Consider the following 252,848-nt stretch of genomic DNA (forward strand, 5'->3'; position numbering starts at 1 on the left):
ATATTGGAACTATTTGTTTGTATTTCACAAAATGTGCTTTATACTATAGTGTGGGATTGCCTTCTAAATTTTTCATGAGCTTTATGGCTTTCATTTCCTGCTAGTGTTTCTGGTTATTTTTATTCCATCAAGATTACCGTCAGTGTTTTTCTGATTCTTTCTCTATTATGCTTGCTTAGAATTACATATCAGTCATTTTATAATGTTTTACAGTAATGATTCGAAGAACGTCTACCATTTGTACCATCACAGTTAATGGAACATAATCTACGTAATGGAGCTAGGGTTCCTCCCTTCCTTTCTAAAGGCAGCCTCCTGAGATTTCAATTGAACAATTCAACCGGCAATCATCACATGGTTTAAAATATCTCTGCATATGACACAATTTCTCCGTGTTCAATAATAGTTTTTGAATTCCTGAACAGAGTATAAGTAGCTCTCCTGAGAGATTTCTGAATGTACAAACTGAAAAGTCAGACTAAGTGATGCAGTAACTGATAATTATACCTTTTACGAGACCTGAAATCTCAAAACAGAAGAAAAATTAGATAAATAAATAAACAAGTTACTTTGTCTACTTTTGATGTAGCTCAGCTTTTTGGTAGTTTTTATTTTTAATTGTTAATAAATATGATTTTAAGTATGAATTCATCGTTTTAACTTGTTGTAAGCCACCAACTGTTGCTTATTCTGTGAGATGGGTGGCTATATACTGTAAATTAGATAAATAAATACATAATTATGGCACTGCAATCTCTCTTTTATGGTTAGCAAGAACGGCTTAACTGGGGTAGAATACAAAAGTAAATTCCTTTTTGCACAAAAGATGTATATATTGTCTATGTTTGCATATGATTATTTTATGCAAATTGTTCAATTTATGCAAAACTGTTCATTTTACGCAAATCTATTTTTTAAAATTTCTTCTTCTTTGATAATGTGCAATGGCCATTGAGAGAAGTCTGAGGTTCGAAGTTTCTCCCTGAGTTTCTACTTGATATTCCTGAACAAAAAGTAGCTTTTTAATTTCCAGTAATCTCTTCAATATAAATATTTATATTAACTGAATGTTTTGATATGCATCTGAAAATTTTCCATTTGCTAAGTTAATTATTTTTAAGAGGAGAAGAGTTTTGATGTGTATCATGTTTTTCAGCTCTCTTTATAGTTTCTTTTTAAAATCAAGATCATGTTCACTTTCCTTTAGCATCCTTTAGAAGGTTCCATGTGGAGTTTAAACACTTTAATTTTCTTTTTTTAACCATTAATCTGCTCCATCTCATCCTCTCCCTCCACTCTACAATCTTTGTTGAAATGCCATTGCCCCCCTTGTTGTTAGGCAATCTGTTGTTTTGTGTGAAACTTCTCACCTTGATAGATATTTATAATTTTCTTTTCAACTGTATAATTTTAATTAAATTCTTTATATGGAATCCTTTGTTTTTTTCTTGAGAAAATGTTTCTTTGATTGCAATCAACCTTCCTTGTTTCGTTTGTAGTTCTAGTCTGGTGTAAAATAAACATTACTCTGTGTATGAAGGCCACCATGTCTGATTTGAATGCATACCTCAACTGATGGTTTTGAGGCATTGTGAATTTCCTGAATATTGTGGTAGACTGTATCACTATACTGTAAAGGTTAGTGGACTTTTCTTTGCTTGCACCCTAACCACAGCATGAGGGTGCCACAGCAACATTTTTTCCTGTTTGTGACAATGCCGTCATCTCATCCTCAGTGGCTCCTTGAAGTTCTCCTTGCTGTTCTAGTGTTACAGAAGTCTTTCCCCTCTTAATCAAGCAACAAGTCAGAATAATCTTGCTTTTGGTGTGGACTGACATGCCTCTCTGCAATATGGTCTAAGAACTTGTTAGGTGAATCTTGGGAAGGTGTGGAATCAACCCAGAACTTTTAGGCGACACATCCTTCAGTGCCTGGGCATAGTCATTTTTCAAGGTCAGACATTTTAGACATTTTTTGAGGTCAGTCAGATAGTCCAGTTCTTTCAACCCAGGCTCCCCCTTGGACCAACCAGTCCTATGAGCTGATCTCTGGCTCAGAAACCTGGATCATCTCCAACAGCTACCAAAGTGGGTGGGTGGGAAATGAGGTAAAATGAGAGAGAGCACAAAGGCTATCTTCCTGTCACTGCATGGATGCATCCACTATGCCTGATAAGTGTTGTTGAGTTGATTTTGAACACAGATTTACCATTCCTCCAGAAATACCCAGCCACTATTTTAAACATAGATTGATTTAACTGCTGACAGATGAGCAGGTGGAATTGGTTGCAAGGTAAGCTGTAAAGAAGCCTCCCCCCCCTCTTGCTTGTCAGACTATTTTTAAATGTGGGCTCTAGTATTCTTCTGTAAAAGTCTAAACTTGTGTTTAAAAACAGCCCGATCATGATATGAGCCATCTTTCAAACGAATGGTAAAGTCATTGGGGTAATGACTTTACCATTCGGTATCCCACCTGGCCTCTGTCAGTTTTTCTCAGGTTGGCTGAAAAAGCACCTGGGACAAAGAATGGACATCTCCATTTCTGTTACTCCTCCTAGCCTTGTCAGTGTAGAGATCAGCTGGCACAGCTAGCAGAAATAGAAAGAGAACCCTCTTGATCTACCAGATCTTTGATCCCAAGGAGTTGACCCTTGGGACTGGAGACCTGGCAGGTAAAGAATTGTTCTAGTCTTCTTCTGACACCCTTCCAGCTTTGGCAGCTGATTTAGGTTGGGAGGAGGAGCAGAAGAAAAAAGTGTGTGCCTCCTCCAGCTCTGGGGTCAGCAGCTAGGAGCTCCGCCCCCACTCTAGCCATCCATCAAAACTTGTCTGCCTTGCTTTCTTCATTACCATTAAAAAGATACATGAGAGTTGTGGTTTTGCAGAGAAATGAATTGAATCTATGATTTTGCTTCTCTGCCAGTTTAAGGGGCTATCCCATCACCTTTTGACTGTTTCATTGGTAAATAGAAAACTCCCTTTGCTCTTCTTCATTTAAATTATTGCTCTGTGGGAATATGTATTGAATAATCTCCTTAATCAATTTTTAGAAACTTTTAGAAATTTTTAGAACAGCAAGAGCTGAATTCATTCTTGAACCACATGATAAAGCAGCAAAGAAAACAAGTCAGAAATTAATTTTCACAAAGTTACATGTCACTTCTTATTTCTTTTTCATGTCTTACACTCAGTTAGAAAGATTGAATTCATGTAGATTAGAAACCATGATGGATGAGATGAAGCAGAACTTTATAGAAATGAGGCACAAACTTTATTCTTTAGATCAGAAAAATGGTAGATGTATTGCTTATGTATTTGGTATATTTATATTATTCCATACTTTTTACTATTGTCAGTTAACAACAACGTGTATTTTTATTGTAAAAGATTTAAAATGAACTCAAATGTAGAAGGTTGTAGAACTTTTCATGTATGAGAGCTCTTAATTAGAACAGTAGATTTAAAAGTCGATTACAGTCTCCAGGCATAAATGAAAATTATAAATAAAGTTAAGGCAATTTTGAGTACATAGTAAAAAAAAATAATTCTACAATCTACACTGGAATTACATAAAGCATTTCTATTTTCTAAACTGGAATTTAATTACGAATGAAGGCAAATATATGTGGCCCAGGATAATGTTGCAGGATCCAATCTGGGTCAGTCCCCAGGACCAGAGATTTAGTCTTCCGAGCTTTCAGACTCATGCTTAAGCCCATCCTCAGGGAACTTCTCTCTAAAATAATGTGTGCTTTGAGCTATTATGTGTGTGGCATTTATATGGTGCCTGTTGTGGGTGGCTTTTTAAATGTTGATTGGGGTGTTGATGACTGGCTATTAAGTTGCTGGCTGTTGTTTCCTTGTACTGCCATACAAAAAAGGAATTTAATTCCTCCTACAAAATTGATATAGAATATAAAGCTAAACTCTTGGGAGCAAATGGTAAATGGCCTAGTAAATAATTGGTCTCTAGTGTGAAACAGCAACCCCAAAGCAATTTTTCTATTATTAAGGGTATTCAGAGCAAATAATATAATGACTCTGATTCAAGAAATCAGCCATTTTTAAACGTTAGTATTTGACTTCATAATCCTAAATCAAAAGTTCTAAGGAAAAAAATAATTGTATATTACATACTTCAAAGATTGTTTAAATAGGGTTGTCTACCAGTTTCATTATGCTGAAGGTGTAAAATGATGGAAAAGGCATCTAAATTTATGAGATGGACCTGCTCCACTAGCACTCTCTTTTGATTTAATATCCATCAATTTATTAATATGATTTTGGAAAGAATAATACAGTTTAAGGAAATGACGCTTTTTTCAAAACTGAAACCAAAAAGGAGGTGCTAATATATTAAGACGTCTGGAGCATACCAAGCAGATTACACTTTTAAAAGACTGCGTCCTTCCTGTATTCAGTTTCTGCTTATGAACTGGCTTTCATAATGGGAAGACTGATAAGTCTTTCATGTGAGTAAGATTTAATGCTTTGTTTAAAAACTGGTTCCTCCATAAAGTTGTTTCCTGCCAGCTATAGACTGGTGGATAAAGCCACTTTAAGCCATGAGGAAAGCCTACTTCGCCAGGAGCTATTTCTCGCTTAACACTGGCACGCAGGAGAACAGATTGCAGATCTAATAATTTTATTTGTAAATTCATCGTACAGGGACTTGCAGCCCATCTAGATTATACCAAAACAGCATCATGTTGCCATCATGATACAAATGTAATTTGTACATATTTGCCTCAAGTGATAAGTTATTCTTTTAACATTATGATATTATGATTTAAGTTTACCAGCTTGCCTCTCTGTGGATGTCTGAGATTCAGCACTTTTGTAGAGTGAATTGGCAGAATTAATACCATTAAAGATAATAATATTTTGCAGTGTGGAGTCCTTGAGTAAGACATGCGAAGGAAATCCATGTGCTTCATTCACTATACCTATGCTTGCATATCAATTTTGTATCAAGGTGTCATGCCTGAGGATTTGAAATACTACAAATCTGCCATAAAAAAGTGAAAGCAGGAAATACCAAAGGAAAGCTGAGCTTTATTCAAATGGAAATTCAATATTCAGATCCTGGTTTGTTATTACTCCTTATGTTATAAATAACTCTGTAGGTGCCCACTAGCTTTCTAATGCTCTGTGGATATTTGATTGATGGATTGTTTCCTAATACTTAATAGTATATGGAAAAATACTGCTGGAAGCAATCTCATGCGACTTCTGCCCAAAGAGAATTTCTGCAGTGACTATGAATTTTATTATGGAGGAAACTTTTCTGGTCTATCAAGATTCATAAATCAAGGAATTGGTGTCTAAGGATAGAACTGATCAATATGATAAAGGAGGACTGGAATACTTTGAATTAAACTCTTAAATATATTTTTGAATATTTCATAATCATCATGGGATCGGCTGTGTTGATTGGGAATTATGGAAGCTGTGATATGAACATCTTGAGAGGGCTTAATGAAGGAAGTCTCTATTATGGAATTGTGGAAGCTGTCTTATATAATCTAATTTGTAGAACTATCCCAATATTTTTTGTTTGACAACAACTCTCTAATGTTATAAACGGGACTTGTTTTCTGACCTATTCAATTAGGAGAAGCCTGTGCAATTCTTCTCCAGCCTACTGCTGTAATCTGTAGGATATGAATCAAAGATCGCCACTTCTTATCTTTTATCTCAGATTTAATTAGCATGAACCCTCGTGTTTCTGCTTACTTTGGCACACTGCTGCAGATGTTGTTTTTGAAAAAGCGAGAGAAGAGACAACGGGAGCAAATTGAATACGTGCTTACCCACAAGGGGTTTTGCAGTTTAGGATGAAAAATTTAAAGTGCTGCATTATAATACTTGGAATCCTGGAATGAAGATTCTTCTGAAATATCCAGAGCTGCTAGGAGTTGGTTGAATGTAGTTAGAATGCTAGAGTGTTTGAAATTGAGGTTAGTTCATTTGACTTAGTGTATAAATGGTGTGCAGGGGGTGTATTTGAAGCTTAAGCCTAGTATGTGTTGCTCTTCAAATATGGACCATTTGGCAATTCTCTGTCCTGCATTCAAAGGTGGTTTCAGCAGTGGTAGTGATGGTGGTGAAAGAAGCTTGTATTGCTATTAATTTTAATCCCCCCCCCACATTTTTGAACAGCCCATCTTCCTCAAATCCCATATCATAATTAGATCTCTCTTTGATTATTTTTCAGCTCAACCAGTATTATAGTCTCTGCCCAACCTTCCACTCCCTGGCAGAAAGATAAGAGTTTTTTTTTTTTTTTTTTTAATTTGATTTATATGCCGCCCTTCTCCGGAGACTCAGGGCGGCTTACAGTGCGTTAAGCAATAGCCTTCATACTTTTGTATATTTATACAAAGTCAGCTTATTGCCCCCACAAACTGGGTCCTCATTTAACCTACCTTAGAAAGGATGGAAGGCTGAGTCAACCTTGAGCCTTGGAGAGATTCGAACCAGCAGTAAATTGCAGGCAGCTGTGTTAATAACAGGGTGCTTTAAACCACTGTAGTACCAAGGCTCATCTAGAGTTATTTGTTAAGGCTGGGATCTTTCCCTAAGATTGGGTCCAGATGAATGGAGTCTCAATTGTTGTGTAGTAGCACATCTTAGTATGTTGCCATTCTATGGTATTCATTTTTAAAGTATTGTTTTTGTAGTTGTAATTGACATTTGTACATTACCAAGAAACCTTTTTGAATTGGGTGACCATATAAATGAAATAAGACCTTGGATGAGATTGTTTTGATGTAGTGTAGAAAGTATAGAAGATAATCTTGACAGAGAAAGGCCAAATCCCTTACTAAAGCAATGAGGAGAAAAATGTAGCTTAAGTCCAAACCAAGCAGAAAGTATTTGTAAGCAGCTCAGACAAATATCTCTCTAATTCACATGGGTATAAAAGGGGGAGAAGGCATGGCAAAATCAACCTTGCAAGATTCTGTTATTATAGCCACATTTAATAAAAACAGTTTTAGCCATGTGTTGAGTTGACACTTGGTCTGGCCTCTCACAATTCCAAGGGGCTCCTTGGTTCTTCAGTAAATAAAATTGCTCATTATTTGGAGTTGGACTCTGATGGGGTAAGTCATGTTGAGATGATGGAAAGATGGGTTGTCTGGATAGGTGAGGTGAGTTTGAACTTGCAAGTACTGAGGAAGTGGACTAGAAGCTTGAGTTGATAAACCCACTCATCTCTACATTAGATCAATGGTTCTTTCGGCTGGAGAATGCTCAAGAGAAAGTTCAAGCAAAGTTCTCACTGATGGGGGATGTTTCAAGGATTATCGTCTTATCCCCCTGATTAACAACTATATGAGACCAATGATTAAGGTCATCCATCAATTTGGGAACTGTTTTTTCTCCTGAATTTTCTTTTTCAGGTTATGCCTATTTATGCTTATTATTATCTTATTTTGTAAATCGCATAAAATTGTGATAGATTGGGGCTGCCTATAAATCAGTCAATCCTAATATAGTTCATTTTTTCTTTTCCCTCCCTAAAATTTGAACCCCTAAATTTAAATTTAGGATGAGAAGTTAAGATGAAGGGTAATATTGGTTTCTTAGAATTAGAGAGAATAAATGATATGAGAAAAAATATATATAAAATTGTGTTAAAGATGAAGAAAAATCTGTATAAATCTAAAACCGGGCCAATATTCTGTTCAGAAAAGATGCATTGTATGTATGTTTGTGTGTTTAAAAAATAAAAAAAACTCCTTTCAAAAAAAAATCAGTCAATCCCAGTTTAAGCCTACTTTTGATCAAACTTTCACTGAATGGAACTCAGTCAATCACTCTCAGAATAATTTATTGTACTACCAGAATGTTTTTGTAAAAGAAAAAAAAAATAGAGGAAATGTTCTAAACTGTCTTGAACTCCTAGAGCTGGGATGGCGAACCTATGGCACACGGAGCATATCTATGGGCACGCAAGCGTCTCCCTAGCTCAGCTCCAGCATGCATGCGTGCGCTGGCCAGCTGATTTTCGGGTCATCTGGGCCCACCGGAAGTCAGGAAACGGTCTGTTTCCGGTCTCCGGAGCACCTCCAGAGGGGTGGGGAAGGCTGTTTTCGCCCTCTCCAGGCTCTAAGAAAGCCTCTAGAGCCAGGGGAGGGCAAAAAACGGGCCTACCAAGCCCACCATGCCATCACATGCCAAAAGAGGGGGTTGGATGAGGGGGTCTGTGTGCATGCACAGCAGGTGGGGTGCATTGCATTATGGGTGTGGGCACGCACGTGCACGACCCGTGCTTTTGGCACACAACGGCCAAAAGGTTAGCCATCACTGTCCTAGAGGGAAGGTGGGATATGAATTTAATCAGATCTCTAATTTCTATAGAATATTGTAAGTAACACTCAGAGGCATTTTTGTTTCAAATGCAGTTTTGGCCATGCTGGCAGAAGATAATGGAATTTGGAGGGCATCAGATCAGGAAGAATCTGCTAGTAGTTGTACAATCTTGATCAAGATGTTTTGGCACATAGTAAGGAAATAGTGAATGAATTGACACTATAGGTGAATTATAATTATGCTTGCTCTGTTAGACAATGATATTGTTACACTAAAATTAAAAAGGTTGCTACATGTTCTACTCCTTTGATCAATTACCTTTTATGTATATTCTTTCTTTGTTAACAGAGTGATAAAAATATTTCCCACCAGACTCTAAAAATGGCTATGTCATGTAGTGTATCAGCTTCCTATTTAATGTACTCATCCATAAGAGAATCAAATATAAACATCAAATTTATTGTCAACTGTCAAATATACCAAAAAAACCAAAAAACCCCAAACATATGATACATACATGTGCGCACATATATCACATCCTTTTACACAGCTATACAGGAGGAAGGGAGAAAGAGAAGAAGGTGATGGTTAGAGAACTTATTCTTTCCCACAGGCTTGGGATATTATGATCACAGTGTTTACAATCTGAACAGGATTACTTCTATTCCTATGCTCACTCCTTCCTCTGAATAGTTTGGTCCTCATAGGCAATGAGACAATTTGAGGTTAACCTTTTTAGTGGCACACATTAAAGATTGGCCTGTTGGAGTGATGATTCTTATAATTCATAGAGATGGTTTACACTTTTGTATCATTACACATATGCCGTGGAGAACTAGAGACAACCTGTCTGCATATAATATGCTTCTGCAGTGTACACATGGTAAAAACAATGCTTATCTCCATTTCCTATGTAATAATGTATAAGTGGTTACGCACTATGTCAATCTTCCCAGTCTGGTGTTCCTTAAATGTGCAAGGCTACTTGCACAGTTAAGGAATGTGTGTCATAATTCCCACATGTGCATCACATTATCCAACATATCAGGAGGACACCTAATTGGAGAAGGCTATATTAGTTTTTCATCCATTAAAAGAGAATCCTCACTTATAACTGTCTCCTTAATGGTTGCCCGTATAATCTGAACAAAGCTTTTCTACCTTGCCTTCACTCACTCCATCTGATCAGAGAGAAACCAAAAGGGAAAGGACAAATATACATATTTTGTATTGTCGGTAGAAAGGTTTACGGTAGGGGAGGGAACATAATACAAAAAAGGGCCAATGCACTAGATTCAGAATTTCTAGAACAATTGTGTCATCTGGCACTCAAAGGTATACAAGTAAGCACTGCTGACTGTGTTCCACCATATGAGGAGATTCTATAGTTCTCCAGTGCCTCCTTCCACTTTTCTGGTTCCATTTTTAAAAAAACCTGGAATGCTGAAGACATTTTAAGGTGTCTTCTTATTTTTGTCCCAGGAGAGGCACAATACGAAGTAAAACCAGACTGGAATAAGAATAGGAACACAGCTACCGTAGTTCTCTGCTGGAAAGTGTGGAGAGCTGAATATTTTTAGGTGACTTTGCAGATTTTAGTGCAGCATCCTGGACTGTCTTACTCATTTGGCTTTATCTAGAATTTAATATTATTTGTTAGTAACTTAGCCAAGATCACATGACACATTTGTGAAAATATATTTTGAATAGATTCATGTGATCTAATTAAAAAAAATCTTGGCTTTTCATGTGAGAAAATCAGTGTGGGGATAGTTGTGTCTTGTAGCGGTAATGGAGGGCTTTCTTTACATCCAAGAAAACATTACTAACAACATTATTTATATTACTAATATACTAGACTAGTGTTCTACAGCCTTTCCAGACATTGGGCTAGCTGGGAGTTTGGGGAGCATCAGATTGGAGAAGACTGAAATTTATCATTGTTTTTGAAACCACAAAAGCCCATAAGGGTCTTGACTCTTGATTAAGATTAAGACCCAAAAGAACATTGAGTTCTAATATGTAAGTGTTGCACTGAGATGGATTCATTTATCATACTAGTAGCAAGAGATGCTTTACTGAGCAAAGAAATTAAATCAGTACTTATCAAGAGAGAAAGGGAGCCTTTCTTGTTCAGGACAAATGACTTGGGAAATATGTCTACGTCTGCAAATGTGTGACAATAATAAAGAAACTGTCCAATGCATTTTCTTTACTGACTGCAAGGAAAATGAAGAATTTGCAGAGAATCAAATGCTTTTATCTCATTCAATCAGCCTACCTAGTAAACAAACATACAAGCAATCCAAAGATCTGATGTCTAAATTCTAGCCACTTGTTTTATATTTCACTTAGGCCAGAACACTCTGCCTGGTGTTCACAAGTGGTCTAAGAATCTGTTCTGCACAACCTTGCACACATCTGACTGTGATGGCCATGAATAAATAGCCAGTATGGTCTACTGGTTAAGGCACCAGTCTAGAAACCAGGAAGCTGTGAGTTCTAATGCTGCCTGAGACATGAATGGCAACTAGGTGACTTTGGGCCAGTCACTCTCTCTCTCAGCCCGACTCATCTCACAGGGTTGTTGTGGAGAAAATAGAAGGAGGAAGCAGTATTAGGTACATCCGCCTCTTTAATTATTTATATAAAATAATAATGATGGAATAGATAAACAAACAAACAAACAAACAAATAAATAAACACATAAATAAATAAACAAATAAGGCAGGAGAATCCAAACACTGTAGTCGAAGCCCTGTCATAGTTTTCATACATCTTTAAAAGGAAGGATTAAAACAAAACCCTAAAGTCTCACTTGTCAGTCAAAGAAAAATCAGAAAATCTTATTCCCTTAGTATGAAACAATAGTTCTCCCCTCTATAGCCTTTGCATCCCAACCACATGATAAGTGCATTCCTTGGCTGCCAAAATATAACCCACCCCTAATTGATTTTCAAAAGCTCCTTTAACTAAGGGCTGTCTGTCAAGTAACACACAAACCATATTTTCAGTGACACACTTATAAGTTTAGCCATAAATATGTGAGCTAATAATGCAGCGGAATAGGATGCATACTGTTAAGATCCAGTATGCATCAGGGATAAGACAAATAACAATGGTACCACTGCAGCAGAACCTCTCAGTAAAATGTAGAGAATCTCTCTTGGGCTGATATGTAAATTATAGTAAATGAATTCATCTCATTGACCAACAAGCTCCCTTTCCCAATTGCACTGCCTTGCCTATTGTGTTCCTCTGCAGTTTACAGAGTTTTGCAGGATGTGATATATTTATTGAAAGATGTGCAGTGAAGTAAAACTTTTTGTGGTGACATTTTTGGATGGCAGGATCAGATTGCTAGACCCTAATCACTATATTGGCTTGTGTGTGGTCCCAAATGTTATTTCCTGACAAGTTTCTATTTGTCATGAATCAACAATTCATCCAGTTAAATAGTTTGACCAACTTCCTTCAACTAATGGGCATCATTCAGGTACATAGATTTCAACTGTCAGAATCCTACAGTAAGCATGACTTTTACGGATAAATCTTTGAGTTGATATTCATAGAGGAGGAGGAGAATGCATGGATAAAAAAGCTATCATAGAGCATAACAAAAGTTTTCATATCATACCACATCACATATCACATCACTTCAGACACAATGCTTTTTAATGAACACAATTCACACACAATCAGCTCCAAGTCACTGTGATGATGATCAACAAAATGAGCCAAGCTTGTGAGAGTCAGCCCTTAGGAGGGAAAGGCAGCAATGAAAGGGAAAACTGGGGTAGAAAAAGGCTTGACCAAGACTGCTCATATTCCTTGCCTACCACTTAGAACTTGCCCTTCTTAAAATCTGTCATTATGGCTTATAAGAAAGGTTTAAAAAAGAGTTTGAAAATATATAATCTAGAGAAACAAAAAAAGATTGGCAGGGCAACACAGGAATTCAAGTAACCAATTAGGGAAATGATACCTCTGGTGTAAAAAAAAAAAAATGAACATCAAACATAGGCCTTTGTGAAGTTAAGGAAACCGCTGGCACTTTTTGCTTAATGACAATGCTTTACCTTACAAGGAAGACTACGAGCTAAAGCTAGAAGAAAAATAAAACAGCTGAACATCCTGGCGAGGACATGCAGATACTAGAAGAATATTGGGTTATGTATTCTAGACGGTCAGTGGCTTATAGTGGGGAAATGTCAACACAGTGCTTTAATGCTTTCACAATCCCCAATCAACAGAGTTCAAGTTTCATCACTGAAACTATCAGCCATGGGACAAACTGGAAGTGTTGGAGATGCTAGTTCTACCAACAATTTCCTACTCACTGATACAGTTTTTATCCTTTCTCATACTGCTCTTCAGAGATTGGCTACTTTCCAACCTCTTTAGCTTCCTTAGTGGAATGTCTAGTCACTCACAGAATGAATTTAAAAATATTTTACTGAAACAATGAAAAATAGTGTCAGAATTTCATTTTTAAGTTTAGAAGGCTTCCTTGCGTACATGTGCTCTCTTTCTCAAACACACACACACACACACACACACACAACTTCCTCCTCTCCAGGCCGAATGTAAGAAGTTGCTGGATGGGAGAAAGGAACTGTTGTTCTTTCTTTCCCAAAACTGATTGAAAGAAGGAAATGTGGCTTGCATGCTCCTTTCTTGTGGCAGGAACGAAAGACCTTCATGCCTTCATTTTTGCCTTGCAGACCTCAAAACTTAATTTGGCTGCCCCTCCATGGACTTCAACCGACTTCTCATCCCACTGGGCTACGTTGCCTTGCAGGTGGCTGGTGCAGTTGGCCAGACCTACGATCTCTGCTGGCATCAGGACGTGATCCCACATGTTGAACTGAGAAATTTCCCCAACGAAGGCCTGAGTTGCATCAAATCTCCCTCCCAGTGTATCCTGTGGCATCAAAATGGAGAATTGGGAAAACAAACAAAGTAAATGGGAAGGAATGAAACAACAATGGGTTAATCAGAGTAGATTAAAAAGTTGAAGAAAAACTGGAAAATAGTGGGATGGAAAAATATTGGTACTGAAGATAACTATTACTGTTAGTATAGAGGTTGCCAATTCTTCAGTTTCAAAGGCTGCATTTCATATTTAGTAGGAATAGGACAGTTAATGAATGATAACGAATAGGAAAACCATATAGGATAGGAACAGCCATTTCATGCTCGTGGTCCTTGGGTTTCAAGGACCAAAAATCTTTCAATTTTCTAGATTTTAAGACTGATGGGTTTGGCACAGTCAAGAGAAGACTAATAGGGGATCTCTTAGGCTCAAATTAAGCTCCTTTAGTTCAACTGCTAGTGAAATTGCTTGAATCTTGTTTTGGTCATTAATTTTCAAGATCATGTGGAGAAATGAGACGTACCTGTTCCTGGCCCAAGATCATCACCCCATGAGGTTTGATTGAATGCCAAGATGCTAGGTTGTCACTGGCGCCACGCTCTACTCCATCTTGGTACACGGACCATATGCCATCCCGAGTGATCCATGTAATGCAAATATGATGCCATGTCCCATCCTTTAAAGTCATGGGCAGATGAGCCACCTTTCCAACAGAATAGAACAGAGAGTGCCTTAACAGCCTAGTACAAATAGATGTTTTTGTAGATGCCTTTTTGTCCTTTCCTAAAATTCCCATACCCTTCACTGTCACAGTTGGTTTCCCAATCATTTTATAGTCTAGACTGACTTGTCTGAGTGCAGCCAGTATGGCAACATATCAAACAGATAAAACTGAATGGAATAGAACAGGGGTGTCAAACTCAATTTCATTGAGGACCTCATCAGGGTTGTGTTTGATCTCGGGGGGCTGGGGGGGCGTGGTCAGAGTGGGCATGACCAGCTTGATGTTGCTCATTGAGGCTCCATTTTCAGCCCTCTGCCAGTGAAAACAGAGCCTGGGAGGGCTGCGTGTGGCCCTCCCGAGGTCTGTTTTCATTGGCAGAGGGCTGCAGGAGGCCGTCACAGTTGAAAATGGAGCCTGGGAGGGTTCTTGAGCTCTGTTTTCACTGGCAGAGGCAGTGTGGGCTGTTAGATCCGGCGCAGGGAAAAGAAGACTGGACCAGCTCGATACATTGATAACTTTATTAGGTACAAAGTAACGAGTCAAGACTGCTGGCGCGCTGCCGGAGCTCTCCTTATATTCGCTCCCGGCAGACGCACCGCCCCTTGACAGGGATTCAAATCTCCCGCCCGATGGCTGGCAGCCAATCAGGGCGGATGTCCTTATAAGGACATAACACTCCTCCCCCCTTAGTCCGAAATGTCAATCTCATTCACGAACGTTACGTAGTCGCGCAGGTACGCCGGACGCCTCGGCACCCTAGCTGACCTGCGCAGTCTCACTTCTCCTCCGTCTCCGGCCTGGAAGGACGGGGCTCTTTCGTCTCCTGGTTCCCTCTCCGGAACCGGGCTCGGTTCGGCTGTCGAGTGAGCGGGGCCACCCCCAGCGCCTCCGGCCGGACCGCAGACCTTGGATCGCTGGTCCTGGTGGTCTTCCTCCTGTCCTGTGGATCTCTCGCCTCGCTGCTCGGTTCCGACCCGGGAAGAGCGTCTGAGTCTCGGTAAGTCCATTTCTTGCTCCTCCCTGGTCTCCCGGGCGCTGTGGTTCGGTCTCGGTCCGGCTTGCTGCCGCTCGGGTGGCGGTTCCGCTCGGTTCGGGTGGTGCTGGCTCTCGTTGTTGTCGTTGTGCCGTCCGACCTCGCAGGGGTGGCGTTGGTCCCCTCGGTTGGGCTGGCGTCGGTCTACCTTGTCTGGCTGGCGGTGGTCGACCTGGTCGGGGTGTTGTTGCGGCGCTACCTCCGTGGGGCGGCGGAGGTCTCCCCTGCCGGGGTGGTGCAGGTCTCCCTGGCCGGGTTGTTGTCGGCTTCCCCTTCCCCCTAGTCCCTGGTCTACCGTTGGTTGGTGCCTGGGGCCATCCTGGTCGGGGTGTCGTTTCTTGGCTGTCTCTTGTGATGGGCGGGGGTCCCCCACGTCGGTGAGTAGTGTGCCACCCTTGCCCGTGGGTCGTGGGTTGCCCGTCTTGGCTGGGTCCCGGTCTACTCGCCTTGAACTGCAGTCTCCCTGGCCGGGCTGGCATGGGCTGCTGTAACTGGTGGGGTGCGTTGCTCCTCCTCTGGGCAGGTCCCGGTCTACCTGCGGGCTGGGTTGGTGGTCCCTGGCCTTGCTGTGCCCGGTGCCCACCTGGCTGGGTTGTTGTTGCCATCCTCCGTGCGGTTGGCCCCGGTCTACTACGCTGGGCTGCCGGCGTGACAGCATCTGGTAGTGGGCTGGGCCGACCTTGACGGGGTGGTGCTGCTCTGCCTCGCAGGGGTGTGGTAGGCCTACCTCGTCGGGGTGTCGTAGGCCTACCTCGCCGGGTTGTTGTAGGCCTACCGGGTCTGGGTGTGGTAGGCCTACCTCGCTGGGGTGTTGGAGGTCTACCTCATCGGGGTGTTGTAGGCCTCCCTCGTCAGGCTGGTTTTCATGCGCTCCCCCCCCACCTTTTTCGGAGTTGGTCGATGTGACGTCTCGCGAACTGTCCATCTTCCAACTCGACGATGTATGATTTGGGGCCGGTTGTGCTGGCAATCTTCCCCTTCAGCCACTTAGGAGAGCCGCTGAAATTCAGCGCGAAAATTGAATCTCCGTTGCTGAAGGCGCGAAGCGGGCGGCTGGCGGTTGCGGTCACTTCCGGGCTGTATTGGGGGTGCAGCCGGTCCAAGGGTGACCTCAACCTTCTGCCCATCAACAGTTCGGCCGGGCTCTTGTGGGTGGTGGCATGTGGCGTGATGTGCTGGGTGAGGAGGAAATTGTCTATGCGCTCTTGCCAGTCCCCCGGGCCCATCTTGGTGAGGGCCTCTTTGGTCAGTCGGACCATGCGTTCCGCTTGTCCATTTCCGGCCGGCCTGTAAGGGGCGGACAGGGCGTGGCGGATGCCCAGTCCCGCCAGGAAGGACTCCATGGCCAAGGATGTGAGCTGGGGGCCGTTGTCTGAGACCAGCACATCCGGTAGACCATGAGTGGCGAAGAGACGGCGCAGGGCTCGGATCGTCGCGTCCGTTGTGGTAGATGCCATGGGCACCACCTCGAGCCATTTGGAGAAGGCATCTACCACGATGAGGAGGTGTCGCCCCTGCATCGGACCCGCGAAGTCAATGTGGACCCTCGACCAGGGGTTGCTGGGGGTCTCCCACTTCGCGACCTCGGATTGCGGTGGCGCTGGGCGAACTTCTTGGCACGGGTCACATCTGGAGACCCATTGTTCAATGTCTTTGTCCATGGAGGGCCACCAGACATAACTCCGTGCCAGTGCCTTCATGCGGACGATGCCCGGGTGCCCCTTGTGCAAGGTCTCCAACGTTCGCCGTTGCAGAGTGCTTGGAATCAGCACCCTGTCTCCCCATAGCAGACAGCTCTTCATGGTGGACAGCTCCTCCTGTTTCCTGGCGAACGGGCTGAACCTTTCCTCTGGCTTTCCCGATGGCCACCCTCTGAGGATCCAGGATTTCACTTTGCGGAGTGTGGGGTCCTTTTGGGTGTGGACGGCCACATCTGCGGATGACACCGGGCAGCTGGCGTCGTCATCAATGTGCAGTAGGTGGAGTGTGGGGGCTGGGTCTTCGACCGGCTTCTTCGACGGGCATCTGCTGAGGGCATCAGCGTTTCCTATGGCTGTGCCTGGCTGGTGCACGAGCCTATAGGAGTAGCCAGCTAGGAAGATTGCCCATCTCGTCATTCTTGGGGACATGAAGGTCGGGGTTGGTTGGTCGCCTGCGAGGAGTCCCAGGAGAGGCTTGTGGTCTGTGACTATGGTGAAGCTTCTTCCGTAGAGGTATTCGTGGAAGCGCTTCACTCCAGCCACGATGGCCAGGGCTTCTTTGTCCAGCTGGCTATAGTTCCGTTCTGCGCCGGACATAGTCTTTGAGAAGTACGCGATTGGGGCTTCCGAGCCATTGGGCAGTTCGTGGCTGAGGACTGCCCCCACCCCGTAAGGCGACGCGTCGCAGGTCAGTCTGATGGGGAGCGTCTCGCTGTACTGAATGAGGACGCTTTTGGACGTCAATAGTCCTTTGATGGCCCGGAATGCCGCTTCCTCTTCCTGGCCCCACTTCCAGGAAGCCGATTTTCCCAGCAGGCGGTGGAGTGGCTCAGCAACTGTGGCTTTCTGTTTTAAGAAAATGGCGTAAAAGTTGAGCAACCCAAGGAAAGCCTGAAGCTCCGTTTTGTTTTTTGGGCTTGGAGCTTCATGGATTGCTTCCACTTTTGATTTGGTGGGGTGGATGCCTGTGCTATCAATGAGGAAGCCCAGGAACTCGACTTCCTGTACCCCTATGATGCACTTGTCCCGCCTGACCCTCAAACCCTTAGCCTTGAACCGCTGCAGGACAAGCCTGAGCCTTTCAAGGAGTTGGGTTCTTGAGTCGCCGGAGATGAGCACATCATCGAAGTAAGGCACCACCCCTGGAACGCCTTGGAGAAGGCGTTCCATCATGGATTGGAAGATGCCAGGGGCAGCGCTGACTCCAAATTGGAGGCGGTTGCATTTAAATGCCCCTCTGTGCGTGACAATTGTTTGAGCCTCCGCCGTTTTGTCATCCACTGGCAGTTGCTGGTAAGCCTGGGCCAGGTCCAGTTTCGCGAAAATTGATCCAGATCCCAGGGAATGCAGCAGATGTTGCACCACTGGGACTGGGTATGCGCTCTGTGCCAACGCCTTGTTGATGGTACAACGGTAGTCAGCACAGATGCGCACAGACCCATCATGCTTCAGTGGGGTCACAATGGGGGTCTCCCATGAGGCATGATCGATCGGTTCCAGGACGCCCTGGGCGATCAGCTTATCCAGCTGTTCATCTACTTTAGGCCGCAGGGCAAATGGAACTCGGCGGGGCTTGAGCCTGATTGGGGTGATTCCCTTGTCCAGATTAAAGGAGATTGGCCTCCCCACAAATTTCCCCAGCTTACCATCGAAGACTTCTTTGAACTCTTCGATGATGGAGTCGAGTTCGTCCCTGCGGATCTCGTGGATGCCCTGCAGTGAAAGTCCCAGCGGCTTGAACCACTCCACACCCAACAGGTTCGGTCGGCTGTGTTGCACAATGGTGATGGGTAGCTTTCCGTTGAAGTCGTTGTACTTCACCCGGATTGTGGCTCTGCCTAGGATTTCAATGGGGTTCCCGTTGAAGTCCACAAGTCTCGCCTTCGGGGTTTTCAGCTGGGTCCTTTTGTATGCCGGGTTCAGCTGCTGTAGGTGCTGCCAGTCCATGATGGAGTAGGCGGATCCAGAGTCTACCTCCATCTTGCATGGTGACCCCTCTGCTAGCAGCGTCACGTGGAACTTCGTGGTTCCCTCGTCGCTTGTGTGCGCAATGGTGGTGGTCTGGTGCACCGTTCTGTTGCGGGGATATTCCTCCTCCCCGCGCCGGGACTGGTTTGAGGACCGTTTGGATGTCCTCTGGTTATCTTTGCGATTTTCCCGGAATCGTGGTCTGGGTGGTTCCGGGGCTGGATCTGTGGCTCTGCAGGCCTCTGCGATGTGGCCCCTCTTCAGGCATCGGCGGCAGGTCGCGTCCCTCCATCTGCAGTTTGCCCTGGGGTGGTCGCCTCTGCAGCTGCCGCATCGCTCTCCCCGGTCGCCATGCTGTGGGTTTTCCCGCCTGGGGGGGCGGGACACCTTGTGGACGGCCATTTCCTCATCAGACTCGGATTGAGTGGTTGCCTCGTCTGATGAGGTCGGGCCCGACTTGTGGATCTTATAGATCCCCCTTGCTTTTACCATCGCGGCGGCTGCTTGCTCAGACGTTTCAGCCGCCGTTGCCTCGTCGAGGACGTCTTTGAGCGGAATCCTCTTCCGGCTGAGGAACTTCTTCTGCAGCCCCACATCTCGCATTCCAAACACAATGCGGTCCCGGATGGCATTGTCCACATTGTCGAACTCGCAGTTGGCAGCGATTTGGCGAAGCGCTGCCACGAATTCCTTGATGGATTCACCTTCCCGCTGGTTTCTTTGCTGGAAGGTGAACCTGTTTGCGATGGGGGTGCCTGTAGGTGCATAGTGCTCCTGTAGGACTTCTTGCAGGTCGTTCCAGGACATCTCCTCGATGTCCCTGGGTGCCACGAGGTCAATCGCCATCTCCAGAACGTCCGATCCGCAATGAGCCAGGAAGAGGGCTCTTTTTCTCTCCTCATCGAGGTTCTGGTATCCGTTGCCTCTCAGGAACTGCCGGAATCGGACCATGTATGACCTCCACTTCTCCCGGGATGGGTCGAACGGGTTCAGCGCGGTCATCGGGGCTTGCGGGGTAGCCATTCTGTAAGATCGCTGTGGTGTGGTGATTTTGTTCGGTGGGCGATCGTGCCAAGAGTCTTGTGAAGGTTCTTCTCTCTAGTCCTTCGTCGCCAGTGTTAGATCCGGCGCAGGGAAAAGAAGACTGGACCAGCTCGATACATTGATAACTTTATTAGGTACAAAGTAACGAGTCAAGACTGCTGGCGCGCTGCCGGAGCTCTCCTTATATTCGCTCCCGGCAGACGCACCGCCCCTTGACAGGGATTCAAATCTCCCGCCCGATGGCTGGCAGCCAATCAGGGCGGATGTCCTTATAAGGACATAACATGGGCCAGTCCTTCACTGTTTCCAGGATGGGCCCGTTAGCCAGATTTAAGCACTCGGCAGGCCGGATCCAGCCCCCGGCCCTTGAGTTTGACACCCCTGGAATAGAATAATCTTTGTGGTCTTTTTTCCAAAGAAGATTGCAAAGGAGTTCCACAGCTAGATTGTCACTACCCTAAGAAGCCCATCAAGAATACTTGGCAGCATGGTATCTCTACATGGTGGGTCATATAACAGATCTCTCAATTAGAATTGTAAAATTTGGATAGACTCACAGGAAAAGGTAGCTCCCATTCGAATAGCCTGAACGCAAACAATTTTATTTTGTAGATTAAAATCACCAGTCTGAATTGTCTATAGTAGTAGATTGGAAGTCAGGAAAATATATCCAAGAGAGGTCTACAAAAATGGACCACAACAAAAATCTGTTGCTTTTGATTCTATCTGTAGTTTCTGAACATTTTTCAAGGGCTGTTCCATGCAGACAGCATTATAGGCATCTAAAGGAAAAGCAACCAAACCAGGCCAAAGCCATTCCTGCTACTTCATCCCTGTGGCCCTTGATTTTCTGGGACCAAAGCACAGTCACTTTCATACCCCTTGAATCAGGGGGCTGAGCTGGCTTTTTGTGGATGGGATTGTTAAATAACATTTGACAGCCCTCTAAGGGCATCAGAGGTATATTGCTGGCATGCAGACATCACTGGAGGGATGGGGAATCAATTTTTTCCCCTCCCTTTCTTTTGGAGGTGATGTAAGTAGGTAAAACAGGTACATTAAACCTATTTGTTTTTCATATTGTTTATAGAAAAATAAGTAAAACAATGAAACCGCTGAAAATCAACTGTTTCCACTGACATTGGGAGGTGCCATCTTATTGGTAGTTGCAGTTCATGTTTTAGCAATTCATAAATAGTAAATTTGTGTCACATATGTCTGCATGGGGAGGTCATAAACGTCAAGATGACTTTTGCAGTGCAGCCTTTCCATGCTACCGTGGTACTCCAGCCTAGGGAAATCGTGCATTGTTACTACAGCTAATGCCACTTTTAGAGCAGGGCAGTGCCTGTGCCATTCAATTCATTCTATGCTGGAAGCTCCCTTTACCTTACCTTGTCATTAATTATAAGTTCCATAGGATTGTTTCCCCATACTATCAGTACAAGCTCATTGGCTTGTCCAGGAGCAGAGTAGGAGAAAGGGGTGCCCACTTCTGCTGAATTCTTAGCTTTTAGCCACATGCTGACAGTGAAGGCATATAGTTCAGGCAAGCTTTTCTTCATCCGAGCATACATGTAGTTGTTTCGTACAGGGATGGAGACTTTAAAGGCTTCTGGAGGGTTGAAGACAGTTGTTTCTATGTGCACAGGAGATAAAGAGTCAAAAGAGTTATGAAATGCTAGCAGAAATAGAGAAATAATCCTGACATATGATCAGACCATCGTTATGCTGAAATGGGTGTCGGATTTTATAAATAATCAATACATTAGTCACATTCTATCAGAATTTGAGATCATTTCACAAGGTTAATTAATCATAGATTCAAGAAATACCACCTAGCACATAACTAATTTGTGGGATCCACAGCCACAAATAAGGAGGGGATTGTCATTAGCATAGCTGGCTGTAAGAGAGGAGTCATCCAAGTTACAAAAGCTAGTTGTGTCAATCAATGGTTGCTAGTTATTTTACACTGGCTGTATGGAGCTTTTCACTGGGGCATACACTATCAGATAATATTTGCTGAGGAACAAGAGCAGAAGAGACTCACTGTGTAACAAATGAGTAGCACTACAAATGAGTAGTACTTCAAGATAAACATTTCAATAGCACAGCATTTTGATGCATTCTTTTCTAATTTTTAAACCTTTGTTTAAAGAAATAAATATGACCCATACCCAGAGTTATATAAATATGTATTAAAAATGAATGTATGAAAGTTCTGGATTTAACCCCATATTCTGGGCTCCTCATGGTCACACTAACCATGCTCCAGGTCAATGACCCGATTATGGAGAGCATCCAGCTCCTTTTCGACATTTTGTTGCTGTTGGTTGTGGCTGCTGGTGATGGAGGTGCGTTCTTTCTCCAGGGCCAAAAGCTTAGAGAGGATTTGTCCTTCCAGTTCCTCCATCTTGGTGTGGATGGTCTCTTGGGCTGGCACAGGGGCAGAAGTAGAAGAAGCATTCGTTCGAGTGGGAATATCCTGCTGCACTCAGAGAAGAGATAAAAGAGGAGATAAGAACAGATTAAAAATAACAGGAAAATAATTTCACACACAAAGAATTCAAAGATGCCTTTATTGATGTATTTATATTTCTACAGTACCCCAATATGGCTAGTATTGGTCTTTGGGAGAAAATATCATGATCCTGCAGCCATTAGGGTCCCAAGTGTTTTCCAAAGGATCAGTGCAGGTGAGCAGTAACCCTACTAGGATTGATACCATAGCATTAAAAAATACACACACATATGCACATACATATACTTGTATCAACCAATGGATGGTTGAACATATACAATGACATATGATCATTTTTGTTAGTTTTAATTAAAAATATGCCTTTTGGGGAAATAAAATGGGCCTGATAAAATGGAGCAATATCTAAAGTTCCTCTTTCTGACAAGTTTAGGATCTAAAGTTACATGAGTCCAAAGTTATTCCACCCAGATAGTTAATATAGACTCAGCATAAAAATCTGAGAGCCATGGTATTATGAATAGGTTAAAACTGTTGAATTGACCTAAAACAATTTAGAGAATCTTTGTGTACCTACCAATGTCTTCTGCCCTGGGCCCCAGAGTCACAAAAGAGATAGGAGAGGGATTGGAGATTAGCAATAAAACCCAGGTCTGATGTGAAAAAGACTGTTCCTTGCCAATTCCATTGGAAAGATTTATATAGCAGATGAGGGGAATGGTTAGAGTAGTGTTTTTTTTAAATCTTGGCAAGTTTAAGATGTGTGGACTTCAACTTCCAGAATTCTCCAGCCAGCAGGCTAACCAGGAAATTCGGGAAATTGAAGCCCATGCATCTTAAAGTTGCCAAGGTTGAGAAACACTGGATTAAATTTACAATTGAGCTGCAAAAATCTGGACAAAGCTACAGCAGAGGGTGGCATTTTCTGTATCCATTTACTGCCATCTATTGGCCATCTGGATTTGTATAGCCCAGGTACAATAAGAAAGAAAACTTTCCTGTTTGAAACACAGGGGAGAGTTCCCATCAATCAGAGGGAAAAGGCTGGACACTCTCTCTCTCTCTCTCTCTCTCTCTCTCTCTCTCTCTCTCTCTCTCTCTCTCTCTCTCTCTCTCCCTCCCTCCCTCCCTCCCTCCCTCCCTTTCTCTCTCACTCACTCACTCACTCACTCTCACTCTCTTTCTCTGGAATATTTTGGATTGAGTGTATAAATCAAATTATGCTTAAAGGTGACCACTTGATATGAAAGGGACAGCTAAGTCATGTTTAATATGACCCAAAATTACTCTCGGTGGCCAAGGAATTGAAGGAAGTGTTGCAAAATATTGCCCATCTCTTTGCACTGATGAGCTGCTTTGACCAATTAGAAAAGATGAGAGATGGGCAAAGAAAATGTGTTTAAACTCTGTCCTATATCTGTGTTGTATATTGTGTGTGATGAAGTGACAAAGTAAGCTTCCTATTTATCTGTATTTCTTCAAGATGTATTTTTGATAGAAGTGAAACTTTTCTGTCCTATGCATTTCTTAATAAGTCCAAATATCAGTTCAAATATAATGCATCTTTATCACACTAAGGATGTTGTACCAGTTGATCATATCCGCAGTCGGTAAAAACTTTTTGGACATGAGATTTTAACATTAGTGGCAAGAAAGAAAGGAACAAGAGGCGGAATATCCTCCCACACACAATAATACATCGGTCCCTTCAGATCTTTTCGGGCTTTTGGACCAGATATAGGTCTTTGGCTAATTGTTTTATATTTTGTGCTTTTATACCTGTACATTAGTGGTTGAGAAATTTTACTTTAAATTGGAAAATGGCTGCCAATATTTCAAACAAGCATAGTGTCTATATTTTTAAGCATTTTCAATTAATGTGCTTGTTTCTGCTTTTCCACACCCAAAAGCCTTGAAAAGAATGGCTGAAAGATCCTAAATTGCCAAGGATGAAGAATGAAGAGTAAATGGACTTTTTCTTGCCCCTTTGACCAGCCAGTATCGTTGACACCATATAATTATTTTAATTTTACAGTTCTGTAAAATGCTCTGTAACTTCAGAGGTCACAGCTGGTATTAAGATAGAGAAGATCCATAACTAGAGCATGTCCTTATTACTGTTTGCCAGAACGGATAATCCTGCTGGGAAAAATGTTCCCATATAGAGAAACCTATTTTTCCTTCCTCTACTCTGATTACAGAAGAGATCAGATACATATTTTCAGCCACAGAACCCTATTTCACTTAGTTGTGCTAAAACGCCCCTGATGTTATGCTACCTTAGTACAAATGCAGTTAAAATTAAAGGAAGCAGCACATCTACTCTGTTATGTACCTACCACAAATATTGCATCCAGTTCCAGCCTGGATTCAGGTTGAGGATTCAAATTGTGTGCAGTGAGCCTGAGTGGCGTAGGAGGCTAATGCCTCCCACTAAGGCAGCATTTAACATCCAGCTGCCTGCAATTACTGCGAGTTCAATTCTCACCAGGCTCAAGGTCGACTCAGCCTTCCATCCTTTCTACGGTGGGTAAATTGAGGACCCAGTTTGTGGGAGCAATAAGCTGACTTTGTATAAATATACAAAAGTATGAAGGCTATTGCTTAACGCATTGTAAGCCGCCCTGAGTCTCCGGAGAAGGGCGGCATATAAATCAAATTAAAAAAAAAAAATTAACTGGAAAGAGTTTGAAGAACAATGAGGATGACAGGAAACTCAAAACAAATACTCTTTTAAGGGACATTTTGCTTTGATAAAGATGTAAGCTAAGTATCCCTTTGAATTGCCTAAGGGAAGGGCCATAGTACCAGGCTTCCAACTTCTGGAACAAAGCAGCCCTAAGTTTCAATACATTTCTCAAATAAACTTCTGTGTATGTATAGAAACCATTTTGTTGAAGTAAAGGAAGTTACGAAGGCAGAGTGGTCTCTCATCTTTAAACAGTTTGCTCCCTGAGTGCTTTTGGTACCTCTGGGAGGTAAAGTACCATTGAAGCAGATGGTATACAATCCTCAGAGGCTTAACTATTAAATTCCTTGAAGAAAGATTAAGGAAGTCAATTGCAGGACAATATAGCAACACTCTTCAAGTACATACAGGAATGTCTCCCAGAAGAAAACTGTGACTCAAGACATGGAATAATGAGCTTCAGTCCAGGAAAACACATCCTGCTTGAATGTTAGAAAACATTCCTTATGGAGAAGAACAATTTGACAGTAGAATTAATTATGGAAGGAAATAATAGCTTGCACTGAACATTCAAGAGGCTGGATAAGACATTTGTAATGAGCAGCATCTGTGGTTTTGATTTTAGAATCTGTTTTATAATAAATCATGTTGGGGTTAACAATGATAGAACATGTAGTTCAGCAATCTTGTCTGCTTTTATTTTTTCCTGGTCGTGATTCTTAATTTTTGTGAAAGAACATCAGTAAAAGCAAAATGTTCTAGAAGAGAAACGGAAAAGAAAACACTAAAGGAGGTGTGAAGGAGACAAATCTGGAGAATTTTGTTTAGATTGGATGCCAAATTAAACCAACATTTTGCATATTTCCAAGACTGAAATGCAATTATCTTTCAGATTTAAATAAATATTTTAGGGCCAAATACTTTTAGAAAGTTTTGAGAGGAAATCTATCTATAACGAAATTAAAGATCTGCTCTATAAAAGAAAGTAGGATATTGCTATGATGGGGTTTATTAAACCCCAATTAAATAAAAATTTAGTGTTTGAATGTTTAGGAAGAAGTCAGTCACCTACTCTTCAGATTTTCCTAAAGATTTGGCCACACAAAGTAGCAAATTCCTACAGTACCTTAGGGTACTGTAGGAATTTGCTGCCTTGTACAGCCAAATCTTTAGAAAAATCTGAAGAATGGGTAAAATGTCAAGTGCCTTAAGGGTGTTCTTATTTTCAATTGCAGAATAGGGAATTATAGACCAATCTTTCTGACATCGATTCCTGGAAAAAAGTCCAGTTCATAAAGCAATCAGTCTTTAAGGATTGAAAGCAGTACGTTACCAGAAGTTACATAAACCTGTCAAGAATCAGTCCTGCCATATTAACCTTATCACATTTTGTGATCTGATAAGATAGATTGTGGGAATGTTATAGATAGAATATTTCTTGATTTCAGCAAAGCATTTGACTAAGTGCCCCAAGGCATTCTAATTAACGCAGCTAGTTAAGAGTGGGTTAGATGGTTTAACAGTTGTATAAATATGTAGCTGGCTTGAAAATTGTACTCAGGAAGAGCTTACCAGTGGAGTGCCACAAGATTCAGCAGTCCAAGGTCCTATATTCTTCAGGTTTTTTTTATTAATGACTTGGGTGAGGAGGGAAATAAAATATTTATCAAAATGGCAAGTGACAAAATTGGATAGGATAATTAATATAACATCTGAAACAAACGTTATCACCTAGAGAAATAGGATGAAAATTCCACCAAGAAATGTAATAGAAACAAATGCAAAGCTCATTACTTATAAACACAGAAATCAAATCCACAGTTGTTGAACATGTAGCGTGGCAATAGTAATTGAAAACGACATTGAAATATTAGCTGATTACAAACTGTATATATATATATATATATATATATGTTACCTAGATGATGTGGACCAAAAAGAAAAAGAAATGCAACTTTGTTTCAACAGATGTAAATTGTCCAAATCACAGGAAGCAATAATTCTGTTTGATTTTTTTCTTGGTCAGACCTCAGCTCAAGGACTAAGTAAACTTTAAGAAAGATTCAGACAAACTGTTCAGTAATGCAATAAGAATGATTAGATTAAATGTTACAAAAAAACTCTTAAAAGTAAGTGAATTTCAAGTAGTGGTTGATTTATCTTCACCAGTTTTAGTCAAACAGAGCTTCAATACTAGTTTGTTGTGGATGCTTTACTATGGATTCCCGCATTGAACAGGGATTAGATTTAATAACCTAAATGACCCATTCCAAAACTTTGAGCCTCTCTGTGGCTCTTTAAAAATATCTATTTTAGAACCATATGTTAAAAAAAATATTTTTAAATGGACCTATACATTTAAACAAATATTCTATTTTATACTAGGATGAAGAAATGGAAGAGAATGGATTTATAAATGTAAATATGAGAAAATAACATGACTCTGAGATAGACTACATTAGTATTCCCCAACTTGATGTTCTTCAAATATGATAAGCCTCCAAACAGATCTGGAGACCATCATGCCTGGATCACTGCCTATCCTTCATTAGCATGGGTTAAATTAAAGGAAAAATAAGAAAGTCAAAGGTGGAATGAAAGGCAAAGATAGGCAAGAACAATTCTTTTTTTTGAAAGATTAAAGTAATTTTTCACCCTCTTCTACTAGTGTTATTTCTCCGTCTATCCACTATTAGCCACTTACATCAGATATTAATACAAATGAAGAACTCCCTGCTGTCCACAGCTTCCTGCCGCGCTCATTCATTATTGCAAAAGCTGATCTAGAGAAATGCATCTATTATTTAAACCCCTTTCTTTGTTTTGATGAACTACTCCTAGGTGTTCCTAATTAAAGTTGTAGCTTTTCTTCTCATAATTAATCAGCACATTCTCTCTTCTTGGTGGAAGATAAGGTTGTGGATTATTATTATTTTTTTTGCCAAGGGAAATTATTGGTCCATGTATGTATATTAATCAAGCACATCTATCCAAAAAGAGTCTTTTGTTTATTACTAAAGCTGTGCTTTGTAGAAAAATCAGGTTGTGAAAGCAAGGGGAAAAGGTTTACTGGTTTTGCTTTCTGTTCTTTCCATTCCTTGGATGTATAATAGCTGACAATTTAAGAGCAATGGCAGGATAGAAATGATGAATGGACTTCTTAAAAGAACAGGTTATTAATATCATAAACTTTATCTTCTCTATAAGCCAACAGGTGTAGAAGCCCTCCTCTGGGTTCCAATTACACCCGTGGGGGAAGGAAGTCGGCCTTTTTTGATGATTATTCTCAGAGGACAGCCACATCACAATTTGCCATCAGTGTGACAATTTAAAGTTTGTCAATAAAAATTATTTATCACCATAGCAATGGCTGGAACATGCAGTAAGTTGCCAATGTGAAAATGTTTCCAAATAATGAAATTCCTTGTTCAGGAAGTTTATATCAAATTTCTTTTCGTGTGTGTGCATGCGTGCGTGTGTACGCCGTTATTGAAATATCTTTGGTTGCTGAGAATTAATGTTTCCACTTACTTGTTATTTATTTTTAGTATTTTTAATATATTTATTCCATTATTTATATATGTATCTCTTGAAAAATATTTGTAAATTTAAAATGATCTGATCTGATCTATTTTTTACAGCATTTCTTTACCTATCACAGATTGGCTTACAATAAAGTTAATGAACAAATGTGATTTTTTTCATTATATCATATTTAGCAGAAGAACATCAGAAGCAGTACAGTAGTATGAAATAAATTTAATACAACTGGAATATTTTAATATACTCATTTGGATAGCAATTTTTTTCTACCTATTTTCTATCTCTTTTTCTAAACAAGATAGAAAATCTTTTCAGCATATTCATATCTTGTTCTACCTTTCCTCTTTTCAATACATCTGCAATTTAAATCTGAAAGAAACATTTCCTTCCTTAGCTAATTTATCTGGGTAAATGAATATTCTCTCCAGCAGAACTGATCCCAAATATCAGTCATGGCTCTGATTCTGACACAGAGTGGTTGTCCAAATCTACCAGTCTCTGAATTAGCCTCCCACAAATAAGATCACCAGAACGTGCAAAGGTCCCCATGCGGGGTTCTGAAGACGGGCAAAATACACCCAAAAGACCTGATGGAATTTGGAAGAATAGAGAAGTAGGCTGCGGTTCTTCCTTTTTTAGACCTTCTATTCAGTGGTGGGATTCAAATAATTTAACAACCAGTTCTCTGTCCTAATGATTTCTTCCAACAACAGTTCACCAAACTGCTCAGAAAGTTAACAACTGGTTCTCCCGAAGTGGTGCGAACTGGCTGAATCCCATCACTGTTTCTATTTCTCAAGAAAGGAACAGAGACTTGGAGCAAAAAAGAATGTTGCATTTCAGCATTTTTTTTAAAAAACCAATGTTAATCCAAGAACTCAAAAGAAAAACATATTTTATTCTGGATTTCTAATGTTCCTTTTTTAAGAACCTTAATCTCAAATAATGTGAGAAACATTCTAAAGGCAAAACACTGTGTGTGAGAAACACATGGATCTGCTCCATGATAGCTTAAAGCAGGAGTTCCTCATTTTTTTCTCATCACTTCTCCCTTCAGTTTAATCTTAATGCACACGCCTATTCTAAAAAACCAAAATACCAAAATAAACACAAGTGAACAATAGAAAAAATAAAATGAAAATTTGGAAAAACTAGATTTCACACCTCCGTTCGACTACATCTGCACCCTTTCGAGGGAAGTTTGCCTTGCAGTTTGGGAAACCCTGGCTTAAAGCAAAGTCATTACAATGAAGTACTCATAGTTTAATTCATTTCCCATGCACATCATAATATCATAATGGAAGCTTGTCCCTTTGGTCACTTGGCTCTATCTCTCCCTCTGCAGAATGCCCGTGTAAACTTTCTTTTCCCTACCTTCTCTTCTTTAACCTGGTGCTTGTGACATAATTACTTCAGTCACCTGATGGGTTTGCTTTACATAAATAAACTATCACTTATGCAATGCTTGTCACTTATGCACTGCTTGTCACCTACGTTACCAAATTATTTTTATGCCAGCCTAGATTCCAAGCTAAACTTTCTATAACCATTCCTAGACCATTTATAGTTAAGAGCTTACCATTATTGATTCTTTTTTATTTGTTGTCTTTCTTCTTGTCAAGGGTTAAGACAAGTTACAAATTTAGTAGAAACAATTCAACCATTAGAGTGGGGGGTAGACTTTATTACTGAGGTGGTGGCACATTTTGAATTTTAGATGTGCCACAGGAGACTTGCCTATTTAAAGAACGGCTGTATTGATGGACATCAGCAGTCCCAAGCATGCACTTCCTCGAAGGGGAAAAAGCAACCCAGATGGCTGTCTCTATTGTGTCAGAGGAAACTTTGTGGGTCTCAAAGCACCATAAATGCACTGCTGATGTCTGCTACTTGGTTTTGCTGGATATCGACTTCCCATTTGGTCTTTATATTAAGAGATTACTTTTTAAAATTTAAGTAGGGCAGGCATCCTGTTGAGCATCCATGGCACATTTTGCATGGTGATATCTATGGACATGATTTTAGTTAGCCATCTTTGCATTAAGTAAATAAATTAATAACAAAATTTCCATCTGTCAATTACTGCTTGGGTCCGGACTTATACTATACTGGTATATTTCACAGGTTCTCACTCCTTGGGAATAACTTGATGCATATGAAGGTCAACACCAGCTAAAGAATTGACAACTATGATTTTACATTGTTGTGTATATAATAATAATCCAATCTAAACATGTGGCAGACTATGCAACCAACAACAAAAACTACCACAATAACAACAATAATAAATAAACCAATTGTGATAGATAACCTTGGGTACAATCCAGGGATGGGTTCTACTTACCTTTACTACCAGTTCGCAATGGGGACGTGCATGCATGCTTGCTTCACTCGCATGTGTGCGCGCTCTTCTGCGCATACCCAGAAGCTTCTGCGCATGCGCAGAATCATTCTGATGATGTCAGAGTTGGTGGGCGGAGCCTCCCACCGGTTTTACTGCTGATTCTATAGAACCAGTGCGAACCGGGGCAACCCACCACTGGCACAATCCCAAAACAGCTGTAGCATCACTTGAACACTATCAGCATTGACAAAATTGCTATCAGACAATTGCAAAAGGCAGCTTTACTTGGCATAGCTTACATCTTGAGACAATGCCTTTAACACTATCAAACAACAACATCTGCCTATCCCAGGTCTTTGGGAAGGACACGATAGCTGGATAATAATGCCAAATCCAATCTAAATTTCTGGCAAACTGTGCAGCCAACCATAATAATAACAAACAAATGGCACAACAAAGTAGCCACCATTATGCACTGGAATATCTGCAAGAAATACCATTTGCCTGCAAGCAAGAACTGTTGGAAAGAGAAAATAATAGAAAATTAAGATGTTAATGTGCTCTGCGACTTTAGAATTCAAACAGACAAGCACCTGTCACATAACACCTCACATTTAACAATTGTCAGTAAGAAAGACAAAAATATCTGGATAGTGCAGTGTTTTTCAACCTTGGAAGCTTGAAGATGGGTGAACTTCAACTCCCAGAATCCCCCAGCCAGTGCTGCTGGCTGAGGGATTCTGGGAGTTGAAGTCCACCCATCTTCAAGCTACCAAGGTTGAGAAACACTGGGATAGTGGATGTTGTGGTACCTGGAGATAGGAGAAGAGAAGAGAAAGAACTGGGGAAAAAGAATCACAAAATACTACTATTTCAAACAGAAATAGAATGAATGTGACAAAAGAAAGCAAAGATAGTACCAATAGTAAAAGACACTTTTGGCGCAATGCCAAAACAACTAGAACACCCCTTGAACTCCATTGGCATTGAAAGATTCACCACCCATCAATTGCAAAAGTTTTACTCGGAGCAATTTACATCCTTTGATGACACCTTTACTGTTATTAAACAATAACATCTGGCTATCCTGGGTTCTTCGGAAAGACTCAGTGGTAGATAAAAATGCCAGATCCAGTCTAAACTCTTAAATGACTGTGCAACCAACTATAAAATAAGAATAGAAAAAGCAAAACTATTCTAGTTCAGCAAAATCTTTTTCACATATCTCCAAGCACTTTTTGTAGCCCAAATAACTTCGTGTTATTTAGAAAAAATTCCTCAAATCAAGTCATAATAGCTCAGAAAGGAATGAGCTCCACCAGTGTGGTAGAATCACAGAAAGGCCTTCATCCCTCATAGCCATAAACTGAATTTCCAAAGAAGGTGATTCATAAGCCTACAATATTCTTTCACCAGCATCCTCATAGTGTCCTCTTAGTCTCAGGCCAGAATATCTACCCTGGTTTTCCCCCATCATAAACCCTTTAAATGACTGGAAATTCTAGGATTCAACCCCCAACCCACTAGGTTGGGGAAGACTTCATAATCAAAACTGTACAACATAAGGGAATTGTTTTGGTTTCAAGAGAAATCCATTTATAGTTGGCACATCAGAGAACCCATTGAGAGAAAGAGTGACTGGCCCAAGATCACCCAGCTGGCTTTCATGGCTAAGGTGGGACTAGAATTCACAGTCTCCTGGTTTCTAGGCCAGCATGTGGGAAGCGTATTTATTCACTATACTTCTATTCAGGAAAACTTACATGAAATTCCCAGAAAATTGTATTCAGACACTGATGAGGAGCAGATCTGATGCTTACTATACAGCACTATACAACCTCAGACTGTGTGCTACATCTGGGTTGAAGAAGAGCATACTAAAGCACATGTGATGGGACTTCATGGCTCTGAGGATTCTGAGGAAACCAGAGCCCCTTTTTCAGACTTGAGCTCCTAAATGGCTATGTAGATAGATTCTTGGGAACAGATATTGGTGTTGATAGTATTAAAACAATCCGCTCTCCTTCCATTTCAATAAAGTAAGAGCTTTGGAAAAAGTCAGTTTTCCCAGAGATGAGCTTTTGTCCCGGTGCTGTATTTGTAGGCATGACATTTTATGAATAATAACAGTCTGTTCTTACAAAATTTGTCCTTCTCCCCATTTCATTTTGCTGTCATGAGAACAGTGTTGCGCCAGAACAATAATAGTATCAGGGTTATCTTTGCCCCCAATTCAACGAACATTTGCCATTATGTTAGTAATAATAGGTTTCCCCTCACAAATGATTCAAGTACTATTCCTACCAAGGGAACAGAATCATTGCCTCTGTGGGCAAACCAAGGCACGGAGCACATTGTGCTTGGAGGGTGCCCTTTACAAGAAAAGATAATTGATAGGAAAATGCTGGATGAGAGGAAGACAATTGTATTTTCTCTGCAGCGGACAAAGAGAAGGGGGAAAAAAACTGAAGCAGCTTCAGTTTTGTCATGATCATTGATTAAAAGATGGTACGAAGGGGAGGCAGCATATAAAATCATCTACCTCCTCTCACCAGGATTGCATTTAGGATGGTTAATATTGGTTAATGTCACCAGGCTGGATTCCATTTTCATTTTCTTAACACAAAGGTTCCAGCTGAGCCCTTGAGAGGCTGTTCCAGATTGTATGAAATAAATTAATAGCCATTAGGGGTCTGCTCCCAGGTCTTCAACTACATCCTCCATTTGCTTTTCCTTTACCTTCCTCCCAATTAGACTCATGCATATGTCCTTCAGGTTATGTGCAGCAGAACATGTGGGCTGCTCAAAAAGCCAAAATGTTACAGAATACAGGCAGCGGGAATTAAAAGAGGGAATAAGAAGAATGAACTGCTGATAAGGAAGGGACAATGTTTCTGATAAAAAGCATTGTCTGTATTTCATAATGGCGTTTGGCGCTCCACTGTTTCTTTCATTCTTTTTTCCCCTTTATGTTGCCAAACAGCTAGGTAGAGTTCTGAATCATCCTGGTTTTGGCAAAGGCATAATGATATTGTTTGTGACCCCTCTTAGATCTAGTTCTCAATTTAAATGTCACATTTGTATCTTCACATAGAACTCTATTTGTTAATATCAAAGACTTCTAGGTTTAGCTTTTGAGTTTAGCTCCATGGTTAGCCTGAAGACAGTTTCTCCTATAGTGAATAATGAAGTTTTTATTACCCTGTCTCTTTCCATCATCGATGGTGTTTATTTTTTCCTTTTCTTTTGAATAGCTGAAATGTAACCCATTAAAACTGCCTTTATGTCTCCCTCCTTTCCTCCTGCTCTCTCTCAGAATTTATGTTAGAGAATTATCAACTTGCCACCAATATTGCTAAGGAATGACCGAGATTTTTGTCAACATATTACAAGTGCTTCTGTTATGCCATCAGATTTTACTTCACTTTATCAATAATTTAATATAACTTATCTTTATTCTTAGGTTATTAAATTATTATTAAGTTTTCTTTTTTCCCCTCATTATAGCCAGCTCTCTCTGTCTCTATAATAAATGAACATCTATTTATTATAATTTACTCAAAATATATGCATCGCTGTTTAATGGCATTTATTGCCATTTCAGTTAGATATTTAATTGCATTTATTGCCATTTCAATTAGATATGTAATTGCATTTATTGCCATTTCAGATATTTCATTGCATGTATTGCTACTTCAATTAGACATTTTGAGTCTGTCTAGTCTGCCTTTTATTTTGTATTGGAACCATCCACAGGTAGAGATGGGATGGCATAATACGTACAGATCACATGTACACATACACACAGAGCAAGCCTAGAAAGGAAGATACAATTCTACTACATCCCGTACCCAGCCTTTTCCCAATGTAGTAACCTCAACATTTATTAAATTACAGTTTCATCTCCTACCAAAATGACTGGACCTCTGGAGAGGAGTAGGATAAGAAACTCCTGTAGCCCAACTAGTACATCTGACTGCATTAGTACTATCTAGATCAGGGCTGTCAAACTCCTGGCCTATGGGCCGCGTGATGCATTGGCCACGCCCATGCCTGATTTAGCAAAAGGGAAAAAAAGTTCCAATACAAAATGTGATGCTGCTGTGACAACGTGAGTTTGATACCCCTGATCTAGATTAAAGAGTGTAGAAGCTCAGCCTGGAACCAATCAATTAATTACCTAAAATCCTGAATATATTTCTTTGCTGCACCCTGAAGCTGATAAAAATAAAAGAATGCTAGGAAAGGCTAGAAGGGTGATATTGTGGTGGTGGTGAATGCTTGATATCCAAAACATACACAAAATATGGGTAGGAAGAAATTATGCTTCTTATTAAGGCACCATTTTGATCTAGATAATGTGAATTTTACTAATCACAGATTTGTTTAATACTTCTTCTTACAGGGGAATCACCTGTTTATTCCAATTGATTACATAGAATCATAGAGTGTGAACTTGGAAGGGATCACAATTTAATTTAATTAATTCAATTTAATTAATTCAATTTATATGCCGTCCCTCTCTGAAGACTCAGGGCGACAAGGATCATCTAATCCAACTTCCTGCAGAAAAACCCATTAGACCATCTTTGAGAGGCCCAGTCTCTTCTTGAAAATCTTCAGAGATGGAGAAGCCACAATCTCCACAGGCAGACTTTTCACTGTTGTGCAGATCTTAACCATTATTATTTCCCCCCTAAATAAAACCTAAGTAGCTACAAGTTATGCTCATTATTTCTAGAATAACACAAGCAAAAGCTTCCCTTATTTCCCATGTTATATTGTCTCTCAAAGACCCAGAGTTTTAAAGTTAGAAGTGTACCAATATTTATACTTTTAGCTGAACCAATGCAAAACAATAAGATTCCAGCTATATATCAGAAAGCTGTGCAGAAGAAATGATCTTGTAATTTTATCTTGTAAATGAGCTTGTAATTATGTCATTCAATGAAAGAAAAAATTATTTTGAAATGTATTTCAAAGAAGAGCATTTTAATAACATTCTCATGAATGGAATGAAGTCTTATTTCATTTATTTCCCTAAAAAGTAGCTACAGTGAATGTGGAAAACACACAACTCTAACAGAAAATGAGAAATATCAGTCAAAAGACATTGTTACACATCACATCATTTTCTTCTACAAAAAACTGGCTTCATCTTTTAGCGAAGCTACCTGGAAGCCCATGGTCTCCTTATAAGTAACAAAAAAGAGATTGGAAGATACCAATGTATCTTCACTAGCTTCCATTGTATTTCTAGTAGGCAGGCATATTCTTTGATAAATACCACCCACTGCATCATGAGTTCAGGAAGATAATTGGGAACAGAAGACTGAATGGGACAAATGGAAGGATGGGACAAATGGGAGCTAATTGAACTGTTTTGCAAATATAGTCCAGGGAATGAGTTGTGTTTAGTGGCTGAATTATTTGGGCAAATAATCTTGCCGAAGAATGTGCATGTCTGATATTTCATACTTGGCTTGGATGGCTCTGTAAATTGCCAGAGAATTGTAAACTTTCCAGAACTTATAACCTGAAGCTTTTCTGTCTCTTGTACCCAATTAACTTCCTGAACTCATGATGCAGTGGGTGGTATTTTTCAAAGAATTTTTGGAAGGAAGAAAAAAAATGTTCAGAATGCATATTTAAAAGCTGTTGGGTGAGCTCATAACTTCCCATCTGTTGAAGCAAGAGTGGGGGTGCAGAGTGTGCTTCTTGATTTCTGAGCCCTCCAAAAGTTTGTAACATGCCAAACAATATTAGTCATGCAAGATGTCAATATCTGAAGTGAAAAAAGTGAGAGGAAAGTGGATGGAGAAACACTCCATCATTTTACAATATATGATGCAACTTTTGGATTTTGATGAATTTAGCCCATTGTCAGATATTCAGATATATTTCTGTAAGCAAAAGAAAAACCATTGGTAGCTAGAGCATAAGAAATCCCCTCACATTAATTTGGATTTTAGCAAATTTCTTTTTACTGGCTATGATAAAGACATCTGTCTACATCAAGTTGATTTACTGTGAATAACTTTAGAACTTATGAAATGTATCCCATACTTAAATTCAAAGATTCCTTGGTATCTGAAATAATTAGTATGTATTTGAAATGTTGATACTATGGCTTTCTTGTATAAAACCTCAGTTTATCCACAAGACTAGCCTGACTCAAAGAATATTCAAATGTGTTAATAGTAATCTTGATCATTATGATTAATACAGAACTCAAAACTCCTTGAAAAAAAGTCACTGAAAGAAAATTCAGACTACAACACTAAAAACCATTCTTTTTAAACTTCAGTGGGTATAGAAAATAATTTATATAAAATTGGAAGATGCCAAGAAATTATACCTACCTATCCAGAGATAGTTACAGGTACAACCACAATTTAATCCCAAATTTCTGTTGACAAGTGAGACATTTGTTAAGTGAGTTTTGCCTCATTTTATGACCTTTCTTCCCACAGTTGTTAAGTGAATCACTGCAGTTGATAAATTAGTAACCTGGTTATTAAGTGAATCTGGCTTCCTCATTGATTTTGCTTATCAAAAGGTGGCAAAATTTGATTACATGACCACCATAAATATGAGACAGTTGCCAAGGTCTGGATTTTGACCACGTGACCATGGGGATGCCATGGGGATGCCACAACATTCATAAGTGTGAAAAATGGTCATAAGTCACTTTTTTTAGTGCTGTTGTTACTTTGAATGGTCACTAAATGAACTGTGGCAAGTCAAGGACTACCTACACCTACTTAGTATCTCAAGCGTGGGAATAGGTGCAACACATCAAAGGCTTCTTGCTCATTCAAGCTAGTCAAAGATATTTTATAGAATGTGTGTGTGCGCACGCACGTACGTGCAAGATACCATGGAAATTGACAGAATGAGCATTAGTGTTATTTCCTCCATGAAGGCTCTTACGTGACAGAACTTGATGAAAGGGATGAACCGTTAGTCCTTCTTTTTGGCAACATGTATTACTAATCAGTGCAGTTCAACTAATAATTATTTTTTGGCCTTGAAGTTCTTAAAGCACTGCTGTAAAATTAATAAGAAAGGTTTATACATGTCTAATATAGGCAAGATGATGAGTAATAATTGACAGTTGTAGCAATATTACTATATTGAATTTTTAACAATCCATTTAGATAACATAATTTGCAGCCTGGCAAGATGCCGGATCCAAGAAAGAACCGTGCTATTTAATGTTTGCTATTAGAGGCTGTCTAGTCCGTTTCCATTTTTGGAAGGAACGGAGTCTCTATAAGTCTGGATTCAGCCAAATCCTGCTAAAACAGCTAGAAAGAAATGTCTTTACTTATCTCATGTATTTATATAGCATACCTTTTCATGTGGGAAAAAAATTACAGGGCAGCTTGTAGAAATTAAACTGAAATTAATATAGAAAAATAAAAATAACAGGTTAGTTTGTAGAAATTAAGCTAAAATTAATACATAAAATGGAGAAAACAACTTTTCAATAATTAAAAAAGTGGGGGAAAAGGAATTAAATCAACATCTTTGGAAAATGCAACAGTCTTTATCTAACTCTAGAAAGCAAAGTTTGCACCTGGTAAGTCTGAATAGATTTCTCAGTGGTCATCTTCCAAACCAAGAGATTTCAAAGAGTATATAAAAGCAGTATCATTACAACTACATCAGAATAATTATAACAAGTTCAAGACTTCACAAATCCTCAAAAGAATTTATGCTTCATTTTTATTATTTAATCCTTAAACTTGTAATGATATATTATGGGAGTATGTGGTCCACATAGTACTAAATCTTCTGAAATGATTTTTGAAACAATCACAAGCGATGGGGTACAACATTTGCAGAGATATCAATCAATTACCTGTCTTGAAACTGGCACCAAGTTCCTGCCAAAAGAGAAACCTTGATGACAGTGATTAGACATACATCAAATTAGAGCAATTTAAGAAATATAGTAGTGCCGATAGACACTCTATTGTTATTTTATGTCTGCATCTATATACTGAGATCACAAATTAAATGTTTACATATATGTTTGATAGTGGGCTGCACTATCTGGAAAAGTGGGATTGGCTTCTGCAACCTTTCAAATACACATTTGGTTGCAAACTGTATTATGGAAAATGGAAAATGGCACTCAATAGTTAAAACTCCAATCTCAGTGGATTTCTCATCTTCTAAAAACCATTGACAAGGAAAATGCAAACTACTTACTCTTTTCCCCCCTCCCTCTCTCTCTCACACACAAATACATTTCAAGAGGAATATCACTCACAGTTGCCTTAAGTGAGGTGTACCCTTATTCACTTTAATCAAAGAAAAGATTTGGAGAAGAATTTTTAAAATATTGTCAAAGAAAGAGTAACATGTTTTTAGATCGACTTCTTGAATAGATGTGCAATTATCTCTTGCTGTATGAAACTTCTTTTTAAAATAGTCTCTTGCCAATAGGCCTTGCAATGAATCAGTGTACAATCTGACAAAATTCCGAGAAGGAAGAATTAATTACTTGACTTCCAAAAATATTCGTATTTATTTTGAAGTAGCTAATGGCAGTGTTGACAGAAGGTGCCCAATATAATATGACACGAAGTGTCCAGTATACCAACCGATTGGTCCTCCTCCCTCCATATGCATACAACTATTCTTCATTTCCACAACATGGCCCTTGACACTTTCCTCTTGCCCAGTGAAGGCCAGAAGAAGGTAGCTTTAATTCAATCACATATTATCTGAATGTCTAAACTGCAATTTGGGAAAACGGTGGACAGAAAAAAAAAAAAAGGAGAAGCAATCAAGAGAAGCAAAGAGAAGTTTTTGCGGGACCCTTGCCAAAAAAACCCTAAACAAACAACAACAGAAGAAAAAGAAAAGAAAAGGGAGAAGGAGTGGGAGAAGCAGCAGGATGTTTTCCCTTATTTTACCTCGATTTTGTCAATCCTGTCTTTCAGCGTCCTAACAGCTTCCTCCAGTTCCTGGATCATAGCCGGCGAATCCCAGGACAGGTCATCCATGGGCATGGCGTCTTGCCTGGGGACCCCCCAGACGGAGGGACTATCCTGGAAACTGAGTTCCAGCCCATTCTCGCACTGGCTCAGCTTGGTGGTCAGCTCCCGGATAGTCTCCTGATCAGTGCGGATCTGCTCCTTCTGCTGCTGCGCCGTCTGCCTTAGCTGCTCGGCTGTGCTTTGGAGGAAGAAGAGCTCCTCGCTCGCCGCCGCCGCCGCCGCCGCCGCCGGACTGTCCCCTTGCGGGCTCCCTTCCGCGGGGCACTCGACCGTCAGCGGGGTGCACAGGAAGCGGCTGAAGAGTTGCTGATGCTGCTGCGGGCGGGCGCTGGCCAGGAGGTCTAGCACCGAGTCCTGGGAGCCTGTCGAGAAGCCCCCGTAGTTGCTTTCGCCAGCCCCGTGGAGGGCTCCCAGCGTCTTGTCGGAACCGGAGGCGGGCAAGAGGGCAGAGGCCGCGGCGTTGGAGCCGTTATCAGCACCTTGGAGGGCTCCGGCATGGCTGGCCGCAGGGTAGACGCTCGCGATGATGCAAATGATTGCACCAAGGAAAGCGAGCATCCCTGCGGCCAGCAGCACCACCAGAAACTTCAGGGTGGCAGTTTCCAGGGGGGCAAAAGCCAAGAGAAATGAATGCCCCAAGAGGTGGGGAGTGAAGGGAGAAAGGGGAGGGAGGGGAGAGAGAGAGCGAGAGAAAGCGCCCGAAGTGACAGCGGAGCGGGCGAGCAGAGTGGCAGGACCGCTGAAGAAGCCCTTCCTTGCTTCCTTCTGCTTCTTGAACCGTGGCTGTTGATTATATCCTGATTGGAGAAAAGGAACGGAGACGTCACCGACTCTTCCCCTCTGGGCTCTTTCCAACTCCTTCCCTGTAACCCTTTCCAGGCTGGTGAGAGAGAAACTTTGGCTCTTGCTTTCCTGGGTGAGGTAGGCAGAAGTTAGGAGTCTGGGAACATCAACACCAAATGGGTTAGACTAAAAAGGTACTATCAGGCTCCGTCTTATTTTTGGCTGCAACAGGCTAATAGGGCTCTCTTCACATGTGTGAGATGCACACTTCTCATAAGAGCGGGGAAGAGAAGGAGGGAGGGAGGGAGGGAGGGAGGGAGGGAGGAAAGGAAGGAAGGAAGGAAGGAAGGAAGGAAGGAAGGAAGGAAGGAAGGAAGGAAGGAAGGAAATCTTTTCTTTGGTGAAGCAGAGTGAAACTTCCCATGCTGTCTGCAATTTATTTCCAGTTGAATTCACTGGCACCCATAGGACAGTGTTAGCCAATAAACTGTTGAGTGTTCCAAAGTGGTGCATCCATTTTGTTACAGCATCAAAAAAATTTTTTAATGGAGCAGTATTTATGTTAACAGATGAATAATTTTCCCGGTTTTCCCTTTCCCGTTTTAAAAAAAGTGTTATATTCAATAATGTACCTTCCATTTTCAGCTAAAGAGGCTATTTCCCAACAGTACTTTAAATATTTATGATAAGGAACAGACCAAAAATTCAAAAATAAAACTCATTCTTGGAGGCATACCAATTTAGATCACTCTGCTAATGTAGTCTTTAAAAAAAAGTAACCACTTTAAAATAAATGTTTGCTGCCTCTATTGAGAATAATCTTCAGGTATACAAACAAAAGAAAAAAAATTGGTCCAATTGTGATACAGATGGAGGGATTCCTTCAGTTTGTGCATGAAATAAAGAATAAAAAAGTGTCTCAGTTTTTTGCCCCTTGTTCTTTTACATTAATGTGCCAGTTATTTCTCAGGCTAGCATTCCCTTTTTGGTGTATTTAAGTGCCTATTTTCATTTCTAATAAACCAGTCTTCACAAGTAGTCATGGCTGAAATTGCTAAAAATGTAATTGTACTGCCAATGACATGGTAATTCAACCATAGTCAGATCCCCACTCTCCCATCCTTTCTTCTTACAGTCTTGCCTTCTTAAATGTAAGTTTCAGTAATCTATTTTCTATTAACTACCCAGTATGAAACTTTATGAGGTATTTTTTAGGAACCTTAAATCAATATTTATGAAATCTAACTATATTACGTGAAATAATTCCTTAATGTACTTTTAAAAACTTTTTTTAAAGGTATAATTATTATACAGTAAAAAGAGGAGATATTAATATTTTGACAATTTTTTTGAATGCAATACAATTTAATGATAATGCTGATAACAATTCTAATTATGACCTCTCTTCAGCAGATCTCTGGATTTAAATTTTTTTTTTTTTTGTTTTGTGCAAAAAACATGCTTTACTCTGATTAGGTTTTACTTCAAAATTCCATTCCATAATTAGCACTTTATTGTAGTAAACCAATTTATCTTTTCCAAATCTTTTAATGACAGATTGTTTCAAGACTGAACTGATGAAGAAACTAATTGGTCTGAGCAGATTTTATTTCATTATACTTTATTTTAAAGACAAATAACTAGCCTGGGAAGAGGTAATTGGAAAGTACATAGGATTGAATTCATTGAGCACTGAATGCTGAAATGTTGTGATTTCTGCATATGATATGTTCACTTGCTTTGTAAAGGGGTTTAATTATATCTTTATTCTGCTTCCATGACTTGCTTTTGCTGTAGCTTATGTTTCTTAACTGCACTGTTGTCTTGTATTTTCTCTTTCCTATTCTTTCTTACATAAATTTAGATAATTTGGTCCTAAAAATTTAGATAATTAGGTCCTAAAAAAGATAAAATCGTGCATTTCATGTACTGTTTTACAAACCAGAAAATATTATCCTATGCAGTCTGCTTTTTGTTTTTGTTTTGGTGTGCCCACCATTATCCTCGAAGGAATGGTTTTTTTAAAAAACCCCATAAATCATGTAAATATATTATCTTTCACTATATAAACAGACATACCTTAAACAATACTGTTAATTCTGTACTGTTCAAACAAAGAAAATGAAAGGTTTAGATAGAAACCAGAGAATTCCTTAATTAAGTCAATAAGGATCTCTTTAAATTGCCTAAATTTTTAGCTGCTAAAAGGTACTAATCATTAATAGCACAATTTTGTGCCTCTCAGGAAGTGCCTTTCTCACTGCAACATTAAGTCTATAACATGAATTCTTTAATTTCTTATTTTGGGAAACTGAAAGCCTCCAATCTGATGTCAAAGTTCATGACTTGGAGCAACATGGAGGAAAACAGTAGTAGCAAAAATCAGCATGTGACAAAAACAACAACAAAAAAATACAGGGTATTAGAAAAATAAGTTACCTTAAGTATTCCTAAGAGGAAAACAGTGAAAGTTTTTGTGTGGGAAATAAATTCTCTTTTTCCTCCAAGAGATGAAACTGACTTGGAGAACAGCTAGTTGGGTTTGACTAAAGAAGTCTAGAAAATGAAGAAGTAGCCAACTGGCTTTGCCTGTGTGAAACACTGCCACTTGTAACTAACAACCAAAACACTTCATTTTTCAGAAACCAGCCAGCAGTGTTAAGAATGAAATACTGAAGCAGTAGATGAAGGAACAGGAAAGATACCAGGAAAATAATATGCAGAAATTGAAGAAACAGGAGAAATTTGTAATAATCAGCAGAGATAGAAAGAACCATTTTGAGACATAGGCAAGGAAAAACATCATCAAGGCAGCAAGCAGAATCAGACTCTTACAGTGATATAGCCTATTACTGAGTCCCTTTATTGTGAAAAATGAATATCCTACAAATTAAAGAGGCAAAACAGAAAAATCTGTTTGCTCAAGCTTAAAATCTGCCATTTTAAGTGGGTTGACTCAGAGAAAAGGAATCACTGGCATGACTTTGATTTCAGACTAACCAGGCCTTTGAATATTTAAATGCCTCAGAATATAAGAGTTCTGATTCAGTTGATCTAGGTTAGTAACATTTTTGGCATGTTTAACTTTGAGCTCTCTCTAGAATGCATGCCATTGCTTCATTATAGGACAAGTTCCAAGTTTCTCAAGAAACATCTCCTAGATCAAAACTTCTTAATTAGTCTATGAGAATTCTATATTTATTTATTTAGTAAATAGATTTAGAGGTAGTTCTCAACTTATGACCATAGTTGGGACCAGAATTTCCATTGCTAAGCATGGTGGTTGTATATGTGTCATGCTTGATTTTGGTTTTAAAGTGAATCACTGTAGTTGTTAAATGAATCATGTTGTTAAGCCAACACAGCTTTCTCTATTGATCTTACCTGTTGAAAGCCTACTAGGAAGGTTTCAGATGGTGATCACATGATCCCAGAATGCTGTGACCAGCATAAATACATGCCAGTTGCCAAGAGTCCAAATTTTGATTAGATGACCATTGGGATACTGTGATGATTATAAGTATGAGGACCATTTTATAAGTCACTTTTTTCAGTTGTAACTCTGAACAGTCACTAAATGAATGGCTATAGATTGGGAACTACCTATACCTGGCCTCCCAACTCACCCATAGTGAAATCTATGAAGTTACTCTTCTCTTCTGATTATAGTTTGTGAGAGAACATGAGAAGGGAAATTTTTAATGTTAATTTAATCCTTAAAATGGGGGGGGGGGAACCACACAAAAATCCCCAAGGCAAATACTTAAAAGCAAAACATTTTGCAATTCTGCTACAGGTGGTCTTTGAGTTACAACCTCAAATGGGACTAGAATTTATGTTGTTAAGTGACTCATGTCCAATTTTACATTTTTTGCCATGAATCAGTATAATTGTTAAATCACTCACAGTCATTAAGTGAATCCAGCTTCCCCCATTAAATTTGCTTGTCAGAAACTGGGAAGGTGACAAATGGTGATCATGTGACTTCTGGAAGTCCACAATCATCATATATAAATGCCAGGTGCCAAGTTGTGATCATGTGACCATGGGGAAGCTGCAACAGTCATAAATGCGAGGACTAGTCATAAGTCACTTTTTTCAGTACCACTGAAACTTCGAACAGTTGCTAAACAAATGGTTGCAAGTTAAGGACTACCTGTTCTATTTGTTCCACAAAAGTAGCTGTAGCATCTTATTTGACCAAAAGTTTCCATCTAGCAACTTTACCTATTTTCTTAAGGCCCATTTTTTCCCCTTCAGCAGGGAAAGCCTCGTGCAGCTGCCTTAGCACAAAAAGAACCAGGATCTCCATGCCGGTGCTGGCTCAGCTTCTCAATCGACTCAATCTCAGACAGGGTTTTATTCTATTGATTTTGTCCTGCTGTAATAGATTGTGCTCTGTCTTTTAATTTTATAGTTTGAAAGCCAATTGAGCAGAAAAACTGAAATAAGGAGAATATACATTGCTTAATTTCTCCATGGATTGAGGAGGGAAATAAATATATCTTCATAAAACACTTTAATTCACAAAATCATAATTGTTTTATCAGTCTTCAGACTCTTTTCTTGTAATGGAGCAACAAATCCATTTTGAGTAATTTCCATGATAGAAGCAAATGTTGCATTCTGGAAGTTTGGGGTTCTTGAGTTTTTGTCAATGTTTGATACTTTTGATACAGAGAAAGGCACTATGATTCATATGGGACAGATGGTATTCCTATTCAAACACGTTTTCAGGCTATATTTAATTCAGTGAGAACTGGCTGCTGCTAACCTATTCTCTCTTGATATTCAACACATCCTGAATTACTCAAGCTGTACAAAGTCATTGGCATGACAATTAGTTTAGGAGAAATTAGCGTCATTTCCTATTAATGTAGGTGTACCAGATACTTACACTCTGTGTCATTACTTACCATTCAGCTATCCTTTAAAATGGAAGGAAGGCATCTCTCAGGGAAACATGTTCAGGAACATTAGCCATCAGTAGGTATACCACACACTTAGCCTTAATGTTATATGAACTTTATTTCAGAGTCTTTGTAACTCCCCAATATTCCCATCTTGGACATGTACAAGAGAATAACTATCAAGAATTTTTAAAAACCTCAGCTAAAATACCCTGCATGGCCACTTGAATCCTTAAATTTGGATTAAAAGCATGACAAAAAAATGGCATATTATCAGTTTGACAAAATGCCAGGAAGGAATAGGGAAAAACTTGTTGGAACCACTGCCATAATGATAAAGATTCTTGAGACTGTTATTTTGGCTTATTTATTACCTATGCTAGACTCTGTTTAACATTTCTCAACTTAGATTTTTGTCCCAGTTACTTCAATAAGGAAGTTGCAACAGTAGATATTTTAGTGACATGCACTGCAAAACAGCATCATTTTAACATGCACCAAACAAGAGAATAAGGAATTTCTTTCAAGATCTCCATAATTAATACTGCCTGAGTGTCCTAGGTTCTAGGAGGGTGCAGACTCAAGCAGGATCCAGGGTACTCTGTTGGAAAATGACCTTATGAAAGTATATGAAATGTTTTTTTTTTTTTTGCTTTTTATCAAAAAGTATCTTACTTACTCAGTCTATAAATTGAAGCAAATAAGACATGATACCACTAGGTCTCTGTAAGAATTTTGATAAGTATAGAAAATTCAGATACTGTTGTTTGAATTTTGATTTTTTTTTTACTCAATCTAGGAATAAAAAATTCAAGAAAGCCCACTCAGTTGGTAAATCTGTACTACCTTTGACTTGCTGATCAAAGTATTTTTTCTCATATTAGGGGTAAGATCAATGTGTAATTTAAATGAGTTAATTTATAAGATATTAACTTTGGTAAGGTTTTCATTGTGTAAACTAAATTACTTTTTGGGAAAGGGAGATACAATTTGCCACATGTTCAGCTTTATTGGTTAGCCTTTGTTTTAGCTCATTACTGGTTCGAAGATTTTCAGAATTCAATCCTAAATGTTCAATTTGAAAGTTATTGACTTTACATATATCTTGGAAAATACTGAATTATTTGTTCTGTCATCTATTTTAATGCAACATATATAGTGTATGGGAAATACTGGGTTGCAGGCTATTTTACCACTGGAAAAGCTTACAACACAAGTTTACTCTAAAATAACAGGTTAATGTGAGATTTTTAAGGTAAATTTGATCTTCAGAACATTATGAATTTATAAAAATTAATTGTAACATGTTTTCATAAATGAACATAACCTTTTCTTATCTGGCCTATTTTAATCCTGATGCTTTTAAGTACCATAGCTGCTATTGGCTTTGGAAAAACAGTTTCATTCTAAAATGGTAATCCACTTTTACAAAAAACTAATGAAAACTAAAATTTATATTAACTACTTTTGTCTACAGTGGATTGCTGTATATCATCTATGTGTAACTGAATTCATCATTTTCTGACAAAGGGAGAACGGAAAGGGTTTTTAGCAGCAATTCAGTTATGTTTTCCTTTATAGTTGCTTTGTACATGAGATGTGTCTATGCCTTTTTAAAAAATACATTTCAACCACACATTATTTTCTAATGAATATAACGAAGAAATACAGTATTTTTTTTAAAAAATCTAATTAGTTTGATGCAACCCTCCCCTCACAAATGCAACATAAGTGAAGTAAAACAGAAGTTCCCACTAAAACCATTGTCAGAGAAATTATTAATACTAATTTTTGAAAATGAAGTTGATGTGTCATTTGGGAAAGATGGGATAAAGTATCATAATAATAATTAGCTTGATATAGTCTGCAATTCAGATCCATTTAACAAAAACAGAACATAGATTTCCATTTGCAATCAAATAGGGTGTTCAGGAGAATAAGCTTTTGAAGAGAAACAAGTAAAATTTGAGATGAATTTTCCTTTTTCTATACACAGCTGTATTTTTATGACACATAATAATCAATACAGGAAGGAAATCCTTGGTTGAAATATCTTACTTCTTCAGTATTGTTATATTTAGAATTTTATAATCCATCCAAATCAATGTGATTAAAAAGGTAGGGGATACTTCTGAAAGTGTTCTGAAAATAATAAAATTTGCAAACAAAGCCAAATGGAAATCAATTACTGTTTCAAAAGACAGAGAAAGAGGAGGGGAAAAGAATTGCCACTAATTTTAATGAAGTGGCTGTAGGCAAAATAATTATATGTATATTGAAGTACAGTGCCTATAGGGTATTGGCTGTAGCACAGACTGATTTTGCTAGAAGATAATCAGTGAAATCAAGAGATCAGTTCTGTCTTCAGTGTAGCAATACAAGATGGTTGAACATAAAATTGAGACAGATAGTTTGGAATGTAACAATTTATTGGGGTTTCACATAATTCCCCAGTTCTGGCATTGATACAATATTCAAGAGCAACAGAAAGAACAAATGTACAAAGATACAAGAATAATTAGCATAACTTCCCCCCACCGCAAACTCGAAGCAACCCCCTTCTCTAATAAAAATGTCAATGGGTGATTAAATCACCCACTGTGTAATGCTTCCCAGCCATCCACTCTAGACAGTTTAGCCAGTTGAACACTGGATTTTAAAAAGCAACCAAGCAAATGCAAACACTATATTTAAAAAGTAATTAAGACAACATAGTATTAGATAACATTTAATTCGTGTACAACTGTTTCATTAAATGCATTTTTCTCATAATACAAAATAGTCACCAGATATATAGCTCTTGTTTTTAAAGCCTATTTGTATGCCAAGAGGTAAGAACTTAATAAATTTAAACTTTAGCTTACTCTTCACCATAAGGTCTCAATTTTGTAAAAACTAAATGCCCAAGCTTATGCAGATTCACTCAAATATCTGAACATTTGTAAGGCCCACATTAATATTCCAAAAAAGTTACAAAACTCTTTGTGTTATTAAGGACCACAAATACAATAATTCTCTTCACCCTACACAAGCATCAGTTTTGGCAAGATTGAGACCTGGTCTTGGGAAGCCTAACAATGTATGCAGTAAAGGAATAAGCACCGATTCTATGCCTCCCTGTAATTGTTCATGTGAAAGTAGGAGATTTTCCTTGAATAGAACCAATAGGACATATTGTGAGATATATTTCAAGCGGTTTGCATATAACATTCGAAAATTTAGGAGGAATAAAACATCAGGAACTTCACTAGAGCTGTTAGCTATATTAATCTCTATGTGATAGCACTAAGAACATGAAGCAAATCTGATGTACTTAGTTGTTCCCTTGAAAATATTTACATATTTTCCCATCATTTTATTCCTGCATTCTTTTTTGCATTTCAGGTCCTGTAAATTCTTGGATTTAAAATTATTAGGGCTTGCAGTATTCAGATTCATTTTCAAAAAAGTATTTTGGAGAACATGAGAGTGAAAACATAATCTTTCTCTCTCTCTACAGATCTTTAAAGCACTAGTACATCACTGAGATGATATGGCTGCTTTAAAGAAATGCAGACAAGTGCTACATTCCTGCTCTTATATGCTCCAAAGTGCCTTTTTGGAATTGAACTAGTGATGCAGCTACAAAAACTTCTGTTTTCAAATTATAGAGTATCTACCTTATTGCTGATAAGATCCTATAAACACCACAGGACTGTCTCCCATTACTAACTGCAGCCGGCAAGGACAGATACAGATAATTGTAATATTTACCTGGCTTGATAGAACAGTAATAATGCAGCAGAAACAGGGAGTGCTTTCCTGACAATCAAATATGAAACATGGAAAATTTCCTATTTGTTGAAGTGCCTCAAACTATAACAAAACAAGTAAATATATATAACTATCTCCAAATGCTGCAAAATTAAAGAATCTTAACAGGCTCTCTGTTGTCTTCTGAATAATAAATATTCGCTGCTACAAGTCATTCCTATAAATAGGAATAATTCATTATTTGACAGACACAATCTGGGGATGTGGGAAGCATTTTTAGATAAAGGGGGGATCCTTTAACATGGCACAAAAAGTTTGCCAATATGATAATGCAGAGTTTAAATTATGTGCTTACAATATTTTTAAGTGCTATATAAACCAGGAACCAGGTTTTTCATGGTTCTAAATGATCTGAATGAATTTAATCAAAGGAAACATTTACAATAATCTCCCAAGCAGCTTCACCTCTAACAATAATTTACTGTCCACTGCAAAGATAAAATTCATTTTAAAAACTCTATACTCCTTGGTTTTCTCCTACTTCTCTTTCTTGCCTATTCATATAATACTAGATGTGGTCTCTTTCTCCTAAAGTACTCTTTCTGGTAAGTACTGTAAGTAAAACTGCACTGCAGCTGTCTTCCATCTTCACAAGCAAAGAATGTGATGCCTGTTCAGATGTTCTCTGCAGCCCTTATGAGGCAAGTGCCAGATAAGGGCCACTCATTAGGAAATTACGAGATTCAGGAACCAGACATCTCTGGGGCATGCTTCTTCCTTGTCAACATTTTAACTGTGATATTTAGAAAAATTCACATATAGGGAAAAAATTATCTACTCTACTGAATAAAAAAGAATGCAACCAGGTAAACCCCAAAGGATTTATCTGAGCACTGTAGAATTTTTGTACTCATATGAACAATTGCTATTACCAACTGTAGGAAAAAATAGTTTTTCAGATGTTGTTGGACTACAACTCTCTGCAGGACTGATAGTGAAGATGCTGTAAATTACATCTGTCAATCCCTAGAGGAATTTAGTTTTCCTAATACCATAACTATTACATTTTCATAATATACAGTAACTGAGATTGCATTGGTTTTGTTCAGCAATTTTTTCCTTAACTAAGCCTTATGCATTTCAATGATCTTATGTGCGTGCATGTGTACATATGCATCCATAGAACACTTATAGGTATGTATGCAAATGAAATTTCACAAAAAAGTAATCTAGAGTTTGCAGGATTCTAATTTATACAAATTAAAAACAATTGCACATATTTATAATGAACAGGGGCTTGAAACACTCAATTCACAACAGTTGTTTTAAGTTTAAAATGGATTACCTGAACTATTCCAGAAACTATTTCAAATTCAAGGAATAAAACTTGAGTATCAAAGAGCTCACACTGATTTCAAAATACGTCTGGAATGGTCAGAATTGTTTCATACTTAAAATATTTCGAATCTGAAACCTTGTGCACCCTCTTTAAACATAATACATGACACTGAAAATATGCTATCATTACTCAGAATTCTGCTAATTAGCTAATTCTGCAAATTTTGCAGGAGCAAAATTAGCTAATTCTGTAATTTTGACATTTTTTCCATCAAGTTTTGCTTAGTTAGCAATCATTTAAAAAGGATTTTAAATAATCCAAATTTTTTAGATATTGAGTATCAATTGCACAATTAACCAATTGCAGAATTCCAAACTTGGGGAAGGTTCTGATTCTATGTGAATGTCAAGTCTAGATACATAGATGCAGGATAACTTCATCTGCCCTTGAGTTTTAGAAGTTCCCTCAAAGTATATACTGTGTTTCCCCCAAAATAAGACCCTGTCTTATATTTTTTTGAATCCTGAAATAAGTGCTTGGCCTTATTGCCATGTGCTCAAAAGCCCAATTGGGCTTATTATCAGGGGATGTCTTACTTTGGGGGAAACAGGGTAGTAAAAAAAATATTCAGGACTTGGTATAAGCAAGGGGATATAAAAATTATATTGGGAAACATGTAGCTTAATAGCAACATATTTTGCTGGAATGGAAGCTTGAGTTCAATCTCAGGAATCACCTATTGAAATCTCTCTGTCTCACAGAGGTCATGCCCATAAGTATAATCAGTACTCAGCCAGACTGAATAAACAGCTAACAATACAGTGTAAGGCAGTTTCATGTTTTTCACGTCATTTAATCATTCAGAAGTAACACTGATAAATAATCTTTAAGCCAATAAAAAACAGATCATGCATAGGTCAGATTACAGCAGGGGTGAAATGCTACCGGTTCAGGCCGGTTCACCGAACCGGTAGTAAAAAAAATGTAAAAAAAAAAAAGTTCCGACGATCAACTGAGCGACACGCATCATCAGAACTTTTTAAAAAACTTTTAAACCATTTTTTACTTTTTAAGCATTTTTTTACTACCGGTTCTCCAGGACCGGTAGTTAAAAATGCTTAAAAAGTAAAAAAAACAAAAACAAAACAAAAAAACAAAACAAAAAAACCACAACCTGACGATCGCGCGTTGCTCAACTGATCGTCGGAACTTTTTTTATATATTTTTTTTTACTTTTTAAGCATTTTTTTAATACCGGTTTGGGCAAATAATAGTAAAAAATGCTATAAAAATTTTTAAAAAAGGCTCGGACTTCCAACAATCGCGCAGCTCCAGCTGTGATCATCTGAGCCTTTTTTTTTAACTTTTATAAAGCATTTTTTTACTACCTATTCACCGAAACCGGTAGTTAAAAAATGTTTTTAAAAGGTAAAAAAAAAAAAAAGGTTCCCAAGATCACAGCTGGAGCTGCGCGATTGTTGGAATCTTTTTTTTTACTTTTTAAACGCATTTTTTTACTACCGGTTCGGGCGAATAGGTAGTAAAAAATGCTTTTAAAAAGTTAATAAAATGGTTCCCAAGATTGTGCACCACAGCTGATTCCCCCCCAGCTGTTCTACTTACCTTCCCAAGCCTCCTTTTGGTGTATATTGTGCATGCGAACTGCACATGCACGCGTGTAGTGCATGCTTTGCGTGCAGCACGCATGCACGGCCAGTGAACCGGTAGCAAACAAGTTCGGATTTCACGACTGGATTAGAGGTTGTATAAAGCTGAAAAAAAGTCATGTGGGGAAGGAGAATTTTCCAATCCCAAACTTCATCTCTTTAGGATTCTCAATGTGTAAGTTAAGTGAAAGCTAATATTTAATTAGGGAAATATTAAAGGGAAGTATAAATATTCAGCAGTGTTTATAAGCACTGAGAACAGCAAGTTTCTCCTCTTCCTCTTAGAACCAATTTCAGCTAGAGAAAAAGGAGATCTCGAAAATAAAACTAAACAGCTTATAAATCACAGCATTCTTTTAGACCACAACTAGGTATTCCTAGTTCTCAAAATTATGGTCATACTACTGGCCCAAGCTGTCTTTGTTATCACAAAGCATGGTGGTGGGTTAAATGGAGGATTATTTATTTATATATACATAGTACATATACTTATACTGAAAATATCCCAGCTTTGCACTATCAGCAGACAGTCACAAAAACAGCAAAGCAAGCAACACTGGAACATGAATGCACCAGGCAAAACAGTGCAAGGCCTTGGGGCAAGAAGCAAGGAGTGCGAACAGAGACACAATGGTAGTGGAACCTGACCAACTAGAAATACATTCCAAATCTATTACATTACTTTACCCATGACCCAACAGGAATCCTACAAATGTTGGATCCCAACATTTTCCCATTTACTTCATAAACTTAATTCCCCAACAGGGGCAATTTGTGAATTCTCTTCACTATCTTGTTTTTCCCTCCATATCAATTACCCAAATCTAGGCTTTATAGAAGATGGACAGCAGGAAATGCAGCAAAGAAATCAAATTTATTCTAAACAGAAAAAGAAACACAAATGTTACACTGACACTCAACTCAGTACTCCATCCCTGTTAAATAGAAATTAAAATAAAGGGATTATTCTTCTGTAATTTATCTCAGATAATTTATATAGCCACCCATCTCATAAGCAGCAGCTCTGGGCAGGTAACATTATTTTAAAAATCAATTAAAAACAACCAATCACAATAATATACACAGAGAGATAATCTTCAAATGGGCAGAACTGAGTTATTGAGTAATAAAAGAAATTATCCCCTTGAGAAGGGTCCACAGAACCTGAAGAGTGGCTTATTGTTGCCATACTTTAATCTTTCACAGTTCATTTTATGTATCAAGTCAACCAACAACCTAAGGCTGTGGTTGGATTAATGTCTGGAAGGTATCTGGGAACACTCAGGAGTATGAATACAATATCTGTCTGCAACATCTTACAGTAGTTGTGTCTTTTCCCAAGATCATGGGAGCTGCCACATGATACTGAGAAAGAATACAGCTACTTTAAGGAGACACAGAAAGTTTTATGTGCTGCATAGCTGTTAGAAGCATTCCCTTCTCTACTCTTAAGGTCTCCAAATAGGTTGAATTACAAGCCTTCTCAGTGTTAAGAGTGTAGTCTTATCAGTCCAGAGGGTATAAGAAAGTTTGATTAGTATGGAGTGAAATAGTAATCTCAGTGAGCAAAGATATCATAGTTCAACTAATAAAAAATAGCTGAGAAAGCTTTTCTAAGAGTGAATAGATGAAAAATAGTTATCTGTAAAATACAGGCACAAATCTGGATACATTAGGGAGCAGTAGTATGTTTCCTTAGGAATACATCTAATGTTTCTTCTTAAGTAGATTTCAATTTTCCATTAACCCTTGTTGCAGGTTATGAGACATTAAAAATTAAGAGTCAAAACAAAAATGCAAATTTCCATGCAAGCAAAAACATCAAAATTATAACGAATACTATAGCACTACACTAGAATAGCTATCTTTCCCCATTCTTGTCCAATGCCTGCCCTATAATTTCCACATCAATGATCTGATCTGTATTTGCCCATATGACTAACATGGTATTCACACATTTAGATTACAAGGACTGTAATAGGAAATCTAATATAGGCGTTACTGTTACACTGTCATTGGGTTGTGTGAATTCTTTCTTAGCATTTGTTCACACTCAGCTTATACAATCAGCACTTCATAGGTGATTTTTATGGATAAAATAAATACACAATTACCACCTTGGGCAATTGTGAATTACGTGCATCATATTGCCCTTTCATTATATATCTTCCTTAAATATTTTAACAGTATATTTGATTTGCAAGGCTATCCTTGCTTTTTTTCATCTCATTTTCCTTATGTCTCAGGATGAAAATAATCACCATGGGCCAAGCCATCAGAATTAGTTTAGTGCAGTTTTTCCCATGTTGTGGTTCTCCAACTTTCTTACACACTGTAACTACTGAATGACGGGGAATTTTGGGAGTTGCAATTCTAACGCATTTGGACTGTGCCAATGTGGGGAAAATTGCTTTAGTTTTTGCTTTCTTCAAGAAGGCCCTGATCATATCTCTTAATGTAGGAAAGCTATTACCCACTTGTAAAAATATTGGTTATACAAGTACGAAAGATGTAACGTGGATTTGATTAGAAAAAGAATTTCTGGTATACCAACTTCAGTATCAATGAACTGACTTTATCACTGAACGTTTTGCCAGATTATAAGGGTATGTTTCCTTCACAGCTACCAAACACACATACGTCTTGCTTGTCAGAGATCCCAGATCTTACTGAAAACCACAAAGCAGCAACATGTCCCATTCAATTCAGCAGATCATCATGAAGTACAACTGATAACTTGCACGAACAAGTTAATAATAAAATGCCACATAGTCCCGCCTGACAAACAGAACAAGGCTAAATTCTGGCTTCATAACTATGGAAGGAGGCACTCTCCCTACTCCTTCAAGTTAAGGGTAACAGAAGGAAGATTTTTTTTTAAGATAAGGATTTGCTCCCTCAGTTTGGAAGCTGCATCTCTTCTTACATTCTTTGCTCTTCCTTTCCAATTTAAATTATCTGAATGCCATCCTCTACCACTCATAATTGTAAAAATACTCTTTTCTTTAAGGACCAGCTAATATCACTACATTTGTGCAATTACTGCATTTAATATTTTTAAATCTCTATCCTCTTCTGTCTGTAAAAATCTTCTCTTTTTTTAAAAAAAAGAACTTTTCCTTTTTTCTTTTTTTCCTTTTATTTGCAAAACTAGTCTTCTTTCTCAACCCCCACCCCATCAAACTCTCCTAATAACAAAAGTGGCCACAAGCATGGCACAGATACAAAGAAAACTCATACATACAACTCACACGGCATCTTTGCACAGACTGTATGTATAGAAGGGCTTTTATGCTTTATCATATAAAGAGAAATTAAGATTCAAGGTAATAAACAAAGCTCAAATCATTAAAACACAATAGCTCTATATTACCCTCTAGTGGTTTGACTGCATCATGGAATAAGGTTTCCTTTTAACAGAAAAAAATCAACACAATTTGCTTTTATAGAGCATGTGCCAAATTAGGAAGGGAAAAATAATCTAAGGCAAGAACAACCTTGCATTCCAGTATTACGCATAACTGGCCTCCCCCTGTCCTTAAAGGAGATGATTCTTTCTGATGTGAAGAAATTTTCTAGCTCCTGGAGACAGGCAAGAGCAACTAGGTTGGTATGTTACAGAACGCCCCAGATTAATTAGAAGCTGCTAGGAGGCTATTTTATAGTCCAAACAGCAGGCATTTCTTTGCATCAAACTGGTTCAAATCCCTTACACCTCTGTGAATCAATTACTCTAGTTCACAACCTTAGCCCATTCTTAAAATAGTCTGCTGGTTGTAATGAGATAGAAGAGATAATAGCAATACAACCAACAATTAGCACCATATTCTGTTTTACCAGACTGGCTCAATAGCAACCTGCCAGAGATTTCTTACTCAAACACCACTTGTTTAAATATTTTTGGCTAAATCTCCAGTGATCAGCACAAGCAAGGCAAAACTAGACAAATCTACTAACTGCAAATGCTACTACTCCAAATGGATTTAAGGAATAATAATTGCAGTGAAGGAGCATACAACTTCCATTAACTCAGGAGCTACATCAGATGTAACGTGACATACAGAAATGGGAAAGGCCAGGCTCCATTTGAGAGGAGGGATTCAGGAGTACAGTAGGTGCTACATTAGTATGTTGAATTTTAAAACAATCATTGCATTCCTTAAAACACCTAAAACGAAGAAAAAGGCCCAAATTTTTAGCCCCACAAGAGATGCTGGAGGGCCACATGCAGCTTTTGGACTATAATTTTTCCACCCCTAATTTACTGCTTTTCATTTTTAAACAGTTGCTACAGTGGCAATGATAGCAGTCGAGGAATTGCTATTCCAGCAGCTTGTGATAAGTCCTAAAGTTTCAGCCTTTGACTTTTCCTCAAGCAGTTTTCATGTTATGAAAACAAACAAACAAAAAAATTCCTTATTTGTTTTTCATGTATGATAGTTACGAACAAAAGTGTGCGGAGGAAATTTTATGCCTTAAGAGGCAGTAAACATGTACATGTTAGTTTTAAGCAGATATACCTCCTGAGCAAGTTTTTAGTGCATAAAATGTGTACCCAATATCTTCATGTTAAAATGGTCATAAAAGAGGAAGGAGAAATTAGTTCATCTCCTTCTTTCATTTTCTCCAGGCACACACTCCACTATTTCTAGTAGTTGATCTCTTTTTGGATTGAATAAAATCAAACAAAACCTGTTTGATGCATTTAGAGGAGCTTTACGTTGAAATCAGCCAGTTTGTTAATGACTATTTTTTCATAATACCTCTAAGAAAGGTAAAAACCATATTCTATGGAAACTCACAGAAACTAAAGTGACAAGAGACTCCAGGGAACAAGGGGAAATGGGCCAAGAGATTTTGTGCTAAAGTATCTGAAGAGTTTCCTGTTGAAATTCCTTTTTACAATGGCTATCTAATTTGTTTCTAACAAAATGCCACAAAAATAAACAATTGTAGAACATGATTCAACCACCCTTATATTTCCTCTTGAAGTTTCATAAAATAATTCTATTTTTTCTCTTAAAGTCTTTTTTTAATACAAGTCTCCCTGTTCTCTCCCTATTATATATCTCTATTCTCAGCCCAGCCCAGCCCACCCACCTTTGAAGCCATTAAAATAAACTCTCATGATAATGCCTCCTATTCTTCTGAGGCAATGCAATGATACAACTTGTCTTACTGATTTCCCAAAAAAATTACAAACAGTGAATTCCAAAGCATGCATCTGTGGAATAACAGAAAGCCTTGGAGTTATATATCAGTGGGAGGAGCATGGAGGTAATAACCCTGCACACCTTGTAGAATTCATTCATTAAAAAAAAAAACACTAAAAAGAATGCATGACTGGATAACTGTAAAACTTGAATATTTCTTCAATATTCACTGCACTCAAACTGTCACAAACAACACAATGATTAACATCATAAACTTTGCTTTTGGTAGGCATCTATGTATAGACACTGATATTTAGGACTCTTAACACATATCAGCTCTCAATCTTTTTTCTAACAAAGTTCTGATTTTTTCTTAAGCATGTATATAAACAAGTGGAATTCTGCAAAGTCCTTGAAGGAAAGAGAGGAATGTTAAAAAGAAAACACAGGAGAAGGAAAAGTGTGAAGAAATCCTTTCTAAAGGAGAATGAAATTAAATCACTACTTTTTAAAACCTTATCAATCAAGCAATAAATGCCACAGTATTTGCAGCACCAGGCTTCACATATATTAATAAACTTTAAAAGAACAGAACAAAATAAAACAAAAAAAATCCCTAAGCAGAATCTTAAAAGATAATTGTTCAGACTAGAACATAGAGAAGAGACATGCCATTAAGAACAAGAGTTAATTATTTCAGTGACAGCATAGCATGCAGTTGAGCCCTTAAGAATTACCTCAAACACATCCTTCCCATCCTAATGTAACAATGTATAAATAGTTTGCTGGACAACACTACATACATACCCACATGTGCCACTACTAACAAATTGGAGACATAGTATAGGGGAGGAGAAGTTTGCATCAAAGCTGGAACATGTGACAAAAGAACTATGAAGTGGAAATTTGAAGAAATACTTCAGTGAATGTTAGTCATCAATACATGGAGTCATTGTTCCTAACATTTGTAGGTGGTGGAGGTGGAGGCAATAAAGCAAAAGCAACTACATTATTTGCTTACAAAGCACTCAGGTTTCAGTAAGAATGAATTAAATGAAAGGAAGGTATGGCAGGCGGGTGGATGGGAGGAAGAGGCAAGCATACACTAAACATACACACTGTCTCCCAACAAACATACCAAGATCCAAGAGACATATAATAAATGTTTACAATATGTTCTTAGCACCTTTGGTTGGCAACTGTACAGGCAACTTGAAGTCTTGGGAACTGCAGAAATGAATGTTCTTCCATCTCTTTTACAGAGAGAAAAATAGAAAGAAGGAAAAGCACAAGCAAGCACCTTTTTCCTACTTTGCTGGCATATATCTAAATATACCAATGTAAATAAGAATAGTGGGTTGCAGCTCAATGCACTTTTTTAAAGGAGTATTAGGCCCCACTTTTTCTGAAATAAGGTTTCAGAAAAAATAAAACTCATGCATCTGATATGTAAAGAAGAACAAATGATGCAAGATAAGATTAACAGCTTCATAAGACTGAAGCAGCTTTAGCTTAACAGTAAAAAAAATACAAAATGTATTACAATCAGGAACTATTAGAGATATAGTTCAAGGCTAATGAAAAAGGGAAAGTGGGCCTAAGCCATCTACAAATGTTAGAGAACTACCTTATTTGCACTTCTAATACATGCACAATGGAACAACATTCAGAAATGCACTGCAGGATTAGGCACACCCAATCCCTATGAAGTTCTGTAACGGTTTCTAAGTTCTGTAGCAGTTTCCCATATATACAAATACACAGGAAAGGTGACAGGAATAAAGTGGCAATTCACGGAAAATAAACTCCCTACTTTGAGTTTGGCCAAAGGGTTACTTTTGTTGTTGTTTTTTTAACATGAGGGGAAAATATATCATTCACTTAATATACCCACCATTCTCCCAAGCTCTTATTTACCAGGTTCCTGTCAAAAAGATGCAATTTTTGAAGACCTCCAAATATGCACAAAAGGAAAATTTATTTCCCAGCATGAGTCCTAACAACTGTGACATTGGAGAATTTCAAACACATCTATTTCCATTCCTCTATCAACTTAATTTCCAAGCAAAACGAGAAAGAACAGATGAGAAGGAAGAGAGAAGAAAGCAAGCATTCATATCATGCATGGTCTTGCAGTATAGCCTCCTTGTCCCCTCCCCCGCCCCCAACATTTGTGAAAGAGGAATACACCTCTTTATTTGCTGCCTCCTCCTCCTCCACCACCTCCGGCTGCTGCCACTTTTTCAAAATCTTCAGCATTGCAGAATTCCTTGATTGTGACCGTTAATAGATTGCTGGTGACATCAGTAACTACCACATTAGAGCATGGAGACATTTCAGGTCGCCAATCACCAGCCTCCTGTTCTGGGTCAGAAGACAGTGGAGATGATGGGATCTGACCTACTCCATTCCCTCTGGAAGGTGACTGCTTACTGGTCACTGCTGACTCAGGTGGAATTGACAGATCGAGGACCTCAGATTCACGCCAGTCAGGAATGGCAGGATTTAGAATCTCGGGAAGCAGCTTTGGTGGGGAATCATCTGGATCAGATGAGGAGTGTGGAGCTGGTGAGGGGCAGTCAGAGGAGCTGGAACTGCGGGCATCATAGGCAGAAGAGCCCATGAGTCCACAAGAAGCATCTTGAGAACCTCCTGCCTCTGTCTTCCCCTCTAATGATGGGGTTGGAACAGATGGCTTGTTATACAGAGGGAAGCTTCCGAATTTCATGTGGCGGATCTGATTACGAAGCATGCTCTCACTAAACTTCTTGCTCTTACCAATTACACGATTTCGGGAAGGGATCTTAGAACGTGCCAAGTTTCCTCCCCCACTTGCTCCTTTGCCACTTTTATCAATGACTTTCAGATTGAGAATAATACGGCTACGCTTGGGCTCACGAGGTTTCACTTTGCGGTTGATGATGCGTACGGTCTCTGAGAAAGGAGAGACAGGGGGGCGTATGCCAGTGCTCCCACCCACTCCACTGTTCTGTGGATCCGGGCGGGGCAATGGACGCCGGGACATACGGTGGCATCTTCGGATGTCCTTCTTGAGCCGGTGCACTGCAGCACTGGAGTGCAGTTTTGGTGAGGATGTGCTAGAACTGGGCTTGACAGAAAAATGTACATCCCCAATGTGTAGGGCCTCTGCTTGGGCCCGAGCCTGCAGTAGATGGGATAAAATGAAAAACATAGAGTTAGATTGGAATAAAATATAATCTATGTGCTAAAGTCCAGGATCCTTAGAATTGGGAACATAATTCTAAACACAAAGCCAAAAAAGATGAAGTGAAGAATGAGTTCTGGATTTCTAATACAGCTTCCTTGTAGTTCAAATTAACAAGGCAGTTTTTCCTAAACTTAGTCTAACCTAAACATGATATGGTTACACACAGGGAAATCCCAACAGGACTGTATGAAATATATTTTGATTTTTTAGCATACTAGGATGTTAAGGAACACAAAGAATCAAGGGTTTATGTTTACTAATTAAAAATGACAATAGATTAGTTAACTTTGATGCATACATTTGAACCCAGCAATACAGTACAAATTAGTTTGCCTAAATGAAAAAAAAAACACAAAGGCTTACAAAATTAACAGTTCATAGGACAAGTAGTTTCTGTGAATACACTGTTAGCTAAAATATCCTGACATCACTAGTTTTCGTGTAGACCCTTTTTCAGACCATCCAAAGAAATCAGTGATCTTAACTACTCACTAGAGAAGTGAGACATAATATATATATAATTTTATTTATTTATTATTTGTACATTTATTTATTTATAAATTTATTTGCCATCTATCTCTCCGTGGGGTTACTCTAGGCAGCCATACTAATATCTGTTGGAAACAATGTCAAATTTGGATAAAGTCACTATTAAACAAGAAACAGAGTTTCAAGTAGAAATATTTAACCATTAAAATGTAATTTATTAAAAGAGCCTGTAGTACAGTGGATTAAAGCACTGTTATTAACATCTGCTGCTTGCAATTGCTGCAAGTTCAAATCTCACCAGGCTCAAGGTTGACTCAGCCTTCCATCCTTTCAAAGGTAGGTGAAATGAGGACCCAGATTGTGTGGGCAATAAGCTGACTTTGTATAAATATACAAAAGTATGAAGGCTATTGCTTAATGCATTGTAAACTGCCCTGAGTCTCTGAGAAGGGTGGCATATAAATTAAAGCGAAAAAAAAAATTATGTCATACAAAATTGTTAGGAATATACTGTAGGCAATTTGCTACAAATGTAAGATCTGGAAACTGTTTTGATTTTAATCAACAAAAATCTATTTGGACTCTTTGATCCATGGATGACTAGCAACAGGCCATAGACAGATTAAATATGATCTTCTAGATAGTGTCAATCATTATGATGTCTAGTCACTTGAAAATGAATAGACTCCTGCAAAAACAAGCAATGTAATGAAATGCACTTTTCCAGGATTTGCAAAAATATTATTTCTGATCCTAAAACATTGTAATCTACTTAGCAGCAATCATTAATCTTTTAGACAGATCTTCTCTACTTAATACTATGCTAGAAAAGCCACAGATTAGCATATAGAATTAAGACTGTAATGGCATCCAGTTAATGTTCAGGTTAAGTCAATTATAGATACTCCTCACTTACTGTTCAAAGTTATGATGGATCCCACAAGCTAGAAAGCTAGAAAATCCCCGCCACAGAAAACCGGTTTTGGAGTTCTTATGGTGCTATAAACCCTTCCCCTCCCATGGTCACATAGCCACATTTCAGGCACTTGGCAACAGGTTCACCTTTATGGCTAGTTGCAGTGTACCCTGGTCACATGACTGCAATTTATGGTTTTGGCAGTTTCTGGCTTTTTCAGCCAGTTTCTTGCATAAAAATGCCCATAGGAATAAATGGATTTGCTTAACAATTGTAGCATTTGCTTAAGGATGCCATGTTCACTTAACGACCGCTACAAAAAAATATATAAAATCAGGTTGGCCACATGGGTGTCTCGACTTTACAACTCTCATGATTAAGCATGGAAATTCTAAGCTCAATTACAGTTGTAAATTAGAGAGGGCAAGTCTGTCAAGATCCTTTTGCAAAGCTTGTCTTCTGAGGTTTTGTCTATTCCTGCCAGCTTAGTGTCTATTATTCCTCCATCTAAATCATTTATGAAGATATTGAAGAATACTGGGTCCAAGTCAAAACCTTGTGATACCCCATTGCTTACTTCCCTCCATGCAGTGGGATAACTTGTGAATGTTCAAATAAGTAGTAAAGACTTTAATTTATGCTGATCTATGACCATAATAAACCATTGGTTTTTTATTTAAATGATTTATAAAGTTGCCCATCTCACAGTAGTGCCTAAAGTAGCACACAATGTCCTTGTAATTTTCTTGACAACAAATAAAAATTATTTACTACTTCTGGCATTTTAAAAAATCTGTGGTTTTCTGGTGATCTCTCTTCCAATGATAATTAGGAGTAACTTCTTCACTTTTTTGAAATCAAACAGCTATCAATTCAAAATAAGGTCAATTTTTAAAAGGATGGCAAATTAAAAAGGATGGCTTATAGCCATTGGTCAGTGCCAGTTCAATGACACTGAAATGTAGGATTCAGTGAAACAAACTTCTGTTTTGTCATCACACCGATCACAACATTTAACACATGACAGTTTGTCAGATTTATCAGTTAGAGACTGTATTCAACCATAATGAAGAAGACCAAAGAGCATTTGATTTTTATCTATTCCTTTCCAATTCCACTTTTTAATATTTACACAACAGAACCCAAAAACCTTAATCAACCATCAAGTTATTAAACAGAAGTTACCTTTAGCAGAAAAGTTTTAGGTTTAGGTCCTCTCTTCTTAGGTCCATAAAGCTCACGCTCACGTTCCCTTGTTGAAGTGGGAAAAAGAAATGAAACTTTCTTTATATAAAAAAAGAGCCCAAACACAAACAATTAAAAAGCAAAGGTTTAAAAAAGAGAAGGTTCTTCTAAAATAAACATTTTAACTTCTTCGGGAGAAGGGCGGTATAAAAATTAAATAAATAAATAAATAAAACTTCCTGACTACAGGAAATAAAGCCACAGCAATCCCTCCTCTGATTTTCAAGACTTCCAACTCACTTTTGCTCAAAGGCTGCAATCAAGCGAGAATCTAGGATATTTTCCTCGGGTTCCCAAGTGCTGTACCTGCAGAGATTCAGACGAACAGAGCGGGTGACACGGTGCTCGTGTGCACCGAGGAGTTTGCGGGGCGGGGGTGGTGGTGGTGGTGGTGGAAGGGGGACGGGAGAAGAGACAGGCAGCCAACCGCCCACTGGCCCCGTGGCTCTGATCTCCAAGAGAGGAGGAAGGCAGAGTGCCAGTCCGGCCAGGCCCCAAGAGGCGGGAACGGGGCTTCGAGGCTGGAAGGTAGCAACTCACTTGATGGCCCAGCCTTTCCATTTCACCAGGTATTCGATGCGTCCCTGCAAAATACGTGGGCGGAAAGGTAGGTAGGTGGGTGGGTGGAAGGGAGGGAGAGCGGAAAAAGGGGGAAAGGAGAAGAAAAAAGGGAGCGCGTTAGAGAGGGTGGCAACGGCAGCGATCCCAAGACGAGCCCCGCCGGCCCGCAACTCACCTTTCGGATCCGCCGCTTGATGATGGATTCGGCCGCAAAGACCCGCTCGCCCACTGCAGAGAGCTCCATCTTTGCTCAGCCTCAGCAACAGCAGCACCCACAGCCCATAATAATCCCGCCCGCTCCCTCGCCTTCCCTTTCTCCCTCTCAGGGCTGGCTGGCTGAGTGACTGACTGAGGCGGGTGGTTGGCGGCGGCGGCGGCGTTCCCGCGACAGCGGCTACTAGAGCGATTGAATCGCGCACACGCACGAGGGACGAGAATGCGCCGGCGCACGCGTGCAGGCCATCTTCGCCTCCGCGCGCGCCCGCCCGCCGAACGCACGCGACCAGGGACGCGGCGGGAGGAAAGGGTACGTGACGAGAGCCAAAAAAAAAAAAAAAAAAAAAAAGCGTCTCTCCCCCCCCCCACTCCGTTTCACGTTCGCTGCCGCTTTGGAGAGTCCGTGCCTCCTTTCGCCCCCACCCACCCCGGGAAAATGCCGGCAGGGCGCAAGCGCGGGCTCTTAAAGGGTCCGCGCTGTTGACTTCCTAGCACAAAAAAAAAAAAAAAGAAGAAGAAGAAGGGGGACGTGGACGTGCGAAGAGCGAGAATAGGAAAGTACAGCGTGGACTCGCTCGCAGGGGTAGTGCCCCCTCCTCTCCCCCCCTCCCCTCTCCCCCAGTAGGTTTCCTGCTAGTCTTTCCATTTTCTCAGCGAGCGCCTGTCATTATTCATAGCTGTCATTTCCTGCTCCCTCCTCCTCCCCTGTGCAGTGGTGATCTTTCTCCTGTAGCAATTAAAAAACAACTTACGTTATTCATATAAAATACAAATGGGTGTTAATAGAAAGTATTAACTACCAGATGGGTCTCTGCTTTAGAGGCATGTAAACTTGTTCAACCCAGTTAGCCTGAGATTCAAACCATGTTTTCGATTCTCAGCTTGTCTTTGCCGTTCAGAGAGTCCCTGCCGGGAGACGAGGAGGTTGTAGTCCAAAACATTTACAAAATCGAAAGAAGTGGCTTCAGCAAAATTTATAACGAGCTTCAAGGATGGGATTTGTCATGTTGCCTACAGGTTTTATTTGATCTTGAAATTCACGTAACAAGCAAAACAAAGACCTCTTAGAAACCTGTATCACAGATATCGGTAAAAACAGAATAGCCTTGCTCTTACCACGTTGCTATAATACATTCTCTCTCCCTCCTAAATAGTAATCCCCCCCCCCTCCAATCCTACTTCTGGGCATTTATTTGCTGTATCTTTATTTGTTGGGCATTTATTTGCCTTATAGGCTGCATTGTGGGAAAACAGGAGAGAGAACAAAAACAACAAAAACAACAAAACAAATGAAGATTTCAGCTATTCATAATACTTTCCCTTTAGCCATCAATCCATAGTGAGTAAACCAGCCAACCATTTGTTGTTAAATAGCAAATTCTGTGCTTGGACACATTAGGGAAAAATGGAAAATAAAGCAGTGTAAATAATATCATTATATAAAAGTGCAATGAGCCTTTATCTTGAATACTGTGTTTAGTTTTGAGTACTGCATCTGAAAAAGATCTTGGAAAGCTAAAAAAAAAAGGAGTGATCAACATTTTAGGATGCTCCCTTGTTCCTTGTATACTTTTATTTTTTTTTTAATCTTACTGTTTGTACTGTATGTGGGTATGTCATTTAGGATTTCTGAATTGGAACAAAAACCATGTAAATAACAAGTACAACCTTTAACAGGAAGAAAAATAAGTAAGAGGAAATCTTGTATTTCCTTTTTCTTCTTTCTTTCCTGTTAAAAGCTGGATCTCTACACATTTGAATGGATGCCTTCAACCTCTACTTTGTTAAGGAAAAGAACTTATGTTTGTATAGAAGTATACAAAATTAAATGTCAGATATTCATCATTGATAAAAGGTACAACTTATTTACATAATATATAATTTGGAATGTGCCACCATCAAATATAGTGATAAATGCCAATTTAGACTATTTTAAGGGGGAACTGAACAAATTTCAAAGATATGATTAATGTTTTAGTACTGTTAGCTATTTGTGACTCCCAAAATTGTTGACAGCCTGGTTTGTGTTTGTGAGCTTCTTGACCTAATTGTCTATAGATATTTTGATCTATTAGGGCTACTCATAAGTCTTTAATTCACAACTGCCTTTTTAAGGTGTGTTTGGGAGTAATCTGTAGTAATAAAAATTCAAACAGTTTCTGATAGAATAGAATAGATTTTTTTATTGACCAAGTGTGATTGGACACACAAGGAATTTGTCTTTGGTGCATATGCTCAGTGTACATAAAAAGACAAGATACACTCATCAAGAATCACAAGGCACAACACCCAGTATGATCTATCATATTTGATTAATGCATGCACGTGATCAGATCCAGCATGTAATTGTAACCATATGCATCAAACTGGACACATCACATGGTGGATAAAGCTCTTTAAAATCCAGTAGTGATCTGGTTACATAAACTACAATTTGTAATTCAGAAAGTGTCACCTAATGCTTAAAAACAGTACACACTTCTTTATGTATAATGAAGTGGTTACTGTCATGACTTGCCCAATTTCTTGACACCTTGTACAGCAATTAAGTGCACTGATATGCTTCAAAGATATTTGACTACATTGCCAAAGCAATCAGCACTCTGGAGAGCGCTTGGCACCTTGTTTTGTTTACAATCTGTAAATGCTCTAAAAAGAAAGCACAAAAGGACATTAAATTTGCAATCACTGTAGTATGAAGTTGATGAAAGAATTAATGGATAAAGGTTAAAGGAGCTATTTAGGGCTTTGTACAGCCTAGAATAATCTGGAGGCCCTCAAATTCTTCACCTGAGGAAGAATCCATATACAATACATGGATTAAAAAAAACACCTTAAACGAATATGAAAAAAGAAAAGAAAAGACTCAATAGGTCTCAGCAGGTACCCTAAGCCTAACAGCGCCAGGTTTAAGGGTCCTCCAGGTCTCTTGCAGCTATGCATAACTCCAGGGGGATGCTGTTCTAGAGGACAGGAGCTGTAATAGGATTACTGCAAGATTATTATATGTGCAGAGGTGGAAAGATCTGACACTACCCACTATGGTTGGTGAAATTTACAGATCTTGTTGAAAAGGATAGACTTCTTCGATTAGAGAAGATATTATCTACATTTATTGGTGACTGGAAGTCTCTTACGCACTTTTCACATAAAAACGAATACAATGAAGTGGTGATTTATGGCTTTGATGATCAGACAGGCTAAATTATAGAAAAAAGAATATTTTGTAATTTTAGAGAGATTAAAAAATACTTCTACTTAATAACCGCTATGCAGAATATTGGAAGCCACTTCATATTTTTTTCTTTTCTTCTACTTTTCTTCTACTTTTCTCTTTTCTTGTAGTTTTTTTCTTTTTCTTTCTTACTTTATATTGGTTTGTAATAGTTTTTATTTATTTATTTAAATTTACTATTTCCTAACCACCCATCTTTTATGGGGACTTTTATTTTCTTGTTTAAGTCTTAATAAAAAATTATTTTAATTTTTAATAAAAATCATTTTCCATAGTGCTTCCCACTTCAAAAAAGTTGATAGCATTTCATCCTTTCCCTCAAAGTAATAGAACTTCCTTTCATAGCTTTCCAATTTTGTTTAATTCTACAGAATAAACAAAATTGTTGTAATAGAGCCGTAATGGCGAACCTATGGTACGTGTGCCCGAAATGGCACATGGAGCCATGTAGCCTGGCACGGATGGCATCGCCCGTTCCTCTTCCAGGTTTCTGGCATACATGAGCGTGTGATGATCAGCTGGCCTTTTTGCATGCATCAATGCCGGAAACTTGGAAGAGCTGGTCTTCCTTTTTCCTATGTGAGCATGCACGCTGGCCAGCTGATCGTCACGTACACATGTGCTCCAGAAACCCGGAAGAGTAGCTGGCTGAAACTGGAAGTTCAGTAGCTGAAACCGGAAGTTCATTTTTTGGGTGTGTGCAGCTCCTCTTCTGGGTTGCGGCCCAGGCACATTCGCGCTCCCTTTTCAGCACTCGGTGCCGAAAAGATTCGCCATCATTGTAATAAACCAATAGCACATTCAAATTATTTTGATTAGATTTGATAGCTGTCTTAAATAAGTCATGGCTTAATAGAGCCCTTGGTGGCGCAGTGGTTAGAATGCAGTACTGCAGGTTAACTCACTATTTACTCCAAGAGTTTGAGTCTCACTGGCTCAAGGTTGACTCAGCCTTCCATCCTTCTGAGGTTGGTAAAATGAGGACCCAAATATGCCGACTCTGTAAACTACTTAGAGGGCTGTAAAGCACTGTGAAGCAGTATATAAGTCTAAGTGCTAAATGATCAATAACATCCTGAATTCTGATGTAGAAGATCAGTGATAGTTTTGTCTACCCATGCCAAAATACATTTTCATTTGTCAGTTTGTTCTAGTTCAGCAGGATTAACAAAATACTACAAGGGAAAAAATGTAAGTTTTTTATTGAAAAAAGAAATTGGACAAAATCTTTTCAGAAAAATATCTAAGAGAAAGATGGGTCAGGTAGTTACAATACAATTAATTGGAGATTAACCCATACTTACAGTCCTAACTTTTGTGACTGGGAGTAAAGTAACATGTTTTCCTAATCAGAAGATTTCTCCCCACCCCCCAAAGGAATAAAAAAACTTTGCCATATATGAAACTATTCATGTTTTAATTAATTGGTAGCTAGTTTGAAATATATGTGCAAGTACTGTGTTGCCTTAATTCCCCCCCACCAATTTAAAAAAAAATATTTAGGCTGCTGTGTTAATCTGTTCATATCTCATGAAATTTATAATTATTTTGAAACAAACATCTACAAAGCATTTTCCCCCTTCTGTTCAGTCATGTTCAATTATCAGAGACTGCCTGGACAAGTCTGCAGAAAATGTGATAGCTCCAAGCTAAAGCATATCTCATGTCCCAGGTTTAATTTTTGCTACTGCCATATTTGTTTGGAGAAATTCCTGCCTGCATGTACTTCACATTTTACAGACATCATTGACAAAATGTAAAGAGGATAAAGAAAATGATGGGAAGATCTTTCAACTGGGTGAATTTAGCTTGAAGAACAGATTAAAGGAAGATACTGTTGATTTCAAATACATGAAAAATTGTTAATATACAAAAAATGAGCCAGGAAGCAGATTCCAGCTAAAATTTAGTGAAAACTTCCAGAGCATTAAGAATTGCTTGACAAAAGAGTTGATGATTTTGGCATTTAAGTAGAGGCTGGAAAGCTCTAGTGAAGATGTAATTGCTAGAACTACAACCAGGTTGCTACCAGTAGGTTTGAGAGACTTGAGATGATTTCTCAAGTTTCTTCCAGTTCTGCAGTTCTATTGTAAAGATGCTCAGCTGCTTACCGAACTGTAATTTGCTGGCAACTGCTATTCAAAATTGTCATAAGGGTAATGAGACTTAACTGCTTCCACTTCTGCTTGGCATAATATTATCCATTCTGTTATATTATCCTATTGTCTCTTCTTGTAAACATTTAAAGGCAGCCTATTTATTTTTATGTGATCAGTAAGTCAGATCATCATACCCAAGTTTAAGGTATCCAATCAATGCTTAATCATGAAGTAGATCTAAGGATCATCTGTTTAGTCATATGAGGTAGTCAAGTAATTTCAGACCAAGTTGTATGAGTAAGAGATCCCCATATATTCATAAAATGTTATGCTCTTTTCCAGAAGAGGGACAAAAGCCACATTAGATACAAAACTCTGGTACACTATTTAATATTACTGCACCAACTAGTAATGTAGGTTTTCTTGGCTAGAATAGCCAAATTTGAATAGTCATCTGACAGAAATGCCCACAAGAGATGAACTAAATGACATTCCGTGTCATTCACTGATAATTGGATGACCTGATCTGAACTACAGTACTTGCTAAATTAGGCTACAGTAAAGCAGAGTATAACATCTTAAACCAGAGCAGGCCTTAAATTGTAATGGAACATATTAATCAAACTTTGTCTTCATGATTACATCTCACATAGATTGGACAGAAAAGAATCTAGGATTAATTTCTCATTCTAATGTTTAAACATAGAAATGGAAAATAAGGGAGACCACAAAATGGCAATAGTTCAGTATTTTCCTTCCCCTTGGCCATTTTCTACTACCATGCTGAGGTTAGATATGATCACCAACAGTGTCTTTATTTGAAATAGAAGACAAAACAGCAGAAAATGTCCAATCAAGGCAGAGAATTATTATTAAGCTGCAGCTGAGTATGGTTTTGTTTTGTTAATTAATATATTGTAAAACCAGATTTGTCGAGCATACTAGATTGAAGAACTACGGTAGTTCAGTGTAGTGTTAAGAAGCTGGAGTAGAAATGCAGCCCGAGTTCTTGTCTTCCATTAGGATTAAAGTCTGGTGGGTGCCTTTGGGCCATCAGCCCATCCATCTCACAGAGCTATTGTAGTAGTAAAATAGGTGAAGGAAGGGTTATGTATGCCACTTTGAGTTGTAAAGAATAAATGTGAAATATAAATCTTAGAACTCTCGATTTTGTGGACCTAGTGTCTTCCTTTAATTTTGCCTCTTTCTCCAGCATGGACATCAGCTTTCACACAGATACCCTTGTTCTTTGTTTTGTCTTGATTGTCCTCCATCACTACACATCATTTCACTTATTCTAAAACCTGGCCAAATCTGGCAATTGCAGAAAGTATACATCTGAAATCAATGCTCTACAGCAATTGTTGGCAAAGATAATTGTATTTTTCTCTTGAGGTGGGATGTAGCTTCCATTTGGCACATGTCTAAATATCAAGGTAGTGGCTTCGCCATGTGATGGGAATGTTGGAAGAAGTGTTCTGTGCATGTATTTTTCAGTGGTGGTGCCGGTTTGCACCGGTTCCCGCGAGCCGGTAGCGGTGACGATATCATGTCACCGAACTGGTTCTCCCCCCGCCCCTCCACACACACCCCCGCGTTATTCTTACCTTTTATTTGGCCCCACCCTCAATCTATTGCTGCCTCCTGAGTCCCAGCTGATGGCTAGAGGGAAAAAAACTGTTTAAACTCTTGCCACAGGGCTGCAAAGGGCCGCCCTACAGCTGATCAGTGTTAAAAGAAAACAAAGAAGTAGCTATGCTAGGGAAAAAATGAAACTGAAAGTAAAGCAGGCTCTGCTGCAACGTGACAAAATGAGGCAGGGAGAGATTTCTTTTTCTTTTTGCTCACCAAAAAAGGTAGGTGCAAACAATGGGAAATTTAGGGCAAAAAAGGAGAGTTCAAGATTTTAAAACGCAAAAGAAAAAAAAGCTCTATTTAACTAGGGAATTGTAATAATTGAGATACTATTAATTGTATATTGTGTTGAAAGCAGAAATGGTTAAGTTGTGGTTTGGAGGAATATATGGGGGAAATTATTTGGTTTATTATTATTGGTAAATATAATTGATTTGTAAGAAATTGGATTGCATGGAAATAATTGGAATATTCATGTTCATATTGATTAATATACAAAAAAGATAGTTATATAACTAATTGATTTATATTAAAATGTTGAATTTGTATTAAACAACTGTAATATTACATAATTAACCAATGTGAAGATGGATATAAAAATAGATGACAATGGGCAGGGGTATAATATAGAATAGAAGGGAAAAATTGAATTTGATTTTTTTTTTTTTAATTTGATTTATATGCCGCCCTTCTCCGAAGACTCAGGGCGGCTTACAGTGCGTTAAGCAATAGCCTTCATACTTTTGTATATTTATACAAAGTCAGCTTATTGCCCCCACAAACTGGGTCCTCATTTAACCTACCTTAGAAAGGATGGAAGGCTGAGTCAACCTTGAGCCTTGGAGAGATTCGAACCAGCAGTAAATTGCAGGCAGCTGTGTTAATAACAGGGTGCTTTAAACCACTGTAGTACCAAGGCTCTTTTGGTTAAGATTAGAGATGAGGATGAAGGGTAATATTGGTTTTTTTAAAAAAATAGATGAGGAATAAATATGGCAAAAAAGAAATATAGAAATTGTAAATTTAATTGAAATGACTAAACACTCTTTAAATTTGTGAGCCGGCCAAATACTCTGTTCAAAGAAAATACATTGTATTTTTGTATGTGTGTTTCTAATTATTGCTATTTATTCATATTTGTTCTTTTTATTCTTTAAAGTTTAACAATTCATTCTTTATCTTAATATCTTTATATTTGTTTGGGGTTGCCTTTCTTCCCTTTCATCTTTTTTATTGTACAGCAATCTTTCTCCTCAAACCTACCACCTCTCTCTTTTCTTTCCTTCTTACTTTCTCTTCCCCCCTTTTCTTCTTCTCCCTACTTCCTCTTCCTTTCTCCTTCTCCTCCTCTCTTCCTCCCTCTCTTACCCTCACTCCTATTCTAATTTCCCTTCCCTTCCTCCCTTCTCTTCCTTCCCTCTCTTCTCCTCCTTCATCCCTCTCTATTGCTGTATCCTTTTGTGCATATGGATTACTCAGAGGGCTGAAAAAGTTATTTTTGACTGGTCCTTGCACTTTTGACCAGTCCTCGAACTTACGACTGTCTTCACATTTTACGTTTTTCACCCTATCTTGTCACCATGAAGAGAAGCAGTTGTGAAATGAGTGACACGGTTGTTAAGAATGCTACAATGGGCATAAATGATGACCAGTCATAAGTGCGAGGACTGGTCAAAAGTGTGAAGACCTGTCAGAAATCACTTTTTTCAGCCCTCTGGGTAGTCCTTTTGTGCATATGGACTACTCAGAGGGCTGAAAAAATTATTTTTGACTGGTCCTCGCACTTTTGACCAGTCCTTGAACTTACGACTGTCCTCACATTTTACATTTTTTGACCTATCTTGTCACCATGGTGAAGAGGTGCACGGGCATAAATGTGAGGATGGTCATAAGTGTGAGGACCAGTCAAAAGTGCGAGGACCTGTCAGAAATGACTTTTTTCAGCCCTCTGAGTAGTCCCTATACACATAGCCATGACCAGCTAGCCACGCCCACCCAGTCACATGACCCCCCCAAGCCACACCCACAAAATAAGCCACACCCACAGAACCGGTAGTAAAAAAATTTAGAACCACCCCTGGTATTATTGTTCTCAATAATAAGAACTTCAATTGAACAATAATGAGTGAAACATAACTATAACATAAAAGGAAATTATTTGCAGGAAACATTGGAGTAGGCAAAATCTAGCACCTATCTAGTTACATGCTACCAGGAGGAAAGCTGAAGAGCATGTACTCTGCATTTGTGTGTAGGGGAAGAAAGGCAAAAGGAAACAATCTCCAATAAACTATCTCTTTACACAAAGAGTAGGCAGAAGAGAAAAACACTTAACTCTTTATCTGTGCCCTACTGCCCCCTTGTGGTCATGAGATGCTGAAGAGTCAGTTCCCACCCACCTTTTCCCCTGAATCTGGAGTAAAGTAAAAGTCCCAGAATTCTAAGATACTTGTTCATCCTAGAAATTAATGCCAACCTAAATAGATATCACTTGATTGGGAGATTGATATACAGAGGCTCAGTATACAACTATTCACAGTGTCGAGGGAAATGTTTGGAAATCCATGTTAAAGTAATCCCCTTTCCTTGGTTTTACTCAAAGACTGACATGATATATTTAGCATTTTCAACTCCTCCTCCTAAACCTCAAGTGATTTGCAAGTCCATGGCAGTTACCTTTTGCAATTATCATGCCAACCTACCACTTTGGATTTTTTCCAATTTCCACAGGACTTGAAACAGTATGTATACAAATATTTCATACAAATACACTATAGAGCAGATTGGATGGCAAACAACTGTAAATGCCATAGCTTTGCACAGGAATTAAGTGTATGCTGCCTCACCTCAAAATCTAATACCCTCTAAATACGTTATATTGTCCTGGCACTATTCTACAGTATGAAGAGAAGACTGGCAGTGAATGGCAGTGAGAGGAAATAAGTATTATATACATCCACAATCCAAGTCACAGATGTTTCCAGAAAATTGGCCTAGCATAGAACTGTAGACAATGGAGATCAAAGGAAGACACAGAAACAGGGTGTTAGCTAAATGTCAGTTCTCATTTAATGCTCTTAGATAGCCTTATTTGCAACATTTACCACATAAATCATCTAAATAAATAGATGTTGTACAGTCTTTTAACCATCATCGGTACAAAAATAAAGCCACACATTGCATCAATTAAAATTCGCTCTGTCCTCCTTGTTTGTATTACAATCTCTGTTTCGCAGCAAACACTCACAAAAAGGCATTAAATCTGCAATTTCTACATTTTTAAATTTTTGTTTGGAATTTGTTCCCTGAACCCTTCCCTTTCCAATACATTCAATTAGTCTGTACAAAAATCCCAAGAAGCTCATTCTGTGCAAAGGAAGCTTTTGTGTGCAAAGGTAACTTGGGCACTGGGGTCAGGAAAATATCAACTCAAGTACCATGCCATTAATGAGGGATTAACCTCCCCTCCCAAAATAATACACAGAAAAATAAAACAACACACCTGGCCTGTTTTTCTTCCATCCATCAAATACATTGCCATATCTATCCCAAAGAAAACAAGACTATAGGAATAAGCAATTAATTCAAGGCAGTCACTCTGACACATCAAGCAGTGCAAACAACAAGAACACAGCTCAAACCCTCTTAAATGGGATGTTCTTGGCACTAACATGTTTTCTAAGTTCAGTAGATAATAATAATGCCCTCTTTTGATATTTTAAATTTTTTCGATTTTGTGGTATTTCTGACCACACTTAAAAAAAAGGTTACCAATGAAAGACTGTAACAGCCATTAAGAAAAAGCTGCTGTTTATATCCCATAAAATAGCTGGATGCAGCCCCACATCTCTAATAAGTTATTAAAGTGCAATTTGTTAGGGAAAGGTGAACTTTGAAAAATATGCATTAAAATATACATCATATATACAGACATAAATGGAAGAGTGTCACAAGGCTGCGTTTGACTAGTGCGCACAAAGCTGGAGGAATCTATCAGAAAAAACTTATTGCTGGTATCTGGAAAGTTTTTTTGAGTTCAAGGGAAACTTGGAATTGTTCTAAAGAACAGTCATTCTCTTTTTTCTGAAATGAGGAACCTACTGTGCAGTTAGGTCTGAAAGGCTAATCACAATTTATAAAAGGACAGCAGTCGGGGGTCTACAATGGCTAATTTTTTGTCTTAATAATGCCATTCCTAAATATATCGAAATAAGCATTTACAGTGCAATCCTACATTCAGAAGGAAGCATCAATGTGCTCACTAGTATTTACTCCCAGTAAGATGCATAGGGACTGCACCCTTCGTATCAACTTTTGTGTATTTTAGATTGGTTTTGCCATAATACAAACCTGCAAATTGGTTGTCAGATGTACAGACACACTACATTACAGCCAAATAGAATCATTAGTGCAAATATATTTTGTATCTCTTCCCACTGAGGGTATGTGTGAAGTTTAGTTGTGCCAATTAAAATCTGTATTTTTGATATATTAAAATTTCCCTTCCTCCAATAAATTCTGTTCACTGTTAAGCTTTAGACTAGGGCTGAAGCCCAATATCTATATGGGTCTGAAATTATAAATTTTTCAGGATTCTTCAAATCTACTTTAAACTTGTATATGATTAATGTTTAGCTCCAGTAGGTGATGAAAATTTGCCTTTTTATATTAGATTTTTCATACTAAGGGGCTGTCTCTTTAAAGAAAGTTTCCTATTAATGGAAAGGAAAACCTAGTACATGTCAACGTTTTTAATAAGTTCATATTTCCTAACATTTCTTAAAGAATGCCATACGGTCTTGTGCAACTGACAACCCAAGCTCATCATACAAAAATGATTGTATAGTCATATTACAGCTGCTTCTATTTCATCATCAATCTGCACATCAAGAAACATCAACATAATTATACAATAACTTGTGGTAGTCTTCAAAACTATTGCAATTTTTTTCTTTAATCCTTCAGTGGCTTAAGGAAAAGAATCTTTCTCGCAAGGAACAGCATCTATTAAGGTACTATATTATTGGAGGATATCAAATTATACACTTATGTTAGATTTCCTTAATACAGAACTTCATCTCTCTCTCTCTCTTTTACATTTACTCATATCTCTGTTGTTATCTATCTTAAGAGGTTACTTTTCCAAATCATGCTGAAAATACAAACATGAAACATCAAATGATCTTACCTTCTCTTTGGCACAAGGCATTAAAGCATATGCACAAATAGCATATATACATTTTAGCTGCAGCAAATTAAATGGCCCTTTCTCTACATACTCGTTCTCACATAAAATACATGCACACCAAAAATATGAACAGCTCAACTATCTATGCATATAGGAATTATTAAACAGGAAAAAATATACAGTAATAGGATTAGATTTCAAACTAGACTTGGACTAACTTTGTGACCACTGAACAACTTTAAAAATGTTGGTACTATACTAATCACTTTGGCATATTTTTAAATGGGAGAAACTAAAGGATCAAAAAATCTACAGCCATAATAATGCTACATTTTGCTGAAGCAATGCATCTAATCCTGAATAGTATAGCAAAATGTTACTAGAAACTGAGAAGCTACAAATTTTCTACGTGTCTTAGAAACCAAAGAAAACATTACCAATGTAATGTACAATATAATGATATAATATGAAATGTATATTCATTAATCATACACATACATATGACAATGCTCTTCTTGAAGATCATCTTAAACTCAACTTATACTCAACTTTTCTTATTGGAGGAAATGGTGCATTTTAAGCAATGTAACATGAATTAAACTGCATCTTCTGCTCTCTTGAACTAACACCATTCCTTTAGCAACTGCATATTTACCAAAATTACTGTTATTTATTCCCTTAAATCATTAAATCTATAATAAATTTATGCCATCATCACATGATAAGTTTGAGTTGAAGGTGATCGGGTTTTATTAATTTCAGTTTCCAGCTTCACTCACATAACATACAAATGGAGTTTGTTTATCATGCTAAGCCATGATTCATTGCCTAAACTCTTTGGGGAAAGCATAGCTTTCATATTTTCTCTGGGACTCATATTAAGAGCTCAGAAGAATTGGGCTCTTATTATGTTAATGCTGCCTGCAATCTAATGTAGAATAAAGGAGGCTAAAATAGTTCAGAAAGGTGGGAGCTGAATATATTCCTTCCCCACTTTCAAGAAATCAATCTTCCTTTGTCAGTGTGAAATAATGTGAAACTATCCCAATTTACACCTTCTGACCCATAATGACACCTCTTCCTTTAAAACTTCTGAGAAAGAAAAAAACCAGCAGCTGTTGCACTGAGTATCAACAAATAGCTTCTTTGAATTGGCAAGTAACAACTTTGTCCAAATTACCCTTCCAGAATTTGACATCAGGTTGGTAGTAAAAGCCTTGATGGAAGACTAGTTGTAGAAGCCTCACATGATTTTAACATTTCTATTTTTATAAATCTCTGAATTAATAAAGAATTTGAATCAATCAAAGGGAAAAAGCATTTTTGTGGGATAAAAGTGGAGAGCAGTAAACAAATCAGAAGTGATTAAAAGATGCATTAGAACATGCTATACACATTGGTTTTTTGCTTTTAATCCTTACTCTCTCTCTCTTTTTTTTTTTTAGTAAAGCAAGACATCTTCATTTCAGATGACTTAAATTCTTCAAAAACTAGGGTTTGGACTGCAGTTCTGCCTTCTACCATTCCACTGTCACTTTCCATAGGAAAATTATTTTCTAGAGTTCATCTGTTCAAGCAAACTTAAAAGAAGCACGTATTCACAAGAACATATGCTAAAGCTATACAATTTATAGGTACAACAGTTTCTGTAAAACAAAACAAAGCATTCACAAAGAAGTCCAGCACAAATTTCAAGGTACTAAAGTGCAAGACAGAGTCCTATATAACTGCAAGCAGCTTCTCCTGGCAGAGATCTTCATAAAATATTTGTACAGAAAAATATACAGAAGTACCAACATGAGGAAAAAATCAAATAGTGTAATTTGGAGAACAAATTAATAAAATTTTTGTCTCATACTTATCTTTCAATCCATTTCTCTGCTCTAGTATTTCTGATCCTGTATTGGATCAGTTAGCACAAAAAAATCAGTGTCAATATGCCACTATTGATTAAATTTCTAAACAAAACTGGTAATTGTTTTGACTCTACTAAAAAATTCTTCACTCCATCAACTACTTCCACTTTTAACTCATGCAACATTTCCATATTGTAGATGCATGAAGTTCCCCATCCACTTGAGTAAGAACAGAATGTTAATGCAGTGCTCCTCAAACCATTTCAAGCCTAGCAAAATATTGTTTCATACACACAGTTACACACAGTCCAAATGTCCTTGTAAGTGTACATATCTTAATAGTATCAAACTGACAACCAGATGTCCAGTGAGGCTTGCCTAAAACAGAATCTGGTTTCAAAAAAAGTCTCCCAATTATTTACCTATTTAAAGAGTTAAATACACTGGACAGTCCTTGTGTGCATGTGCCAGGTAATTAACTGCATAGGGAACAAGAAACATATATAAAGCTAATTAAAGGAGCCAAGTTCTTGGGCTCAATTTTTTATTTTAGAATGGTTGTATCTTTTCCTCTTGGGGTATGTTTGGTGTACCAAATCAACAATGCATGTATGCTAAAGCATGTCCACTCTCTACATCCATCTACAAACCTGTAAATGGATATAAGCTTGAGTTTCCAATAAGCAATCCAAATTTCATATATCAAGAACTCACTATATATCTAATTAGATATTAAGCCCTCCTATTTCATATTACAAAGGCATCTGAAGTAAGACAAAATTTTTGGGATCTGCAACAATTCCACCCAAGCTGTCTTCATACTCAAGGACACATGGAAACAAGTTTATGACTACATACTGTAGGGTTGCCAGTGATAATTATTGAGGAATTCCTATTCTGAAAAGATGCAGGCTTCCTAGGAAAAGACCATAAAAACTACTGGGCTTACCTCATCAGAGAAGTAACAAGCTAGGCTTCTCTTATACCTGTATGCCTGATTATAGCAATACCTTTTTCTTGTGCTCCTGTTACTAATAAACCACAAGCAAGGAAAAACCCAGCACAATTCTTTGGAAGCCCAGTATACCAGCTGTAGTTGCTTCTCTAAATTGTAGCATCTCTGGAAGCGCTGTGGATGGCAGCAAGCCCCATCATTAACAGTACTAGTAAATGAAAAAGCATTAAGAACTGAAAGGCAGACACCCAAAAGAAAAAGGGGAGTAATGTTTTTATATATGCACCTGGAGGGAAGCAGATCAGGGAAGCAGTCTGACCTAGAGAAGTTCACATAACTTGGAAGAGGTCAGGGATATTTATATTTGGCCTCTTTCCTATTTCAGACACTGAGCCCTTAACTTTTGAGTGCAGAAGGTATATGCCATAACTAAGAAAATGACATTATTCCACAATGCACCATGAAAAAGAATCTTTGCCAGTGAAAAAAGCTTCAGTTTCCCAGACAGACGAAGCAACAACAAACAAGTAATATATATATACACTCTTTTTCTATCTATAGTAACAAATGAAGGGGGGAAAGCACAGGTAATCCTCACACTGCTTTGTGTATTTGAAAGGTGAATATAACCGAAAAGAATATCAGTATGACCATTTGTCCAAAAAATTAAAATGCTTTGTAAACATTTGAAAAGGGATTTTTTCCCCCCCGCACTCTCTTTTTCTAAATAGTATCATTGAAATTGTAATGAAACCTGATTGGGAATGCAGGAATAACTCAAACTCAAAAATTCCCTTAATGAGGAAAGACCAAGAGAGAGAAAGAAAAGTTAACAAACACCAGATTTAGAACTGGATGCTCCGGTCTCGGAAGAAGCCTTCTGCCATCTGAGCTTCTCTGAAAGTCACGGTAATGGAGTTTGCGGTGATATCTGTAACTGTCACTTCATTTGGGGGCAATGCAGGGCTCCAGGAAAAAGGGCCTTCTGTTGCCTCTGGGCCCACTGTGGAAAAGGGAGAGGGCAGAAAAACAAATACTGTGATGAGGAGGAACAAATTGAAGGAGAAAAAAAAAAAGGTCATGCCTGCTCATGAAACAGATCAACTCTTGTAGAATAGATACACATAACTCTAGGAAGGAAAAGGTAGCAGGATCACAATCACATGCCTGCACAAATACAACAAATACGTAATTGTGCAAATACTGCTATAATTCCAGCAATTCCAATCAAGGCAGTGCAATGCAATCAATTACATTAGCATTTATCTATCCCCAGAGAATTTCCAAGACTTTAAAAGGGAATATTGTACAACTGAATTCAGATCCCACATACCTTCTCCCCAATCCAGTGATGCACTAGCAAAGTACTTTCACTCCAATTGTATTTATACTGTGAAACTAAATACCACAGGGATGTTTTCCAGTGTCTTCCATTAATACTTAATACAAGAAAACAGCAATTGCATATGAAGATCTAAAAGGACTGTTTATTACTCTTTTAAAATGCTTTCTTTTTGAGGGTTAATTGCAAAGGCATAGGAATTAAACAAATTCCTCTTCACAGCCACAGCAAACTGAATTTACAATATGTTCTCTAGCCTTCTCTTGTTGGTCTTTATACAATGAAAACAAGAAAAGAGGAAATTTCTCATTTTCTGTTCTTTATCCATATTGCACCATTCAATTTTACTTGGGGATAGAATAAGAATATGCACCTTTTAAAATGATATTTCTGGCTTTTCAATGGATATTTGACTGGGGTCTATAACTATATTTCTATAACTACCCCGAATTTTTTGGGCCCATTCCATCCAAGTGGCATCCAATGGCATTCCTTATGTCATCCCATCCAAACAGAGGTCAATTAAAAAATATAGTTACATATCTCTGATCATCAACTATACTGGAGATGCATTTCCTACTGATTTTTTGTGATTTTTTAAAAAAAGCAAAAGCAGCACAGATAGGATTTATGCACTTGTACGTCCACTGCCCTCAAACCAAATCCCAGCTCTGCCCACCTATACATAGTATAAAACATTAAGCTCTTGAGTTAAAATAGTTGACAATACATAGCAGAACTTGATTGATCTTAGAGGCACTTGAATGAGACCTTAAGAAACAGAACTGTAGATCAGGTTGGAAATTGAATAAATGCCCAAGAAGAAAATAACGCCAAACCATTCTCACAAAGATGCCAAGAAAAAGCATGCTCAAAGGAGACTTTGCCTTTTAGTAAATTCTAAAATTAGTACAATTTCAGAAATAGTTCCTATGGATATGAATGCAGACTTTGCAATTTGTGGATGATACCTGGTGAAGTAATTTAAGCATTCATATCCATATGTGCTTTTAAGCATAACCAATCAAATGACAATATCCAGAAAGCAACCCTGCTTCACTCATAATATAGCACGTTATCTTTGCAAAGAGTCCAGGTCCTGATGTGAATATTCCATTTGAAATCAAAGTTATATGCATATAATAGCTTCACTGGGAGTTAATATACATCAGTCACTCAGTTGTTTCATACTTTGCATAGAATAATAGGCAATGTAAACATAAACACAAAACTGCCCAAATATAAAATGTCTTATTAACGAAAAGTAAAATTCATATATACCTACACTAAAAACTTTGAATGAACCATTTATAACATTCTTGATTCCTCACAAGCATAAACCTATAGTTTTGCAGAACTGCTGATCCAATTATTTCAACCTGGAACTGTTCAGATGTGCTGGACATGCTGGCTGGGATATGGGAATTACTGTCCAAAGTTTTTGAGGGCATTTGGTCGGCAGCGTAAATACCTCAATGTTTACTTCTAGTTTTCTTTGACCATGACTTACAAATCTTTTAAGTTTTATGAGAAAAGGGAATAACTTTCGTAGGGTACATTAAAGAAGAGCTAGCAAAGAAGATCAGTGTATTTTGTCTGTCATATTAGAAATATTTTAGATAGAATATGCAAAATGGTGTTAAGAGCTCTTACCAAAAGTGCAGCTTGAATCATCCGTAGGAAAAAGCATTTGCACCTGTGGTATCTGTTGGCAGCAGCTGCAAGGCTACTCTACAAATGTCACCTGACCTAGCAAGCAACTGGCTTTCCATTAGTCCAACCAACCTTGTTGACCTGATGCTTGGATTTAAAGGGTTTACGGCTCAACAATATAGACAATCCTTGACATACAATGGCAAATGGGACCAGACTTTCTGTCGCAAAGCGAAGCAGTTGTAAAGTACAACTGCATCACTTAGTGACAACAATCCCTGCAATCCTGGTTTCCATTGTTAACCGAATCCTGCTGGCTTCTCACAACCAAAGTCAGTGGGGAAGTCAGCAAGAAATTGCAAATCCGAAGCCAGCAGGTAAGTAAGTGGTTACTGCCAGGTGGGAGAGGGAGCAAGGGGTTCATAAGAATGGAATGGCGTGGGTGCCCAAGAAGTATGGTGAGGGTTGGAGAGGGTGCATGGGGCTGCAAGGGTGTATGAGTAGCAGCACAAAGACAGAGGGGCTGAGGAAGAATGCACAGGTGGGGAAGATGTACCCCAGCAACTTGCAACCTTCCCTGCCAGCTTCCCTATTGACTTTCTAGGGGTGGCGTTACTGCAACAATCAGAACTCTTGAGGACCATTCATAGCTACCATTTCTTCAGTTCTGTCATAACTCTGAACAATTGCTGACTGAATTTGGTTTGGAATGACTCTTTTAACTCAGGCTGCCAAAGAACAATGGCTTAGGACCTGGTTATCTACGGGACCACCTACTACCACCAATAGCCTCCCACCGGCCAGTACGCTCTCATAGAGAGGGACTCCTCCGGGTGCTGTCAGCCGAACAGTGTCGACTGGCGGCCCCTAGGGGGAGAGCCTTCTCTGTGGGGGCACCTACCATCTGGAATGAGCTCCCCCGGAGATACGGAGGATCCCGGATCTGCGCACCTTCCACCTTCACCTTCTGTGAAGACTTTTTATTCCATCAGGTGGGCTTGGCCTAATCTCTTCCCTTTTTTAAATATGTAAATTTTAATCTGTTTTTAAATTATTGGGGTGTTTTAATCTGTATGGGCCAAAATGATTTAATTTGATTTTATCTCGTTTTTTTAAATTTTTTTGTATCTATGTATTTTATTGTTGGCTGTTCACCGCCCTGAGTCCTTCGGGAGTAGGGCGGTATACAAATCAAATAAACTAAACTAAACTAAACTAACTGTGTGTGCCTAAGAGGTATGAATGGCAAATTAAAGATTCCGTCCCCATTTATATACACAGAATGTCTCAGGTTAAGAGAAAAATCACAGGCCACCCAGCAAGATGAAGTTGGCATGGCAAAGCTGGGGATAGTTCCAGGCTTACCTTCCTTGCTAGCAGGTTGCGTTGCATCATCCCAATCATTGGGTGGCTGCCTGTCCTCAAGGACCACAGGCTCCTTCAAGAAGAACTCTCGACGACGATTCCGATTCTCCAGGCTTGACATGCGGGTGAACTTCTTCCGTGAAAGGCGAAGGTACTTCTGGTTCTTGCTCTGTTTCCGAAGAGGAAAGGGCAGGACCGCTCCCCCACTCTTCTCAGACAGTTCTGTCTGCCCTCCCTTGGCCCCTGCCAAGTTGTTTCCTCCTCCCCCAAACCTCCGGGACAGAGAAAAGCAGAGTTTCTCTTTCCCTTTGTGGGCACTCCTCAGGTCCATGCTATATAGTCTCTGAAAATGAAGAAAAGAACGCTCAGCTCAAGAGGTCTGTGATGCAGCTTGGTTCACACAAGCCACAACTTGCAAAAATTCTAGGTTCTTCCAAGGCCCTGGGCTTCCAGCTCCCCAAATTCTACTCAGCCAAATGGTCAATAATTCAGTGTGTACATTTCATGAGCTCTACTTGAGCTTATTTCATGAGTAAAAGCATTAAGGTTTATCTGCACAAGAGCAAAAGCTTCCATTGGACAATGACTGTCACCAATGGAACATATAAAATTGCTCTGAGCTATGGGCACAGTATTTTTTTTAGTTAAGATGTAATTAAAATTAATTTTCCTTTCACAATGTATATGATTAAAATATAAGGTGAGAGAGAAAAGGAAGGTTAGCTATCCCTAGAAATTGCTGGACTACAGCTCCTATCTTCCCTGTATATGTTAGTTAAAATTGAAAGAAGTTAAGAATCTAGTAATATCTGCCAAGAAGAATCTTGTGATGTCCTATGTTTTCAGGACCCACAATCTATTTACATCAGATCCCAGAAGATTCTATTGCTTTTGCTGCAATAAGACTAGCAGAGCTTTCTCTCCAGCTCATGGTGTCTGGGAATTCAAAACTGGGAGAGGCTGAACTACAGCATCAATACTGGGATTTAGGAATAGGCATCAACATTTAGTAAATCTGAAATATTACCTGCAGCAACAGGCGCTTAGGTTTGGGGCCTCTCTTTCTGTAACCTGAGGCACGTTCTCTTTCTTCCCTAAAGAGACAGAAAATGCCTAGCAGTTTTGTTTGTTGAAACAGCACAAATCCACAAAGCGTTTTGTACACAGATATTCCTTCACATTATTGACACATACCGTATTTTTTGGAGTATAAGACGCACCTTTTTCCCCCTTAAAAGGGGGTGAAAATTTAGGTGTGTCTTATATACCAAATGTAGCCCTGCCCACACACTGGCCCTTACTCTTTGGCCTCTGCCTCCCAGCAGTTTACCTCCTTGCAGCAAACAGCAAGAAGAAACAGCTTGCTTCAGCTTCAGCACAGCCTAATTAGCACAAGTTATTGGGCCTCTGCTGCTTGCTGTAAGGAGGTAAATTGCTGGGAGCAGATTTTTTTTTCTTGTGCTAATCAAGCTGTGCTGAAAACAAAAATGAAAGTAAAGCAGGCTATTTGCTGTTTGCTACAATGAGGCAAAATTGCTGGGAGTCAGAGGCAGATTTCTTTTTCTTGTTTTCCTCACCAAAAAAGGTATGTACGTCTTATAATCCAGAGCGTTTTATACTCCGAAAAATACGGTACTTCCAAGGAAATGCTGATTCAAGTGTAGATCAAATTAAGAAGGAGTTCATGTGAATTGGGTTGGTAATTATAGCGTCTAATTTTCTCCAGAGTTAATACAATTGTTCATTATAAACTAAAAAGTGTTACTCAAACATGCACACAAAATGATCCTCCCTTGTCAACAATTTAAATAAATCTAAAAGTGCTTTCAACAAAAAGGTTGACTAGTACATTAGCCTTCTTCAATCCAGTGCCCTTCAGATGTGTTGTACTACAGATTCCAGAATTTCCAGGCAACACGGCCAAAACATAGCAAATTGACGTTCTAAGCCACACCAGGAAGTTCATATTTTAGCTAAGGGTGTGACCTTACCTTGCCTAGATGAACTGAGAGAAACGGTTTTAGTCTATACATTGGCTGGGAAATTCTGAGAGTTGAAGTCCAGACATCTTAAAGTTGCTCAAAATTGGGAAACACTGGTATAGCCATGCTGCAACCCCTTTCCCAGAAAAGCCAGAGGTTTTGGTTTAATTTTTCCAAAATGAGGGGTGGGGGAAGAAATGTTCTTACTTTTCTTCATAAGCCATCACCAGACGAGGGTCAAGAATGTGTTCCTCAGGTTCCCATGTGCTGTACCTAAGAGAAAAGTTAGAGAAATCAATCAAAACACTTTGGGTAAATTTGGGGCTTTTGTTCAAATGATCTACATTCTAGTATCTCCTTATTCATTACATGGAGTCCTGAGATAAATAAGTATTTAAAGCTTTACTGTATACTTCTAAAATGTTTTTCTTTTACAACATGGAATGGATCAAGTAAGACTGATCTCTTGAAACAAAAAAATAAAATAATATTCCTATTCATGGCCTACATTAAATAACTTAATTCACTTGTAGGTAAGAATTCCCTTTGATTGAAATTAATCTCTGGTACCTACATGGATACGGATTGATTACCTGGATTTTTTTTTCCCAATGCACTCAATCTAGGCCAAAGCCTTGGGATTTTTAAGCAGGCCGAATTTAACTTCTTCTACAGAAGCCAAGGTCAGTTAGGTTCTCCTACATAAAGTAACCAGGAAAAAACAGTGTTTCCACTCAGACAACCTTTCTTTACAGTGATAGTAAGCAGGAAGAAGTTTATCTTTTATAAACAGTTTTTCTTGCCTGCATTAACCAGTATGAAATATAAACTCATTGCTATTTTTAATTATACAAAGTGTAAAACTCTGAACATAATGCTCTGAGGACTTTAGCATACTTTTTGATTCCCTATAGATTCACAGTGGGACAGTTAAAACATTGAACATAATAAAGCCACTTTAAAAAGAATACATTTTACAGGTAGTCCACAATTTATAACCATAATTGAGCCCAAAATTTATGTTGCTAAACAAAACGTTTGTTAAGTGAGTTTTGCCTCTTTTTACAACCTTTCTTGCCACAGTTGTTAAGTGAATCACTGCAGTTGTTAAGTTAGAATCAAGCTGTTAAGTGAATCTGCCTTCTTCCCTGTTGACTTTGCTTGTCAGAAGGTTGTAAAAGGGGATTATATGACCCCGGGATACTACAATCATCAGAAATAAGAGTCAGTTGCCAATCATCTGAATTTTGATAATAAGATCGTGGGGATACTGCAACGATTGTGTGAAAAATGGTCATTTGGTCATTTTTTTCAGTGCTGTTGTAACTTCGAATGGTCACTAAATGAACTGTTGTAAGTCAAGGACTAATTATATACTGCTCAAAAAAATAAAGGGAACACAAGCAGAAGACCTCTGAGATCTGAATGAATGAAATAGCCTTATTAAATACTTCGTTCTTTACATACAGTAGTTTATACACTGCTCAAACAACTAAAGGGAACACAAAACTACTGTATGTAACGAACAAAGTATTTAATAAGGCTATTTCATTCATTCAGATCTCGGAGGTCTTCTGCTTGTGTTCCCTTTGTTTTTTTGAGCAGTGTAGTAAGACTACAGGTAGTCCTCAGGTTATGATCATTTATTCAGTGATCAAAGTTACAATAGCACTGACTTATGACAGGTCCTTGGAGTTCCAGCTGTTGCAGAATCTCTGCAGGAGTATGATCGCAATCTGAGCAATTTACACCCACTTCACGATTACAAAATTCAGTAAGATATGGTTACATGATCGTAATTTCCAACTTTCCCTGTCAGCAGCTCACAAGTGAAGTCAATGGGGAAGCTGGCAGGAAGTCGGAAGTTTCAATCACATGAAGTTTCCATTTAACAATGGCAACTGGGTCTGCTGGAATTGCCATCGCTAAGCAACCAGGCCATGTGAAGCTTTGTAACAGAATTCCTGTTCCTAATTGCCTTCATAGCCCGAAGATACATTTTGGAGTTTGATAGTGTCACATAACATGGGTTCTATAGGCAATGCATTGGCTTTTGGCTTCTGAAGTCATTCAAAGTGTTAGTTTTAACCTATTAAGCATTTGAAGCAGTGGTGGGTTGCCCCCAGTTCGGACCAGTTCACAAGAACCGGTAGTAAAACCGGTGGGAGGCTCCGCCCACTGACCCGGACGTCATCATAGCTGATCTGCGCATGCGCAGAGGAGTGTGCGTGGGCGCGATGCAAACCAGTAATAAAGGTAAGTAGAACCCACCCGATTTGAAGGTTTAACACGTACATTTTTATAGGAATTCCTACTTCAGGGAAAAATTAACACTAAAATTGTCTATTTTGGTGTTTCTCAAACTCAGCAAATTTAAGCTATGTGGATTTCAACTCTTAAAATTCCCCAGCCATATGGAGTTGCAGTCTACAAAGCTTAAACTTGCTGAAGTTGAGAAACATTTGTCCAGCTTATTTAACTTTAATAGGGAACCTGAGAGTGCCTTGCGTGTGAGATCAAAGGAGAGGATAGTGTTTTTCAAGGCCTTAATTGTACTTCAATAAGTAGAAACATGCTGAAATCAGAAGCATTCCCTATATTTAAGGGTCTTAATCCATTCCATACTTGGACCAAACAAAGGTAATGTTAAAAATGACTATTTAATTTATGCAGCTTCTCCTAACTCAGAATGTCCAAATTGCCAAGAAACAGTACTAGGAATAAAAATTAATTACTAAGATGTCCTTTCAGTTTGCCATAAAATGTACTTTACATGCTATCTAAAGAAAGTTATTCCATTGGATAAAAGATGGTTCTTCTAAAAATCAACACCTTAGAACCAAGGTATTTGGCTCTACTCATCTGGACATGAATAAGATACTGGTTTCTTCTCTGCTTACAGAAGGAATTCTAGGAAGATAGCGTTTCTATATTACTATTCCAAGCCATTATGTAAATAAGTATTCAGACTATACTTATTGCATTTCATTGGCATCTGAAGCTGGAAGATCATATTAGATTGTGCTAAGGAACACAAATTTCTTCCCAGCCTGCCATATTTGCTCGGAAAAACACTACAGAGCACATGTGGGAGGAAAACAGGAGAAAAGCAATTCTACTGCATATTAGATGAAAACCGATGTTTACAGATCTCCATGTCTATAGCCATGGGAATGGTATATTGTATGTGTACACATCTAATGTGTCATCCGATTGTCATCCTTAAAAATACAACATATACCCTGCTGATAATTATATTCTATTCTCTAGCAATCTCCAGAGGAGAGTAGATAAATCTTTGTGTGGTTGGAACTACAATGTCACTTTGGCTCAAAGTATAGCAATAGCAATAGCACTTAGACTTATATACTGCTTCACAGTCTTTACAACCCTCTCTCTGTAAGCAGTTTACAAAGTCAGCCTATCATTTTACCGACCTTGAAAGGATGGACGGCTCAGTCAACATTGAGCCGGTGAGAATCGAACTGCTTGGTAGTCCGTAGAATTAGTCTGCAATACTGCATTCTAACCACTGCGCCACTCTGGCTCTTACTGTGCTACCACAGCTCTCATATATCCATCTCTAAACCTTTTTCTCTTCATAATTTTAGAAAGCATGTTTTTAATTCTAGGATTAAGATATAGACTGATACAGTCTATAATCAATTTACTGAATGTGTTTGACATTTCATCTGCAATCATAAACCTAGTAAGAAATACATCCATGACTAACTAAGAATTTATTTCTTCTAGATTGCATTTCTAATAAGGTGAGTGGAAAAAAGGCAAAATTATATTGTGATACACATTCTGGGCCTGTGTATTAATAATTCAATAGCAATAGATGAAATGGGCCATGATCTAGGAAAATTTCAATTTGCAACTCAATTATTTGATATGATCACGAACATACAATATCAAAATAAAAATCACAGTCTAGGTTGACTGAGAAAATTGATATATTCTACCAATAAAAAAATTAAAAATTGATTTAGAAGAAAGAAATTGAATTTATTTGTACAATGCCTACATAATGTCCATGGATGGATATTAGCATTGCAAAAGAACAACATATTCTACTTTCTCAGCAATATGCATAATTTTACCACCAAGTGTCATCATTGTAAACTGCCCAAAGTCACTTTAGATAGCAAGATGGGTTGCATATAAATTTAATTAATAAATAAAATTATTTTACAGAGGAGGAGAACATAGTGAAATAATAAGAATCTACTTGAGGATTTTAAACAAGGATTCCAATTCCCATATTCATGAGTTTAATAACAATCTAAAATGACTCCTTCAATCACCAAATAAGATTATTGAAATGAGGAAGTTAAGGAGTAAGCAAAGGTTGATTTGAGGGGAAAAATGTGTGTTCTATTCAATTTTGGTTTTCAAATAACTTTCCGGCTTAATTAAGCTTAATTTAATACCTGTTGGGATGTCTAATGAAAGAACAATTCTATAATTCTAAAAATTTCTATAATTTCTTTCAGTACAATTGTAAAAAAGTACAATTCTATAATTTCTTTAATTCTGTCTACTCATTTTATCTGTTGTTTTTCTCTTCTATTTACCCTGCCTTTATTTGTATAAATAATTCAAGGTGATGAAAATATCTAAGGTTCTTCTCTTCTCCTATTTTCTCCACAACAACTTGAGGCGAGTTGGACTGAGAGTGAGTGAGTGACCCAACATTATTCTAGATCATCTGCAGATGTCATATTTGCAGAGTATGAAAATTTCTCCCTACTGAACATAATCTCAGTCTTCAACTGACCCAAAATTGACTGGTTCTTCTTGTTATGATAACAGTATCCTGGTCCATAATTCAAAGACATCTATTTTCTTTGTCTCACTATTCAGTGTCCAGTCGACAAAGCCATACATTACCAATATAAAGTTTTATTATTTTGAACTTTTTTTGTCATAAAAAGCATTCCCATTATTCATAGCCTTATTAAAGTTTTTTGCTGTACATTTTTTTTTCATCTTTATTCATTATTAAGCCTAAGGAAAGTAACCATCATTTATCACTATCATTTCTTTATATCAACTGTAAGTTTACTTGTTGGCATTATAGTAAATTCTCGTTTTGCTTTAGAAGGACAGACTAATTTTTACTCCAAATACCTCCATGAAATAATGGGCAAAATCTACTGTATCTGAAATAATCTGGATGACTAATATAAATTATGTGATTTGTGTCCATGATGTCATTTGCATAATAACTTAATTACTCAAGTGACAATTTATACAATTTAATCCAAACATAAATTAATGCCAGTGATGTAAATTCAGATTTAATGACATTTAGATTTAACATAATGCCTTTTCCACTGAAATGGCTCATTAAACTCAAGATTTACTGTACTTTTAATATTTAACTCAAATTTCATATTTTTTAACTTTTACTTTCATAGTAAGCTCTTCCATGTATATATTAGTTTTCAGTTAACGAAGTGGTGTTATCTGCATGACTCAAATTGTTACTATTTTGGCCTAATATTTTGATTCCGTCCATTCTCTCTTACAATGCCTAAAGAAACAATATGCATCTTTGTTTCATTCCCTTTCCTATCCTGAAGTAGCCTTTTTCAAGTCCAGTTTTTACAATAGCTTCTTGTTCATTGAAAAAGTTTCACAGAATAATAATCATGTACTCCATCAAATCAGTTAGCCTTTATAATATCCACAGTGTAACATGAGCTATAGAATTGTTTTTCAGTATCTTTTTCTCAGATTTTCTTTTAGATAAATACACTGAATCCTGTTCATTTTTCTTCTTCTACTCAATCATGTCAGATTCTTGGAAACTGGCTAAGTCCTGCAGGTTTTTTAGCAAGGTTTTTCAGAAGTAGTCTGCCATTGCCTCCTTCCTAGAGCTGAGAGAAAATGACTGGCTCAAGGTCATGACTGGCTTTGGGCTGGCAGGATTAGAACTGTCTCCCAGTTTCTAGTCTGATGTCTTAACCCCTGCACTAAGGACATACAGGCTGAAAAACAGCTATCGCAGAGCAGTAACTATATTGAATTCTACTGTATAGTGTAATATTAATGCAGTATCAAGGGTTTTCAATTCAATTGTATAGAATGTGAAAGATGTGTGTTGTTTTATTTTTATAGTTTTCTTATGTATGATATACACTGAAGATAGCATTTAATTTCGTACAAGGTACAATGACAATAAAGTAAATTAAACTAATCTAGCTCTCATACTCATTTTACAGTCTAGCTCTATATCATTCAGGTCCAATATTGTTGGCATAGTTGTGCTCTTTTTCTAGGCTTGTCCTATATATTTGATACCAATTATTCCTAGTTTCCATAATCTGTACCTGAAAGTGTCTTGGCTGCCTGAACTGCACTTCTCCATCTTCTGTTTCTTATTATATAGTTGATTTGACTCTGATGTTGCGTATTTACTGATGTCCCGTTATAAAGCCTATGTTTATGTTGCTTTGGTATTAGTACCTCTAATCTCTTTTGAAACATACTGTACTTTATTTACCCAATCTAACTCTTCCTGTGATTTCAGATTTCTACCATTGCATCTATAATACTTACATATTTTATGGAACATTGGTATTTATTGTACAGCCACTAATTGTAATAGATGTAATTTTTCTAATTGGGCTTTGTTCCAGCATGTATGGACCAATAGTCTATTTTAGAATCTTTGCTACATGTCCTGAAATTATACCGTGTTATCAGGACCACCTGAATTCATTTAGATCCGAAACATTCTGTTTAGTATGCTTCATTTCAGTTTTGACAATTTTCCTTTTCCCCGGTTCATGCATCTCACATTCTGCGTTACAACTGTGTGTCTTTGAAAATAATGATTCTTTCAGCACTGGTTTCATCATCACAAGACACAACTGTGTGTCTTTGAAAATAATGATTCTTTCAGCACTGGTTTTGAGTGTTTAACATTTTTTTCCCTAATAGTTAAGAGTATTTTTGATTGGAATGCAAAGGTGATGAGACCTATACTTAAATATTTCAACCAATGTCACATTGTTTTCTTGGCACCAATGCAGAACTACTTTGCCTTTTTCCATATTTGATTTTTTCTCTCCTAAGTGGTTGTTTTTGTCATATTGTTTTCTAGCGTCTGCAGAATATCCCTTGGGGGATTTTTCTTAGGTTTCCCTCTCCAGTTTTGACCTACCAGCAAAGGTAACTCCATCAGGAGCTCCAGCTCCTATGGGTGTCAATCTCAAGGCTATTGAAGCTACGGAGTCCTTCATAACATTGGAAAGGTAATCTCCAGGGAATATAATCCTTTGTTATTCAGCTACTTGGATCTCCAATTCCTGTTAATCCTAGCCAGCCTGGCCAATGGCAAGGAGCTCCTGGATTTAGGAAATAAATTTCAGGGCTTTAGATTGTCTATCGTCTGGTGTCAGTTCAAATTCCAATCTTGGAGAATATTAAGCAGGTTCTTTCTTTTATTTGTCAATGTTTCCCTAAACGCGATGGTGGAAAATCATGTTATGAAATAAAATATTCCAGCTCATTGCCTATGATATGAAATAGAAAAATAACAAGTTTTACACATGTCTGACTAGAAGATAAATGCAGCAAGAAAACTGTTTTACCTGCCTTGAGACTGAGGGAAAGAGATATGATATAAGTCAATACGTTTACTTTAAAAGATGCCTTTCAGATTCTGCTCATAGGAGAAAGACAAGGTTTAAAAATAGTTAACTTCTTCAGCTTCATTTTCATTCCTCTATATTCTGTTCCCCTTTTTAATCCAGCCTTTTAAAATCCCTTCCCCCTCTCCCCATCTCTCTTTTGTGCCAATGTCCACAATGAAAAGTGATTAAACCCAAAAATGCCATTTGAACAAATGGTAATTTTGTTTCCTTCCTTTCTGCTGGGGGAGATTTTGGCAGCACTTTTAATCGGCAAATAAAGAGCAAGCTAAGAATTCCTGGGAGGAAAAGGGAGGTAGCACTGGGCGGTGGGGGGGAATCTTAGATCAGAATTTTTAATAAATATCCTATGGGTGTTGCCCATTCCTCTGCAGTTCAGTTTCTTGCTTGACTGCGGTAAGAAAACACTGCATATAGAAACACAGTGCACTTCGCCACACAAGACAAACGCATACACCACCACCACACAAACAGAAAGGACCAGACTGCAGCAGAACTGCAGACCACGCATTCTGGAAAATACAAGTCATATGATCACTTCTCTCCTTCCCCCTCCCTTCTTCTAACTCAAGTTGTAAACAAGCTTGCAGCTGACTCAGAGCTATAACCAAATTCTTGGCTTCTGGCTCTGATGGGTGGGGCATGAAGGCAACTTTTAGAGAGGCACACAAATTAATTTGGGGGGGGGGAGAGGAAAGAGTCACACACACACACACACAAAAAACCCAGCCAAAAATTCTTGATCTGCAGCCATTTGCCTCCTATCTCACAGAATGAAATACCGTAGCCATTTATAGGTGCCATCAGAAATTAATTCCTTTATACAATTAATCTAGAATAGAGCCCAGAACAATGCATTTTTAATGTTCAAAGACCTGTATCAAAAAAGGGCAATCAAAGGGAAAACAAACAGTGATCTGCAAGAGAGTTTCTAACAAAAATCAATGGTTAGTTTTAAGGCTAATTTCCAATTGATTCTGGCAGTACTAATAGTCTTTTAGGGATCCCCCCCCCAGCAGAATAACTAAAAGATCCTAATTTATTTGGGATTTATTTTATTAAAGTGAATAGGAATGAAAAGGGAATACAGCAAATGATACTATGAGGTGGATTTTTGCTGCTTCCTGAAACTGTAAAATTCAGAAATATTTCTGATATAGTGGAAGAATATTATGAATTAAGAAATAATAGAGTGAACTTCTCTTCAAAGTAGTCTCTATAATGCACAAAATTAAACCAAATTTTAGTCTGATATTTAAAGGGAGGCTAAAAATCCAAAGAGACATAATCCCAACACATGTGATGAGAACCTATTTAATACCTCCATGATTACACTAAGAAACACTATTAGTACTGATAAGAGAGAGTATAGTTTGGATATCTTCCTTTCTGTTCAAAAACTGATGCCCATTCAGAATCTAACTCCAGGATTAGCAGGAAACCAGTAATATCCTGGCAGATGATTTGTCTACAGCTGTGTTCAGTGGTGATGTGAGAACAAGATTAAGGAACCAAAATCCAGGGCCTTGAGCAGCGAAATTTCTAAACAAAATTAATCTTCAAAATTACTAGCACATGCTTCATCAATAAAGCTGTGCCATCTAGAATCTAAAATCAATTGTGCCATTTGGCCCATTTTAACTTCCATTGAAATATGTAAATTATATTTACAATATAATTTGTTTTGGTAGAATAACGAAGATGTCCCTATGGCTTGGATTAACAGGAATATTTTTTTTTACATACATGATTTTATTGCTTCACACTACAGCATATTGCATAACAGATTACTACTCTGCCTGTTGAAATGTAATTAACTTTTGGAAAGCACAACACTGCTAGAAACACCAAGCAACTATCTTGTAGATGCTTAAGCAATACAATGTTATCTGAATGGAAGTTATATACTTTACATTCTAGGAAGAAATAATGTGGCTGATTCTATGCTATTTGAATTAGGAAGACAAAGGCATGTTGCCAGATATCTAAGGCTAAAATAAAATTGGGCACTGACCAATTTGCCATCTTGTCAAGGATACATATACACACAAGCTTCTGGTGAACAACACCGAGAACCCAGCTCATTTCTACAGCAGTTTTCGATCAGTTAAATAGAAACTTTTCTAAACTGTACAAAAGAGACCTCTGCTATTCTCCATATCATACACAATAAGTGGATCTGCTTCTCTTTTCTTCGTCACTCTCTGCCAATGTCCACTTATTACAACCACCTCAAATAATGGACGGGTGGCAAGCAAATTTTTATTTATTGTTCAACTAGCAAAATCACAATCTGCTCCTTACTCATTCCATTTGGCCCCGTATTATCTCCAAGAACAATAACTCTTTTTATAACCTTTTATTTTTAAAATATATGTTTCATTTGGGAACGTGTACTTCTATTCTTGAACTATTTTCCACAATACCACAAGAAAATGTATTTTTTTTTAAAAAAAAAACATATCAGTTGAACTCAGTTCAAAAGAATCAACTAGGGAAACCTAAGTAGATCCTTTTCTTGAAGCTGAGGCCAACAGGGGGAAAAAAAATAAAACACAAGACAGATAATGGTTACAAAACCTTTCAAATATAATCCAAACTTACTTGGGGGGCCATCCTTTCCATTTCACCAGATATTCCACCTTACCCTATAGAAAAAGAGAAAGGAAAGGAAGTAAAATCAACAGTGCCATCAAGCCCCACAAAAACAGTTAGATCTATAAAATATTCTAACAAACAGCACCCTTCAATTTGCCCATTTCTCTGCATTTATAATTAAACCTCTCCACACTCTGAGCTGCAATTCCTGGGCTTGCCCTGGAGGCATATCCAAAGGCTTCGCAGGGCACATAAACTGCAAAGCACCACAAGGGCAAGAAAACAACCCATCTATACATGATTAAGAAGGAATGTTGAGAAATTGGGAAGAAAAAAAATCCTGCCTGCTAGATAGGATGACTGATTTGAGCACCTTGCTACTTTCATCCCTTTGCCTGCAAGGGCTTCTGGTACATCACACAGGAGCTCTGCTTATAGCAGATTACAGTATAATTAATTAGGGGTCTTATGCAATAGTCTGAACACTGGGCTACAGGAATGTTTCTCAGATTATCTAAGGTAGTGCAGATAATTGCTGGAATTGCTGCACAAGATCCTCAGCCTCCTCCCCATCTATAAACCCGCACTCATTGGTTCACAGTACAGAATGCCAGCCTACTCCTTACTTCCATCAACTGAACACAAGAAATCATGGAGAAAAAGGCACACATGATTGCTTGTGTTTAGTTGATGGGAAGTAATGAGGGAAGTGATGGTTTCATCTCCCACCACAATGGAAGGCCATCACCATAGATTTTTTTAAAGCAAATAAGTATGAGGCAATAAAAGCGTTGAGCTGATATACTATTTTCCAGTTTATTAGGAAGCACTTGATAAACTGTTGAGTGAATTCTCTCCTAAAATTACTGATATTGTGCTTCAAATTATTAAAAAAAATCCATACATTGTTTTTTTTTAAAAAAAGGATACAGTCTTGCAATCCTCAACTCATACAATAATCTGACATTCTTCACATCAAAGAAACCCATTGATTAGCACAAATTATCTCTGAAAGGCAGCTAAATCATGCAGGCAATGATGAATATTTATGGCCTAAACAACTTGATAAAAATGAAACAAAACCCCAAATAATCATATTCACTTCATCTTAGAACAATCTCAAATTTCACTAAAGCTGCTGAAAATAGCTAACCTTCTTCCAAGACATGCAATTCCAATTTCTCTGTTCATCAGGATACTTTTATGTCTATAGAGCAAAAACGTGGGCAGCAAGAAAAATGATCCAATCCGAGAGGCAGAGTATTTAAAAAATATGACGTCCACCCATTTTGACATATTTATTCTTCCTCTAGCAGAAACGTCTACCCTACTCTTAACACTCCCAACTCTGCAGCAATCCTAAATTTGCAATCCCAAGACGCATTAGTTACTTGTCTGGAGGTGAGGTCTATTCAACTCAAGGTATTTTTTTGCACACGAGTAAATCAGACCTAACCCCGCACGGGGGAACGCTGCAGCAACCCTTGTGCACATTCCAACGGGGGTATCACCACGTGACAAACGTGCAACCACCATCATTTCTCTGCACTCTTGCGAGTCAGCCCTCTCTTGGGCTTCCCTGGCGCCCCCTGCCGGCGGGAAAACGAGAAGTTCCGCCACGCCCCCCTACTCGCACTACGGCGTGTGTACAAACTGGGGGGCGAGAGGATGATGTACTCTACTTCGCTCTCGCTGTACCGCGCAGGTGTTGTTGGGTTTTTTTTTTGGCGTTGGGAGCAGAGCAAGAGCAGCTACCGCTAGAATCACGGTTTGTAATTAAAGGTCCCAAGAGGAGGCTTAGCAATGGAAGAAATCCCGCCTTCCCTATCCTTCCTCCCTAAAACGCCGTTTACAGCCCTGCAGAATAAATGCGAAGTCGGCGCAGGGAAGCGGCACCCACCTTTCTTACGCGCTTCTTCCTGATGCTCTCCACAGCAAACACCTGCTCCCCAATAGCGGAAAGCTCCATACAGGGAGGAAGAAGGAGGTGGCGGAGGCAGCGGCTGCTCGCAGATTGAGGGAAGTATCCAACTGCGCGCCGGCTATCGCTGTTTGTTCTCGTTCTTACTTACTCCGGGCGCCCCCACCCCCTCCACTCCAGAGCTCAATCACGCCGCCGCTAACGTTCCATTTTAGAACCTGCGTAACATTTTCCCCAGCGCGCGCGAGAGAGAAGAGCGAGCGAGCGAGCGAGCCCCCGCCCTCCCCTTCTGGCCAGCGCTAGTTTGTCAAGAGGAGCCGGGCGCACGGAAACCGCTCCTGCTTTAGACCTGCTCGAGCGGCGTGCTCCACCCCCAAGGAACCTGCGCGAGCGTGAGATAAAAGTCCCGATTCGCACCGCAGGCCTAACAGAAATGGCCAGCCTTTGGATTTGGCGCGCGCGGGGGGGGGGTGGGAGACGCCAGGCTTTTTATTATTATTATGATTATGATTATGATTTCCTTCAGGGAACGGGAAGCAGGAGTGAAATGGCAATTGGAAATAGCTTCCCTCAACCTGCGAGGGGAAATGGGCGAAAAAGACCGCCTCCTTTTTCACGGCTGGTGTTTTTACCCACTGATGTTCGGTGTTGGCGCAGTACAGAGATCAGCCCTGGAGCGATGGCCTCACAAATTCTCACAAAAAGAGCGAAACGGCTGCAGGTTTTGTGCACATATTGGACCTGCGAAGTATTCCTTATTGCACCGAGTTGTCCTTATTTTTGAGGAAGGTGCGCAGGAGGCGCCCTGCATGCAAAAACACTTGCATCAGCGACACCTTATTCACGAAATCCCACGGCTCTACTTAAGTGAATGCGCTCATTCTGGCTCAAAACGCAAGGTTGTCATGTTACAACAGTGTTTTGCTCTGCAGAGGATAGCGAGTCGCCCATTCTTTAAACCAAACCTTATTCCGGTGTCTGTAATTGGCATCCGCAAGGTGGTAGTCGTGGGAAGTTTCTAGAACAGTATTCAAAATTGAACCCAAAGGGAACGGCGTCTTGTCAAGTTGGAGCTGCAAAAAAAAAAAAAAAAGGCACCCTCCCTGCAGTGCACCAACTCCGTTAACTCCAGTCAGAAATCACACACATTTCTACCCCTTATTTTCCTCCTCTCGTCGCGCGTTTTTGCACGACTTTTTCAGCAGCTAAAGACAGGCAGAATTTCCCGGTCTCCCGAGTTATCGCATTGTTGGGAAAATCTGAACAGCGCCGTTTTATGTGGGTTTATTTGGAAGTAAATTCGATTAAATAAAAAGAACGTAGACATGAAAAGGATCGGTCCTAAATGTGTATCGGTGCCTGCAATTTTGCCTGTCCCTATCAGCATTTTTCACATTCGTCATAATCCTAGGTGAATAACGTAGGTGAAAAACAAAATGCAGTTTCTGCAGCGGGCGATTGTTTTCATGTGACCGCCCCATTATATACCTTTTTCAAAAGACACCGTAATTGTTTTTTTTTAAAATAAAAGGCTTGAGATAAAGGCTGAAAGGCATCATCCTGCGATGTTTACAAAGTCGGAACTTTCGTTTTCAATATATCCTTTTACGTGCCCTTATTGGCCCTCATTTACCCGGAGGCCTGCCTTCCTAAGCCTTCATTGGCCTGGAGCTCCGTTTGTTTCCTTCCTTTGCACTCTAATTGGTCACGGACTAATTATTTTGGTTTTAATTGAAAAATCCTCGACAGATGAACTCGGGATGAAAGTCAGGTCTGGCGCCACGCCCAAGGGAGATGACGAATGTCTCCTGGCTGGAGAGAGCTTGTCCTCTGCGAAAAAGGGGCAATAATGAGGTATTTACTGAAGAGAGCCTCCTCGACCAGAGACTGTGCACAGTTACAGTCGAGGCTGATATGTTTTGCTACTCTGAAATCTGTAGTTTATATTACAATGATTGAGTTTATATGCGTCATATTAAAAAACTACCAAGCAAACTCATTATAGCTTAATGTGATGTGTGATTCCAAAGACAGGACTGTGTGCCACTGGGATTAGAATGTTTATTGTTCAAGGATGAACAAAATGTTCCTCAGTTTTTCTTCTCAGCACAGACTCGGACAAAAGACTTGCCTCTAAAAGTGAGATTCTCACTTTTAATCATAATACTCTATCTTCAACCAATTTGAAACCATTCTGTTTCTTCTAACCAATTTCTCTTGCTTCTTTCTGGCTTCAGTAAGTGTACTTACTAAAAATCCCATTTGTTTGGCTTTGATTCCACTGCATCTGATGAAGTGTATCTGGATTAATTTTATGTGAAAATAAATGTTTTGGTTTGACACATACCAGGAATCATGTGCTTGTTTCTTGTGAAAAACCAATATGGCAGCCTCCTTTGGGAATTTACTTTTTGGAGAAGGGAGAATGCAGATAATTATTTGTTGCTTGTTTGAATTTTCACAGACATCCTAAAAAAACCACCCATGCAGGATTGATATTGACTAATCAATTGTATATAGAAAGCCACAAGCAAGACATGAATGCCATAGTTTAATGTGCTATCTATGAGAGGATATGGGTAAATTGGGAGGATTATCAATAATTCAAAATGTTGCATCCACATGCATTTCCGGTATGGAATCAGCACCAAGCATCCTGGGGGAGTTGATAGAGCTCAAGCATCATATCAAGGCCTACTGCTGATGTCTGTTCTACAGTAATCCATTCAACCCAGCACTTTTAAAAGAGCCAACAACTGGATTTTATTTTTCTCAAATTCCCCTAAACCTTATTTTACATAAAACATTTAGACTACATGATTGATTATGTGCCATCAAGGCATTGATTCCTAGCAACCACATAGATAGATTTTCTCTATGAAAATCTATCCCTAAACTGGTCTTTCAGGTCTCCCAACAATGCACTAATAGCCACTGAAACTGAGTTTGTCCACTTTGCTTCTTTTTGTCCTCTTCTATTTCCTTTCACCTTTCCCAGCTTTTCCAGAGAGCTAGGTCTTTGCACAATGTATCCAAAGCAATATAATTTGAGCTTGGTTATTTGTCCTGATATGTTCGATGATCCATTGTTTTAATTGATTGGTTGTCCATAATATTCTCACGAGTCTTCTCCAACACCAAAGTTCAAAAGGGCCAATACTCTTTGTAGCCTGCTTCTTTAAAGTCCAATTTTCACTTTCATATAATGTTACAGGAATATCATGGCTTGCAGAATTCTGATCTTTGTAGATATAGACACATCACAGCATTTGAATATCTTTTTCCAAGTCTCCTTCATGGCTGCTATGATTGTGTTACTTGTTAAAGGCTCCATTGTTTATTTAATAGCCCAATTTTCTGGGTTCATATAATACAGCTGGCAAAAATGTTTCTGACAAGTTTGAGGCTCTCTGTTGTGCAAGTACACCTTACAGAAAGGATTTTACAAAATTAATCGTTTGATCTTTTTTTCTTTTTTCTTTTTTTATTTGATTTATATGCCGCCCTTCTCCGGAGACTCAGGGCGGCTTACAATGCGTTAAGCAATAGCCTTCATACTTTTGTATATTTATACAAAGTCAGCTTATTGCCCCCACAAACTGGGTCCTCATTTCACCTACCTTAGAAAGGATGGAAGGCTGAGTTAACCTTGAGCCTTGGAGAGATTCGAACCAGCAGTAATTGCAGGCAGCTGTGTTAATAACAGGGTGCTTAGACCACTGTACTATCAAGGCTCTATGTGGCTAGTGCTACTGGAACGTGCCCTTTATAGTTGGAGTGTCTCACTAAAGGGTGTGATGGAATGCAAACTTGCTAGTTTCAGAACTACCAACTATTATATATCTCTAGATTGCCTGGTAAGATTGAGCATTGAAGACAATGTTTTGCATTGATTCCAGTTCTTCCTATTGTGCCATGTACAGAAAATAAAGCTGAGAGAAGATAGCTGCTGACTTATGGTGCCCTTCTGTGTTTTCATCATGTTTGTCATTCTGTTCAACCTTTTGATCGAACCATTTGGGGAGGTCAACCAGACTTGTGGGGTGTTACCACCCATATCTAAGGAAGTAGACGGAAACTCTGAAAGTTGCCTAAGTTTGAGAGCAGGCTGGATGAAAAAGCTAACATTAAATCAAGAACGAGGTGCTAATCAGTCAAGGTTGTGTTCCCTTTGAAAGTTCCTTCGTTATTACTGGATTCCAGATGATGGCTGTGCCAAGGAAGCTTGGACGAATTATTCCTGGTTTGCCAGTTGGAAGCCCTCCTGAGCTTCTCAGATTTGTTGATGTGTTGGTTTATCTCATCTTCTGCAACATGGGGACACTAAAGTAAGTGTCTGAAAGCTGCAGTTGGTACAAAATAGTTCAGCTAACTTTATAACTGGCCTCATATGATGCAAAAATTTGTCCTGATTGCCCAGAGCACTTAATTGCTTATGTGTTACAATTGAAGGTGTTGATTCTGATCATGAGGGGTCTTTAACTTACTGACATTTCAAGCCCTAAATAGTGTAGAATCTGACCGAAGGATTTTTAACTTCCCTCCTTTGTTAATAGCCCATCTTTCTGGCAGACCAGAAAGGCTTTGCCATGAGTTGCTCCCATGCCATGGAACACATCAGCTTTTACCTTCCATTCTCTCAGCATTTTGGAAATGTACAAGACATAATCTCTTTTGCTAGATTTTGAATGGTTAGGCTATTTTAAATCAAAGTATTAGTGCTTTTGTTTGGTTTTTAAAAGGTTGGTAGTCTCCTTGAGAACTTGCCAGAATAGAAGGGTGGGGTATAAATAAATAAACAGTTCTGGCATATTCAGTAGAACATGCAACTTTTCCAAGTTTATTGGTAAGACAATTTTTATGAAGGAGGTCTCCAGCATATACACAAGGAGCTCTCTAGCTTCTTGTCCTACATCTTTTAGGCTTTTATTTCTGTGCAATGATTTCTACATGCTGGAAGAGGGATGGGTTGAACAGTAAATGATTGTTTGGTTTAATATAAGGCAGCAGAAAGTTTACATCCCATTTATTAGGGCTGTGCAAGCTTCGAAACTCACTTGGAAGTTCTTGATCTACAAGCACAGTACTTTTTACTTATTCCTTACAACAGTTATCTTTTCTTTTTTTGCACAAGGCTGAAAAAAATGCTACTTGATAGATGTCCTGTCTTAATAACTTGATTCATTAAAGCAGGGGCTTCTTTTTTAGGCTCCTGCAGAAGCCTAAAAAAAAAGAAGAGGGCTACTTTAAGGAACAGCAGAGAAGGCATGTCCTTGTAAATGTGTGAGGTCTGAAGTATTTTTTCCAAACCATTGTGAAACCCTGCATAACTAAGATTTATTATGCTGTACTTAGGTTGAGAGTAATAAGATTTGTAACTAAATTAATAAGGTTTCCAAGTCATAATTATGGCTTGACATGGTATGTGGATCCGTCCAGTTATGGTATATTCAATAAGTCAGGGTTAATCAACCTATGACTTAGTGTGATTAGTCAAGTCATAAGATTATTTATCCATTCATTCCTTGTTTTGATTGACTGCTCAGTTCCTAAGGACTCTTGGTGATTGGTGAGATACAGTTCCTGAAAAATCATGATTGAGTAATGTATTGCGTTGCCCACTAGATGGTACTTTGTCCCTTTGTGTGGCAGGCAGGCAGCAGCTCTCTTCCTTATGTTTGTTCTGGTAGTGGCTGCTTTGCTTTGTGCAGAAGCTTCCAGCGATGGCGCCATTTGCTCACATCCAAATGGCATCCATCCATAATAGTGCACATCATCAGGAGGGAGAGGAGAAAAAGGAAAAGTGGTTGTCATTTTGACTTTTCATATTAGGTGCAGAAAACTCTGTAAAACAGAACACAGCCAGAGTTCCAAAGAGAAGAACTATGTGTTCCCCGCAGAAAACATTTCAGGCTTATTCAAAGACATTGTGAATTTATGCTGCAATTTCAGGGTACTTTTTGCATGACTATTCCTGCAGTTCCCTTACAAAGATTACAGAACACCAACAGAGTTTTTTTAGCCTTATCTAGCCTAACTATTGTTTTGAACTCTTAAAATAAATAATGATTCCTTCAAGTCATGATCGACGCCTGGTGATTTCATGAATGCACAGAGTATTTTTAGCAACAAAAGGGAGATGGTTTGTCTGTGCCCTGTTTGGGGATGTTTTTCAACTGTCTCTTGCAAATCTTGGAGGTCGCCCAGCTCTATCTTAACTTCCAAGCCCAGATGTAGTCACATGGGTGCTAGCACTTTTTAGAGAATAGCAAAAACAGCCTTAGAGAAGAAGAGCAGTACAGCTTTCAAAGTATGAAAGAAAAAAGAGTGCAGATACATTCATAAAATGGCTTGGGATTTCTGTGACTATTAATATGATCAGACTCCAGCTGGGTTTAAAAGCTGGGAACAGGATGATCAGAGCCTGATCATATCAGGAAAACTTGAGAAAAATACAAACGAAGTGAGAGGTCCTTGGTGCTCTCTGAGCTTGTTTGTTTTCTTGCAAACATTTCATTGCCCAAACTAGGTAACATCATCAGTGCTGGCAAGAAAGCAACCAAGTGTCTGCAAGAAAACAACCAGGCTGAGAGAGCACTAAGGACCCCCCTCATTTCAACTCTAAGCTACAAATATTCTCCTTTATTGGTACAAATGAAGGTGCTAACAAGTTGAGGCTTATGACAGTTGCACAAAGACATTCCTTGCAGTGAGCTATATCCAAAGTTGAGTGAATAGATTCTTGGGAACATAGCAGGAATTCCTTTGTGCTCCCTGTCCTTGGACCTGCTCAAGCCTAAATATGCTCTATTTCTATAAGGACTGTAACTACTGCAGACTCAGAGGATATTTGAAGCATGCCCTTTCATGAATGCATCAACTGGGGTTAAAAATCTGATCTGCAGGCAGAACATCATTCATCAATATGAATGACAAATTGAATATAACAAAATAAAATAAAAATGGATACAAAACTATTGACATTAATTACACACACACACACACACATGCACATACAAACACAAATTAATCGGGTGTAATTTGTTTGGTGTGAACCTGGTGATTTAACGATACTACATGTGTAGATTCAGTCTCTGTGGCTTGCAAAACAGGTCTGAAAGAAAAATCAGTGCAATATATGAGTCCAGTATACAGTTTTGAGAAAAGGCAACACTGCTAAACACAGAACTCCATTATATATGAAGATGTTTGGGGTGCCTGAGACACAAAAATAATACAGGTAGTCCTCAATGTATGACCAATTGTTTAGCAAATATTCAACGTTACAAAAAATCCCTCCACAAGCTACTTATCACCCAGTTTCAAAGTTACTGCTGTTGCAGCACCAACAGTCATTCACCCTTATAACTGACCGCAGAGACACTGCAGTGGGGCCCTCCCACCTACCTGCCCCTCATCCTGCTCCACCAGGTCCCTACAGAACTTGGGCCTGCTTTCCCCTATGGGTCCCTGTGGGGCTTGGGCCTGTTCCCTACCCACCATCAGCCATAGTTTATTCTGCAAAGGAAATTCCCATCTCTTATCATGAGACAGACCTTTGCAACCAGTGTCTCTGATTACAACATAATTTTGCAAATTTTATTTGCCAAGTTCCCCTTTAGTGGTTTATTTGTTGCTATTTATTTACCATACTACGGTAGTTAATCACTCTTCAAGCAACCCCAGAGCATTCTCCCAAGTGATGCTCAGAGGACATGGATTGAACTTAAATAGAATCATTGTTTTCTTTGAATTTCTAACACATAGATATGTCTGGGGGGCAGGGGGGAAGGTATAGGATGTCCAGTTATTTGCATAATTATTAAACATTGGATATTTATTCCATTTCTATCTCCACAAAATCCAGAGAGTCTCAGTGGCAATAACGACTCCAGTAGCATTATTGTGGCTTCTACCAGGATCTAACATCCATCTTTTTTCCAAATTAGAAAATACTCTGTTTTATCAGCCAGAACATCTGCACCTTCCTTCCATTCCATTATGCTGGATATAGATTTTCAGCCACATTGAGCATATTCTTTATTTAATGCATGTTTATATTGCTTCCTATGCAAATACATCTCAAAGTGGTTTACCAACTATAGAATGCAACCGTAAAAACAATCGATTGAAGGAATATATCCAGTAAAATGTATTCAACAAGAAGAAAGAGAATTCAAAGACACATTCGTGTTGGCCTCTGATCCATGTGGGGAAAATCCCCATGAAGATACAAGTCTTTAGTTGCGTCTAAATAATAAAGAATCACAAGTTTCAGAGGGAATTTATATTCCAGAATATAAGTGCCTCAATCAATTAGACCCACAAGTACCAGTTAGTTCTCTGTGTCTGTTGTAGAAGATACATGAAACAAGGGCAGGGCTTCAATTGTGCATTTGCCATTAAGTTTTTGATATTTCCTTTGCCTTCTGATGTCTCTGGTCCAGTTGACAGCCTGAGAGGAAGCTTTCCCATATAGTCCTTTCATCTGTCCCTGATCTACAGTCTCAAAACCGGAGTTTAGACATGTCTGATATACACATGACTCTTTAGACACTACAGGTAGTCCTTGACCTAGAACAACCACACAAGACAGTTAAATGAGTTGCACCCCATTTTATGATCTTTTTGCTACAGTGGCTCAGCGAATCACTGCAGTTGTTAAGTAAATCATGCCGTTGTTAAGCAAATCTAACTTCTTCCATAGACTTTGCTGGTAGGAAGCCAGCTGGGAAGGTTACAAATGGTGACAGTGTAATTATCATAAATACCGTACATGCTAGTTGCCAAATGCCCAAATTTTGTCATGTGACCATGGAGGATGCTGCAACAGTCATAAGTGTGAAAACTGGTCATAAGCTATTTTTCCCTGCCATCATGACTTCGAAAAGTCACTAAACAAATGGTGGTAAATCAAGGATTACCCGTATATCCATTTCCTGCTTTGGGGCAGTCCTATCTGCTTATTTTTTTTCGATTCTGTTCCATTCTTCTTCAGTTAGCCCCATCCTGAGTCTCTTAACCTCTAGTCCAACAAATGTATGGGTGGGTGGCAGGGTAAGGAAAAGGAATATTTGAATGGTGCATTGTAATAGGTTGGGACATGAAAATATTTCATCTGCATGTGTGGAAAAGCTTTTTGTTTGGTTTAGGAAGCAATTAGGACTAAAAACGTTACCATATTCTGAGACATGTGTGTCTTTCTTTCTCTGCGTCTATAAATATAAAACCAGATTTTTTTAACATCATATTTTGTCACAATCAATAGTTCATGTTGTTTCCCTCCATGTGCTGACATGTCTCAAAGAGGATATTTGATTGTATCCTTTAACTTTTAAGCAAAAATTCAGTCATTTGTGAAAGACAGAAGTGGGAAGAAAAGGAAATCAGCTTTTCTTAATGAGAAAAGTGGAGTTGGGTGCCAAATGGATTTATTCATAAACATTGTTAGGCAGGAGAATAGAAATTGTTACGTTTTCTAAATGGGAAAACATGGCTATCTACATGGTTCTTTATAAATGGGTAATGCTATAGCATTATAGCTATTAAGGGGATGGGTCTTTGGAGGAAAAAAAAAGCCCAAAACAAAATATGGAATTAGCATTTTATTAAGTCCAACAAACATACAAAAATTGTGCAAGCTTTTGAGGTTCAAAAATCTCTCCCCCCCCCCAAAAAAAAGAGGTGAAAGAAAATAAATCTATGGTTTTAAAGCCCAGGGAGCTTTTATGTGTACATTCTGAGTCTTAATCAAGTAGTATTAGATTGTGATAAAAAAAATTCTAGGAAGAAACAACAAAGAAATGAAATTGAAATAATGTTTTAAGAATACCTAACACTATAACAGATAGATTACAGCCTGTAAATTTTTAATCACAATCTTGACAAAGCAATTTGTAAAGTAAAGAACAGTAAAACTGTTACCATCACTGACAATAGGGGATGAGATCTTGCTCCCCACAGAGAGGGCCTGCAACTTGGGTGTACTCCTGGATTCACGGTTATCTTTAGAAGATCATTTGACGGCCGTGGCCAGGGGTGCCTTCTATCAGGTTCGCCTGATCTGCCAGTTGCGTCCCTTTCTGGATCGGGATGCCTTGCGCACGGTCACTCATGCCCTAGTTACCTCCCGTATGGACTACTGTAATGCTCTCTAGATGGGGCTCCCCTTGAAAAGCACCCGGAGGCTCCAACTGGTCCAGAATGTAGCCGCGCGGGTGATTATGGGTGCAGCTCGTTACGCCCATGTAACACCTCTCCTACGTGAGCTGCACTGGCTCCCGGTGGTCTTCCGGGTGCGATTCAAGGTGTTAGTTATCACCTTTAAAGCACTCCATGGCTTAGGACCTGGGTATCTATGAGACCATCTTTTGCCACCAATAGCCTCCCACCGACCAGTTCGTTCTCACAGGGAGGGACTACTCAGGGTACTGTCAGTCAAATTATGTCGACTAGTGACTCCCAGGGGGAGGGCCTTCTCTGTGGGGGCTCCAACCCTTTGGAATGAACTGCCCCCGGAGATACGGAATATCCCTGATCTCTGTGCTTTCCGCCGTGCCCTCAAGACCCTGATGTTCCAACAGGCGGGGCTAAACATACGAACATGTGAATGATTTATTAAATGTTATCTAATTCTGGGTTTTATTTAATTGACTAAACTAAGTAATAATTTTAATTAGCAATTTTATGATGTTTGTGTGTCTATATTTTTCTTGACTGTACACCACCTTGAGTCCTACGGGAGAAAGGCGGTATAGAAATATAATAAATAAATAAAATAAATAAATAAAACTGCATTAATCAAAAGTAGACTTTCAAGGTTCTAACAGGCTCTACTTCATTAATATAACTGATGAAGCCCACTGTTGTACTGCAATATGTTCCTTTACTTTGCATCTTTAATCATTTTCCTAGTTTAGTGTACTGGTTAAGGTGTTTATCTTTGATTGGGGCGTTTCAAGTTCAAATCTAAAAGCAGCCATGGAAAATGCCTTCCAGGATTATTATTATTATTTACTTTATTCATTAAACATGAAACTCAGTCAACCGAACATTCAAAATGCATCACAAATACCATTGACTGGTGCTAATGGTTGATTCAGGTTGTTGCCAGTGTCCTAGGTATGATGATGATGATGATGATGATGATGATGATGATGATGATGATGATTGGTTAATCTTTAGCGAGATTCACAGCCTTTGAGGCTGGTTAATAGCTCAGCAGCTCGAGTCCTAACCAAGGACCTAGGAACTGTTAAGGTATTGTCGGAGGATGTAAGCTGTTCCGAGTAAGGTGGTTTTTTGTAGAGTCAAAATGTTCAAGTCCGGCAAATTTAGAATTTCTAAATAGCGGGGTAGCCCTTTGGGGATTGCTCCAAAGGCTCCAATTACAATCGGGACAACACACGATTTCTTTTTCTGCAGTCGCTCAACTTCAATTTGCAAATCCCGGTACTTTGTGATTTTTTCTTGCTGCTTATCTTCAATCCGTGCATCACCAGGTATTGCAATGTCAATGAACCATACTTTTTTCTTTTCAACTATTGTTATGTCAGGTGTGTTGTGGACCAAGTGCCTGTCAGTCTGAATCCTAAAGTCCCACAAGATCTTGAGTTTCTCATTCTCTAAAACTTTCTCAACCTGATGTTCCCAGTGGTTTTTGCTGTATTCAAATCCAAACTTCTGGCACAATTTCCAGTGAATGATCTTAGCAACATGATCATGGCGTTGTAGGTAGTCAGTTTGTGAAATTTTGCTGCACCCACTGATCAGGTGGTCGACTGTCTCATCTTTCTCATTGCAGAGGTGTCATTTGCTGTTGGTGGTAACATGTTGAATTTTTGCCTTCATGCAGTTTGTGGCTAGGGCTTGTTCTTGAGCTGCCAAAATAAAGCTTTCTGTTTCTTTTTTCAGTACTCCTGATCTTAACCAGTTCCAAGTTAGTTTCTGGTCAGCTTTGCCTTCAATACTTTTCAAGTATTGGCCATGCAGAGCTTTGTGTTTCCAATTTTCAGCTCACTGCTCAATTACTTCTTTCTTATATTCTGCTTTTGTTTTAGTTGTCTTTAAAAGGCCTCCTTTATTTACTTCCTTAATCATTGGTTCTTCACTTTTCTGGGTGTAATCATTCAAGCTGCATTTTTCTTCTTCCACAGTCTGCTTTACTTGTAGGAGTCCTCGACCACCCTCTGCTCTTGGTAAATATAATCGGTCAACATCACTTTTAGGGTGCAAGGCATGATTCATTGTCATAAGCTTCCTTGTTTTTCTGTCCAAATTGTCTAACTCCATCTGGGTCCAGTCAATTATTCCTGCAGAGTATCTAATTACAGGTATAGCCCAGGTATTTATGGCTTTTATGATGTTTCCTCCACTCAATTTGGACATTAATATCTTACGAATTCGCCGAATGTACTTGGCTGAAGTTAATTCCTTGACTTTATTATGCATTAAGTCAGAGGCTTCTAAAATCCCCAAGTACTTGTAGCCTTCTTTTGATTTTACTGCCTTTATCATTTCTTCATTCTCTAGTTCTATTCCATTCTCTTCTATGATCTTGCCTGCTTTGGTTGCTATTGTTGCACATTTGTCAATTCCAAACTGCATACCAATGTCTTGGCTGAATTCTTTTGTGTTTTCAATTAATAAATTCAGTTCAGCTTTTGTTTTACCAAACAGCTTCAAATCATCCATGTACATCAAGTGCGAGATTTTTAGTCCTTTCTTTGCAAGTTCGTATCCACAGTTCATCTTCTTCAAAATGATTGTCAGTGGTAGCATTGAGAGTATAAAAAGTAGGGGTGAAAGGGAATCGCCCTGGAAAATGCCTCGTTTAATTTCAACTTCACCCAGTTCTTCTTCATTAGCCATAAGTTTCGTTTTCCAGAGGTTCATTGAAGATTCCATGAATTTTTGTATGTTGCTGCTGATGCCTAATATTTCCAGGCATTTCTTGATCCAGTTATGGGGAATTAAATCAAACACTTTCTTATAGTCTATCCAAGCCATGAACAGGTTGGTTCGTCTTTTCTTTGAGTTCTTTAGGATTAGCTTGTTGATCAGCAATTGATCCTTTGTTCCTCTTGAGTTTTTGCAGCATCCTTTCTGTTCTACAGGAAGCAAGTTATTTCTTTCCAGGTATCCATAGATTTGGTTTGCAATGATACCAGTAAGAAGCTTGTATGTTGTTGGCAAACAGGTGATTGGCCTATAGTTTCCAGGGTCCTTTCCTTTTTCTTTATCTTTTTGGATCAAAAATGTCCTTCCAGTTGTCATCCATTCATCATTTTCAGGTGTTTTTAGGATCTGGTTCATCTGGGTTGCCAATCTTTTGTGCAGACTTGTAAGTGCCTTTAACCAGAAGCCATGCAGCTCATCTGGTCCAGGTGCACTCCAGTTCTTCACTTTTCTTGACTGTCTTTGCACCATTATTATTATTATTATTATTATTATTGTTGTTGTTGTTGTTGTTGTTATTGTTATTGTTATTGTTATTGTTATTATTTATTCAATAAACATGAAATTCAGTCACCTGAACATTTAAAAATGTATCACAAATATCATTGACCGGCTCTGATGGTTGATACGGGTTGCTGCCATCATCCTAGGTATCAACCAAGTACCTTCTTAAGATGTACAATGTTCTGAGTTTTTTGCAGTTCCGCTGGTGTTATTGCAGGAAGCTGCAATTTATTGATGTATTTTGTAAAATTCTTGGACATGATATCGATGACAATGGGTATCACTGTTACATGTTTCATCCATAATTGCATAGTTTCGATGGCCAGGTCGTGATATTTTGTGATTATTTTCCAGTTCTTTTTCTTTGACTCTGGCGTCTCCTGGTACAGCGATATCAATAAATTGTACGCATCAGTTTTCGACAACTGTGATATCTGGCATGTCGTGTTCCAAATGACAATCTGTCTGTATTTGAAAGTCCCACATAATCTTCACCTTCTCATTTTCGACAACTTTTTTCACTTTGTGTTCTCCTGTCAGGGTGGTCACGGCAGTCAGGATGGGTGGCGACACGGGTGTGAGCTGTTTAGGACCGAGTCTGCAGAGGAAACGAAGCCCCGCCTCCCTGCTCCAGGAGTCAGTTTTTTCGACTCGGTGGAGTAGGACAGGCGTGTCTTCAACTTTCTCCTCTCAGACCCGGTTCTATCTGCTAAAATTCCAGCGTGAACTACATCGGAATCCGCTGAAGACCGCTAGACGGTGGGGCAGCCGGCTGGCTGAGCCCTCGGCGCGCACGAGCCTGCTCTTCCGCGCTACAGCAATTTTCGCCGATTTACGCTGAGGCTGCAACTCGGGCTCTGCCCTGCAGCCGGGAGACGCGTCGGCCATTCCGCGCCGCTTTCAGCGCGCCTAAAGGAATTTGGCCTTCGCGACTGCGAAGCTTCCCTCTCCATCGGAAAACGCTGAGCACTCTGTTCGCTCGGATCGGCCAGCGTGGGGCTGCATCGGGAGGCGCAGTGAGTTCTACTAAGTTTTCCCTCAGTTTGAGTTTGCCGCCTTTTAGGTCCAATTTAAAATGGCGGACGCCAATTTAACGGCTCATTCCCGCTCTAAGAAGAGCAGGGATAAAAGGGCCCGAGAGCCCGATCCTGAGGAGGGTTGCTCTGGCACCCAGGCTTCCAAGAGGGCCAAGAGCCTGGAGGACCCTAGACCATCAGGGATTCGCTCCTCGTCAACTTCCAGACACACCAGGGACAAGGAGCGTCGTCATAAGGCCATGGAGAGAGCCTTTAATAAGGCCTCTGCTTCAGCTTCTGTTCGTGGGAAAGCCCGGGCCTCTACTTCTACTTCTAAGGAAAGCTGCCCAACGGGCCAGGCCTCTATCCCTCCTGAGGCTCCTTCACTCTCTCCTGACCGTTCACCTCTTGAGGATAGTGTCTCACTATCTGACGCTGCAGCTGTATTTCAAGGGGTTCAAGATGCTACTGTGGGGGTTCCCGAGCCAAGACAGACCCCTCAAATCACTGCGCCCCTGAACCAAGGTCAGACTGCTCCTCTGCCCTCAACAATTGTTAATCAGGGCCAAGCTATTTCTCCAGATTTAGCTAATTTAATAGCACAGTCCATAAGGCAAGGCATTGCCCAAGGCCTGCAGGAGAGGGCATCTTCTCGGGTTTCTGAATATCTAGATGACCAGGCCCTCTCCCTTCGTTCGGATCCCATTGAGGCTCCTCATCAACCTCAAGTTCGAGCTATATCTCCCTCCAGGGTCAGTCAGGGTTCCATTTCGGCTGAAGAAGAGGAAGGTGAAATTCTGATTGATCAGGATTTGTCGGAGGATGAGGGATTGCAGCCTGACCAACCCTCATTTGTGGGCCTTTTTCGGCCACAGTTGTTCCGGTCACTCTTGTTTAAGGCCCAAACTACCACCCGCTTGGGCATTCCTGGGTCTAAGTCTTCAGATCAGGCTTCTACATCTGACCCTACTGCAGCCTTGTTCGAGGAGCCGGCGGTTATGACCGAGACTATTCCCGCACCCAAGCTATTCTCGGATGTCTTACAGAGACAGTGGAAGTTTCCAAGCTCAGGGCCTGTACCCAACTCCTTGGATCGGCGGTTTTACCACTTAGCGACGGAATATGCCGATCTCTTACAAGTACCCAAAGTAGACGCCCCTATAGTGGCTCTCTCTTCTCCAACCCCTATGTCGGGTCCTTCCGAGGAGTCGTTACGTCCTGAGGATCGGAAGGCTGAAAGGTCCCTAATTAAAGCTCACCAATCGTCCGCATGGTCGGCCCAGGCCTCCTCGGCGGCCTCATTCTTCAATAGAGCCTCGATCCTCTGGCTAAAACAATTACAAAAACGCATTCCTGCATCGGATGTTCGTTCGCACCAAGATTTGACAAAAATTCTAGCGGCGGTGGAATTTTCGGCCGACGCCACCTTGAACGCGGCTCGGTTTTCGGCCAAGGCCATTGGTTCTACGGTCACATCGCGGAGATTGCTCTGGTTGAAGAATTGGCAAGCTGACATCCGCCACAAGTGGCGCCTTGCTTCTTCCCCTTACGCAGGAGCCAACCTATTTGGAGCTTCGCTGGATCCGCTGCTTATTGAAACCCGCGACCACCGCAAGATCTTGCCATCCATGTCTCGTAGGTCGGAATACCGCCAGTCTGGTTCCTTTCGCCCCTCTTCCTTTCGTGCCTCAGAATCACCAGCCTTTCAACAGCGCTATCACCGTTCCTTCCAGACCAGAGGAGCTTCCGCCCAGGATCATCAGGTCAGACAAGGGCCCCGATTCCCCTCCAGGAGGAACCAGCGGGGGGGACGTAGTAGACCATTTCGCAGATCTCGTTAATGTTCCCCAGTCATCTGCGATTGGTGGGCGTTTGGCCCTTTTTGCCTCCAAATGGGAGGCTACTGTTTCGGATAATTGGGTTATGAATGTTGTTAGATTTGGCCTTCCTCTTGAGTTCAGATCCACACCCCCTGAGTTATTTTTACGTTGCCCGGTTTCCCTGGTTAGGTCTAAGAGGGCCAGGGTGGAGGCCTCCATTAGACATCTGTTGGCCTCCAGAGCTATTCAACCAGTCCCTACCTCGGAGTTTGGGAAGGGTTTCTATTCCCGTTTATTTCTCGTCCAAAAGTCCTCTGGAGATTGGCGCCCCATCCTCGACCTTAAATCCTTGAACCGGCACATAACTTATCGCCGGTTCAAGATGCAATCCCTTCAAACCATTTTGCTTTCCCTGCAGGTGGGGGATTTCATGTCCTCTATTGACCTAACTGAGGCCTACCTCCACGTTCCTATACTTCTGGAACACCGTAAATACCTTCGCTTTTGTTATAATGGGAAACACTATCAATACCGGGCCCTCCCCTTTGGCCTTTCATCTGCGCCCAGGGTTTTCACCAAAATTATGGCATCCCTTATGGCTTATATCAGTAATCTCCCCATAAGAGTCCTATTTTACCTGGACGATATTTTAATTTTGTCTCGTTCCCCTACTCAGGCTCACCGGGATTTAGGCTTGACCCTTAGTATCTTGCAGGAACACGGTTTTTCCGTTAATTGGCGGAAAAGCCACTTAACCCCTTCCACTAGGCTACTACACCTAGGGACCATTATAGATACAGTCTCCTCGGAGGTTTGCCTGTCTCCGGACCGTATCTTGAGTTTAAAGTCTCTAGCAGCGCGAGTACAAGCACAGCGCTCAACTTCCCTCCTCACCTTGTCTTGTCTGCTCGGCAAAATGGTGTCTTCGTTCGGAATCGTCCCGTGGTCCAGGCTGCACAGCAGGGACCTTCAGTGGTTCCTCCTGCCCTTTCAACAATCCCGACGGGGCTCATCTACCGTGAGGGTGATCATTCCCTCGCACGTGAGACAGTCTCTGACGTGGTGGACATCGGACAAGATCTCCCGGGGCAGCCTTTACCGCGAGCCCCAACGACTAATCTTGACAACGGATGCCAGCCTGTCAGGTTGGGGCGCACATCTAGAGAACCATCTTGCGCAAGGGCTTTGGACCTCCCAGGAGTCGCAGCTGAGCATCAATGTCTTGGAGCTTCGGGCCATTTTCCTCGCCCTGCAACAGTTTCAACCTTGGTTGTACGGCCGGGACGTCCTCGTCCTAACGGACAATGTATCAGCCAAGGCCCATATCAACAGGTTGGGGGGGACGAGGTCCCGGCTTCTCATGCGAGAGGCTCGCAAGCTAGGCACCTGGGCAGAAAACAACCTGACCTCCATCAAGGCAGCGCACATTTCGGGGATCGAGAATCGGACAGCAGACGCCCTCAGCCGGTCCACTATAGACCCAGCAGAGTGGAGCCTCCACCCGGATCTCTTCCAGGACCTGGTGAGGCGATTCGGTCGCCCAGCCATAGATCTATTCGCCTCGGAGTCCAACCACCAGACACCTCGGTTCTTCTCCAGATTTCCGACGCCGGGGGCGGAGGCGATAGACGCCCTACGCATCAGCTGGCCATCGAACCTTCTCTTGTACGCTTTTCCCCCTATTCCTCTGATCCCTCTAGTCATCAGGAAACTCCTTCAAGATCGGGCGGAGCTCATCCTACTGGCTCCCTTCTGGAGCCGCCGTCCTTGGTTCGCGGATCTGAGGGCTCTTTCCGTTCAGCCGCCCTGGCGGATCCCGGAGGATCGGATCGTGCTGCGACAGGGGCCCCTGTTCCACCCAGATCCACAATGGCTATGCTTAACCGCGTGGTGACTGAGCGGCTCATATTGACGGACATTCCTCTCTCTCAAGGGGTAATTACCCTCATCCAGGCCTCCAGGAGGGACTCCACGACCAGGATTTATGAGGCTACCTGGCGGTCCTTCTCCGCGTGGTGTCGGAAACTTCATCGGTCACCAACCTCCGCTTCCCTGGAACAAGTTTTAGAGTTTCTGCACGAGGGGTTTGTTTCGGGCCTTTCGCCTAACACCCTGCGACGCCAAGTGGCAGCCCTCTCTACCGTCCTCTCCTGTGGTTCGAGAGATCCCATCTCTCGTCACCCCCTGGTGCGACAGTTCCTAAGGGGCGCCTCTAACGTACGCCCTCCTCCAGTTCGTCGTTTCCCGACTTGGGATCTCCCGAAGGTCCTTTCGGCTCTTACTAAATCTCCATTTGAACCCTTGCGGGAGGTATCTCTCCGGTTTCTTTCTCTGAAAGTGGCCCTCTTAGTGGCTGTAACTTCCGCTCGAAGAATCTCAGAGATGAACTCACTATCAGTCCGCAAAGAGCTATGCATCTTTTTTCCGGACAGGGTTGTCCTCAGGCTGGACCCTTCCTTCGTCCCGAAGGTAAATTCGTTATTCCACAGATCCCAGGAAGTGGTTTTACCGAACTTCTGTCCCCAACCACGTCACCGTTTGGAACATGACTGGCACACGTTAGATGTGCGACGGGCGGTCAAGATTTATCTAGCTCGTACTTCGGCCATTAGACGGACGGATGCCTTCTTTGTGTCCTTTCTGCCATCTTCCTTGGGGCTCAAGATTTCTTCCGCAACCTTAGGCAGATGGCTTCGGGCCTGCATCTCAGCGGCTTACGTCTCTCTGTCTCTACCGGTCCCTCGGGGCATCACTGCTCACTCCACGAGAAGCGCTTCGACTTCAGCTGCCTGGTCGACCAGAGCTCCAGTGGAGGAAATCTGTCGAGCGGCCACATGGGCCTCTGCTAACTCCTTCATCAGGCACTATCGTCTGGACTCTTATGCCTCTGCGGACGCAGCGTTTGGCAGGAGGGTTCTCCAGCAGGTCCATCTGGCTTCCTAATTCCGGGGACGGCACGGTCCCTCCCGACAGGACACAGAGCTTGGGTATGTCCCATCCTGACTGCCGTGACCACCCTGACAGGAGAATGAGCGTTGGTGCCTACCTGATATGCTCCTTCTCTGGCTGGTGGGCACGGCAGTCAGCCCCACCCTTTCAGGCCGTCCCCGGTCTGGTGAATTACTTGGGGAGGGGTGGGTTGCACTTACCTCTATTTCTCCATTTGTTTCCTCTAGACACGCCAGTCTGCATGGAATTCCTCGTCTCAAAACTGACTCCTGGAGCAGGGAGGCGGGGCTTCGTTTCCTCTGCAGACTCGGTCCTAAACAGCTCACACCCGTGTCGCCACCCATCCTGACTGCCGTGCCCACCAGCCAGAGAAGGAGCGTATCAGGTAGGCACCAACGCTCATTCCCATGACTTGCTGCTGCTGCTGCTGCTGCTGCTGCTGCTGCTGCTGCTGTTGTTGTTGTTGTTGTTGTTGTTGTTGTTGTTGTTGTTGTTATTATTATTATTATTATTATTATTATTATTATTATTATTATTGGTGGGTGAGGAAATGAAAGAAGATCCCCTGTATGCCACTTTGAGCATGTGGAGGAAAGAAAAAATGTAAACCTAACAAATAAACGAATGATGCATGCATTCATACATGCAGGTAGTACAGATGAAACATTCATAGTTGGCTGTAGAGGTATTGCAGATTTCCAATAAGCCTCGCTAGATTCCAGTAGAACAGAACTTGATTTTAATGTAGTCCATAAGAAATAGGTGAATATGTTATATTCCTTAAGTAAAATCCTGACATTTATAAGTCAGTTCTGCTTGGGCTCACCTACACTCTCCTAATTGCTCCTGCATGTAAGTGGCTTTTAGTATAAAATTTCAGTGTTAACACAACTTTTTATTTTAAGACCTAACATCTTTCCCTTGTTTCTTTGCCACAATTTTTAAATAGTAGACATAATGCGTCTTTCCTTTTCATCTACTTAATGTATTAAAATAGCTGATACAGAACGGTTTTGGCTAGCTGTCTGGATCCTGCAAGTCTAAATGACCTCCAAATTTTTATTAAAGTCTAGGTTCTGCAACAGATGCTCACCTTTCTCTCTCCCTGTTTTAGTTAGTATGTCAGGTATTTCACCTAGCCAAGCCATAGGTTACGAATCAAATACAGACACTCCAAAATCCAGACAGAGTCTGGTTTAAAACAGATTATAAGACATATTGCAAAGACTTACAGCAAGGCTGTTCAGTGGCATCTTCAGATAATTTGCTTCTTAACTGATCCTTGACTCAGATTGACTCAGAACCTTATAAATAGAGCAAGGCATAAATGGCCTTCCAAAATTCTCCACCAAACTTTCAAAGAAATTGGGTGGATGATTTCTTAGAATTTCTCCAACAATTTCTCAAGGGGGAGGAATGTCATTTATTGCAGTAAAATTCTGAAATCACCATTCCTAACATTCCTTGCTATTAACTATAATGGATAGGATGACTGTTGTAAGATGTAACAATACCTAAAGGGTCACAGACTTTATAACCAGTTTTCTATCTTAAAAGTCTTCTTTGTTGTATCTAGTCAAATAGTTACTTTCAGGATTCAGGTTACAATGCTATGTCTCCATGCACAGATGCATTGTGTAGTAGTCTACTAAGGCTACATACTAGAACATTTCCACTGATGATAAACTAGTCTTACTACATTTTGCTGATTAAGTCTAATTTCAGACCTACTGCCATCCCTCATTTGGGCAAGACATTGGCCAATGTGTGGGTCTCCAGAAGTTGTTCAATTCCAAGATTCACTAGTTCTAGCCACCATGGCCAACAATAAGGGATATGGAAAGTGAGCTGAATTTTTGAAAGGCCACATGTTGCTCATCCTGAGAAAAATATGACTGATTATAGACAGCAGAAAACAGGGAACATGTATAATGCCTTGACTTTGGCATGGATGCAACATTATAGAATAGAGGTTTGCCAACTAGACTGGTATAGACTATTCTAATGTATATAACTCCTTAGTTTCTCTATGGCTCCCCAAAATACCTGTGAAATTGACTTCATATCTTCCGTTTAATCTCATATAAATAGAGACAGAATTGGTAGAAACCACCTTTCAGTTTCACTGTTTTGATCCAGGATATCATACATTTTCACTTATTCCCCCCTTTCCTTCTATAAAACTGAATGCAAGTATTCAAGGAGAAAGGAAGAAGAGGAGGCAGCAGTCTATGGATAAACATCTAAACAAAACTCCTAGAATAAAGATGTACACAAAATGGAAAGTGTGTTTTGTTCCAGACGTTTTGCCAAAATTTTCTGGATTATATATGGTTTACCAGGAACAAAATCTGCAACATTTTTATGTTTGGGATTTTGACCATAATAAAACCTACAGGAGTCTTATAGTGATTTTATGAAGAAGGTAGGATAAGGTAGGTGTGCATTGCCTACCCTACCCACCCCCCAGTCCTGCTCAGGAGCTTTCAGTACTGTAATACCATACCCACAGGTCATTTGCCCCTCAGCCTGCTGTTTCCCTTACTATCCCTCTTTTGAGGTAGACTCTGCAGCGAATCCAGAATCTTGTATTACAGAATCTTGAAAGCCTGCCTCAAAACTTCACTGCCTGTTTTTAAGGAGACCAATTTTAAGGCAGAACTGTTCAAACTGTTCATGCATTTTCACAGTGCATCAAGAGGTAAATGTCTTTTTATACTGCCATTTAGTATCCATGATTGAAGTAGTCCACAAGCTTAAATAATAAACAAAATGATAAGCAACAGGACTAAGTAATAACCAAACAATAGCAATAAACAACCAAACAATTAACAAAGTTAGCCACAAGGATTTTCTTGGCTTTCTATTTAGGCAGAATGCAAGAGAATAAGAATTTGCCATTAAAGTTTTATCATTAACAAAAAAACCCTGCACTGCTATTAGAAACACTGTTTGCAAACAATCTCTGTCTTTGATATCAAAGAACATCTGCGATGGAGTAATAAGCACAGTTGTAAAAATAACAGGCTTTGATTTCACTCCCCAGTTACGTAAACATAACCACCTCCTATAGCCTTGAATACAGTATATCACACTTTCTGGTGCCTTCTAGCCAGTAAAACACACACACACACACACACACACACACACACTCACACTTTTCCTCCCTCCCTCTCTCTCTTATATTTCATTAATTTTATGTATGTTTTACTATGTGGTGTCTGAGATTTGAGGTGCATTTGTTGCTCCACTCTGTATATGAGATCCCATTTATTGAATAGGATTTGTTCAATGTGAACAAATTAACTGCTTGGGTTCACATAATATATAAAGGGAAACTCAAATTTCCCTTTTTGGCTTGTCTGTCTATCTGGCTGTCTATCTCTCTTTCTCTGCCTATCTCGCTACCTTACTTGGTTGCTTACTTTACAGACAGTATTTGTAATCTTCCCCAGTTATACTGACTCCTAAGAAATGTCTACTATGAAAATAGAGTGTAATGAAATAATAACAGAGGCAGTCACCCCCAACCACCTAAAACTAAACGCATGTTTGAACAGTTCAGCTTTCAAGTGTTTACAAAAAATGTTAGGAGGGGTCAAGGCCAAATGTACCTTTTAAGAAGGCAATCTGCCCATTCTGTGCCAGCTGCAGTTTTCCACTCACCTTCAAAAGAAGGCCTACATAACCATCTGTAGCAGTGGTTTAGCTACATGGTAATCAGCCATAAATTACCACTGCAAATGAATCCTAGTCTAGGTAAGGCACCCTGGTTGGAGCAACAGGTCTTACCTTCCACTTCCTGCTCCAGTAGGAACCATAAACCCTGGGGAGGGGGGGGTGTCCCCAAGTCTCATTAAGAGACTTACAACCTTCTTCACACTATAATATTTTTAGTATAGTGTTTTTTTTATTAACAGTGCATTTTCATCTGAATTCAGTAGAAGCAAAATAAAAACATAACGGACCAAAATCAACAATAAAATAATGTATAACATTTCCAAATCCTTGTACACTTAATTTAAAATCACCAATACATACTTGCCACTGCAAAGAAAGGCTATTACCGCTTCATAAAAATCCGGTAGAAGGAATGTTTTAGAACCCCTTTTGACCTCAGAATGCAAACATAGTTCAAGTAGGAGTTGATTTTGAAGGACAGCAGCTAGATGAGAGAAAGATCTAATATATAAAGTGGCCATTCTGTTGGAAGGAAAAACTAACCAAACCTGATTTTATGAGTGAGACAAGCTCAAAAGAACATTAACAGTAATCAAGTTATTCAAATAACTGGGTGTTCCTGTACAAATGGCTCAAAGGTTAGCATCAAAATTTTAAATTGGTTACAGGTAATTATCAAGACCAATGTTAGTAGATTACTGAAAGGTTTATGGGTATACAGCAGCTTTGTCTTGGTAGGATTTAATCTGTTTCTCCCATACAATTCCTAACCGCCCTCAATAACTACTACAGAACATCTACATCTTGGGCTTGGTCTGAGATGGAAAAAGTCACCCAACTGATAGCTGACCTTCCCTAGTGATTTCCTGCAGAAGTTGCATAGATTGTGAACTTGAAAGCAGGAAACTTTTTATTGATCTATAAGCCAGATTTAGACTTTTCCAGGTGAATGGCAGAATATAAATATTTTAAATAAAGTAATGAGAATAAAGTTCAGATTTTGATTCTGCCCACAGTCTCCATGGTCTACCTATGTCTTACCATGTTTTATCCTTGCTCTCTTTTTCCTTTTGGGTCAGAAATCTAAAAAGAATATCAAAAGAATACAAACAATAAAAAGAATCCACCCCTCAATGGAACTTGGTCTAAACAGGAAATTGGCCTACAGGACTTCTATGAAGTACTGCACTTAAAATCAGGAGAGAGAGCAATATAATATATGTTATATATTATCATCAATTCTTTTTCTCTGCATTTGCATTGTAGTTTTAATGATGTCACATAAGCTTTGTCCATAAGCAATAAGTATCTAGTTTATCTTTTGAATGTATGTGTGTGAGGATGTGTGCACGCCTTTGAGGTAATGTTGACTTCTGGTGACTGCCTTGACTAGTCCCTGCAGTTTTCTAGGCAAGGTTTTTCAAACTGGTTTGCCATTGCCTCCTTCCTAGGGCTGAGACAGAATGACTGGCCCAAAGTCACGAAACTGACTTTGTATTTAAGGTGCTATTTAGCCTCCTGGTTTCTGTGCTGGCACCTTAATCAGTACAATATGGCTAACTGGCTCTCTTGTCATAGTAGGGCGCTTCTTACTGTGTTTCCCTGAAAATAAGACCCTGTCTTATATTTTTTTGAACCCTGAAATAAGCGCTTGGCCTTATTGCCATGTACTCAAAAGCCAGATTGGGTTTATTATCAGGGGATGTCTTATTTTGGGGGAAACAGGGTAATAATACTAATAGTAATTCTTTAGGAACTCAGTTTTCCATTTTTTCAGGGTGCAGTCAAAAGAGTCAAGTAAGTGACTGTGATTATGTACTTGAGGCTGCCATCTTGACTCTTTTGACCGGTTCTCCTTTGATGCCCTTCCTATTGCGTTCTTCAGTTCAGTTCAGGCCAGGGACTGGTAATTTGAAATAGCTATTGAGTGCTAAATAGCACTGTTAAGGCCTCAAGGATAGGTGTGCATCAGGGCTTCTAGGCAGGAGAAGAAAACAGGGAGAGTGGAGGGTGTGGATTGTGCTAAAGGGAAGAGTTCACTGCTAATACCGGTATAGCAGTGATAACAGGAGCAATAATCCAACCCTTCGGTGCCTTTAATATAAGCAAAAGCCAGTAAACACTTCTGATAATAACCTTGAGAAATTAAGAACAGGTTGGTGCAGACAGAAGGATTCTTTCTAGCAACAGAGGGCAGGGAGCCTATGAAATACCCCCCTGCTTTCTGGTTGGCAGGAAATCTTTAATATGTATTGTTCTGAGAAACAAAACAGAAGGTCCTTGGCCTTTATCCCGTTATTTGGCCTTTTTTTTCCCCTTTTGTTTTCTCTAATTGTTTTTGTAAGTCTGTATGTTTGTGCTTGAAAGACCTGACAATGCCCATGGCAATTTCTCAACACACTTCCTGTGTTTTGGCATGTAAAAAACCTGGTCCTTAGGCCTCACTTCCCGTTGCAGAGACAATTTCTGGAACAACAGAAGAAGATGGCTGTCTGGGTTAGGAGCAGAGAATAGGTTACATCACCACAATGGCAGGAGACTCTTGTTTGGTCTTGATTGTCTTCAGGAGAAGAGGGGGAAGAAAGAGAAAGCTGGTGTCAGGAGCAGTAGAATTGGAGTGACTCAATACCAAAAAGCAGCACATTTTTGAAAGCTGACTCATTAGCTATTAGGAAAAAATTCCAATCACATATTTTCCCAGAGAGGTAAACAAGGTCATCACAGTTAGCAAGATCCTGTTTACCTGAGAATGGACATGTTTTTCATAGAGATAAGAATACTCATAAAACCTGGTATGAGTCAGTAAAGTAGAGGTGTTGTATTTTACCTGGGGAACTGAAAGTTTAATTCTTTGTCAGATATATTTCATAAAGAGCCAATGACACTTGTTTCAGCCAAATTCAGAAAGTACTATGAACATAAATACGATATGGACCACAGGTTTTTTGTTTTATTTTTTGCATTACTCTCATCTTATTCTCTTGCATGAACAAGGAAAGGGAATAAATATAGTTTATGTGTAGTAAATTAAGTCTTATATTAAAATATGATCTGAGTTTTGCAGATTCTATTGTTGGGGCCTAACTAGACACAAGAGAGTTGGGATAATGTTTCTCCTGCTTTTTAAAATATAAAATAAAAAAACCTCTCACACACAATTTTATACGAGGACAGCCTTATTACTACTGTCATCCTACATCTGACTGAAGTTAGTAATGGACAACAGGGAGTAAAATATTACATGATACTCTCCTCTCTCATATTCCACTTGACATTGATGATAAGTTTTGCCATAAAAATATAATAAAAGTTTTGCAAATGAAAAATGGGCACCTTGACATATGAATAAGGATTTACATGGAATTACATGAGAATTTACCTGCTACACAAAATAACTGAAGATTTTTCCTTTTAAACGCCCTTAAATTAAATTATTTCAAAGATGCCTTATAATGTGGAATGCTTCAGTAAAGCAGCTTTCCCAAATCTTTGTTCTCTTTTGTATACTGAAAAGAAATTCTGAAACTGTAGTTAATTACATTAGTAGGACATAAGATTGGAGAAAATTTCTTTACTGAAATATTCCTCTGCACAAAACCTGCATTCAAATAGGTTAGCTATATTCTCACATAACATTTAGTAAGGATTTATTAAACTATGATTGAACATTGGGCTCTTCCAAATGATGGTCTCTCTGTCTATCCTTCTAAAACAGGACTGTCAAACTCCCGGCCCGTGGGCCAGATGTGTCACATGCTGGCCACGCCTACAACCAGTTTAGCTAAAGGGAGAAAAAGTCCCAATATGTCACATGATGCCGCCGTGACGACGTGAGTTGTCTGTTCTAAAAGGTCAGCAAACTAAAGGTTCAAATTATAATTAATTATCAAAAATAAATCTTACCTCCTTTTACTGAATGTTTATATTAGACTAAGGCTAAGCCAAAACTCAAAATAACAGTTTACATAGATTAGTGTTAGTCACCAGTCAGGCCACAATGTCTTCTTATTTCAATGTGACTGATGCTTTTGTTTGGATAGCAACATGTTTTGTTCTCTTTGCATTTATACATAGAGATTATCTATGAGTTATGAATAATCTGGATAAACATTAGATGGCAGCAAAGAGAAAAAAACAACTCTTGGCTGCCATCTCATGGTTGTCCAGATTTTTGCAGTCCATGTATAGTAGCACATCTTATATTCCTCTTTTATGGCAGCTAACAGTTGCTGAGCCCTGGCCAAATACTTTTACCAAGATAATATGTCCAGAGTTTTAATGATCAAACTGATTGCCACATGATTCATCAACATCTAGACGCTGACTGGGTGTTTTTTCCTGATAACAAGACTTGCCTCTTCTATGGCTCTGGCCCCCCTTGTTGGTGTATATCCTGTCCTTGTCCTCAGTTCTAGCTGGAGCGGGAAATTGTAGAGTGACTTCACATTCCTGGAATTTTTGGCAGACAGTCAAGGACCTAACTATAGCTAAGTGGCTTTGCGGGGGACAGTGTGGCACACCACAGCACTAACTAGATGTACCTGGAAAAACAACTTGCCCTTGAGTGACCAGTGACAACTGTATGAGCCATTATTGCCCCTCTCAAAATGAGAATCCAGCTGGAAGGCTATAGAGTTGTCAGTGCTGCAAGCAAGTTGTATAAATTGTTCAAAAGAATACTTTTCATATGGAACCAGTCCACAGTGTGTACCTGATATTTGTTTGCTTTTCAATTGAGGAAATATGTTATTTTCACTTCGAAGTATGAAATTAAGTGCTGAAGAACAATTAACTATGGCTAGTCTTAGTGAGATTTTGATGTTCAAACCCAGCAAGAGTCATTGCTTTTGCGCTGCCTGATTCTGCATAATGCTAAGAAGAATTACTGTAACTTCAGATGTTTAACATCTGCATTTATTCATTTATATAGATTCAACAATTATAGAACCATTTTATCTTTTTTTTTATTTTTTTTATTTTTTAGACAAATAAACATTTAATACATCAGTTTTCTCTTCCCTGTGATATCTTGGTGTTATCTTCCAAAGTTCTTCCTTTTTCTGTATAGTTGTCATTACTTCTATCTTGATCCTTATCCAGTCCACTATATCAATTCATCACTATCAATTTTCAATTATCAATTTTTGAGAACAGGTTTGTAAACTAGACCTTATACTAAGAAGCTGGATCTACCTATACTTAAGTGAGAGAGATTTCTTACTAGCAGTATGAAAAACTGATAGATCTTAAGCGGCTTCTGTAAGACTGAATTCGCAAAGGAACAGGGTTAAATTGACTTTGTATACAATCCACATCATGGTCCCTGGCACCAATGACATCAACATTGATAACACTTTACAAATGTAAAAAGTATCCCCCAAAAATGCCTATTCACTTAAGGAGAGTCAATTCTCTATTTCAATCTTGGAAGAAACACCAAAAAGCTTGAACTGAGAATTAAAGGGTGAATTTATAGTTAACTCTTAAGTTATTTGGTTTGGTTGTAGGCTCTTTGAACCTAGCCAACTGTGATTTTATTCAGTAAACTCTGCTTAAACAAACTATCGTTTAACACAACATAGAAACCCACATTAAAGATAACATTGTTCATTAATCAGAGGCTGAACATGATGTGTGTATAGGCACAGTTTAGATGCTGACCATGAGGACAAGTAGAATGCTTGATTACAATTTCTTTTATTAACAGTTTCATTCAATAAAACATTTTTAGCTATACCAGTAACAATGGAAAATATAAAAACAGAGTAAAATTTGGAAAGTTAGCAATAATTTTCTTAAAACAGGAATGGAGAGCCACTGAACCTTCAAATATTAAATGCCAAATGGCATGGCCACTTCTCAGAATTGCAAAGACAGTGAAATGTGAAAAATCAAAGGTCTACTCATATATGATTCATAATGCAAACCATCCCTCAATCTTAATAATTTTTGCTCATTTCTAAGGGGAAGGTCACAGCATACTGAGACCACCTCCATGCCAGAGAAGAAATACCTAGTTATAAAGTTCTTTCTTTCTGGTGAAAGAGGGTTACTAAGAGCCTGCCTGGATGGATTTTAGAAATATTCTATATAGAAACATCCATCAGGGGTTGTCTAACAGTATTAACTAGCTAGCATAACAAAGTTGGTATGGGAATTCTAAAAGTAATACTCTGTGGGATTCTAATGTGCATGCATTCCATTGTATACTTTCTTAAAACTCTCTTTGGATATGGAAAGAAAAGTAATTGTCTCAATAATTTGACATTGAGGATACAAGTAAAGTGTATATTGATTCCTTTCAGTTTTGAGAATTCAGAGAGGGTTATTTCTATCAAACATTAATTAAATATTAATGATTACATGGATTTGGCTTTTTGATCTATTTAGAATTGCACTGATGCCTGTATCATTACTTATGAGGGTTTTAAACAATATCATTACCAATAAAATACATAATGCTGATATTTTTCACTTCAAAATAGCTATAGTGAAGAAATGTATTTATAGCAATGCTGATGCATGACTATATATTTATCTGTTACTGTGTTCCTATTTAGCATGCCAAAACCACAGCAAAAATTCTATTTCTTTTCCAGTTTTGTTCCAAACTGGTGTTTTATGCCTAGATTATAATGTACCTAATACCCTTAGATAATGATTAAAGAAACCTGCAATTTTGGGGGATAACATTTTTGTAATACTGCATTGCGACATAAAATAAACTGGTGTCAAGGGACTTGGATGGTTTAAAGCTGCTGGTAGTTGCTAGGCAACAGCATTCTGTTCACAGGCTGATGGATTGATCAATTTCCTTAGTGATAGTGTTGCAGAGCTAAGAACGTGTTTGATGGAATAGGTGATCATTTATTAGCAGTTAGAGCCTTGTTTGTAAATAAACAATTTCAAATATCAGTACTTTGCTTTAGAGAGCATTTCTCTTAAATAGGCTGGTATTCCTTGAGAAAGCTGCCTCAAACCTGACTAAAGAATTCTGGGAATTGAGGTCCATGCATCTTCAAGTAGCCCAGGTTGAGAAATAGAATAGGCAACATGGCGGTCCCACCTCCGGTACCCCCCATACATGCGACCAAGAATGCTTCATCCTAGTCTGAATTACAGTTTGAACAGGTCAGGAAGATTGACCACAGAGATTTATATTTGGCTCCCCACAATTCTGCTGGGCCATATTAATAAGAACAGTTTCAGCCCTGTTAAATATGTGGATGTAAAGGTGTTACACAGCTATAGAAAATGAAGCTGCTTTTCACCATAAACCAAAAGCAAACAATAATAACCCCTCCTGAGAAATCCTTTTGGAATGGACAAATTAAATAATTTAAAAACAGAAGTGATATTTTCTGTGGCTTATTCTGCATCTTCCTCTTTTAGACAAATCTTGCTTCCTTGCTCTCCTTATGTAATTTTAGTAACTTTTGGAATGAAAGGCAGTTTCCTGAACTCTTGCTATTTTTAAAATATGTAGAGAACTAGAAAGTGAAAAAGAACTAAATTGTGTATTCACCAGTTGCAGGTCTTTGTATTTGCAGAGAAGAGGATATGTAACAAAAAGAAAAAGAAGGATTTTAAATAGTCATGCAGGAAACAGGATTTATAATGAATTGAAAATATGATTTTAGAAATCTCCACTCAGAAAATGTTCATGATGTTTTAAGAGCACTTCTTAATGGCATACGGCTTTGATGCTGAATAATTGCTAAATCTCTTTATCCTCAAAATGCAATCCAAGATGATGCTGAAAATATACATATTTAAAAAATCAAAAGTCCTGAATTGCAGTAGGGCCCATCAATTCTAAAAAGTGTGGTTATCCTAGATTTTCTCGTATTCTTCTCCTGTATTAGTTATTTTGGGAAGAAGAAATTTTGTAGTAGTGTTTTTTAACTTTGGCAAATTTAAGATATGTGAACATCAACTCCCAGAATTCTCCAGCCAACTTGTGTATTGAATTCTGGAAATTGAAATTTATATATCTTGAAATTGCTAAGGATGAGACACATTCTGGTCTGTATAGGATGGCATAGGTGAGGGTTCCAGACTGCCTTTCTCTCAGGAGAATGAAGCAGATCTAAAGATGGTTCCAGCATTTACCCAGGTTTTTTTTGTGTGTGTTTGTGTGTGCAGGTATGGAAATTGGAGTTGGGTCCTTTGTCCAAGATGCCAAAAGGTGTGACTTTTCATTGTTTCTTTTGCATTTTATAATTGAATTGTAAGTCTTCATTGTTTGCTCTACTTTCATAGGCTCTTTTTAACCTTCTATATCTGAGAAATAAGAACACTTTTCCAACTCCAGATTAAATGAATAATGCTTAGGATCACTGCAGACATTTTGTGTCTCAATCGGTGGTATTCTGCCAATTCTAACTGGTTCGGGCGAATCGGTAGCAGCGGTGGTGGGAGGCCCCGCCTACCCACCTGGATGTCATCACTCTCACTCTGTGCATGCACAGAAGGTCTTGCGCATGCACTCACATTTGCGAATCGGTAGCGAAGTAAGTGAATACCATCACTGGTCTCAATGTATATTTGCAATGCTTGCAATACTTGGTATGGGTTCTATGAAACTGTTTTTCTTGGATGTAGATAATTATCCTATCTCTTTTTTCAAGACTTTCCTTTTCTGTGTGTTTTTCCTACCTATGTTATTAGTTTGGTTTTTGGAGAGCTGGGCAGGGGGAATAATGCTGAAATATGCATTTTTTCATTTGCGTAATCTTACACAATTTTTTGATCACTTTATTCAACCATAATTCTGAAAGAAAATGTCAGAAGGTACTCAGGTACATAACTTAGCTGATTTTATCATGCTACTAGAATTGAGGAAGGAAAGAAAAAGGATTCCATGTATAGAAATGGATGAGACTCATGACTGAATTTTAGTTTATCATCTTCAAACATATATAACAGAAAAACAGAGTTGGAAGAGGCCTTGGAAGTCGTCTAGTCCAACCCGCTGCTCAAGTGGGAAACCTACAGTATATCATTTCAGACAAATGGTTGTCCAATCTCTTCTTAAAAGCCTCCAGTGTTGGAGCACCCACAACCTCTGGAGGCAAGTCATTCCAATGATTAATGGAGCCTAGCACTAGTTGACTTGCCTACAAAGCCTGATTTTTAAACAGAAAGGGACATGGTAGAAGTCAAGAAAAAAAACTGACAGTCCCCCTTTTTCCTGTATACTATCTTCAAAGGCCTCTGAAAAATATGAACCCAATCTGAGCAGTCAAAATAAATGGGACTTAGTTTTGGTTTCCTCAAAAACCTATTCAATGCAACCCCATTTATATCAAGGGCAAGGCAGAATTAAGAAAATTAAAATGTGTCTTTATAATTCCATCAAGACTCATTTCCTGGATTTAAGGTCTAAATATATTCTGATTTGCTAGCCACACCCAGGACTTCATAGATGGAACATTGTTTTTCTATGGCTGGTCTCCCTAAACAGGTTGATTTTCATTATGTCACCCAATCACATCCACATTTCATAAAACTGGGAGTAAATGCTGAGAGAAGAGGCAAAAGAAAAGAAGGAACATCACCGATATTTTACTTATGAAAAGTAACAGGAGGCCCAGATGATCTTTCTCAATCAATCTATCACTGCCCTGAATACGGATGTGATAGCTGGGCTACAAAAATCTGAACATCCATTAGATTAGATACTGAAAACTCCAACTCTGCCAATTAGTGGTTCACCAGACATTTGCAACTCAGCTATGAAAATGTTCTGAAATGTATTCAAGGAAATTACAACTAACTTAGCTAGGATGCTTGTACTGACTTTACTTCGAATTCTGTGCATTTTTATTGCTTTCCCTTATTTTCCAGTGAACCCGCTGAACAAGATGCCTGCCAGGGATATTTTAAATTATCTTCCCTTCTGATTTGTAATAAGGTGCTCCAGCAGCTGCCATTTAAGGTAACTGCATCACTCTGCTTAATAGTATAACCAGCCTTTTATTAGGGAGATCCTCCTTTTTCCTCTTCTGTGTTTTTATGTAAACATTTCCTGAAAAAGGAACAACAAGAACAACAACAACAACAACAACCCACCAAGCCCAGATCCTTATTTGGGGTCTGGGGTTGGTGGTTTTTTTCTCCCCCTTTTTCAGGAATTGTTTACATGTTTCCTCCAAAGAGGGAAAAGATAGATGATTTCCCTAATAAAAACACTTTTGCAATCAAATGATTGAAGTTTTTCAAGTTTTTAGCTACTTTTTTTTATCTCCAAGAGGCAAGATTAATTTAGGTGATGCTGAAAAAGACAATTTCTGTAAGTTGAAAGATATATGTTAGCAAGGACATAAAGTGGGAGAAACGCTTTTGACTACTGATGTCATGATCAATAGATGGCAATGATATTGTATGAAATCATAAATCAGGATTTCTAAATCTTCAGCTCATCGACCCCTTCATAAAGTTTCAGATTTCTCATCAATTGTCAAACATTACTTTATTATATGAAAATAATTTAATAAATATTATTTTAACCATTACTACTGCTACTACTAATAATAATGAAAACTCAAGGTCATTATTGACCCCATGAATAGTCCCATCAGTATTTTGGGATTGATATTGACCACTTTGGAAAAACTTACCATATGGTACTGATATGGTACTAAAGATAAGAAAATAAATAAATATTGTTATCTATTTATTATAGTTTTATGCTATGAACAAGGACGTCCATGGGGATCAGAACAAAATTAAGATGGCAGCTGCAATTGCACAAAGATCTACCTCTTTTTGCATGTATTACCTGTCTAGAAAACAAGCAATCCTCACATTTTATCCTGTAAAATTCTGTGGAGTAAATTAGGTTGTGAGATAGTGACTAATCTAGAATCACTCATGGAGCTTCAATCATAATTCCTATTGACTCCCTTGACCGGGTGTTTCCTTTTATGGTATGTCTGATTTCTCTGGGTTTCCTCTTTCTTCTCAACTATTTTTTCCCCTTTCTCTGTGTCACTAATGGTTTTCATGATGCTAAAATTAAATATTAGCTAGTACACTTATGCAATGACAATGTTGCAATCTTCACTGATTTAATTATTTGCTTTTCTGCAACATATAAAGACACTAGCACACAGAAACTGCTTGGGTTGAAATTTCCTCTTTCAATTCTGCAATCGCTTCTCATACTGATTCAATCCTAAACAAATAGGAACAATCCGGAATGAGGAGGTGGGACTATGGTGGAGTTTCATAGGAAGAAGAATATTCTGAATGTAAAAGAGAAATAGCAGAGGAACTCTATCAGGTTCACAGTCAGAGAATTTTCTTTGTAAACTTTTTGCCCTTTTGGCAATGTCTGATGGCATTCATATTTATTCCTTTTTCTCCCCTCCTAGACTTAAGATGTAAGGAAATTACATTTGGGAACTTGTTAGAGGAGAAACTTCCGTGATAAAGATTCACCATAACAAGAACAAGTATAAAGACAAAAGCAATCTCCCACAAATCAAAATAGATTTCTGATAACTACAAGGATATCTTTATGCTATTTTCTTGGCGCTTTTCTTTACAGAGGTAATTTGTCATTGGTTTCCTCTGGAACATTATTTCAATGTCCTAGCCTACAGCAGGTGTTTATGTAACAAACCACAACAGTATCAAAAAGACACTATGGGTATTCTGATGTCATTGTGCAAATGCTGCAATTATGCATTGTGTCTGATGCAAAGGCATAAATCATAGCAGTTGTATGATGATGTCACTAGACACATATCATTTGTCCCATACTTGCCTCCACTGTGGATGCCCATGTTCTACAGTTTGGTTTTTTTTTCTGGTTTCCCATGTAAATAACAAACAGGTCTAACCCAATATGGCTTTGTTGAGAGTAGCCAAAGTTAGCTAAATGTTACTCTATAACCTGAGCAAAAGCTTCAATGCTGTTGACATGGCACCCCCTATTGCCATGATTCTATTTAATAGAGAACACCCTATTGCAGTGCTCTCTGAAAACCCATGACTCTTGCTTAATTACACACAGGGTGGATAAATTGGTAGAATTTTGGATGATTTCATTTGGTCTGATTCTTTATTTTTTTAACAAGAGCAGTAATAAAAAATGTTGGGCCATCACTATTCCTATCAATTTAACTAATGCAGCTGAACTGAAAAAAGCTGAGGATATTCCAGAACAGAAATATACATGAATTACTATGACTACTAAAAATGTGATAGTTTTCAGTGACTGCAGGAAGTTTAGCCAGTTATCCTTTATACTTTTGCATAGGTATAAGTTAGTATAGAGAAACTGTAGTAATGCAACCTAGCAAGGAGTTCCTACTCAGGACTTAAATTCAGTAGAAAAGTTGTGATACCAAGTGGCTGGCTTTCTCTCCAGTTCAACTTCGAGTTACACTGCCTAGCCTTCTTTCTGCTGTGGGATGCCTCTAGTTCAATTGTGATTCTTTGCTTCTCAGCCACTTTCTATTTCTCCCAGAGTCCTTGATGGCTGCTACCTCCTGTTAGGCAAAAGAATGCAGTGCCAGCTCAAATTGTGTGTATTAATTTCTAGCAATGGCTCCTAGGCATTATACAGATGTTTTCAAAAGATAAAATGCAAACACCTAAAAGCACAATATAAATTCTACCACAATAAAAATATAGATGTAAATGCAAATCCAACCCAATTCCTTGTACTGTTATAATGCGAAGTCAATCTGATAAAATTAAGAGTGAATTAAGAGCTAAAACCAGCTGAGAGATAAAATGAGAGGTAATTTTTCTTTCCTCCACCTGCAAAATATATTAAATTTAAAACCCTATCCAAGCCTCAGTCATTATTAAACGTGTTTTCAACTTTTAAATTGATGGTTCCAACAGTTTGGAGCTACGTGGAAAAGAAAACTTTAGTGAATAGGAGAGGGAGCTACAAAGTATAGGATTAATGTTAATGTTACATTATCTGACAATGGAGCCACTTTTCCCAGCCTTGGATCTAGGCTGACTTTGCACAATCAATATGTGGAAATAAAAGTTCCTGGCTTTCAGGTTTGAAAGGAGAAGACTCCATGGGGCCCGTTTGTTCTTTTTGTGATGCATTCATCACTTTTTTGGTGAAAAATGAAGTTACACACAAAATGTACTGTAATCCCCCATGGAATTAACAGCGGGAAGGGAGAAAAATAAGAGAGAAGCCTTGTCAAGGGAAAATAGCTAAATCCCTTCGGTTGCTCCTTTCTCTTTCTTGGAGTACAGTTGAAAAGTACATAATTGGACTATTGTACTATTCTTACCCTTCATATCTGAGCCAAGGAAAGGTTTTCTGTGCCAGAATTGAAGATGGCCAACTTCAGCTTCAACCTCTGAAAATGACTGGCTTTATTATTTATCCGTGACATCCCTGTCAAGATGTTTTGGTGAAATTTCTATAATAAGAGATTTCAAGGTGCAGTTCTTGAGTATCGTGGCTCTGTCACATACAGAATTAATTGTTGAAGTAAGTGTATGCATTATTAATTTGAGCATGTAATGAAATCAATGTTTTTCAAGTTTGGCAAGTTTAAGAGGGTGGACTTCAACTCCCAATATCCCCAGCCAGTGCCAATATCTTTACTGTCCTTCCTGCTTCTTCACTTCCATAGAGTGCCATAAGAATATCATGGCATGTTTAGAGATACAAACACATCATGGCATATGAACATCTTTTCCATAGCTGTTCTACCAAGTGCTAGTGTGAAGAGTATTTCTTGATTGCTTGTTTTTTTATTGTGGATGGTTGATCTTAAAAGGCAGATTCTGTCCATCAGTACCTTCATTGTCAGTCCTAAGGTTGGTTGTTCTATTCTTGTCATTAGTTTGGCCTTCTTTATATTTAATTTAAGTCCCATTCTTTTCACTGTGCTCTTTGACCTTTATTTCCAGATTCCTGCATTTTAGCTATCAGTATAGTGTCACCAGCATAGAGCAGGGTATTAGTGTCTCATCAGAGGTGGGTTTCAGCAGGTTCTGACCAGTTCTGGAGAACCGGTAGTAGAAATTTTGAGTAGTTCAGAGAATCTAGTAAAAATTCTGACTGGCCCCGCCCCCATCTATTCTCTGCCTCCCAAGGCCCAGCTGATTGGCAGGGAATGGATATTTTACAGTATCCTTCCCCTGCCACGCCCACCAAGCCATGCCACGTCCACCAAGCCATGCCCACAGAACCAGTAGTAAAAATTTTTGAAACCCACCACTGTGTTTCTTCCTTCAGTTTTAAACTCACACTCGCCTTCTTCCAGTCTAGCTTCTTCTAATATATATTGAGCATTTAGGGTGAATAAGAGAGAGTATGGAGCCTTGTTTCATTCCTTTGCTAACCAGGAGCTAGTCTGTTTCACTATGTTCAGTCCATACTGTGGCTTCCTGACCTGTATATAAGTTTCTCATAACGACAATATAATGTTCTTGGACTCCTAAATTGAGAATTAGGATATCTAAGTGCTAATTTTGGCTAATTTGAATTATGGCAACTCTTCTTTGATACATCCATTTTGTCTATGATACATCCTGTACATTTAAAATCAATAAATCTTAACCTGGGAGTAGCAATGAGAACTATGCCAAAACATTCATTAATCTGGAAGGCATGCTCATATGTTGTAATTCACCATTGTTACAAACATTGCTTTAGGCTCTCCAGTTCATAGTTTATTTAGGTTAAAATGTTTTGCCTGTGGCTATCAGGTTTATGGGACATCAGGGATCCCTTCTCTTCCGTTCCTCCTCCTCACCAGACAGAGGGTTTTTGTTGTTTTATTCTTTATTTTCTTGATTAATGGAAACAATCTGTACAAGTAATGTGGAAGGAAGGTATTCTTTCTTTCTCTTCTTATTAATTAGTAAAACAAACACTTTCCATTATAAGAAGGAAACACACTCTTTCCATGTAAATCGTACTCCATCCAGCTTTAAAGAAACAACTCATACTTTTGCACAACTCCATTCTATTTTCTCTTAGAAATTATCTGACAGTCTGTTGTAATGATGCTGTTGATGGGGCATCCTTTTTGTGTGGTCGGTTGTTCATAGCCTGAATCTAGCCACCATTGTTGTTGAGCTTTCCATGTACATTTCCAGATAGTTTCAATCTAAACATTGCATTTTACTTTTGAGATAAGTACAGAGAGAAGTCCTCTAGCAATTTCAAGGGTGTTATGTTAAAGCAGCCAGTAAAATACAATTTCCTTGATGCATCTTCTGTGCCGTTTCTTGTTAAGCATATTCTGGGTTGTTAGTCTTTTCTTTCCTTCATTTTATTCTCCAATGTTTGTGGCTAAGAAGCTATAGCAGCTTTCCCCGATCTGGTGCTTCTGGATATTTTGAACTAAAAGCACCATCAGTTCCAGTTAGCGTGTGATTAGAGTACTAGAATTGTGATCCAAAACATCTGGAGGGCACCAGGCTAGAGAAGCCAGGATTATGGAACATCTAGGCCCCTGGAGTGAGGTTGGCTCCAACCCTCCTGACCTTCCACAAGAGCTTAAACATCTGTCTTTGCCAGTTGCGTTAGGGCTCCAGTAGGGCTGCTTCACATTGGGCATGGTTGATAGATTAATAACAGATCACCCGCCCTGCTCATCCTACTCCCTTTCTCTGTCTTTTAGTTAGGGCTGAGTACTTATTTTTAATAATATTTTGTTCATATTGTGTATAGGTTTTGTATAATCTTATCCTTTTAATATTGTAAGTCACCCAGAATTACCCTGTGGTAAGATGGGCAGCCAATAAATAAATAATAAAATACTACTAAAATGGGCAGAACTTCATATCTCTCTATCTAACTCATGAGTTTGCTTCACTGCAGTTTATAAAGTACTGAACAACTTCTGTGGGGTTATGATGTTTCATTAGCCAGGGCTCCAATATGCTCTTTTGCATACATGATGGGTTTGTCAACCCAGGTGAATGCTTGTCTTTTGCAAAGATTGAAGATATTACATGCTATTGAGATGGTAGGTAGTGCTGGTAACAAACCAGTGATTGTGTTGCACATTGGTGCTAATGGCATGAAAGAAATTAATCAGCCAATTTTAAAAAGTCAAATTTAGGTTGATGGATAGAATATTAAAATCTATAGAATATTAATATTCAGACTATCAAGGGGACTTTCTCAGAAATGCTCCTTGTGCAGAGCTAATTAGGCAGAGTGAGCAGTCTCAATGCATGAATCAGTTGATGATGGCAGGAGGATTACTTAGATTGGTGAAGCACTGGATACTTTTCTAGCCAAACAATAAAATGGATAGGCTGCACTTTAACCTGGAAGGTGCATTAGAACATCCATCTTTTAACTGATTACACTGAAAAAAGCCAACAGACTGAAAAGCACATTTCATTGGAAAAATCACTCCTGAAGGATGAAGGTGTATGGGACAGTATCAATCTAGGAAATGATATATCCGTTTTCACTGGCAGAGGGTTGCAGGAGGCCGTGGCAGTCGAAAACGGCACTTGGGAACCTGTTTTCACTGGTAGAAGCACCACAGTTTGGTCCTTTCCTGTTTCTAGGCTGGTCTCGTGGGCCAGATCTAATTACCACATGGGCCGGATCCGGGCCCCGGGCCTTGAGTTTGATACCCCTGATATACACTGTCAAGAAGCCACACAGGCACATAGATAAAGCCACACGCACACAAAAAGGGTAAGTTTGCAATAGGTTCTTGTATGTGAACTGCTCCAAGCCAAGGTGGGAATGTAGAAACACTAGATGGTAGACAGAAATATAGATACGAGTATGAGAAACCTGGTGAAGTGGATATAAACAGTAGGATATAGTTTGCTCTGGATATAAACTCTCCTGAAGAGGCAACAAAGGGCATGCTGGGGGTACAGAGTCTCATAAACCAGGACTTAGAAGCAGGGATGAAATCTGACCGGTTTGGACCGGTTTGGATGAACCGGTAGCAGACATTTGGCCTGGGTCACTGAACAGGTAGCGATCACTGGCTGGCCACACTCCCAAACTGGTCACCGCTCACTCGCCCGGTCCTGCCCAGTCTGCTGTGCCTGAAGCACTGCGCCCCAACTGAGCGGCCCAGGTCTGTCTGCTAGGTAAGTCTGCGAGTCACGGCGTAGCTAGCTGCCCCTGCCCCCCCACCATCCCAGCCTGCCTCTCCTCCTCCCTTCCCCATGGCCCGCAGCCCTGCCATGCTTGCCTGCCTTCCACGTGGCCTTCCCGGCATTTCCGTTGCCAGCTTGCTCTGGGGTTGAGAGGGGGTGGCGGCGGCGGCACTCCAGGAGGGCAGGCGAGTATCCCTGTGCTGCACATGCAGTGCACATGTGCAGTAGCCCCAGGACATCTGCCTGCCCTCCTAAAGCACCGCTGCGGCGGCGCCATTCACTTTCTTCCTTCTCCCGCCATGAAATGAAAGTGAATGATGGCGGTGCTTCAGGAAGGCAGACGGATGTCCCGGGGCTGCTGCACATGTGCACAGCATGTGCAGCCCCAGGACATCTGTCTGCCTTCCTGAAGCACCGCCATGGCGGCGGCGTTTGCTTTCTTCCTTCTCCCACCGTGAAATGAAAGCAAATTGCAGCGATGGTGCTTCAGGAGGACAGGTGGATATCCTGGGGCTGCTGCACATGTGCACCGCAAGTTCAGCACCAGGACATCCACCTGCCCTCCCAGACTGCCACCGCCGCCCCTTTCAGCCCCAGAGCAGTGGCTGCATCTCCACCAAGGACCACCCACCATCAGCTTTATCAGTGCACTGGCTCCATTGGGATGATGGGCATGCTGAATACACTGGCGGAGGATATAGAAGGTAAGGTCAACACTGGCAGCGGGGGAGGGGAGGGAGACCCGCTACGCTCAGCTGAAGAGTCGCCTCAGGGGAGCATGGCGAAGCTCGCTCATTTTTTGGGCCTGGTGCGCTTGGCTTCCACGGGGCCTTTGGGCGACTGCCGTCCGCTTGCCTTCCCCTCCACCTCGGGTCCCGCTGCCCGCATCCAGCCCATGACAGGATGTGCTGCTTCCGGGCCGCCTGCCCTCCCAGAGCACTTTCTTCCTTCTCCTGCCACCAAAAGAAAGAAAGAAAGAGAGAGGAAGGGAGAGAGAGAGAGAGAGAGAGAGAGAGAAAAGAAAGAGAAGAAAGAAAGAGACAAGAAAGAAAGAATGAGAGAGAGTGAGAGTGAGTGAATGACGTCAAGTTTGCTATGCCCATCCGGTCATATGACCACCAAGTCACACACACTAAGCCACACCCACAGAACCGGTAGGGAAAATTTTTGGATTTCACCACTGCTTAGAAGTTGATAAACTGTTTCACTGAATCACTGCAGACTTCCACATTAGTCCCTTAAACCAAGTTAACAACATACTATCACTAAGTAGCTAAAGTTAGCTTACAAGTGGAAAATAAAATTAGAACGTCACCTAAAAACAATAATAACAGTAATGGGCAAATTCAGTGCCCTCAGATAGCATGGGATAATGAATGTTCTGGACATGACTTCTTAAAAAACTTTAACATGAAATCACTGATAAATATGCAATTTCTAACCTTGCCCTAATGTTTCCAAGGACCAGAAAATAGCCAGTTTGACCTATAATTTTAAAAAGGGACTTTGCAAGGGTAAACTTTATTGCATTAACTTTCTAGAATGTTTTGAGGGTGTCGGCAGGTGTATCGACAGAGGTGACCCTTTAGATAATTGTATACTTGGATTTTCAAAATGGTTTTCAAATATAGGTCCTCACCAAAGGTTCCTAAGCAAATTCATCTGCCCTGTGATAAGAAACTAGGTACTCTTGTAGTTTGGGGACGGGTTTAAAACAGGAGGTAGAAATAAATAGGCCATCCTATATTAACAAGATATGCCTTGTTAGGTCTTACAGGGATCATACTAGGGTTGTATATAAATGATCTGGAATTTGGATTGAGCAGTGAAGATAATACTAAATTGTTTAAAGTGATAAAGTCAGGAAGGATTATGAGGAGTTCCAAAAGGAACTGGCCAAACTATGTGAGTCCATTTCAAAATGGGAAATGGAATTCTGAATAAACAAATAGAGTTGAAATAAAAAAGAAATTCACATTTTATTGTATACATTAATGGGAACTGACAAGGAGCCAGTAGGAGTTATGGTGGGCAGCTTGATAAAAATATAATACCTATGTAAAAAGCGGGGGGGATGGCAAATTCATGCTTGGAGCCATTAGGAAGGAAGCAGAAATAGAATGATCAATACAGGTAGACTACAATTGGGATCAACAACTCAGTCATTAAGGAAGTAGTTGCTTCAGCTTTCCTTTGCTTTACAACTTGTGAAGGTCACCCTGGGCTACCAATTCACACAGCCAGGAAGTTCCTCCTGAATCCTGCTCTGAACCTACTTTCCTGTAATTATTCCATGAATTTGGTTCTACATCCACTCTCTCTTCTATGTGCTAACCCTTCAGATATATGAAGCTGTTATTTTATCTTTCCTCATTCATATCTTTTGTAGGTCAATAGGGATGGTTATGTAAGAAGTTAGCACCCACCCCTTTCCTAGAGGAATGAAATATTTTGGGAAATATTAAAAAGGCAGACTATTATGTTTCCCTGGATGAGAAATGGAGAAGCATGTTTTAAGGACGAAGCAGCTCCCATCTTCCTGCCCCCACCCTTTGTCAAGGGGTCAGAGGCAGAAACTCAATCTTCGTCAATGAACCATCATCTGCAACACAATAGGACCCATCTAGCAACAGAAACTCACCACATGGCACCTGGAAAGATTACATCAGCCAGCAAGGTTAGCTAAGACCCCCACCCCCTGGGAGTCTGACAACCAATCAGGATACTCTTTCTGGGCCCCAGGAAGTTCAAAGCCAGAGAGGGCATAAAACCCAGGGGCTCGCTGTGTCTCGCCCCTTTTTCTGTTCAGGAACTCAAACCATGTGATCCTGTCCACCATTAAACCATCTTTCCAAGCAGTCTCCATGTTTCCAGTGTCTTTTTCCCCACTTGGAGCTGAACCCAGAAGAATATTTCTTCCTACAGTTATAAAAGGAAGCTATTTGCAGATCAGGGCATCAGCAGCTAATAATATTGATAGCTGTTTGCTACTCTCCAAATCATTAAAGCATCCTTTTAAGTAAAGTTCATTGGGAAATAAAAATGGAAAAAGAATGCAGTCTAGGATTGAGAACAACCTGAATGCATTTAGTTAACCACTCAGAGACACAGAAAGCTGAGCTAAAAGGACATATACCCTGATCCATGGAGCTCTTCTTATGTTTGTATATCAGACCAGCGTCTTCTTGAATCAATCAGGGTTAAATGAACCATAGTTTAGTATAAAGGTGTCCAACAGAAACCTTAAAGCCATGCTGCCTTCAAAAGCCTTGAGTGGAATAGCTGCAGAGATCACTAACTCGGAACTCGGAACTCTAAAAGATGAAGAGGAAAATGATGTAATGTATGATTGGAGAATAGTCATATTAATAATCGCATTATCTAAATTAAGTTTTAAATAAATATAAATGTCAATGAAAGCAAATCTTTTCATTTTTGCCTTGACTAAATTCTGCCTGAAAAGAGTTAAGCAGTCCTGGTTTGGCAGGATACAATAGCTTTTTCTAAGTCTGTCTGTTTAGCCATTTATATATTCCATAATCCTCTAGAGTGTTTTTTTTTTCTTCTTTAGAAAACAAAAGGCCATGAACTTGAAAGAAAACGTTTTGATTCTTGTGGAAATGGGAAAAGTTCAATAATAAACAATGCATTATTTTTTTTCTTTGGAATTGAGCATTATCTTTGGTATTTCCCCAACGAATCAGGAAATGTATCAGTACATACTCCACCCCACATGTACATATTGTAACTTCACATTGGCATAGTAAAAACAGCTCTGAGGTTCTCAGGAATTGAAATGCTTTTTCAGATAACAGTTTCCAGGTAGAGATTGAACAGGTAAACTAAGCTGGCAAAAGTTATTTCAATATCTGTGTTGAATAAATTGGACAGAATATTGGCTGACTAATTTAGAATATTACACCCTGGAAAAAAATCATGGATTTGTAATGTAATACATTATTTGCGCATTATTACTAATGGGTTGTAAACCCATTAGTAATAATGCCCCTTATGATTGTGGCAGCCATCTTGATTTTGTTTACTCCACAATCCCCCGGTGGATATCCTTAAAAGCTGCCCTATGTACTTCTATGTTCTGTTCCTTTATTAGTGATCTGCAGATATATGGAAACTCTGCAAGCAGGATGTCGTGCCCATATTGAAACGATTCAACTACTTTGAAACAATTCAGATTTCAACAGTGGAGACATTGCTGCTCTTCAGGCTCAAAATGTAAATGCAGAATTAGCATTTCATCTTGAAATGTGCCCCATTTCTCTATAACTTCAGACAAACTTCCTCAAAACTCAATAAACATTTGAAATTAAATAAGAATTTAATCAGTGCTCTAGTAACCTTTGGGCTACCAGGTATCCATGCTTAATCGCTTCCAAATTCTTATCCAAAGGGGGCATCATCATACAGCATGCACTGTAAGCTTCTGCTTATTTAGGGCTCCCAAAGGGAGCTTGCAACCCAAGAAATGAATCCCAAGATCTACTAAACTAAAGTTACTGTCACTCTTTATTTATTTCTAGAGATGGCAGAAGTTCAGCTTCTAATAGAGTGGCCTATCATCTTATTGATCCTTGAGATATACAGTGTTTAAAAATACAAATTATCACTTCTTTCTTGGAATGGTTTTATATACCGTACACTACACCAAAAACAATCAAGCTGCATTATAGCTTAATATTATGTGTGAATCGTGGCCATATGCTGAGAGTTCAGGCAGAGCAAAAAGTGGGGTAGCAATAAAGCAATAAAGCAAGCTGACACAAGGCTGACCAGAAAAAAAATTACAATTTATCTCCATATGTCAAACCATTGATAAGTCTTTGGACAAAGACTTCAAAAGCCTTAACACTGGCCTATATTCAGGATGAATCTGGACAAACAAAAGAATAGAAGTACCGTGACTCAGAACTATCTGGCTGCTTATAATGTAACTGTTTGCCAACAGGCAGTCTGATGTAGACAAAAGAAGTCATTGTGACTCTGCTGTGAACTTTATGGCAAGGTTTCTCAATTCTGTTATTTTTCTCACTAGAGCTCTGGATTGGTCATTCAAAAGCGTCTTGAGTGTGTGATGACTCTAGTAATCCACTGGGACTTTCCTATCCATCAGATGGTGGAGTGGGATGGGGTGGGGTGATGGAGAGAGATGTATATCTTTCCTAATTCACTGAAGGACAGCCATATTAAGCCATGGCAACAAGCAAACAGTCAGAAGGAGCCTGAAAGTACCATTTCCAATGAACACATTTTAGTAAAAGGCATATGCTTTGGTGAGCTGCAGCTCTCTTCCTCGGATGCAGAAAGCCACTAGATTGATGTAGTAATAATATTGCATTCAAATTGCAGCTAACTAGCAAGGTAATGGTTAGGGTTGGGTTTTCCGTTTTGCCAACTCTGCTTATATTCTATTCTCCTAACTGATTTTATTAACAGTCTCTGTAATGGAGAGATCACTGATAAAATCTGGTAGTAAACGTTTGAGCTAACGGGATCACCAGGACACACAATCGTTGTCATTTTAGCTTTAGTTTCTCCTTTCAGAAGAATTTAATAGCTGCACAGCTCATACATTTATCAGGCATTTGAGTGTGCATGGTTTCAGATGCAAAGCAATCCACACATATATGAAACAGAACACTCAATCCAATTTATTCCCCTGTTCTTGAGAAATCTTTCTGCACTGCACTTTTTAAATTTACTGTCCCTAAAACTTTATCTCATTTTGAAATATGTGCATGCAATGGATATTATATGTTCTATTGCCCTTCGCCGTCATATACTGTAGGTAACTATGCATCCAAGATTAAAATGATCTTGGAGAATAAGAGCACCTCTAGCACCAGCAGTGGCAGACTAGGCAAGGTCAGATAAGTAGCTTAGTCCACAGAAGTAATGAAGGCATGGCAAACATCTCATAAGGGACCCACCCTGATTTCTTGGACTGTAAAGGCAATGGGGGAGAAATGTACTTTCACACTTTCAATGTCCTGTTATTGTAACCTTACAATAATGGTAGTAGTGTAAGTATTCATGATTGGTGCTTTTGCCTGGACTACCTCTAATGGCTGACAAAGTTGTAGATTTATCCAAGATACTGTAGACATATCCAAGATACTGTAGACATATAGATCATTTGGGTGAATATTTCTTATAACAGAAGACTAGACAGTGCCACATACCATGTAGATGAGTGAACTTGGTAAATGCAATATACAGAGCTTTCATTCCCGATGCAGCATTGAAGCAGCTGCCTCAGGGATGGATAGTGCAAAGTGAGGCAGGCAGCAATGAAATATTGGATGAGACAGTTGTGTTTGTGGTATGATCTGCCTGTACTCTACATTTCTCCTGTTGCCCTTAAACTTGATGAGAGGCACATCTCATACTCAGTGAGAAATGCAAGAAGGGGCTTCCCCCTGCAAGAAGCCAACGTATCCAGGGCTCCTCCTGGGAAAAACTATTAATTGTTCCCCAACTCCATTAAAGGAGGGGAATAAAGGATAGGAGATGCTATATTTCCATTGTACATTGTGAAATGGTCTCCCCTGCAAAATTATATTTGTTCTTTAATATAAGGCATTCTGGAAAGGGTTAAAAATAGAGTTTTTCCAATGCACAATTGTTGTCACAGATTTATTTGGATTGTTCTGGATGTTATAATAATTGCTGGAACAGTTGCTGGAACAGTATAAGAATTGGTGGAACAGTTGATAGATTGGTGGGTTCAATGATTTTAACTTTTGCTGTGAATGTCTGAGCATTTTGCATCTTTTTTATGCACACTAATATTTATTATTGTAAACGCTGGGTATCTGCGGTTGATTAGGTGAATTATAGATGTAATTAAGAAAGAAACCAGCAAAATATCTGCTCAGTTACCTAAACTGCTGTGGAATGGTGGAGGCAACATCTTATCAATCCTCTTGGTAACAACATTTCTTGATGTGCCTTAATAGTGGATTCCTGTATAATCCCTTTTCCACCTCCTTCTTAAATACATTGTTGTACAGTTGCTAAGTCATGTCCAATTCTTCGCAACCCCACCATAGATGGCTAAACTTTTCAGCACCGAGTGCCAAAATGTGACCGCGTGTGCGCGAGCGCTGGAAACAGGAAAAGCAGATGATTTTTCAGTTTCCAGCACGTACATGCGCGCCAGCCACCTGCTCTTCCAGTTTCTGGCATGCATGCACACGTGAAACCACCTGGCTGGTGCCCATGCACTGGCTCCGCCTGGCCTTCTGGGGGTCCTCGTGCCTCCCTGCCCTCCCTCTGCCCCCCATTAGGGTGTTTGGGATTTGAAGACATCCTTCTTGAATGCATCAATTCTTTGGTGATGTTGTGGCCCATCAGCGACCTGTGTGGATTGTAGCTGATTCTGACAGCGAGGAGGCTGGTGTGGTGCTGCACTAGCACCGTGTGCAGCTGGCACTCAAGTCAGACAATGAGGAGACTGGAGAAGATGTGGTGCCAGAGGCAGGGATTCAGCCAGGGCCTTCAGAACTTCCAGAAGCTCCTTTAAGTGAAGAGGATGAAGAAGAGGAGCCTCTTCTCGATGCACAGGCGCGCAGAGCTGCCAAAAGGCAGGAGTGGCTCCTCAGGAGGAGGTCTCCTCGAGAGTAAGGCTTGGGGCTAATTGGCCACTCTCTTAGCCTATTTAAGAAGGAATGCCGACTGAAGCAATTTGTAGTGAACAACTTTAGTTCATTCTCCTTCGCGTCTGGATTCTCTGCAAATTGCTTCTGGGCTTTCTGCCAAACTTAGTAAGATTTTGATTACCCTATCTTTGGTTTCTTGTAGGCTGTTAAGAAAGTTTATTAACAGCCTTTGTTTTGAAAAAGACTGAGTTATTTTAGTAAATTAAGTTTTGTACAAACTTTGAGTGTGCTGCGTTCTTTGGGGTCCGTAGCTGGGGCAGAACAGGTGCACAGCCTTCCTTATGGCCCAACTCTCACAGCCATACATTATTACTCGGAAGACCATAGTTTTGACTATACACACCTTTTTTGGCAAGGTGATGTCTCTGCTTTTTAATATGCTATCTAGGTTTGCCATAGCTTCCCTCTTAAGGAGCAAGTATCTTTTAATTTCCTGAGTCCTTCGGAAGAAGGGCGGTATAAAAATTAAATAAATGAAATAAATGAAATGAAATTTCAGGGCTGCAGCCATCATCTGCAGTGGTCTTGGAGCCCAAGAAAATAAAATATATCACTGCTTCCATTTCTTCCCCTTCTATTTGCCAGGAAGTGATGAGACTGGACGTCATGATTTTAGTTTTTTAGCGTTTAATATTTTTTAGTAATCAAGCCAACTTTTGCACTCTCATCATCAAGAGCCTTCCTCTTCACTTTCTGCCATTAGAGTGGTATTGTCTGCCTATCTTAGGTTGTTGGTATTTCTCCTGGCAATCTTAATTCCAGTTTGTGATTCATTCAGCCTGGCATTTCAATGATGTTCTCTGAATATAAGTTAAATAAGCAGGGTGACAATATACAGCCTTTTTGTACGTTGCCACTTTTCACAGGAGATTAGACATTCGAGATTGTGAGTGAAATCTCTGAGAAGGTACATTGACAGATTTCTCCTCCCATTTCACACCTTCTTGCCTCGGAGAAGCCAGCACATGCTAAATCTTTGCCAGGAAATTTGGTTTAGTGGAAGCTAAGACATGTAGAGCTTTAAAGATACTCACCAGCATTTTGAACTGGATCTGGAATAAACTGAAAGCCAATGCAGGCATCTAGCCTTAGTGTGTAGTATTAAATATGCTATTCTTGATTAGCAAATCCATTTTGGACCAGTTGAAGTTTTCAAGCCTCAAGTGCCTGGGAATGTACAATGTCATTGTCTAGTATGGACTGTAATTAATAATAATTGTTATTAATAATGTCTTATAAATAACAATTAATGCTGCAGTGGTTAAGGCATCAGACTAGAAATCGGAAGATCTTGACTTCTAATCCCGCTTTAGGCACAAAGCCAGCTGGATGACTTTGGATCTGTTACTTTCACTCATCCGTAGGAACGAGGCAATGGCAAAACACTTCTGAAAAAACATGCCAAGAAATTTCAGATCATTTTGAACAAGTGTATTTCATAAAGTTAATTTCCAGAATGACTTTCTGGACAAATTCCAGAAAGGTAGCCATATTAGGGAGTTCACATATACGGTATATTCATCATTTAGTACTTCATCAGTCAATGCTAACTGTTTCCACTTAAAAATTTTAGGCTGGATCCAGACCAAGATAGTTGCTCTTTATTTCATTGAAATCTGTAAAACAAATTAGCCATGGCTAAGTCACACTGAGTTTACAAGAATATAGTTCAACAATAACTTAATCACGATTCAACCAATTATGTTTTAGGTTTATGAAAACATTTAATACGTGATGGCATTCCTCATAAATCCTACATCACCTGATATTGGCCTCACATTAAAGGAATGGACTTACTCAGTGTCACAGCTGGTATTTTGCAGATCTGAGTTTCCATCCTTAGTTCTGGAGTGTTGTCTAACCAGTTTATTGAAACTGGAACTATATTTTTCTGCTTATTCTGGGCTTCTTTCTGAAGCTTGTCACAGGGTATCCTGGGGACTGGGGACTGTGCATTCACTCTGGCCAGGCTGTTGGTTATGCCTCCTGTATTTTTTTCTTGCAGGATGGGGATGGGGGCTCATGATAGGAGGCCAGGGCAAGGTGCAGCTTAGAATAACAACACTTTTATAAAAAGTGTATCTAGTTCCCTTATATTGAAGTGTGAATGACGAAAAGTAATTCTGTGCTTGCAAATAAGGAGAAGGGAAAATGGGTCTGGATTGGCTTTGTTTAATGAGATGTATGTGCACTCTTCAACAAAATGTTACATTTCATTTGCAGACAAGGGTAAGAAAAAGACCTGCAACAAGTTGTTGGAACTGGTTGTTGCCTAGATCAGAAACATTGGCTGGCATACAGATGCCAATATATGGAACTACATCCTTTACATAGTGGAAAGAGACACAACATGGACTTCTGAATTCAGATGAGCTGATTCTCTAGACTCTAGACACTAAGACAAATGCACTTGCTTGTTTGCGAGGCTTTAAATAATTTAAACAGTAAAAGAGACAGATTTTCAGGACTTTCAAATACTAGGGACTAGAATGAAAAAAAGTGGCTTTTTTCCTGAGAGATGATATGAAAAAGATTATATAATAGTGAAGATATAGTAGACTGAGGATTTTTTTTTTATTGTCATTTCAATTTAGATGTATGTTTTTCAAATGGTCTTTTAGGCTTCGAGCAGTGGTGGGTTGCCCCCAGTTTGCAAGAAATGGTAGTAAAACCAGCGGGAGGCTCCGCCCACTGACCCGGACGTCATCATAGGTGATCTGCACATGCGAACCAGTAGTAAAGGTAAGTAGAACCCACCCCTGGCTTAGAGTACGGCTCTTCTAAAGCTGGAGCTTACAGTTGCATTTGAGTGTGAGATAGAGATTGCCATTTAAGAATAGTGTACTAAAACTGATTTGGCTTCATCACATTTAAACTTAATTAAAATGTGTAATATATAATTATTCTCTCGCTATGTATTTCAGAATTTTATCTTACAAACTCAGTGGATTTGTCCATGGCTAATTTGTTTTACAAATTTATACACAAATAAAGAGCAAGTACAAAGGGTCCTTGGTGCTCTCTGAGGTTGGTTGTTTTCTTCCAGATATTTCATTGTCCAAACTAGGTAACATCATCAGTGCTAGTCTAGACAGTGCTAGACTAGACTAGCACTGATGATGTTATCTAGTTTGGGTAATGAACCGTCTGCAAGCAAACAACAAAGCTCAGAGAACGCCGAGGAACCCTCATTTCAACCCTGACATACACATATTCTCCTTTAAAGAGCAACTAACTTGGTTTGGATGCAGCCTAATATTTTCAAGTAGAAACCAGTATTATTGGTTCATCAAGTACTAAATGATGAATATATATATATATATGTGAATACCCCTAACATGGCTACCTTTCTGAAATTTGTCCAGCAAGTCATTTTGGAAATTAACTTTATGCAATACAATTGTTCAAAATGATCTAATCTTCTGCATGGATAGATCCATCAGTGATACAATGGTTAATTCATTCTGTTGTACCAATGGCTTGTTGCATATTGAAGCATTTTTATAAGAGGTCACAATTATCATAGGTTAAATGAATACACTGAGCTCTGCAACGTTATAATTCATGATGTGACCAAATCATCCTTAACTCACTTAGTACAGCATTTTTCCTTTGTTGGCTTCACCAACACCAATTTCCAAATGCCACTGGTGTGCTGGTGATATAATAGTCGTGTGCTCAGTCTTTCTGGAGAACACAGAGGAGTAATTTTTATAGATTTTTTCCCCCATTCAGTAAATTCAATTTGTGAATGAAGCAAATATGAAATACGGCACTGTGATATGTAAGCATTTGATAATCAGAAACCTACGATACTAAGACCTGCATTTCCATACTACTTTGGCATTTATCACTGATGCAGACAGAATTCCATCAGCTACTATCTTCTGCTGTTGGTTGTAAACATTAACCTCTGGAGATGATGGAGTGGTCCTAGTGATTTGGATTATAGAAAAACTGTTTTCACCACAATGATAGAAGTTGGATGGTGGAATTCTCTTTATTTCAGCTATCAGATAGCTGTTTAGCAGTACCCTGTGGGAGTATCTTCAGGGCATGTTAAAAAACAACTCAAAATGGTGGCCACAGTGGTACAATTCGAGCTCAATCTATTTCAAGACGACAGCAGTGATATGCATAAAAACGGATAGAGCTTTAGTTGTACCATTACAGCTACTATCTTGATTTTTTTCCCCCCATTCCTTATGGACACCCCTGCATTTTGAATTTGAACTTGAGAAAAAGAATGACTAGCAATAAACAATAATGTTCCATAACTTCTAAATGTAAAATGTATTTCAGCTTCTAAGACTTTTCACTCTTCAACCTGCATAGTGGAATTGAATGCCAATGAAACATAAAACCATTAAGACTTTGGGTTTTAAGATTTTTTAAAAACAATTTTAAATACGATACAGAGTATAAATTAATTGTACATAAAATGAGGGATGATGAAAGACCTCTCCCACCTTACAAATAAAAGTATGCAAAAAACCCAAAAACAAATGGCCTTTGAAAACAAAATGAAATAGGACTGAATAGCAAGTATTTTAATGTCAGAAATAAACCATTGAGTATAAAGTGAGTAGACAGGAAATGCATATTTCCAAACTGTTTTGAGCAGATTTTTCATATATCTTGGTGCCATGGAATTATATTAAGAGACCACAGCTATAGTATTAATGCTTTTTTCCCCTTAACCAGTACAATCTGGCTAAATACAAGTAGTTTATTTATTAATGACCTCAAATCTCAGTCTTATTAGGTGTTAGAGAACCATGGATGTTTTCATATGAAAAAAACTGGGCTGAAGCAAGATGTGTCATAAAAAATTATCTAGGGCACCCAAATATCAATAGCATCAGTCAAATGAAAGTCAAGGAGGAGATTATTAAGCCCCATTCTCTTTGGACAACAAAATCTGAAATTGGAGGTAAAGTAAGTATTCCAACTAAATTTTCTATTCTGCTTCCATAGGGAGATGGACTGAAAATGGAACAAGAGAGGAAAAGGTGCATTTTAAGAATCCTTCATTAGGCATGGGAACATGACAGAAAACAGTTTTCTCCTGTTAGAGCCCTAGTTATTCCACATCTCTGTAGTAACTATTACTTAGTTTGCCCAATTTTAGCATCTTGCCTTTTGTCTCAACTGGAGTAAAATAGACTGTTTTTCAATGTGCACATCATACAACATTATTAGGTGGGTGGTTGCATTTGGCTTTAACATGTTGCACAGCCACTGTAATCTATAAACCATGACTAATAGCTCAGAGCTAGGAACAAGCCCAAATGTGGCTCACCCAAAAAATGTAGAATTACCACCTGAGCTGCAAAAATCTGGGTTAGATAGCAGTAAAGACAAATGACAGAACTCTGTTCTACCATTTAATGATCAGCTGGAATTTTGCAGCACAAGACTGTTAATTCTAACCAACCATGGTTTGCATAGCTCATTTAACATGTTTTAAAGATTGCAAAAAGCCTTATTTCTTGTCTTGATGCCTCCTTACCAAGAGCTTTTCACAGTTTCAGCTATTTAGACAAGATTCTCTTAACAAAGATATTTGTATTACTGCTGGATTCTGTCACATGTTCAGTCACTGAGGATAAAACTAGAATGCTTTCAGTTAAAATGTAAGCACGTTTTTCCATCATGAGGTGGCCAATAGTATAGAAATTATAGAGTTGGACCTTAAATGCCCAAACCTTGTTCAAACTCTACCCAACTATGACCTCAACAATTTTCTTTTTGTCTTTCCTCTTTTATAACAACACAGTAAATGACCAGGGCTAAAATGTAATTCGAAAAGGGGATATTACACACTCACATATCTCTTTCTTTTTTTTGTTCAGTATTCTCTCAGTAAAGGTCCATAGACAATTAAACATCTTTCTTTCTTTCTTTCTTTCTTTCTTTCTTTCTTTCTTTCTTTCTTTCTTTCTTTCTTTCTTTCTTTTTCTTTCTTTCTTTCTGATAAAGTGAATACCAACAAGTTTTTAACCACTGATTCCTGGAAGGCAGGCTACTGTCTCGACAGAAGACTCAGTGAATTTTGCATTTACTGACAGGGAACAACTTATTTATCGTCTTTTCAAAGAGAACAAATCCCAAGCTGGAGACCCAAAGAGAGAGAAGTCTGCCATCTCCATCAGATGTTACTAATTGGACTGGGATGAAGCCAGCAGCACTTTGTGTAATGATATTCAGCACCACTTAACCTTTATACATATTCAATACATTGTGCAGCATTGTATGGCTTTTCTGAGATTTTACACAGCTTGGTTTTCATAAGATTGGAAGATATTAACCTGAGATTAGTGCTGTAAGACTTGTGGTGTCCAGGATTGGGGTGGGGTCAAGATGGCAAGGGCAACTGCCATCTTTTCTTTTTTTTAACTTCTGATCCCTTACAACCCCATCTATGCCCCTGTATAAGACTGCATCTGGGCATAAATGACTATGCTAGAGAAAAAAATGACATACAAGTGAAGGCTGATGCTATATACTTGTATCCTAACAATGATTGGTTGAAACAGCTGCTATTTACCTGGAGTAGGAAGAGCTTTTGTGGTCTTAAGCAGAGACCTCTTGACCTCCACTGGCATTTAAGATCATTTATAGAGATGCTGATGCTGATTGCCTGTATACTGCCTAATCTTAAAACAACATGCTGAAACATTGCTGTGGCCCTGCTTACTAAAAAGCAATGCTTTATTCTAGCAACTACGGAGGCAGTGGCCGCAAAAATAGCCCAACAGGGGTGCTAGATGCCCCAAATTGTCCATGAGTTGCAAATTCCCCATGCAAATTTATTAACAGAAACATCTCTAAACTCTCAATTAACAGGAGGAGCCAAGTCTTTCTTAACATCACTTTCAGAAATTACCTCTTTGACCCATGAGGAAGCTTTGAATGGGGATGGGTAAGGTGGACTCCCAACATAACTGCTCCCTGCCTATTTTCCAGAAAGGGTCAGGAATGGGTATTTAGTATTGATTGCTTCAGTTCCCCAAGGCATGGTATGAAAAATGAAATATACATGAAGACATTAAACATATCAGTGGAAACATGACAGTAAAAGTCCTTAGTGCATCTGCTGTCACCGTTTGCCATACTGACTCTTTTGACATGCCCACTGCCACAGTAAACAACCTGAGTCCAGTTAAGTCCAAGATGGGGCAAGAAAAAAAAAAGGAAAAAATAACCTTGTTATATTCCTGTTTTTCACAAACCCACCACTTCCAAAATGCATTTGAGCCACAAGTCTTGCAACATTTCGATAGTGTTTGTTGCAGCAAAAAGCATGTTGTCCATCCCCATTGCTGTCGTTTCGCTCTTTATTTCCTCTCTCCTTTTCTCTTCTTCAAGAGGTGGATGTAATGCCATTATGAACTTAAATGGCAAACTTTGGTGAGAAAACATTCAGCGAATGAGGAATTGGGAAGCACCGTTGGCCGTCCAAAGGGGCATTGAGGCAGATGGACGGAGAGAAACTTTTGATAACCCCATGGGGGCTATACAGAAAATATATTAAATAAACCTGAAACATAAGGAAAGAAAAAAAAAGGAGATTAGCATTCCATTCCAGAGAATAAGTCATCTGCTCATGGTGCCTAAATGAGGTTGGTTGTGGTTTTCTTCACATTTTCATATCAAAAAGATTTCTGCCCTGACAGCTAAATTTGAGGATTGCTTCCATACAAAACACAATCTCTAGGTGGGCGGCATATAAATTTAATAAATTCATAAAAAAATAAATAAATCTTCATTGCTTTTCCAGAAGTCCGGGATTTCTTTTGTTACAACTTTTTAAAAAGTATCCATAAAAATCAGTGTAACTGCTGGATCGAACCACAACATTTTGTGTCCAACATTCTGCCATAATAATAGAATTGTGTAGTGGCTTAGTGGTAAAGACGCTCGCCTCCCACTTGGAAGGTTGAGAGCTCAATCCTAGGTAGTGATAGATGTTTCTCTTGCAGGGCGCAAAGAGAAAATATCTGCTGCGTACTCTGTGTAGGTATCAGGAAGAGCACCTGGCCAGTAAACGCTCAACTCCATCCAGTCACTCCAACTCTACCCTGAATTAAGGGATTACTTAAGGGTCGCAAAAATAAAAAGAATGATGTCATAATACACCATCAGATGTCTACCACGACATGATTGTGGGGACACTATAGAAATTCATACTGAGTTTCATAAAATCTGATAATAAAAATCCTTCAAGAACATCCTAACAATGTTGATGCCAATTTGTAGCATTCTGGTTTTCCTAAACTGTCTTGTCATTTTTTCAGTTATGATTTATGACAGGATAATTTTGAATCTTTTAAAAATAGCACTTTTTAAAGCTAAAGCTAAAGCTTTGTTTGATCATTGCAACTTTCTCATGAATTATATATGAATTTCTTGATTTGGGCTGGGTGGGCTTTAATAACTGGCTTCATTTCATATCGCTTCCCACGAATAAAGCTTGACACAATAATGGAAGATTCATCACTATAACTTTACTATGCTGAAAATGTTGCAAATAACATTGCACAGCATGTTTGTTGAATGGCAGTATTTGAATATTGTAGAAATTTGATCATGTCAGGGGCACTGCTGGGCAATTGATTGGCTGTTTTGGGTCTCCTGACAGTACATCATTTTGAGTGTCTTGAGTGATGTGATTTACTGTTATTTCTCAGGTTGTGATTAGCTTATTTTATCCATTTCTTTTTCCTAGTACAAGCATGGGAAGCACTCATGCTTCCACTGTAATAGGCCAATGCTTGACAGGTTGAGGAGAAAGCAACAATTGAAAATGTGGACAGGCAGAAGATAGCTTGCAACTGCATGCTGCCAGCTGGACTGGTAAGTTACAATGTAAAAATGTTACTGTACGGCAGGGGTGAAATCCACTTACCTTCGTTACTGGTTTGCAAATGGGAGCACTCGCGCATGCGTGCTCACTTCGCTTGTGCGTGACACCCTCTGCGCATGTGCAGGACCTTCTGCACATGCACAGAGCATCAAAAACAGGATGTGATGACGTCCGGGCGGGTGGGCGGAGCCTCCCGACCCCTACGCTACTGGTTCACCCGAGCCGAATAGAACCAGCTACATTTCACCACTGCTGTACCGGGAATTTAGAGTATCTGTGGGTGGTTGGATTAAATTGTGTTGGTCTTTATTTTGCAGAGAGGCTATGCAAAGGTGTCTTTGCAAGCACATGCTACTATGCTTCAGATACAAGTGTTGGTAATATATTTAAAGTTTTGTACATGCAAAGAGCACTAATATAAAGTTGGCTTGGTTGGGCTGTTAAGCTTTCATGTGCACGCATGCTTTATATTTTTGTGTTGGATTCTTGAGCTTTAGTGTGTTTGTTGTTGCTGTAATTTTAATAGAAATTTCTGCAATAAATTTTTGCAGCAGCTTCCATCCTCATTTGTAAACAAGGAAATCAAGGTGTTCATTTTGCTGAGGTTATATCTGGCAATGAGGCACAAAAGAAAAAAGATGTGCCAAATCTACTGATTTATCTTACAAAATAGTTGTTATAAAGATTATAATCTAAATTAAACTTGCAGTGGCTAATTGCAAAGTTAAATTCCCATTGTTTGCTTTAATAATTTCAAAAACATTTCAAAACTCATCTTTTTGGTTAATTTTCCTGCAACTTAGCTAGACAGAAGGTGACACAATATATTGTCCTCATAGTCTTGTGGATCTGGGATGAGAAACACTATTAATGGGACTTTTTCCAAATTCACAGTGTTTCTTATATTCCTATAAATATAATATTTTATTTGTTTTCATTTTATTTCAGCTGAAACACAGCCAACTGTTTCAGCAGACTGTTTCAATTGGGACTGTTTTGTCTCAGACTCATAATAAACACACATATTTTTGCACTCCCCAAATAAAATAAGGAATTCGGTCATCTGAATTCCTTCTCCAGCCAACTGTGAAAAAACAATGCCCCAGTAATTCAAATGGATTTAGTGTGAAAATAACCTTGGCTAAAGAGGCTCCCAAAATACAGCAGCCAAACAGGACAGGTACAAACTCCAATGTACAGTTAAGACTGCAGAAAGAATAATTGTAACCACCCTGCCTTCCATAGAAGATTTGTATCAGGGGTGGGTTCTAAATTTTTTTACTACCGGTTCTGTAGGCATGGCTTGTTTTGTGGGCGTGGCTTGGTGGGGGGGTAATGTGACTGGGTGGGCATGGCCAACTTTTTTTTTTTTACTTTTAAAAGCATTTTTTCTACAACCTTAAGAGGTTGCAGAAAAAAATGCTTTTAGAAGCCTCTGACGATCAGGCAACTCAGCTGGGATTGCCAGAGGCTTTTAAAGACCTCTTCGGCCGAACAGGTTGCAGAAAAAAATGCTTTTAAAAGCCTCTGACGATCCCAGCTGAGCTGTGCGATCATCAGAGGCTTTTTTTTTTTTTACTTTTAAAAGCATTTTTTTGGCCGAAGAGGTTGTAGAAAAAATGCTTTTAAAAGTTTTTTAAAACAGAGCCTCTGATGAGGTGGGCGGGGTAAGCGAGCGGTGGGGGCGTGGCCAGCCAATGTTATTACCGGTTCTCCGAACAACTACAAATTTTTACTACCGGTTCTTGTGAACTGGTGCGAACTGGGAGCAACCCACCACTGATTTGTATATTGTGTGGGTCAGAAGGAGGGCTGAGTATAAGCTGTTTCAACTCCTCCCCTCAGGATGCTGTTATAGGCCATTGCATGCCAAACAATTAGACACAGGGACATTTTTTTTCCCTCATGCCATCACTCCGCTGAAACACCTAATTCTCACAGTGCCATCTAACGTCTATGTAGATTTACCTATGTAATATGGCTGTAGTATTATTATTTATCCTTCTTATCTTCTCTACTCCCCCTCTTATTGGTATTATTATTATGATTATTACTATTCTATTGCTTTGCATGTGCACTGAGTGCTTCTGTACTGGAGATAAATTCCTTGTGTGTCTAATCACATTTGGCCAAATAAAGTTCAGTTCAGTTCAGTTCAACTCAACTCAGTTCAATTCAATTCAATTCAATTCAATTCAATTCAATATCAATCCAATCCAATCTAATCCAATTTAATGAGTTATTATATTTCGTACATTTACCTGACATTTGTACTTCTGCCTGCCAGCATTTTTATGCTGGGAAAATTTCTTTCAGTGCTTTTTTATCATGTACATGTTTGAACTTCCGATGCTTCCTCTTTTGTGGCAGCAACCTGTGTGCTCTTGCCCTTGCTGGAAGAGAAGTTACAGCACTTACTGGGGACTCACCTGCCAAAAAAAGAGGGTGCACAATAAACATCAGTATATAAAAGCTTATTGACACTGACAAACATATTTTTAAGGAATTCTTTCTACTTATTATTTCAGACTTCTCTTCATATGTACCCAATTCTCATAAGCATAAATTCCACATTACTCACCTCTGTGCTCACGTGAATTTTCCCGACTGGGAAGTCTGGGTGACACTGGGTCACATCGACATGCCAGGTGGTCTTCTAAGGCTACAATTGCTTTATTAAAGACTGGCTTCTTTTCAGCAACTTCAATCTTATTTACCTATCAAAAAGAGAGTAAGAACAAACTCTGTGATACATAGCATTGTGAATTCATCTTAATTCAGCCAGCATTATTACTATTAAAGATTTTGCTTGTACATTTTAAAACTTTTCCATTGCCTTGCGATAAAGCCCAGGTGTAGCATGATTTATCCCAGTCAAAATAGCATCTTAGATTATTCTATTAGCATATCCTAATGAAGGACTGAAGCTAAAGTCCAAACTAGGAAAATTGGAACGTTTCACTCAAACTATCAGATTCCCCAGAAATTATCATCCATTTACTTGCCTGTCACCTCCTGCCATCTGGATCAAATTGCAAGTTGCTGTCACAAGTGTAACAGCAGATTTCTTATCAGAAGACAAAGGAAAAACTCTACAGCAAACTACTCTAGCTAATGGCTGCTGTTTTTCTTAGCATTTGTTCCATAGCATTGCAGGGTCTACCTGTATTTACACTATACTTGTGTAACTCTTACAGAAAAGCATTCAGTGCACGATACAAGAAGTTTCTTTTCTTTATCAGCAAGCCTGTCATATTGGTTAGGGCTGAGAGGGAGTAATTGGCCCAAGGACCATCCAGCTGGCTTCTATACTTAGGACCTCAATCTTCCCATTCCTAGTCCAGTACTTTAACTACCATACAACAAGGGATCTCTGAACTGCCCCACATAAGGGAAAGAGGGTTAAATCTGTAGGGTGACTGTGGGCTAAAGAAATACTTTTAGGAGGAGAAGGATGCAGTTCTACTTAAGTCTGTTTTAAATGTGAATGTGGCTATTGTTTGCACAGCACTTTTGTGCTGCAGAAGCATTTTTGGTCCTATGTGCCAGGGAAACCCAGTACTAATCAATTCAAGGTTAGAAGGAGGACCATTTTAATCCCCAAACTTGGAGTCAGTTGCTACTCAAAGTATATTTTTGGATAAGATAGTGTCACACAAATTCAGAAGGCCAGAAACATCTATACCAGTCAGTCAGTCCTCCAATAAACTGAGTCCAAAGCACACAATTCTGAAAAAGCAACATGCTGCATTACAACATTCACTGGCAAGGTCTGACAGTCACAAAACATACTTTTAAAACAGTGAATGTCTGCAGCATGTGTGGCTAATAGGGAAGCAGCCATGAATGTAATGAAGTTTTGCCAACATTCTCCTGGCATAATGGGATGGAAGAAGTGGATGGGATTCCTGTTCCTCCAGATGCCAATCCTTGTACGAGGTTGTGTGACTGACTGGTGCCCATCTAAGAATAAGGAACCACAATTGTGTCTATCTGGTTGACATGCTATGCAAATACAGACATGAGTATGATCTTCCCAAGAACCTAGCAGTGACTGAATATCCCCTCAGTTTAACTTTCTTAAAAAGCCATATTCTACTCTAGCACACAAATTGCTTAGTAGACACTGTTTCTGAATAAAAAATACAGGCTTTTCTATTTTCAAAGAAACCATTTCAGGATCACATTCATGAACTAGCCTCTGAACTGTTTTTTTCCACAACACTGCCACATCCCTATCATTCCACCCAACTTCATTCTCTTCTGCTTCATAACATTTTATGGAGAAAGGAATTTCCCACTTAGAAATGGTGTAACATTTTCCTTCCTTTGTGCATTGTTATATGAAAAAATCCAAGGAATTTGTTCTCATACAGATGTCAAGCAAGGGATTTGTATTTTAAAATGCTTTGTCCAGGAATAAACATAGAGATCCATATTGACTGGAAACTGAACAGCACCAGAAGAGGCAATTTGCAAGTTACCTACTTACAATGCATCCAGAGAAGATAACTTAGAAGAGCAATTGGGAATATGATATTTGTTAAGTGCACTAGCACAATAAAGAATCAAGCTGTTTGTTAGTATGTATGTTAGTAGGCTCATTTCTGCCAGTTCTACCACTGGACTACTGGATTTTATTATTGTATTACATGTTAAAGGATAATATGTTAGACTGAGTACTCTTCCTTCTTCAGAAAACTTAAAAGCCATATTCTTTTTCCCTCAAAGTTGACAATCATATTAATTTTTATGGTCCACTTGCATTATTTGTCCATAATTTGTGACTTTTTGCTTGCTAATCATTATCTGTAGCAAACAGTTTTTCTTTTCATGACCTTTCTGCAACCTATGGCACTCTTAATGACTGCCTGCAGGCTCATAATTCAAATACAACTATCTTCTTTCCACGTCATTTTCTCAGTGTTCACAGTGGTACAATATTTGACTTTCATAGCACTGGGGGAAAAAACCTGTTCCTATATCTGTTGACATAAAAAAAATCCCCTAAACCTTAATGATCCTGCCTGAGTTTGTCTTTGCTTTCCTTCTTAAAGATTAATCTATTTTTCTCTTGTATACTATCCATATTTACCTATTCTTCACCCAAAAAATCCAGAACTATCTACCATATCCGTACTCTACCACACCTAATGCTTCCATATGTTTAACTTTAGTCCAAATCACTATTTTCACTTTCCTAATAAGTTCTGCTGTTGTTTGTATATCTCAAATTCTTCATTCAGTTTCCAATTTCTACAATGTCTACTGTCATTTCTTCTAATTCCTCTAATAATATACTTGCTGTGCAAGTTTAACAAATAAGGAGTTAATAATATACCATATATCCATTTCCTCCATCTTTTTGAACTACTCTATTTTTCCAAATTCAGTTTTTATAATAGCTTCATTGTGAAATTTATTCAAAAGAATGGCATTCTGACATGCCCAATAGCTATAAAATGTCCCATTGATACGATCTACAAAATAAAAAAAAAATCCTTGCTGTAGTCAAGGAATAAATCTTTCTTAAATGTTGGATATATCAATATAGATGTGTATTTTCATTTTCAAACGTTAGGTCTCACAAATATGTCCATTATTTGTTGATTATAAATTCAACTCTCTTTTCCCTGAGCCTTTAAGCAGTTCAACGGGCATTTCATTTATATCTAATGCTTTTCTGTTTGACAGTGTTCTGTTGCTTTGCATCTTACATTCTCATTGAGTTGTTTCCTAAATATATTATCTCCCTTCAAATATCTCTATCATATCATAATCCCATTGGTAAAGAGTTTAATTAATTTCTCAAGCAATTTTAGTCTCATTTATTTCAATTAGATCCCTTGCATAATTACTCTTCCTATAACCTTGAATTTTTCTATATCTTGAATTTTTCTATGAGTTCTCTTATTTTCTTAAAAGCACCTCTCATCTCTCTTTTCTTGTTATTTTCCTCTTTGGGTTGAAATTCTTGATTGATATATATTTCCTTGTCCTTACTTGCTTGATGTTGGAAGTTTGCGATTAGTTGCTGTACTTCCTTCTTGTTGCCCAAGGCTTTCATAATGTCTGCCTGTCAAGATAACTTGTTCTGGAAGTCATTTGGATTCTTGACATTTTGAGAATCTTTTTTCTATATAAATTTTTGTGACTCTTATTTCTTCCCATAGTTTCTCAGTTCTTTTTGCTATAAGTTAATCATTACACTGATCTTAAGCTCTAATTGTACTAGGTCATATCCTGTTGGCATAAATGGTCTCTTTAATTTCCAAGGTTTAACTCATATATTTGACACAATAATTCATTATTGGTTCCTCAACATGCACCTGGAAGTTCTGGCTGACTGAATTGTACTTTCCCATCTTCTGTTTCCTATACGTAGCCAATTTGATTGCAGCGATATTTTTCTGATGCTGCCCAGGTGTACTGTTTCAGTTCTATTGTTTTAAACAGGTGTTGGCAAATGAACAAAGAATTATCTTTGCCAAACAATATTAACCTACCTTCTGCATAATTTTGACCATACATTGTCTTTTTGTTCTTTAAATTTTATCTTATTCTTTTGAAGGTCTCATCAAGGTCACTCAAACATGATTCTTTTGTCAGGGAGCAGCAACTTGCAATTCTGATTCTGGACAGAATCAGAATCATTCTGGACAGAGAGGAACGATGGTTTGAAAGAGGGGTCAAAGAGCCCATTTACAATAAGATTGAACAGCCTCTCTCAACAGAGGGGGAAGGATATAACACCACCTATTCCCTGTTTACAACACAATCCTTTTAGCAACTCCAAGAAGGTCCCACATCTATCTGCACTATTCAGGTGACCCTGAGGGTACAGATAATCCTCCAAGTGGCCTCAACGATTCTCAGAAAGAGTGCTAACGACCAGATGACTGCAAGGAATATAAATCTTTCCATCTTCCTCCATTCAGTCAGAACCGAAGAAGCTTCTTGGATGAGAAGTGAAATATTTTCAAGGAAAAATGAAGTCCAGCTTTTTTGAAAAAGCTCCTTTGGGACAATCATGGCCTGGATGACTGAGAATCTCCATAGACATTTAGCTTGCAACCGTCCCTGCCTGCTTCCCCATTGATTTTCTGGGGAAGCCAGCAGAGAAGATTGAAAATAGTGATCACATGATTGCAGGATGCTAGGCAATCAGAAGTACGTGTAAACAGGTTGCCAAACACTCATATCATGATCACGTAACTGTAGGGGGTGGGGTGTGATGTTTTGAAATGGCCAAAAGTGTTTTACGGGGCATAAAGACCCATTCCAATGCTATTGCAATTCTGGACCATCTTAAAATGAATGGTCATAAGTTGAGGACTAGCTGTATTACCTGTTACTTGTCTATCAGCAGCTGCAAATCTTACAAATTCTCCATTCATTTCCCCATGTTCGGAACATAAACACGATTTGTCTATTTTTTTTTAATGCTATGTGATTTGCCATTGTATCCTAGGCTTGCTTTTAAAGATCCTTTTACTGTGTAGGAAGTTAGCATCCACCCCTCTCCTAGAAGAATGAAATATTCTAGGAAATATTAAAGAGGCAGAATATTCCGGCTGTTTTTGGCCAGGAAAACTGCCTGAAAACAGCTCAAAAACAGCTCGAAAAATAGCCTGAAAAACAGCCAAAAATGGGTGGGGGCGAGGCCAGCCGGTGGTCCAATTTGCCAGTTCTCCAAACCGTGCAGAATTAGAATAATCGGTTTGGGCAAATCGATCCGAACCGGCATCAGCCTGTCTCTGCCTACTGTCCATTTCTTGAAGGCAGCAACACACAGTGTATCCTCTCCCAGTGTACCCAGGCCATCAAGAGGACAACTTCTACCTATCTGTCATTTTCTCCTTCTAGTTCCAGTGACAAGAAAATGCCATTACTATGGTATTCTCTTCCCTTCGGTTCCCTCCCCCTCCCTCCCTTTCTTAGCGGCATACATCAACCAGAGGTTGTGGTAGGTATAATGCAGATAGAATATCATGCTCTCGTTGTGGTCAAATAGAGTGAAGGAGCTAAAGAGATTTCTCGAGCCTCATTCCTTATCCTGAGCATGTGATGAAGTTTCCAAATAATTGGAATGAGGTTTACGAAGGATGAGAAACAGATACTAGCATGGAGAATGGTGTGAGGTGGCTTGGAGAACAGTGTTCATTTGTCAGGAGAAAAATGACTGAAAATGAGTGAGGTAAAACAGATCTTGTGGAGTTCAGGATGGTGGGGCAATTGGAATGTGACAGAATGGTGGGGCCATGGCTGGCTGAGGTGTGGTGCTTGAGGCAACATTTCTCAGTGGAGCTGGGAGCTAGACCAAAACTCTGACCTGAGGGAAGTAGCAGCTGGCTAAGATAGCTGAAGGCCCCAGGCCTTAATTCAGCCCCTGCTCCAATGCTGCTGACAGTGAGTGCCACTATGCAGGGTGTCCAAAAGGGCATAGATCATGGGGTAGACAGATGGGTGGAGGAAACTGCAATACTCCTGCAGTCATAAGTGCTGGGGGCCGGGTAGACAGCTGAGGCTTCCCAGGTTGCGGCAACTTTGTGCCATGTTGGTGTGTTGGGTGGGTGGCTGAGGTATCCTGGGTTGCAGAAACTTTGTACTGTGCTGGTAATCTAGGTGGGCTGCTGAAGTTTTCTGAGGCAGCTGCAGCTTTGTGTTGCAGTACAGTCCCCTTCAACTTGTATGAAGCCCCCAACTCTCTGAGGAACCTCTGCACTCCTTACTTAGGACTCCGACTGTTTAATGACCAACAATTCTTACTTAACAACCACAACTAGGAATGTCAAGATTGTGGATGTTGAGTGAAGTGATCACATGACATCTCACTTAACCATTTTGGTCAACAACTGAGATTCCAACATCAATTCTGTTTGTAAATTTAGGACTGTCTGTATCTTATTCAAGAAACATTCATAGCCGTTAAAACCAAATTTGTTCCAACACTAGGAGATAATTTAGGCAGGGTTCAGGAGCACAGATACTAACCTTGTTTTCAAAAGATGTCAGATAGGTTTATTGCACTTTATCAACTTTAAAATGAGATAAATTAAGATTCAAAGAAGATTCAAAAACTGGGAGAGAAGAACAGAGATATCTGTATACCTGGATATGTCGCACCCGAACTTGTGTGGGACGACATTGCATCGCTCGGGTATTGCAACAGCCTGTGCACCGTTGCACTTCTACACAGGGTGGCCACACAAGAAAATTGGCATTTGTTGAATCCACCATGCTCCGGGAGATTTCAAAGACTTCAGATCGTGTCTTGCACTCAGCAATTACTGCTGGCTCAATAGGTTCTGCTCCGGCTAGAAAAACCCAGAAGAAAAATTCCTGGTGAAATCAATTTTGAAACTCATGACTGTTTTCCTTATTGCATGTTTTACTGTGTCTCATTTTATTCAGAAGTGTTTGGGGGCATTTCTCCTATATATTTTGAAGCTGTTAGAGGAGTCTTTGTAAGCTTTCTATTGGGCAGGAGATGAAAATATTTCACCAAATATATATCTTAGTTATTTACCAATTATCTTACATATCCCTCCATTATAACCAAATTTATTATTCTGCTCCCTTAAAAAACAAACTATTTTAATTAGTTGATTCACTTAAAGGATTATGATTTTCCATCTGCAGAATTTAAGATTCTTTTAAATGCATGTAATTAACCAATATTCCCATCTCTAAACTGGCAGCAAAACAGATTCCAAAGATTGAAACTGTAAAGAAGACTTTATTTGGTTTGGTAGAAGATAGGGCTGGTTTATATGTGCAAAAACTAAAATTTAAGTATTTCTGGACTAAATCTAATCCCATACTTTACTTGTTGAAATATAGTAGCCAGCATGTCTACAGCCTACCTAAACTTCGTCTTCCACGGGACAAAGGAACAAGATTTTCACCACCATGCATTTGGGAAAAATTCATGTATGAACTAGAGGTATCTTCATCTGCAAAAAGAGGGGGAAAAAACAATTATAAGTAAATTAATATATAAGTTGCATCACTATAGCAAATACCTGAATTCCACATAAGTATTTTGAAATAAGGAGGTGAAAATGTGCAGGCATTTTCCCCTGTAAGAAGGAATTATAAGTGATAAGCAATGATATACCTGTAAACTGCAGGGAAAATACAGTGATGCAAAGGTAAGGATTCTCCCAACCTTAAAAAATGAAATTCTTTTTTCCAACATGACACAAAATGTATTTCTAAGCAAGGAGAAAAATAAGACTGTACGTTTTGGATTTTCATTTTTCAGCTACAAGATGAGACTATAATTCTGTAGTAGAAGCCAAATTCTAGCAATCTGAAATTGTGACAGTGAATCTCAAAATCTGCACTTCTTATCATACCCCTTAATAGCCACAGTGGAAACTATTTGACAATTTATTTCAAGTTCAGATAATGTGGTGCTTAACACCATAAGACCATTTCAATGGAAATTGATAATAAATAGCACAGCAAATTAATTTGATATAAATTTTACAATGTATTTCTCTACATTCTGTGTTTATTTCCAGATATCCTCAGGTTACATCATATTTCCTATTATGTTATATTTTATATATTTTATACCCAATAAATCATTTTAATAATAACATTTATTCTTTAGATTTTACCTGTAATCAAGTGTTGCTTGCATTGGGCATATTTTAGGGGTTTTTTAAAAAAAAAAACCACAAAATTGTAAATATGAATAAATCTGAATGGTAAAATAAATTATTTGATTGATTTCAGTTGCCTTTGAACAAATCTGGCTATTTATTTATCTGTTCAGATCTGTACTTTGTCAAACTAATAGGGACACTTCAAGATCTCAGGCCTTTGTAATTTTATCTTTCCAAAGTGAAGATGTAGGTAAGTATAATAGTTCTAAGGAGGATGTATTCAATTTTAGCCAATTGGGTCTTCTGGGGGGATGGGTAAAAAGATAAGGCTGCCAGCTTTCTTTATAAACATTCTCTAACATTTTCCCATAGGAAATGCTGAACAAAGCAATTCCCATCACATCAGCCAGAGCTTCCTTGGAGTCAACAAACCCCTCCAGATTCCAAAGTCAATGGCAGTATTTGAAGATAGTTCCTACACAGTTGCAGGCTTTTCATTTATGAACTACTTAAAAGTAAAGCAGATATTATTTCTGGGGAATAATTCTGAACATAAAAAATAAGTAATAGAAAGCCTGTAAGAAAAAAGGAGAACGAACACAAAGTTTCTACAAGCACTTGACTGAGTTCTGTGTTTAAGGCTAAAAGAAATAAAGCCTCAGTTTTTTTACAGCGGATTCTGCAGATATCAAGACTTGATATATTGTAGATTCAGCGCCCAACTATATAAATTTTGATTCTACAATATTCTAAAAGGCTATTATTCCCAGATTCATTGTCCCTAAAGCCTCCCAACTCCCAAAGGAAAGAGCAAGATGAATCATGACATCAAAGCTTTATCACTAATCCATGGCACTGAACTTAATTGGATCTTCCCATCTTCTTCTATCCATCCCCCATTTTCTGGAATTTTATCAGGGCAGGGTGGGGGCTGTGATTGTGCAAAGGTTAAACAGACAAGGGAAAAAATAGCAATGCTGTTGATTTGAAACAAATCTTCTATTGAAAAACAGAGGTCTCCAGTTAACCTCACCCTTCCCCCAAGGGTGTCTTTCCAGATAGGGCAGTAAAGCTACTGCTAACCAGGGCAACAGGCCCAGCTGTGGAAAAGCCAGTGCTGCTAATTTTGGAAGGCACCCTATTGTATGGCTTGTGTAGCCGGGACAGGCGGGTGGAGAAGCCAAGCAACTTTAAGGGAAACAATAGCAGAACACAGCTGGTGCCCTCCCTCTTTTTTTCCCTCCTCCCCTTACAGGCATTTTGAAAGGGAGCGGGAATGCTTTTGAGAACGTGCCAGTGGTCCAACTGGCATCGGAAACAAAGACAGGAAATTCTGTTCCCCCGTAGATAGTGTCTCGGCAAAGATTACAAAGCTACCAATAGACAAACACAAGAGAGAAGGCAGGGGATGGGGAGGGGACAGGCGGGAGCAGAGGTTGGATCAGAATGGAATCTGTGAAGAAAATGTTTATAAATACATTCCAGGGCCAACCCAATGGCCATGACGCGTGCTCACATTCCTGCACGTGCCAAAGCCTATTCAATCTGGTCTGTGACCTCAGTCCTGAGACAGGTATCCCCAACTCTCTCTGCAGCCTGGTCCAATCACCACAGTAAAACAAAACATTAACTCTCCTCTCATTACCTGATGTCATTCATTTTTCCTTTTATACAGACTAAAAATCAAAAGCCAGGGAAATGAATAATGGATGACTAATATCTGATTTCAAGCACAGAAGATCACAGTCTAATTTTTTTCAAACACTAGGAATTATTACAGACTGATTAGAAAATAATAAACATTATTTTGTTTATTTAATATGCCCCTGCTACATTATGAATTGCATGTTAAACTCTGTTCAAGCCAAACACTAAAATATGCTATAGAATTATTCTATGGGTGAACTGCCACAAACTATGGGGAAGAAGGAGCTTTTCAAACCAGATGTAACCTATGATTTTACTGTGTGTAATCTGAATCTAGAAAACACATAATTCACAATGGCAGTTATCAGGTCGTATACAAATGCATTTGTTGTTGCTTCACTGTTGAACATATCTCAACATATCTGTTGAGATTTATTAAAGAGGAACATTTGGTGTGGAAATTTACCTACGGATTCTATCTGCAGGACCTGCTGGAGGTCTCTGATGGAGCGCACCGAGCTGTCACGCAGCAATTCATATATTTCTTCAGGAATGGGGTCTCCCTGCCAAACCAAAAAGAAAAAAAGTTATGTTAAATAGCTCTCCTGTGACAGTTTTGTACCAATTTTATACATTTCTCACAGAGTAAATTCTTATACACCCTTTTCCAACCTGGGACCCTCCACATTTGTTATAATTACAGTTACGAGTTTCCAAAAGTGGAAAACTTTATAGTCTCATTGCACCTGGAAAATTTTTTTAATTAAGACAGGCTGAATTAGCCAAAAAAGAGAAGATAAGGAGAAATGTGCACATATTTTAAAGTGCAAACATCAGGAATAGTGTGTTCACCATCCATGTAATAATCGTTCACATTTTCTCTTTAAGAAAAAAAAAGTATAACTTGGGAGACCTTTACTGTCATACATCCAAGAATTCTGAATATTCCATTAATCAGCTGATCTTGAGATTGTTCCAATCACCCTTTATCTGGAAATGGTTATTATAGTATAATCTTATGCATGTTAATATAGGTCTACCTATATTTATTGGAGTTTACTTCCCTGCTTAATACTGCAGCCTTGTTATATATCTGATATTAAAGCCAATAAATAGTTTTTAATCTGCAGTGCAACTTGATGTTTGCATTAAACTGTTGAGCCATTGAGATCATGCACTATTAAAATTAAAACAGTACCTATTACATTAAACTATGTTGCTTCTATCTAAAATGCTATCATATACATTTTATCAAACACTAGACTGTAATGTCAACAAAGCTGGATACTCCTTTAATTAAGGAGCAAATTACGTATGGGAAATGCAGCGTAATTTGTTTAAAAGAAAAGCAATTTTAAGACAGAGCAATGGAGAGTACAGGATAAGCTGCTGGAGCGTTACATTTTCTCCCAGAAAATTTCTTCATTAATGTTTTTACCAAATCTTATTAAATTTCAAGTGCAAAATACAAAAAAGCAAAGAAAAAAAATTAAAAAATGGGAGGAAAAGTGAAAAAGCAAAATTGGGGAATGTGGGCAAAAAGGTGAAAAAAATCTATGACAAAAATTAAATTTTGATTTTCTTTGATACAGATAAAACCTAAAAATCAATGATCCTTTAAACTGCAATAAATCATGAAAAATAGTACTATCATTATAAACAAGTCTAATAATCAAAACTCAAAGGTAAATTTTCATTTCTTTCAGTTTCAAAAAAAAAAAAAATCAAAAAGTGGTTTCCAAGTTGAAAATCTAGATAAAGCTTTAATCCAAGCAGTCAATTTTGCCATTCCCACCAACTCCATTAATTTCATCATCCAATCTTGCATGAAATTAATCCTTCCATCTTTAGACATAGCTAAGGCTTGCTGCTGTTGTCATATATTCCAAGTTTTGTTTATTGTTCTTTTTTAGAATTTCTTCATTCTAAACAATAGTTGGTAGTTCTGCTCTCCCCAAGAAGTTCTTCCAAATTAAATGCACATTCATGTGGGTATCACTGGGATGAATTATTTGAAGTGAAAATATGGAAAATGGAGAAAGGGTTAAATATACCAATGTTCTTCTTTATATACTACAGTTAGCAGCTACACAACCTGTTCTGCATTTGTCAGATTATTGTCAAATGCATATCCTCCCTCCCATTGCTTCTAGTGTATTAGCTGTAACAACATTCTATTAATACAGCTTTGTATATGCAGTACATGCAAAGTTTTTACTAGTTCCATTCTCAGCATTGCAGACAGTATGGCTGTGCCTGCTTCATAATTTTTGAACAAGTGCAAGCACAGCATCTCTCTATGATTCAGAATTGATAATACATGTCTTCTTTAGGCTTCTGTCTGCAGCTAAGAAAAGATGTGGCTGCTTTAAAAATCAGTTTGATAGTTACTTTAATGAGTTTATTTTGAAAAAAGACCAGGTTCCCTTAATAAGCAGCAGAGAGGTGCTACATCTATCTGTGCCCAAAAATTAAACTGTAATGCAAAAACAGCCTGAAGAGTGTTGCAGTTTCACATGATGGGACAACTGAATACTTTTATAGTTAATAAAATGTTCTAAAAATTGACACAGCTTAATTTTTTCTTCAATTGTTAACATCTAATACTTTATATATCACAAACCATTCTAGATGGTGTTTTGGGTGCACCAAATTAATCATCACCTTGATAAAGAGGGGATCAGAAATCCCTAGTTTGTGATATCAAATACAATTTTGTTTTTAAAAAAGGAACCTAGTCTTCTTTCAAAAATCATCATCATCTTTTTTTGGTAGTGATTTGAAAAAGAAATATAGCTGTCAGACAAGTGAGGTTAGGATCAAATGGAAGCACTTCAGATGCCTACTTTAAAGACTTTAATGTCCAAACATATTGGGCTTGACTCGCTAAGTAGTTCTGCTCACCTCAAAATTGAAATCTATGGAAGTCACTTAAAAGAAGATAATGCTTCTGGTCAGTACTATGAAGCTCTACCAGGATATAGGTGGAAGGAGAAGTCAACTTGTGATCTCCATGCCAATCACACTCAGTTTTTTGCAGTCTCCAGAATTCCATAATCACACTGGCAAAATACAATGACAAATGGTGATTTTTGAATGGTGCTATTTTTTGGTCTCTAAAAAACGGTAAGCTGTAATAAATCTGTTGCATTTCCAGGAGACTTCATGTATCTGCTTTTCTGTTAAAATGTTAATTCTGTGCTCTTTAATGATACCTTCACATCACTAACAAAGCTCCTTGTAGCCCTCAAGACTAAAAATAACTTTGGAAATAGAAATGCATCCTCTGGAACAGCTGACTAGCTCTGCATTAAAGCTTGTATTGGAGAGCCTCCTGTTATTTTGCAATCATGGTCAATAGCATAAAACCCAGTATCCATAGGAACGTCTCTTGTGCTGAATCAGATCATTAATAACCCAACAGTAACTATTTAAATTTTCAGACAAGAATCTTTCCAGGAACTGAGCCTCGGACTTTTTGCATGCAAAGCATGTGCTCTACTACTAAACTATGGCATCTTTCCTAATGAATAAGTCACCAATGCTTTTTTCTTTTAAGAATGCATTGCATTAGTTTTAACCTTTGCTTTAATAATAAATTGAGATCTATTTTTATGATACAATCCTCACAATTAGAGGCCCAACCCTGATGTATTAACCACAGTTAAAGACTGACTGCAGAAAACAATAAGGAAACATTTCTGCATAAATGTTTACTTATGATCACAGTACTCCCTATTGTTTTCCTTAACTGAAAAAACAATGTTTTAAGTGCTGTATTGGGATGTGAATGCTGGGGATTTTGCTGCTGCAATTCAGGATGTAGCATATGGATTAAACTAAAGTACTTTGTAGGACAAAATGGGCTCCATTCAAAAAAGACATTGCCTATATCTGAGTACTATTTTTAAGAATCTTTCCCATTTTCTCAACATTTGGCTAGATTATAATTGGAAGTACATTAGGTGTGGAAATGTACAGGATGTCATCTGTTCATCATGTTTCCTTCACAAATCACCCTCAACTCCAGATACCCGAACTTAAAGTATTAATCCAAAAATAACAATCTGGGATCATTAATTCTTGTTTTGCATGTATACGTTGTTTACAGCCTTCCAACAATGCTAACGTTTGAGCATATGCATGTAAAATATTCGTTTCTGGACATACTTTATATGTCTGAATTATATATTGCATTGTTTTGACCTTGATTTGGAGATGAAACAAAAGTATGTTTGAGACTGCTAAATTATTCAGGAAGCATTTCCCTCTCTTCAACAAAATCAGACATCTTTTGGTCTTTATAACAAGATTGTTACTAGATTATTTAGAAACAGGAACTTTTTATTTTAAATATAAAATAGGACTAGGCATATCTAGTTCAAATCTTTACTTGGATATGATGTTTCCTGAGTAACCTTGAGCCAGTTATTAAAGTACCAGCCTATTATTTTATTAGGAGGATAAAATGGGATGAAATGGATAAAAAGGCATGTATGAGATGACTGGAGTGATCCTCCATATATTATTGAACTACAGTCAGCATTACAAATAGATACTATGAGTTTCAGAGAGCTGCAGGATTTCAAAGGATTAGTTTTACTGTAGTTTCAAATGCAACACAGCTGAGCCAGAAATAAACTGGCTCAATTCTCATATATGCCATTATTGTGGGATAAGAATAGTCGAGAGTTGCTTTCAAATTGTTGGAGAATCCATGGGCGAAAGGTTTTCAGAGTCATTGTTTATTAATATCTACAGAACCACAGATTCATCTACCACTGATAAATGCCATCTTGAACTCAATGGATGAAACACAAAATATAATTAACTGGTCAGTCAAATTAGGGGTAATTTAGATATATATCTTCCCTTTTCTATAATAGCTTAAAGCAGCTTCTATGGGGATCTCCTTTCATTTTATTCACTGAATAATCTCATCAATTGTCCTATATTCTAGAAGATAGTCCTCTGAACATTTGTTCAGCCAAAGTATGATTTAAAAGTAAAGAAATAAATTAATAGGGAGAAATACACCCTGAACTACCCACTTGTAGTTAGCATCTGGACAATAAACTGATCAGCTGAGCATTCTAATCTTATTTACTATAGTTAAAAATCAATTGTGTATGTGTGTGTATCCATCTGTCCATACAACCAAGAGCCAGTTTGGTCTAGTGGTTAAAGTACCAGGCTAAAAACCAGGAGACTGTTTTAGTTCTGCCTTAGACTCCTTCCTTCCTTCCTTCCTTCCTTCCTTCCTTCCTTCCTTCCATCCATCCATCCATCCATCCATCCATCCATCCATCCATCTTTGTTTTCAGCTCAAAAATTAAGCCTGCATTAGCTTAATAAACAAGAATGCTTACAGGGTATTTACCTAGAAAGAAGAAAGCAATCTTCTATCCCAATCAGCTAAATAAAATATTATGGTTCCTCAAAGTATTGTGATTTTTCCTGTGAATTTTTTTGGACATTCTTAGATCCATGTTTATTGAATTTTTATCCTGCCTTTTCCTCTGGGAGTTCACCATGGCATAGGCAGGTGTCTCTATTTCATACCCACAACAAACCCCTAAAGTAAGCTGGAAATAGGCTGACTGGCCCAAAGCCCCTCCAGTAAATATCATGCTTGCCTAGGGGCTTTAGAAACAAATAGACACATCTGGAATTTTAAGAACATATGGTATGCATTAGGGCTATGCAATGCTTTGGATTTGAAGGAGAAAAACCGTTTCAGAGCGTGCATGGCTGCACACATTGCACCTGTTGACAACTTCTTAAACTAAATGTCTTTTCCCCAGGATTATGCTAGACATATGCTCCCAGGAAAAGACCCAGCTGTTTTAAGGAATTCTCCCCTCCCCCAATCTGAAATACCATTTTCCCTTCAGATCCAAAGCCCTGCACTATCCTTATGCAAGCTCTCACAAAATGATTGCCACAGATGACTTGCCTATTTAACTAAATGCACAGTCAATCATAAAGCATAATTTTACTAGAGAATAAACTATTGTCCCCTGACCATTAAATCCTATCCTCTAGGTCAGCTTAATTTTGATTGTGGCAGCTTCATTTTGTGTTAAAAACAAAGTTTTCAGGCAGGCAGGTATATAATTCTCTTTATAGTACATGGTGGCAGTCACCAATGGGCAGCTATGGAAGAAGGAGCCTAGCTAGTTGTGTATTAACCATTAAGCAGACTAAGCACGTGCTTAGGACACCAGGCCCAAAGGGGGTACCACAAAGTTGAGAAAGAAAAAAACAATGAAGATTTGTTTCATTTGTATAGTATGTACAAAGGAGGGAGGCACCAAGATTTGTCAGTGCTTAGGGCACCAGTGAGCCTTAATCCGCCACTGAGCCTAGCCTGTTAGGGAGCAAGGGTTGCTGAATGCCATGCAGAAGAAGCCTGAAGAATATCATTAGCCAGACCAGCCAGATAGTGAAGCACGATATTGAGTTGTTGGAAGGGCTTCTGCCTGGGGGAGGAAGAAGTTAGTCCATGGGAAGTGAGCCAAGATAAACCAGGCAACATGTTGGTTGTGTTGGGCAAAAGAGATATGGCAAGTGATAGGAGTGGACGAAGGTGCTTGGCAGGGTGCATGAATGTGATCCTGCGAAGCCATGTACATTGGTATCCATAGATGAACTTTCCCCCTTGGCAACATTATTTTTCTCTATTGTAAAATTCCCTGGGACGTAAGAATGGTAATTAAGAGAATAAGACTGGCAGCCTTGGGGCCAACTAACATAAGTATCAATAGAAACAAATTGGAAAAAAAGTTTGCAGAGATCTGAAACATACAGTACTGATTTGAAAAGAAAAGGAGGGCGTTATCAATTAAGGTTTGGGATTATGCTGTTACTGGTGAGTGTTACGATGGTATAACAATTGTTTTTGCCACTTGAAATAAACAGAATAGTTTTGAAACTTGTAAGTAAATTGTGTGACCACATAAAAGACACCAGACCATCGAGATAATAGACAAGACATAACATTAAAGTCAAGATACTCACAAATGCTTGTGTTGAGTGCAAAATGATAGAAGTCAGGTGACAAAATGCATTGTAATAAAGGGAACTTGACAAGCATTTATAGACCAATGCTCAACTGCAAACAAACAGATCATTAGAAGGCAAGCTTCTGAAGAATAGATTATAAGAATAAGCTCCACTCCCTGTTCAGAGAGGTATGTTTAGGTGCCAACTTTTTCTTGTCAGAGATGTTATCAGTTGGACCAAAGCATGACAACACACCCAGCTTGTAAAGTTCTTTATCCTCTGCCTCAGAGAAGGGTGTGCAGCCCTGGGGTACAATGTCTCTTTATTCTCTTTTTGGAGCAGATCTAATGGTTGAAGTTCTCTGCGCTCATGTTCAGGTGTACCACTGAATACAGATATTCTTTTCAGTAAACAATACATTAGAGGTTAACTTGTATACATTTTTAAGGTTCTCTGTACTTAGCAGGAAACTGGTCCACTTTAAAGTGCTTCTGGGAAGGGACATAGTCAATTTCAGAAAAGGGGCTGTTTGCAGGAAATGATATACATAAGATCCAGGCAAGGAGGTACTCAACTCTAATAAGGAAACATATGATCTGCAAATTACCATTGGAAAAAAGGTAGAATGGGAATAAGGAGATCTACCCATGAACCAATTGGAGTAGTAAGAGATATTTTCTGCTCAGATGCTATGAGGGTAAGGTTGCATATAGAGTAGGTTAATAATCTCTTTTTAACTGTTAAGGAGTTCAAAGAAGGGTCTTGCCTGCTTAGTTATCCAGTGCCTTGGAGCTGGCTTTGCATCCCTGCAGGGCTACGGATGCCTATCCCAGTGGGCTTTGTAACTTCTTTTATCTCTTTACCTTTCCTTCAAAACTTTCTTGTGGTTTTCCTGTGAAGAGGGTCTACTGGCATGCCCACAAGCTAGCAAGCACACACATCCAAGGGCATGTGTGCACACCAGAAATGGCTGATGGGCTTTACTATTATAGAAGTCAATACCTGGACTGCAGCATGTATCTCCAGTAAATTGCTTAGTTTTTGAGTTTGAATCAAGGTAAAAAAAATCATTCCATTTCAGCAGGCAGAGATTCTTCAAACAAGGACAAGAATTCAATTACGAATCAATTTTGGTGTCAAGTCTTCCAACAGGTCAGCAATTTTTTCATTCTTAAGGGGGGGGGGTGTTGAGCCAGGTTGTTATTTGCTTTCTTTACTTATATATATTTTAGATTCACAAATAATTCCAAAATATAACTTATTTCCTTTTGCTTAGTGCATTGTACAAATTCAGTCAATGAAATTCAGTCTGGAAATGCCACCTTATCACTTAGCACAACTGTAAGTGTCAATACAGGCATTCTAGTTATTCATTAACTCATATTTAAAGCATACCTTTTAGTGTATCCCACAGGCTGACTTCCTCTACTCATTCACACACATCTAGCTCATCAATGTAATCCCTCCCACTCTTCCATAAAGATATGCATAAATATCTACTTTTCCTTAACTATTACACTTGTTTATGCATGATTGTATGATATGGAGATATTTCACTGGAATTGCAAGGCAATTAAAAGGTTAAATTCTCATTTATTGACAAGAGTCTTACCGTATTCCAGCCTGAGTGAAGCCTATGAAGGCATAAGAGTCACATAAAGGCCTGGTTTATACATCACAATAAACTATAATTTGTACTGTATGCAAAATCATAACGATACAAATGCTGCACAACAATTAAGTCCCTAAATATATAAATGACAGAAATGGAGAATAAGGTAGATCTGTTGAAAATCAACTCAACAGAACCTCAAATTTGGCTTGCCTTCCCTCCTTAGTTGCAAATAGTCTGTACAATTTGATTCCATTTATATTATAAACATTATTTTTGATGGCACAGTTCTAGGAATGACACACAACTCTTTTAACTTAACCAACTTCTGTCCTACCACAGCCATTGCAATTTTAGCTCTAGGGTATTTTTTTTTCCATAGGCAGACTTTTGCCTAGCTACATGAAAACTTGCTTCCTGGTTTATTTAAATCAACTCTAAGATGCAATAACTTGATAGAGACTGGCTGCATGTGCAATCTTTACCTAATAGTCAAGGTGGAAATAAAAAACCCTACAACTACATTTCCTCTCCTCCCACTAGTAAAAAATATAACAACAACAACTTGCCATTGTTTTATGACCACTCCAATTCAGCTGCCTAAAGTAACTACTTCCTTCTTTCTTGTGGTAGGGCCAACCCTGTATTTTCATTCTCCATCACTCCCTGTAAATTAGGTATCCCAGATAATCCTGAATATCTGATGTGCAAACAGGAGAGAAAAAGCACTCTGCAGGTATGAAATAAAGGCAACAGTATGGAAAAGACTATGAATTGCCTTTGCACAGGATTTATATGAAAGGTAGAACATTAAAAAGTACTGGATACTCCCACTAATCAAAAGCATAAGCAATAGTACTTCAAGATTCCTCTAGATTACTAAAAGTTCAGCAGTTCCTTATATTTATTCTGAACTTCCCCATCGAAATATATTTCATTACTACATGACTCCAAGGAAACATAACGAAACTCAAATAGGTTGGAGATATTTTTAAAGATGCTTCCCCAAAGGTTATTTTTGGATATTGTTGGGACTGGTTTTGAATTCTTAAAGCTATAGTCCTAACAGACTCCCAAAAGGTACCTGCTGGGGAAGGTTTTAAAAAAGAATGATACACAACTGTATTTTAAACTGTTTTATTTGGATACTGAATCTGAATATCCAGCATGCAAATCAGGGCATGGAAGATAACAAGGAAGAAAATAACTTTAAGTTTGTAAATTCTTCCACTCCAGCTCCTTTTCTGCCCCCCAAAATAGAATTATTTTATTATCTCATTATTGAAGTGAAGGGAAAAAGATATTAACAGAAGAGCAAAAACTGGTTGCAAATTAAAGCAGATCAATTTCCACATACTTTGATGGTACCATGGTATTAAAGGCTACCTATAATGATAACTTCTTTTTTTCCAACAAAACAGCTCATCTGTAATGCTGAATAGTCCAAATCCAACCTTGAAATCCAATTTGACATTCACTCATTCTCTTGTGCTATTCAAATACTTTACAATATTTTGAAAAGGGGTGGATTCTTGTTAAGCCAACACATTTCCATTCTTCAAAGGAAAATAAAAAAAATAAGACTGAAGAAAGATGGGGGCTGCAAAAAGAGGACAGAACACAAAGAATCAAGCATGAAATATTATCCAGACTTCAATATATGCAATCTATTAGCCTATCTGCCAGGTCCCCACCAAACATATGTGGACCAGAGTTCCTTACAATAATTAAAAGTTATGGCTTTGTGCTAGACCAGGCTGCAATGGGTATTATACACCTGCATAAAGAGAAAAAGAAAGCAATAATATATGATATATTATAATATATATATTATATACATGCATATGTTTGCATAGACACAGATGTAAGATGCATATGTTTGCATAGACACAGATGTTCTTCACTCTGAAAATTGTGCTTGAGGTGGTAGTGGGAAAATACCATGACATTCCTCAGCATGGAGTAACATCAACGAGTCCCAGCAGAACCTGACAAGAGATACTTAAACTGTCTTAACCCCAAGGGCCCCAGTTTCCATGGCTCAAAGCATGTCTTTAACTCTTCTGTTGCCATAACCAAGAAATGGTATCCCCTGAAATGTTAATATATTTCCACTCTCACATATTGGTGGACAAGCCTTTGTTTTTTGACATTTTCTTCCATGAGTATGGAATCAAACACCATTTGAAATGCTATTTTTAAAAGAATACTTAAATTGAATTCTTCTATGGCTTTATGTGATTATATTCATCCAATATACTGAACCACAAACTAGCTAATCATCTTTTACCGTAGTATATTGTATGAACCTAGCTCATGTGATTATATTATGTTTCACGTATCACATGAATGCAGAAATATGTGGCTAAGCTAAGTTATGGAAATTCTAACTTTTACTCCCCTTCTGAGATTATCAAGAAAATAGTTCCACCCTGCATCTTTCAAGGCACAGTCCAAATAAAAGCAAAATGGAGGGTCTTTCTCAAAAGCTGGATGCATACATATGAAACCTGGCAAGAATGTCATTCTCAAGGGCTCATCACATTCAAGTGCAACATGAATTTGTTTTGCAACCTGCTATTTGCCTTAGGATGCTGCAGGCCCATTTCTTTTCCAATCACTGGGCACCCCATGATCATTTTACTTGGGTTGCTGAACTCCCGGCAGATGTATCTACCTATCTAATGCCTGAATGGGATTACAATGGGCTCCTTATATATGCCAATTTTGTACTTCTCTAGAAAAGTGCTGGACTTGTTTTAGATTACAGTTATTCACCTTTTGAAATAATACTAGCTCTTTCTTTAAAAAGATGTAGCAGCCTAGCCCATTTAAACCATAGTTCTGCCAACTGTGATGATGGTTCTATCAGCAATAAGTGGATTACAGGCTCGCTCTCTCTCTCTCTCTCTCTCTCTCTCTCTCTCTCTCTCTCACACACACACACACACACACACATCAACAAATGGCTTGTACAGCCATACTTACTGCTACTTTGATGGGGGACACAATTTTGCGTACCTCAGTACCTTAGATGCTACTTCCAGGTACAGCAAGCTGTAACCCTTCACTTCCAGCACTCCCATTCTCATAAGCACTTACCAATTGGGATACTTAGGGGTTGGGGTGGAATTGAGGGAAGTTCTACCCCTTTCTGAGCCCAAGTGACAGGTCAGAGGTACAGCAGGGTGGCATAAGATGAAGCAGGAAGGAGATCAATGCAACCCTCCAAATAGCCACTGACAGGTTAATAGATCAGAGTTGGGCACAGGATGAAACAGGAGAGCTTCACTTATCCCTCCTTCTTCACTCCACTATTAAAAATCCACCAGTAAGAGTCCTCCAGACCATATACTTATGTTCAAAAATCATCCAAATGACAAAGGTGTTTCTTCAAAAGGCAACAGGACTATGTTTCTTCCTTGAGGAAGAAGACATTTTGCTTCTCGTCTTCTTCTTCGAACAAATATAGTCCAGTTGCCTTTTGAAAAAGCACCTTTGAGACAACCATGACCTGGATGACTAAGAATCCCCATAGCTATCCAAGTGACACCAACACACCACCAATGACCTGTTAGTTTGGACAATTTGAAAGGTGTTTAAAGTTTCTGTCTCGGGCACCAACTCCCAGTTACCAAGTGTGGCCAGTCACATTTTCAAGGCAGTGACTGGAAGTTGTTGGTTTTTTTCTTGCTGACAATTGAGGTTGTATGGGAGGAGAAACATAGGCCGAAGAATCTATCAACTGCTGCCCTCATCTTATTCCACATTAAAACTAAGGGCAGCATCGAAGGACAGTTTTGCGACAAAGGCAGTAATTTGACTGTCAGAGCCAAGTAAATTATGATGAAATAGTTTTGTGCTGGCTCAAGGATGGGAGGAGGCACATTAATGTGATGGCCACAAGGAACATTCGACAGAAGACACTCAGACAGATATATGAATTGTCTGCTAGTTTACTTTAAGCACTTTTCTCACACTTTGATTGACAGAATCTCTGCTCTTCTTCATATATAAGACTGGAATCTGCTCTTCTTCATATATAAGATTGGAATCCAAAATGTTTAATAAATATACATATAAGCAAATTTTGCTCTCTGAACATTATTTTTCCCTTCATCCTAAAGGTACTCAAAATCCTTCATTTAGCTCTCTCTCTACACACACACACACACACACAAACTATACTCCCAGAAGAATGCCATCAAATTTGCAGAGTCTGAAATTTCATTCAAAATGCAAAACCTGTAAAATGTAGGCATGATTGGAGCAGCCATCAAGTCTTCCTCAATAAAAACATTCAGACCCTAGCAAAGTAAATTTAGACCCTAGAAAAATAAAAATAGACACAAACATTTCTTATTCTCATCTATGCATTGTAACATAGGACAGTTTCACCACAGACTTATTCCTGTGAGAACTATGTGCAATTAAAATAGCAAATGGCAATGGAAAGACCTTCACTGCAGTGAACATAGAACTCTAGATGGCCTTCCCTGGCATACTGAATGAAAGTAGGGATTTCCTAGTGGGCAGATGACATTTTGGAGCAAAGGGGTAGCATACACTGGGATAACATATACTGCCAAGGACTAGAATTCCTGCAACCCTATCCTGCACACGAATACAAAGCAGCACATGAGCAAGCATCTGAAGGTACAAGCTTAACGCTGATCTGTGTGATTAGCCAAATGCTATGGAGAATCCTGGTTTCGAGACTTGCACTTAGACTACAAGAACAAAATGGAAACAGGAGAAAATATAGTTGGCCTATATGTTCAAACCAGTAAGCCCAACTCTTTAACCACATACCCTTTATGGATTGAGTAACAATGAAATGACTCTGGAAAGTTTCACAACCACTTTCTTGCGGCCATAAAGGACTTGTCTAAAAGGAAGAACTGACGTAATTCTATAGAATTTTTAAGGAAGGAAAATCATATATCCAGCATCCACTTGTTCCCACGCTCTGCTTTACTATATCTTCATATCCCTTGAGACTGTTAATTGTAGTACAAATATAAACAGCTGAAGTGCACTTAGGATTTTCAAAGCCCAGGAAAAAAGCACCCAGGAAGATTTTTAAAAGAAGAGGCTATGCAACTTGCAGACATATATTCCACAAACCTTTTATTATTATTTTTTCCAGCCCCTACAATTACTGTATATTCTTGTATGCTCTTATATATAAGTATCATACACACTGTATATAGCACTAGCACTGTAGCATTTAGACTTATATACTTCATAGTGCTTTACAGCGTTCTCTAAGTGGTTTTAAGGGTCAGCATATTGCCCCAACAATCTAGGTCCTCATTTTTTTAAAAAAATTGATTTATATGCCACCCTTCTCCGGAGACTCAGGGTGGCTTACAATGCGTTAAGCAATAGCCTTCATACTTTTGTATATTTATACAAAGTCAGTTTATTGCCCCCATAATCTGGGTCCTCCATAATTTTACCAATCTTGGAAGGCTGAGTCAACTTGAACCAGTCAGGATCAAACTCCTGGCTGTGGGCAGAGTCAGCTTGCAGTACTGCATTCTAACCACTGTGCCATCATGGCTCTTATATATAAAAGAGTAACAGTGCAAACTTTTGGACAATGCCATAATTTGTTGGCAAGTACTATCTGGAAGCCAAGCAAATGATATATCAATCGACATGTCAAACCTTTGGATAGGCTTAGCCCATTTTTAATTAGAAGAATAATCCAGAAATCCTCAAAAATAATGGTGGGGGGGACCCAGTGTACCCACTGGCTGCCCCATCTAATCCAAGCAAGCAATCAAGCAAGCAACCTCAAGCAAGATCCATCTCCTCCTTAGGAAGCCACAAGTTTAAGGAGTTGGTAGATCTATCCGACAGATTTACAAAGGTGTAAAGTCACAAGTCAAGAAAAGCCAGCTCAAAAGGAGTCAGTGTTTCAATCAGGACCAAACAGGGAGTGACCAAATCAATCTCATGTCTATATCGACCTCAGTACAAATATAAATAGCATGAACTCTATCCTTATTCTGAAAAGCATTGCAATAGACTTGTAAACTTTGCATCACTGATTCACATGTGTAAACATGCTATGTTCCCCCTAAAGAAGATGTATTCCTGCTTGAACTGATTGGAAGGCTGTTCCTCCCTTCAGTTTAGGTTAAGGGTCGGCAATTAATTCTCCCAAGAGACCACATGAGAAACTGGGACTGTTGTGGAAGGCTGAACCAATAGGGCTGTGAATGTCTATAGGCACGCACACACATGTAAATTGAAAAAAATTAGCAGTTGCCTTCAAAATAAAAGCAATGCAATTGTATTGAGTGCTTGGCATACACTTATTTACATTCAATTTCTAATTTCTGATTGATTTCACACAGGCTGGATAGGGACAGCCAAAAGGCCAGATGTGGCCCAGGGGCCATAAAATGCCCAGGTCTGATTTAGGTGAGCGGCTGCCCTACTATGTAGGGCTTTTTTTTTTCTTTCCTTCACTGCTCAGATCTCCCCACCTTTTTATCTCTTGAAATAGGCAAAGCTTTTTTTCCCTGAAACTTCTTTTAATGACAATTGTATGTTCCTAAGGGCAGGGACTCTGCCTTTACTTGTCTCTTGCATATTCTGGGATACTTAAAAGCAGGATGCACATGGTACCCGAATGCAGGTGTTTGATGGAATATCATTTACCTAACTATAGACAAAATAGATGGCTGATTTAGCCTTAAGCAACTCACATGTATATGTTAGAGTGATATCCAGCTCTGTCTTCAAGAGATCAAGGTGGCTTATAAGGAGATTTGATTTTATCCAAACAACTACTGTGTGAGGTAGAGTAGGATATAGTTAATTCAAAATTTCCATACTTTTTTCCATGGCTGAGGACTATCTTGAGCCGAGGTGGTGCAGTGGTTAGAGTGCAGTACTGCAGCTACTTCAGCTGACTGCTAGTTCAACAGATCAGTGGATCAAATCTCACCAGCTCAAGGTTGACTCAGCCTTCCATCCTTCCGAGGTTGGTAAAATGAGGACCCAGATTGTTGGGGGCAATATGCTATTTAGTATACTGTCTTTGCTGTAAGCCGCCCAGAGTCCTCGGAGAGTGGGTGGCATAGAAATATGACTAATAAATAAAATAAATAAATAAATGTCTTGAACCTGGGTCTCCCAAGTTCCATTCTGATACCTTAACTATCACTTTGGCTCTGTTGGTTGTATTTTACCAGTATTAAAAACAAACAGTTTTATCTGGAAATTTTATTCTTTCTATTGCAACTGTAGCAGCAGCAGAATACTTACCTGTTCCATGAGCTAAGCTAATTTATCTGTCAGCAAATAAAAGGGAGGCCCTTTTCTACTGTTCAAATACAAATGTAATTTTTATTCTTCAGAGCACATACAATCAAATCATAGCTCATATCTTCAAGAGAAAGGGTACAATTTATACAAATGTACCTTTTATAAATTTATGCTGTTTTGCACCTTATTCATGCCTTTAAACAAAATCGTAGCTACTCTTAACTATGACAACTTCATTTGAAAAACACCAGCTTTCCAAAAGAGAAAACAAGGTAAATTACAACACTTTTATTCATAAATCAGTCTACCTTCTCTCTATAGCAAGGTTCCAAATGGAATTTTAAAAAGGTCAGTCTACAGTACTTTTTTTAAAAAAAAAAGGCACAACACGTAATAAAATGTATGATAGCTATATCATTGCAATGCAACCTAAAATGCATGTATTTAGAAGTATTTAGAAGAGATGCAATACTAAAGCGAGATACAGATAGTTCTGAAGCATATTGTGTAGTCCTTGAAGAGAACTTATCAATATGCTACCTCTTTTCTTACCAATTCTGCTCACAAACCAAATTTTATTATTGCTAATTGTTGGAACAAATAGAAGGAAAAGCATGATCAGCAATAAGGTGGGCATACTCAACTACAGCGGCAATGGATGCAACCTTGGAAAACCTGGAAAGCCAGGTTAGAGAGAGATGTCATGGAGAACATCTATCTATATGGTGAGATTCCACACCAAAATCAGGAGGGTCAAACTGGCAGCCTGCAGGCTGAATGCGTCACGCACAGGCCACACCCACCCCAGCTCCGCGAAGGGGAAAAACATGGTGAAATGTCACATGACGGCAACATGACACGATGTTGACACCCGGGATACAGAATCCACCAATGTCGAGACAGGGCGAGAAGGTCCTTATCTGAAGGCCAGACAAGGAATAATGGATGGAAACTGAACAAGGAGAGATTCAACCTGGATAAAAGGAGATTTTTTCTGACAGTGAGAGCAATCAACCAATGGAACAGAAGTTGCCTTCAGAAGTTGTGGGAGTTTCATCACTGGAAGCTTTCAAGAAGAGACTGGACTGCCATCTGTCAGAAACGGTGTAGGGTCTCCTGCTTGGGCGGGGGTTGGACTAGATGACCTACAAGGTCCCTTCCAGCTTTGTTAATCTGTTAAAGATCATTTACCGCACAGCAAGGCTCTAGGAATTTTTACTAGCCCCCTTCACTACTGGCCTTCACCTATTGTTTGCTCTACCGTAGTTTACATTTTTTTTAATAGGTCACCATTCAACTTGCCACTCCCTGCAAAGAGAGGCGCAGCCGCTAAGCTACTGTATTGCTGGATACTTAAAACCTCAGGAATCACCGCCGCAGACATTTATGCCAGTACTAACGGGGAACCTCTAAGGAGACCAAGAGGACTGCAGCAAGGACAACAGCATGGAGAGGTGCTACCCACACAGGTTGCCTGCCACTGGAGGCCGAGACGGCTGCGAGAACATTTCTCCCCCCCCCATCCCACTCCCCCAAAGCTGTTTCGGTTTAGCCCGGGAGAAGAAGCGAAGAAGGGCCTGGCACCGCCCGCGAGCAGCGAGAGGAGGGCCCAAGGTGCGCCCGTCCCCCTTTCCTCCCCTCCGGCTGGATAAAGGCCGGGCGGGTCCGGTGGTTTTAGCTGCTACGACCACCTCCAGCGGGATTCAGAGGAGGCCGTCGAGGAGCGCGTGACGCACCTCCTTCCCCCTCCCTCCGCTCTCCCGGAGAACAAAAGAAGAATTCTTTGCACAGGTTTGTGGGCACACAAGTAACCTGAGGTTTGGCAGCTTCCCAGGTATTCTCTTGCTCAGGAAACTTGCATACCGATTTTTTTTTTAAGTCCCTAAAACAAATCATCTGGTAGGGAAGCCTCTGTCGCTCTAGAAAGGGGGGAGGCGAGCCGCAGCGACCCCCGGAGGAGAATTTCCCCCCTGTCCGGGTTCGCTTATACAGCATTTCATTAATTTCTGGGCCGGTCTTAGTAATAGGTGCAAATTAAGGGCAAACGCGAAGTTTTTTTTTGTTGGCTTCCTTCCACCTGCTTTATTTGGCAAAAAAGGGGTGTGACCTTATACAGGTTTATTTGAGCCTCTGTTATTCTCTGCAAATGATATTGCAAGATTGCCTCTTTTCTCCGAAAATGGAGGCAGTTTCCATTCTTTAAGCAATCCTATTGTGCGGTCTCTCCCTTAAACTAGGCATTTCCAAATCGGTGGCACCTCTCTTGCTTGTGTGCTCAAGACCCCCTTTTGATTATTAACTCTGCCCATCTAGACCTGTGTGGTCTAGATTCTAGGCACACAGGTATGGCTTTTTGGCAGGATAATGGTAATTATCCTTGCCATCTTTGGATTTGTGAAGGCAGCACACCTACTCGGCATTAAGGAACTGGAACCTGCCTCTTAAATTGATATTTGGTTCAAAGCAGTTGGCTGTACCCTTTTTTCAAGAAAAGGTCCAAAGAGTACCCCCCCAAAAAAAACCCCAACCCCCACCTCAAAGAATTTGATATACCCCTAAGTGTCAATGGAGCAAAGCTGAACAGGACCAAAAGTAATGCATATAGAAATTGCAGGGACTTTTCCCACAAGATCAAAGGGAAATCCAGCAACTCTGGCCCTTTAAGAACTCCTCCCTACCCAATCTTCACATTCCCTGTCTTTCCTCTTGGGCATTTGTTTGGAACCGATACAGGATCTCTCCCGTGGCAGCTCCAACTTGGAACAGCTGGAAGACTACATCCCCAGCTAAGTATCCCCCCAGTTGGAATTCAGCTGCCAGCCAATACTCTGGCTTTCCCAACTCCTTTTAGTTTGACCCTCCCACTGTAGGAGTGTGAGAGAAAAACCTTTGCTTGTTTCATTCAGACCAGCTCCCTTTCGCATCATAAGAAATATGCCAGGCTCCCTCCATTAACTGAGATTCTCCCTCTCCCACCCTCTGTATGGCAGCTACCTGGCTGAATTCCCAAGCAGAGTTCTCCAATTTCATCAGTGCCCTATGTTAGGGATCTTGCAAGATAATCTGTACAAGATGCTCCTTACCTTTCAAAAGCATAACAAACCATAAGCATTAGATAGCAGTATAGCTGGAATACACTGGAAATGAGAATGTCAACACAACTTTTTTTCCTTCAGTATTTGAGAAATAAAAATCAGTGGTTATAAGTATATCAATCAAAGAAGGACAAACGGGTGTCACAGCATCAACATTATGTTCTCATGTAATACGATATTGATAGCTTAACTTAAAATCTTGGCTTGCAAAAAAAAAAGGTTTTCTACTTCCGACAAACAGGCTGTAGGTACATTTTTTCCATGTTAGGAGAAAATGAAAAGGCCACATGGACTGTATTTACCCAGACTGGACAACCATAAACAAGGCACTTCCAGGAGCAGCTGTTTGACAATTATGATGATTAAAGTCTAATTGTATTAACACTTTCTGGGGAGTAAATCACATTTAATTTCCTGGGAATTCCAAGTAAACATGCATAAGATTGTATTGTTTTTCTAAATATTGGAATCAGTAACTTCCCCCCCAGAGAATAATTCTTTCAGGATTTTTTTCCCCAAGATGTCAGTTTAATTTAATGGGTCAGAATTAATTTCTGCACTCTATAAGGGAAAAAGTGGGGATATCCTGTGGAAACTCTTTTGCGCTGACCTCTTGCTGGTAATTACCTACTTGTGTTTCCTACCCTTTGCATATACTTTTATCATTACTTTGATGTTCACCAGGAGGTTTTTCTTACTATTTTTTTAAAAGGCAAGTACTTACCTCACTGCTGATGAGTGGCAGGTAACAGAGAGACACGAAAAGCAGTCCAAAATTCATGCCGACTCCAATCCCCAAAAGTTCCAGACACATTGAAGGAGAGTCTTTTTTTAAAAAAAATAAAATAAAGAATTGATTTCCCCAGTTCAGGCAGACTTGAGAGTGAGGATCTGCCCTTACTGTAATTGGCTATATATCAAGTGTAGAGTCCTTCACTGTCTCATTTCAGTCCCCATAAACTTTCTCCCCAAAAAAATAATACATACTCTTAAGGAGAAAAATTAACAGTTCCAGAGTGGAAGGGCTTGATTACTAGTCTGCCTTCTCTGTAGAGAAGAAAAAGGTATTTGTAAAAATAAAAATTTAGTCATGTCCCCATCAAAATCTTAGCCATCCAAAATCGGTCTCTTCCATCTACATACCCCTAGTAGTGCAGTGTAAGGTCGGTTTCCCTAGATTTGGCAGTTCACATGAAATCAGGTCCTCTTAAAAGATTCTTTAAAAAAAGTCTGCTGGCAAAAGCAAAATTATTTAGGCTGCTTCTTCAAAGCATTAAACTTCAACCATTGAAAACCATACAGGGAGAATGAAGATCTTCAAGTCCCTCATTTTGACTTACACTAGCCCTTTGCTTGGAATCATTTGGCTGTGCTTCCCCGCCAGCCGTCTTTCCATAGAGCAGTGGTAGCCTTGGTTGAGGAAGAGTTTTGAGGCTTCAGTTGTTATGTTTGCAGACAGGTGAGCAAATGGTTCTTGCTGCAGCAAATATGTGTGTAAAGTCTTGCAAAACCTCCTAGAATTGCTGCAGTTGCTCTCGCTGATCCTTGCACTCTGTTGCAGCAAGGAAGCAAAAGGTCCGCGCTCTGGTGGAAGCAGACACAGCACCAAGGAGAGAGCAAGTTTGGGTCTCAATTTTAGTCTGCAAGAAAATAAGGTGCTAGTATTACAGTTCCTTCTTTTAAAGGAGATGAGGGGGAGGGAGTGGGGGAGGAGAGGGGGAGGAGACAGGGCTGCCAGAAACTCCTCTCTTGGCTATGAATCAAGGGGAAAAAAAGAGAATTTAGTCTCAGTAGAATTTTTCAAAATCTTTAGCTAACAAACACAGTGCGAATGGAGAAACACCTCTGCTTTCTGAAGAGAGAACCTGGGAGATTCTGTTCCGTCAGGGCAAAGAGAAAAGGGGGAGGATAGTTCTCAGGATAGCATTGCTGTGTTGTATTTTTGGCTCCTAATATTCTCTGTTGAAGCATAGGTACTTGGCGACAAGATTAATATATGTTGTTCTAGCTCTGCCACTTCAGTGAATCTAAAAAGAAAGAGCTTGAATATCTTTGATCTGCCTGCAGAAGCAGCTAAAAGAAAGCCAAAAAGATATACATGATATTAACAAAAGAATCTACCGAAGTTGGCACATATCATTGCCTTCAGTGCTGGAAGGCAATTTGTTGTTATAGTAATAATTTCCAGAATGTAATAAACATCCAAGCTTCGGAAAATTGAACAGGAGACATTTACTGAGGGAAGTTGGGGTAATTAGTTGTTAAATGAAAACAAAACGAGAGTCAACATTTTTTATTAAAATAAAAGCATAGCCCATCATGGTATGGAAACTATATTTGATGTTATTTCTTTTCTACTCGCATTCCAAATCCCTGCTCAAGAGGATTAATTCAGTTTATACACGTTAAGCCCTAATATGGGTTTATTTTGGCTTATGATACTATATATTATGAAAATCCAGCCAGTAGCTATCCACTTGCAAACCAGAGTGATTCGTTATGTTATGGGAAATGAGCCAATGGTGGTTTCCTTAAACCGCAGATTAAACCACTATATATGAACTTGGTCATAAAAAGCAATTGTAGACTCTGCTCTTATAACATAATGCTGGTCATAACCTGTGCATCTAAATTCCCTCTGGTAAATTTGCTAAGATCCTTTTCTGCTGCGTCCAGTTTTGTAATGTTCCCCAAGAATAATTTGTTACACTGCAAATAAATACATTGAATAAATAAATTTGGTGCCTTTTTGCAAACTTGAGGCTTTCCTTGATCTATGATCTAACTTAGTATTGTCTGCTGCAACAGCTGCTGCTCATGCAGAACCTCTCTAAGTGCATCTGTTCAGACTCTTTAAACTCAAGAGTGTCCAGGGTGGGGGATTCCACATACAATATGTATGCTGTACTATTGGGCTCTGACCATTCTGCCTGTGAGATCCAAGGTGCTGTTGCTCATTATTTTTCTGGCAGTTTCATGATGTTTCAGGGCAAGTGATTTCAGAGCAGCCCCCCCCCCAGCCAAGCCCCCACTGGTATTTTTAAGACCAGACATATGCACATAAATTTTATATTATAAAGCTTCTCAGCATTGGAACGAGGCATGAAGTCTCTGCTGTAAAAGATTGATTAGATGCAGAAACCAGGCAGCATTGCTGCCAACCACTTTGTTGCTCTTTAAATGGAACCATTTTTACCCTGTCATTCCTTTTTCAGCAGATGTCATCCTAAATGTTTTCTCATCAATATGTCTGGATCTGAGTGCAAGCGAGCGTATTCCAGTAGTTCTGCCTTCTCTCTCCTGTGAAATGATGTAGCTACCTACATCTCCTTCCACTGGATGTTAAAAGGGCCAGGCCACCCATTAGCAGTGAGCCATCCTGAGGATGATCATCTTAGAGATGTGGTGCTATGGCAGCCAACAGACTCACTGAGAGGGTTTATTTATAATAAAGACAAACTGCATAAGAGCAACACAGAAAAAGTAGAACGATTTTGATGGTAGCCTGAAGAATCCATCTATTAATCAATGGTTCTCAGGATTATGATTCTCCACTATGGATGTTCCTAAAGATTTGCAGGAAAGGGTCAAGGGTGAAACAGCTGGAAGCAAATGGATTATATAGTGCTTATTTGATAGGGGGCAGTATTTAGTCCAGATGTTCCTCTTCATGTGTAGATTCATAACAACTCAATAAACCAATTCCTACGGTACAGCTCAGACATAATATATAATAAGTGGCATAATACAAGCCCCCATTCTCCTTCTCTATCAACACATTGACTCTTGTAAGATCATAGAATATGCTCTAATGTCAATTTATATCTTGGGATTTAGACATTCTTTACAAGGCAGAAACTAACGTGGCAGAGAACAAAGCCAAGTGAACGGAGAATCTGCAGCTGTGGCAGGAGTTCAGTTGTCAACATCAGTTGCCCATTTTGTTAAAGCTTTGGGATTGTCCTGTTACCTATGTAAAACTCCAGGACATTTTGTTTGTGTATTAAGGTTTTTCTTAAATGCTATTTATGTGAGCCATTCATTCTTTAGTAGGCTGTATTGTGACTTCACATACATAACATCTAGAGTTGCCCAGGATTCAGAGATTTGCATGATCGTACATGTCATAACCGGGTGCATAGCTGCTTCATAGAACCTCTGATTGTGGAACGAAGCTCAGAAGGAAAACTCTGCAGTAACATAAGAGGTTGGTTTTGCACTGTAAATGAACACATTCATGGCTTGCTTAATTATACTTTGATGAATAAACCAAAATGTGCTGAGCTCAGTCTCCCCCCCACCCCCAAACTCTTCAGCTGCAAAGTAGCTTCACTCCCAGAATTTCCCATTAGCAATGTTTGTTAGGAATGCTAAAAGTTGTAATCTTACTATGTTTGGGAAACATTTCTAGTATTTTGACCTTGAGAAAATTATGTTGTCTTCAATTTGCATTTTAGTACAGTAAAAAAGCTCCAGCTGGCCATCACAATGATTGCTATTTAAAGTATGTAAACGATACAATTGGCACGTTTAGTTCCATGCAGTTTTGCTTTGAGTTGTAGAAGAGAATCTTGGGTCATTTAATTTCTCACCACTTTGCCCCAGCTGCAGTGGTTAAATTTTATGTACTTTTAATAGGCATTTAGGATGAAGAGATGACTAGCTTTCCAAGCATATATCCCCTAGAGGTTACAGTGGAAGGGATTCCCTCCCACCCACCTCCTCCAGAAGGAAAGAGCAGCTGGTTTATTGCCCACAAATATTGGATATTTCACAGTACCGGAGAGAACATAGCCCTTCACAGAAAAACAAAAAGTTTCCTTGACCTTGCTTGAATATATGTTTAGCTTGAATTATTGATGTATTTCCATGTTTATTTCCTAAGTTGTGGGCATCTTCTGATCAGCAATGATAGCACCGCAACTTCCAGAAGTCCCTAAAACCTAATTCTAAATAACACCAAAAAAACAAAACTTTTTTAAAATGTTTCCTTACATCGCATTCCTGTGGACCCACTGAATGTAGTAGGACTAAATTACTTTTAAATTCAACTTTATCGGACCACACTGTTAAGCATCTAGACATATTTCTCTAATCTTCATAAGTGTATGCCACCAAGATCAGATGAAAAACTATTTTTTCATGGTGTGAACTTCATAATCCCTTTTAAGTACATCAAAGTGAGAATGTGCAGAGTCTAGGGTCAATATAGTAGGAAGAGTGATATTTGTGGCATGAAAATCCCAAGTTTTGTTTTGTAAGTCTTTGGCGCACTGTCTTTTCCATATCCGGCTAAATTACGTGAGATCTAATATAGGGGAAAAGGTTATTTATTTATACTTGGATGATGTGTGGCAGAATTTTTAGAATCATAGCTTTAAAGGCAAGCTAAATCTTAGCAATTCAGACAGTGAGGAAGAGGATGTTTAGAAAAAGACCTACAGTTCTGGATGGGTCTTGAGGTAAATACAATTCAAAGAGCTTAAGCTTTCTGTGGCTATTTATTTATGTATTATTTAGTGACTGTGTTCAGAATATAAAAGTGGATATTTATTGAACATGAGAATAAAATACATCATCATTACCTGTAGGAAGATAGATGCTAAAAATCAGTTGTTCTTGAAGAGTATATTGTAGCTTCTCCAAAGCAAACTTCTCAAATCTGGTAGGTTCTATTTGGATGTGTGTGTGAAATTTTAGAGCAAATGTGTCAACGTCTTTTAGCCTAAAGTCCTCACATGGCCAGGAGGTTAGGCCAAAGACATGGACAGAGTCAGGGGAAAAATAAATTTAAAAATAAAAAATAAGTAAATTAAAAAATTAAAAATAAATAATTTTTATATAATTTGATTGTAAATCAAGTTTATAATTTTGATTACTCCTATATACTTTATTTCTTCTTACCTCATATGAAAATAGAATTTTATGCCAATGGGGAACTCTAGGAACTGCATGTTAAACTACACCAGCTATATGTAATAATAATAATAATAATAATAATAATAATAATAATAATAATAATAATAATAATAATAATTTTATTTATATACCACCATTCTCCCAAAGGACTCGGGGCGGTGTACAGCCAAGATTAAAATATAAATATACAATATCATAGTTAAAATTAATTAAAATCATTAAATAGTTTTGGCCGAATTTTAAAACCCAATATTAAAACCCAATTTAATGGGTTTGTAGAAGTTATATTAAGACAGAGTTTCTCAGGACCAATATGTTGGTTATGTGGTAGAGCCGTGGTGGCGCAGTGGTTAGAATACAGTGTTGCAGGCTAACTCTGACCACTAACCGGCTCAAGGTTGACTCAGCCTTCCATCCTTCTGAGGTCAGTAAAATGACAACCTAGATTGCTGGGGGCAATATTCTGACATTTGTAAACTGTTCAGAGAGTACTGTAAAGCACTATGGAGTGATAGTTAAGTCAAAGTGCTATTGCTATCTCAACAGCCATTGGTCACTAACCTCAAGACTGAGAAACTCAAGACAGAATGTCTATTAATTTGTGGAACAGGCCGGGTAATGAAGTGCCAAAATGAAACAACTCCAGGTATAAGAAAGTCTCCTCTTTTATGTTGACAGAGAGTGTTATAACTTAAAGATTAAGTTTTATATACAATATAAATTCTTATATAGTCTGACATGACAACTATTTGGATAGCTTCTGCCAAGTTTAAGCCAGAGGATCTGACATCACATGTGTTTCTGAGACCCAGACATTTGTAGCTAGCTACAGTGATGCCAAAACGACAAAATGTGTGTCAGGACATCACAAAATAAGCTCTGCCCTTTCATACTTGTGAGTCTGCATGCAAGTATGTAGAAGGCACAATTTCTGACACAACATAGGTGTTGTCAGTTGGCACCTACTTGTTCTCCCACTGCAGGTGCTGACACATCAGGTTGTGAAATCTCTTCTAGAATATCACAGTTATAGCTATAGTGAAAGCAGATGATAGAATCTCTTGCAATTGAAGTCCACATAAATGAAAATGTGTTTTTTCAATCCAATATTGTGGTTTGGTTGCTACAACTAATAACCCCCCCCCCCATGCTTCTAGATAAGGTATGTGGAGGTGATTAAGATAGTGATCACATTAATACTCTTGAGCAACCTATTCCAACCTGGTATCTTCCAGTTGCTTGGATTATAACTTTCATAATCTTCATTTAGACAACCTATAGCTGGAGATGAAGAGTTATATAAACTAGGAGCTCTGGAGGACAATGGGCTGGAGGAAAATGAGCTCCTGCTTAGAAAACTGCATTTTAAAGAAGTGTGGAATATTGGCATGTTGGATTAAGAGATTAAAATATCTTGGCACTGAGTAATCTGTTTTTGTGCTGAAATCTAGATCCTGGAAAAATGAAGGAAGGCTTTGGGATCCAAAATCTTTCCAGATGTTAAAGGAGATGGGCATTTGGAGCAATGTGCCATAGCATGGCAGAATCTGTCATTCAGAGTTTCTGTTTCTACGTCATTCATCTGACATGAAAAGATTTAGCAGAGAAATAAATTGACTTGCACACACCTAAAACTTGTATCTTTAATTCTACTTTACAGATTCAACAGGATATTTAGGTTGGTGTTAGGGAATTCTTCCTTAATATAGTGAGAAGTCATTTTTGCCTGTCCAGCAACAGAAAACATCACAAGGATCAGACACCAAAACTATCTCAAGCCCACTTGAGAACCAATGACCCATATGAACTAAAGCAATTGGAAAACCAATTTCAATTTCTCGGAATGGATTTGGAATTCCAGAAGGGGAAAAATATTTTAAAGTGGAAATGGAGAGAGAGGAGAAGAGAATTGGAGTATGAGGAACAATTTCGAAGTTTGGAACTGGAGAGAATGATGGAATGATGCTTATCAGTTAGGAACTGAGAGGTAAACAGAGGAACATCAATCCAACATTTCCCGCTGCTCCTAAGGAAAACTGGCAAGTTTCCAAGGTGAAATTAGTTAAGTGAACTTTACTATTGTGAGCCTTACCAGAATTTGAGGGTGAAGTTTTATCCATGAGAAAGGGGGATGTCCCTTATGTAACTACTGTATGTGGGTAGCATATCTTTTCCTTGATACATTTTGGAGGTGGTGTGAGGGCCAGTGGAATATATTTTCCATTTTATATCAGCTATATTTTCGGAGTGTTTAGTTTTCTCCTCTTGAGAATGTAGAGGATATAGTGGCCATTGCATCACCACAGTGGTGGCATGTCTCCACCCCCCACTCCCTTTCCAGAGTTACTGAAGGATGAGATTGCATGTAATAGTTTTGTGGATGTAGAAGGAAAACACAATGCATATCAAAAGTGAGGAGAAGAGAGGAGAGGAGGAGTGAAGAGAGGAGGAGAGTTTTCCTCAAATGTATCTTCTGCTCTCATGTCTCCCTGTTTTCATCAACAAAGAATTAACAGCATTCCCCCTTAGAAAGTTATGTATGATTCTACTTTCATTTTTCTCTTTCAAGCTTCAGGACAGAATGGAACTCTTCAACCATGAAGAGCATTCGCTCAAACAATTTTCTATCACTGCTAGTTATTTCCTGTTTTGATGGAATGAAAAAATACCCAATTTTCCTTCTTTATTTTTCCAAAGAGCCAAACAACACTGGAAAAGAATATCTCCCACCTGCTCTCCTTTCTATATTAATCCGAATATAACAATAATTTATGTTATTTGTGTGTGTGTATGTTAATTTCTAATGTACATCACATGCTATTCCTTTGGGATCTTAGCATATTAATCTTCTTGATTTGGGGGGAGGAAGTATTTAACTTCCCTTTTTCCAGTCTGCATCACTCTCCTACTCCTTCTACCCCCATTCTTCGTATTTGTATTCTGTAGAAGCAGCTGAAGAAAGGAAGCCTGCTGTACAAGAGTAAAAATAGATCCGGCAGTTACTCAGCTCCTGAGAACATGATGGTATGACTCACGAGGTAAAATAAAGAGATGTGAAAATCAAAAGCTGTTGCATTCCCCCCAAGCATTACACACATATCCCCCCTCATTTTTCCTCCTACCTGGAGAAGTTTGTGGCACCTAAAGTCTAAAAAAACCCAAAGGAAAACAAATTGTTGAAGTTCCAGGTAAAAGCAACTGGGTTGGAAACCCTAAAATCAGGGGTGAAATCCAGCAGGTTCTGACAGGTTCTGGAGAATCAGTAGTGGAAATTTTGAGCACTTCGGAGAACCGGTAGCGGAAATTTTGAGTAGTTCGGAAAACCGGTAAATACCACCTCTGGCTGGCCCCAGAGTGGGATGGGAATGGAGATTTTGCAGTATCCTTCCCCTGCCACACCCACTAAGCCACACCATGCCCACCAAGCCACGCCCACAGAACCGGTAGTAAAAACATTTGGATTTCACCACTGCCTAAAATCCATCTACCATATATTTCTATACTCCGCTTTCCTGCAAATTCCATGGTGTCTTGGAGGAAATCATGGATGAAAGGATTCATTTACTTTTGTTACAGGGTCCTTTGTAATTAAACCAATGGTTGTTAGGATGGGCACTTACTGGGCCCACTTACCTGTCCCTGTATATTTTGTCTTGGAAATGTAGAAGATTATATGCCTTACTTCCAATTCATGGAGGTTTTATGCCTTTGTTTGTCAAACTCGGCAACTTTAAGATGGATAGATTCCCAGAATTCTCCTGCCAGCATGCCAAATTTGAAAAACAGTTTTACATTGTTTAATTGTATGTTTCAGAGGACTGAAGAAGTAGAAACATCCTTTTATATTCACACAAAACTGCTGCACTCTGGATCACAATTATAGTACCTTTTAAAAATAAGTAACTATGACTAATAACTAACATGAAAATAAGTTTGCAAATTTGCAGGACATATTTTACCATCTCAAAGTCATATGTACCTGGAGAGCTTCATATTATTAATGTAGTTTTCCTTTTTTTTTTTTTTAGTTTTAAAAACAAACTTTAATAAGTTTAAAAATTTGAAAACACAAAAATATACAAATTTTTCTCAATCATAAAATTACATATACAATACACAACCCCACAAACAAACTAAATATATGTAATTGTATGTACGCACATATATAAATAGTTTTCCTAATGTGGTGCCCTCTATGTGAATTGAATACAGTTCTATAACAGGCAACCTGGTGCATGGGTCTCCTCCTTTTCCCCCTCCCCGGATTGTTTTCTTTTGGTATGGGCACTGATTAAAGGTCTGAACCTTTTGATTATTCTATAAACTAAGCCATAACTTATCTAATGATAATGTATTGAATTAAACTTGGTAGAAGACACTAAGTCATAATTCCTGTTTTACAAACTGCATCGCCATCATATACCAAAATACTATATTTCAGATGCCTCTGTGAACCTAACTATTATTATATGCTGGTTACATTTTTGTCCTTTTCTGATGTTTTCTCTCTCCATGCACCTTCTTCCAGAGGTCTTGCACTACAAAACTTCCCAGCCCATATAAGTTTGCAACCCATGCAAATAAGGATTACAGTACACAGTTGTCACGTTTTTACTTTTTGCATTTTCTTTTCTTTCTTGACTTCAGAAATCCACCTTATTTTTTGAAACACTTTTAGAAACTTGAAGATTTGCAACCCCTTTCATAAACGTATCTCAACTTCCCTTAATAGAGCCTGTAGTACAGTGGACTAAAGCACTGTAATTAACATCTGCTGCTTGCAATTACTGCAAGTTCAAATCTCACCAGGCTCAAGGTTGACTCAGCCTTCCATCCTTTCAAAGGTAGGTAAAATGAGGACCCAGATTGTGGGGGCAATAAACTGACTTTGTATCAATATACAAAAGTATGAAGGCTATTGCTTAACGCATTGTAAGCCGCCCTGAGTCTCCGGAGAAGGGCGGCATATAAATTAAAGCCAAAAAAAAAAAAAAGGCATTTGCATTAATTAGGAATTTGGATTTCTTTTCCCCCTGTATGACTAATAGAGATAATTCTGCTAATAGACTAATAGAGAAATCCTGTCTCCCATACATTCAGCCCTTAATCTTCCTTGTGAGAAGCAAAGTAGCCTTTTTGAGATATAGTCATCCTTCAGTAAGTTCATCATTCCAGAGTCATTTTCACACCATCCTCAATTACTACAAATGAAATACCTCTGCTGAGAGTAACAATACTGAACTTTGTCTGTAAATCCAGTGAGGATTCCATCTATCCCTATATATTCTGTGTACATTCGGTTGATCCTTTGTATCTTTCAAGTGATCTAATCATCACTTAACATTTTTTCTTTGGTGAGTCTGGCACTATTTTTTGTAGCTGAAGAAACGGGATCCAATTTGTTCTTCTGATATTACAGCTAAAATGTAAACTGGTAAAGAGACAACTTTTCTACCTTCTGCTCCATCCGAATCCTTTTTAACCATTTTGAGAACAATAGCCCAACGCATTCAGCACTTCCAAGTAGATCATCTGCTCAAACAAACTGCCCCAAATGCACATCCATCCCATTGGAGTGGGCTAGCATGTCTTACCTCTCCCTCCCTGGCTCCCTGGGCCCAGACAAAGTGGCATCTCTGCAAACAAAGACTTTCAATAGCTGTCCTGCCCTCTGCCCTCTCCCAAACAATGCAAAGTTACAGAATATTGTCCACAGCTGAGTAAAAAGCCCTAAATATAGAACCTCTGATGTATTCTTGGTTTCCTGCCTGTCGGGCGTCCATCTCCCCCCCCCCTTTGCTATTGGCTATACTGTCACTAATCTCACACACTCACAACTAACACAAAGGGAGTGAGATCACCAAGACCACCTCCTCTCCACCTTAGAGACATAGGGGATTTCCAAAGTTTTGCCCTTGCTTTTAAGCCAGAATTGGAGTGGGAATAAATGTCACCGGGCACAAGTACTGCATGCAAGGCAAGCTCTCTCTCAAACAGGGAGCCTTTCACTCCTCTTCCTCTGCACCCGTGTTTAATTCTGGACCACCCACATAGTCCTGCCACGTGGCCTTTAAGGTCTGTGCTGGATCTCTGCTCCATTCTGTCAAGCCACGTTTGCTTTTTTTCCCCCTTCCTGTTATTGTACTCAAGTTGACATTGACAAATCTGTCATACCAATTTGAACTTTCCTCTACTACAGTGGGGCATGCAGGTAATAATATCAAGGAATAATCATTTCACCCATAGCTCTAATCCCTAAGGCTACTATATACAGGCAAAAGTAAACTCGGTATCGGGATCACACGTCACACTAAGCCAGAAAGTGTTTTGTTTAGTTTTGAGGTAGTATAGATGAGTCCAACCATTGACTTGATGCTCAACATGTGCCAACTGTCATTCGTTCAACAAATCGTTATTTTGGGGAAAAAAATGACATTGTTTAAAGTGAAAATTCAATTTATGAGTATAATTTCTTATTTACTTGGCAATAGGCTGAGAGTGCCCCAAAGACGTCTCTGTAGAGAGATTAGAAAATAACCTGCTAATGGATATCTCTAGTTTGGAATAGCAGAAAATATTCCCTAAAGACGATCTGAAAAATTCATCATATGTTGAAAAACCCAAATAGAAGGAATTCAGTTTTTGTTGTTTCTCTGCCTCTGCTCTCCAAGTTTTTGTTAGGTGATTTTATTTGAACAAAAGCACAAGTGAAAAATCAGACCACACCTTTATAATTACCGTAATTACAACAAGGGTTGTTACAAAGATGGATTTAGCCCTACACAATTTATTATTTGCTGGGTTGACTCAGGACTTCAGAGATGAGCATTCTACTTCATTGGGAAGTCAGTTTCCCAAAGATGTTTGGGAAAGATGGCTTTCATTTAAATCGGACACACCCCTTTTGTAAAACTGAGAATAATTACTTAAAAGAGCGGTGGGCCTACCTACAAATATCCAACAGGAGGTCCAAATGGCATCTTTCTAATTACCCTCTCTTTAATGAAGCTGTGTCTGTTCCCTGTCCATCGCCTTTTCCCCAATGCTGGTTTCGGAAGAAAATTCTCATTACAATATTTCCCACATGCAAGGCTGCATGTTTACAGAATTGGCATAGGATTGATCCAAGATTGTTAGATTCTGCATTTCAGGGCTGAAGGGAGTTTTGCTAAGGTTTAAGGGTGGCTATGGAACCTACAGTGGTTGCTGCTGAATAAAGAAAACAGCATTATGACATAAGAAGACAAGCTCCGCCCCTTTGAGGTATGCATGCAACATTGCAGTGCAGGTAGAAAAAAGGGCAGGGCCTGCATGTGATGATGCTGCAATGCTCCCGATATCAGGCTGCCGGCCTTGTCTCTTCTCTTGCCACAGATGCTGCTGTGTCTATGTAAATTTAATTGAGACGGTTGAGAGAAATGCTGCTTTAATGGAAGAGGGGGACTTTAGGGATATGTCTATCTCTCTCTATATATATCTACATACTAATGAACTTCTGAAATATGTACATTCTCACACACATGCACACACAGAGTATGTATATGCATATATATATATATATATATCATACATACAGTAATATATATGTGTGTGTATGTATATGTGTATGTATATGTATGTATGTATATGTATATATACATATATTCTGAGTTCATAGGTTCTGTGTATGCCATGGGATGCAGACTTGTGCATATTACATAGGTAATTGCATAGGTAATTCTGTGCTCTTGATGGCTGAACATGACCTCCACTGATAATTATATTGCCAAATCAGTGAATTATTCAGAGCGTCGTATGTACCATTGAGCGTGACTGCATCCATGATGCAGATCACTTTCTATGGATCAAGGGTAATAATGCATGAGAATGCTGGAATTGAGGTATCAGTATGTGAATCAAGTGCTAGAACATTAGAGCTATTTGCAATTTTGTCCATATTGCTTGTGGAATTCATTTACAGATCATTGAAAGATGACTCTTTACATATCTAAAATAATCATCCAAGCCATGGCTACAAAGTAAACATGTTTCAAAGCACTGTTGTTCATGGGAGTGTTAAATCAATACTTTGTTGACAAATGTACCACCAATATTTTGCAGTTACAGAGGAAAAGACTTTGATGGAAAGAGCTTAGTCTGTAGTACTCCCCATCTTCTTTATCGTGACAGTTTTTCTGGTGACGAAAAATGGATAGAAAATTTGTATGGCTGGAGGCAGGGGTGAAATCCAGCAGGTTCTAACAGGTTCTGGAGAACCGGTAGAGGAAATTTTGAGTAGTTTGGAGAACCGGCAAATACTATCTCTGGCTGGCCCCAGAGTGGGATGGGAATGGAGATTTTGCAATATCCTTCCCACAGAGTGGGGTGGGAATGGAGATTTTGCAATATCCTTCCCCTGCCATGCCCACCAAGCCACGCCCACAGAACCAGTAGGGAAAAATTTTTTATTTCACCCCTGGCTGGAGGGTATTACTTTAAAAGGGGTGCTTTGGAAAGCATGTGAGTGAAGCACGCCTCCTTGAAGCATACTGTACATGCATAGACAGTAGTCCTGGAACCGGCTAAGACACTGAGATTGTCGATCAGAAAGGTCGGCAGTTCAGCGGTTCAAATCCCTAGTACAGGTCTCATGTGTGAGCAGGGGGTTGGACTAGATGACCACCAAGGTCCCTTCCAACTCATTGTTACTGTTACAGTAATGAAACAAAGTGCCTATATGTGCAATAAATAGGGAAACCTTTGAAATAGTAGCTCTGGGTTTTCCAGAAGATAAGGCTGCTTTAATGTTTGAAGGTAGGGGGGCGGGATGCTTTGCTCATGCTACCATTGCAGCATCCCATGGTCACGTGATCAGACTTCCAGGGCTTGACAACTGATATGTATTGACAACAGTTACAGCATCCAAGGGTCATGTGATCACTATCTGTAACCTTCCCAGCCGTTTTCTGATCAGCAAAACCAAAAGGGGGGAAACCAAATTTGCTTAACGGCCAATATTGATTTGGATAACAACCATGGCAAAAAAAAAAAAATGGTTGTAAAATCAGGCATATAACTCACTTAACAAAGTTTGCTTTGTTGGAAATTTTGATCCCATTGTGGTCAAAAAAGGAAGACGACCTGTAAAGCAAATCATTTACTAAAATAACTGAGTAATTCATAGCTCCGGGATTGCATTAGGCCAGGGGTCTCCAACCTTGGCAACTTTAAGCCTGTTGGACTTCAACTCCCAGAATTCCCCCAGCCAGCAAGCCAGCAATTCTGGGAGTTGAAGTCCAACAGGCTTAAAGTTGCCAAGGTTGGAGACCCCTGCATTAGGCTCCTGAGTCATCCAAATTGCAGTTCCATTTTTTGCCATAAGTGGGAACAGATAAAAACTGTGATGTATGGCCCTAACAAAAACAAGAAACAAAAGGCCTTTCCATATGCATTCCTACATAATGGTTTTTCCAGATTCACTCTCACCCATATGTGTGATAGCCCCCACTACTCTTCATTAATGTAGAATGTGGTCCTTGACTCCCCAATTGTTGTCCATTCTTTTCTTGACAAGTCTACTTCTCACTGGTGAAAACAAGTTTCTAATTACACCGACTCTTTAATTAAAAAAGAAAACAAAACAAAACCACAGGTTAAAGAAATTAAAGAAGTTGCCATATTTTACATATGCATCACCCACTCAGCTCCAAATGCCAATGGGTAATGCACTTTCTTTTACAGATTCGAACATTTGGAATTTTTCAGAACGTTTCATCAAGGACTTTATAAAGAGGAGTGCATGAGTTCTGTTAAATAAATACAAAAGACTGATTACCACTTTAAAAAAAAAAAAATCTTCTTGTTTTGGCAACTGTAGCCAGGACCAGCCTATTCCACTCTTTCCCCACTCCCCATTCTGTGTTCATGCAAGGAACAGGTGAAACATGCTATGCACAGTCTGTTTTTTTGTTTTTGAACTGTAAAAGCTTAACATTTTCCTCTCTCTCTCTCTCCCTCTCTCTCTCTCTCTCTCTCTCTCTCTTTTTTTTTTTTTTGCCAAGAATGGAAAAGGGAGGGGGCATTCCTTTGGAATGTGGCTTCTGTCTCCCATGGTAGTTCATTATCCATTCAGCAGAAGCATGGAGGTGGGGGAAGCACCAGATCTGTACTATCCAAGAAGCGGGGGAAGAAGAAACAGCAGCTACAATCTGAATCACAGATGGAAAATAAATAACAAAACTGAGGAGCAGAAAAGGGAGGAAATGATTTCCTCTAAATTATGGGGAAGCTTTTCAAACAGGTAAAGAGATGAAAGACAATTCACCCATGGGCTATGCAACCAATGATCCATGAATCACGGTTTCTAATTCTATCCCAGACAGAAAAGGAGGATCAGGCGAGCAGTGATGGAGAATGATGATATACTGTAATGAGGGATCAGTGGTGGAGAATGAAAACTACCGCTTGGAGAGAAATTCTTTCAAACTTGGACGGAGTCCTGGAGGAGATTTGATGCACCTGGAGGTTGCCCTTCGAGCTCCAGTAAACAGACTGTTTCCCTCCCTAGATAAGATCCAAGTCAATTAGGTGTCTGCTGATTTGAGATTCTCTCAAATCCACATTGAATTTGTGGACAGTGGCTGAACCTTTATTCCAATGTAATTTAGAAAGAAGGGAGTTCATGTGATGCATGTTTTCCTAGGAGGTAAACAATAAGTGTTGCTTCACCTTCCAGACCCTTACCTGTAAAAGACATACAAAGGGTGCCACATCCACCGAGCTGCAAATCCAAGCATTGTTTTTATTCAAAGATATGAATTATTCTGCAAATATGCCAAGGAAGAAAATCTGCAAACTCATTGCAGCTGCACACTGAACATCCCAGTTTAAAGTGAAATAAGTAAAACTAAGAATTTTTCACTTATTATACTGATTGTAGAATTTGCATTCTCCTTGTGTGTCTACAAAACAGGAGCCACTTTTCTCTGCCTCCTTTTCCATGTTGTTTGTTGCTTGTCAATCAAATGTTTCATGTAAAGGCCATGTTCACTTGTTCAGCAGCCAGAACAAAGAAGAAACACAGCTAGTACGATGCATTTGAATTAATTATTATTGAGTTATATTTCTCTGCCTTTTGCAAGATGCTGGGTTCCCCCTACTAAAATCCATGCTACGAATTGTTTGTTTTTAAAATTACAAACAATAAATGAGTAGCTGTTAAGATCCTGGAGGAAAATTATATTTATATTTTAATCAGCTTCTTTGAGTCACTTTCCGTTCCCATCATTCATTAGCAGGCATAGGTGCCAAAATGACTCTAATGCCTTATCTATCAGTGAAATAGCTTCTTTATATTGTGGGACACCTGAGATTTATTTATGGTATGATGGGCGCTTAAATCTATTATCACAAAAAACTCCAACATAATATATCAAGTTTCTGAACTCACATCTTTTGTTTGTTTGTTTGTTTGTTTCATTGATTGATTGATTTCAGCACTAGTGAATCCAAATTCACTTGGGCAGTTCACACTATAAACAAAAAATAACACCCATATTATTTACCTGAAGATACAGAAAAATGCAACAAAATAAGATGGAAATCTAGACAACCAACATCAAAATACAGTAAATGCCAAATATGTCGGATAAAAGCTTCCATCCACTACCACCTCAATGGCTGGGAGAACAGCCAGGACTTCAAGACTTTCCAGAACACCATCAGAGTGGGAGTCTTCCAGATCTCAGAGGGGGGGGGTTGTCCTTCAGAGAGCAAATTAAATTAAATTAAATTTGGAGGTAAAATGTGTAGTAGGCTATCACTGCTATAATTGAATGGTGTCACCTTCTCCTTGTGCTGATCTTCCAGCCTCTCTCATATTATGAATATATGCATCATACAAACTGCATTAATGCTACACCGTGCATGATGACACCCACTAACTTTTCTCTCAAGCAAGACTGGCAAACAAACTTTTGACAATTTTCTCTGTAGCTTCTGTAGCACGAATGGCTAAACTGGTTTTTTGAAATCAATAGTATCAATATCCTGAATAAGTGTTCTCTTGTGGCTAAAGACCCACAAAATACATCTAAGCAAGATGGGAGGTATCAATAAAGGAAAATATTCATAGCTCAGGGTTGAAATGAGGGGGTCCTTGGTGCTCTCGGAGCTTGCTTGTTTTCTTGCAGATGCTTCATTATCCTAACAGCATTGATAATGTTACCTGGTTAGGGTAATGAAATGTCTGCAAGAAAATAAGCAAGTTCAGAGAGTACCAAAGACCCCTCGATGGGAAGTATATAAAACCGTGATGGCAAACCCTGGCACGTATGCTGGAAGTGGCACACAGAGCCATTTTTCCAGGCAATGCGAGCTGTCACCCATTTCACCTGGAGAATACGCGCGTGCCCCAGCTGGTGTTCAGGCCTCCGGTGCGCATGTGCGCAATTCAGGGGACCCAGCTGGTTTTCGGAGCTCTCCTGCGTATGCGCGCATGTTTGAGCAGGTGTGTGAGAGTACTGGTGCCCAGCGTGTGCATGCACAGACTGTGTTCGTGTGCATGCATTGCACACATGAAAACCACACACATGCACAGATGGTGCGATTGTATGCGTGGCGCACAGGGCACGTGCATGAAAGCTGCGCATGCACAGATGGTGTGGTTGCGTGCACAGTGGGGGTGCGTGCAAAAGCTGTGTGTATACATAGATGGTGCAGTTGCGTGCGCAGCATATGGGGAGGAGCTGTGCCTTAGCGCGGATGGCACGTGCATGCAAAGTGCGCAAAGCACGTACCTGTTTAGCACTTGGTGAGTAAAAGGTTCACCACCACTGATATAAAACAGGTGTATGGATTAATCTGTATTATTGAAACCCTGTTTTAGATTCTTGTGGAAGTACCCACCCACTCCCCAGAAAAACAAAACAAAATTGTGTACTGCCGCATGACCTATATCATGTTTTTCAATCAGAATGGAGGCACATTTGATCTCAACTGATTCCTTTTAAGTGCAGTAGCTCCATGTGAAAGCTGACCCACAATCATGTTAAGACAATGGCAGTGTTATACTGAAATCCAGGACACTGGTAAAATTTATGGCTTTCTCTATTTGCTGATGATTTTATTCTTTCCTAAACTTGGCCAGGCATTTGACCAAATCCACACCTTTGCCAGGCCTTGCTGTTCCACTTACATCTGTTCATTGCATCTTCCCTGTCTTCTCTGAGTATGCAAGTAGAACAAGGAACTGAAATAGCATCTTCCATTCACCTGGCCTTCTCCCCAGAGAGAGAGGCTCTGAGTCACAGATGTGCTATTTTTCTCAGCTGGGGACCACACTTGACATTGAGTGCCATGGTGGGCAATGTGCTAAACAAAGTAGATGGGGCCAGGAAAACACTGTGGGCGAGGTAAGATCAACAGTTAAATCTAACATTTAATTTACAATTCAGGAAAAATAAAGTTGAGATGCTTAGTCCCAATGTGTTCCACAATTTTCTACTTCTGCCATATTAAAAACATACAATTTATTTTTCATCAGCTGATGTCTCCAAGTCACAATTGAAGGTCAGTTTAGACGCAAAGTATCGGCTCCTGCCACAACTATGGAAGGAGTCTGAATAGGTCACTCTTATCTCAAGAAAACATAGTGGTAGCCAAACACAACAACTAAGTCAACTAAGTCCCTGTGCTTGTCACCTTCTCCAGCCTTCCTTACAAACATACTTGTGCCCTTTTCCCTCTTTTGTTGCATGGACTTCATCATAACAAATCCTTTGCCACACCACCTAGCTGGTGAGCAACACCAGTGAAACAAGTGAGAAAAAAGACTCCTTGGGTGGGAACAGTCCCAATACCCCTCTTGGAGTCTGGCACCTGCTCCTCAGTTATCCGATTAAAAAAAAGCCTCTGAGCAAAATTCCTCAGCCAACCCAAGAATGCCATTTGGAACAAGGGAGGAAAGGCTGGAGAAGAAAGTCATGCAAATAAATGAATGTTTGCACTCTCAAAACAAACACATGTCCTATTCTTGTTCTAAAGGAAGAATATTTTCTGATCTTCTTTTAGGATTTAATTGAAGCCTGAGAAGCTGCAGATTCATGGAGACATGACTCTAGAATAAGAGGACATTCACATGTGTACATCAGAGGTGGGTTTCAGCAGGTTCTGACCAGTTCTGGAGAACCGGTAGCGGAAACTGAGTAGTTCAGAGAACCGGTAGTAAAAATTCTGACTGCCCCTGCCCCCATCTATTCTCTGCCTCCCAGGTCCCAGCTGATCAGGAGGAAATGGGGATTTTGCAGTAACCTTTCCCTGGAGTGGGGAGGGAATGGAGATTTTACAGTATCCTTCCCCTGCCACGCCCACCAAGCCATGCCCACCAAGCCATGCCACTCCTACCAAGCCACACCCACAGAACCGGTAGTAAAAAAATTTGAAATCCACCACTGGTGTACATCCCTTGGCCTCCTCATTAGTGAATTAGTTTTAAAACACAATACTGCTCATATGAGGATTTCAGTGAAATTCACTTTTTTGCTGTAAAATATTTATACAATAAATTTTGTATTATCAAATTGAATCAAACTCATGGGAATTACATACTAATTCTACTACATGGTAGTAACAATGTAATAGGCCAGATAACTTCCTGAAGCAGTTTTACTTAATGTTATAGTTCCAAATTGGCCGTTGTTGTTGTTGTTGTTGTTGTTGTTGTTGTTGTTGTTCTTCTTCTTCTTCTTCTTCTTCTTCTTCTTCTTCTTCTTCTTCTTCTTCTTCTTCTTCTTCTTCTTCTTCTTCTTCTCCTCCTCCTCCTCCTCCTCCTCCTCCTCCTCCTCCTTCCTCCTTCCTCCTTCCTCCTTCCTCCTCCACCTCCACCTCCATCTCTACCTCCACTTCCACCATTTTACCATCTAGTAGAAGTCACAGAAAATAATTAGCTTATTTTTTTACTTCAAAGACTGTCCTGCATAGCTACTGTTCAGATCGAGTTTCATTGCCACATAACATGAACCATAGTGTTCTGTTCAATAAAGTCTGTTCAACCAATATCCATGACCTGGGCATTTCATGAGAAAGCAATCTCCATGCAGAAGACAATTAATGGCTATTAAATTTCTTGAATTCCATTACTTAGGAACTACATACATAGAACTACATCTTACCATCCTACAGTGGTAGGATGACAATAGCAAAAATAGCTTGAGCTCCCCTAGGCCTATGCAGTCCCTCCCTGATAAAAAGGGAAGAGGAAACTATGCATCCCCTTGTGGGCAGTGTGTGTACAATATGTGGGTGAGGGCAGTAAAGTCCAGTCATTCCCTTGTCTTTGTTAATATGCAATAGGAATCACATTATTATATGTAAAAGGCATTCTCTGCATTCCAAGGCTTGCAGCTCATAGTCAAGCTTTATGGTTCATTGGTCAGTCTGCTTCTGAAGAAACATTTCCATCCTAGGAGGAGAAACCTCTCTGCCTGCAATACAAACCTTTAAGACTAAGACTAAAACTTCCTGCTTCTAGCCTGCTGCCATTAACCAAGCACCAAACAACTCTCATTCCTTAGTATTACTTTTCTGCTTCAATAATGTCAGTGCCATGTTATCTTATTCTCACCCATTTGTACCAGAGGTGGGTTTCAACAGGTTCTGACCAGTTCTGGAAAACCAGTAGTGGAAATTTTGAGTAGTTCGGAGAACCAGTAAATATCACTTCTGACTGGCCCCGCCCCCATCTATTCTCTGCTTCCTGAGTCCCAGCTGATTGGGAGGAAATGGGGATTTTGCAGTATCCTTCCCCTGGAGTGGGGAGGAAATGGAGATTTTATAGTATCCTTCCCCTGCCACACCCATCAAGCCGCACCCACAGAACCGGTAGTAAAAAAATTTGAAACCCACCACTGATTTGTACACCTCTGCATCTCTGTTTGATACTACTTTTCTCAAGTTGGAGATACAACACCTACTACATTTCTGTTCAATATACAGAGGAGTATGGAAGGTTTGAGGATAATCGCAAGTAACATGTTTTCTACTGTCACTGAAGTTTCCCCATTTGCCTTCCTTTTAATTTTCAAGTCCACCCTCCTGTTACTCCTCTTCCCCTAACCATTTCCAAAAAATAAAATCCATAACAAAAGGCAGAAAATGTGTTTTCTACTCTATGTTTTAGCTAAAATACACTAATTAAAGTTCAACCATGGATTGTTGTTGAAAGCAGCCAAACACATAATCGGTTTTGAGAGATAAAATATAAAATTGTGTAGGTTTAAGAAAAGTTGTTAGGGTTCTAACTTCTAACTTCTAACCAATGTAAACATGTTAAATTAATTCATTAAATATGTATATATTTGCATATAGCTAAAACTAAAAATATTTGTTTAAAAATAAGGAAAAAACATGATACATCATAACAGGTGCCACCTTAGAAGAAGCATGTACTTCCCATAAGAAAGATGGAATGTGTCTTCTAAAAGGATAGCTATCATAGAAGAATATATTTCCAGACTTTACGAAGGATTAATTTAAGAAGGCAGCTCCAGAATTTTCACAAAAGTATGCTGTCTTGCCATTTTGGGGAAGTTCTTAGCAAAGGGAGAAATTCTGCTTTCACTGAAATTTCAACTTTTAAATGTATCTGTCCACTCAGGCTTTTGCTTACCCCAGAACTGCTCAGTGGTGTTGCCCTCTGTTGACATCGTCAATTTCCATTGTACCCACCTTAATTGAGTGTTTTTACATTTTTAAAATAGTTTTACCACTTTGACAGTGTTAAAAATGTAGGCTATAATTTTATTAAATAAATAGCTGTACTATAGAAGTGTTGCTTTGTTATAACATCATTTTGTAATAAAATCTTCAATCAAGATTATGTGATACAACCAACCAGTATCATTGCTAATTCAATGCCAGAGAATACATTCCAACCTTCAGATTTCTCTTATTGGGTTCATACTCACTTATTTTTGCTGCCTCTTAGATTTTCGTTGAGAAAAGAAAGAAAGAGAAAGAAAGAAAGAAAGAGGAAGGAAGGAAGGAAGGAAGGAAGGAAGGAAGGAAGGAAGGAAGAAAGAAAGAAAGAAAGAAAGAAAGAAAGAAAGAAAGAAAGAAAGAAAGAAAGAAGAAAGAAAATAACTTTATTATCACTTGTAATGCACACTAATCGGCATACATTAAAATGAAATTTCATTTCATACAGCTCTCAATGGATCACCTCCATTATACACTACATAGACATGACAAAATAAATACACACATACATACAAATTATGCATACATCCACATATATTATATGACAAAAGAAAGAAAAAAAGGAAGGAAGGAAGGAAGGAGAAAGAAAGAAAGAGAAAAATATATAATCGAGTTCTGGCTGGCAAGAGAATGGAAGAATAAGTGGTTGAGTTTTTCTCCAGCATGAAAGATGGTCACACTATAGTGGAGCAATTCTAGTCTCAGGACAGGAGTCCACCCGCCCCCACCCTGCCAATTATAGCTTATGATGTAGACAAATAAGTAGCTAGACCAAATTTCATTTCTTCCATTGGAACCAAATTTGCTAGAGAAGAGAGAATAGCATAACGAAAATGGGTGACATCAGTTTGACCCCAAAATCATTGGCATAAGGAACCGAGAAGCCTGAGAAATTGGGTTCAAATGAAAGGGAAAACTTCCTTTTCTTTTTTTTTTCTCCACATCATCTCCCCCCCACCCCCCAGCTCCCATTTCCCAACTGTATTGAAGCAAAGCAGAACCTCATGGTCTTGTCATGTCCAAGACCAAGATCAATGCCTTTGTCTTGACACTCACATTTGGCATTCCCAATCAATTTCAAAGGGAGCTATTGTCCTTGGGAAAGGTCATCAGTTTTTTCCAGACATTTTGGCTGGGCCCAGAGCTGTAGAAGAAGCTTGTCTGGGAAAGATATTTGACTGGAAAAATATAACTGGAACTAAATATATCATTAATCCTGTTACTCCATATGATAGCCATTCAAATTCCAATCTGCGGTTTTCAAGATTCACTGCATCTAAATTTTTCTTCTTTATTAGTTGTAATATTTACCCTCTGCAAAACAAAAGCTTAGTCCTTTGAGCCACACTGCATAGTTGCCTCTATCTATCTATCTATCTATCATCTATCTATCTATCATCTTCTATCTATTTATAAATAAATAAAATTTATTGCTCACCCATCTTACCACCAAGGTAACTCTAAGCAACTTACAATGTTACCTTTACTGTGATCCTCCCCCATTGGAGCCCCAAGCTAACTGGAAGAGCCAGGTCTTTAGGCACTGATGAAAGGTCAGGAGGGTTGGGGCCTATCTCAAATCCAGAGACTAGATCAGGGGTGCTATTCAGCAGGTTCTGACAGGTTCTGGAAAACTGGTAGCAGAAATTTTGAGTAGTTCAGAGAACCGGCTGGCCCCAGATTGGGGTGAGAATGGGGATTTTGCAGTACCCTTCCCCTGGAGTGGGGTGGGAATGGAGATTTTGCAGTATCCTTCCCCTGCCATGCCCACCAAGCCACACCACCAAGCCACACCACACCCACCCACAGAACCGGTAGTAAAAAAAAATTGAATTCCACCACTAGGCTAGATCCTCCAGAGGGCAGATTCAACAGCAGAGAAGACCTTTCTTCTGGACCCTGCTAGTCAGAGTAATCGGGCCAACAGGGTCGGTCCACAGCATGCCTCCTCTGCCAGCATGGGTGGGACGGGCCAACCCAGTGGAATGAGATGGTCCTTCAAGTAGCTTGGACCTATGATTGCTTCCAAAAGTCCTGATGTAATATTCATTTGAAGCAATGTTTCACAATGTAATGGTGCTTAGCTCCTCAGAGATACACAGTGGCATCTGAAATCTACTAAAATTGGAGGATATCTCTATAGACCAAGATCAGGACATCACTGTATTGGTAGAAGCAAACTTGATTTCTACCTACCCTTCTCCCCCAGAAAAACACTTATTTCATGCTGAAAAAATAATATTTAGAAAAATAGTCAAGAATCATATTTTCTCTGCCCCAAAAGGCTTAAAAGAACAAAAAAGACATAGGGAAAGAGATTAATCAGGAAGTGTGCATATATATGTATACGCACATAAACCAATGGCGTGTTTCAAAATTTTTCACTACCGGTTTGGTGGGTGTGGCTAGGTGGGGGCATGTGACAGAGTGGGCGTGGCCAACTTGACATCACTCACGCCCACGCCCACTCAGTCACATAACCCCCTCCCCTAGCCATGCCCAGGAAAATTTTTGGAATTTCCACCTATCTACCCCCACACTCCCTTTGCCAGTCACCCCCGTTTCCCCTTCTTTAGCGGCTCCGGCCCTAGCCCCACTTCCTCCCCCACCACTGCCTTTTTGTTCAGGCTGCTTACGTTCCGCAGCGGCTAGTCCAGAGTTTGGAAGGCAAGCTGACCGGAGTTTTTGGTGGCCTCCAGCCAGCCACCACTGCTGGAAAGCGGTTGACAAAGAAGCCACCCAGGCCACCGAAAAGTACCGGAGGTCACGGAAAAAGCTGCTGCCGTCGCCGCCATGTTCTTCGCGCATGCACATCCCATTGGACTTGCAAGGCAATGGGATGCATGTGCACGAAGAACATGGCGGCAATGAACATGGTGGGCAGGGCCAGTGAGCGGCGACCGTAGGACTGGTTCAGGGGCGTGGCCAGCTGGCCATCGCTACTGGTTCAGTGACCTCGGCCAAATTTCCGCCATGGCTCACGCAAACAGGTGCAAACCGGCTGAATACCACCTCTGACATAAACATCCATGCCTGTGCCTATTAACACTGACATTTAAACATACATATAGATACAAACCGAAATCTATAATTTTTAAAAGATTTTGAACAAAAAGTAGACATCTGTTTAGAGAATCCATAATTATTAATGGCAATCTTTCAGGCAACTTAAACGTGAAGCATACACAGCAATGGTTTTCTTTTAGAGGAGGAAGGATGCATAGAATGAATCCCACTCCTGTATCCTGTGCTGCAGACAAATATATTTGATGCTTACTCAGAAGTCAGCATATCCTGGAGCTGTGCAAAAAGACTCTAAAACATTTAAAAGGCATTATTAAAAAGGGGTAATTTCTGCTTCCCAGTACCAAGGAACAATAAGAGGCTTCGAGAGATTTGCAGTTCCCAGGAATTAAATGTATATATCTAATTATTCACATGTCTTTTGCGTACGGATACAAGATCAGGGCTACAAAAATCCTAATGAGTTCTAGTAGCAACAAACAGGGCTGTCCAGATTTTTGCAACCCAGATCTGGTAGACCTGAACTGTATAAATATTGCTGAAACATTGGATTTCTGTGAAATGTATTTTTAAATACATAACTCTTCTGTTTGGGAGAGGAGAGAAAACGAAATGAAATAACAAGAGCAGTACAAGAAAGTATTTGGGAGGCGTCAAATACCTTTGATCCAAGCGTGTTTGTTTTGTACTTGTTCTGCTGATATATTTTTCTTTCTTATTCATTCTTTATCTGAAACCCAATTAAGATTCTGGCAAGTCTGTCAGCCTGATGGGAAGTCGTTGCATCTCAACCACTTATATTGTAGCCTCTCGCTTAATTTCAGCCCCCTCAGCTTTCAAATACTGGATTAATAGCTATGGGTCCCATGCATGCGGTCTACTGCCTGGGAGAGAATGAAGAAAAGATAAGAATAAAGAAAAACAAAATAAAGTATCATGTGCCAGAGACAAAATGGACATCTCCATTTATTTTTCATTTCTTTCATCCCAGTTTGTCAAGTGGCTCCCAAGGGATTGTCCTAGAGGTAATACAGCTCTCAACACCCATTCTGGCATATGTTCTCTACATCTAGGCTTTGAAAGGGATAGAAAAAGGGATACAAAACACTACTCTGAAAAGGATTGCACTGCAGAGCTAATTAGTAGAAAGCTCACTCACAAACATAAACTGTACATTTAGTTTATTGAGACTCATTTTTCAGTGTTGAAAAGCAATTCATATTGTTCAGTTTTATGCTTGGGTTTTTTTTTTAAAAAAATTATACAGTATATTCAGAAAGTGCACCCTTAACATCTGGTTCTTGGTATCTTGCATAAGGTACCACAAGTCTAAATGTTCACTTCTTGAGTTCAGAATAGCCTGATACTGGCCCTTGTAAGCTTAGCTAGCAAGGTTTTCATATTTTTCATATTAAAAAAGAAGAGGAACAACAGCAGGGCTGTCTGTTGCTGAATACAGAAATAAAATCAGAAATAGTATGGCTGATCCATATTGCTGTGAAGAAATGTCAAAATGCTGGGGACTTGTTAATTTAGGAAAATAAAAAGCGAGTTTGATACAACATGATGATTTATTTATGCAATGTGTATTATGCCTTTCAGTCTCTGGAGCTCAGAGTATTATGTTTTAGATTAAACTGAACTGTTTAAGCAACTCATCACAGTTGATTTTGCAACCATGCTGTTGCCAGCTATCCACAGTCTGGAACTCTTGATGCACCTTATCCAGCCAAAAAGTACATAACTATCAGCCAAACCCTCTGAGAGGGAAACATCCATTTTCCTGATGACTTATAGCTCATTGTTGGTATCTTTGAGAAATTTTAGTTGAGAATTGTAAATGACAGGCATTCAATTTGCTTCTTTTTCTATCTGTATCTGTTATAGGTATATGCATGCATCTATTTGGGTGATTAATGTATTTTGAAATTTAAATCATTAAGTTGTAAATCTGGGTTCAATGAGTCTGCACCAATGTAGCTATATTATAAGGTCTAGATGTAGGCACTTCATATAATCTTCCTCAGGGAAGATTGTATAATCTTCCTCAGGGAAGTTTGTATATTTACAGGATATTAGTTGTACAATATTATCCAGAAAATAAACCTGTCACGTGGCCTGGTTGGCTCTGAATGTGCAAACTTTTTTGGACTAGGGACATACTCAGTCTTTGGCTGCGAGAAGGGTACATTCCAAAAAAGAAATAGCTGAATGAAATTTGATTTGCGTTATACTTAATTAGTAGCACAGTAATTAAATAAAGCTAATATGATTGCATCATTGCTCCCTGTATAGAGGTAATCATTTCCCCCTCTGGCCACATTAAAAAGATTGTTTGAAACCCAACACATCTAGAGCCCAGTTGGGGGAGCACCATTGGGTAAAGAAGGAAGGTTTCATTTGAAAGTCAAAGTCACCTAGGGAAAACAGTTCCAGAGCTGAGTTGGTCCCTTATTTTGTAACCCTTCCGCAAAGAGTAAGTGTACATTGTCAAAACTGAACTCTTTAAGAAGCCGAATTATTTCCAGAAACTAGATGCCTATGTGCCTCTAAATTTACTGAAAATGTTTAGCACAGCAGTTAGCCTAGAAGTAATTAAGTAGGATTCGGGAGAACGAGGGAAAGTGCTGTGGGACAAGAACTGTGTGTTGAGCGACAACTGAGTTGCTCAGGTAAAAAGAGAGGGAGGAGGAAGACCTCTTCAAGGAACAACAGCCCACTGAGACTACGGTATCTCTCTGGGGCAAAGGAAACGGAAAATAGATAAGGAACTGTTTTGGATCAAGAATTCCTTCTCACTTTCCACTTTCTGTTTGTCTTTCACCACAGATAAAAACCTGTACAATTTACCTGTATTCAAAGCTGCCAAGTCTAATGTACTTTCTGTTATACTTTCCTTAAGATGAGGGATTGTTGTTTTAATCAAAAGAATAGGCACTCCTAGGCTTGGGAAATAGTGGTTGAGGGTGATGGGAGTTAGAGTCCACAATGGTTGGAGGTCACCAGATTGGGGAAAGACAACTGCTGTGTGCCCTGCACTTGCATTTCCTCTCTCGGTGTCCTCTTGAACCCTCCATTATGCCCAACTAATTTATCTTGAGCTGCAGTAACTGGAGGAGTGATTCGGAAAAAAAACAGAAGCAAAGCAAGATAGCAGGCAAGGAAATAGGGAGAACTGGAAAGCCAAAAGCCTCATCCAGAAGGGAGAATATTTGGGTAGAGTTTTATTTGTCACCTGTATTGGCTGTTGCAAGGGGGCATACAAGAAAGGGTACTGTGAAGCTCTACCGAGAGGGAAAGGGGAACTTGATTATTCAGGAGGCCAGGCCAAAGGCTCCTCTCTTTGTTTTGAAATGGGCTATTCACTGGTTTAAACTCATAATGGGCCACATATTGCTTCTATTTCCACTTTGACTACTGCTCTGAATTTCACAGCTTTATTTTTTGCCATCTCGAGGTGGAAATAATTACTTCCAAGTTGAAATGATAGATTTTCTAACAGTGGATTAAAGAACAGGTAGAAAATTCCTTCTATTCTAAAATGGAATCTTCCATTTTTTCTTAGTTCTCAAACTCTACTAGTCTGTAATTTTTTTTTCTTCTGTTCCTGTTATTATAGATAAAGAACTATAGTTTGGACAAGTTTTTTGGACAAGTTTCTTTTATTGTTTGTGGGACAGCTTCTATTCCATCAGTTCAGGTATCCTTTCACTGATGCCATTAACAAAATCTTTTACAAGCTTCTGATTCTGTAACAGCAGAGTTATTTAATGCCAAAAATTCATATGCAGTTTGTAACTTCAATAAAACTTTATCATCGGCATGAAATATGTTTGCTTTGTGCAGCAAACGAACCTGAGCTAGCCCTCTTGAAATGATTTAGGGTAGATAAATATATAATTTTTTCTAAAAAGCAAATATGAAGGCTTGCTTCACATTATTGTTTCCTCACCCCATAGATAGATGAAAGGATTTAAGCTTGGCAGGGCTCTTATGGAAAAATTCAGTATTTGGTCCTTCTAGAAGCATAAATGCAACTCATAGGAGATTTCTTCATTCAATTTATTTATTACAATGTTGTAACAAACCAATATGTTAATGGTTTTCTTTGAGAACATGCTCTACTAGGAAGTTGATGGACTACTGCATTTTTTGACTTCCACTTAAACTAGAGAAAATGACAGACTTCTCAATTTTATTTTTGGCTTGTTTGCCACTGTTCTAGTTGACGTAGACAGTCTAGAAGTTAAGGGAACACAGGAAGGCAGATGAGTCAGCTCCAATGGCCAGATGGTGGTTCTAGCTAAAGTACACCTGAAGAACTCCAGAGTGACAGGAAAGAGATCGGAAGGGTGAATACTCCTAAGGGATGGATTTGGGAACTCCAAAATAATAAGGATTTCCCTACTTTATTGTTTGCCTTTGCATCTGGAAAACTCATCAAGCCAATGCATTGAACTGAGCTCATAGAAAAGCAGGCAATGGAGGCCTTGTATTGTACAAGGATGTAAAAGGATAAGAATACCCTGATGGAAATACAGACATAGGTTACATGTTCACATTCTCATTGTTTACTGATCTGCATGAGCTAAGCAAAATCCGTTATTTGGCGTTACAATGCTTTTTTCTTTCTGAAATGCTCTTATGAGATTTGATACACAGAAATGTAGTAAATTGAAATCTCCCTAATTTAACAATGCATCTAATTTCCATGAATTTGTCAGCCTTCCCAAGTTGACCAGAGGGGAAACACAACCAGGTGAGCTAATTCTACTTCTATATTAACAGAATCTTGCAAGATAGAAAGTACAAATCTCCCACCATCTCCTTTATGCACTTAGGGGTTAGAAAGGATCCCTTCTGAACATTTCTCCCCACTCCCATTATGCAACTGTGAGTTAACTTATGGCCTCTCTTATCTGACCGTTCCTTAGGCAACATTTCTTAGCCTCACACTCAAGGTCTATCTCACATGCCATTTCAGAATTAAACTAGACAAAGAAAAGTAGGAAACTGACCCAGCTATCTTGTCTTTATTGTGCTACAGAATAATAAAAGTTAGCAAATGGTATTTGGACTCAGCATTCTACCATATATCCGTAGTTCACCCTTGATAAACTCATGCTTTATCTCCAGATATCATCCAATCCAGTTTCCCATATGGCTTTGATAACTCATCTTCCCATGCCTCAAGCAGCTCCTTGTCATATAATGTCAAAACCCTGGGGTGGAGCAATGATTTTCGGATTATCTTCAGGCATCCTAAGTTCTTTGGAAAGTTATCAAAGGTTTTGCCATGAGAAAAGCTTCCATGAAAAACAAAATTGTCCCACTTTATCAATCTCTTCTTTAATGAAAAGCCTTGGAGGAATGCTGGGAACATTTTAGCAGGTAGGTGGGGATTTTATGTTTCAGCAAACAGCTCATTCATCCTGGGTGATCTCTTCTGTCTTAAAAAATGCAAGGTAATTCCAACAGACTTTGAATGTCTCTTCATTCAGGCAATCAAAAACTAATTAAATGAAAATCAATTCTCTCTTGAAAAATGTACCAGAAATTCCACATAGCCACCTACTGTATACCGGTATGCACTATTAAAGTTCTGCAAATCAGTTCTAGTGGTATATTTCAAAACTGTCTTTTGGCATCTGACTCTCCGACCTGGCATTTCCCAGTTGTATGCAATAACAGCTATTAGCCTAACCCAAATTGTAGGAGGCTAATATAAATGTGAAGAACTTTCCTTCCAATTATCTGCATTAGTTTGCTGTAAATTCTGTATTTTCTAATAAATGCTTTCAAAATACGGTTTAGCAAGGGATAAGAAGGGGAGAAATGCCAGAAGCCAGTGAAAAGAGCATGTCATTTGACTGAAGAATTCTCCTGATGCCCTATATACTATAGAAATAGAATTTTTTCATTTCTTGGCTCAAGAAAGAGATGGGATATCCTTCGCATCTTGTCTAGTATCCGGCCTCTTCTTGCCCTTGCTGAGTTCCTGTGCCCTGGAATGTAGGTGATGATCTAATCTTTCATAATACCATAATGATACCGGAGCTTCGACTGCTGTCCTCGGCAAATCAGTGCCATCCTGAGCCGGAAATAAATCTGCTACTTCAGAGGAGCTTTCTTTTTCTCTGGCTTAGTTTCTTCTAGACTAGCAGCTTCCTGTGATTAAATTATAACTGAACTCTATTTATGCACTGAATTTGACTTTCTTATTTGAAGCAGCAATCTGGCCCTAATCCCAAAGGATACTTACTATGAAAATTGTGATTACTCCAGCATGCAATTGCTAATGTAATTCAGCTGCTCCCACTTGCAAAACTTGTGACCTATGGTTTTGTGGCCTATGGTCTTGGAGATCCTAGATTCTTAAGTGTTTTCTTATATTTCTATAAATTCTATTGCTAATGTATTTCATCTTGCAGTTTTCCTCTTCTCTGTAGTTTTCATGCTACCTGAACAAAAATATATAACCATATAACATTGTGTTGCATATCTTATGTTTTCTTCTATGATTCTGTTTCCTTGTCTGTATAACTCCACTAAAAGTTTTTTTTTTTTTTTTAGTTCTACCTGGAGATTTGGGTACTGAATCTCAGATTTTCTGAATGCAAAGAAAATGCTCCATCATGAGTTGAGGGTTTTTTCCCCCCTACAAAAATAAGAGTGTAGAATATTGCCTACTTTCAAGTTGAACTACTGACACACTAGGCCCAATATTATTGATACTGATTTACAGTGATTCAGCTGAATTTCTGAACAAATTTACTCCCACTGTTCAGATTTCATGTTGATGTTCAGGTTCATATTTCAGGTTCAAAGAAAATGCTCCACCATCGAGTTGAGGCTCATTTCTGCAAAAACAGGAATTCAGAGCGTTATCTATTTTAAAGTTAAACTGCAGGCACACTAGGCCCAATATTATTGATACTGATTTATTTTGCTGGATTTCTAAACAAAATTACTCTGACCATTCAGATTGCATGCTGGTGTATTTCAGGTTCGCTGCACTTTCTAACTTCCTATTCTTTGTTATGTAGCATCCCACACCCACCAGTAAACAGGCTGTTACATTTTGCATGAACTACAGTTTCTGGGTAGCCTTTAAATACAGTCCCAGATAAAGAACATAGATATACAGTATCTGTCTATGAAGATTCTCAGTCATCCAGGTCATGGTTGTCCCATGTTGTTCAAGAGGTAACTGGACTTTCTTGTTTTTCTTTGAAGATGGTTTGCTTCTCATCCAAGAAACTTCTTCAGCTCTGACTGGATGGTGGAAATGGAAGGATTTATAGGAAGACAACTGTTCATTTGCATTGTTTTAAAGAGTCTTTGAGGCCTCTTGGAGGTTTGTCTATGTCTTCAGGGTCACCTGTGGAGTGCAAATGGGTGTGGAGCCTTCTTGGAACTGCTGAAAGGACTGTGTTGTGGAGCTGTGTTTTTTGCAGGATATTTTTTATCCTGTGTCCCTTCACTGTTAAACACAGGGGCAGGCTGCTGGTGATGAGTCTGTGTTGTCTGCATTTCAAACTGAAGTGCAAATGGTTCCATTCCCTACAATCCAGTCAGAGCTGAAGAAGCTTCTTGGATGGGAAGTGAAATGTCTTCAAAAATAAGTCCAGTTGCCCCCTGAAAAATCACCTTTGGGACACATAGATGTATCCTACTAATGCCTTCAAATACTAGTTCCTATTGTTCAACTCTTTGCCATTACAAATTTCAGTCCCTTTAACCTTTTATCACATTTCATTCTCCTTTGTCATGTTTATAACTCAAGCACTGAAGAAAATGTGGTTAGTACCATATAAAGATTGTTATTCTCACTAATTGCTCCTCTAGTAAAGGCAAAAACAGTTTTACAGACTTAGTATGGAACTATGTAGTGCTTTATATCAAGGTTACTGAAGAAAGTAACCTTGGGGCTGTTTGTAGATCTCAATTTCTGATTTGTAATGTCACTAGTAGCTCATTTTGTTTAGCTTTGTACTTCTGTCACCAGATCATGTTCTGAAATCCATGGAACAACCAATTTGATGTTGGCTGTTTGTCAAACGTGCAAATGCTCTTCTGGACTCTAGCATGAATATTCTATTCATGAATATAATATAGCAATAAATGCTATGAATGCTTTATAGAGGTATACCTTGCTCACAACAGTTTGAATGGGGTCCAAGAGGGTCAAGGAAGAGGATTGTTAAGTAATTTGGATACTTTTCCTTGTGTTATATCTTTCCATATTACATTTCCTGCTCCATATGTGAGTATATATTTAACCGTTTTATGTTTAATTTACCCATCATATTTGTATTATAATTATTATCCTGGCAGTTTAGATCTCATCCTTTCAAATACGGTCACTCGTGCTTGTTTTGACTTTAATAACTAGACACCCACAATGAAATGGCATCTTCTTCTCCTCAATTATGTTTGCTGAAATGAAGAAGCATATCTAACCTGGCAAGGCCAACCCTATTATTAGGCAGGGTGAGGTGGCTGCCTCAGGGTGCAGATGCTGGGTGTCTATATGTAAAACAATGGAAGCTGTTATGGCTGTTCCTTTCCCTTTCCTACTACAGTTCTTCCCCTCTCTTGAAGTAAGGAGTGACGTACTGTACGGTAAGTGGGCTGCCTGGTGCTCACAAAGCTACTTCATTTATTGCTCAATGGACTTGCCTGGTATTACGCTGTCAGTCAGAAAGAGCAGAACCTTTTAATTTGCCTAATTTTGTGAGATTTTTATGCATGTAAATGGTTCCCTAACTAAAGCCTTCTGGGTGGGCCTGACTATACAGTTCAACACAAACAAACCCATAAATCTTTCTTTGTCATAAAGAGGAGAATATATGAAATGAGCTATTACCAAGTGCCATGGTTCTTCGTGCTGCATTAGAACCGTTTATTTCTGTTTTCTTCACTCTCCTGTCAATTTTTCAATATATGTCGAAACATCCTAATAATAAATTTATTTTTTTAAGGGGGATCCTTATGACCCATCAGTTTCAGGAGGGAGAATTTAAGCAGTTTCAATGTGGAAAAAGAAATGTATCATACAGGTGGTGCTCATGTTTTGGCCAACTAATGAGAAGAGAGGACTCATTGGAAAAGACCCTGTTGTTGGAAAAGATTGAAGGCAAAAAGAGAAGGAGACGACAAAGGATGAGATGGTTAGATAATGTCATTGACACAATGAACGTGAATTTGGGCAAATTCTGGGAGACAGTGTAGGATGTGGGGGGCACATGGTGTGCTATGGTCCATTGGGTGACAAAATGTCAGACACAATTTAGCGACTGAACAACAATAAAAAGTGCTCATTTAACAACTGCCCTATTTAGCAACCATTCAAAGTTGCAATGGCACTAAAAAATATAACTTTACAACCAGACCACACACTTAAAACCATTGCAGCATCTCTGCAGTCACAAGATCACCATTTTCATGCTTTGTTGCTGGCTTCTAACAATGGACAAAGTCAATGGAAAAGACAGCAGTAAAATCATAAATTGCAGTGACATGATGACTTGCTTAACAACTGTTTTCCAATGGAAAAGCTGGTCCCACTTGTAGGGGTTATGTGAGGTCTACCTACATAGAAGTTACTTTGTGTTCAATGATTTTGTAGTCATCTTAGTGTTTATCCCAATTTTTTTAGCACAGTTATGGTCTACCTCTGGTTGGGCCACCTTGGCTCTAGTTACATTCAGTCAAACTCACATAGCAACTTTGCCAATCATTCAGCTATAAGCATGAAGATTAAAAAAAAAAAGATGGACAATGTAGGACATTGGAACAGGACTTAACTTTTGCACCCAGATTTTTTCCCCTCTAGTTTAGGCCTATTTATGACCTTTTTATGAGCTAGCAAAACTGTTTGTTTAGTAATGTTTGCATGTGTGCAGGGGGGAAAAAACAGAAAAGATCACACTTTGGTGAAACATGTAATCTGTGCTCTGAACAAATTCTTGGCAAGCTTAGAATCTCAGAGTGGCAAGAAAGTGGGAAGAGCCAGAAACGGTTCTTTAGGCCCCAGGAAACCAGCTGCAGCTGTTATTTATCCCAAGCAGGAGGTAGAAAGGACTCTCTTGAAGGAAGTGATGCAACCCAGCAACTAACGGAAGTCCGTTTAATTGAGTTGCAGCCAAAATGAGGTCAAGGGAGACAACCGGAACAATCCTTGAAGCTGCCAAATTCCCCATATGGTAATTTCTGGCTTTCTTGAAATTGCACAAGAAAGGGCAAAATCTTTCCTATGTTGTCCACATTTTCTGAAACATTGAGATTTCAATTGTAGGCCACCACCAAAGAACAAGCGGGAAATCGATAGGACCAGGCATAGGATGAATTGCTCAGTTGTTTCATTGGCAGCCAATGTAACCGGAGTTGTTGCAGAAGCTGCTAAAGATAAGAACTTTGTGAAGCTCAAGGTCAAGTCTACACTACATGATACCCTAGGTAATCCCTCAGTTCAACTTTTGGAGAAGCTTTAGAGACTTGTGATACAGCACATGCTTTCACTTTCTCAAGCCTTGCTTAATTGCAATCAGTCAGTGTAAGTGGATAAGTGAAGAAGATGCTTTACTATCAATTTTCTATACATAGAATTGTTTCTTGGAGATGTAAGATGCTACATTGGGAGGTAGAAAAAGAAAGGAAGGAAGGAAGGAAGGAAGGAAAGGGAGGGAGGAAGGAAGGAAGGAAGGAAGGAAGGAAGGAAGGAAGGAAAGAAAGAAAGAAAGAAAGAAAGAAAGAGAAAAAGAAAGAAAAAAAGGAAAAGGAAAAGAAAAAGAAAAAGAAAAAGAAAGAAAGAAAAGCCTCAGTTAGCTGAGCCACTGGGTGCTTCCATAAGCAAAGGCTGAACTGGAAATTGAAGGCTAATTTTACTCCTGGCTCAGTTTCTGCACCAGAATCAACTCTTTGCAACATTTCCTCTCCAGCTATGGGGCAAGCAATTAGTGGAAATGCATTGATTGTCCTGTCACTTGGGATTCCTCCCCACACAAGCCTAAGTCCCCCCCCCAAAAAAAACCAACTTGCTGCCATTTCCCCTGGATTTTCTCTGGCCATTCTGACAAATGGCACAGCCATTCCAATGAGCAGTGACCAATTATTGTTTTAAAAATTGTTCTTCCCATCTGAAAAAGTAAGCATGAAAGAACAATTAGAAGAAGGATGTAGTGTCATTTTATACCCACTCAGTGACCAACAGAAGAGGATACTCATTAACGACTTGGAGGAATTGAACAGAATGATGGGGACAGCAGTAGAAAGTTCCTAACATGAAAATGTTTTGTATCATGAAAACAGAATAGTTCTATATAGATGTATATATCAAAGAGACAGAGACAAGTGAGACTGTTTTCCTAAACGTTTTGTGAGAAAAATTAGTTAGACTTTTTTGTAGCGTTTCTGCTCAAAGTTTTCCTTTGTGCACACTGGACAGAGAACTTGTTGTATGCCTCCGGCTTATGAACAAGATAGCTGTTTTGGCACAGTGAAGTGGAAAGCAGAGCCCTTTGAAATGGCAGAGAGACCTTCGCCCACACCCTGAAGAAGGGCTACGAGTTATTATTCCCATCTCTATTCCAGCTGTGACTGGCCAGTCTGTGGTTTTGTGGTTGGTTTTGTTTTGTTTTGTTTTTTGTCTGTGGTAACAGCTGCATACAAGCTATAAACTCTTAGGGGTCTCCTATTCCCAGTCCAAATTTGCAACTGGACCTCTAATAAAATTAGGGAAGTCCAACACTGAAAAATTAATGCTGATCTAATAATTGTATCTATTGGTTAGATGCAAGAAGATATATAGGGACTGATTCCCATACTCTGTAATTTGCAGAACTTCTGAATATATAGAATGTCTTTCTTGTCTGCAATAAGGTATTGATTTTTGAGACTTGTTAATTGTTTACTGAAAGCGGGTTCAATTTCTGATGCGTTGAAATGCCTGGCATGAGGCCTGAATAGGCTGGAACAGGCTGGCCAAATGGAGCCTGTGATGTTTCTTATCCTGGACAGCTGCTTCTAGACCTCTATTTTTCCTCCTGTCTCACCCACCCTCCCGTCAGATCAGGCAAACATAGAACAGTGTCCTAGGGGGGAATAGTCTGTGATCAATCCATATCACTCTTCAGTATTAGTTTGGCCTAAAAAAAATAGACGTGCTACAGAAATGTCATGGTACATACAAAAATAATGCATTCAAACATTTACAGGTGCATATTTGGATACAACCAAAAGATACAGATATTTGATTTTCAGATTTTTGCAAATATCAGCAGTGTAGCAAATATCACCACATGGTCTTAAACTGGGTTGGTCAACCATGAGGTATTACCTTCTTGCCTTCAATTTCTTCCTTTGGATATTTTTAAAGCATATATATACAGTATATGTATATGTATATGTATATGTATATGTGTGTGTGTGTGTGTGTGTGTGTGTGTGTGTGTGTGTGTGTGTGTATATATATATATATATATATATATATATATATATATATATATATATAAACACACATACACATGTAGGTCTTTGGTTATTCGGGTCTTCTCCCACGTAAAATTGGAAGTGTCTTGGCGACGTTTCGAAGAAGTCTCATTCGTCATCTTCAGGCTGGTGTTCTCGGCTTCGTGCTTCCAGGAGCAATGTGAGATCGCAGCTGTCTCTTCCTTTTAACTGCTAGTGGGGGTGTGAGCTGATTGGGTGGGGACTTGGCTGTGTTCTGATTGGGTGGAGGTGTGTTCTGATTGGTTAGGGGCTTGGCTGTGCTCTGATTGGATGGGGGGTTGGTTGTGCTCTGATTGGCTGGGGGTGTGTTCTGTTTGGGTGGGGGCTTGGTTGTGCTCAGCTTAGTCTGAGTTGCAGGGGGATTTGAGCTGGTGAGCTGCGTTGTTGTTGTTTGGCTTCGTGTTTGTGGCCGTGCGAGCTCTTCATGGTGGGTGTCAGTCTGCTTCATGTATGGATTGGAGGGGTTTAAAGTGGCTAATGATGCGGCTGCGGTCTGGCTTCTGGTCCTTGGTCGTGGCTCATTATCTGCTTTCTGCGTGGATGTGTGGTGGTGCTTCTCACATTGCTCCTGGAAGAACAAAGCTGAGAACACCAGCCTGAAGATGACGAATGAGACTTCGTCGAAACGTCGCCAAGACACTTCCAATTTTACGTGGGAGAAGACCCGAATAACCAAAGACCTACATACAAACACCTGCGAAAACCTGAGAAAACAAATATATATATATATATATATATATATATATATATATATATATATATGTATATATATATGTGTGTATATATATATATATATATGTATGTATGTATGTATGTATGTATATAATTTTGATACCTTCATTTAAGCAGAGAATATTTCTGCTGTCAGCATCCAACTAGAAAGAATTTGGAGAGGTGGGGGAATCCCATACTAGTATGCCCTAAAAAGGAAAGAGAGCACTGGACATTTTGTGAACAAAATTGTGAACATGATTCAAACCTGCCTAGTTTAGATCTTTCTGAATCACATTGTTTCTTGTTGGCATCTTTGAGCAACAATTCAATTTTTGTCCTGTAACTTCCTGTATTTCCGATTCTCCCCATCTCCTTTAGTACACAAGCAAAACAGTAGCATAAAAACAGGATCTGAGCTTTTTGAGAAGTCTCCTGCTGCTAATCTACTGCCTCAAGGTCATGAATATCAATGATATCACAGCCATCTCTGTGGATGCCAGATGTGTGCGGATCCACACGGGCGCACTCAGTAATTTTGCAGAGGAGAAAAGATGGCTGGAATCTGAAGAGTAAATGTCCAAACACTCTTCCACTTAGCAATGCAATAAATGGACAGAGCTGTGCCTGAGAGAATTTTCCTCTCAAGAGTACTGGAAACAGTAGAGCAGCAAGTATAAAGTGTATAATGTTTAACCCTTCATAGCTCAGCCTTATGGGAATACTAAAACTGCAGGAAAATCTATTGTCCAGGCATGGAAGTTTTGTTTCCCTGATATGATGAATATTAACAATAATGCCTAGTGTTCATTTTTCACTAAAATATTAAACACTAGCTGGATGCCAATACTTCACTACGAAACTATGTAATTGGGCTTGATAAATTGAACTAACCGGTTCTGGAGTAATGCCCGGATAGACTCCACAACAGATGTCCCTCTCATTGTCATCATCACCAACAAAGTATATCTGGAGAAATGAAGGCTATTGCTGAAGCCCCGCCATGATACTCCCTATCCTGTGGTAGACCTGCCCTGCACTTTGAATGTTGGCCTATTTAGCTATAGCTGCCTGATTAACATAGGGGTTATTAGATGAATATTTTTTTACAGCCTCCCGCCGACTTGAGTTTGGAAGCAGGTCCATAGGTGGAAGGCGGAGACATTTTGGTGAGCTAGGGACATTTATTACTATAAGGAGCCCCAGACCGGTCCTGAGTGAAGGAGTGGAACATCTGCCAGTTTGAACTGAGGTAACGGAATGTGAGGCAGTTGGAACTTTTCAGGTGGGGAGGGGGAGTAGAACGTCTAACTCCTTAGCATCAGAGAGTATTAATATACTGTATATGAATATACTGTGTATGAAATACTAATGATCTGATAGTCATTTCGAAAAATCCTTTCTTAGTGAGCACCTAGAAACCAAGAGGAACCTACGTGCCAAATTTCAAGTTTGTAGGCTTTACCATTCTGGAGATTTCGTGATGAGTGAGTGGATTTCAGTTATATATATATAGATGGACTTATTTTCAACATGCCTAAATTGTTCTTAGCATCCTCCACTCATTTTACCTTATCTGAGCTTCTTGATAGATCCACATATCTTTATGTAGCTCTTCTTTAGTGACTAATCCAGCTTTCTGTCTCCTATTTGTGTCATCTATTGTTTGGGAATCTTCATTACGATTTTACTGTAGCCATATTGGTTTCTGCTCTCCTCCTTTTCCCTCTCATTAAAATGTTTGCTGTTGTCATTTTAAAAATTTTTAATTACCTTCTGTTCCAGTGTTGAGCTCCTGCTCCCAATAATTTCTTCTCCATACAATGCAACTTATAACTGTTTTGAGCATATCAAAACTTGATTTTTTTCTTTAAAGTTCAAGATACAGACATGATAATATGGCTTGATTTTCCTTTAAAAATCAAGAACTTCAGCAGTCATCAGTTTTCTTCAATGTTTCTGCCATGTCAGCTTCCTCAACAATGTAAACCTTCCCCATTAATTCATGTGAAGTCAAGGATAGCTCAGCCTTTATGTTTTTCCCTATCTCTGAAAGCTGTCAATAAGACAAGTCAGAAATGTCTTGAAAATGCTTGACTGCATTTGCCTCCCAACAAATTTTGATTATTAAAGACCCCTCTTTTAAACAAACTCCACTTTGTTTTTGGAAAGCATTATTTACAAGTTGACTAGATGGGCAATAATTAATGAGCCCTGGTGGCGCGGCAGACTAAAGCACTGTTATTAACATCAGCTGCCTGCAATTACTGCAAGTTCAAATCTCTCCAAGGCTCAAGGTTGACTCAGCCTTCCATCCTTTCTAAGGTAGGTAAAATGAGGACCCGGATTGTGGGGGCAATAAGTTGACTTTGTATAAATATACAAAAGTATGAAGGCTATTGCTTAATGCATTGTAAGCCACCCTGAGTCTCTGGAGAAGGGCGGCATATAAATCAAATTAAAAAAAAAAGCAACATAATACACTTTAATTTGTTTATTCATTTTTTTATTAAGGAGCCCTGGTGGTATAGTGGGTAGAATCCAGTATTGCAAGCTAATTCTGCCTACAGCTTGGAATTCGATCCTGATGGGGCTTGAGGTTGACTCAGCCTTCCATCCTTCAAAGGTCAGTAAAATGAGGACCGCGATTGATGGTCACACACACACACACACATACACACACACACACACACACGATCCAGGTCACCATGCTTTGCCCAATCACATTTCCAATCTTTGCCTATCTTTGTAAGATGTAACCATCTCACATCACAGTCCATTATAAAAATACTGTAACTAAGACTGTAGTCCAATATATCTCCTGCGGACCATTTGTATATTCAACCATTCATTTTCAGTATTCTAGTTTCTCTTTCTGATCCTCTTCCATAGGATGGAATAAAAAATGAGAACAACACCTGAGGGTAAAGGTTTGAGCTAGGTATTCTAGGTGTTCAAACCCATGAGGCTATGTTTGTAAGTATTCTATATCCACATATGAACTGTAAAGAAGGTATAATTATCTGTTGACTTAAGTCCTAAAAGTTGTCCCAAAGGTGCTTTTTGAAAAAAACCATGACATGGGTGACTGAGAATCTCCATAGACATCCTAAAAGTTGTTGTGTCACATTCCCAATCCTTGCTTTTGGAAGATAATACACTTCATGAGCCAATGGTTTCTGTCTCATGTTCAGTTACAATATTGCTTTTATTTGATTTGATAAGATGAACTGAATACAAACTTCTGATTAGAGAGAGACAATATATTAAGGAGTCTCCAAGTCAGGTCCTATTAGCTCTCCCTAGTAGGACTCAGTATGTTCACTCTTTTGGATCTGGCTACCTTATATTCTAATAAGCGCCTATTTAAAAGATTACATTTTCATTCCTTATAGCTGATAAACTGTTCTTCATGTTCCCTGTCCAGTTCCTCAATGAGCTATTGTACTGCCTTAAAGAAACAAAAATGCATTATAATACCTTGATCCACAGATATTATAATAAAGGTCCTGCTCCCTCTCTGAATACATGACCTCTGTTATCACTCCCTGACAATGCTAACCAATATTTGGGGAAGAAAAGGATCTCCAAGAATACAGCAGCAAGTTAGAATTAGAATAACAGAGTTGGAAGGGACCTTGGAGGTTTTCTAGTCCAACCCCTTGTTACAGGCAGGAAACCTTATACTATTTCAGACAAATAGTTGTCCAATCTCTTCTTAAAAATTTCCAGTGTTGGAGCATTCACAACTTCATATCACAAGTTCATATCAGTCTTCTAAGACTTCAGTGTTATGTATAGCACATTAAGTTGTTTTAATGCCTTAAATAAGTTCACTAAAATATTATTCAACCGCACATCTTAAAAATAGTCTGTTACCTGATACTAGATGCACGAAATTGCACAGAAGAGCAGCTGCTTGAACTGGTCCATTGCAATGATAATTACTTCTTTTTTGATAAAAGGCAAAGGGGTCATGCATGATGCAATCCAAAACTTGGATATAAGCATATCCCACTCCTTCCCCTTAAAAAACAAAATAGCAAAACACATACATGCAGTGTGGAAGAAACTTGGACGTCTTATTTTTATGCACAGATTGTCTCTCACTAGAGTGGATGTGTGACTTATGAGTCAGCTAATAAAGGTGAAAAAACATGTTTCAGTTTTTTAAAATGAAAAATAGGCTAGTCATTTGTCCTACTTAGCAAAGGCCCATCATCTCTATTTGAATAAAGCTTCATAAAAGGAGGGAGAGAATTGCTCCTTACTTTACCCATCAATTCTAAGCACAGGGGCTATAGCTTGAGCTGGCAAAAATGCTACCTGATTGCAGTCTTTCCCTTTGTTAAGCACGCTATATTTTGGTCACATTTCAGAAATGACTTTCAAATGTATGCCAGTATGTATAAATGAACACATGTAAGTTTATGCAAATCAATCTCTAGAGGTGGCTGATCCTTTTTTTTTTTTACATTGCACTCTTAAGATATATATATGAAGAGCCTCGGTGGTGCAGTGGACTAAGTACTGTTAAGTGCTAGCACTTAGCTGCCAGCTGCCTGCAATTAGTGTGAGTTCAAATCTCACCAGGCTCAAGGTTGACTCAGCTTCCATCCTTTCGAGGTAGGTAAATTGAGGACCCAGATTGTGGGGGCAATAAGCCAGCTTTGTATAGAACAACACCGCTTAGGGGGGGGCCGAAAGCCCTAATAAGCAGGTATATACATAAAAGTATGCAGGCTATTGCTATAATGCATTGTAAGCCGCCCTGAGTCTACGGGCTCCTGGATTGGAGCTGAAAGGTGAAAGGGAAGCAGTATTCTCCCTCCCATATTGGGGTAGATCATGTGCTTCAACAGAAAAACACCATATATATATATATTTTCCTGAGGTTTTTGCGGGTGTTTGTATGTAGGTCTTTGGTTATACGGGTTTTCTCCCGCATAAAATTGGAAGTGTCTTGGCGACGTTTCGATGAAGTCTCATTCGTCATTTTCAGGCTGGTGTTTTCGGCTTCGTGCTTCTAGGAGCAATGTGTGATCGCAGCTGTTTCTTCCTTTTAACTGCCAGTGGGGGTGTGAACTGATTGGGTGGGAGCTTGGCTGTGTTCTGATTGGGTGGAGGTGTGTTCTGATTGCTTGGCGAAACATCACCAAGACACTTCCAATTTTACACGGGAGAAAACCCGAATAACCAAAGACCTACATAAACCAAGATTTTTATGCAGCCCTAGTTCAGTGAAATCACAATCCAGTAGTTTCTAGGCTTTTTTCAGGCAGCCAGCAAGCACCCTGCTGCCCATTGGGAGACTAAGGAGACTAAGATAGATCTATTTCGGACTGATTAGTCCTCATCAGTTAGCCACACCCTCATCCCATGTATCCTCCCTGTAAAGGTACAGTATTTGTTTTCTTTACAGGGAGGATTATATTATATTATATTATATTATATTATATTATATTATATTATATTATATTATATTATATTATATTATATTATATTATATTATTATATTATATTATATTATTAGTACAAATACTGTAAAGGTACAGTATTTGTTTTCTTTACAGGGAGGATTATATTATATTATATTATATTATATTATTATATTATATTATATTATATTATATTATATTATATTATATTATATTATATTATATTATATTATATTATTAGTACAAATACTGTAAAGGTACAGTATTTGTACCTTTACAGGGAGGATACATGGGATGAGGGTGTGGCTAACTGATAAGGACTAATAAGTCCAAAATAGATCTATCTTAGTCTCCTTAGTCTCCCAATGGGCAGCAGGGTGCTTGCTGGCTACCTGAAAAAAGCTTGAAAACTAGTGGATTGTGATTTCACTGGACTAGGGCTGCATAAAAATCTTGGTTTACGTAGGAAGAATCTGGGCAAAGAGAAATACATACATACATACATACATACATACATACATGTATGTATGTATGTATATATGTATGTATTCGTTCATTCATTTGCTCACAGTATATAGCCTCCCATTTCTCTTTTGTGACGCTGGGCACCTTACAATTAAAACATAAACAGTACCCAGGAAATAAAATATTCCCAAACATGAAATGGCATGAGAACTGCATTTGTATCTTCTGTATCTGCATTCTGTATCTGTATTCTGTATTTTCTGTATCTGCTTGTTCAGTATTGGCAGAGCTGTTGATAACACCTTGCTCGTGCTGAGAAGGCTAAATTTATCTTTTACTGGAAGTAAATATATACCTCACATTCAGACTGTCCCTCTCTCATGGTTTACTACTGCACTTGAAAGCAAAGTTCAGCGAGCTCAGGACAAGGGCTGGACTGTTCCAGCTATTGCCACAATAAATGAATTGCAACATGATATTTTAAAACTTCTTTCCATTCCCTCCTTCATGCAGCTATCTTTTAGTTTTTGTTGTATCAGATAACCCTTCACTGAATTATCTTGGATGAATTTAATATAGCCAACAAACCAAATGAAATGGAATTGAAAGCAAAATATGCAACTACTTTGCTCCTTCCTTCATGTGAGTTGCTATTAAATTAGTGCAGATTTACACAGGGCTTACATCCCATCATATGTGACAAGTGACTCACACAGGACTTCTTCCAAACTATGGTCTTGGTCCTATTTCCTGAGTGGTTTTGTGGTATATTTTTTAGGCAATCAGAGATTCCATTTGCTATTAAGTACTATAGAATATGTTTCAGATTAATGATATTACCAGTGTTGTTTGTGAAAGGCTATTAGAAATGGATGTATACAATTTTTGTATAAGCAGAGTGGAGCTTTTTCTATCAAAATTCCAGAATTGATTAGAGGATGATGAAACGATTTCTAGTTCTCTGATGGAGGAATGAAACAACTACAGAATGACCAAATCATCACAAAATGATGTGAGAGCATTTCATTGTTTATTCCAAGGGAGTACTAAGTAGAAACACACTATTGTCTTTAAAGATCTGTATCCAATGTGCAGCAGCAAAATAAGTACAATTCAAATATAGATTCATTCAGAAATGAGATACAGACAAATAAATAAAGCAGTGATTAAAGCCTGCCCTGCAAGGCTGTTGTCATCAAAAACATATTATTTTTGTAGCATATGCTATTTCTCCTATAGTTTTACTACGCATGTTCTTTATCTTAATTATATCTGTTCAACCTTAATATTTTAGATAAATATTTTTCCCCTTTAAGAAAAATCAATAAAGTTTAGAAGCATCCTGATTCCAAATTAGTCTGGGCAGCTCATAATTTAAAAAGAAGGAACAACAAAGCAATAGATCATAAGCGTCTAGAAAGCAAATCACATCTTTAACTAACCAACTGCCCCAATTTCATATCAACTGGGAGAGTATGATTAACAATTCTGGTAGAAATCAGGATATGATATTACAATTTTCTATAAAAAATATAAGTATGAAAAAAGTGTGAGAGGTGTTAGCTAGTGCTTAGCTCACTGAAAAACAAGCATGTATATATCAAAGATACATTGCTAAATGTAGATGCATATATCATGCTTAGCATGTAAAAAAAGATGCTTGCAAAATTATGACATTTCCTCTTGTGTGCAGAACTCTTGATGGAATAACATCCTGGAAAAATGAGGTATCTGGACAAGCCCACTTCCCAAGAGTGCCTCCTCCTGGGAAAACTTAGTGCTACAATACTTCCAAACTCCACCCTTAAAAAGCTCTTTGTTGCCTATTTACCAACACTTTCTCTACAATTTTCCTAGCCTCCCCCAAACTAAGCCATTAACAGCTCAAAGGAGGAGGAAAATAATGGTGACAAATAAATCAGGTGGGTGAGGTTGATGACATGATCCCACTATAGATACCAGTATATGCAATTAGCAATGGGGATGACCAAGTGTCCTGTTATAAATTAGTTATATATTAACCCCAGGAATGTGTCAACAGTATTGAATCTGATAAGGTGCTTAACACTGTATAGAATAAAAGAAAAGAAAAATGGAAATGCATCCTTAAAGTCATATTAAGATAATAAAATAATGATTATTAAGATAATAACAGATGCTAACTTGGCTAGGCAGTGTCTAAATCTGATTAAATAAATATATATTCTATGACCACTTTAACTCTGATGTGGAGTTCTATGCCACCATTGTCTGGATGTGCATAAAAGACAGCTATATACTGAGGTTTACAGCAGCTGTGTTTATCTAACATGCTGAGCCAAAATCACCATATAGCACAGCATATTGCGTGATTCAGGTCGTACTTATTTATGTGGTTCAATAGCTTCATAAATGAGTTACAGTTAAGACCAAACTTTATGTTCCTCAAGAAAAGTCTGAAGAATCTCCCATTGCTTTGGTGTTTCTCTTGAAATAAAAAGCCAGCTTAGAGGTTGTTATTAGGAGTGGTAGAATAGTGATAATACAGGCAAAAAGACCTGTGCTTCTACAAAGAAAATCTAGCTTGGAAGAGCGCACAGTTAGTTAGAAAGGCAAGGCAATAACTAGTCCTTCTCCTACTTTTTTGGCTCATATTAGCAGTGTCATTTTGCTACTTTTGGTCACTAATAGTTTCTATATGAAATTCTTTGAAAAGTTTACTAGGATGGTAAAAGCTTGGGGAGGGGACATAGAATCAGTAGCAATGGGTTTTTGCAGTTGGATAGATTGCTTTTTCTGACCTGGGAGCCACCTTTGGCCAAAACATATACTGGTACCTGCAAAATGACTACTGTTTACTACCTCCTTCCATGCCCCATATAATTGTAGGGCTACAGTGATGATTCTTTAATCCAGTCTAACTTGCTTTAAAGAATTGATTAATTTCCCCTTATATGGTAGACCACCTAATTTAGGTTTGAAATTAGAGTTATGTATTACTGATTAAATTTGTTGCATGCATAAACTGAAATGCTGGTCTTTAAAATTCTAAATATCTCCTTGTTTTAGTACATAGGATGTATCATGCTACCAAGTGAAGACTTACAAATGTAAATCAACTGTCATATAATAGTCACTAAACAGAGCTCACACGTCTTCTAAGATCACTTCAACCTAATATCTGCAAGTTCAATTATTATTATCAAGTAGTATGTCACAGACTGATGTGACTTGTGAATCAGTTTTTAATGTTCTCTTACATATCTCTTTTCAGATTAGTATAGGAGAATTCACATGGTACTGGCAGATTCACATACTTTTCATCTGGAGCTTTTTGGAAGTAAGACAGCCAAGCTACTTTCTTTCCACATATGTGGAATAGAGGTGCTAACATCTAAAGGGGTTTGGTTTTGGATTTTGGCAGCATTATGGTTTCAGCATTATGGTTTATAATTTAGTAGCTGATATTACTTGTGGCTTATTCCGCAAATCCTGATTAAAACAATCCTCAGTAGACAGTGTGAACCCACACCAATAACCACAATGAATAGATTTTACGGCTCTCATTAGGACAAGCTACACTAAACAAAGGGATTCAGTTGGAACTGTGCCAAAAAACAATTTTGTCCCTACCTTTGCACACGTTTCTTCCTTGTATCTCTTGACAACTCTTTGTCTGAGATCCAAATTTATAAATGTGGCAGGGAGGAGACTGCAGATAGATAATCTAGTCTTGGCAGGCCATGCAGATGACATTTTGAAGGCAAAACTGAGGTGACTGTGCAATCAAAAGCTGCATTGTAGTGAAGTCCCTATCAACATGTGAGACTCTAGGCAATATTGTCTGATGGAAAAAGTATACCTTCTTCATCGTATGAGTCAGGCCTGCCTTGCTGACCTGACTAACACCTGGATAGCAGAGTGAGGCAAGGCTCTTTCAGAAGCAATTTCTCCTGAGGCCATGAAATTGTCTCTTTGGTTTCCTTTTTTGGCTTTGCTAAACTTGTTTAGCCCTCGAGACACTTCCACAGAGACTATGTTAGAAGAAAGCTCCAAGAGAAAAGGCTAGTTTGCTTGATATTATTTAAAATGGCATAAGGATTACTTTACTCTTTCAAATTTTTAAAGGAGGTACAGATTGAACATATACGGTAATATTGTGAGTAGCTGAGTATTGCTTTCCACTCAAAAACAAATTAATTTTGTGCTACTTTTCAAATCTTTTCTCTCCTGCCATATATTATACAGCTTTAAACATCCATTGTGATTTTACAGATAAATTATAGCGAAAGAGAAACAACTGTCATAAAATCCAGTTTGCAAGCATTCATAGCACACCAATAGCAATTTCACCACTTGTACGGGCCCCTCTGAACCTGCCCTTAGGAATTTAAAGCTTATTTCAACCCATTCCAAAATGGATACCCTCCAGAATGAATTACAACTCCCATTATTTCCAGACATTTTGAAAGCAAAACTTGGCACAAAGCTGGAGAAGGTTGGTTTATCTAATGCTGCGTTTGGACGTTCATAAGTCTAATGAAATAGTTGGAGTTGAAGCATTCTTCTATCTGACAGATGTGACTTCAGCTTGTTGTAATAAACTTTAAAAGTTGAATATTGAGATTTGATAATCTATAGTCCTTTCCACCAAGCATTGGATGTTGTATCACCACTCCCTAAGTCCTGGCCAGATTTCAGGATAATTTGATTATTTGCTTTTGATGCACATGGGGCTGAAGTTGTTGAATCTATACATGTATAATTTAGCAGTGCAGGCCAAAAGCCAGAATGTTCTGTCCCTGCAGGGAATAATAGAGAGGGATGGAAGTATATTTTTAGTGAAGTGGGATTGGGCCCAGGCTTGCCTGCTGATATGGAATAGCTGCAGGCATTAAAAGAGGATGGACCATGGCTATGATGTCACCTAAGCAAGTCCCATCTCATGTTGTCATGGGAGCGGGTGGGACAGCAAAGACAAGAATACTGACAAAACAGGGGGACTCTAAGGCAAGAACAAATCATTTCCAGTAGTCATCACATTCAGCGCATTCATAACTTTGTTTAGAACCCTACTTAGGCCAGAATTATTCTCAGATAACTAGTATAAAGTGGAGTTATTAGACTTTTCAGTAAAGCTACAGGGAAAACTCCTAAATTCACATATTCTACTCTTATAACATGTCCTTCCAGATATGTGTCAGAATTATGTTTCCTGTGTTCTGTCCTATTAAACAAGCTGATTGCAATGGGTACTATATGGGTTGTAGCATAGTAATATCGGAAGGGTCTTAAGTTATGTACCAATCTCCTATTATAATTCAATTAAGGATATAATAAGACTAAGCATATACTGCTGAGACATCCAAAACCATTTTTTCCTTTCTCTGTTGAATTCCAGGTTGTAAGCAAAAAGACAGAGGTAAGACCAGTGGCCTTTAATCTTTAGTGAACAGTTAATAAGTAAACATGACCAAGTCCAAGAAAACGCAACATCATCAAATGGTTTAATTTCAAACAGTTGTAGGACCAGATGTCTATATGGTTGTCTTAAATTAACAAGGAGTTTGAAATAAAAAGTGGCTTCTATCTTACGGCTAGCCTTCTAACCTTTGTTTCAGAGATGAATTAAGTCATAGGTCTACTAAGGAGATGTGTTCCAATATGAAAAGCAGAAAGATGACATGAATTGGAAAAAAACATAATGCCTCATTTCCTTGGCTTAAAAAAGAAACAAGGGGGGTAAAAAAACCCTCAGAATTGTAGCCAAGGAGAATTGTACAGTACTTGGATCTTAATCTTTGCAGCACACATTTATTTAATGAGTAATGAAATAGACTCTGCTGTTCTATACCTGCAAGAGGTGCTCAGGAAGCAGAGCAATGACTGAAGCAGACATTAGTAAAGGCTGAGTCATGACAACCTCACCATCTGTGCTCAGAGGCAAGGGGAATTCTGATATTCTGAAACCATAAATCAATCTACCTGCATGGTGAAAAGGAATATTACATATTCTATTTTACACTATTAAGGGAATTGCTTGAAAGAGGGTAAATCTGCTGCCTGGCTAGCTAGACAGCTAGTCAACCTTTAGTAGAAGGGTATTTCCTTTCTATTGCACATTTATACCTTATGTCACATATCTGGAAAAATGTACACAGCTGTCTGGGAATGTGACTTCACTCCTTCTGATATATCTCTTCTTTCCTTCCTTCCTCTTGGCTAGTTGCTTTATCCTCGTGCTGTGGGCATTTCTAAGATTAGGTAAGGTTGTTTCCAGCCATTCAGAAATGCCAAGGTGTCTCTCTGCAATTCTCCATCCGTCCAGAAGAGGAAAAGAACTTTGGTTGAAGTTTGTATTCCTGAATGCCAGTTTCTTTATGTCCAAAAATGTATTTTAACAAAATATAAGACTTCTTTGGCCCCAGGAGGGCATGAAAAATAGGAAAGCAATTTCATCTGACATTGGGACTGATGCCAAAGGCTGTCCTTGATTGTATTGCAATTTTTCCTTCAACAATGATTGTTCAAGCCAAAGAAATGGCAATCTGGTCTAAGTATACTGTACATTTAGGAGAACTTGGAAAAATCTGTCAGCTTTTAATTGGATGCTGGTTTTTTTCTTTTTTTTTCTTTTGAGATTTGTATTTGTGTTGAGTAGCATTTTGTTTTTAAAAGTTTTAGCAATTCTATTACATAAACTGAAATATAGGTCAGCCTTCCCTGCAACAAGGTTTCAACACCTCTGAAGGCACCGTCTGGCAAAGGCTGATGCACAAGGGGACAGTTGACTAAACAGGTTTCATATTGTGCTGAGTCATATTTTCTTTGAAGCTTGAATAAACCATAATAACTCAGTTAACACATCATACAATGGCATAAATCATGATTTACAAATCACAATAGTTAGGTTCACACAGCCCATTAAACCAAAACAAAACCATATTTTGACTTACTGGCAAAATTACACTATACATTAGGGTAGAATGGTGATACTATATATAGATATTTATTTTTAAAATCTAAAACTTTAACTCTCAGCATCCTTTTTAGTTATAGAAATTGTGGGGGGAGGAAATGGGTTAGTCTAGGGTGGCAAAAAAAAACCAGGAGTCATCTGATAGCACCTTTTTTCAACTAACAAATTTTATTAAAGGTATAAGTTTTCATCTGATACGTAGATCAATCTGTTTTTTCTTCAATCCCCCACAATCCACCTTATACCAGTTTAAATCTTATATCAATCTAGAAACTATGTATGAAGAAAGCTGCAGCTGATGAATTCTTCTGCTTTTTCATAAAATCTGGCAATTGGGAAGATGCTGCCAGACTCCTTCTTGTTATAAGTTATGTTTCCTGGGGCTACTGGAAATTGAAGTTTGAAAAAACAGGAGGAGGAGAAAAAAAAAGCACTAAGGATATATATATATTGCATATTAAGTTAAGCAAACTTTTCTTAAAAGAAGAAACTGCTCACCTAGGCTAGATAGGTCCAGATCAAAAATTTCCCAAGCTGTTATTTGCCTCCAACCCAAAAATGTACTTGCAACTAAGTTTGGAGTTCCACATAAGTAGATGCCATACTCATTGAGTTGTTGGCCACATCATTCATTCCAGACCGCTCCTCACAAGTCCATTATGGTCCCTAATCAAAAAATAAATTTTATCACAGATATGATCATTTAAAGCCACAACATTCATTCCAGACCACTCCCTGCAAGTTCATTATGGTCCCTTATCAAAAAATAAATTTTGTCACAGACATGTTTGATCAAGTCTTGCCTTTTTATGTTTCCATCCTAGCTAAGACCTTTTTTTCCCCTCATGATCAAGAGGCCTCTTTCAACTCACTGATAGGGTCTATCATTTTCCACTGCTATAGACTCAGCCCGTGGTTAAAGGGGAAAATGGTTGAATATGAATGCAGAAATGAGGGAAGTGTGAAAAGTAGCACCTACTTCTTGCACAGGCCTGGTTTCCCCCAAACTTTATCCAAAATAGGAGGGTTCTATGGCAACAAGGTCACCTGGGAAAATCATCTTTCAGCACTTCACACACACTTCTTTGTAAAAAGAGACAAATTTGCAAAGCAGGAGCAGAGCCAATGTGGTTTGTCACAACATGTTCAGAACAGGAGGGTCCCTTTCCTACTATATTTCTAATGCAATTTTTCTTACAAAGGCTCCTAATACCAACGAGAGTGTCCGATGTTCCCTTTTTGGTCTTATAATCTTTTCTAATTGTTATCTCCCTATAGGTGTCTTTTAGACAACTTTTTAATGTAGATTCTAAACTATATTATTATTATTATTATTATTATTATTATTATTATTATTATTAATTTAATTTGTATACCGCCCTTCTCCCAGAAGGGACTCAGGGCGGTGAACAGCCAAAATTAAAAAACATACAAATGCAAAAGTTAAGATAATTAAAAGAATTAAATCATTGGCTACCCAAATTTAAAACCCCAAATCCATAAAATTTAAAATCCCAATTAAAAACCATTTAGGCTAGGCCGGCTTGATGAAATAAAAACGTCTTCAGGGCTTTACGGAAGGTCCGGAGGTCCGGGATCAATCGTATTCCAGGAGGCAGCTCATTCCACAGGGCGGGTGCCCCCACAGAGAAGGCTCTTCCCCTGGGGGCCGCCAGCCGACATTGCCTGACCGACGGCACCCCGAGGAGGCCCTCTCTGTGAGAGCGTATTGGCCGGTGGGAGGTTATCGGTAGCAGCAGGCGGTCTCGCAAATACCCTGGCCCTAAGCCATGGAGCGCTTTAAAGATGAGAACCAACACCTTAAAGCGCACCCGGAAGACCACCGGGAGCCAATGCAGCTCGCGCAGGAGAGGTGTTACGTGGGAGCGCCACGTCGCTCCCATAATCATAATCCCATCATATGCATGTGAATACAGATAGTATATTCAAAATCCTGTTTCATTGTCAGTAAACGCCATCCCAAGAAAAGATGGATTCCGAAATATTGTAAATTGTGCAACAAAATTGAGAGATTATTATACAGGTGTGTAACTCTACATTTCAGATCTATTTTGACTTTAACAGGATGTCCGTTAACACTACAACTCCTAAGATTCCCTGGGAAGAAGAGAGACATAAACAAAAACAAGTATGGGCAAAGGGGAATAATTTGTAAAATTAATACATAATGCAGCATCAATTTTTTCTTGTTCAGCTATATGCCAGGAGAGTGGTAACTTGTATAACGGTGTAATAGTGTACTACCTTAGAATAGGGGAGACTCCAGGACAAATCCCTACTCATATACAGAATTCATTAGGTAGCTAATCTCCATCTCTCATAATGAAGATATCCTGCACCTTAAGTTCTCAGAAGTATAGAGGAGATAGCATCTTTTTTCTCCCATGAGCTATTTTAATCACTAGGGAAACAACATAAGTAGATACCGGAAGGGAAGGGATTTTCACACACCATCCTTGTATCTATTTCTTCTCTGGCTTATTGTTAGTTTAATGAGTTTCTGTGTTTAAGAGTCAAAAGAGAACTTCCTATTTTTCTCTCAATTCAAGATGTAACAATATTTTACTGTCCTATGTATTGCCTAATAAATTTAACTGCTTCAAATATAATGGATAACATTCATTAGTAGCTGGATGCAGCCCACACTCAAGGCAATTATAGTATGAACATTTAATTTTTTTAACAGGGTGTTCTAAAATTGAATTATTCAGTATCAACCAATCAAATCATTATTATGGTGATATATCAGCATAAGCGATTCAGTATTGTTTTGTACTCTGGATATGCCCAGTTGCCCATCCTATAACAAGAGCTCCTGCTGAATTCCAATTTTTAGCAGAGTAAGAAGATAAGTGCCATTAATAATCTCCCACATCTTTCTGAAATATCACCTCTGATATTATAGAGCTGTACCAGACATGGTGGCAAGCACATCCACACATCTGTCTTCCAACCTTCATTTTCCATTGGAGAGAAAGACTCAGCAGATGATGCATTGCAAATTGCATGAGCAATGCAGAGCCTCAGTGGCATGAATTTGCTGTTTGTAGGGATGGTTTGCAAACCCAGAGCACTGAGGTTAATAAACATGCCTAAAGGCTCAATGAGTTGGGCTCAAAGACTCACACAACTTCTCACAAGAGAAAGTGGGTGCTAAACGGGTACTAAGAGATCCTTAGTGCTTTCTTGAGCTTGATTGTTTTCTTGCAGATATTTCATTACCCAAACTAGGTAATATCATCAGTGTCAGAATGATGTTACCTATTTTGGATAACAAAACTTCTGCAAGAAAACATCCAAGCTCAAACCAGCACCAAGGACCCCTCATTTCAGCAAGGACCTGAGCTACAAATATTCTCCTTTATTGGTAAACAGGTCCTCCTGCTCACTGTGGAGTCTCTGACCACATACCAACTCTCTGCGTATGGCATCCTGCAGTCTATATTTCTTCGTCTGCTCTCAGGTCTGTCAGTCTATCAGAGCAGACAACCATTTGTTTGAAACACAGGAGAGCCTAAAATGTCCAATTCTTTCAATCCCTTTCTTGCTCTAAGGTTCTTCAGATTTCTCATTTTACTTCTGTCTCTAAGATGGCAGGAAGCCTTTCCGTGATGAGTTTCTGCTATGCATCATTTTCCTGGCTTCTTGAAGATCATTGGGCTTTTGTCCCAGGTCAAATCTCTTGCTGCTGCTTCCCCACCTTCCATCTTCACTCCCTCTTTGGGCCCAGGGAGAATGGGTGTGAAAAATTCCTGGCCCAGCTTCAGAGAAGAAGCCTGTTCAGGCAACAGCAGTCAGGAGTACACGTTGGGGCTGCTCTGAATTCCACTTCCAAGAGGCAGAAATGGGAATAGAGCCAAAAAGGACTTGTCAGCTGGAGAGGGAAGCACCAGACCACCTCCCCTAATTTCTTCAATGTCCATGCAGAGGCCCAGAATTGCAGCAAATGATATTCAAGAAGAAGCCATGGGAAAGGCTGGGAAGAAAATATAGAACAATTTATTGTAGAGAGCAGGCAGGCGTTGAAGTACAAAGATGAGGAATGAAGGGAGAGAAATAGATACATGCCTAGGAGGGGGTCTTCAGTGCATCCAGATGGCAAAGGCAGGTGTGAAATGAAGACATCACAGGCAACAAGGTTTGCATAAGATAAATGAATTCCTTATGTTCCATCCCTGGATATGTGTCAATTGGCAGATGATTAAAATTATAGAACTCAGTCTCAATAATATTTACCCGGTTCAGACTGATGCTGCCTATAATCCATGGTAACATCTTAGTCCCATTTCTTTACCTGAACTAGAAGCAGCAGCCAGCTAAGATGCCATTCTGAATATTTTTCTTATTCCTGTCAATAAAATAACTTAATTGGAGATGTAAGGAATAGATTCAGGGATTCCATGACAGAACTGGACAGAATTTAGACTCTATTGATCTGCTCCACAGTGCAAAAGCATTAAAAGCATTTAATGCCTTTAAGGTATAAAAGGCATTAAGAGAATTCTGAGCTGAAGAATTAGTTTAGTTATCCAAAGTAACCAAAACTTTCCATATGAAAATCAATTAGTGGCTAACCTCTATTTTCTTCATTTCAGCATGATTTTTAGGGAGAATCATTATCCTGCTGATCTTCTAATAGCTACTGGCATGAATATGAGTTGCAGATCAGTAGAATACAGTGGCTTTTAATAGCAGGTCTTACCTTGGTCATCAATGCTGATGCAATCGGCCAGTATCCATCACTAAAATGCTGACAATTGCAATATAATATAGAAGGGCCAAAAAGTACATAGAAGAATGTTTTGAGATCAACACTCTAAAGCTCTACTGTAATATAGCCATTAAAAGAATTGAGAACATAACACTGTCTATAATCCATTATTGTAGTTTAACTTTCCTGAACCTAATATCCCTGCTGTCTGGGGATAACTACAGTAGCAGTCCAATACATCTGAAGGTCATTAAAAGTTGGAGAAAGCTGATGGAGGTGGAAAGGTGTGGGTCAGAAAATTAGCTATACTATATTTATTCATTATTCTTGACCTCCAATTCCAGATGGTAACAAACCATTCAAACTTTACTCCCTTGGAGGAAAAAAAAATCCCACGGCATTTCAAGTATTGTGTAAATCAGGGGTCTCCAACCTCGGCAACTTTAAGCCTGGAGGACTTCAACTCCCAGAATTCCCCAGCCAGCAAAGCAAAACTGGCTGGGGAATCCTGGGAGTTGAAGTCCTCCAGGCTTAAAGTTGCCAAGGTTGGAGACCCCTAACTGGCTTTTTCAGATGCTTATAGAAGTTTACATGTCTCTAAGTCATAGAAAAAATAAAACATAATTCAAAAAAGCAGAGAAACTGGAATCAGGTATTTCAACTATGAGGAAATAAACAACTTCTTGTACTATATTGAGTCTTGATTGTTGCGTTTCTTTGTTGCTTTCTCAAACCAGATGACAGCTGTTACACAGAATTAATTGTTATCTTTTAGCTCATTGAAAGAATAAGGGAGGATAGTAAATGTCTTCTCCATCTATCTATATACAACTTCTCTGAGTGGAACTGAATACAGTGTAAACATCCCTCCCTCCTCTTCCCTTTAAAAAAAAATGGAAAAGACTATGGCATTGTTACATTTGAGAAATTCCCATTATGGCTAGGAATCAATAAGAATGCCTTCCCTTTTCAAGAATTTTAGAAAGCAGTTTAGATTGTTAACTTATGGGACCAATTGGATGATAGTAGAATACATTCTTTGTCCTGTGAAAGTCCTTGATTCAGTCTCTGATTATCTTCAGTTAAAAATATTGGGTAACAGGAGATGGAAAAGGTCATTCTTTTCCCAGGACTTCCAGAGGTGCTGTCAATTAGAATAGGTAACGTTGGACTACATAAACAAATTAGGGGATGAGTTTACATGAACCTTTCTGCACACCCAGAGTATATGCAATTGATGATTAAACAATCCATGAGATCTAGGCTGAAATCCTTGTTCAAACATGATGCTCTACTGCAGCCTTGGGCAAGCAGTCTATTTCAACAATTTTATAACAATTTTAAAGTTATAAGAAGAATATGGGAGAACTCCAACCATGCCACCCAGAACTTCTTTTGGGAAGGAAGACTGAAATGCAAACAGGATAGAAGTCTCTGTTTAGGTAAAATAGGCAAGAGGCCAGGTAATAATTGTTAAGGAAAAAAAAAATCCCACCCAAGTGTTAAATGTTAAATGAAGTAACAGGTAGTCCTCGACTTACAACCACAATTGAGCCCAACATTTAAGTTGCTAAGAGAGGCAGTTGTAAAGTAAATTTTGCCCCATTTTATGACCTTTCTTGCCACAGTTGTTAAGTGAATCACTGCAGCTGTTAAATTAGTAACGCGGTTAAGTAAATCTGGCTTCCCCGTTGACTTTGCTTGTCAGAAAGTCACCCAAAAAATGATTGCATGGCTCTGGGACACTGCAACCGTCATAAATATGATCCAGTTGCCAAGTATCTGAATTTCAATCAAGTGATTATAGGGATGCTGTAACAGTCATAAGTGTGAAAAACAGCCATAAGTCATTTTTTTCAGTGCCATTGTAACTTTGAACAGTCACTAAATGAACTGTTGTTAGGCGAGGACTACCTGTATACCTACATTATACCTATTCAGCCCTGGATGGCCTTCCACAATCTGCCAATTGTAGATGCATTAAACCACAATTCTTATCAGCTCCAGACAATATAGCCATTGTCCAATATAGCCATTGGGAAAAAGAACAAGGGGAGAAGTGAAGAAACAAAACCAAGTGCCAACATCTAATGCAATATAGGGAGCTGTATAATTTTTTTCAGTCTGAGCAATAATTTCTGCTTTTCTGTGAGGTTTCTGGGACTGTATTTTGAACCAAGTAAGGGAATAATAAAGACCAAGGGAAAGAAAATGAAATTCAATGTAGAGAAAAGTAAGATTTTATATTTAGGCAAGAAAACCAAATGCACAAGTATAGGCTTGGGTATGGCTAGTTTAACAAAGAGAAGGATTAGGGGTGACATAATAGCAGTGTTCCAATATTTGAGGGGTTGCCTTGCACTTGGAGGCAGGACTAGAAGCAATGGATGGAAACTAGTCAGGGAGAGAAACAACCTAGAACTAAAGAGAAATTTCCTGACATTAGAACAATTAATCAGTAGAATGACTTGCCTCCAGAAGTTGTGGGTGCTCCAACACTGGAGTTTTTTAAAGAAGAAATTGGACAACCACTTGTCTGAAATGGTATACTAAAGGGTTTCCTGCTTGAGCAGGGATTTGGACTAGAAGACCTCCAAGGTCCCTTCCAATTCTGTTATTCTGTCAACTCTAAGAACGTTTTTTATTTAAATTTTAAATGCTAAATTGCTTAATTCTCATGTGTTTAATATTTGCCATTTATGGTTTAGTGCTATTTTTAGTAGGATGTGGGCTGTTCTCAAAGCTATAAGGATCCACCTGTGCTCTGGGACCTTAAATTGTGCACTTCTACTCTATTATCTCAAGAATCTCAAGAATATCATTTGTTCTGAGCAGTTGGGCCTTCCTTTGGTGTATATTCTTAGCATCTGAACCCCCAAATTAAGAAGAAACTGGAGTGAAATGTTCTTTCTGGGAAGAAACTGCAACTCTTCAATAACGAATGAATGATCCGGTCATAGATTGGTCTTCTGCTGGAAGCCTTCCTTTCAGCAGCTTTGAATTCATGGAATGTGTTATTTCATAGCACTTCCAGAAAACCCCCTTCCATCACAAAAACTTAAGTAGGCTGTATCTTGACAGTATTTTGAGGGAAGTTAAGCTTTCAAGACGGGGAGACTATATTAAGTTAGTGTACCTTAAAATCTGTCAATGATGGCAATGAAACTCGTGATAGTTTGGGAGGAGACAAACCACTTCCCATAAAATATCACATGAAACAGTGGCTTTTTCTAGGAAGCCCAATGAACTCATAGTTCAACAGTTCTGCTGACAGAGCCCAATGCATGGTCCCATGGTCTCTTCTGTTAAAAGATACAGGAAGTTGTGATCGTGTAGAATGTATCTTGCTTTGATTCCTAACCTCTTTCTAACATCTCTTACTCTTCTGTTATAGTCTTTACTCCTTTGTTACAGTTTATTTTAGGGCAAAATAAACATATAAAATTATAATGGTCACCGTGAATGTAGACTCCACCTGCCAGATCCTACTATACATTAAAAACAGCATTTTGGGATTGTTGCCAGCACGTGGGAAAATATTCTCTGCTTTGACCACTCTACTACATTTCATTGTGGGGAAACATGTCTGTTACAATAGGTTCCTGTGTGAATTTGTTCTCCTATGATCACTGGTGGATGCCCTCCATAAACCTTTTGTGCTAGGCTGCCTGTCTGCTTCTGAAGGAACCTCGGCTCACTGCTGAACCTCTAAGCATTTTCCCTCCATTTTATTAGTGGACCAATAAAATAGAGGATTTTATTTTGTTTGCTTACCAGTTCACCAGTGGAAGGATGAATGGTAGAGCTTCTTTTCAATCAAGTGAAATTAACAGACATTCTGTCAGTTTCCCCTTGTAGTTCAAATGACTGGAATAATAATAAAACTGTGGTCCATTTGTTTTTAAACCGGTCCACTGTTAGACACATCAGATGTCTGGTGCAAGGGGATGACACCACAGGGGGGTTCATACACAAATTATATCAATGGAAACCACACATCCTCAAGGATCTGCCCACAGGAAGGAAAGCAATTGGTGCTTGCTTTCTCAGCTTGTGTGGGAAGGGCAAAATGCAGGGAAATGCACCAATTAGGACCATAGATAGTCCCTCCTGTCACACCATGACTAATGCAGAGATACTGCCAGAAAGCTTAACTTAATCCATCTCAAATCAATACTTGTTATGGGGAAATTATTTTTGTCATAATGTAATTTTGCAACATTATTCCAATTCAAAATACTTTATAGTTTTTTTGAATGAAAATTTTTAATTTTACAATATTATAGAACTACCCTCCCAAAGGTACCATCTTCCAAATGGGTAGGGAATATTAGGCATCTGTGCTCCCCAACCAACCTCACCCAAGCCAAGAAATGAGTTTTGTGAGTCCCATGAAAAAAGGAGCCCCAGACAAGAGTGTGAGCTGAACATTGGATATATGAGACTCTTTCCCAAGAAATTTGCTCTTTTCACCAATTTATAGAAGCTTAATCTATAAGGTTTAAGAAGCTATCTTAAAGTTAGATAGATAGATAGATAGAAGATATAAAGATAGTACATATATGCCTTTAGATATACACATACAAACATATGTATTTTATTACTCCCTGGATTATTTTCTTTGCCATTCCTTTGCCACCCTAGATTATATGTTCCTGAATTGTTGTTGCTTAGGATCTCCATTGTAGTCAACAGATCTAAATGGATTCAACAGCTCGGTTTTCTTATATATGCATACAGTAATTCTTTTAAAATAAAAATAGAAACAGAAGTAGAGGAGTACATCATTTTCACTTCTCAAGATTTTTTTTCCTTCTCAGCACTTTTTCAGTACTGTTTAGCTACAAGCCTGATGAATCTCTCTCAATTTTCATTCTAATGGGAAAACAGACAAAATAATGAAGAACTTTAAGAAGAAGGTAATGAGCAAGAGTGAACCTGAGTCTCCGGAGAGGGGCGGCATATTAATTAATTAATTAATTAAATAAATAAATAAGAAAGATAAGGAGAGGCCTCTGTCCTGTGCACAGGGACAGGAGAAAAAGCATGAGAATCTTTTTAAAACTTTGCTGCAAACTGGTTGTGAAAGAGAGAATGTGCAAACCCTGAACAAATCATTCAAGTATGTTATGATATAAAACAGGGTCATAATGCCTCTTTTATCCCTACTATTCAGGGATTTTTTTAAAAAATCACATTATTACATTTTTACGGTGACTCATCTGAGGCCTCCAATTGCTGCTGTCATAAACCAATAAATAATAGTTAAACTGACTGGGATGCAGCAATTTGAAACTTGCCTGAATCACAAATCAAACCAAGCTACCATTAAAAAAAAAAAGAAAGAGAAAGAAGCAATTTGAAATGTATACTTTCAGGTTCAATTTCCAGCACCAAAATGGCAAAAAGTACAGAATGGAGGAAGGAATAACAAAATGCATTTTAGGAGAATATGAAGTTGAAGCACTGACTCATAGACCTGCAGGATAAATACTACACCTTCACCCCTACTGGGCATATTAATAAACTACTTTCTCATGTTATGCATACTTGAAGTGCCCCCCCCCCTTGTCAGCCTGATCAAAGGGAGAGGCCCACTTCTGGGTAGAAGTGTCAGGTGGGTCACTTGTGAAGCTAATTGTGTGCATAGAGAATGTCAAAACCCAACCTCCTTCAATGCCTCCGGCAGCTCTGAACATCACTAACTGTTCCATAACTGCTTTCCAACTCAAATCTGAAAGTTAACAATAAGCAAATTGGGAACACAAGGTTTCTTATGAAGATCTATTACTGAATGCTATTACTGGGAAAATACCATTACAACAGAATTTTAGGGCCAGGATCCCACTCAGCAGAATGATCAGGAAGGCATCCAACACAACAGGATGACAAATACTGCATTTTGAAGTAAGTGAAATCATGTACATCAGCTGAAAATGAACCATTTCTACGTCTGCCTTAATTAATTTTAGAGCCTAAATTTACCTAGTAGCTCTGCAGGTGAAGCAGACTAGAAAGTTGCCTGTTCCCTGAATTTTTAAAAATACTATATATAACTCTCTAGAGCTACAGAGAAGCCAATCTGTCTGCTTTCATTTTTCTCCATGTTTCATTATTGTGAAGAGAAAAGAGAAGAGACTGCTATGCTGTCTCACCAAGATGGAGGGTAGGGTGGGGATGTGGTCCTGGGACAGATGAGTGAAGAACACCAGAAGTATATGCCAAGAATATGTAATCCCAGCAGGATCACCTCCAGCATGAAAATCACCCCTGCTAAAGCAAGCCAGCACCTATATTGGTCAACATGTAGAAGAATCCTGGAGGGAGTTGTTAAAAGGACAAGATCAACTTCGGACACATCAATACATTCTGGAAAATTACAGAAGTGATTTAGTCTGTGGCTCCTAGGCTTTTAAAAAAACTCTCTAGGCTTATAGCCTGAAATTTTCTTGTGTTCTCTTACTAACCAGGTTTCTGAAATCAGCCTAGGATAGTTAGATACTGCCTCCTGCTGCAAATGCAACTATTCCCAATCTGGCAACCTCCAGATCAGTGATTTAGCAATTTTAAGATGTGTGGATTTCAGCATGCTCTCTGGAGAATTATGAGAGAGAGTTGAAGTCCACACATCTTCAAGTTGTCAGGTTTGAAAAAGTCTGCTCCAGATGAACTGGGACTGTACCTTCCACAATTTCAAAGGCTGGGGATAAAAGATTGATACTCTTGTCATGTACTGTATGAAGCATACTAGGGTGGAGCTGCATCCCTCAACCAACTTTGGAAGGCTGTGGTAAGAAAAATGAAGAGACCCTGCTCCCCTCAAGATTTATTTGAGGAAAACTGGCTCCAGACACAGTGTAAAGAAAAAACAGATGAAGCTCTTGTTTCTGAATAAATATGTAATGTAGGCAAAACCACCAATCATAAAATTTGACCTTCAGATGCTATCCTTTTTTTTCTTACTCAAAAGCATTCATACCATAGAAGCATACAAAGAAAAGAATGCTATATAAAGGTAAGGTCTAAAAGTACTGTATATTTTAAAATGTGCCTTCTGTTTCCTTTGTCTAAAATTCTGATCTCAGATACTTCGAAAGAAGTCATTTTTGCTGACAGCCAAGCCTTTTCCAGACTGAGCCCATGGCAAAGGCCAGCCCTGTGACATCACTCAATTGTTACTGGTTGCTTTGGAGATGGTGTCCTAAACACAGGATGCAGCCTTCATTTCTGCAGGAATAGAAAGGCAGAGATATCATTCCATGGATCTGAGCAAGCAAAGAGAGACCACCACCTACTGGTCCACTCACTCAGCAACAGTATTGGTGTCTTCAAGGACATTCAAGGACACTGTTAAGTCAACTTTCTCAGCCAATTGATCCTGCCAGACGTGTTGGACAACAGTTTCTCTTAAACTAGCCAGCTTTGCCTTTGGGATTCTGTGTTGCAAATTCTACAGAAAAGCTAAGACCAGAAATCCATTGAATGTGCAAGGACAAATTTAATCTGTTCAATGGCAGTTCAGATCTTAAGATCGTTAGTTATGTATACATTTCAGATATGCTTCTGTCAAAGATTTCAAGAAAGTGTGTGTTCTATCTTGTGCACTGATTCTGCACTTCGTTGGCCTGAAGGTCAACCCTCCAACCCATCCTGTGGCTAGAGTGAAACATTGGCCTAGATATACTGTATATTTAATAAACAAAATTCCCACTTGAGGTGAGAAGAAAGCTTATGTTTGCTCAATCTCATTTTTGAACTGATGCCATAGACCGAAGTAAAAATTAATTGCATAACACATTAGGCTATAAAATTAGGCTCAGGGTGCCACATAAACAGAAACAGTGACTATAGTGGTCGAGGAGCTGGGCTGGCATAGCAGAAATCCAAGTTCAAGTCCACCATAGTCATGGAAATTCATTGGGTGATTCTGAGCCAGTCACATACTCCCAAGATGTTGATGTGGAGTAAAATGAGAGGAAAGAGCATTATGTATTCCACCTTCAACTTCTGAAGGAAATACAGAAGATATATTTAATAAATTACATGGCTCCCTGTTATTTGGTAAAGTCAGTTAGTTTTTTCAGGTGCCAGTTGCTGGGGATGGGGAGACAGTGCAGAGGAAGATACCACAATCTGTTTTTTTGACAACCCCCCCCCCAAGTAAGCTAGCTGCCCAAAGTTAAGGTGGAAAGATTGCACTAATCCTAACAAACACTTTGTTTAAAAAGTTGGTTTATGAAGTATAATTGGCATAGGCATATCAATGTAGAATTTTTAAAGTTTTAAATATTTAAATACTTAAATTTATTAATGACTTCCACATCAAACTGCTTTGTTCCATTTTCCCAATGCATTAAGCAATTTTAATTCAAAAGCTCCCCCATTTATCCATAACATTCTGGCCATGCTACTGCCTTACTGCCTTGTTGAGCAAATGCAAAACTTCCCTCCTGCAGAAATAAAGTATATTGACGAACTTTAAATGATTATTATGAAACTAAGATAATAGATGGGAAATACTTTTTAGTATCCACTGTTATTTTGTACAGATTAGAGGTGATGCCTGAATGCACCACATAGTAGTGCATTATGGGGATATGTTGCAAATTCATAGTAATGCTATTCAAGGACTTTATGAACATGGATGGATGGATGGATGGATGGTCAATTTTTGAAGGGATCAAGATTGCAGTTCAGGCTTTATTGGAAGTTCTCTGCCAGTATGTGGTTCAAGATTATTGATGCCACTGTGTTTTCCATTCATGTCTGCCATATAAAAACAATGTGATGAATGGTTTTTCAGTGATCATCCGATCTCAATTGTAAAATAGTGTAACAAATATTTTTATCCACCTCAATTCCTCCTATATCCCTGTAAATTGAGGATAGGATTATTAAGATCTGGTCAATAATTTGCAATATACAGTAACTATTGAAATGAGAGCAAATGCTGTTTTGACATTTATGCACTCACTTGCATATTCAACCAACTTGTCCTTCTGCATCCCTTCTATAGAAAGGGATGTTTATATCACACGTTTCCAGAATCACTGCATCATGCTGGTGGAAATTCCTTTGGTTTATTCATATTTCCCATCCACTGTATATTCCATTATTCCAGCCCTTCAGCATCAGTCTTTCCAATCACAATGAATACAGTAATGATCATACAGTGGTGAAAGTTTGCAAATTCTTTAGAATTATCCATGATCCTACAGAGTATTGTGACCTTGTGTCATCTGAGCAATATCTAATTCCTGTTAACAAAATGATATGAAGATTCTGGTAAGAGCATAGTCTCCTATCTATGCAGAACATGAGCCAACATTCCCTGTCTTTGCTGGAAAAATTATCTGATGCTTTTGACTTACTAATTGATGGCATCTCCTTTAGCAATAAATGACCTAAAACTTATCCTATACGTGTATTTGTTGATCAATCCTCTATATTGACTTGAAGGTATTTTGACTTATTCCTCTTTATAAAACTATTTCACTTTGTTGATATCGTTTTACTATCTTGCATGAACTTCTTGATTCAGACATACCACAAAGATTACTGGTAAATTGGTATGAAGTCAGGGCTTTAATTTAACCAATCATTCTAGAGCAAATTTATGGATTACTGGATTGCACAAATTGTTTTAGCTTTAACCCATAATTGAAATCCTACAGAATTTTGCCGGTAGAATTTAGAATTCTTCTTCTCTCAATGATTTATGAGCCGAGGCTACAAAGCTGCTTCAAACCCCATTAACAGTATTCTCATCATCACGCTTCATGGTTGTTGGGATAGGTTTAAATTTCCTCCAATTAGCCAATGCCATAAGGTTCTATTTTAATCTGTCCACAGAACGCTATCATGAAAGCCTACTGAACCATTAAAATGGTCATTAGCAAGCAGGAGACAGGCAGCACTAATGACAAGCATGTTTTTTGACCTCCCCCTTATTCCTCCCCCTGCCGTCCCATTTCATTCTTTTGTTCATTCTTCTTAAAATGTTGACTTTAGAAAATGCAACTATGCCTTGCAGATTCTTTGCTGTTATTCTGGAATACTTTGTAACATCCCATTTTTTAAATATTTTTTAATTCTTGGAATTTTGTTGGGACTACCGTTCCTGAGGAGAATGTGACTGATCATTTTTAGTAATTGTTTTATATCTCTTCCTAGCCTCGCACTGAGCTTTTAATAGATCCTCAAAGAACCTATTGCCAAATTATTATGCCTGTTAAGGGCAGGCTTGGCAAATAAGAAGAGGTCTTGTCATGTCACCTCATTGATATGAAACACCTACACCCAATCCAAGAGAGCTGCTTATCCAATGGCTTCAGTATCTTTCTCCCCCCAAAAGATGTTGATTTATTGAGCTCAAAGAAGACAGGACACAGCACGTTTTATGTAAAAGTTAATAGTTCACATGGTATCAATGAGGCAAGCTCAAATTATCCTACTTTGGCCACATTATGCAGACTTAGCTCTCTGGAGAACGCTGTAATGCTGGGAAAGACAGACATGACCATTATCAAAGCAGAGGAACTCCATTACAAGCAGGGGTAAGTGCACCCTTGAAAGACCTGAAATACTAAGTTAGGGGCATCTATCTAGTTGCTAAGAGTCATGACTTGATGGCACATAATAAATCAAGATAAATGGTAGTTGGTTATTTTCTGTAAAATGCCTATTTTCTACATCTATACCATACTAGGGATGCGCTGAATGGAAAATGCTTGGTTTCAAGTACAAAACACAGGCTTTAGAAATCCATCAAAAACACGAAGACGGGTTTTTCTGAACTTTGGCTTGAAGAAAATGTAGAAGGGTATTGTAGGTATCTAGCATAAAGCGATCCACCATCTTTTTTTCCAACTGTACTCCCAGCAGCCTCCCTTTTCCTAATGTGACCCCAGTGTTCACCAAGTACAGCCTATTTATTTGTTCATTTGTATCCGGCCTTTATTTTTACAAATAGCTCAAGGCAGCAAACACGTCCAACACACCTTCCTCCTTCTGTTTTCCCACAACCATCCAGGGCTGAGTGTGACTGGCCA

General features: G+C 39.0%; 4 protein-coding genes and 4 long non-coding RNA genes across 17 annotated transcripts; 3 read left to right on the forward strand and 5 right to left on the reverse strand.

Annotated features, from left to right (window-relative positions):
• Positions 1-8,757: 8,757 nt before the first annotated feature.
• On the reverse strand, positions 8,758-40,544 carry NPTXR (neuronal pentraxin receptor). The gene is made up of 5 exons (XM_034403734.2): positions 39,653-40,544; positions 21,933-22,155; positions 21,059-21,303; positions 13,719-13,898; positions 8,758-13,243 (listed from the first exon to the last, which is right to left on the reverse strand). The coding sequence occupies exons 1-5, from the start codon at positions 40,292-40,294 to the stop codon at positions 13,019-13,021; spliced, it is 1,515 nt and encodes a 504-aa protein (XP_034259625.2). The 5' UTR covers positions 40,295-40,544; the 3' UTR covers positions 8,758-13,018.
• Positions 40,545-47,840: 7,296 nt separating this feature from the next.
• Positions 47,841-64,305, reverse strand: CBX6 (chromobox 6). 2 transcript variants are annotated; one of them, XM_034403732.3, is made up of 5 exons: positions 63,957-64,305; positions 63,761-63,804; positions 63,461-63,526; positions 63,161-63,227; positions 47,841-60,504 (listed from the first exon to the last, which is right to left on the reverse strand). In XM_034403732.3, exons 1-5 carry the CDS (start codon positions 64,023-64,025, stop codon positions 59,536-59,538), a joined length of 1,215 nt encoding a protein of 404 aa, XP_034259623.1. In that variant the 5' UTR covers positions 64,026-64,305; the 3' UTR covers positions 47,841-59,535. The 2 variants fall into 2 exon arrangements, with proteins under 2 accessions (XP_034259623.1, XP_034259624.1); XM_034403733.3 differs by having other exon boundaries at positions 47,841-60,450; positions 63,957-64,206.
• Positions 63,626-78,011, forward strand: LOC148112793 (uncharacterized). 2 transcript variants are annotated; one of them, XR_015728895.1, is made up of 2 exons: positions 63,626-63,827; positions 77,600-78,011. It is a non-coding gene; the product is annotated as an uncharacterized LOC148112793 (long non-coding RNA). The 2 variants fall into 2 exon arrangements; XR_015728896.1 differs by lacking the exon at positions 63,626-63,827 and adding an exon at positions 64,167-64,307.
• Positions 74,013-97,785, reverse strand: CBX7 (chromobox 7). Of its 2 annotated transcripts, none has more exons than XM_034403264.2 (6): positions 97,473-97,785; positions 95,579-95,622; positions 85,515-85,580; positions 84,353-84,419; positions 83,326-83,668; positions 74,013-79,968 (listed from the first exon to the last, which is right to left on the reverse strand). In XM_034403264.2, exons 1-6 carry the CDS (start codon positions 97,539-97,541, stop codon positions 79,811-79,813), a joined length of 747 nt encoding a protein of 248 aa, XP_034259155.1. In that variant the 5' UTR covers positions 97,542-97,785; the 3' UTR covers positions 74,013-79,810. The 2 variants fall into 2 exon arrangements, with proteins under 2 accessions (XP_034259155.1, XP_034259156.1); XM_034403265.3 differs by lacking the exon at positions 97,473-97,785 and adding an exon at positions 96,726-97,127.
• LOC117655498 (uncharacterized) lies at positions 97,193-164,789 on the forward strand. Of its 3 annotated transcripts, none has more exons than XR_015728893.1 (6): positions 97,193-97,340; positions 97,508-99,347; positions 147,797-147,917; positions 150,153-152,800; positions 153,907-154,034; positions 160,616-164,789. It is a non-coding gene; the product is annotated as an uncharacterized LOC117655498 (long non-coding RNA). The 3 variants fall into 3 exon arrangements; XR_015728892.1 differs by lacking the exon at positions 160,616-164,789 and adding an exon at positions 154,362-155,457; XR_015728894.1 differs by lacking the exon at positions 160,616-164,789 and having other exon boundaries at positions 151,158-152,800; positions 153,907-155,456.
• PDGFB (platelet derived growth factor subunit B) lies at positions 149,549-188,313 on the reverse strand. The gene is made up of 7 exons (XM_034403022.3): positions 186,028-188,313; positions 166,774-166,870; positions 163,911-164,000; positions 163,156-163,361; positions 156,626-156,761; positions 156,306-156,473; positions 149,549-152,718 (listed from the first exon to the last, which is right to left on the reverse strand). The coding sequence occupies exons 1-6, from the start codon at positions 186,115-186,117 to the stop codon at positions 156,337-156,339; spliced, it is 756 nt and encodes a 251-aa protein (XP_034258913.1). The 5' UTR covers positions 186,118-188,313; the 3' UTR covers positions 149,549-152,718; positions 156,306-156,336.
• On the forward strand, positions 181,782-202,649 carry LOC117655497 (uncharacterized). Of its 5 annotated transcripts, none has more exons than XR_004588687.2 (6): positions 187,179-189,510; positions 191,769-191,868; positions 192,883-193,283; positions 194,169-194,260; positions 201,263-201,501; positions 201,580-202,649. It is a non-coding gene; the product is annotated as an uncharacterized LOC117655497 (long non-coding RNA). The 5 variants fall into 5 exon arrangements; XR_004588686.2 differs by having other exon boundaries at positions 192,883-193,274; XR_015728890.1 differs by lacking the exons at positions 187,179-189,510; positions 191,769-191,868 and adding an exon at positions 181,782-183,999 and having other exon boundaries at positions 192,883-193,274.
• A 28,471-nt stretch (positions 202,650-231,120) lies between these two features.
• Positions 231,121-242,293, reverse strand: LOC148112794 (uncharacterized). Its single transcript, XR_015728897.1, has 2 exons — positions 241,155-242,293; positions 231,121-241,062 (listed from the first exon to the last, which is right to left on the reverse strand). It is a non-coding gene; the product is annotated as an uncharacterized LOC148112794 (long non-coding RNA).
• Between the last annotated feature and the right edge of the window lie 10,555 nt (positions 242,294-252,848).

Source organism: Pantherophis guttatus, chromosome 7, assembly GCF_059756535.1.
Source record: "Pantherophis guttatus breed Tessera chromosome 7, ASM5975653v1, whole genome shotgun sequence".
Lineage (NCBI taxonomy): Eukaryota > Metazoa > Chordata > Lepidosauria > Squamata > Colubridae > Pantherophis > Pantherophis guttatus.

What these genes read in the sequence shown, in the direction of transcription:
- NPTXR (XM_034403734.2), bottom strand. Translation starts at nt 40,294, where the DNA reads ATGCTCGCTTTCCTTGGTGCAATCATTTGCATCATCGCGAGCGTCTAC. An exon ending in ACAGGATTGACAAAATCGAG is followed by an intron (nt 22,156 to 39,652) that starts GTAAAATAAGGG and finishes CTCTGAGTGCAG; the next exon opens with CAGGATATTCCCACTCGAAC. An exon ending in TGATCTTGGGCCAGGAACAG is followed by an intron (nt 13,244 to 13,718) that starts GTACGTCTCATT and finishes TTGATGCCACAG; the next exon opens with GATACACTGGGAGGGAGATT.
- CBX6 (XM_034403732.3), bottom strand. Translation starts at nt 64,025, where the DNA reads ATGGAGCTCTCTGCAGTGGGCGAGCGGGTCTTTGCGGCCGAATCCATC. An exon ending in TCAAGCGGCGGATCCGAAAG is followed by an intron (nt 63,805 to 63,956) that starts GTGAGTTGCGGG and finishes CGTATTTTGCAG; the next exon opens with GGACGCATCGAATACCTGGT. An exon ending in CTAAAACTTTTCTGCTAAAG is followed by an intron (nt 60,505 to 63,160) that starts GTAACTTCTGTT and finishes CATCTACTGCAG; the next exon opens with GCTCGGGCCCAAGCAGAGGC.
- CBX7 (XM_034403264.2), bottom strand. Translation starts at nt 97,541, where the DNA reads ATGGAGCTTTCCGCTATTGGGGAGCAGGTGTTTGCTGTGGAGAGCATC. An exon ending in TGGAAAGGATGGCCCCCCAA is followed by an intron (nt 85,581 to 95,578) that starts GTAAGTTTGGAT and finishes CTTTTCTCTTAG; the next exon opens with GTACAGCACATGGGAACCTG. An exon ending in GCAACCTGCTAGCAAGGAAG is followed by an intron (nt 79,969 to 83,325) that starts GTAAGCCTGGAA and finishes CCTTTTCCACAG; the next exon opens with TGGGCCCAGAGGCAACAGAA.
- PDGFB (XM_034403022.3), bottom strand. Translation starts at nt 186,117, where the DNA reads ATGTGTCTGGAACTTTTGGGGATTGGAGTCGGCATGAATTTTGGACTG. An exon ending in TGCCACTCATCAGCAGTGAG is followed by an intron (nt 166,871 to 186,027) that starts GTAAGTACTTGC and finishes TTGGTTTGGCAG; the next exon opens with GGAGACCCCATTCCTGAAGA. An exon ending in AAATTCACGTGAGCACAGAG is followed by an intron (nt 156,474 to 156,625) that starts GTGAGTAATGTG and finishes TTTTTTTGGCAG; the next exon opens with GTGAGTCCCCAGTAAGTGCT.